General features: G+C 40.1%; 1 protein-coding gene and 1 long non-coding RNA gene across 15 annotated transcripts; both read left to right on the forward strand.

Moving 5' to 3' along the window:
• Nucleotides 1-12,407: 12,407 nt before the first annotated feature.
• On the forward strand, nt 12,408-35,159 carry LOC114010808 (uncharacterized). Of its 5 annotated transcripts, XR_008745553.1 has the most exons (8): nt 12,408-14,943; nt 15,253-15,326; nt 19,993-20,235; nt 26,655-26,847; nt 29,612-29,698; nt 31,834-31,933; nt 32,644-32,711; nt 34,598-35,159. It is a non-coding gene; the product is annotated as an uncharacterized LOC114010808 (long non-coding RNA). The 5 variants fall into 5 exon arrangements; XR_008745552.1 differs by lacking the exon at nt 19,993-20,235; XR_008745555.1 differs by lacking the exons at nt 19,993-20,235; nt 29,612-29,698.
• Nucleotides 35,160-38,977: 3,818 nt separating this feature from the next.
• On the forward strand, nt 38,978-234,072 carry RAPGEF2 (Rap guanine nucleotide exchange factor 2). Of its 10 annotated transcripts, none has more exons than XM_027779881.2 (30): nt 38,978-39,428; nt 99,991-100,061; nt 103,613-103,669; nt 120,474-120,557; nt 141,152-141,227; nt 143,856-144,023; nt 146,695-146,712; nt 185,617-185,748; nt 195,039-195,216; nt 196,989-197,125; nt 197,690-197,848; nt 199,522-199,674; nt 200,044-200,208; nt 203,201-203,308; nt 203,391-203,594; nt 203,715-203,823; nt 205,983-206,229; nt 210,728-210,885; nt 215,259-215,499; nt 215,754-216,137; nt 217,691-217,902; nt 217,990-218,113; nt 218,722-218,745; nt 219,798-220,021; nt 220,850-221,038; nt 222,847-222,999; nt 225,423-225,648; nt 227,322-227,815; nt 230,378-230,686; nt 233,292-234,072. In XM_027779881.2, the coding sequence occupies exons 1-30, from the start codon at nt 39,360-39,362 to the stop codon at nt 233,336-233,338; spliced, it is 4,920 nt and encodes a 1,639-aa protein (XP_027635682.2). In that variant the 5' UTR covers nt 38,978-39,359; the 3' UTR covers nt 233,339-234,072. The 10 variants fall into 10 exon arrangements, with proteins under 10 accessions (XP_027635682.2, XP_027635679.2, XP_027635677.2 ...); XM_027779878.2 differs by having other exon boundaries at nt 38,979-39,428; nt 227,256-227,815; nt 231,924-234,072; XM_027779876.2 differs by having other exon boundaries at nt 38,979-39,428; nt 227,256-227,815.
• Nucleotides 234,073-288,358: the final 54,286 nt, after the last annotated feature.

Here is a 288,358-nt window from a genome sequence, read left to right on the forward strand (position 1 = left end):
GGCCGTACAGCGTTAACAGGGAATAGCAGAGAGATGGATTTATTCACTCCGATTTTGCGTGCTCTAATGGGAAGTCATTTCCCTGGAGTCAATGGGATTACAGTAGTGTAAAAGCTGTATCAATTCCTGTGACTACAGGCTGATAAGAAAAATTATATCCGACTATACCATAGCAAACATATCTGGAAAAGGCCTCAGGGCAGGGAAACATTCTGTAAATGGTATAAAAGCAACATATTTAGCAGACGAGCATTCAAAAAGTAGAAGCCTGTGGAAGGCTCGCTGTTTGGCCAGTATGCAAAGCTCTCTCCAGCCTCTTGCCTTTCCACCTCAGCACAGAGCTTCAGCTCCTCCAGCAGCAAGCCTCCTTCACCACCTGTCACCAGTGGGCCAAGAACGTTCACAGTAAGGCAAAAACATTCAGTCCCCATAAAAGATGGATGTATAGGAGAGGCACTTGGAAAATGTCAGCAGTCGTCTTTCTGGCTACTCCAGTTTCATGCCTTCTGGCAAGGCAGAGCCAACAGCGGCGGGCGAAAAAGAGGAAGGAGTCTGAGGAACCAAGGGGACAAAACCTGTTGCTGTAGCAGAGGGTAACCCTCTCATATGGCAAACTCTGAGCACGAGGCCCTGCCACGGCCTGTGACCTTCACTCCCCTGCAGCCACAGCCCAGTGCAGTGACCTCCCACCGCGCACCCGCGCTGCTCAGCAACGCTGGCCCCGGTGCCCAGGGCTGGGGGTGATGGAAGTGGGAATGGAAAAAGGAGGATGGGCGGAAGCTAAGGAACCAAAGAGGGGTTCAGCTACACGAGGGTACATAGTGAGAATGAAACAGGGAAGAGAACAGTGATGCTTTTTGGCTTCAAGAGTGTGATATGGGTCATTATTCCCTAAAAAAGAGAAAAGGCATTTGATCCTGCCTTGCCAGGGTGACATGGCTGCAGAGGTGGAGTGGGAGGGTGCAGAGGGCACAGGTCACTGGGGGCAACTAGGATGACACTTGTGTCATGCAGATGGTGAAGGACAGGGTGGGCAGTGGCAGGGGAAAGCAGTAAGGCATGTACAGGACAACCAGAGGATCAGTCCCAGTCAGTGTAGGTTTATGAAAGGCAGGTCCTGCTTGACAAACCTGATCTCCTTCTGTGACAAGGCAACCTGCTTAGTGGATGAGCGAAAGGCTGTGGATATTGTCTACCAAGTGTTTCATAAAGCCTTTGACACAGTTTCCCACAGTGTTCTCCTGGAGAAACTGGCTGCTCATGGCTTGGACAGATGTACTCTACACTGGGTAAAAAGCTGGCTGGGCGGGCGAGCCCCAGGAGTGGTGGTGAGTGGGGTTACACCCAGCTGGTGGCCGGTCACACGCGGTGTCCCCAGGGCTCCGTGCTGGGGCCTGTTCAGTGTCTTTATGGAGGGCCTGGCTGAGGGGTTGGAGCGCACCCTCAGCCAGTTTGCAGATGGCCCCCAGCTGGGCGGGAGTGTTGGTCGGCCTGAGGGCAGGAGGCTCTGCAGAGGGTCTGGGCAGGCTGGGCCGAGGCCACTGTACGAGGTTCCACCAGGCTCAGTGCCGGGCCCTGCCCTTGGGTCACAGCAACCCCCCGCAGCGCTCCAGGCTGGGGGAGAGCGGCTGGGCAGGGCCTGGGGGGAAAGGGCCTGGGGGTGCTGGCTGGCAGCCGGCTGGGCAGGAGCCAGCAGGGTGCCCAGGTGGCCAGGAAGGCCGGCAGCGTCCTGGCTGGTGGCTGAAACGGTGTGGCCAGCGGGGCAAGGGCAGTGACCGTCCCCCTGCGCTCGGCACTGGTGAGGCCGCACCTCGGGTACCGAGTTCAGGTTTGGGCCCCTCGCTGCAAGAGGGACAGGGATGTGCTGGAGCGTGTCCAGGGACGGGCAGCGAGGCTGGTGGGGGGTCTGGAGCACAAGTCTTGTCAGGGGCGGCTGAGGGAACCGGGGTGTTCAGCCTGGAGAAAAGGAGGCTCGGGGGGGCCTCATTGCTGCCTACAGCTGCCTGAAAGGGGGTTGTAGGCACGTGGGGGTCGGTCTCTCCTCCCAGGTAACCAGCAACAGGACAAGAAGAAAAGGCCTCAAGTTTTGCCGGGAGAGGTTTATAGTGGACGTTAGGAAGAATTTCTTCACTGCAAGGGTGGTCAGTCATTGGAACAGGCTGCCCAGGGAGGTGGTGGAATCACCATCCCTGGAGGTATCTAAAAGACATGTAGGTGTGGTGCTCAGGAACATGGTTTATGGTGGACTTGGCAATGCTAGGTTAATGGTTGGACTTGATGATCCTACAGGTCTTTTCCAACCTAAACACTTTTATTATTATTCTGTGCTCTCCCTGCTTTAGTGGAATAGGGTCTGCTTTGGTTCTGAAAGGGTGGGAGGCTTGAGAGAGAGACAGAAAGAAGGCAGTTTACACCTCCCTTTCTTTGCAGTCTTTTTTCATCTGTTATATAAAGAGGATTTGAGTACATTCCACACACAACTCACACTTGATCAGTTAAAGGTGATTATATATTAATGCAACTTTGAATGTAGGAAGCCTTAAACCAGATTTAACTTTACAGAAGAGCATTAACTCTAGTGATTTTTTTATTTATTTATTTTTAATCACTACAAGCATGTCCTCAGAGAAGGCTGCAGCAGTTTTACTGCATTGGCTGAAACCTTTGTAAGCTTTATGAAGGAAAACTGCATTTGCTGGTTTCACACCCCAGTCAGAAAAATCCCTTTTCACTCCTTAAGTCAAGCTCAGAGAGATTCACTCAGTAAAAGACAGTAAGAAACAGGTTATTCTGAGTGGGCCACGGGAGGAAAGGACAGCTTGCTGCAGGGAGTTGAGGGTAGAAGTTCCTCATTGGAAAGTTACCAGAGAAAGTACCAGTGCTGGACTGGGAGAGCATGACTGGGTGATGTGGAAAACATTTTTAAGGTATGGAGTGCTGGACTGGGGGATGGTGGTGCTGGTGTATACTTAAGCAGCTACCTCACTAGTCCACAGTATCTCAGTTACTAAAAGTTGCCTACAAACTCGGTTATTTACTTTTTCCAACAAGGAAAATATTATGTCTTGTGGGAAGTCATGAGGATGACATGCCCAAGAACATTGCATATTTGATCACTAATAATACAAACATCTTTTAAATATTTCCAGCAACATCTGTCCCAGTTTAACTACTGGTTTATATTTCATTCCTTTATGGAATAATATCCCAGAAAGCAGAGTGTGTGTCACTGCCATCCATTAAAAGAATTAAAGTTGTGGGATTTTCCCTGTCTATTGAAGCTGAATTCCCTTCAACTTTAAAAAATGCTTTCTTCTAATTTTCCACCATTGCATAATCCTGGGTCTCCAAGTTTCAGTGCTTGCCTATGATTTTATATATTTAATATTTGACTTGGACAAAAAGGGAGCGTGGTGAGATAGTGATTTAACTCATGCTGAGGGAAAAATCCAGAAAAAGGAGCTGCACCAGACTAATAGGAATACAAGCTTAATTTTCTGGGGGAAAAAGAAAACCTGAAAAAACGCCAAAACATCATTGAACCAATAGAACAGATTAGCCTTACTCTCCAAAGGGGTAAAAAAAAAAAAAAAAGGTCAATAAATGACTTAAAACTGAAAATAGCAAACAACAGCAAAGAATGTGGACAGAAATCCCTCCATAGCCATGGATGCTGAGGCCACCCAGGCAAGACATGTTTATACTGTACCAGGGCATATAAATTACATGTGCTAAAATAGAAAGTAATGTGTTAAGCAGGTATATGTGTTAACATTTTGGAGGAAAATATTTCATTTTTGCTGACAGGCACTGTGTTCTTGCTAGATTTACCATTTTTGCCAAAAAAAAGTAATTTTTTTAAGCAGAATTTACAATACATCCCACTTCTGAGCAGAAGTGTGGGTATATATCACAAATGAAATATTTTTTTTTTGTGAAAACAACCTTTCTATGCTATTATTGTTAGAATAAGAAAAACAAAGAAAAACCTATTCTGTTACTGGAGTAGTAAAATTCCAGCATTTTTTAAAAGTTCTGGATGTGAATTCCCTGTCACTTTGAATTATACAGAAAATTCTTTGAAGGCCATGAAATATAGACATACATTGTTGCTTGAACTATCTCTGAAAAAGTAAAATTTTTCTCTCCCAATATACAAAGTGACTGAGAAAAAGCAAACCAAAGAAATGCAAGCACCTTACAGCTCTGTCAGTGCTATAAGGAAACCGAGCTGTGTCAAGTACCAGTTTCCCTATAGGGATGTTTACCTCTCTTGTATGATCCTGGGAATGTTGCTGATCCAAGTTTGGGTAAACTAAGACGAGAGTAGCTGAAGTGCAAAAGGAGAAAGGTTGGGAGGGAGAAGGAAAGCCCAAATTTTGCAATAAGGCCTCTGTCCCAGCATAAGATAGGGCAAGTCTGTTTTACTGAGATGGTATCAGCTCAGTCACTCCTGTGGCAGCAGTTCTCCTTGTCCATGCAGTAGTAAATCCTACCACCATCAATCTACGGATCGGAAAATTGTTGTTTAACATTTCAGAGCATCAGCGAGAACTTTGATTCACTCACCCAAGCAAGAGAGAAGCAAGGAGAGGACAGCTGTGTGAGGCTGGGTTTCCCTACAGGGATGTCTACCCCTGGGTGAGGTCGGCTTGCCTGCTGATGCTCCTATGTCAATTGTCCGTACTATCAGCATAAACCCCCTCACTTCTCATTGCATCGAAACCAGTAACCTGGCAGTGGGCTGTTGATACTGCAGCCTTTCTTCCCTGTAAAGGCTGTTGGACTCTGCTTTTGGCTACAAAGTGTAGGGGGGAGTGGGACTGAAACCGCAAATACAGTAGGCTTTGTCTTTCTTTTTTTAATTTCTTTTTCTCTGTCCCCTCTCTCTCCCCTCTCTCTCCCCTCCCCTCTCTCCCCCCTCTCTCCCCCCTCTCTCCCCCCTCTCTCCCCCCTCTCTCCCCCCTCTCTCCCCCCTCTCTCTCCCCTCTCTCCCCCCTCTCTCCCCCCTCTCTCCCCCCTCTCTCTCCCCTCTCTCTCCCCTCTCTCCCCTCTCTCCCCTCTCTCCCCTCTCTCCCCTCTCTCCCCTCTCTCCCCTCTCTCCCCTCTCTCTCCCCTCTCTCTCCCCTCTCTCCCCTCTCTCTCCCCTCTCTCCCCTCTCTCCCCTCTCTCCCCTCTCTCCCCTCTCTCCCCTCTCTCCCCCCTCTCTCCCCCCTCTCTCCCCCCTCTCTCCCCCCTCTCTCCCCCCTCTCTCCCCCCTCTCTCCCCCCCCTCTCTCCCCCCCCTCTCCCTCCTCTCTCCCCCCTCTCTCCCCCCCTCTCTCCTCTCTTTCTCCTCTCTCTCCTCTCTCTCTTCTCTCTCTCTTCTCTCTCTTTTCTCTCTCTCCTTCTCCTCCTTCTCCTTTCTTAAGATTAGATGTGGACTGCAAATCAAAGATAGCAAGACTGACCTGAAGATAAAGAGTTCGTTTCCATAGCGATGAGACCTATGAGTTCTCAAAATATTCAAGTCTTTATTAGGCTAGAAGCAGATAAAAATAATTTGCTCTCATAAGGGCATGCCAGATCTCATCCAGAAAAGCGCTTGATTCTAAGCACAAGTATTAAGATAATTGATCTCCATATGTACCTGACTCTTTTGCTTGCCTGGGAAAGAAACACTCCTGGTGGGAAGTGCCTTTATGTCCCTAACTGGCTCTTTTTCAATGCTGACAGGACCTTTGCCTGTCCTTCCTCCTTTCGAGCTATCTTTAATGAAGACTGTTTTTTTCCATGGAACAGATCGGTTCCTCTCCACTGAGAACAAGAGGCTGTGCTGAGCATGGGTCCTTCCTCCAGCCTCCTCTCTACCTTGGCTGGGGGGCACCCTGGACCTTCCACCTCATGATTCGGGTGAGATCAGATACACTTGCAAAGAGGAAGGAGCATGGTCTGCAAATACATGTACTGAATGGGTATGTACTCATAGGAAATCTCCGAGTCCCTCTCCTCTTGTCTCTTCAGCAGGATCTAGGTGGGATTATAAAGACATGACTGAACACACACTGCATTTCCTAACCGTTTCCTAACTGTACAGCGTGCCAACCAGGATGGCGTGAAGGGAATGGGAAGCCTCTGCACCACACCACGTAGAGCACACCGCTGTGCTAGTGCACCAAAGCGGTACGTTCTGGTCACTCAGTAGCTGTCCTCGGCAAATGCCACGCTGCTGCTAATTGACCTAATGTAAGTTGGATGGAGCTCATCCAGACTAACATAGCAAGGGCAGGACCACACGTTCAAAATACTTATATTTTCAGTTGTTTTACTGTAAAAAGGCATAAGAAGCCACCAGTGAACAAGCTTGAGATGAGTCTTTTTGTAACCAGTGGTACTAAATCATATAATAGATTGTGAAACTGAACTCTGAGAACACCATGTTCCATTAGAAAAATCTGAAATATGTTCCTTGTACTCATGAATCACACCAAAGTTATTTAGCTTTTCACAAACTAGCACTGCTTTTAAGACTGAAGAGAATCAGAACTGGAAGGTATAGCAGGGAAAGGAAAAAAACCTGTGGCGAAAAACTAATCCCCTGAATATTTCAGACAGTTTCTGGGAAAAAAAAAAAAAGAAAAAGAAAGAAAAAAGAAAAAAAAAAAAGTTAATGACTTAAGGAATCTCAGCATATTAGGAAGAACTAATTTAATTTTCTAATAGTGCAACCTTTTGTGAGACACTCCATTAGGTAATTGAATGCATTTAATTTATTTAGTACCAACTTGGGTGACTTTGTTTTCCTATCCGAAAAGCAAATAAAACGTTCCCCAACAACAAATTGCTGCTTCTTTGTTCAACAATCAGTTTAAACTAGGATTATTTTCCAAGCGCTTAATAAGGTGCATGTTTTATGAATGCTTTACAGAAATGACAAAGCTACAACGCTGCCTGACGGTGCTGGCTGCCTTCCAGCAATGGACTGAAGACACCACAGGATCACAGATTTTGTGGAAGCTATTTTTATGTTGTAGCTTGTCACCAGGCTACAAGAGTCTCAACAACACACTACTGTAATAACCAAAATAAGCAGTAAGTTGATAATGACTTCCTACTCCCGGCACACTGGGAAGCATACTCGTACCGTAGTTTAGAGAGCGATTACAGCTTTTGAAGACCAGCTGGCCCATCTGTTCCCGGTACTGCTGCTACTACCAGCAATGTGGAGTTCAGCTTGCAGGGGCTGCTCAGGCTTTTTGTGGCTCCATCTACACCCATTTGAGCCCCTGGCAGCTGCAGCAGCACCGCTGCTGCTCCAGGCTGTACAAACAGGCAAGGGGAAAACAGAGAAACCACTTAATATGCTATGAGAGCTCCTTGCACGATGGGGCACTGCGCAGGAAAGCAGTGTCCTGAGGGCAGCAGCTCCGGTTCAGAGTGTACGGAGCTGAGGGCCAAGGGAAGGGAGGAAAGGCTGTGTGGAGCCCTGTCTGTGTGCCTGCCTGCAAGGTCTTGGCCTCCTGCAGCGCGTCTGAGGCAATGCAGAGACGTGGGTGCATCTGCTGAGCAGGGATGGGACATGTCTCCACAGCCCTGGGAGCAGGTGGGCATGTCTGGAGACCCGCTATGACTGCAAATGCATTTCGGCCATCACCTGCTGCTTCTCAGGCGAGTTCTAGGGAATTTAGGCATTTCCCATTTCCCAGTGGAGGTCACTGCCTTGCATGTATTGATATACTGCATTTCCCAGTGGTTGTTCTTGGGGGCAGGAGAGGAGGTACAACAAAACTCCTTGGGCAGCCTTTCGGTATAAATGCCCCTTTAGTCCTGTTCACTGCCCCGAGTTTTACCAAGGTCTCCATTATGAACGCCCCAGCAGTCACAGCTCCTGGTCGTGGTGAACCTCTTCAAGTCTCGTATATTGCTGACATGGTGTAAGTTCTTTTCACATGCGTGGTTTTTCTGGAAGGACTCTGCCGGTCTCATAAACGCTTTTTCTACTATCACTCTCCAATTTCCTGTAACACGTTCCTAGCTGAAGATGATTATTGCTATATAAACCTGAGATTTTTTTCCAGATGCATTAATCAAAGTAACTGGAAAAATTGATTCTCACTGAAAATGAAATGGGATTCTGTGAAACAGGGCTTTCTGCAAAGGGGATTAAATATTCCCCAGAGAGCTCTTCTAGTTGCTTGAAATGTATTGTAGTTTAGCTCTGGAATAGTTCTGTTGATTTATGACAAAATATGGGCTAAATACTCTATTCTCAATGGTTTTCTGCAGCAGTGGGTGCCAGTGGTGAGCAGGCTTTCGTTAGATCTGTTGAGCTTCAGAGTCAAGTATGGCAATAAATTGCCTGTTCCAGGAATTCTCAGAGGCTGTCCTCATAGGGCACTGATTAGAGCAAATTTTAAAAAAATTAATGAACTTTGGTATCGGTTTATCTTCAGCAGCCTGTCAAATGGGTCCTCTCTGTCAAAGAGAAACAGAAAAAAAATGTGGTACAACGTTAACCTTAAGGCATATGTGCCACTCTCAGATGGTGCTGGGAAGGAAGGCTAGGTCCATTTCCACCCAGAAGATTTAGGTGGAGATATGATGACAAAACTAGAGAATATGAGAAATAAGAATTGCTACTTGCTTCCACATTGAGCAGGGCCTGCAGAGACAGTGGGCTTGGCAGTGGTTTGAGTCCTTTAAAATTTTGAGAAGAATTATCTAGAGAAGTAACAAAGTGTCCCTTAGATAAATGCCTTCCTGCAGATTTTTTAAGCAGAGGAAGAGTTGTTGGAAAGGTAAGGGGTTGTTTAAAATGTATCTAAAGGTCACAAATGGAATATAGAAAAGTGTTAAAACCCGAAATCCACGACAGACTGTACCTCTGAGATCACGGGACACAAATCCAGGATATCAAATATTGCTGTAAATAAGTCAAGGTTCATTGTTCAGTAATAAGCTGTTTTTTAAACTTAACTTGTTAAATGAGATAACCACGTGTATTACATTTGTCTTGGGGAGAGAAGCGACAGCACAGTGTATGTGTTTATCAGCAACACCTACAATGTGAATAATCTTTCTTTGAATTCTTGTCATGCTTACCTGCAGGCAGGACTTGGACCGTATGTTGGGAAAAGGATCGGTACAAATAGCTGACTCCGAGCTACTCTGAAGCTCAACAAAACAGGGTGGCTGAATTGTCCTCCCTGACCTCTTCACTTCTTCATCTCATTTGCTGGCTGTAATTGTTCAGGTTCTGCGCAATCGAACAGCAAAAAATGTCAGGCATAGACTAAGCAGTGACAATTTCTTAGGCAATTTCTTTTTCCTTAATCCATGGAATTCAAGTAGTCTTGAAGCTGTAGCTCGCGGGTGGCCCAAGCTGTACGTAGGCCAGTAGGCAGACAATGGCACCCAGCTGGTTCAAGTCCCCCAGTTTTTCTCCTCAGTCACATTGTCCCTTCCTTCATCCTTCCCGCCCTGTTCTTCTCTTTCACTTCGTGTTCCTTAGGACTGTGCTAAAACAGTTGTGTCAGTCTGGTGGCCTCCTTCAACTGCTGAGGAATGTAGACATGCACTTGAAAAAGTAAGCGTCCCCGTTTCCAGCCAAAGGCTGAGAAGGGATCCCATTTTACGTGTGAACCAGTGCTGCGGCTGTGGTACCGGTTAGTCTGAGCACTCGGGAACTGCTCCGAGGGAAGATGGGATTTCCCTCGTGTGGGCTGTAGCCCAGTTAGAGACATGACGAGGAGGCAGCTGGGTAGATGCTGGTCCCTGGATTCAGGTGTGCAGATTTATCCCCTTTGCTCAGATGGAGAGGGACTTGCCAGCTCTGCCTGCGGTGGCTGTCACAGCAGCCCCCAGCACAGAGGGGACATGGACCCTCCTCCCTGCCCCGGGCACCGCAGGCTGGGCCAGGGCAGGGTGCAGGTCGCTCCCCCCACAACAGCTCCCTGAGCTGCCTTGGCTGGCATCCTCTGGGGAGCAGGGCAGCCCGTGTGGGGACATCCATCGCAGCAGTCACGAGGAGTTACATTTTTTGGCATTTCCCTCCTGCCCTGATAAGGCATGATGAGAGAAAAGGGAGCAGGTAGCAGCTCTGCTTCTCAGAGATGTCAGAGGAGATAAACCAAAGGTTTTCTGTGGCTTCCTCTGGCAGACATGAGCAATTTGTTGTACAAACTGAGGTAAAAGGAGCAGCAGCAAATTACTTTCAAAAACTTTAATTGGATTCGACTCCACTAGTACTGTTTGCACCAGAGAGATGATTCCTGCTTTGGGAAGGTTTAAGCTCCCAGGTCATTTTTGCCTACTACAGCTTGAGAAACAGAGCTCCACTGAGCATGCCTACCCTCTCTGTACCAGCTCCCTGTGTTCAGGCTCGAGTGTCTCAAATCAGTTGAATCTATATTGCCCTCAGGGTCAAAAGCACAAGTCCCTGACACCACCTACCCCGTGCTTGCTTTTCCTTGTCTGGGCAGGCAGCCTGGCTATTTCTAGAAAATGCAAGCAACATCAAGGACCAAGGGATTTGGGCCAAGCGTGAGGTCAAAGCCGACATGAGAGAGTAATTAGATTATCCGCTTCTGAAATCAGTGGCTATTAAGCATATGCAGCCCAGACATCATGGTGATTGGCACGTAGCAGTGTTGATGCTGAGGGCTTGTTAGCTGAACCAGCAGGTCTTTGCTCCCAATACAGGTGATATTTGGGAAGAGTAGATGATCTGCCTTCAGCATCTCCCCCCGCCGTGGCCGTTAGGGGTTGCAGGGCAGCTGGAGTTGTCCTCTGGGATGGGTTTGGACCATGGGTCACAGTGCGGTGCTTTCTGTGTTAGGAGAGGGCTTATCACTGCAGAAGCATTTAGATTGTTTTAATTTGATAAAAGCTTAATCAAATTGGTATTTTAAGTGGTTTTGTTTTTATGGCCCTAGCTGTCGTGGAAACAAGGACAACTAAGAAAGAATAAACAAGATAAAAGAAAAAAGAGGTAAAATAACTGTTTTGATCAGTAACTTAAGGAATGCTGCTCCTTGGGTCTAGTGTGGGGTTGATCTGCAACTGAACTGCACACATGTTGCTGACCGGCAGAGCTGTCCCACACTGAGCGACCTGGTCAGGCTTAAATACGCTCAGTCCAGAGACATGAACTTTGTGTTGAAGTCCTTTCTTGTATTAAAATAAAGTATGACTTTTGTTATCATACCTCTTTTTCCTTGCTCTTAGTAAGTAAGCACTTACGCTGGCCTATGAACGTGCATGGCACTTCACCGACCGGAGCAATTGCTTCCCTGCAGTGATCGCTCAGTAGAGAGTGGGGGCAAGGGCTCCCTGTGGCAGGATTGCACAGCACGAAAGGCAGCTGGCTTTGGAGGTGCAAGTGCATAGCCCTTCTGCACTGTGTTGATTTTCCACTCTCTAGCTATTTAGCTATTATGAAACAGGGCTGGGTGGTTATTTTTGTAATTATTTACTGAAAGCAGCTAACGATATTTATGAATTTGAGCTCAATTTTGCAAAACTTTCTACTGGGAAAAAAAGCAATATATTGTAAAAACAGTTTTTAAATGTCTTTTTTTTTTTTTTTTTTCTATTTGGAAGAAAAAAGAAGTGGTTTTGGTTTTCTAATCCTAGAAAAATATCTTTGTTTTAGTTTACCCAGAATACCTTCTCTCCTGTGTTTTCCAGTTCATTGGCCAAATACAAAAACCAGGTTCTTTCATCCTTTTCCATGGAGACAAAGAGAGTGTCTGTTCTGTCTGTCTGTCATTTTATCTAAGGAATTTCCTTTGCATTTCTTCAAACTGATTGTTGTCTTTCCTCTATCTGAAGGTTTACAGTATTCTTTATCGTGAAAAAATCACCATGCTACAAAATAATATTTATGTCTCTACAGCGACATTATTTAAAACATCATCTAGAGAAATCATCCTCAAGAAATCAAAACCGTTTGTCTATAAAGAGTGCACGTGTTTGGTGCAATCAAGGAGACATAAATAAGGGTTGCAAAGTGTCATCTCTATGGTGACAGCATTAAGGCCCTCATTCAGCATGTTTCAGAAATTTGGAGGTGTTAACACTGGCAGAAGCACTACGAGTTAAGAATTACCACTCTACAATATATTTGAAAGCATTATTCTAACAATTCCGGTGTCTTAAACACACTTGGTTAGAATATCTCAACAGTGTATCTACGGTGTAAAGGAGAGAAAATATAAGCACTATATTTTAGCTTAAAATTGGTTAAAGATCATATGATGAACAATGAGCTAAAAGCTTTATTTCTTTAATAAATTGTTCTAAAAGCTTTTTATTTCATCTTCACTAAGCAGCTTAAACTGTTTTTATTTCCATCTCTGTTGAGAGCAAGATCTGCAGATCAGAAATGAGAGTGGTGAAATTATTTGTTGATGCTTGGATATTTAAAGAAAGACTTGGAATCCATGTCCGCTATTGATTTTACATGAAGAAAATGGTTCAGATCCATTTGAGTACTAGAAAGAGCCCATTTAGAAGCACAAAGTAGACCATAAAATCTATATGCTATAAAAAAGAAACCCCATTGCATACTGAGAGTTCATTTTATATCGCAGAGTTCATTTATGAACACATAGCTGATAATGGATAAAACCCCTGTTGTATTATGCTAAATCTAACCGCCCTTTGCCACACAGCAGACCAGGGGGTGAGGCAGGAGGACCTCTGGTCACCTGTGCGCAGCTCGGCTTTTGCTGGCCTGTCTCATGGCCAGAGCTGTCGAATGCATCAGGCTGTGATAGCGCATGTTACACAGCAGCTGCTTCTGTAATTGAGAGAGACTTAACATCCCCCTTGTCTGTTACTAAAACACAGACCCTTTGTGGGTGCACAGCAGCACCTCTGGGATGTACCTACTCACATTGGACAAGTCTTTCCTAAACAACTACTGCTTCCTGAGAACACACAGCTCTGCACAAATGTACCAAAGCATCCCTTGGTACGGCACGTGAACACTTTTTTGTTAAGATGAGAGAGGATTCAGGTACACATCATTGAATTCAGAAAAGCAGTATTGCAAACCTAGTGTATTGGTATAACACACATACAACATATACATGGAGGTTATGCACCTGTGTAATATATACACACCCCCTTATTCATGTTTTCGCAAGTTCAGGCTCACACCAGATTTGTTTCAGCAGGAAATATTTTGTAAGTAATGGCAGGAGATGTTAGTCAATACAATAGTTCTTTCCAGGACCATATGCCTGTTCAGACTTTGTGGAGAAATGATCAACGAAGATTCAGAGTTTGGCCTGGAAAGGTGGTGCACAGCAGGAACGCAAAAAGGTTGTCCTCAGGGATCAAAGGAGGCTTGCAGAGTGTCTGAATGCTGCCGACTTTTATCTCCCTGTATCACATTAATTCACAAAGGATCAGCCCCTAGACACTAAAGATTTGTCAGTTTTGTCCCAGATATATTCCTTTCAGATAGATCTGTTACAGTTAGGCTTCTTATTGCCAATGGCTAGTTAGCTCAGATAAGTAGCTCCATCCCCTTACTACGCTTCCACCTGCAGCTACTTTCATACTGTGGTACTGAAGATACTCCTTTGCTTGTGAATAGCTGTGAGCAGGGGAAAGCAAACGGGGAGAGGTCCTTCTCCTTGCCCAGGTGGGAGGGTCAAATAGGAAAGTCTATCCCCCTGTCTTGCTCTTCTTCCCCTGGGGAGGGGGCGGATAGTCTGTTTTGTGTCTGGGAAGAGAACACCAGATCCCCATGAGGGCCAAAAAGGGCAGCTGTTCAGGGATGAGAACCTGGTTTTTTCTACTTGAGGGAGCTCCCAGTCAGCTACAGATCCAAGGTTGCCCCTACAACTTTTCTTCAAAGGGCCTCAAGAAGCACAGAAGACCCCTTAAGCTCAAAAGCTGGTTTCACATGAGCAGATAAATACTAAGTCAAGGCAAATTTTGTAACTGCAGAAAACTCGGACTGAAACCAGGCTCTGAAAGGTCTGTACCCACACCTGACCCTGGTCCTCTCTTGCAGGCTCTCTCCTGCTCAAATAACCTTTCACCAGCTTCCTGGGTCATGTTAAATGCTACACACTGTCCTTTGGCTCCCCACAATTATTTTTCTTTCCTTCAGGAGCTGTGCATTTGCTATTCCCAGCAATTTTCTAATCCCAGTTATGCCACAGCTTTCCAGTTCCCAAGATTTCTCATTTCTACTTGCTTTTTCTAGCTGTCTCTGTCCTTGGGAATCTTCCTTCCCACAAAGCAGGCTCATTTGCTCCCAGGAGGCACCGATTTCCCTTCCCCTCACTGTGTTCACTTAATGAGTTGTGTCTATTTCCAACATGGTGTATAACAGATAAAAACCATGAATAGCTTACATACTTTCTCTCTTTTTGGTGTTTTAGGAAGGGTGTATTTGGAGGGATACACGGCATTCAGTGTAGACACACTGCAGCACAATGTAAGAGCACCTTAACTATTGAAAACGCTTGTTTTAGGAAAAAAACATAGTAGTATTTTTTCATACAGCCCTAAAAAAATCGAATTCCTAGCCTATTTTGGGCTTCTAAAACTACTATGCAATAAACATAGCAAGTTAAATATACCCATATCATCACATGTGAACTTGCATGGGTGTGTATGATAAAAAAGGTGATGTATACCACATCTACATATATAAATACGAATTGTTTCAGGAATCAAGCTGTAGATCTTTTTCTTATAACCTAATGCAAATACAAATTCAACTGTAACTAGATGTGTGAACAAGAGGGTCGAAATGAGGACCTAGAACAAGTGGAAAGAGGAACAAATTCAGGTGTCTGAAGCTTTTTGCTACTTCTGCACCCCACGCCCTGCATGAGACCGAACAACATCTGCGAGCACACGCACCCGGTGGGATTCTGGGCACGCAGGGGTTGCCAGCCCGATGGTTTGGGTCTCTCTGCAGCATTTGGGAATCGGCCAGGTGAGACCACTTGATGGCTTATGTCGGGTTAGACCTTACTCCCTCACACAGCTCCTCCCGCATCTCTGCCAGCTCTAGTCATGTGGGAGGATCACCCCACAGCCACTCAGCCCCTAAAAGCAGCTGTTGTGTTATATTAAGTAGGATGCTTTAGTCAGGTTATTTTTCAGGCAGCTTCATCCACCCGGAAGCCGGACTTCAGGCAAACTGTTACAAAAACTTTCTTGAAGCTTCTGTAAGCCTGGGCTGATGTTTTGCTTAGCATAGATTTTAATCTAACAGCTCTGTTCTCTCTTGTTCCTTCTTTAGGTCATGATTTATCTCAGCCCTAATGATAATTCAGCATGAAACTGCAAAGCAGAGCGCGGCTTTCTGCAACTCAGGTAATTTCATATATGAAGTATTCCTCACCTTACTCTGCTCTCCCCTCTGGAGATGTTCCCTGGTGGAATGGCTGAGCTCCCTCACACCCCGTCCAGTCCCACCAGGGTGGTGAGGCCTGTGAGGTGATACGTATGGAGGACAGTACGTAACCACAGGCAGTTAGCACTGCTGGCACCCTCTGTTGCTGGAGATGTCGCTCCTACGGAGGGGGTATGTTCAGGCTTCATTGTTCTGAAATGATGCACAGCATCTGGCCTTATAGACGGAAAAGACAGAAAAACTCATTTAAATTTTTTGCTACTAACCTATTTCAGTGTGCTTTATTTTCTTTTATCTTTCTTACAATGCAACAATTTTATATAGCTGTTCCACTTTGCAAGAACATTGTACTTGTTATACCTTTTGTTAGAGCGTGTCTCCTGGAGTGGGGGTCACGTATGGGTTTTTTCACAGAAACATTCCTTTTTCCTGCTCCGAAAATCTGGCTATTGAAGAAGTGGCATGACACGAAACAAAATTAGCCTCCTTCTTCTGGTAAAAGGCAACTTTCTGTTATTTTTGATGGAGTGCTTACCTGTTAAAATGGTGCTTTCAGTTTTATTTATATAAACGTGTTCAGGAAATGAATATGTGTTAGCCGAAGATAATATTTAAAGTGGCTTTGGTTTACTAAATTAAGTCAATATAGGTTTTCTAATCCAGAATTAAAGTGGCTTTAATTCATTTTAATTGATTTCAATGTCAAGTTAAAATATCATTGAAGGAAAGTTACTTCAAATAACAAAGCCCAGTGAGTTTGAGAGACTTTTCAGGTCAATCAGAGATGCGTCTACATGGAATTTTAGTGCAGATTTACAAAAGGGTCTGAATTTATGGAATGAGATGCAGTTCCAGCTGACCAGGTGTGCCTCCAGAAGGTACTGCACCAGAACAGGGAAGCGGAGCCATACTCCTGATGTCCCAAGGTCCACTGAGCCTTCAGGTGGGACATCTGGCTGGAAAGCCTCACAGCTCCCACCAGCCCGAGCACCTGAGCTCCCTTTGGCTGCAGTGCAGGATGCTGGAGGGTGGACAGGCACAGAGCTGCCCTCACTGTTCCACTCTTGCTGAGGCTGCCCAGTGACCACCACACCACCGTGTCACAGCCAGTAAAATACAGGCAGTGGTGCTCTTTGCAAGGAGCCCTGTGCTCTTACAGTCTGTATGGATTAAATATAAATAAGTAAATCAAGTATTTAGAAAACTGCTCTAGCAACACAGAGAGCTAGAAACCTGAGGGCTCATGATTGCAAGCAGTGTCTCTCCTCTGTGCAGACAGGGCAAGTGTCTTGTGGGAGCTCATAAGTCACCAAAGTCTCTGTAGCATCAATTTACAGATTGAAATTAGTATTGATATTTTTATTGCCAAAACTGAAGGTTGTTAGAGTTTGGCAGCATATGATGGCAGATTCTGCCTTAATGGTTATTACAAAGCACTTGGATAATAGCTTCAAAAAAGACACCCCAAATTTAGTATGACTAAGTTGTTAAGATCACGATTGCCTGAGAGGGATAGTATTGTTAACCGTTTCCATCATCACCTTTGTAACTGGGACTTTATAATGATTCAGCGATCGAATATCATTTAGCCAGTCAAACCTCACACAGGTTTTCAGCTGAGGACCTGTTGTCCGTGTTTATGAAAAAAATGTAAAGCTCGCAAAATATTTCATCATTACAGTGGAAGACGGGTCTTTCTTTGGGCATCAGCCAGAGTTCCTTCTGCACCAGGCTCAGCCCTAAAGCTTTGTCACACGGAGATGATAGTGTGGGTTCAGGCCTCTGGAAAAGCCACAAGCCATGTTTTTAGTTAAAAGGACAAACCATTAGAAGCGTGCTGACAAAGTCTCCTACTGGAGCAGCAGCTGATGATGCCAGACGACTTCATTGCTGGTATAGATTTAAATTAATTCCCTGCTGGTCTACTGATATTTATGCTATTGCTTTAGCTAGTAGAGCTGTATTGATCCAGACTGAGGGGGAAGGGGGGGGGGGGGGGGCGGGGGCGGGGAGAAATCATCTCCAAACTATCATAGTTACCAGAAAATAAAAACAGAAACACAAAACAGGAGGGTGAGTTTTCACATGGAGCAGCTCTTGAAAATGGGTGAAGCAAAACAGAACAGAAAGGAACTCTTTTTGTGAACTACTTGGGGAGTTATTCCAGAATAGTTTCTATAATTAAATATTAATCCAACTGAATTTTCAAGTGTAGATAATGCTTGACTCCTATTCCTAGGAAAAGGATTAATTTCCAAGTCAATGTCTTCTCAGGATCCGTATTAACTGAAAATAAATCACTATGTGCAGAAACAATTGAAACAGAGATCACTCCAGCTCAAAGTCAGGTTAGCCTCTCAGTAAAGTCTGATGATTTTGTTTTGACCATGTTGCATTAACAGGGAAGGGCACCTTTTAAAACGGGATTCAGTCCTGTTCAGCATGGGGAAAAATTTTTAGTGTGGGTAGTCCATGCAGTGCTTCCTTTAACATCATATCTGCATTTCCAGCATCCTGGAATCAGCAGCTGAGCTCTGAGGAGCAGGTACTAACCGAGCCTGCTTCTCTGAGCTAATAGCTGATGCACAGTGTGGTTCCAAGGCATCTGCATGATGGGGTCCTGCTAATTTATAACATTTTTCACTGTTAATTAAAGGTGATGGGGAAATTTTCCTAAGATTGTTTCACTAATCCAGTTTACAGCACAGCCACAAAACAGTTGCATCAGCACAAGTGCAAAGGCAATGGACTGTGCCATAGGTGCAAAAATAAAAAGCAGGAACCTCTTAAATCAACTCTGCTGACACAGAAAATATAGCTTGGAACTATGTCCTGATTTTTCCATGGGGTTTATTATTTTTCAATTCCATAGTCTGAACTCTCATGTAACTGTGCATTCCCCTTTACAGAGAAGAATCTCCACTAATTATGTGTTATTGTTCTGTCTGGACTTCAGAAGAAACAATGTATATGAATAATCGGTAGGAATTGAGTTGTAATTTAATAGGAAGCGAAGCGGTCTCTCAGTGCTTCCCACTGTGTGATTAACATTCTGTAAGGAACGCCTTCATGTTTGCCATACAGAAACAAAGTTTAGACTTTCCTTCTTCCCTGTAGAATAAGGGAAAGGGTAAACAAAGAAAATCAATTATAAATGTTCCATTAATAAGAATGAAGATGGAATATATCTGTCACGGGGAAAAACCCTGGCTTGATTCCCGAGGGACTGCCTCTCAACAGTTTGGCTTAGCAAAGGCGTTTGAGCAGCTATTCTTGGTCAGATAAAGAGAGGCGCTGCTGGCAGCAAACACTCTGTGGAGACTTGAGATCTCTGCAGTATGCTCCCTGGCTGGGTCCAGATGCACTGATTCTCTAGGCACGAAAGCCCTATTTATTTCATCAGGTTTTTGGAGAAAGCTGTGGGCATATTCCCAGAATGATGAACATGGGATGAGATGATGGTAGAAATGACAATTATTTGAATAACGCTGAGAATGGTTTTCCTTTTGTTTCACCGTTATTGCTGAAATATTAATTACAAGCTAGGGCATTACATATTATTTATACTAATGTAAATAAATAACCACATAAATCCTAGCAGTCTTATTCCCCAGCAAGCACATATGCTAGTAGGGCATATTTAAAAGAACAGAACCAAATAATTGCTAAATACAGAACCACTGCTTGAATTTACAACACCCTTTAGGGAATTAGTGTCCTCCCACTCCCTCAACAACAACAGAAATAGTTCATCCTACTGGCCAGACTAACTTCCAGACGACAGAATGTAACCAGCTGAAGCTGGTAGTTAGGATTACTACTCGTGGTGGCTGTGGTTAAGCATATTTTGTGTAAGGTTTCAGAGAATCAAGGCCAAAATTGGCCTTGTCACCCTGTGATGAACACCTTTAACCTGGCTTAAACCCCTACAAACATATAGCAAATACCATGAGCTGTGCTTGGTATTGCTCTGATTAACTTTTTTTTCAAATTAATTCCATGTGTGGGCTTTCTTTTTCTAGAGTTCCTGGTTCCAGTTAAACTGGAAAGTCCCAATCACTTTCCAGTATGAAATGGCCACAGCTGGTGTTATCTAGGAATAGCTATTTCATGAGGACTTAATGAAAAGCATAAGCAGACCCAGGACGTATGTTTACAACAGAACCTATTAATTTCCACACAAGCTGAAGGTACTCAGTGGTTTGCAGGAGTGAGCTGCTCAGAAAACAGAGCCCCAGGGCCAGGGATTCGAAATCAGTGATAAGAAGGGTTTCTATTCTGTTTTAAAACTGATAAGTCAAGCCAGACCGAGTGCTAAATATTAATTTGTGAATGAGAAATGGAGAAATAATGAAAAGCTTAAGCTCTGTTACAGACGATAATTTCAAACATTACTTCAAATGCAAATATGTCTCTCCAGCTTATTTTTCTTCCATTATTTTCTTTAAAAAGTGGAGGCAGATTTTCAACATCATAAACTGCTTTCCATTTTTCTTCCATTAATGTATCTCCCCTTGAAAAGCACCAAGCGGCAGTCGGTACACAGAGGTAAGTACTCATCAGGGACAAGTAGGCATCAAGAGTTCCTGCATCTCACTACTGGATTTTGCCTTTTTCTGCCTTTAGGGAAAAGGTACCTCAGATATCTCAACCTTCTGGGTACACCCATGCAAATGGCAATCACAACGTTCACCTGCTTGGTGTAGGAACCCACCCTCTAAGAACCACCCTGATGACCCTCTAACACGGACCACCAGCGCTGGGTGGGACGTCAGGTGTCAGCTCTTGGCAGTGCCACCAGCTTCAGCCCCTCTGTGGACCTGCCCGGGGCTGCCCGTGGCACTGAAGCAGCTGCTTCTCGACTGCATGGTAAAATGTTTGTGGTTTTTCCTGGTTATTTTTAACACAGATCAGTTCACTGATCTTATTTTCCATGTGGCCTCAGGGGTGGCCTGGGGAGAAATGGTGGTGCTAAAACAAACGGTGTGAGATGGGAACAAGTGGCTGAAGGTCAAAACTGCTCCCGGCATGGGCCAGGAGGGCTGCGCCCGGAGCAGCGCTCTCACCCGACACAGGGATGTCAGTGCCTTTGGGTCCCTTGAGCATCTGCGTGCGGACCGGGGGCTCCGGCAATGAGCAGATGAAGGCTGGTGCAGAGGGACAGGCTGAGACTTTCAGTCTAACCCCCCCGGAGGCTCTGTAATTACAAACAGCCCATCAGTTGTGGCACTTGCGTAGAGTGTGGAAATTCAGACTCTTGTATGGTCATGGTCCTTCTTCAGCACTTTCCTTCTTTACATATACGTTATGAAGGCAGAGGCAGTGACGCCCTTAGACACATGAAGTGTCATTTTGATACTGCAGTTAGATATCTTCAAAAGGTAAAATGTATCACCTGTGCATACTCCCAAGTAGTATTTAACTCTGCTTTTATTTGCTTAGCTTTTTCTTTTAAATTTGATTAAGAGCCTGAGGCTGGAAGACACTAGAAGAAATCAAAGCAAGCTTTACCCTCCTGTCACCTGCTATATAGTCATTCAAGCAGTTAATCCAGATCCTCTATGAGAATAACTGAAATGATATAGTGAAGAAGTCTTGCTTGGTCAGGTTTATCATTCACTTTATCATCTTTGCTTCCTTGAGAAGATGGTTTCTGAGTCTATATGAGAAGGTCAAACCCCTCTTGACCTTAAGGTTGCCAGCTGATTCAGGAGATCAGCAGAAATTCTAGGACACAGCTGTGGAGGTATGTGAGTGCACTATTTTTTAAAAAATTGGATTGTGACGAGAAAGTTATATATTTTCTTGACATCAGAACCAAGAAGCTTACAGATACTATGAATAAACAGATCTCATTTTATTTTTAAGGATTTTTTTAAGGTATTTTTTAAAAATAATTAATCTTCCAATCTATAAACCACTAGAAATGGAACAGTAATCTTAGCCCTATCTGGAGTATTAAGAACTTGAAACATAGATGCTTGGCTCTTTATTTTAAGAGTCATAGAATGAGTATGAATAATATGCTAATTGTGAACCAATCTGCTAACATGGACACCTGCAACAACACACTTGCTCCATTACATGCAACAAAGTCTATAAATAAGCAGGTGAATTATACTTTCCTCTTTACAAGATATCAGTGTCACTAATAGCAAGCTGTGCATTCTCGATTAGTGATTATGTTGCTGTGATTAAGTTACTTCTGGTGCTTTAAAAATAACCTTGGCTATTCCTCTTGTCTCAGAATTGCCTGGCAGAAATCATTCACAGGAGCAATGCCTGTGTCACACAATATCTTTGCAATGCTACTGGATTAAGGACAGTCAGCGAGAAGAGTCCAAAGCACTTTCCAAGATTAGTTTCTCAGGAAAAGTGCTTTTGCCAGAAAACCTACGCTCCTAAGAGAGCGTAATCCACCATCTACTGAGAGTAACAACAATCTTACCGTGATATTAGATAAAAAGCAGGGTAGAAAAGCTCCTTGGACAGCATGCAGCACAGTAGTTGGATTGAAATGGGTTTATCCAACTTGGCATTTTTTCAAAAAATTGCTCTATTTTTTTAATAGTATTAACAACGCTGCAGAAGAGTTGAGTAGGTAAACTGACAGGCTGGTTTTGTCACTGGGTGCTATTTATACAATTTACACCATGCAGTTTTACCACTGTGTGCTCCTTCTGACAAGGAGTGGGGATGCTATTGTGTTGGCTCATAGCGGAACAGGCAACTCAACGTGACCTCCAGATACTACGCCAGTGAATATGTCTGTGCTGCAGCCATATCTTGAATATTGAGTGCTGTTCTGGTTCCACGTTCTTGCCAATCTCATGAAATGATCTGCTAAAACGGGAAAAGGTACTGAAAGAGGTTGATGTGGATGTGCTTATCAACCTGTGCCATCCTGTTAATCTTAACAGCCAAATACTAGCAGTAATCTGGAATTAAAGACAATGTATTTGACTTCATTTTTTCAGGAAGTCTATATAAATTTTCTGTTCTCCCCCTCTCTCTCTTGAATGACTGAAGAGGCCATAGGAGAGAGCTGTTAAATAATGACCATTCTGAAGAAGATGAATAAGGAGCAGTTGCAACATTTCATAAGCAAAACCCTAGAATTAAATTGCTAGAAATAGATTTAAAACATCAAAGGAAACACTTTTTCATGCAGTTCATAGCTAAATTGAGTCACCTTTTGCCGCAAAGAAGTTGCAGGGCAGAAACCGTGAATGAGATTTAAGAGCAATTCTGGCAAGGATATTAGATGATAGGGATTCTTAACCTGACCTCAAACTGCAGTTTTTATGTTCCTGTGGCTTGTACATAGTAGTAGTTTCTGCTATTAGGGTATGACTTGAAGAGCACATACTCGTATATTCGGTGCTATGGAATACATATACCATATTGTAACACAATTTATACCATCCAGATATTGTTTCTAGTATCCTGGCATTTAAGGAAGAAATAGAATATCGAAGTATACTTCTCCTTCAATTATTAGAAGATACGAGTGCACTGAAATGTATCAGTCTTTAAATCTGTACTATTAAAAATGTCATTAGTATGAATCTATATACAGACCATCACTATAATTTACAAGCAGGCCTCCAGACAGATGCAGATTCATTTAATAAAGTTACATATTTTTAGTCCATCAGGTTTATTCTGGATTCGGCTCTTTTATACTGGTGCATTTGAAATTCAAATGGAGCTGTGGCAGGATAGCATCTCTGTAACTGCTGTTCAGCAGGAGATGGCCTTGCCGGTGGCAGCAGGAGGCTTCTTCACTCAGCCCCTGGACCAGGAGCCTGTTCTCTCCTTGAACGCCACCAGGGCTTTTTCTTCAATATGCAGGTGTGGGGCAACCTCTTAAGTAATGAATGAGAACTGCTGAGCAGGGCACAAGAGCTTCCAAATTGAGAAATATCAGGTTTGTGTTGCTGTCCCTGTGCACTTACCACACAATAAATAATCCCTTGTGCTTGAAAAATACTCAGATACTTGATATGAAAAACGTAAACAACAAAAGTAGGGGGGGCTTTTTATTTAGGCATCAAAGTGTCCAAAGAAACAAACCTGATGGTATTATTTAACATACTTTTTTTTTGCTGCTACTTAATCTTTCTTATCTGTGCTGCTTGTACTTCAGCTCCCGGCCGTGCTAGGCAAGGGTTCGCTGGCCAAGCTGGGGCAGGGCAGGTAGGCAGCAACGCCCTTCCTCATCCCCATGGAGCCTGCAGCCCTGCTCCACGATGAGGCACCATCCCCGCAGCTGTGCGAGGGGCTCCAAGCCTCTGGCACCATCACCCACCTAAGGGTGTCCCGGGGCTCCGTGGTGGGGGGAGAGCATGGTGGGGGCTCTCCTTGCCTGGGAAGGGCCCAGCCCCTGCTGACCCTGGGCTCCTGTGCCTGCCGCCGCAGTGGTGGCCTTTCCCCACCATGGGTGCTGAGGACTGACGCGTTGTGACACACTGTCCCCTTGGCCTGGAGAGTGTCCCTGGTGCTGGGCTGCCCCGGTCCCCGCTCCGGCGGGGGGGCAGCCCCCCAGGGTGCTCGGAGAGGCCCACGCTGGTGTCCAGGGGTGCAGTAATCTGCTGGAGGCTGCCCACTGGCAAGTAGGGTGATGTGCCTGTAGGGAGCTGGAGGTGCAGAGACCCTGACTGTTGGGGTGTCAGCTGCCATTTGCTGCTTCAAGGGGTCTTTAGCCAAAAAGGTGGCTCCTGGGCAGCTCTTCAGTGTCCTCCACTCCATGGAAGTGATCTAAGTGACGACATGCAGGCCTTTCTCTAGAGCTAACTTTTTCTTTGGTTCACCCAGTAATTTTGTTGTGATTTTTTGAAATTATTTTTATTTTTATTTTTTATGCTGGTGAAAGGTACAGAGTAAGAGAGCCCCAGACCAAAGTCTGGCTGGCGTGCCTATCAGAGCTGCCTTGATTTCTGCCGATCCTCCAGCTGCTGGTTCCATCTGTTGTCTCCTGCTTTTTCTTTCGCTTGCAAACACCTTAGGGCACAAGCCACTTCTGTGTGTGAATCCAAAGGGACCGGTATGGTGCAATATAAATCCTCAGCGCTTCAGCAATACAGACGGTATTAAAAATGCACAGCAAGAGCAGTATATTTCCAAGCACATCTGAAACAGACTTCTAATCAATGAATAATCAAGGATAGCGCAGTGTTCATTAACACTCTAGTTAAACATACGTGGCAGCCCTGATTTGTGCACTGAACCTTTTTTTATCGTCGCTTTAATAGTTTTCTTTTTCCCAACCATCCCTAAAGGGCAGTATCTGAGTGTGTGATTGGCAGTGCTTGTCTGTGCATGCTTGCTGGCAAATGCTGATCTTCTGAGTAAGAGCTGAGCTGGTGGACACTGGCTCTGAATCACCAAGGGTTACTTGTTCAACAACATTTTGCTCCCAGCTCCTCCTCTTTACCCTTCAGCTGCTCCTCCCATCATGACTTGTGCCCATCTCTCCTCCTGTTCCCAGTCTGCTCTCCCATGCTCACTCCTCCTTCCTTTACTTTCCCAACAGCCGCTCCCCCAAGCTTTTCAGCTGGATTGTTTTGTGCTCTGTCACGCCAGGGTGGGAGCGCGCCCAGCCCCTGCTGGGCATCTCCAGGGCCTGGGGACAGCCGCCTGCTGTCATCTGCAATGGTCAGATGCAATGGCCATCTGCAGCGCTGTGCGGCTGGGAGGCAGCATGAGCAAACAGGGGCAGAGGCTGGCTTCGTCCTCAAGTCCTCACCTTCGTGGAAAAGTGTAGCCATTTAAAATACCAGTGTAGTTGAAGATGTGACGTACTTACACAAGCGGTGCTACGCTTGTTACGTGTGCTTATATAGGTATTGATTTTCATACAGGAAGGGGGATAACCTTTATTTTTCTTGTCTGTCTTTATGCTATGCAAACTTCTTCCACAACTGATAGTACATGTCTAACGATGGAAGCAGAAGACCAGCCTTCTCATTGGTATGGTTATATTTTGTACCGAAAAAGCCTAGTAAGTCACAGAGAGATAAAAGATGGGAAAACGTGACTGCTGTGTCATTGGACTATGGGTTAAATCATATGACTTCCAAATTTTCAGCAGCAACAAGACATGTAATGTCATTCAAAAGGCACTTCCAGTTGTGAGCAGCCACATGGTGGCCATCAGGGCTTCCTCAGCCCTCGCAAACAAGCTGCCTTGCTGGAGGGGTCTGTTCCTGAGGCGGAGGGAGATACCAGGCAATACTGCAGCTGTGGCACGTTCCGCTTTTTCTGCCTGCTTAGACTTGGTAGTTTGTTTTATTTTAAAACAGAGTTTCTCAAGGAACAACTGTGGTATCTGGGTGCAGCAGTCTGTGAATACAGGAGTGTATGAACTTGCTGCCAAGGTTTTTGCTGGAAGGCTGGGGAAAAAAACACCTGATGTTTTGTTTTACTGGGATTTACTGGTAGCAGTGTTAATGATGCTGTTGATTTGATAAGAGGGTCATTGCAGATGGTCTGAAGATGGTAGGCCATGCTAAAGACTTTACCCTTAATATGCGATTTCTGTGCTTCCCCAGGTTTGACTCTGAGGGTTGTGCTTTGTCTGTTACTATGTAATGTGGTTTTGTTTGGGGGTTGGGTTTTTTTTTGCTATGCGAATGAATGTATTTGTCGGTACTTATGGCAGGTCTGAATTTGGTTAAAAAAAACCTGGAGGTCTCAGGAAAGCTACTATTTTATTGGAGTATTTATTGGCTTTGTCGACATCAGAATGACTTCTCTCGCGCTCAAGTTAAGGTAGTGACACTGTGAAATGGATTCAAAATTAACAGCCAAATGAACGCCGGTACTAATCTTTGCATGCTGCAGATCTCTAACACCACTCTTCCCAGTTGCCAGTCCCCCTGCTGCAGGTTGCCAGCCCTGCAGTGACAGATGGGGTGCCACATACCCCCACCTGGTGAGTGGTGTTTCTTCAGTCCACACTGTGGCATCTCGGTTTCAGCTGCAGATTTTGGCTTAGGCTGCCAGGCTGGGCTGGGACAGCTGAGGCATGGACACATGCTCTTCTGCCATCCCTGGGTGGAGTGGGGGAGGTCAGGAAATCAAATTCTGGGATTAGTAACACGATATACCACAGCGGGAAAGTGCATCAGGGCTCATCTACTGGATCCTGAACACTTCTGAGAGCATATTCAAAGTCTTTTGCTTTGGTGTGGGCTTTTGGTGTGGTTTTTGTTTGGGTTTTTGGGGTTTTTTTTTGGTTGGTTGGGATTTTATTTTATTTTATTTTATTCTATATTTTATTTCAGTGGACTGAGCTCCTCTGTGAATTACGGTCCAGTGAACTGTGGTAGAGCTGGCCTGTTTTCCCTGGGCTCGTGGAGCAAACTGCAGGAAGACATTAGGAAGAGTATCAGAACTCTGAAGTAGATGACCTGCAGCCACATTAATTATTGATTGTGTTAGAAGTCGATGAGTTGTGCTAAATTAATCTGTGCCAAGGTAATGTGAATTAAAAGCCGCTTAAATATTTAATTCTGGACTCTTTCTGTTTGGCAGAAATTTGAATGAAAGGCTACACGTGAGTCATGACTTTTCAGTAAAGACAAGCTATCAGAACAAAAGTAATATCTAGATGTAAATCACGATTTATTAGAGGAGAAACCTCTCGCATGTAAACATTTTAATGGAGGACTGGAAAGCTTTCCAGACGAAATTCTCTAAATGCAGGGTGATAGATGGAGATTTTCTTGTTATTAGTTCAATTCCTGCATATTTTACTTTAATTAAACCTTGCTGCATTTGAGGTAGTGCATGAGGCACTGTGGGGAGAGAGAGCCTGGAAGCCTGTAGGAAGCAAAGGAGGACTCTTGGCTGAGTCTCCATATGTTTGCTGCAGCAATGCACCACTGTACAGCTGGAGCACAGCTTGAGTGAAATGAATCTGTAGATGACTGGTGAGAGGAAATAAGGGGGCTAGATCTGACATTGGAGATATATATATGTGTGTGCGTATATATATCAGGCAAAAGAATTTGCTTATGGTTCTGCATGGGGGGCTTGTATTACTAGGGGAGGACTCAGGGAGCCAGAGCCCTGCATGTCAGCAGCACCAGTTAAAGTGCCTTTGACAGTGAGATAAGTCCTGTTGAATAAAAAGGTTAGCATCACTCCATCTGAAGAAGGGCCACTTGGATCTCCTCAGCATGCTGAGATTGTGCTGCATTGCCCCACAAATTTTTTTAAGGACTTTGTGGTATCATTAATACAGTTTTGAAGGTTGACACGCATTCTTGATTGGTTTAGGTGCCGCAGCTCCAAATAAATCCTTCCCTGGCTTCTCCCAGCTTCTCTACAGAGAAACATCCTTAATGTAAAGCAGGCCTGGTCCTGAAGTAGAAATGCATTTTATTTCAGCATTGTCGTGCATACAGGCTAGAGTTATCTTTAATGAGAAGAGAAGGCTCCTGCCCACTGCAGTTTCTTCCTTCCCTTTTGTCTCACTTCATTCCTCCATGTACCAGAGAGTGCTTTGGCAGCCGAGGGTATTTGTCTTGTTTTTTCTCACCCTTCACAAAGGCTGTCCTCTGCTTAACATGCACATTTTTTCCTTCAGAGCCATTTTCCTCCGTAGGCTCGCTGAGCTGGCCAGCTGCCAAACAGTAGGGTGAGCTGCATGAAAAAGCCTTGATCATTGACAGGCTGTCTTACAATTTCTTTCTTGTATTCAAGATGCAGATGGATGTTATTAGAAAGGTTTTTCCTTTGAGTGTGCGTGGCTTGTCCGCATGCCCGAGATTAGTGCTCAGTACTCATATAATGCTTTTCATCCTCAAAGGGGCTTTACAAGCACCAGGCCGCAGAACGCCCCTGCGAGGTAGGTGCGCACGTTTTGTTATGTGCTTTACAACAAGGAGGGACACATGTTTGTGACTTGTTCAAAGATGTATCACACAGCAAGCATTATAAAGGAAGGAAATCTTTACACTTTCCTAATGTTCCTCTTTGATGTTTTCCTGTCTAAAAAAATCTTAAGATTTCACCATGGCAACGTGTTTTTCCATACGAAAGAAGCGATTAGTGACATCAAAAATTAAAATGTATCTCAGGTTATGGTAGTACTAGATAAATATGCAGCATTTCTAAAATTTATGAGGCCAAATTTCCTACTGCACTAAGCTTCAATTAATACAGCAGAACAGGAGCCTAAGGGGATCATCAGAGACCCAAGTCTGATAGAAGATTTGGAGCGCTTGCCTCAAACCATACTTCAAAACAGAGGGAAATGATTTTAAGAGGAGTGATGAAAAATGCCTGTCTTCTCAGTTGAAAGGACAGTGCAGGATTCCCCCCCCATACACCCCTTTAACTGCACGATTATAATTAAGACAGCTACAGTAACAGCAACAGCCTCAGTATGAGCTGCCTTCTCCTGAAAGCTCTTGTAATATTGCATCTCATCTTAGTGAGGGGGCTGAAATAAGCCATGGCTGTGAAAGACATCTTTCTTTATAATTACGTATTCTCCCTGAGCTTTCACTGGCATGGCTGCGTTGGCATGCTTCACCTTGCACAGGCAAGCCAAGGAAAGTTTCAAGTGGCAACCAGCATACATAATCCGGCTAGGGCCAAGCTCGTGTGAGATGTGGTTTCTCAACTAGGTTGGCAAGCCCTTGAAGGGTGTCTAATAATTGGCGTTAAGGGTCTTCGTAGCCTTGCTGAGCCTCGAGACCTGCACAGGTAGCTGGAGGATATCAGCTTGGAAAACAGTAGCCACCTTGGCCCCGTAAGGAGCAGGCAGGAGCGCCGGGATGGTGAGGCACTCGTCCTGAGCAAGCCGGCGGGGGCTGGCTGGGGGGGGGGGCGGTAAGCACACAGATTCACTTGGTAGACATACACCCACTTTATGCTTTTTGGGTAAATAGATTGAGAATAGCCATCTAGCTCAAGTCATGAGGAGGGGCAAGCTAGATAGGCTAACGCAAGTGTTTATTTTAATTCTGTTCCATCTTCCCTATTTTGACTAAGCTTTGTTTCCTTTAAGATTATTTTTTTTCACTGAGTAGATAAACACATAGTTATGTCCAGTAAAAAAAGGTGCTCTGCAGCATCTCAGGAAAGATATTGGGAATTAGTTACTGAACTCTCTGGTGGAGCGGAGAGGACCGCATGCCCACGCTGCATACCGTAAGGGTAAAGGAGTGGAATGGTATAAACTAGTTGTGCTTTTTTTAACTCCAAAAAGGGGTCCTTACTTGTTTTCCAGAATAATTCTACATTTGGATCTTATCTCCTTCTTACTACTCTGGGAAAGGTATCTGGCCCCACAAATTACTCTGGAGAAAAGGGAAATGTAAGTTCTTTTCTGGTTTTCTGACCACTCTGCGGTGTTTCAAATGAACTTAGGTAAATGTTGGACAGATATAGTCTTGAAAATTATTTTGTGGGAAATTACAGTTGGAACAAGCTACCACATTTTTATGGAGTCCACATCCACAGCCTTGAATGTCAGCTACCCTATTTCACTTTATGATCTTGTAAGTGAGTACATATAGGCCAATTAGGCATTTTCAGTTGCCTTCAAAAGGGTTGCATTTAATCTTAAATATCTGGGGCAAAGAGATACTCTACCAGGGCTATGAAGTACCTGCGTGGTTTTTATGACAAAATGTACATATGCTGATTGCAAAACCATGAGATGTTTAATATCTCAGAGCTATGTAATGATTTGGATATGTTCAGTACTTTTAGTCCTCTTTAAAAACGACAAAACCAAAGATTTGAAAACACTGCGGAATGGGTTCAGTCCACTGGTGGACCAGGATTTTTTTTCAGATTCCCTTGCATCTTATCCACCTACAAATCCTTTTCTTATTTCCCGCAAGACTATCCTTGGAACTGTCAGGTTTGAAGCTCCCACAAAGTGAAGTGCAACTTGACTCCCACGTGCACAGATCTTTGGAGATCTAACCACAGCAGGAAAATATTTCCCCTAGCCTCAGTGTCTGTCTCCAAGTTCAAATTAACTGAATACCCATACTATTATTGCTGGGTTCGAAAAAACATGATATTTTTGCTTGGAAGGGCCCTCTTTGCAATGTGAAGATGCGCTGATGTGTGTTTTTAATCAAATGTATTTACATTACCCAGGAGTATCAACCCAGTATCTGGCTCAGAGATTTACACGTGCGGCAAGTGGGACCCTCACCGCAAGTGTATTGGTGATGAGCGTGGGTTAAGAATTACAGGTGCTTCAGATAAAACTTCAGAAAGTCTGTCTGGATATAACAAAATATCCATGCAAATATTTAACTTTGGGAGCATTGGTTTTATTTTTGGAACACAAGGGACCAAGACAAATTAATTAAAAATGAAATGTTCTCTTGTGCTTCAAGTCCTCTCCTCCACAGCACAAGGAATCTAACTTCATACCTGAGCGCAACGGTAATGCGAAGGCTGGAGGCAAAGCTGTTAGCTGTTCACATCGATGGAATGAAGCTACACAGCTCGCTTCCACCTGAGAGAAGAGCCATTGTAAAGATGTGTGCGTGGCTAACAAGACACAGATGTCGCCACTGGCTGAACAGGGGAAGATTGTTCTGTGGCCGGTCACGCACCCTTCCCCAGGAGCCAGCTAGGCCCGCCTGAGACAGGTCTGTCTTCCTGGGGTTCCGACAGTGCACCCCCAGAAAGCCAGAGACTAAGAGGGGCGCATCGATCCTGTGCTGCAACACTGCGAGATCTCCCTGGGACCCTGGTGGGGATCAGGGACATGGAGTGGGTCCTTAGCTCTTTCAAACTGGCAGGATTTTGTTGATCTCATTAAAATACATGGATTTAAATCAGGTGAGGACCTGGACTGCAGCACAACAGTAGAGTGAAGCAGAAGTGAGCCACCCTAGCTCTTCTGCCGCTGCAGAATCTGCTTCCTCACGTGGGTGCTGATTACACACAAACAAGAGCACATGGATGCCAAGCCCCACTCTCCAGATGATTTGTGGGAGGATTCTTCTGAAGCATTTCAAATCCCAGGGACTAAATACACAGAGCTGTCTCCATTCCGGCTAGCTTGAGCTGAAAGAAAATAAACAAAAATTTAGATAACAGGAGTATGCTTATTGTGGCAGTGTACAGGGCTCTCATCGTGCCAGATGCCAGCATATGTCAGCAGCCTTTTAAGTTGCTAATCGCACAGAAAAGGGAAAATTCCTAGCAGCGAGCTTCATCCTGACAAAATTTTCAAGAGTTCATGTTTTTCAAAAATGTACATCTTCCAAAGTGTCACTTGATTTCCCAAAACCCACTAATCGCAACTACCCCTTTAGGTACAATTGCTTCCTATGTTTCAGTTTCTCTTCCTGACTTAGAAGACATGTTTACAAGATACACTTGGTCGGCTACAGATGTTCATTGGCAACTTCCCTGTGCTAGTTGCTCTGCTAAGCACAGTAACAATGAAAGAGGTAATTTTTTTATTTTTTATTTTAGATTTGCTCTGGAAATGAAAAGTGAAGCAGACAGCAGGTCTCCATGTTTCCCCAGCAGTGGCACAGCGGCAACAGTGGATGTTCTCTGCACAAATCAGCTGGTACGGCAGTAGGAAGACGGCGTTTATCACAGCTACCTGCAGAATGGTTAAGGAATACTTGAAGTAGCTACTCCCTAAATGAAACAAATGGGGAAATTAACACAAAAAACTGAGGGAAAGTGATAATTTATTGCTGTCTTTCTTAAATATAGATCCAGGTAACACAAGGAACACGCTGTATAGAATTCCATCCCACAGTCAGTGACTGCCTACCTGTGCAGGCCACTTATTTTTGTCTGTTTCTTCACGTCTCTGTTTTTGTATTCCTCAAGGATTCCTTGCTCCAACTTAATTTAATGCTTAAACTTATCATTGTGTATTTGTACAGAAGCTGAAGGTCCCAGTGGAAATAGGGATTTCTTTGTATTAAGTTCTTTACATAAAGAAGGGAACGGAAAGTCTTAATTTTCACTACTGTCATTACGGGTGATGGTAGAGTCTGTGTGAAACAAACTTGGTCATAACCATGTTTTGAACACAAACTATTTTTTTTTCTATGATCTGTCTAATAAGATTATTCTTGGACGGTGGATGCAGGGAGGAGCTCTGCACACACAAAGTTGGGCATATTGTCGTGAAAATGTCCAGAATGATCAGGACGATTCCATGATAAGCTTAGGTCACCTTGGTAACTTACCTCATGTCAATCTGTCTGCAATATGCTTCCTTGGTATAAGGTAAAACTAGTTTTTAATGCTGTTTTATTCCAGGTACTGGATGGTTTCTTCCTGGAAAAATAAATGGAACATAAACTGATGGAGTGTGGTATCACTGATTTGTAAGTAACAAAAATATTAACTTTTTTAGCATTTACTGAACTTAAAGTTGATTCTATCCATTTAAATTGGTACCTAGTACTTGTCACATTGTGATATAGGTGTGAATATGCTTTGCCAGGATATGTATGCACAGCACAGAAACATTCACTGAAGTTCACACCCACACATCCCCATATGCTTTGAGCAGATCTAGATGGTGACTGAAGGATGAAGAAGCCTGAACCGCATAAACAGCGTACACAATGACTATTAATTTCACAGCAAGGGAATAATTTATAAAGGTTGTTAGGAAGCAATGTAAATGCAAATGCTCTTCTAATAAGCACCGGCAGTATCATGTTGGAAGGTATTTGTGATGCGGTATAGCACGTTAAAGCGAGCGGGGAAGAGCGCGGGTGAATTCTGCGGAAGATGGTGACAAGAGTGAAGAGGTGGCAGCTGACGGGAATGTGGCATCTGGGGACTCGGTCCAAGGAACAGTTCTAGCACAGGCTGCCTTAGCGCTGCAGTGAGTAGTGCTTGGTGGCTGAGCGAGGGCAGGCAATATCTGGAATAATCAATCAATAATTTGTTATGAAAAAACGCTGCCAACTGTAAACTTAATTTGTAGAATAACGCCCTGCAGTAATGCCAAAAGTTATGAATACATTCAGATTTCTTGAAACAGTTAGTACAGACTGAAGCCAAACACTTCAATCGTCTATAATAAAGCTGACTTTTAGAAAAACAGATTTCTGATGGTAGACAGCGAAAACTGGGCAATCACTACGGAATCCTAATACTGAAAATAGCACATTTGGAGTGAAAGGTCTTAATACAAAGTTAACAAATTTTTCTCTTATAAATATTTCATATCTTTGTGTAGGAATGAAATTCCTGCCTCCTTTGTGTTTCATTTTCCTTGCAGAGCTTTACATGTTTTATTTATCATTCTGCATGATCTATTAGATAACTTTATCATCCTAATGTTTTCTGAAAAGCAGTATCGTGGATATTAATGATCATCTGGCTATCTGTCGTTAATATATATGAGTTAAATTCTTTTAAAGACTTGGCCAGCTTTAAATAAACACTAATCCTCTCTAGATTTACTTCTAGACAATTTCCTCTTTTCGTTCTTGGGCACAATCATGTAATGTTTGGGTTGTAGAAACTTCAAAAGATTATTTTAAACAACTTGATTACAGTAATATTAGAAAGAGTAAGTTTGTAGTTTCTTTTAGGGAATATATTGGTTTGAAAACAGAATACTGCAATGTAAGTTTACGCTTTAATTTGTTCAGTAATGAAAACTATAAAAGGTAGTGAATAAGAGTGAAATATTTTTTTTCTTATTTGGGGTGCTATTTACTGAAATATAGTTTTAGAAATACGTGTGACACCGAATATATTTTCCACAAAACTGTGTTATAGCACACTGTCAACAGTTGAAATCACTCCTATGTGGATCCTGCCTGTATTAGATTGTGGATGACTCTTTGCAAAGGAGTAGAGTGCATTTTTTAACCTATATGTCATTCAGAGAGTGTCACCTTGGTTTTGGTCCATTGGATACCTTTGCCGCTGTGTGGCAGGTGCCACTCAAGAACCACCGCAGGGCACCGCTCCTTGCTGGCAGCTTGTCCTGGGCACCCCAGCACCAAAGCACAGACTTTCTTGCCATGTGCTTTGCGCCACCCCACTGAAACAACCTCTTTCACTACACATCCTGATGATGACAAAAAGATGCTATTTGACTGTTTCTATGTCTGTGGTTAATTTTCTGTTTAAAAAACCTCACAATGCTGTTAGTGTTGTTAGTGACAGCACTTTGCAGTGCTTTCCTTATGTCTCAGAACATTTTACCTAAGAAGCTGAGCCAATAGTTTTGTGCCTCTTTTCACAGAAGGAGAAGCTGGAGCAGATGATGATGAAGCGAGGTCCTGAGCACCCCTTTCCCAGTGGAGGTACCAGGACAGGAGACTCACAATCTTCTCGCATCATCACTTCCACCCCTGAGGGATTAGGGGCACGCCTGTATCATGGTTACAAGCATGAATGAAGCTTGTGCAGACGTATCTGGGCTTACTTCAGAAGCACAGGCTTGGCCTTCAAGAGTTCCTGCTCATGTGTTCAGTGTTCATACAGTATGTAGTACAACAGCATCCATCACTATGTCTCCCAGGTGCTGCTGCAATACAGATGTCAGCCACCTTTCCTTTTGCCTGGGCACCTTTATCAGTGCCGCTGAAGGGAAGGAACACTGTGTGGGCTGTAAATTCCTCGCCAAAGACCATGTAAATACTTGGACAGTTAGTTCATGCTGGTCCCTGAGCTGCCGCTGTGAAGTATTAAACTAACTAGTTAAAGATGGTTTGCATGCATTTGCAGCTACAGCGGAAGTCGAATGATAAATATTCCCAACCTACTTGCAAATAGTGGCAAATTCTGAATAAATGTATGAAATGCAGTACTCACAAATTCTTCTCTTTTTCCTTTAAGAACAACAACAAAAAAAGAGACAAATTTTGCTTTATGGCACAGGTCAGTTTCTCTTTTATAACCTTTTGAATTTTGTACTGCCTTACACGTACAATAGGACTGTAAATCTACAGTAAACATTCAAGGATTATTTTAGCACAGTCTGTGTGAAGTTGCTGACACCTTTCTATCCTACCCTCCAGTGCAGGGGCACCGAGTGGTGGTTATATACTGTGCCTTACTGTGCCTGTATGTCAGTGATCGCTGGTTAACAAATAGCCACCTAACTATAGGATGTTGTGCAAAAACCTAACAAACAAAATCCCCAAAGAAACAAACAAACCCACATGCCCTTCATCATGCTGTAAAAGATGATAACAACTGGAATTGCAAATAGTAATGATCCCATCCGTGTAAAAACCCCCAAAGGAGAGAGAGAGCATTCTTGGAAACGCTGCCATCTCAAAAGACAGAGCACAGGGGCTGATCTTGTTCAGAGGAGAGTCTCCCCTCGGTAGTGGCCTTACTTGTACTTGGAATCATTCATCTTGGACTTAAAATCCAATAAAATTGACTTCTGCCCAGCCCGACGGGGATGGCTGTGGTTCTCAAGGTCAGCTCTGGGGTGGGTCAGCAGGCCGATCCCTCCGTTCCCCTTTGCCGCCCACCTCCCCAAATGGCTGTGAGCAGCTTTGTGTGGCTGCGGAGGAGGAGGACGTGCCCAGGCAGAGCCGGGAAGGAGCCGGCCAGTTCTGGGGGCTGAAGCTCAGCGACTTGAATCTGCTTCAGCTGCCTTGACATCTCCAGAAGATAGACAAAAATGAGTATTTATCCAAAGAAAGGGGATAAAAGGACATCCATGGGTTTCTATCCATACCAACTGGATGTGATTTACTCAACTCCCCAAAGAGGTGATGTTGTGGTTCCCTGCCAGGGCAGAACGGCCTCTCCTGAGCAAACCTGTGGTCTCTCCTGAGTTTAACTGGGGGTGGGAGACAGCTGGTGTCATGAATAAAAAGCCATGCAGCTAACTCAAGTGCAAGCCTTTCAAAGTGTGAGTATCTTTAAAAATAAGGGTTAGCAAATAAACAGAGCTCACAGGAATGCTGAATTTCTTCCCTTGGCATTTTACTATTTGTCCTGACCATTTCAATTTATCCCTTAAAAGAAATGGAGAGATTCAGCAAGGTAGAAACTGTATTTCTAAGGCAAAATACTTTCCTAAAGGATTTTAGCATAGTGTTTAGCTATAGCTCTCCGAAAGCATATTATGCTTAGCTGTCATATTTTGAGTTGCAGCCTTTTCATATTGCTGAAACATCAATACTGTATGTACTGCATTTAATGTATATAGTTAACTCTTGGTTTCCTAGTGTATATATGGGTTAGGAAACATATGTAATGTAACAACACGATCGGTGCAAACACACACACCCCCCATCCCCCCCAAGTGATTATGAATCAAGCTGCACAATGCAAACTGAGGAATAACCAGAAAGGAAACGCAAAACGAATGGCAGGTCTTGGTTCATGTGTGTATTCTAAAACACACTGATCTGCTGTTGAGGTTAGAAAACAAGAAAGATGGTGAGACTAAGAGAATGTGAAAGTTGCCGAAACATTTGATGCTGTATTTTTTTCTTAATATTTGCATGAAAAATAGGGGTTTCTAGTGACAATAATACGTGTTCTCTAATAATTATTGTCCTTAATCTGTATCTTAATTATTTTTTTCTGTTTTTTTTTCCCCCTCCCTATTCAGATGTGAGAAGTACTCTCATTTCAGCTAGAAAAAAACAGCATAAAGGACAGACTTGTACCCACCATGATATAAACAATCAGAAGCATCTGCCTTATACAAATATGTTGCTTACAGACACTGAAAAGGTGTTAACGCAACACAGTCTTAAATATTATCAAGAGATTGTTGAGCGTATTTGTTCATAGTTCTCTAGCTTTTGTTAATTCATGCCTGTTTCTAACAATCCCCGTAGCGTGAGTTAGGCCTTTGACATCTGTTTGTAACGACTGAGATTTGTTACACCATTTGTTACACCGGTCAGAGCACAATTAGAGCCCCTGGAACCCCATCAGCTGAAGTTAAATATCGCTGTGAATCACAGGTATTGTGTCACCAGATAACACAACAAAAAATTAATCAGTGAAACACTTCGCTTGATACTGTTATATCTAAGAGGTCTGAAATGAAAGATAATTGCATATTAAAATAGAGTGGGTAGCTCTGTTTTGATGTAGAGATATGAAGATGTCAGGCAAGCTCCTCTGTAGCAGGAGGTGATGGGTGCCCTGAAGTGATTGAGGAGCCCAGGAGAGCATTCCTTGCATTCCTGCGGGACTTGCCCTATCCCTGTATCCCACAAAAAAAGGGAATTGTAGCAAGCAATTGAGTTGGGAGGCTGAGCTTCAGAAAAGCTGGCGCTCCCCTAGAATGCCAGGCTTGATTAATTTGAAGAAAGGATACTTTCTGGATGATGAATGCAAGGCATATTACAAAGTGTTGTTTTTTTAGGGCAACAGACATTACATTTTCAATCTGTTCGTTAAAGCAAATAAATAATCCCCCGTGAGGACTACTAATAAGCACAATGCGGTCAGGATGTGGAGCCCTCCCTAGTCTTTTCCCATAGTCTGCCCAGAATTGTTGGTATTCGCTGCAAAAATATTTTGCTGACACAGATGAGTGGGATTGTCCCAAGGAGTTATCTTTGTTAATGAGCCATATCTAGAAATTCGGTAGGTTTGGTAGGTGACTGCCTGAAGCCACAGGCTCTTCGAGAGCCAAGTGCGTGTAAAAGTGTTATGATTTTTTTCTCCTGAGACCAGGAGTTTTGTAAGGGGGAAAAATGGTTATCCCTTTGACTTGTTACAAATAAAAAATTGCAGAGACTAAAATACAACTAACCGTTGTGATTAAAAGGTGTAACACCCCCAGCGAGTGGAAATGGAGCAGATTCCTTAACGTGGATGTTATTTACGTTGCGTGATCCGTATCAGCAAAGGATGCTTGTTGCTTGTAAAAGCAAATACATTAATAGTATTACGCTGCCCTTAAACAGCACATCAATAATATTTCCACGACTAGCGTTTGTCAAGCCGCTGTCGAGACGTGCTCGGTGTGGTGGCAAAACAAAGAAAATCAGCCATGTTGCGAGACCTTTATCCTTTAAAACCTTAAGTTCACGTGAGAAGCAGCAGCCGCTCGATAACCCCCCTCCCCCCAAAAAATGTGAAATTAAAGATTACCCACTCAAAAAAACGTGAAATCAAAGATGACCCACCCCAAAAACGTGAAATTAAAGATTTCACACCCATCCCTTCCTCGCCATCATCCCAGATCGCGATGACAGAGGGGACAGCCGGCATGCAGAGATTACTTTTGAAGAAGAGTGACAACAGGTGGCCTCGCCCAAGCAGGGAGTTCCCAGATCGAGCCTTGATTTTATTTATTTATTTATTTATTTATTTATTTATTTATTTTTTTTTTTTTAATGTCCAGCTCGCTCATCGCCGGTATCCAGAGGATGCATCCGTGGAGCGGCGAGGATGATGCACACGGGCAGGATTCGCTTTTAGGGTTAAAAACCGGATTCTCGGGGCGTGGGGGGATGCTGAGGCAGCGCTGCTGGCGGGGTCTCGGATGGGGGGGGACGGACGGGTCGCTGGGGGCCGCGGCCGGCGGGAGACCCCGCCGGCCGCGGCCCCCAGCGACCCGCCCCCCCCCCCCCCCCCCCCCCGCCTCCCTCCCCCGTCCCGCCTCCCCGCCGCTCCGCCTCCCCGAGCCAGCAACTTCCCCGTCGCCGGGGCGGGCGCGGAGCCCCCCATCAGCCCGGATGGGAGGAGGAGGAGGAGGAGGCGAGAGGCGGCGCCGACCACGGTGGTGCCCGGGGGGATGCGGCGGAGCGGGCCGGCGGGAGGCGTAGAGCCGGTTCGAGAGGGAGCGCCGAGCCCTTGTCGCCGCCGTTACCGGCGGGGCTCGGCCGCCGCCGCCGCTTTTTGGTCCGGGCGGCGGCGCTGCTGAGCCCGCGGTGCCTCCGCGCCGCCTCCCAGCTCCTCGCCCAGCGCTCCGGCCGCGCAGCCCGCAGCGCCAGGCCGCGGCCGGCCCTCCCCCATCCCCTGCCCGGGCGGCGGCGGAGCCCGGCCGGGCGGCGGGAGGCAGCAGGGGCGCCATGGCGTCCTACGTGGATAACAGCTTCCGCCAGGCGGTGATGAAGAACCCGGCGGAGAGGAGCCCCCAGGTAGGCGGACCCGCACCCGGGGCGGGGGTGGGGGTGGGGGGCACCTCCCCGGGCCCCTCGGGGGGAACCGGGAGCCCAGCGGCCCTGGCGCGGGTTTGCCCCCAGCACCGGGCTCGGGGCGGGCAGGGGCGCGTTGACGCCAGCAACTTTCCTCCTGCTCCCTATTTTTTGTATTTTTTTTTTTTTTAAATTTTTTGGGGTGGGGGGACATCCTCTGGCTGAGTTTATTTGGAAGGTTGCTTCCGGTAAAAAGGAAAATTCATTTGAGTGTCGTTTTGTGGTGTTTTTGGTGGGTTTTTTTTTTTGTTTGTTTCCTTTTGTATTGTTTTTTTATTGTTGTTTTCGTTTGTTTTGTTTTGCTTTTTGGCTTTTTTGTGTGTGTGTTTTGCTGCGGTGCCGCAGTACGCGGTGGCCCCGGGTCTCTGTTCCATCCCCACTTTCGCAGCTCCGGCCGGAGCTGGCCGCGCCGTTCCGTACCGCGGGGCCGAGCCCGGCGGCGGTCCCCGGCCAGCCCCGCTCCCGGGCAGGGTGAAGCCGGGCACGGCGACACCGGGCAGGGCTCCGTGCGGTCCCCGGCCAGCCCCGCTCCCGGGCAGGGTGACGCCGGGCAGGGACCCGCGGGAGCCCCCCTTGCGGGAGGGGCGCGGGTGTCCGAGCCGCTTGTAGGGGTCGTTGCGCTTGGGGGGGCTGGGGAGGGTGAAACTGGGGACCGGGGCGCGCACAGACACGTTTTGACTTAACATGACCCGAAAACCAACTACACCGCGTGAGCCCCTGCCGCTCCCGGGGGCTGCTGCGGCGCCCGCCGCTGCCAACTGTCTGAAGGCTAATGAGCTTTGCGCTGATCCCCGCACCAGGCTGCGGTTCAGTAGCTAATGGTACGAGGAGTTACTTCGCTTGGAGTTGTAAGGCCATCTGTCCCATTTTCCAAAGGCTCGCCCTGCGCCCCGAGCCGGGCCCCGCTGGAGGGTTTGGGGAAGGGGTGGCATTGCGAGGGTCTTGGCCGTGGCTGCTTGGCTGGTGGCGTTTCAAACTGGGGGCAACAAGGAAACCTTGACTTTCGGTCGGCACCCATAAGTCATTCCTCCTCCTAGGGATACGTCATTGTGGTAATGTTATTTTTATCCTCGTACTCATGGAATACATGTGAGAAAATAAAAACTCCCATGGAAAAATACACTGACTGCACAGGCATTGTATTTAGTGTGTCTTTTTTTTGCAGATCTTCCTTTTTTTTTTTTTTTTTCTCCTTCTTTTCTAAAAAAAAGCTGCCACTGCTGGAACGCGTTTTCATGGTGCTAAAGTTGTTTCTCTGTCCTTGTTTGACCTTTCCCAAATGTCTGTTTGCCTTCAGCACTGGACCCGGCCTTTCAGTAGGTTGTGAAAGCTGAAGGAGGCTGAGTGCTCCCGCCTGGGCAGGACACCCTCTGCAAACTTGTGGCGAGGTCCCTCGCCTTGGTAGAGGTGTAAATCCCAGGCAGGGCAGCCTGCTGGCGGTGTCCCGGCCTTGGGAGATGGGTATCGAAGGACGGTCGGGTGCTTGGGAGGAGCGACACTGGCAGATGCTCAGAAACCAGTTGGTCAAGTAGTGGGGCCACTAGGCTGGGCCTGGGGGACGATGCTTCCCCCGTGATGTGATCTGTGCCCTGCAAACTGTTAAACTTTCTCCTGCCCATGCCAGTTGGCCCTGCTCTCTGGAAGGGATAACAAGGGGGGAAAAATATAAACGACACCAAAAAAAAAAAAACCCAAACAAAAAAAAAAAAGACGACAGAAAGTAAGGAATGACGCAGTGAAGAAATCAGCCCGAATGCAGGGATAAAGCTGGTGTGAAGGGCACAGAGCAGAGAGCTAAATCAGGAACACCAGGGCTGCGTTAATGCTGTAAAACTTCCCGAATCAGCAGACTGGAAGACTGCTGTGGCAATCGCCACAGGAAAAGAAACCCACCCTTGAATCCATGAAGCTGACACTGGCCAAAATAATCCACAAATAAGACCAAATTTGTGGGAAATGTCATGTGTTGTTAGCACTGGAAATACTTGGGATGGGGGGGGGGGGTGGGGGTGGGGGTGACCAGGCGTGCCCTCCTGTTGCTGCTGGGGGGAGCAGGGCTTGCTGCAGCAAACTCGCCTGGCAGTTCTGTGAACGGCTCACGTTGAATTGTGTGCCTTAAGGAGCTGGTTCTGTGTCCTGGAAATCCCGTTTTGTTTTACAGCAGCATGGGAATTTGAAAGACATATGCTTATGCAAATCATCTTTCAGTTATTAAGTACAATAAATAAAAAAAAGTTTATGTAGAAAGACACAAAGACCTTGTTTTTTCTTCCTTCCTTAAAGTAACTTTTCATGTCTCTTTACCTGTATTTTCCTTTCCTTGCTATGCTGTCTTGTAAAGGGTAGTTACTTAATTTTGGTTTTTGAGGAGCCATGAGGTATCTTTAAAGTTGAGAGAGGGTTGGGAAGAGAAAATATATTTATCATATTCATGTCAGTGCAGGAAATAACACGAGAAGTGTGTTAGCAGCATATACGCTGCTTTCTTGTGTTAACAAACCCACTGGGGCTCAGCTTCTCCTAGGTCACGAGGAGGTAAACGTGCCTTTGACATTGCTGTTCACCCTGGATTGTCGTGGTACAAATTTGGCAAAATTACCTTACTGCAGGCTTGGAGGAGAGCCGTGACGGTAGGCTGGCCAGCTTGTGTTGGTACGCACAGCTCTGGGAACTGCTGGATCTGATACGCGTTGTCGGAGAAGGCAAACTTAACTTTGCCTGAACATCTGTAGCACAACAGTGTCTCGGTAATTTTGGACTGGACTGATTTCTTTTTTTTTTTTTTTTAAGTAAACAATATATTCTGCAATTGCTTTGGAAAATTCTTAGCTTCTTATCTCTTCCATGTGTCCTCGCTTACAGAGTTTTTCTGAATTTTGTCAATTATGACTCAACACTCCATTGACTGAAGAAGCTCAAAAAAAAGAGAAAAAAAATGTACATGGCCTATACTTTTAACATGCCTGTTGTGTAACAGAGCTCTCCTCTTTAATTGCTTTATTAAACTATTCATTTTCTCTTTGAAGACGTGAACTAGGAAGTTAATTTAACTACTTTGGGGAATCTAACTTCTAAATGTTCATAAATTACAAATGGTTTTATGCCCTTAAGCTGTGAGTAATAGCAATCTGCCTTTTTTTTTTTTTTTTTTTTTTTTTTCTCCAAGTGTCGTCTTATATGAACTGTTCTACCTTTAAGTCTTCTCAAAACAAATTCTTATTGGTGTCATAGGCCACCTTAGAAAGCTTTCAGTTCTGTACTGGTGTAGCTTCATCTGAAAAAATAAGGCTGCTTTTGTTTTCAAACAAGAGAAACCCAGCCCTAATCTCTCCCTTTATCCCAACAACTCATTTGCATGGCATGGTATGTGAATTACTAGTTACCTCAGAAACTCTGCATACTAGTTCACTGTTTTCATGCCACGTAGTGACGTCTGCAGGAAGAAGATTTTTTTTAATGTATGCCTTACATATGTTAGGTGCCTAAAGTTTTCTTCTGGAAACTGCTGGCATGGTGTGTCAAGGCAAGTCAGTACAGTAGTCACGAACAGCAGAGGGGGAGCAGCGTTGGACCACGGCTCAAGGGGAGCGGGTAGAACTGTGCAGTAGCCCTTAGCGTGATACTAGTGCGTCATTTGATGTCAGAAGACATCTGAACAGGATGCTGTCATTGAGCAGATATTCCCTTCTCCAGCACTTGAGAGGAACAATGGTTTAATTATAGGATCTACCTATGCTTGTTCCAAATAAACTTTCAGCTTGTTCCCCAGTTGTGTTATTTTTGTACTTGTAACCACTGATAGCATGATTGTGTGCAGTCTTCAGATAAGCCAGAAAAGAACATTTCCTTCTTGTTATAGTAATCTCCTAGCAAATAAATACAAAGCTGTCTAGTTTCATGGGATCAGAGAAAATAAGCGTTTTATGTGTGAGTCTAGCATAAAGAATTATACTTAGTCTTTAAATTCAGGCTTATTGTGTGTCTGTATATCAAATACACCAGAAGACTAAAATTATCTTTCTCAAAAGAGCTTATTTGGGATTTCTTTCGTTTGGAAAACAGAAATATTTTGGAGCTTGGGTTCAGATTTTCTTCACTGTTAGCATGCTGCCATGTTACCATCTTTTTGGTGCTAGTATTTGAAGAGGAGGGTACTCCTGTTACCATGCTGCGAACTGCAGTACAATGCTGACAACTGGTTCTGTTGCTAAATTCCCCTCCTGGTTCTCGGTCACCCTGAAAAGTGAAGGGCTGTGGCAGCTGATGCCTGGTGTTTGGCTGTATCACATTGTTATAACGGTCTTTCCGTCGTGCATCTCGGTACTTTGTAATGTGCTTATTCAGGAGTACCTTTAGTTTGCAGGTTTTGACATTCTGGGGTTTTTTTGGGGGGAGCCCGTTTGGCCAACAAAATGGGATTCCTAATTACACTTCCCATGGTAGCGTTCAGGCTTTCTGCTCTCTGCAGTAACTAATTCTGAAGTGGGGGCACGAGCCCCATCACGTTTTGTGTTATCATTGTGAGCATGGTTAGTTATGCAGCTTAATGAAGAAAGGCTGTTGCACGTTCTTGGTCCAGGAACTTTTCTCTCGCATGGCAGCTGGCTTGAAGTAGAGTTGCTGTCGTGAAGTCAGATGTAAGGGTAGTTATTCCAAGCAAAAAAAGCCCTCCAGATGCTGCAGGGTTTTGAAAACTTACTCAGAATGGTTAACGTCCCCAGAACGTGTCTGATGAACTGTAAGTGAAGTGGTGTCTCTTGGGCTTTAACTGGGGGAGGTGGGTACATATGAAACAGGAGTAGTTATAATAGACATGTATGTATATATATACCTTTGGCCATGGAGGTTTTTCTTGCCGTGTTTCAGCATCGAACTGGGAGCATAAAAAACGAAAGCAGCTATTTGGAAAAAATGAGACCTTTACCTGACAAAGCAAGCGATGTATTTGTTTAGTACAGAAATAATATTAGAGAATGTATTTTTGAAGTAAATAGGCTTTTTTTTCCCCTCTCTCAATGTTTTCTCTTGAGCTGGTATTACTATGCAGCATAATTTCATGCCCAGCCAAATTAACTGTATGAACGAGTCTTTTTGTGGCTGATAACTAAAACCGAAAAACTTTGTGTAGCTCAGATTTTCTTGCGACCTCTCTAATCTCAGTCTGTCGAAACAGCCCTGGAACGTCTGATTATGAACTTCCACCATCAGTTTCATGTCCTTCCCAAAACTAAGGGCATGTACTGCAACAGGCTGCTCAGTATCCCATTTGTTTTGAAAGAAAATATGTTTATTTCCCAGTCTTCCTGACGGAGGGTGCATTTTCCCGTAGCAGTTTGTATCTTTGTGGCCAAGACCTTTGAGAATGCCAAGAACATTGACTTTTTAGGGTTTTTTGCCATAGTTGCCACTGTCACAGGGCTAGTACTTGCTGCATTTGTAGGTTTTTGTATCCTGTAGCAACAGGAGTTTGACCAACGCTTGCGGAGACCTTGGTGCGATCAGGAAGCCTTCACCTATAGAGCAGAAATAGCCACTTTGAAGCTTTGTCCTAAGCACTTGTCTGCTTTCTCATTGCAGCAGAAGGTTGCACCTCGCTCAGCTGTACATTTCTGAGCCAGCTGGAAACTGGGTGATTTGGGAAGTGTCTGTGTATTTCCTACTTGATGAGTTATCTGTTTGGTGGAGTTTGCTTTTGATTTCTGCCCTGCTGGGGCTGCAGGAGCGTTTGCGCTGGGTTCAGGCTGGGGGTGTTCCTGTGAGCTGCGAGCGTGTTTTTGACAGCCTTGTGGCCATGCTCTCCTGCACTTACAAGCTGGGAGCATGACAGCACTGCCTTGCCTTTCCGTGCCAGTCTTGCCGAGGACAGTTACTGAAGTGAGCAGTGCTGGGCCTGAAGCCCAGGGATCTTCTACTCAGCCCAAGCTTGGTTTTTTTTTTTTTTTTTTTGTCTACTTGCCTTTTGACATGCTGTTCAGGTGTAAGAGCCGAAGGGACAGCAGCACCCTCCCACCGCTCCTCGCTCCTGCCGATGAGCCGGGGGAGCCAGCGGCGCTGCTGCAGGGGCCACGGTAGCGGAGGGCTGTGGCAGGGCAGCACTGGTGGCCGTGGCCAGGCTTGCCCTTCTGCCAGAGCCAGTAGGAAGGAAAATAATCTGTTGAACTTCTGGAGACAAAGAAGGCTCGTGGTTTGTTCTTGTCTTGGGCGTGAAAGTGTACGTCAGCAAAAGTAAATGACAACACAAGCCCTTTCTCAAAATCATTTTTTTCTTTAGTAGGAGGATACAGGGTTCTGTGGGTTGTGATGTTATTAATAGAAAACACTTTGTACCTGGAAAAAAAGATTTAAATGTAATCTCTGAAGGTGCTTCATTTATTTTACGTTTGTTACGGTAGAGGTTAACTACAGTTTTGCGAAAACAGTTACTGCTTAAAAGTCTACATGCTTCTGTGAATTACAGAGTAGTAGCTACCGATTCGTTCTGGTGAAATACTCCTCGGGTTGTGATAACCTTTTCCCCTAAATCGGAATCCTGCTACTTGCGCTGTTAGCGTGTTTCAAGAATAGCCGTATGTATACTGAACAGTCATTGTAAGAACTTTGACTTCCTCATTGAGGGTTTTTTGTACCCTCATGAGAAAATATATTTTGGCTGGTGTTTTGGGAACTTTCCCACAGTGGGAGATCTAATTTTTGCGAGGTATTGTTTGGGAATTCAAAAGGAGCGCTGGCAGAAAGATAGCTCTACAAAGATGCTTTGTGAAGGGCAGCTGAGCCTGCGCGCCTTGTTTGCTGCAGCCAGTGTTGCAGATTTAATTTGCTGGATATATTTTGCATGGAGGGATGTATTTGAATAAGTCTCAAAATGGAAGTGGTGCTCCGCTTCCCTTTTTCTGAAGTTGGTGAAGTTGACCGCTTTTCTTGAAAAGGGAGAGGGAGGAGCCCTACTGCAGTGCTTTTCTTACAGCTTTGTTTTGGAGTTAAAATTAGCTTTTTGTTCTTTCTGGGTGTCTCTGTTATGCCCGTATATCTGTAGATGTATTTCTTTGTGTATCTCTGTCTTGTCTGACCTGAGTAAAAGTGATTTAATATTTCATTTTGAGCCGCTCTAAAGAATTCTGGCCAGCAATAATGAGCAGCATGTAAATCATCACCTAATCAAAATGCTGAACAAGTAAGATAAGGTTAAAATATTTAAATGTTCTTGAGGGTGGTGGTGGGGGGAGCATGAGATTACTTTCCAGCACTGATAAAAACTGAAGGAATTTTCTTGGTTTTATATGGATAGCAACATCTCCCAATTTTTCTTTTTATTTGTCTGTATTCTGGTAAACACAAGCAACACAACAGAAATGCACCTGGTATCAGTGTAAATTACTGAGAAAGGGGAATTAAATTTCATGGAAGACACATTTGTCAGGCGTGCCTGTTGTTTATTGTCTTTGCAGGCTGTTTGTTTCTGTTTGCTTGCTTGTTTCCCTGTCTTAAAGTTAAAATAAACTTGATTAATAAAGTCAAAACATTCATTTCTAGTCATCTCTGGTTTCCAAAGGGAGGATGGATCCTGTTCCCCATGGGATGATGCTTTAAAATTTTTGAGGGTGGGTTGGTTTTTTTTTTTTTTTTCCCTTTAGTTTCTATTTGCGGTTCTGTATTTTTAAGGGTACTCCTGCCCCCCATCTTTATTTTACTGTAATTGGGGAAAAAATATTGGTATTGTCTTTTCAATTTGAAATTAGTCATTGAGACTTCTTGTCCTGCTAAGCAGAAAAATAACCCCAAATTTAGAGGGGTGAGGTAGGATGTGACACAAATGTGGTTTGTAAGCAGTTGGTGGGAAAACAAAGCTGTACCACCAATGCAGTTGGAAGAAGCTTCAGCTTGACACTTAGCTTGCTGAAACCAGAGGCTAAATTTTTCATGGTACATCATATTTTTCTAGCAGCAACGCATGTTTAAGAGCTTTGTTTCCCATGCTGATGTTCTCTGCTGCCTCATTTGTGTGGATCCAGCTGTTTGTGAGGCTACAATATAAACAGGATAAGTGATACAATCTTGTTAGCTGAACAAAAGAAAAGTGACTTAATTTTGAGAGGGTGGTGTGTGATCGTTTTTTCTTTCTCAGATCCAAGTGACTCAGTCTGGTTTACATCACGGCTGCAAATGTCAGTGTTTGGTGCAGTTGAAGGTGTGAAGACTTGTGCTACAGGATTGAGAATAAATGCTTATGTGGTTGTGTATAGGAACCTTTGAAACAGTTGAACCTCCCCCAGAGATTAGATGGTGCTCCATTTTCAAACACTTAAGTGTAAAGAAAAAAAAAAAAAAAGAAAAAACAACAAAGAAAAAAAACCCCGCCAAAACCCAAACTGGATGGAATATGAGATTATTTATTCTTGATGCATTTCTGAAACTGAGAAATGTTTTTTAACTTGTAAGGCATATGTGCAAGATGCTTCTTGAGAGAGATGTCTTACAATTTTGTTTGTTCTGAGGATTAAGGTCAAAGGAAACTTTTGTAATAAGTCTCCATCTCTAAGGTTTTTCCCCATTAAAATATAGCAGTAGTAAGAAACGTGGGTAGTAATGCTACCTTTGCATGCACTGAATTGGATGGATAAGAGATGCTAAGGCCTGATACGCTCTTTTTTTTTTTATTGCTGATACTGAATCTTGCCTATATTTGTGTTGCTTTGTTGTATGGTAGCTGAAAAATGGATGCTGGTGGGCACTTTTCCTGGGGGAGAACTAAGATGTGAAGTGAAAATTTTATTGGTATGCAAGTGACACATGTACACTCTTTCCATTTGGTATCTGAAACCTATTGGGGCATTTCTAAAAAATGTATCCTATAATGTTTTTGTTTTGACTTCAAGATAATTGCTTAATCTTGTCAGGAAGCCGTTCCCTCACAGAACATTTCCCAAAATAGGTAATTTTGCTGAAACCAGTAGTGTGTTGCAGTTGTGTGAATAGCCAGCATTCATTTGAATGACTGCATGGATTTCCACTTTGTCAAAAGGCATGTGGGGACACAACATGGATGCAGTAGAAAATATTCAGATATGTTTTGAACTGAGGGAGACTTGGCTGTGGGGTGTTACAGATGACTTTGTGTGCGTTGCTGGTGTTGCTGTGGGTGTCTGAAGTGCCCTTCCTGGTCTGCGATGGGCAGCAGGCGCTGCTGGGGCACACACTGTGTCCCATCGCTCACGTTGCCCCATGTGCTGCAGCACACCCAGTTCTTAGAAGTGGCATAGCTCTAGTAATAAAAAAGACACGCTTTTGTTTAAATAGCCACATGAGTATTTTGAAGTCATGGCATTTTACAACGTTTATGTATGACGGTACTTAGTGTTGAAATAGCTTTGACCTTTCTAAGTTAGCAACTGCACAATTAAAATGTAGTTAAAACGTATTAGGTTGTATCACTGAGGAAGAGCAGGCCCCGCAGCAGAGAAGGCTATGTTGTTAAAGTATTGCTGGGTTCTGTGATAGCTGATTAGAAATTGTTATTAAAAAGTGAGGGGAAGGGGGCTGACGGTCCTGCTGGGCACCTCTGCCTGTGGAACCGTTCCTCGAGTCTGGAGGCACCGCAGTCTCCAAAGAGATTCAGAAACAAAGAAAAAAGCAGGTGCTGGGTGCTGTTGGTGCAGAATGCATGGCAAAGATGTGTTGTGTGGTTGGGCTCTCTATCCCAGTGGCTAAAGTCATGAGAGGATGCTGAAAGCTCAAGTGACGTAGTTGATGGTGACACCTTGTGGGTTTTTTTGTTTTGTGATTTTTTTTTGTTTTGTGATTTGCTGTGGAGGGTGGTTCGTGACTCGAAGCTTCTCTGGCGAAGGCAGTAAGTGGCCCATTGATTGAAATTGCATTAGTACAGTTAATTTGTAAAATATTAATTTAGCTTGTGAATGAAATATTCATTCATCACAAGACTGAGAATAAATGCCAATCTCAATATCCACGTGAACATGGAGAACCACAGTTTGATTGTGTAGGTTCCTTTTTGGTTGTAGTTTCAAAGGAGCAAGTAGCAAATGTATCTTAAGAAAAACAGTAAATGGGGGTATAGTTTATGGAGGATGCTCTGTCTGAATATGAAACAAGAAGTAAGATTTTGTTGTTGGTTAATGATGAGTGCGGGTGAGGTGGTGTCTCTCAATTCTTCTTTATTGGTGCAGTCGCTAAGTAGTTTGAATCTGTTCCCTGGTAAGGAGGTAGCGAGCAGATGGTAAATGCTCTCAGCGAGGCAGTTTTCACTCTGAATTATGGAAAGGTAGTGGGGAGGGTCTCGGTCTGAGTTGCATTTAGTCTTCTCTGTCGATCTGCAGTACTCGTTTCTAGACGGCGCATTAAATCCGTTGAGGGTCTGCAGCACATTTGTTCCACAAAGCACAAAGCCCAAGCCCCTGCGTGAGCGTCACAGTGGGCTGACCTGAGCCTGAAGTATTTCACAGGCACTGTGGGTATGGAAACACAAGTGGCTCTGCCAGCTACACGCTGACCAGGAACAGGCACTTGCTGGAATGAGGGTAATTGAGTTTCCATCCTTGTCATGGCTTCTCTGTTACCGCTGAAAGCTGCTAATTGGCGCCGATGCCTTGTTTTAATTCATGATGATTTAGTTCGAAAATGCCAACTGCTTGGTCGTAGGCCACTGAACAACTATCAGATGGCAACAGTTCCAGCTCAGCTATTAAAAAAGATTTGAGGTAACAATGCCAAGGGAAGGGTGATGGTTGTTGTTATAGATAATTGCCAAGGTGGAGGAGAGGAGTATGTTCCGTCTCTGCCCTATTTTAAGTAGCCATCTATTTTAGTGCTATTAGCTCTTATTTTACCAGACTGACTGTTAATGGATAGCTGGTCTCAGCTACTGCTATATCCTGTTTAAGAAGCTTGTAAGACTTTATTTAAGACGACTTTTAGAGGAATATTGCTTTAGTGGTTGAAAAAACTTTCTAGGCTATTGGGTATTGCTGGAAAATATGATTGTGTATGTGACATGGTGGTGTAGAAATGCTTTGTTAGCTTTGTAAAGGTTCGAAGGGCCTGGAGCAAACAAATTTGAGGTTTGGGGTAGGATACTTCTTTTTCATCCATGTGAGAAGATGGTATGTTTCTGAATGCCCAAGTGAATTATTAATCCTTTTTTAATTTCTCCCTTCTCTTGCTTGTTGTTTGCATCTAGCCTTGTGCTATGGTTTAACCTCTGCATTGCTAATTTGATGTCTTGGAAGTTTCTCCTTTTCTAAACTTCCATTGATAGTGCTTTTTTGAATTTTGTGCCTTAAAGTCATCACTCCAGGTATTTTTCTGAGTGGGAGAACGCTTAGAAGGAAACAGCAGGGTGATTTTGACTAATACTTTCATTCACATGTGTTAATTTCTGACTGGGAAGTAAACTCCTCTCTAGTTACAAATTGCAATATAGTGTACATTATACAAGTTATTGTCCACTTTTAAAACAAAAAGTACAACTGCCCTCAGTATGTCTTCGTCGGAATTGGCATGTGTAATACTCCTAACTTTACTGGGTTCATAAACCAACATTGCTGTTTAAGGTCTAACGTTCTTATGTGAATGATATTCTATGTGAATTTAAAAGGGAAAATAATGGCACTTTTTTACAGTTCATCTTGGCTTGACGGTAAACGTACACTTAGCCATGACGAAGGTAACATGGTTTATAGTGACACAACCTACATAAATCCACTCGGGTTTGCTGTTGACATTGGCCCACATTCCAGCGTATGAGGTACCTTAGGTTTCTTTTGAACAAAGGAGGTTTGTTTGAAACAGGTGCTCTGATGGTTACCCCGGCCTTTATAAATAGTTTTTAGGTGAAGTATTACTTCTGTTAGCTGTGAGCAACTTCACAAGGCGTCTTGGTTTACTGTGTGAAGTTTTTGTTTAAAAAAAAAAAAAAAAAAAAAAGAAAAAAGAAAGCAGCCATCTCTGCTATAGTTTTGGGAAGTTTACTGCCTGGTACGTTGCTGTTTATTTTTAGAGTGTGGTCATCACCGTTTGTCAGCCAAATATTGGCCTGTCACCTCTGCTGTTAGATAGCTGCTGAAATGCCATTCCCAAGATACTTTTTTTTTAAACTACACATGATTAATTAATACCTACCCAGGCAGATCCAGAGTAATCTTAATTTCGGTAGGAAATAATGCAGCTAGAACTTGCCAGCTTTGCAATACCCATAAAGTGGTAGAAAAAAATCAGACACCCAGTAATGAGTATTGTAACCATACCATAATGTGTGAAACTCAATTAACATGCTAGAATGGTTTTGAGAGTTTGTGGTAAGTTGGCTGAGTGTATCGAAGGGTTCGAATGTTATTTATGAACAGCAGTGAAGAATATTTCTAAATCAGTTGTAAAATGAGCCAGGAGATAACGACGAAATAGCAGGGCCAGCTATCTAGGCTGGTAAGACATGGCTTCTTACACACTGTGCGTTGCCTTAGGGAAACAGAATCAGAATTTCTTTCAAGGAAAAAGGAAAGTTCTGCTTTATACAAGTGACATCTGATATCTTACTTATTTCTTTTCCTGTTTCTTCTATTTATAGTTGTCTTGAGTTTGGGATTTATCTGAAAGCTAAGGTCAGGAAGTGCCTTCCTCCAAAAATGCTACTTGTTGTGGTTTTCTGGCATGTTCTCTCCCCTCTCCTTCCCAAGAGGAGCTGTACAGAAAGTATTTTTCCACAAGGAGACACAGCTCCTCAGCTATGCAGATTACACACTCTGACTGTGGCATATACAGCTTCACCTCCAGAAATGAACCTTTTTTCAATAGTCTTTTGGTGTCCACGCCAGTTATATGCCTGTTTGATTAGAATGCAAAAGCCAGCAACCACTTCAGTTTGAGTTATTACTGCTTTGAATAGTCTACGTGTGGACTGGGATGTGGAGGCAGGAACACAGGCTGTATCCTATTTGGTAGGACTTATTTCCCATGTGGATTTTCAGATGACCTTAATGACTGTGTTTGAGACAGGCATACGTATATATGTGGGAGAGATGCTTGTCCATTCCCTATGCTTCCACCAACCATTTAAGGTCACGGCTGACCTTCAGTGTAAGGGCTCGCTCCCACTTTGGAGGTGATGAGAATAAGAAGCACACGATCATGAAATGCATGAAGTTTTTTGTGAGTTCTAGTGTATGGAAGAGGTCCTCCCCAGCTTGCAAACAAAAGGCAATTACTGAAACCAGTCCTCTGAGAGAGTGCGGCGGTTCTGAGGGCAGCAGAAATGTGGGAGTGCAGTGAAGGCTTTTGACTAAGTAACTGGTTTTGTCATAGTCAGGGTTTGGGGCAAGGTCTCAAATCAGGATTGGTTTCTCACAAACAGCCGGGTTAGTCATTAAAAGTTTGCACTGTTGTCTACGCAGCAGAGCCGCTGAGCTTGGGTGCTTGTGGTGTGACCACTTACAGCAGGCATGTACCTTAAAGTGCTTTTGATGAATAGCTGTTGCTTTAAGGAATTTAAAATGAAGTTATATTTGAAGATGTGATTAAAATCTTTAACTATGGGAAGGCCCTGCACCTCAGTCTTCTTGCGATGTTCTCTTTTTTAAAATGTGTTTAAACCCATGTCCTTACTGAAACTGCTGATGACCAGTAGCTCCTTTTTTTGGAACAGTCTGACAGTATGTTCCATAGTCTATAATGACTGTTTTGTCATGTGACTTTGTTTTACACTGTTTCATGCTTCCATATGCAGTAAACTAAATTGTGTTTAGGATTAGGACTGTATGCAGTAGTCCAATGTTTTGTTTAACTTCAGATTCCTGTATCTGGCTGTTGTATAACTTATTGTAATTGACCTGCTTGGTGTGTAGTACTTTGCATTTAGTTTTAAGAGACTTCACATTCCATTGTCTTGAATAGGCTTCAAGAGAACGAATTGTGCGTTTAATTGTCACTGTGTAACAATCTCATCCTCAGTGTGCAGTACCAGTTGAAAGAGGGTTATGAAACCAGCTCTGTATGTCTGAAAGGTTTTTTTTAGCCCTTGAAATTCGAAGTACTGACCAGACTGTTTCAAATTTATTCCAAAAAGTAGTGTGGCATTTGTTAAGAAACCGTCTCAAACAATCTTCTTCTATATTCACTCTGCTTCTAACCACCTTGGCATGCTAATACTTGGGATAACAATTTTGAAATCTGTATTTAACAAAGAGATGGGATAAAAACCCAAGTGTCACTTGGATATGAGTCCCAGTGCTCAGAAGGCATGTGAACTGATGGTCCTGCTCCTTTTTTTCTTGGCCAACATCTTCCATAGAGCCTGCAGAGGGAGAGTAACTTGCGTGTTTCCACAACTTTTCATTTGCTTTCAAATAATCACCATAATAATTGTGCTGCTTTCATGTTTTGCTTGTATTCCTAACTGCTAACCCTGTAAAATAATAGGACCTGCATTTAAGAAAAAAAAAAAACAAAACCAAACCCCAAATGCAACTCTTTAATATCTGTTAACCTCTGTGTCTTGTCTTCCAGATGGGAGTGTCCAGGATGGTAAGCATCTTTTCTGGTGCTTTGCTGTCTGTTGAAAGTTGGCCTTGAAATCACTGGCATTGGGTTGCATGTCAAAACGAGTAATTTTGTATTCAACTTAATGAGTGGAATTGGTAGCTGTAAAGTAAGATGAGAGGCCATGTGCTGAGTGCTGAAGATGATCCTTTTTGCATCCACTACTCTGTTCCTTAGTTTAGTATCTGCATGCTCTCTGAAATGTCGGAATGGACATTTACTTTTCAAGGTGGATGTGTGGGAGTTTTTTTTTCCAGAAGGAAATGACAAAGCAGTGGCTGTAAGTAGTTGTAAAAGCAAGATCTGCTTGTTCTGTAGATGGGCTGTGACTGTCTCCGGTGACAAGCTATCAAATGTGGTGGTCCACAGGCGACACAGCGGTGTTTGGCAGTGGCTTCTTGATGTTGAGGCATTTCAGCAAATTCTCTAAGGGTAGCGTGAGCCCTGTGGATACCTGCATTGCAGCTGCTCTGGAAGCATAGCTTGATCAGAGTATGCTTGCAAAACTTGGAAGATGCTGCAATCATGAGTCATTTAGAAAAATTTAGTTAGGAGCCTGCATTTACTTACAGTAGCTTTTCGAATAAATTCCAACTTAATTCAATTATGAATTCTTTATTTTGAGAATATTAAAAGGAAATTGGGGAATAATTTTACCATTCTAGTTAATCTTCTCAGGAGATCTGTGAAGAATTTGGTAAAGGTTTTTCCTGCAATAAAAAAACCCCAACCAACCAACACCACCCCCCAAAAAAAGGCAAAAAAAAAAAAAAAAAAAAAAAGGTGGGGAGGAGTAAATAAGTGATGTGTGAGACCACCTGCTAACCAGAAGATTGACTTTTGATCTGAGATAGATACAGAAAATGGAGTGAGAAGCTTCCAAGAAGGGGCGTGACATTGACCTGATGATAAAAAGCCAGATACATGAAAAAAAAAAAATTGGACTACTTAATACAGCATCACCCACATAGTGGGTCATCATTTGCATGTGTCAGCTTGCATATTATACTGCTATCTCCTGATTCTGTTTCCTGCATGAGCCAAAGGCTTTTTTCCTTTCTTTAATTGAGACTCTCCCAGTTAGTATCAACTGTGGCTTTTATTTTTTTTTTCTTGGCTGCTCTTTTCATTCTACTGTTTATTCTCTCTGCTCTTCTCATTCTCTTCACAGCTGCAGGCTGTTCTGTGTGTGTATCTTTATTTTTGATTGGTTTGTGCTGCCAGGATTCAGCTTTCTAAAATTCCAAAATTATGCACTTTGGTAATGAACAATGCAAGAAAAATGCTTTAGGAGTAAAAGGGAATTCAGTCAGTCCTAAGCACCAAAGTGTACTTGCTGCTTATGGACAAATTCCTTCCCTAACCTCAAAAAATGCTCCCTTTATAAATCCCATATAGTGTCAAAACTTGAAGAATGAGATGGCAATTGCACTGACGTATCTTAGTATGCTGGAAAAAAACCCCAACAACCTAGGATTTTTTTTTGTTACCTTGTTACTTATGAAATTTCTATTTAATCAATAGTCTGTGGTTTGCATTTGTTTTTTTGTTAAAAAATAAAAGTTCCCAGTAACAACAACATGATACTGAAAGGACACATTAGAAATGGTTTCTGACTCTGTTTGAATAGATTTTTTTAAAATATAAACATCTGTTTACACTTGGATAAAATCAAGAAAATGCCCTTGCTGTCCTGTGGGGTGTGTGTGGTTTCTTTGGTTTTGTTTTATTTTGCATTACGAATAAATGAGTTATGGCAACTGAAACTAACATAGCTATGCTGAACTTGTATTGATTGATAGCATGGAATGTTTAAAACAACAGGAATATGCTCTAAACCTTCAGTTGTGGGGTGTTTTTTGTTATTTTGTTCTCATTATGATGTTTTTCTCTAGTTTCTGTGAATTACAGTTGTTATTAATATAGATGTAACATTTCATAATTATCCTCAGTTTCAAGAAATAAAGTATGTTCTTTAAAAAAAGAAACAAAACTTCCCCACTTTGCGTAGGAGGACTGTAAAGTACCAGAAATGAGTGTAAGAATGAGGATGTACTTTCCACATCGGTGTTTCGTATTTGGGGTTGTGGGTAGCAGGATTTCTCAGTCTTTCCCCATCCCATGTCCGTTAACGATGTAATCTGGAAAATCAGCTGGCAAGTAAATTATTCAAATGCTATGCCAGCTTTAGAATATGGATGGCATTCAGAATTAAGTGCTGATTAATAACTTTTTGTGGAACCCTGAATTTCTCAGTAGTTTTGAGAACTAAGCTCTCTCTCATACATTTTCTGTTAGCTGCTGCTTGCTTGGCATTTAACAAAGTAGCGGTGGGAAAAATTGTGGATCTGGATAGTAAGAAATGCTTTTTATAGTCAATGTAAACTTAGTGAGAGTAAAAGGTGTATTTCTACGTGTGTAAGCAAGTATTTTAATGCCAGACTCTTTTGTTCTCCACTGTCATTAGAGCTGGGATAGCAAGCAGAGGACTTGAGTGCTCTTTTCTCCAGCCAATTTGACTTCTTATAAATAAACTCTCTGGTGTATATTTTTGTGTCCAGCTCCTTTGAACATCACTGGAAGCTACAGTACTTCCAATGATAGCAACGTAGAGAAAAAAAACCCTTTTTTTGGTGTTTCTGCATTACAACTGTACTGCTCTTCTGTAATTGCTACCCTGTGGACAGCTGAAAGACATAGTCTGTTCCACAGGGCAGATCTTCAGGCTTTTCTGTTGGGGGGACTGGTGGTGGGCTGCTGCTCGGAGGGGCCTTAGAGCCATTTAAATTAACAGAGTCATTGAAAAGTTGATTTTTAAAATACCTCCATAGCTTTATCTAATCCTGGCTTTTGCCACCCATGTGCACTTTTAACACTCCCAGGAGAAAATGTTTTTTTTGTGTATCTCCCAGTTCTTTAAGGATGACAGAAGATGTTGTTGATGCTCTGCAGTTTGATGTGGTACGTGAATGTGTAAGGAACACACAGTCTTCAGTAGCTAGTTCAGCTACACCCCATCCTTACGTGGAGTCTTGGGTGTCTCCGTGGTTAGCCTATAAAAATACTCAAAGTTGTGAGGATGAGGTAAAAGCTTTTACCACTCAAACTCAATAGCGACAAAAATCATTAGAAGTGAAACTATCTTTGCAGTCTGGAAGACTTAAGCAGACCGCTGTTAGGGAGCCTGCTGCAGTTTCAGAGAACTTTGACCACCTTTCCTAACTAGAGGAGGGGAGAGTGTTTTTATCATAGTTGGGCTGGTTGAGTCCAGGTGTGCCTGTGGACTTGGGTGTTGCTAATGGAAGTGGATGTTTTTGCTCTTGCCTAGATGATGACCTGCTTCAACCTGAGCACCACTGTGCTGCTGTCTAAGGCTTTTATTGAAATAACCATCTGTGGGGGTGTTTTCCCTTCAGAATGAAGAGAGCATCCTGGAACTCTGTAGAATGCATTTTGTATACAATTAGTGTTTTCCCATGTTAATAGACCCTTTTTTTCCTAATGCTATATCTTCTATTATCCAAACCCAAGAAAAATAATTTGGTATCGATATTTTCTCCTGTTTCTTTTAAGAGAAACCTAGTGTAGCTTCTCGGGGGAGGGGTGGGAAGTGTTAGTATGCATAAGAAATGTAATGGCCAGCTTGAAAGTGCATGTTGGATTGTATCTTATGAACAGGTGCTAATATTTAATGATAATACGGGCAATAATTACTGTCTTGGAGAACTTGGAAATACTAGCTGCAGGCATTTTACAATGTTAATAACCTTCAGCCCACTAGTCTAGGCAGTTTCTGAAGGCTGAGGAAGCTGTTAAATAATGAAGTGCAGTGATGTTCACCAGAAGCAGCCTAACAGCCGACAGGGTAAGTATTACTTTGTGCGACATTTTAACATGTAGTAGATGATTATTAGCCACTTTACCAGAAATATTCTTTCTAAGAGCTTGGTGGCTTTTTAAAGGCTAAGCCCCAGGTGGGTAATACAGGACAAAGGAATGAAGCAGAAGAGGACAGGAGGTCAGGGTATGTGGTGCATGTTTCCAGGTAGCTCCTTCCCCCACCTCTTTTAACTGTCCCCTCCAGCCACTTGGCTCTTGGTCTGTGGTTCTTTAGCAAGACATATTGTTTCACTTACTGTAGTGGCAGAATAAAGTAACTTTCAGAGGAAGGTTATATAAGGAGAAAGTGAGGGGCTTAGTTCATAGCGACTCAGCCCACTTTTTGCTTAAATACAACTGAGATAAGTTTTAAGGTAACTTAAATTTTGTTTTACAGAAGGAAGTATGTGGATATCTTTCATTGCAAAAGAGTGTGAAGGGCTTTTTCAGTGTGACCACGTGTTTAACTTATTTCTAATTTGTTCCCCCCCCCCCCTTATTTGTTGCTTTCATTCAACTCCAGGTAGAAACGTGCTTTAACTGGAATCAGATTTTAACATCTCCTTGATTTAAATTAATTGTATTGCCAAATTTCTTCATCCATTGACCTGAGAGACTGTAATGTTGTACGTAAATTGCATATAGTACTGTAGGTGTGGGTATTTCTCGCATCTGGACTGGGATGCTCAGGAGGAAGAGGAATATCAGTGATGCTCTCCTCTACAGTGGTACCAGCCTAACTTACGCTCTGATCAGTTTTTACACTAGCAAAAATGCTTTTGATCCTATCATATCACCAAATACTCAGTTTGTTCTGAGAAGTGACAAAAATGGTACTGGCAAAGCAGCTTTTGCAGATGTCTCTGCTCATGTCAGCTAGGTTTGACTGCCTTTGCAGGCTGTTCTTGGAAAAGACCTGTCTGGAGAGAGAGGGAGTGTAGGAGTGATAATAGCAGCTTTCATTTTCATGAAATTTAGTGAAGTGTTTGCAGTCTCCTTGATACCTTCCTGTACAAGTATTACTTCACCAATGAATTAAATGACTGTTAAGGTAACTGATCTGCAGGTGTTTCTCAAGTTCTGGACCTCTGTGATGCCAGTAGGTGTGTCTCATCTCACTATGCTGCTATTCATAAGAGAAACTGGAACAGTCCTCTAACTTTTTCCATTAGATTACAGAAATATAGTACAACTCATTACTAACCTTGTTAGGAGAGTGAAAAGGGTGAGTGAAGGACACTAAGATGATAAATGTGGCTGTATGAAACAGGCAGGCTGACTTAAAAGTAAAGGCTGGACTACTCAGTGTATGTTATATGTCAGGAGGATGAGCAGGGGCATGGGATGGCTGGGTCTCTTGTAGTATTGTTTGTGATCTTAGTAGTCTGCTGTGTCTTTGAAAAAGAAAGTGCTGCTTTTGTAAAGGTAGGTGGGGGGAAATCCGTAGGTTCATGATTGTGTGGTTTGAGGAGGAGGAATACATTTTCCTATGAGGAGACCAGGTCTACTTTTAGTAAAATAATAAGATAAACAACCTTTCTGTTTTTTTATGCTTAGCTATAAAACAGTGCTTGTAGGGGTGAAAATTAACCTTCTTGTCCCTTTTTCATTGGCAATATAGTATTTGTAAATACAGGTCTGATACTTTTAAGTATTTGTTGCTTAAAAAATTAGTTGAGACAACCTGAAATTGAAAGCAACGCTGCTAATCTCAATTAAAACAAGCAAGAACTTCAAACTTTGATGAAGCATCCTCACATGGAAGGCCTGCTTTCCTCTTTACTTAAAAAGAGGCAAATGAGAGGAAAACTGAAGGAAGTTATCCATGGTGACACTGGTGGATACAATGCTAGCACTGCTTCAGAACAGAAGCAACATCCAAAATGTTGAAATGAAATAAGACTTAGAACTTTCAAGCATGAAGAAAGTAAATAATACTTCAAGATCTCCATGAACTCCCAACTCATTCTTTTACAGTAAAGCTTATAGTCTCTTTATTTCCATGCAGAAACATAATCCAAAACCCATCAAAGACTTAACCTTTTGTTGCCATTAGAAATTAAATATTTTACTCCTTGGTGTCTATGACTGCCAAGCATTTCTGTGAATTTAAATGGTCTTGAAGTGTTAAGAGTGGGATCTGTATTTGTGTTTGGGATGCTTTTGTTCTCTCAAAGACTGTATTGTAAGCAAGGTGTTGAAATAAAAATCATGGCATCATGGTCATAAATACCTTAAATATAGTTTTCTTTCTGAATTCTTGGTTCCAAACTGTACTGGAGGGAGAGTTTATATTTTGATAATGTGAAAGCAGATCTGTTTCCATTGTAGCTAAACAGTAATTTTGAAGACAATGCTGCTTGTGTAAACTATAGAGACAAAAAAAAAGACTTCAGTAGTCATAAGATTTGCTTGTTATTCATAGTTGCATTGTTGCTCATAGGAAGGTTTGCAATTTGTTTAATTAAAGCTTGCTCTGTAAACAGTGGAAAAAGTACCTTTTTTTTTTTTTTTACGTGATGATTCTTTTTATTTCCTCTGAAAACTGGCATGCCAAATTAGACAGGAAAATTGACGGTGTGTTTTGTATGTTTGCTTGTTTTCCACACCTGAAGTTAAGAAGGAACTTCTTTAAGTAGTCATAATCTAGAATTACCAGGTCTTGAAGTGAATCATTTTAGTGCATTTGACAGCATGCCTTCAACAGCACATGTGCACAGCAAAGGGGGAGTAGATGGAGTGGCCCGTCAGCAGCTGCCAAAACCATACAATGGATTTAAGCCATAGCTATTAATCAGTTCAGCTCTGAACAGGGAAAAAAAATGCATCAAAAGCCTGTAGGGCATTGGGAGGGGAAATTCCTTCACTCTGCTAAACAGAGAATTAGACTTTATTTAGTCATACAGCAGCTTTTTAAGCTCTCTGAACTAGCAGAGTTGCTTTTAAACCATTTCACTTTTGTGAATTTCACGTGTTGCGAATGTGCTAATAAGTGAGGCCATCAGGATCAATTGATTATCTTTTAACCAAAGCTGCAAAGATTTCATCTATTGAATGTTCTTTCTCTGTTTCCACAGAACAGAGAAAGGACGTGAACTGAAATTCCTTCTGCTGCTTCTTTCAGATTTTTCAAGTTCACTTTCCTTCTATTCCCATCTGAAATCCATTTATGTTTTTGGTTTTGTTTTTTTTTTTTAGTCCCAAGAAGATCATAGACTCATCGAATAGTTTGGTTTGAAAGGGACCTTTAAAGGCCATCTAGTCCACACCCCCACCCCCCACCCCCCTCCGTGAGCAGGGACATCTTTAGCTAGATCAGGTTCCTCAGAGCCTGGTCCAGCCTGACCTGGGATGTTTCCAGGGGTGAGGTGTCTACCACCTCTCTGGGCAACCTGTGCCAGTGTCTCACCACCCTCATCATAAAACAGTTCTTCCTTATATCTAGAAGATAATGCTGTAGTATCCCCAAGTTATAAATTGTGCAACACTGAAAATTACTGAGACGACATCCTTTCCTTGTGCGCTGTTGCTAACAGAGCATAAGTTTTGCTGGATTGAAAGTATAACTCTAGAAATGGGTACGTTGGTGGAACCTGAAGAAAATGTTTTATTTCAGTTTTATATAAGCTACCCATACTGCCTCACATGCTCGGATTTAAAGGGATGTATCTGGCAAAACCCCCACAGTGAGTCACAAGCATTTTTCTCTCAGGAAACTTTGAATTTCCATTTCAGGAAGTGGAATATAAATAACTGTCTGTAAGAAGACCAGAAATTCTTAAGTTAATACAAATTTTTAGTAGTAGATACTGGATTACTGATATTTGCAAGGCTCAGAATCAGTGTAGTGAGTCAATAGTATTTGTGCAGCTTTCAAAAGAATTTTTTAAAACATTTGATTTTTTTATGTCACTAATGCTAAAATAGTTGCAAAATTGGAGATAGATATAGCTATAGTGAGTCTCTGTTTTGATTTCCTCCTTTAAAATTTGAAACGGGGGATAGAGCTATTATTAAATGTCCTAATACGCAGCAGTGTTTCTCATTTATACTTGTATTGGTAAAAGCTGGATTTTTCTTATGGAACTATATTGCATAGACTGAAAAGTAAATCTGCTCTTGGGTCCTGTAAGAAATGGCTGCCTATCAGTAGTCAAAATGTCATTTCTGTTGCATCATGATTTAAAGAAATCTCTGGGTCTTCTGATACGGATCACAACTCCAGATAAATACGTATTACGCTGTGGTGTGTAGCTGTTGAATCACTTGCGTGAACTTACGTATCTGGTCGAGTGCTGCAAGGGGTGGTGGTATTTCACATGAGACAGACACCTATAAAGTATTTAAAATAAATTTTGGAGATGGAATACTGATGCTTCTGGTTTTCTACCTAAACTTACTCTAAAATGTGCCCTCAATATGAAGATGAATCTGATGATGGGTATTTGCAGATTTCTGTTAATTTGGAAGGGGGCAAGTCAGAGTTTCCCAGTTATTACTACAATAACTTAAAAGATGTCTACAAAAAGAAAATTCCTGGCTTGTGTTTGTGAAGGTAACTAAGAACGTGTGACAAGTTCAAGGTTGTTTTATTGTTATTATTCTGTATTGTCACAGCCTCAGCATTTCTGCTGCTGCGTATACTTTCTCATGGAGAAAAATGGCTTGGCAGCAGCAAAATAAGGAAGATGTCATTCCTTCAGTGACATATAGTTTCATTAGGCATCACAGAGAAAAACTTGCGCATGTGTTCAGGCTGAGGGAGGGGAGTGTGCACCAGGTAAGAAGTTAAAAAATGGGGTCTGGGAGCTCCTGAAGGAGGAGGCCCCAGTTAGTGAATGATGCTACTGCTTGTGCTGAAGGTGAGTAGGAGTGGTACAAAACTAACTTATTTGACACTGCCGGCTTTCAAGGCCTTCTCAACCTTCTTCCATAGATCCCGTGTTTTGCGGCAACAGTGACTGGATGGGAATCTTAATGAAGGAGAATTCTAAATTAGTGTGAAAGTGTGCAAGGAGGAATGTTGCTGGTATCTCTTTTAGTCCTGACCCTCCTCAAGTCTTTTTGTGTTCTGTTCAGCAATTATGCTGTCAGGGATGCCAGCTGATTGACAAGTATGCTTTGCATATTGGACAAGTGAATGATGGAAAAAAACTGGTCTTTGTGGCTTTGAAAGAGGCCTGATTTGCGTTGGGTGGAATATATGCAATTTTATGCTGTTATTTAAAATGCAGAATTTAATTGAAAGAAGTAATGCCAGCTCACTTGTGTGACAAATAGGAAGGAAATAAACCTTGTAAAATAAATATGCAGATAATATTCTTGTGTTCTAGGCTTATTAACCTGCTATAATGTCTTTATGGTACTGCCTAGTGATAGCATAGTTATCAATCCTAGTGATCTTGTTGAGATGGATTTTTTTTTTGTGTGATTCTTCCACTGTCTCAAGTTGTAAAGAAGCTAGAGAGCAACGATATTGTGAGAGAAAAATTAGTAAAAGTTTAATGTTATACTGTAATTAAATGTCAAGTTAACATGTATCTCAATGGAAGACAAAGTACTATTTGCCTGCCAAGTTAAAAAGACTTGGTGCTGCTGTTGCTGATACTGTGCTGATGAAAAAGGCCTTTCTTATGGAAACTTCCATATATTTGACAGTTTTAGGAGGCCTAGATGGAATTGCTATAGTATTGAAATATTTTTTTGTATGTGTTTGTTTCTTCTGTCATTCTCCCAGGTGCAGGACGTCCTCAGGTGAACCACTTGGGTAGATAAAGCCCTTGAAATGCCTGTGTGTGTCTCTGCTGGAAAGACTGTGCTACATGCTACTAGTGCATTTTTGATGTGCACAATCTTGATACTTCTTATACATATGTTCAGAAATATTTTAAACATATTGAGGTACATAGAACAGATTTCTTTGTCTACAAGCTTCAGGTTGACTACAAACCTTTAGTGGCCAGTTCATTTGAAAAGATACACAGGGGTTTCTTGTAAGTATTTGTAGTAAGGGTTCTTGAGCTCCATGGTGCAATTACTCCAATCTGTTAAACGTTGTTACAAAAAAGGATGTGTGTATGGTTTTTTGTGGGGTAATTAAATGAGGCCTAAAAAGATGGCCCTCTTCAGTCCTGGCCCTGTGAATTGATTTAGCTTGCAGTCTCGTTCTTTTAGTTAAGAGGCTTTTGTAATGCTTGAACTTGGTGATGAACATGAACTACATGCCTTGCTCAGATGCTTTCCAACAGTGAAATAGTAGTTCTGAGTATATAAATTGTTGGCATCTGTCGTCTATCACCTTAACCTCTGAGCTCCTCTTTTGCCAAAAACTGTGTTTTAAGGAGTGCGTTTTCCCTCTGCTTCCATAGACCATTAGGGATACTGTGGGCTATGACCTGCAAGGGCTTACAATAAGGTGCTTAAAGCCTGTAGTTTGATTTCGTGGCCTTGCTTTGTATAAAAGTTGTAAAACTAAAGATTTGATACACTCTGAAAGAGAAAGTGAGGTGTTTTGCCCCCATAAAAATATGTATTTCATGTTGTCCAAGGGAACTTAAGAGTTCATTGTAGGTCATTAGACATGTGTCTAGCTTCTTGGCTTTCCTTGTCATGGAAATATTTTCATGTCGCTCTGATGTGTCTAAAAATATGACCATATCCCCATATTTTTTGTGCAGTTCCAAACAAAAATGCATCCTGTTGATCATGTGAAAAATATCCAATGGATATCTACTTCAAAATACAAAGCTGTTTTGTTTTCATGAAGATTAAGGGTGGGGTCACTGAGCAGGAAGAGAGATGTTTGCAGATGGGAGCTCTCAAGGTTTTTGGAAACAAAGGCCTATCTTTCAAGAAGGATGAATTCTTTTATGCTGTTCTGTAAGTTTATATGAGCCTCCGAATGCCATACAATCCAAATGGACAGTAATATAATGGAAGATATTTTCTCATAGTACTTTCTATCTTAAAACAAGGGAAATGATGCATGCTTGGTCTTTCTCTGGGAGAAACCCGACAGTTCAGGAGTCTATTGTGCTTAGACAAAATGTAGCTCATTACAGGAGTGTGGATATTCCAGAAGCTGTAACTTGCTTTAGGGTATGTTTATGCTCAATGTGATACTTGGGACTTCATCTTGGTTCAAATTTTGCTATTTTTTCCAAGAACAAAAACAAAACTCCAGGTTTATAACAGTAGGTGTATTTGATTCTGCCACACACTCCCCCCACACGCAGCCTGATTTCTTGTATGAGTTCATGTTATAAGAATATAAAAAGCTAACTCTGTGTTTGTTAATAATGATTCCTACAGAAGTTTCCCAAGGAATATGTAATCCAAATGAAGGCATTGTCAAGGACTGACTGTATGGTTGAGGAAGACTGGGACAAAACATGAGTGTTGGCAGAAGATATAAACCTGAAACATACTGAGAACCTCGTCATAGCATCAGGATGGGCACAGGCTTGTGATGAAATGTTAGAGTTGCACTGGAATCTTGAACTGTTGGAAACCCGGTATGTGTTGTAGTGAGGAAGCTGGAACGAATGCTTCTAACAACACATTTCAGTGTATCAAACTGTATCTACTACAGTATGTGAGTTTCTGACACCCCTGTTGGAACAGCATGGGTGGAGGGAAATTAATTGCTATGGAGTAAACCAAAACGACCACTGATTCTTGTCTCACTTGAATAAGTTGCTACCAAAGAAGTTCTGGTGATCTGTAACCCTTCCTGAAGGTAGTCTTCAAGGGTTTGTCTAGCTCTTATTCACCTAGCTTCTCTTACAACTATTTTGCTTCTCATCTTCCCATCATGACCCTTTACTGTGGTGTTTTTTTGGTTTTGATTGGGGTTTTTTATTTGGTTGGTTTGGTTTTTTTGCTATAACCTAGCTGATGGTCTTAGTAAGGTGTCCCTAAACTCTTTTGCGTTTGAAATTTAAGGAGGTAGATACATCAAGGATTAACTTCTGGATGCTTAGCTGTTACATTTGCATAACTTGGTGGGGGGAAGGAAAGAAGAGAAAATATGGTTGTGATGAGCTGCAAGTTTTCTGTCCTGGAATTCAGAAAACCCAAGAGAGGGGAGTGGTGGGGAAAAAATGATTTTTGTAGAATTAATGAAAAAGGGAAGGAAGACAAAATGGAATCAGAATATTCAGAAAACATGCTTGTAATGAGATACTGCATGGAGAAAGTTTCCTGCAGGAGGACATCGGGAGCCACACTGACTCACATGTGGCTTGGTTGCACAAGGTGGCCAAGGCCGTGCTGTAGAGGGAACTGGTCTGCGTGTGCTTGCGGAGAATGTGCCCGTTGACGCAGTGGCAATCTTTTTGGCTCTTAATTTCTCTGATTCAGTTTTACAGCGCAGCTGCTGTGTGGGACCAGCTCCTGTGTGTGACTGTTGCAGTATTTATGAAGTGCAAATGAATAGGATCCATCTTTGTTTGCAGCAAGGCAGGTTGGAGTTAATAAATAATTGTTTTGTAATGAGAGAGGTGTCACTTCCCAAATGAGCTTAAGCTACACTTCTCCTTTAAGCATTTGTAGTCTTTTGTTTGCTACAGCAAATGACAACTTTTACATAACAGAAGAAGATGGTGTACAGAAATTATCCTAACACTGAATAAATCTGTTCAAGTATGATTTCATTTGGTTCCCTAAGTGGGTTTTGTCCTTACCTAAAGCAGCAGCTGGGAAGTTGGGAAGTGTGATTCCACAGAATACTGGCCTCCCAGAAAGTGCAGTGGTGCAGGTTTCTCCCTGCCTGTACCTCTTCAAGCTTTTGCCTGTAGTAGGAGTTATTTTTAAATAAACCAAACAAAAACACTTGGGATTTTCCAGATCATAGTGAAACTTGGGATAAAAATGGGAAAATATGTTTCATTTGGAAGTGCTAATTCTGGGTAGTGGGACTCGCCACTCAATAGCTATGCAAGGGATAAATGCTGTGCTCTTAAAGTCAATATTTTTAAAGCTGGATTTGCTGTGCACACTACTTCATGCTGAAAAATTAGTTTAATACAGGAAATCCTGTTTGGGTGCCACTGGGCGGATGACAAAGAATGTATTTCAGAAATAAACTAATTTAGCAGAACCAACGGCTGGTTTTGGGTCCTGTCGGCAGACATCGATAGCTCTGACTCTGGGTTTTTTTTCTTGTTAATGGTGTGGCTGCTGTTTTCCTGTTACCTTTCTTGTATTGGTTTTCTTCTTTTTGAATACCATTTTAAATTGGTACTCCATGGCACAGCTATGGAATTGCCCCTTTACGTTCCAGATCATAGACTCTTACGAAATTAGAATAATGTCACTGGGCAATTTTGAGCTGACATTTTCCTTTCTCTTTCTGGGGTGTGATTCTTGGGTACATTAATTGGGACATATGGAGAAGGCTGAAAGGTCTGTTGAAATGATGCTGTATGCCTGATATATAGGTCTAAAAAGGACTACCCAGAAGGCATTCAAGGGAACCACTGGAATGGTTTGAACTCTGTTAAACAGACACTTCAATTTTGCTGCTTTTTCCCTAAGCCTTTACTTTCAGGAGTTGATCCCTGATTAACAGAAGCCTATGGTCCAGTAGCACTGAGTATGGGGGGACCACAAGTTAAACCCAAGAAATTAATAATCTGAATAACTAGGAAAATGTTAGTTGTCAGTAAGTGCTTGAGGCAGGGGACTGTTGGGGTCTGAGCAGATTCTCTTGCTCGAAATCATAGAGTACTGCTCTGTACTCGTGGGTGTAGTTGTAGGTGTGCTTCTGTATGTGGTGGTATGTGATCTGCTGCCCATAGCAGGTCAGACTGGTGGTTCTGCTTTTAAAACTGATGAATGGCACACTGTGAATTCCAGCTGCTATTCTTTTTCTGGAATATTTTGGGGCATTGGCATGATTTAGTTGCAGTCCAGGCTTTTGCCTTTAAAATGTTTAATGAAGATGGGCAAGTGTACTTTAGGTAACTGTAGGTTATCTCGATGTCGTCTAGTTTAAAGAATCTCATAAACTAGTAAGATCTCTATAATTGCCTGGATCAGCTGGTGTCTGGATTTAGTGACTGAAATTATACTCCTAAATTTCTCACTGTGGATCAATAGACTCAGTGCTTGTAACAAATCAGTGGTTTTATTAACAGCTTAGTATTTTAAATATATCTGTATCTAGAGCAGCTTTTCTAAGTTTTATTATTGTGTGCCTAGTTTCATTTGTAGGCACAGAACTCTGAAATTGCAGCTCCATCTCCCCTTCTTCCTTCTTTGAAAGGGGTCTGTTTATAATTCAACAAAGCAAACAACTTGCCAATGTGGATTTTTTTCAAGCTGTATAACTGCTGTGAAGCATGAGAACTTAGAGCTGAGGAAATACTTGAAGGTGCCATTCTCATAACTGTAACTGGTTTTGTCCTTCTCTCACTTCTTATGAGTGAGAGGACTAAATTGAAAGCTTAATTTACAGTAAATACATTCAATAGGAAAAAATTAAAGGATAAATTGGGGAAGTAATTTTTCACCTTTAAGGAAAATATTGTGGACTTTCCTGCCTTCCTGATTGTGGTGTTCATTGAATGCTGAATTGTGCTGGAGTTATTTGTGAGGCAAGTCTGCTTCCCCTGTTGTCTCAGGTGCTGATCAAAAAGGATGTAGCTAAGCATCTAAGTGTGGGTTGTTTTATTTTTTTTTAACATTTTGGTTGAACAAATGTTGCAAAGTAATGTTTAAACTAAAGTTTATGAACAAATTGATACTAAATATTCTGTGTCTGTGTTCAGAAAGCTAATTGTTATGTAGACAGTTTCATTTTTTTCTCAGTAATGGAGGCCTGCCCAGATACTTATTTTTTTCCTGGTCCATCCCTCTAACTTCTGTTTTTCTTAATATAGATGAGTATCTTCAGTGTGCATTAAGCTACAAAACATGAGTTTAAGAGAACTGTGACTGTTGTAAATTCTTCTGAGTCACTTTGAATAAGCCCAGTGCTGGTGGAAAAAGGAGAGAAGGCAGGAGAAACAATGGTTTGTACCACTCAAATTGAGCAATAAGTTATCGCTGCATGTGGTTTCTGAGAAATTAAAATTGTGTTGGTCCCCAGAAGATGGAGCTTTAGCTATACCTCTGAAATGTTGCTTGTCTTTATTTATCTTTTCAAAATTCAGTCAAGGTTTTCTGTCCAGCATTATTCCAAGTTTTGAACTAAAAGAGCATGCTCTCATTTCATAAATGTGAGTGAACTTTTTATAGAAAATTTCTTACAGCATTGGTGTCAGTTCAGAGTTGCAGGAAAAAGAGAATAAAATGCTTGGCATGCAGGTGGAGTGAATCTTGACACTGGCAGTTGATGAGTAGTCGGAGTTGGGGGGGGGGAAGGCATTTTATGCTCAAAATTATGCTCATTAGAAGAACCTTTTAATAGACACTGTGAAGTGGGAAAAAAACCCAGGCTTTAGGTTCAGTGTTGATAGCTCTACTTCGTGCAGTGAAGTTTTTGCTTCTTGCAACTGTTTTAATGCAGTAATCAGTGTAGTCTATGCAACTGGTTTTGCTGACAACGTTGCGTAGGCACAATTCATTTAAAATGGGTCATTTTAAAAGCTTTACTGGCATTCACCTATTTGTAACTTGTGGCTCTCAGGGTGTAGGTGAAGGCTGAAAAAGGATTCTGCCTTGGAGGTATGCAAGAGCTAAAATTTCTGCTTCAGCTCATGGAAGAAAATGATCTACAGTTAATATTGTCACCTTCCTCCTCCTAATTCGGGTGTCAAAAGGTAGGAAGAATAATAGGGTAGGATGTGTGCCAGAGCTGAGATGAGTATCAAAGATAGATCCAAGGGAACTCAACTTACTGGTTTGAGAGTCCTGAAACCAATTACCGTGCCTGGGTTGGAACTAAAGAATGAGGAACTGGGGATACCACTCTCCTTAGTAATATTAACTTCCTAAGTGTCAAATTGACACTTGAATGTAATCCTCAGTGTCTGTCACTCATTCATCTGCATGTCCTATTTATTAAGCTGGAAAAAAAAGTAGCTTAGCTTGGGACAGATGGTAGGCAGGGACTTGTGAGAAGTGAGTGGTATCACTCACCAGTGGGAGGTATTACCCTCAGTGAATTATACAAACTTCTTAGTTAATCTGTTAAATTATGATTACTATTCCAAACCGTAAAGTATGCAACTGTAAAACCTTACCTGTTAAATTTCCCTGTACAAAGTGGGGCACCAGTCTGTCTACTAATAGTAGGAAATGAGTGACTTGACTGACTCCTCACCCCTGCCCAAATTGCAGTTCTAAATTGGGCTGGAGTGTCAAGCTTGAATCAAAAAATCCTCACTAGTATTTCAGTTGTAGTGTTTTTTTGTTTGGGTTTTGGTTTGTTTTTTTTTTAAATTTTTAAATAAGTCTTCTGCTAGACTACAAATAGTTAAATAACCCTTCTTGGTAACCATAGGAGTTGAAGTCGCTGTACTTACTACTCTCCAACTCGGTAAAATATGCATGTGCTCTATCTATTCCTTTTTGTTTTGTGGCAAGAATAACCATCATCTTAAAAGCTAAACATGCTAATTACTGAGATAATCAATGGTTGAAGTAGCTGTAGCCCAATGATGCAGAATCTTTGTACCATCTCCTACAGGTGTTTGCTCATAAAGGGCAGATGGTTGATATGCTACTGGATCCTCAGGGACAGCAAATTAGGAGAAGGCAAATATAGCTTACTGTTTCAAGAAAATAAATTTAACTCAATGTAACTTCAGCCTTTTAAAGGCTTCTCCTTGTTTCTTTCCCTGCTCAAAAGGTTTATGTAGCTTTTATTAAAAACAAAATTAAGAAAGAATACAGAATTTTGATCTCACTCTTTAAGTTACAAGCCTTTACAAATTGTTTATGTGGGTGAGCATGTGTAAATTATAAAAAATTGTATATATAATTCGTAGTATAAATATTACCAAATCTAAGCAATCAAAAATCATGGTGGGCCTCGACCATGACACTGACTTATTAATGAAATGAGAAGAGTTTGTTTTGTTTTTCTAACGATACACTTGAGCCTTGTTTTAGGACCGAAATAGAAGAGCTCCCTGGGTGACTGAATCAATCTTTTGCATTTACAGAATGTTACGTAGTGGAGTATTTCCAAAACTGTTTGTATTTCTTCCCAAATTCCCACTGCAGTGATGCTTGTGTTAGGAGGTCAGCTTTGTGCTTAATTGTCTTCTGTATATTCTAGTTAACTTCATTTCTAGAAAGCTGCAATTGCCTGTGACCTCTACTGTGTCTTAACAGAGCCAGCTTTTTGGGAGTGCTGTCTTGTAGAACAGACTCTTTTCTACAGGTCTCCTGGTTTTGAATTAATTTAAAGGAAATGACTACATGAAGTCTTGATAGCAGTTTGTAGAAAGGCTTAGATAGTTCTGCTGTTATCGTAAGATTTACTTCTCTCATCGCTACCTTATGAGCCCTCAAAACTGTCATGTTATCAAGTAGTATACAAGTTTGGTTTTTTTTATTATTAGTTCATAATTGTTTTTGCATCACATATGACATTGTTTTTTGAAAACGTGATGAAGAACCATTTGTTTGTATGCTTTGTTTGTCCCTGACTGTACCCTCCCAATTTTGTATCTTTAGCATATTGTTTTGTCATAGCATAAATTTGGAAAAAAAGCTTAATAATGAAAAGATTGGCTTTAAAATTCCCTACAAAGGTGTTCCAGTAATACCTTTCTATGCTACTTTGCTCTTCCTTTTCAACTAAATCCTTGAGTTTTGTGTTTCTCTGTAAATAGTTATGTTCTCCAGCTCTGCAAGTTTTCTATGTGGCACTGTATTCAATGTGTTGTTCATTAGAATCATAGAATCACAGAATCATTTAAGCTGGAAAAACCTTTGAAATCAAGTTCAACCATCAACCCAAGACTGCCAAGTCCGTCACTAAACCGTGCCACCAAGCACTGCAGCTATGTGTTTTTTTAAACACCTCCAGGGATGAGCAGCCTGTTCAAGGGTTGACTGCACTTGCAGTGAAGAAATTTTTCCTAATATCCAATCTATACCTCCTCTGGTGCAACGGAGGCTGTTTCCTCTTATCCTGTCGCTTCTTATCTGGGAGAAGATACCAGCCCTCACCTGCCTACAACCCCCTCTCAGGCAGCTGTAGGAGCAATAAGTTCCCCCCAAGCCGCCTCCTCTCCAGGCTGAACACCCTGGTTCCCTCAGCCGCCCCTGACAAGACTTGTGCTCCAGACCCCTCACCAGCCTCGCTGCCCGTCCCTGGACACGCTCCAGCACCTCCCTGTCCCTCTTGCAGCGAGGGGCCCAAACCTGAACTCGGTACCCGAGGTGCGGCCTCACCAGTGCCGAGCGCAGGGGGGACGGTCACTGCCCTTGCCCCGCTGGCCACACCGTTTCAGCCACCAGCCAGGACGCTGCCGGCCTTCCTGGCCACCTGGGCACCCTGCTGGCTCCTGCCCAGCCGGCTGCCAGCCAGCACCCCCAGGCCCTTTCCCCCCAGGCCCTGCCCAGCCGCTCTCCCCCAGCCTGGAGCGCTGCGGGGGGTTGCTGTGACCCAAGGGCAGGGCCCGGCACTGAGCCTGGTGGAACCTCGTACAGTGGCCTCGGCCCATCGGTGCAGCCTGCCCAGACCCTCTGCAGAGCCTCCTGCCCTCAGGCCGACCAACACTCCCGCCCAGCTGGGGGCCATCTGCAAACTGGCTGAGGGTGGGCTCCATCCCCTCAGCCAGGCCCTCCATAAAGACACTGAACAGGCCCCAGCACGGAGCCCTGGGGACACCGCGTGTGACCGGGCACCAGCTGGGTGTAACCCCACTCGCCACCACTCCTGGGCCTCGCCTGCCCAGCCAGCTTTTTACCCAGTGTAGAGTACGTCTGTCCAAGCCACGAGCGGCCAGGTCTCCAGGAGAACGCTGTGGGAGACGGTGTAAAAGGCTTTACCAAGGTCTACACAGACAACATCCACAGCCTTTCCCTCATCCACTAGGGGGGTCATCTTGTTGTTGAGGATCAAGTCTGGCAAGCAGGACCTGCCTTTCATAAACCCATGCTGGCTGGGCATGTAATCTTTCTGGATCCTGCCTAAGAGAGCAAAAAACTGTAACCAAATGTAACTAAAAATGTAGTTTTGGTTATATTGTTGCCTGTGTGTCGTAATGACTCACATTTTCCTGTCTGTTACCTCTAAATTTGTTCAATCCCCTGTGTCCTTGGATGTTAGAATAACAGTTGACACAGTTGACAAGCCTGGTTTCTTATATGCCCTGTGAAATGAAGCTGCTCTGGTGCTCTGTTGCCCTGTTTGTACGTGCCCATCGCTTACACTGGAAATCCTGGCATGGGTGAGGTCTTGTGTTTGAATTTTACAGGCTGAAAATGAGCCAACCCTCAGATTTAGTGCATTAACCTTTTTGCCCTTTGCTTGCATTTTGTGTATGGTAGTTTACAGTTCCATTTCCTTATTTTCCATTAATGGTTGTTGTTTTGTCTCTTATGTCCAGTGTTATGTTTTGTTCTTGGGCATTTGTAAAGATACACTTAATTTTGAAGAAGGTGAGACCTAAATTCCCATTAGACCTCTACTAAGGTGCTTGAAGGAGCTTTGGATGTTTAGTTTGCCTGGCAAGCTTCAGCTCTGTTTGATTTATGATGACTCCACTTTCCGTCACTGCATGTCCTGGTGTCAAACTGTGGCTGCTATTATGGAGAAAGTAACACAGTACTGAGAATATTGTGAATATGTGCAGGCAGCTGTTCAGCAAAGAAAGAGAAGATGAGTGGTTGGGAGAGCAGCAAGGTGGTAAAGATGCACAGTTGTCAAAAATACCTGTCAAGATTTGTTGTTACACATCTCACAAAGTTTTAAGACATTGCTATAGCAGAATGAGTGCTTAAACTGCGTTGGTAATGACTGAGCAGTGACGCATCTGCAAATGGATGTAAACACATGTAGTCTGAAAGTAAAGCAATTCTGCCAAAAGAGGAGCAAAAGGAATGCTTCTTATTTTGTTCTTGGTGTCCAACAAACTCCATCCTTTTGTCTGAGGGATAAATAAATGGGACTTTTGCAGAGGGACTGCATCTGTATATCCCTTGGGTGATTGCAGATCAAGTTTTTGAACAAGCTGCATTGATTGTGTCAAGTGTTTTTTTCATAACTGCTGTTATCTAGAACATACAGGCAAATTGATGCCAGTGTCACTTAACAAATGCTGTAAGCTAAGCACTGAAGATGCCAGATAAGGAGAAAAGAGTAGACTTTTTCACTGTAATATTTAATTTGGCGTAAAATGATTTCTGATTTACTTTTTCTAGGTCATGTAGTAATTGTCCAGCTTCTGGCTGGGTAGGTAAAAAGAACAACAATATGAGAATTACATGTTAAAGTTATGGCTATCCTTGAAGAAACAGAAAAACACTCAAACGCTTCATGTTGGAAAAAAGATATTTAACCTTATTTCAGTTAATAAGGTGAACGTAAATGCATCTGTAATTCTTAGGGTTCCAGGCTCAGTGCAAACCCATGAATTTATTGAGCAGGCAGATTTCATTTCTGTGGAGGATGTGGATCCCCTTTGTTCAACCAGCTTTTCTCAGAGTTTTCTCCTGCAAAATAATAGCAAATACTAAATCCTAACGTTCTACACTTGGAAATCCATGTTCCAGAAGATGAATGGGAAGATAAAATCTGAAGAGCCGCAAAAGTCTGTTCAGGATATAGTGTCTCTTCTGCTCAAAAATAAACAAGTTCTTTTCATAGACAAGGAATGAAAGAAGCAATTTTTGTGCTTGTTCTGGAATAAAAGTTTTCTTTTTCATCTTAAGAGACCATAATTATTCAGTGTGCAGCTATTGTTAAATACTAACTGTACAAAAATACAGAAATTGCAAATGCTTATTAATTCACCACAAATCCAGTGAAAAGTTTGTAGGGCTGGTAATTATCTGTATATTTTATGCACTGTTGCGGCATTCAAATCTCAGATGCAAGTACAAAGTAAATTTGACCTTAAGTGTTGGTGCTGTTTGAAAGCCTATGAAGTGGTATGTGACTGTTGTGGGTGTTGTGTTTGTTTTTTTTTTTTTTTTAAAGCAGGATCAATAAAAATATGTAACTGTGAAATGCTCATTGTATGTAAACATTTGTATAGCAAGTGCCTGGATGCTGGGAGTTATGAAGAGGAGAGAAGGAAGGAAGGCTGGTACTGCAATACCTTTGGGAAATAAGTAGGGATAACAGTATAGGTCATGATCTTTCCTGATCATCTTTGCCATGGCGGAAGTGTTCAGATGGGTTGTACTGCTATAGCTGTTATTGCAAAGAATTTTGTTTTGCTGGGAAGAAGGGGATATTTCCTTCTGCAGTAAGGGAGGTGCTTCCTTTTACCCCCATGTCTTTGTGTTTGTGCTGCAGCTGACTTGCTCAAATTCTTCTACTTTGAGTGGCTCTTTTCTTGTTAATGTGATGCTTTCTGTTGTCAGTAGTTCATACTTAACAATGCAACCTCAATGCATATGGTATGTAGTTTCGCCTATTTTGTGCACTATTTTGGTTGGAGTAGAAAAAACAAATTGAAACTGGAGGAGGAGGAGTTGCTTTGTACTGGAACACAAGAAACACTGACATTAAAGTAAGTCCAGAAGTCACCTGACAGCTTTAGATTTGGACAGCTGGAAATACTTCTTTCTAATGAAAATGTTGTGCATGGTGTTGTTACAGGGAACAGTCATCCAAAAAGACTTCTAGATATTCAGCTCAGTCATGTTATTTGTGGTACCTAATACAGAGAATAAATTGAGTGCTGCTATAGCTTATCTGATATTCAGTTTAAGTAGACCTAGTATATTGTTACTGTGCTTTTAGCATATGCTAAAGAAATAATGTTTTTTCTCTTTGGTCTAATACAACTTCTATCAACTTGATCTGAACTAGAAAAATAACTCTTCATTGTTGTATGGTGCATGATGCTTCATAAACTTTGTGATGTGTTGGGGTATTTTTTTGTTCGGGTTTTTTCACTTATGGCATCTATGTTAAATTGGTGAAATGTGTGCAATAGCCAGTTGGGGGAAAAAACACAACATTACTATACTTAAAGAATGCAGTTTTGAAAATGTCGAGGTTATTTTCCAAAAATAATAATACGTTTTTCAGGAAACAGTGGTAGGTAAGCATTACATTAAGATAACTTTGTAATGTCAAGACTCTTGGCGCATTGCTGTAAAAGTTAATGTTTGTGTACACACTTGCCTGTCCGATGAGCTTGTATAGCTACTGCATGCTATTTTTTAATATGTCTGGAAGCTATTGCAAGTCATTGAAATCCATTAATTGATGAATACTGCAATGATGTTTTATGAAGAACTAGGAAAATACAGTCCTTTGTGAAAAATGGTTTGAGAACTTAAATAATTCCATGTTGCGTCATGTAAGTGTGTGTAGCATGGACTTTTACAAGCTAGTAAGTGCCTTAGCCTGTTTATAATTTTTTATTATAGTTCCAGATGTTTGTAGAGTTGTGTGATTTGACATAAAAATGATTTTCAAATGGTTCTGGCCATGACTAAAAGGGAACTAGATCATCAGTAGTTTGGGGCCATGTGAATTAGTGCAGAGTGTATTTAATTTTGAATCTAGGCTTTTTCCTCAGTTTGAACATTTGTCAAGAGCCATGAATGTGTGTGGAGGCAGGGCGATTTGCTGTAAACAGTCTCTAATGCTTTTCTTTAATACACATGTGAGTGAGTTATCCAAAGAATAGTGCAAGGGACTTGGTGAATACTGAGTCTTACTTTGTTACTCTTGATGGAAGTGACATTCTTCTGCGAGACACAAAGAAAGAGTCCTTAATTGCTGCTGGAAGCATGTGGCAATATTGAGTATAAAAATAGGGTTTTCCTGCTAGCAGGCACAAAGGAGAAAGTTTCCTCCAACATAACACATGTAAACTTTTGTGATTAAAAAGGAAAACAGAGTTGTGTTCTAGCTGTTGTCCCTTTATTTATAATAACTGTGCTAAAGTTTAAGGACATTGCAGTTTCTGTTGGGTTGCTTATGGTTTTTGTTCTGACTGGAACTTGTTTCCTTCTTACCCGCTTTTGACAATTCTTCCTACCTGCAATTCCCCGCCCCCCCCCCCCCTTTTTTTTTTTCTTCAGCCTTTCAAGTCCATACAGAGAATCCGAAACTTAACTCTTGATTTGCCACAGTGATATGAAGTTCAGTACAGACAAGCCACCAAAGATTGTATATAGCTTGTCAGGAGTATCTATCTACCTGATATACGTATATGTATATAAAAATATATTTGAATTTTAGACTGTGTAGGACAGGTACAGTCTTTTTCAGCTTGTGTGTCCCTGAGTTTGGAGTCTGCTGGGTTGTATTTGCCTGCCTGGCAGACTGTGTGTTGTGGATGCACCTTGAAAGACTGGAAACGCTTCCCTGCAGGGTGCAGTTTCTCTGCAGGCTCAGGGCACACCCCTGCTGTAGGAGCTGCTGGGAAGAGTGAGCTAGAAGATACCTGAGCACAAGGTCTGCGAGTCTTTGGAGAAGGAAAGCATTGCTCTTCTCCCAAAGCAGAACAGTCCTCTGCCACTAGCAGCTCGTGAGTATCATGCCAAGTGGCCCAATCCTGGTGGTGGGCTTACTACATAGCCAGTGCCGTGCTGTTGTCTTAACATGCTTTCCTCAAGAAAAACATTAATTATAATTTTATGAACTAAAAGTACTGAATATCTATGTATTTCTAATGTAATTTAACTGACAATAGCATTAATTTGAATTAGTGGATGGTATAGCTTAATGTAATTGGTGTCATCAGGAAAGAAAAGTACTTCAGAGAGGAAATCTTTGACGTGGATCCGGGGAGTTTTAGTGTCTGATGAGGGTAGGTAGTGACTTTCTTCTTTTCCCCTCTGTTTGTTGGTGGATCCCCTTCTGCTCATGACGCTGGGATCCATCCTTGCCTCCTTGAGATGCGGTTTCACAAGTCAGTGCTGAAGGCACTTGGATTCCCTCACCCTTCCCCACCCGTGTCTCCCTTGTTTGTTCAGTCACTCAGAGGTGAGCTCAAAGCACTGGGTACCAACAGATTGGAGTGTGATATATGTTAAACGCTTCATAAACTCATGCTGCTAATAAAACGTACTTATATCTTGGTTGGCTGGTAATATAGGTTTTTATACTGTGTTTTTTCTATGTCTTTGAAAATTTGAGGAATGATTCAAATGTGAGTAAATGTGTACTGATAGACCTTACAGCTACAACAACCTTAATGAAAGTTCAGATTTACTTTTTCCACTTCCTCCCAGTATTGCTGGATGTACAGAATATGACAGCTCCATAATCTGGTGAATGAATGTTAAAATACAAAACCAGTTCCACTGTTCAGTGCTTTCTGTTACTGTTCAGGTTTGTCTTATTTCAAGAAGCTAAAGTGTATGGGAGGTGACTTGCATAAACTATTGTATTTCTCTCCTGTTTACCTTTTTGGTCCTTTATTATTTTTCTTTAAGATAGAGGTCCTCTCAGTTCAAAGAAAGGAGGAGGGGGGAAAAAATACACCTTGACCCTTACTTCTGATCTTCTCAAGTAACCGATGGACTGCTGAAACAATAGCAATCACATCTGATGCAACAACATCTTATTTATAGATGGAAACAGCTGCATCCTCTGTCTTTGCATGCAACAAGCCCTATTGTTTTCAAGTCACCAGTTTAATGAGACTGTGGGAAAACGAAGGCTTGCTATAAAAGCATGATTAAAGATAATCATTTAACAGAAAAAGGAAGGGAGGATGTGGCTGGTACAGCTTGGTCTTAAACTTGTTAGGTGTGGTGTAACTGTAGAAGTGATCACCGCTGACAGTTTAAGCTACGGTGCAGCCTTCAGTTTAGTTGTGGATTCTTAAAGCGCACTTAATGTTTGACTGCATTAAAAACATCCATTTCCACAGGCCTGCAATTTCTGACAACCGAGGGCTGAACATTAAACAAGTATGTACAGAAAAGTCCCTGCACAGTTATACTCCTTCTCCATCACTGAATGCTTTCTACTTGTACTCTCCCCCCAGGTGGGTTATCTGCCCGGGGTGCCCCGATGCACAGCGTGGTTTATCAGCAGATACCTCTGTACGGGCCTCACTGGGTCACTGGGACAGGGGATTGCCGAGGACGCAGCAGGGAGTGGGCGGCACTGTCTGGTGGTACAGTTTTCTTTGGCTAGGAAGGGCTCCTCTGGGATCTGTGACCAGCTGGCTGGCCTCTGAAACTGGAGCATGGAATTTGGGAGCTGTAATAGGTTGGTAATCCCTCTGTTGTCATCCTCATTTTCCCCCTCTGTTGGATGCCCTAGATGGAAGGAAGGATTTCTGTCTTCATGGGAGGGTTCTCCTAGGCTTAGGGAATGAATCTTGAGCTTTGTTGCAGGTCCCTGGAAGCCTGTGGATGAGCAGCCAGGACTTCTTTCCCTGTCCTGTTTCAGTCGGGCATTCAGTGGTGTCAGGCTAAAGCCAGCAGTCTGTGGAGCACGGAACACAGCTCTGTCCAGCGTGTGCTCCCTGAATGTAGCACCTGCGCTTAGGAGCTGTAAGGTGTTTCCTACCTAGTTCATGCTGTGCAAATAATAATAATAAAAAATAATAAAAAGCTGATAAATGGAAAATACTGGATGATAGGAGCATTAAGAGTGGGCATGTGTGTTTTTTTGGTGCAAACAAGTGACAACAGTGCTAAGTTGGTTTAAAGGTCTTTCATGTGAAATAATCTTTTTTTATTAAGAAAATACCTTTAAAAATTTGTGCAAGTGGAAGTCTCTGACTACATAATCAAGTATGTGTTAAGATCACTCAACATACAGCAACTCCTCTGAGTGTCTCCTGTAGCTTACAGTGAATGTGTCCTTTAAAAGCTACCTGGTCCTGGTGTAACTGGCAAGAGTTGCTGAACCCTTTGAGTAAACTGACTGAACTTTTGGTTTTTTTAACCAATCTACAAAGAAAACAAAACCAACAAAGTATCCAATAGGCCCTGAAACTTCTAGTTTGAATTGTCTTGTTCCAGGTTCTGGGTTATTGAATTTCGCTGTGCCACCTTCTGTTGCACTGGGATTTGGAGGGTGACATGTGATGCTTGCTTGCAGGTGGTCACCCAGCCTGCGTACCACAGAGCCGCCTTTTGGCTCAGCTAGCTTGAGCTGATCAGCTTTTTATTTTTAAGCTTAGTAAAATATTTGTGGTCTAGTTCTGATGTTGGTTGTTTTTCTTTCCTGATAAAGTGGTTGTTATAGTTTTTGGGAGAGAATCCCATATCTGATTTGTGGAATATACTGAATAGATAATGTTTTTACAGTTAGAGTTTTAGACTTCTTTTTTTTTGTAATTACAATTAAAATTTGGCTTTAGTTTACTGATTTGAACATTATACTGTTCCAAGATAGAGGGTTTGGGATGTCAAGAGGGGTCGGGTAAGGCTTTGCTTTTTTGTTTTTGTGTTAGTATTTTTTTTTTTTTTTGGCTTCCATTCTTGAACTTTAAAGGTAATTAAAAACAAAGGACTTATTTTACTGGTCAGCTTGTTACTGAGCTTATGTTGTAATGTGTTTATAGTAATTTTGGCTCTTGATTTAATCCATCTAGAGAGTTTGTTTTTCTAAATGAGACATTTTTGTTAAAAGTCAGCAAGGTAATATCTTTTTCTTCTGGAATGTATTTTTATTTTTAGAAGAAGCCATTATTAGGGAGATGTTTTGCACTGTTTAGGTCTCTTGACCCTTCTTATCTTGTTGAAAATCTAGTTTCAGTAATCTTTTAGTATTAGACTGCTTTGTTACAGGGATTCTTTGGTAAATAGATTAATCTCTGGGTCTTGTGACTGTATTAATCTTGCTCTGCTGCTTAGGTTTGTTGAAGGATTTCTAATAATTAGGACATCTTTGTGCTTGGTCTCAAAACAGTTACTGTTTTTCCTGGGATTCTAATGGTGAAGTAGGAAACAGTGGAGACGACCAGATGTATTAGCAGTACAGTACTTTTGCTTTTCATGGTGCATAAAAAGCTTATAAATATTTAAGTAGTTTTTGCAAGATACTGACCTGAAACAGAGCCTTCTAAAACCATGTTAACTGCAGGATTCAGTGTTGATATGTTTACACAGCAGATGTTAAAAGAAAAAAAAGACTCCTTTTAACAAGTGCAGGCACTTTATTGCATCTTTTGATACTTCACAATGGGTGCTTGTAAACTGTGAGCTACTGCAAGGCTAAATCAAGGACTTCAGTAATGTTAAAATGTATTTCTACAGTAACGCAATTCTTATTGAATGGTGCCTAGGACTTTGGACAAGCACGTGGTGTCACTTGCTGAAAAATTTGTGCTTAGCAAAAAAGAGCTTGTTTGTTTTGCCTCCTCCCGCCTTTCATTGATATGACGTTCTGGAGAAAAATGTTGACACCAGAGCCAGGCACTAAGAGGCAGTAGAATATTTCTTGTGAAGAAACCTTGTGTGTGTTTTGTTGCAAGTCTGTTTCAGTGTTTTGCTTCCAATTATTAAATTTTCAACATTTTACTGTTGCTTCAGACTATTTTAGGGTGCTTTTTAGTATCAAGTGAATAGCAAATACAAGAATCTTTCATTTTGCATGGTGCTGCTTGGCCAGGATTTTTGTGTTCTTCAGGTAAATTTTCTACTCGTAACCCTTTTTCCATGTATGTTGTCTGTTTTTACTAAACCATGTGTTCACACACAAAGAAGACTTCAGGAGTTAACCTGGAGACATGTGAGCCATCTCTGTGTTGTGAGTGCATTCTGAGACTCTGCTGGGTTGAGGTCAGAAATAAAACTTACTCTTGGTAATAGTCATATTGAACAGTCAAACAGCAGGCTGTTCAAGTGGATGAAATGCCATTAACCAGAAGGGCAACAGGAGCTTTTTTGGTTTGTTTGTTTTAATTTGCTTGAGAGAATGAGATTACAGCCAGAAAATTGTCTTGTCAGACAGCCAGATATTGACTTGTTGGTCTTCCATTGCCAAATGCTCAAGCTTCTCCAGCTTACCACACCTCCCCTGCCAGTCCTCTGATGGTTTGCCATGAGTGGGAAAGCTTGAGCAAGTCCTGTCCTTGTTTGTTGGACAAAATTGCCCATCGGAGATCTAACCATTGCTTTTTTTTAACAAGATCTGGGAATTTGGGTAAGCTGTGCTTACGTGAAAAAGAACAAAGCTCGATTTTTCTTAGGGTCACCGTTTATTTGTAACTATATGAAAGTATATTTATAACTTGAAAGCGAGTAGAGTGCTCTGATGCGTTAACATAAAGAGCTCAGTTTCAGTAACTGAACTAAGGGGGACTCAGTATTAAATATTAACTTTAATTTAGAAAGCCTGGAAAAACTGAATTTTTGTTTCAGGTCACTTCTGTCAAGTACTTCATACCAACACTGTTTTTAATTTTTAAAAATAAGTTATTCTGTGAGCATAAGAATGTGTGTAAATATTTGTGTTTTCAAGTGTTTGATGTTCCCAGTTTGTGCCTTCTGTGTGCTTCCCAAGCCTATTAGCTCATTGCTTCCAGTTGTTTTTTTGGTTGGGTGTTTTGTTTTGTTTTGTTTTTTTTTTTCATTTCTTGATTTCTTCCCTTCCTGTGGTAAATCTTCCATGCTGTCAGATGGGTTTAACTAGCTAGTGGGCTCACGAGTGATGAAAATTGAGACGTACATAGGCTGTGTACAACAGCCTTCTTTCATCAATCAAAAGAATAAATGTATTGAAATGAAAGTGTTTGTTCCCCTTACCCCTCAGGAATTCTAAATCACTTGCAGAGCCAACAGGACCAGTTGGCCTGATGTAAACTCCCGTAGTTACGAAGCGAGACCGTAGTGATACCACAAGGTGCTCAGCTATTGCCAAAGCCTAAAAAGTAGAAATGCCTGAGGATCGATTATATGATATTGCTGCTCAAAAAATGTTTTATTCCACTGTTTAAAATATAAAAATGATGTAAAGCATTTTAATTTTTTAATTAAGATAATTCCAGAAATTAAGATAACTCCAGAAAACTCTGTTACATAGGTTATTTTTGTACTGTGCTATAGACTTCCTTACAGTAGCCTGAACACAGTGGTGTCCTGTCACCTCCCTGCAACCTCACTGTTGTGACCATTCCCCCAAATGCCAAAGAAGGCCCCTGCCTGACACCGCAGCCATCCCCATGGTACAGTTATGGATGTGTTGTTGACCCTAAACTATCTGGAGTTATCAGCTGGTTCACTGGAAGAGCAAATAGACTTTGCATGTACTTCCATGGCCAGCTGTGCTCCATACGCGCACTGTGTGCGACTGTAACCTTAACCTAGTAAATAGCTAACCTCTAATAGCCAACCTTTTACTTCGTACTCAGCTTGTACCTTCTGTAAGTTCACAGTGCAAGTTAATAATTTCAGAGAGTATGTGTTCTTGCATTCAATCTTGAGTTTAGATTTTTTTCACATGCCACTGGAAAGAAAAACAAGATATCCTTGGAAGGAAACTGCTCTAATCTCAGGCTGTTTGGGTAGAAATCCATGCATCCTTGGTAAGCTGAAATGAAGATGTAGTATTTCAATGCTTTAACAACAACAACAAAACAACCCCAAAACCCCCAAACAATCAAAACACCAAAAACACAAAGCAAGACATTTGCTGGGGAGTGCACGTCAATGGCAAAAGGTGCAGAACCTGACCCCTGGGTGAGACAGCTGTGCAGAGCCAGCTAAATCGTGACTAACACTGGAGAATCTCCTCTAGCAAAACTTGCTGTGGAAACTTGAGGAGCAACTGTCTCAATCTGTCAGCATGGTCTTTCATCTATGTAGCACCCACCCGAGCAGAGCTGGCAGAAGAGTACGGAGCACATGTGCTTTGTCAGTACGTAGCTGTGATCCTAAAGCAGTGCCTGCGAGGTTGCCGAAAGGCCTTCCCAGTCCTCCGGGGAAGAATTTCAGTTTAGCAGAGCAGTAGCGAGTGCAGGTTCCCCCAAACTGTATGCATTTTTCAAGGCAAGTTTTGGGCCACTGTACGTACGAAATGGAAGTGAGCAATTACAATTTGGCCAAAGTGGAGTTGCGGTGTTCCATGAACTGCAGATGCTGAAATCTTTTGCTTGTGACAGTGATCCATAGCCAAGTCTTGCTTTATTTCTAGTCTGTTCAGTTGTGAAAGAATAAATAGCAAGGATAAGTGGTGCAATCTTTGTGTTCTGCACTCAAGGATGGGAAGGAAGCTGCGAGGTCCCCTGTTTGAGAACAGCCATAAAATATATACAAAATTTTCAAGAAAATTATTGCATTGCTGGTTGTTTTCATAGACACATCCAGTTTAGTGCTTGTTCTAGAGCTCCTGGCTGCCTCCCATAGCTTCACAAGTGCCAAAAAGCTGTAGTTAAAAGTACAGCTGGAACCTATGTAGAACTTTTACCAGATTTTGCAGGATTTGGCTGGCCATAAAATGTGTGGGGCCTTGGAGCTGCTGCTGCATTCATTCAGTCTTTTTCTAGTATCCAAGACTGCCAAGAGAGGTGACAAGTTCTTTCCTCCCCTGGTAGTGTTTCAGGGCTGTCTGCCCTGCAGCAGCTGCTTTGAGACCTCTCATTCATTTTTGTGCTGGCCATCAACCGTGTGTCTGCCTGTTGTGGCTGAATGCTAGTCGGTGAAACTATAGAAGGGAATGTAGTAGAGATGTAATGAATTCATTTATTTGAATCAAGAATGAGGAAAAAGCAAATGGTAGACATGTTAGCCAATCTACAGTAATTGCTAGGCTCGTGAAGGAGCCAAAACCTTCAGATCTTTCTGAAAAAGTCGAGCTGGTGAAATGAGTTGAAAATACTGGTGCGGGAGGGTGGAGGGGATAACGTGACAAGGTAGAAGCTTCTTTTGTCAGAAGCTCTTGGATGTGTCCTGCATGGGTCCTGTAAATAGAAACAACAATTTTATAGCCTGAAAGCACTGTAGTTGTATCACCCATTGCAGATGAAAAGTTTACAGTCTGGCTGCTGTTTCTTGCACTGGACAATTTGGTGAGACTACTCACCACTTGCAGGTGCAATAGATAAAATCCGACAGACAAGCCACCCTTTGATATGTTGGACACTGGAAATAATAATTATGATCTGTGTTAAATGTAATTGAGGAGGATGTTTGAAAGGGAGACATTATGAACCCTTACAGACTCCCCTGTCAGTTGTTACCTGGGTCGCGCATGCTGTGATGATCCTTCAAAGAGAGTTCAGGTCCTGTTGGATGCTTTAGTTGAGACGTAGCGCTGCGTGGAGGCAGCAGGCGTGCTCTGAGGAAGGCTGGTGATGATGCAGGGATGGTGTAACTCCTGAGCTGTGTTTCTAGACCTAGGGGCAGTGAACAGGATGCAAAGACACCTTGGGTCTACGCAGAGCTAGTTTTGATCCAGCTCTGTTGCTCCTGAGCCAGTGCCCTGTGGATCTGCCTTCTGCATCTCACTCTCCAGGGTTTCCGTGGCTTATTTCGCTGTCTCAATGTATGGAGACTGTTGTGGTATTGCTGGCTCCTGACTTAATGAGCCCTTCCCAGTGGGACTGGAGAGCAGAAAGCAGAAACAGTAATTAGCCCTACTGGTACCAGCAGAAGGCTGGTGGAGGCCAACGCTAATAACAAGGCTGCCTGGCTCTCGGTTCCTCGTGCCGAACACCACAGGCATGGTGTCCTCATGCCTTGCCCTCCCTGCCCTCTGAGCCCAGGAGCCGATTTCCCTCTGTCACCGTGCCCAGCCTTTGTAGGAGTCCTCTGCTTGTAGTCACACTGCCACTAATCATCCCTCTTCCTCTGTGCCCAAAGCTCAGGAGCACTGGTGAGCATGGTGCAGCCACAAGTCCCACCAGGTGCTCTTGGAATAAGGGCCCTGGCCACCACCTGGCTCCTGGAGGAGACGGCAGTGCCTCTGTGGGGGTCTCCCATTCCTTGTCGTCCAGCATCATCCTAGGCTGTTGTATCTGCAGGAAACGTTCACTGATGTTTGAAATCACGTTTCTCGCTCCCATGTTCTTGTGCCTGACTCGGAAAAAGAGTGGAAAGTTGTTTGTGTCTTTTTCCATGTTTTAGGACATTCTAGAGCTGTGCAAGCAGGTAATTAATGTTGGTCATGTTTCTTGGTACACTCTTAGGAATGCTTAAATGGTGACATGGTGCTCAAACCTGTTTGAGCTGGGTTTCAAGTAGCATTGCGAGGGCTTCTGTGGGGCACTGGATGGGAGAGGTCACACCTATCGTCCATCAGAGCGCTTTGGGGAGGGGTGTGATATTTCACTGCCACGCTTTAGTTGAGCTCTGTTGGGAGTTGCTTTTAGTGTTAAAAGTGAGTTGCCAGACTCGGGGTAAATTACTAACTCAGGAGATAAGCATTAATCTCAAACGAGGAACGTGCATACTTTTGATGTCCAATTTTGAGGTCAAACACATGATTTTAAGCTGCTGTGAAGGTATGCATTCAGTGTTTAAGAACAAATGTCGCTTGCTCATCAGTTGATAAGCAGTATCTTGTTAAGATTTGGTAGATTGGTGGCTATCGTATGCTCAGTCTAAATTAGCTTGCAAAACAACCAGTAAGCTTTTCCATATCAAGACCTGGTTTAAAAGTTTGTAAATAATGATACTTAAGATCTAGGCCAAAATACTGTGTTGTGAAACCAAGGGTATGCATTTTATCATACACAAGGAATTCAGTGTTATATCTCTATCTCTTTTTTTAACTTACACAGAGCAAAACATGTGACATAGCTTACTGCTCTGGAAAGACTATGGAGGTTGAAAAACCTGTTTCCCTTTAATATGGATTGGATTAAGATTCTGAGAGACTGCCTGCTGCTATCCTGTGGGTAGGGTTTTCATGTGTCAAGTGTGCTCGGTTTCTCCATCCCATAATACTTGCTGTTGGCTCTTTGGCAGCTGCACCCCCACCAGCTTGTGAAAGTCTGTCTTTGTTGGGGCTGGTGGCAGGGAGAAACTAGTATAACAAATGGAGGGACAGTCTTGAACTTCAGTAAATAAATACTAAAAAAAATCAGTTGTGATGTGGCAGCCAGATATCTCATTAGCAGTTATTAGAAATTAAACTCTAGTTCAGTAGGCAGTTTGTAGACCAGCTGTAAGCAGTCACTGTGGGTTGCCTTGTCTTCTTCAATATGAAGCCCCTGGTCACCAAGAAATAGCTGGCGGTATCTCCATCTCTTGACAGTTCTTGGTAAAGTCATTGCAGAAAATACAGAGCCAGCCAAGTCAGGGAATGGAATAAACAGTAGGGCAGCGTTGTTCACAGCTTCAGGCCTTTTCAGGATCCCATGTGTGTGATAAGAGTGAGTGAAAATCATGTCGTGTGACTGTCTCTGGAACCTGTGGTACAAGTGCAGTGTTTTAAGGCATTGAGTTGGAGGTTTGATGAACAATATAGGTGGTGGGTCTTGGTGTTGAGCTGTCTGATGCCTGGAAGTGGATTTAGATCTGATGGATCCCTTCAGCAGGTGTGATGAGATGAAAGGCATTTCTGAGTGCTGAGAAAGAGCTATCTAGAGCTGCTGATGGGGGATGATAAAGGGATGGGTGTTTCCAGATTCCCTCCCAGTACAGTTTAGTTTAACGGTACAGTCATGCAGACAGTAACATACAGAGTGTGAATGGCTTGTTCCCTCCAGAGGGGACTTTTTAGGGGCTGGTAGAGCATTTCAATGAAGTTTCACCATGTGACTTCTCTCTTATAGTCTTTAAGCTTCTGTGCTGTTCCTGATGGTTTTCCCTTGTGGATGCAGTGCTGGGTAAGGCTGACCCAAGAGTGAAGTCCTTCCCGGTGAGGGCAGTGATCTGTTGCATTGGCTGGAGCTGTCCTTCGTCACTCCTTCACAGGCAGAGGCAGACAGGTGGGCTGAACCCAGCTCACCCACCCGTTTTGCCTCCCAGCCAGGGTGCAGCCTCACGTGGGCTGGCTGTGGGTACGTGTGACCTTTGCTTGTTGCTTTCAGACTGTTAAAGGGTCAGAGCCCGAGTGGGTCAGAGAGGAGGTGGCTTTGGCAAACAGCATTGGCTCACTGAGGCATCTGATGCTCTCCCAGTGCCCTAGAGAAAGTCCAACCCACTCGGCAAAGGAAGGCTGTTAGTTTGGGTTTTCCATCTTGTTTTATGGTACTCAGAGCTGCATTTAGGTTGCAGGGTGGTAACCTGAGAGGGGTCGTGCTTCACCGCCATAACCCTACAGATGTTTGACTTCTATGTGTGTTTACCAATTTGGCGGGAAAATTTCTTAGATGGCTGGTGATCTGCTTCTAAGAATGCAAAGGTCTGGTCAAGTCGCATCAGAGCAGTGCCCCCAGTAAGCCCATCTGAGACACGGAAACTGATTCATCCCTGAGTGATATTTAAACCCCTGAAAACTCAGGTCCCTTTCAGAATCCCATCATTGCTCATAGGAAGGAAAAAAACAACCCCAAAAGATGAACATTTGGAGCTATTAAATGCAGCTTCTGTTTCAGGAAATACCTAGGCTAACAAATTCAGGCTTGGAAAGTACTTGCTGAAAGTACTTCAGCATTTTTCTAACATTTGCCTCTTCTGCACAGTGGAGTAATCCCGGCGCTGGGAGGATATGACCACCAGCAGCTTTTGAGATGAATTTTTGGGTGAGGTTTGATCTGACATGCAAATATGTACTTCAGTATGATCAGTTGCCTGATAGTCTGAGAATAATTTTCATGTGACCCACTGTTGATGCTTCAAGTAAGATTAGTATCTGTTGGAAGAAATGCTCTGAAATGTGCTGCTTTAAATTCAGCTGCTCCAAAGCAATAAATGAACATGGCTTTTTGCTATCTTCTTTTAAAACGTGAAATCAAATGACAAAGCTTTTGCTTAAATTGTAAGCTGAACTAAGAGGAGTTGTATTTTTTAATATTGTGACAGATGAATCTTAAAGCTTTCTTTAAACACATGAATATGTAAGATGTATATTGTGGTATAAACCTTTGAAATTAGTTGTGGTATAATCTTTTCTCCCCCTTCTTCTTACTTTTATTGTAACTGCTTTTTTTTTTTTTTTTATTCATAAATAAAAGAAACTGAGCAACATGATTTTTCTTAAATAAAACCAAAACTGTCCAAGCAAAAAGGGATGGTGCTGTTTTACTTCAGCAAATACCCGCTGCTGCCTTGGTGGTTGGAAAGGCGAACTTTATTTTTGTTTTGTTTGTTTTGTATTTTTGCTTTGGTTGGTTGTAAGCCAGCAATATAAAATGGTTGTAGGCCAGCCACAGAAAATAACTCAGTATATGTTCTGTTGATTATAGTACTACTGAGATGTTTCTGTTGCAAATTCTGGCAGAGCGCAGTTTCCAACGCGTGCTGGTTCCTTTTTGCTTCTGATGTGAGTTGTCATGGTAATAAGCCAGAGAGCTGCAGCCTGCAGCTCCTCACCAGCTCAACCCACCAGCTCAACCCTGGGCTGGTGGTGGCCTCTCGCAACAACCAACCTCTGCAGGGGGTGGCCGGGTCTCCCCGGCACTGGGGCTGCCTTGCAAACCCCAGTTGACAAAGTGGGGGTGGCCCTAATGCTCTGGGTGATTCTGGAAATGAGCTTGTGGCTGGCTGGGTTGGGACTGGATTGTGTGTGCTCGGGAACTGATTTTTCTCAGCTAGAGTTTGAGGTTTGTGTTTCTGGGTTGGTTTGGTTTTTGTTTTTTTTTAATTTTTGCTTGGCAAGGGAATAATGCAACAAGCAGAGGGTAGATTGTGATGGCATTCAGCAGTTGGGACGGTGCTGAACCCCCCAGTTCATGGCTGGGCTTTTGAGTCCCAAGGGCACAAGGAGGTCTATTCCAAGGTCTTGTTTTAACAGCAACATAAAAGTTGCCAGTACGTCTGATACAGCTTCAGATGCAGACGGATGATCACAGGTGGTTGTGCAGAGGTGGCTTAACTGGGTTACCCCTTCATCAGCCGAACAGCATTGTTGCCTTAGCCTGTTGCTAAATTTACAAAGCTTGTTTGCAGTGGAAAGCTTAGAATGTTCACATGAGCAGTTATCACAGATCAGTTGACAAAAGGCAGCTCTTCAGTGTCTCTGGCTTATTTGCTCGTGATTAGGAATACCTGCCCCATTTAACAAATCTGCTACTCTACGAATACCAGTATACTACAAAGCTTATCTCATTGGGATTTTTTTAGTAATCACCACCTTTTTTAATTATGCGTTTGAAGAAGGAATACTATGTAGTTGTGGTTACTACTTGGCTATGATGTTGAAGTACTGGGACCTAAGCTTTACAGAAATTAATGTTTTTCAGAAAATAGATTGGTCTTGCCCACTACAAGTCTGGAGTGACGTGCTTCCTTCATGGCACTTTGTGTGACTGCCTTAGTTATGCCTACATTGCCTGGACTGCAGTCCTTGTGCTTAAACTGGGATCATGGATATTAACCCTGGCTGCTTTGAAACCTGTAGACTCATTAAGCACTCTTAAAAAAACCAACAAACCTACCACCAGCAAAAGCATTTAATTTTCATATTTTAATCCTGTTCTGGCAGCTCTTGGGGAATCCTCTAGGGACAGCTACCTGCTAACCCTATTTTCAGCAGGCAACCCTGCCTGATATGCTGTGGTTGCCTTTTCCTGGCCATTCTGGTTGCTCTTCCTGATGTTCTCTAGGCTGAGGTCCTTTAAAATGCTTCTGTAATCACAACTTGGTGCCAGCTAAGAGTTTCCTTTCGGCTGTTTACTCCAGTATGTTTGTGTATCACTGCATTTTCCTGTTTGGTTCTTTTTTCCTGATTATTTTTTTTTAACTAATTTTGTTATTTTTAAAAGCTGGCAATTATAGTGTTCTGTATTTGGATAAATTTGTGTGAAACTCACCTCTGCTATAAGCAGTTGTTTAAAAATAAGTCCCACTGTAGTAGCTGATATATTTGTTATAGCTCAAGATTGATTTTTATTTAGTAGGATATTGAGTCTTATTCCATATAGCTAATGGAAACCATGGGACAAATCACAGACTGTCTCAAAACAATATGAAACTCTCCTTAGCATTACAAAAAAAAAAAAAAAAAAAAAAAAAAAGAGGGGGGGAACCCCCTAGGGGCTGGCATAGCTCTACAACAAAAGATGTGAATGTTTGTGCAATGAATGTGAAAATGGGTAGAACAGATTTGATAGAAGCCTCCAACTGTTGGCTATAAATATTGAAAAGGCACAAAAAGGCAATTATATATACTTTTAATGGTGAATAGCTTAAGTGCCTTTCATGATTATGGACTGTGCCTTCAGTAAGAGAGATCTTTTTTAGTGAAACCTTTTTGTTTGCATTTGGACTTGTGACCAGTGTTTGGATTTTTGACTACAGAAGTTAGGCTTTTGTGTAAAGCATTTAATTGTCTGACTTCTGAGAGTCTGGAAAGCAGAAAAGAAATGCGTGGTGCTACCCCGTAATTTCCTATGCTCGTTAGTTTGTTCACTGACTTCTATGAGATGGCAGGCTTTAATTTCCCATCTATCCTTTCCACGTTTATCCCCATTTTATAGGATGATTATAATCACGAATGTCTTAATTTCTTTATTCTACTAAAAGCTTTCTGACCAGCAGGATATGTTGAATCAATTGTACTAATCTTGAGCTGGTGCTAGAAGTCTGTTAGTGTGGGTGGGTTATGGAACCTTCCAACTCATTTTTGTACATTTGAGCAGGTTCTGCTGGCAAGATTGAAAACAAAACCTGTTTATCTTATTATATGTAAATCTGTGAGGCATTACATGCAAGTAGAGGTTTTTAATCCACTTCCCATTAGAAAAAAAATCTAAAATGCAAAAATAAACATGTAATGAAATTGTCTTTTGAGGGAAGCTAATTTGAAAAGAAAATAATTCACAAAACAAACAGAATATATTTGTAAGACAGGAAGGTTGTTTTAAGTATCCCGTTGAAACATCTTGTTTCTCCACAACTATTTTACTGTAATCCTGCGGTGTTTCTCCAGCCTCTGACTTTGAGGCAGTAAATGCAATTGAAGTCTTTGGAGAAGCATAGTTTCGTTTTGTACTGGGACAACTCCCAGTTAAGACAAACCAGGAAAATGGGATTTCTCTTTTTTCTTTACAAGGTTTTGGAGTTGTTTCTGATTAGCTTCATTTGTGGGTTCTTCAGTTCTGGATTAAAATTGCCTGTTCCTCCTGTTTCTAATCCAGTTTAAAAATTCAACCCGTAACCCAGAACAAATGTCCCCACCCTCCCCACAGTGGAGCTAAAAATACCAAATTTTGTGTGTCAACAAGTCTTAACAAGATCAATAAAATTTCCATATTCCTTTCCCACTGCCCGGCTGGGGCCAGGGAAGTGAAGGATTGGGTTGGCTTGGTGGCCTGTAAGTGCCCCTTCTGGTGAGGGCTGGCTCCCAGGCTCTGTCATTCCCGATTGCTGTGGAGTGGTTGTGTCATGAATTTCCTGAAACGTAACGCATGCTAGTCAAGACAAATTCATACAGGTTTAATTAGGATGGTAAAATTTTTCAGGACTGTAGTGGCCACTAACACGTTTGGCTGAAGTTCAGGTAACTAATTTGACATTTGATGGCTCTAACAATCCTTCACTTTCAAAGGTCCCCTTCAAATCCCAGTCACCTGTTTGGAGTGTAAGAAGGTATTTGTTTTGAGAAACTCCTCAGTTTCAGATTCTCATCATTGTCCTGGAAAGCTGTGGGTTTAAGGCAAGCCGAGCTATCGTCTGGAACAGCCAGTTTGTGGAAAGGTGGACTAGTCTGGTGGGTGGCAAACTGGGGACAGCAAAGCTGCTCTACTACAATTAGTTGTCTTCCTACCCATGTACCCAGCTTTGGTCCCCACCTGCCTGCACTACTACCCATTCTTGCTTCTCACCCCTCCCCTTTTAACATTTTTTCCTGTGCCAAGCAAAAGAAAAGGAAGCAATTCTAATGGCAGTGCGGTGTGATGGGTCATGCTTATCAGAGCAACTCTTCTGAGCCAAGTGCCCTCGAATCTGTGTCACGAATTCGGAGTTTCCAGGCTTGCAGCTTCCCTGGGAGCTGATGGTGCTGCCCCTTGGGAAGGGGAGCGCTGTGTTGGGTTGGGTGGTGAACTGGGTAGGTCTGGTTTGCTCTTGGTAGGAAAACAGCAGTCCCGCAGGAGGAGAGAAGGGCAAAATGGGATCTGAAACCCTGCTAAATGTGGTTGATGAACAGGAAGCCTTCAACCCTGCTGTGAGATCATTGAAAGGGGTAGTGTCACCTGATTCCGTAGGTTTTCTGTTTGAAGAATCAGACTTCAGTATTAAAAATGTCAAGTTTGGCTAAAGGAAATGTAATTTGATCATTATGCAAAACCGATAGACCAAGCTTTGCACCTTAGGCTGTGCTTAGAATAAAGAATGTATTAAGAATTAGCAGTCTTATTCTGTATTTGGGAATGAACTTTTATTAGTCTTTGATAGGTTACAGTTTTTTATATGCTTCAAAATAGGCTGATATAAAGGAAACAGTTGTTCCAGGTAAGTTTACAAAATTGAGTTACATGAATATATATTCATCTTTAAAATATGGCTCATGGGATTTCATTCACAGAAGTACCAATTCGGGCCATTTGACATGTGTAATTTCACTTACAGAGATGTAAATGAAATATTTAGGTATCTGCCAATTCAACATCCCGTCAATAAATTGTTTCCTATAACTTTGGCTTTAGGTGTTTTTAAGCCATGGATCTCTAGGTACACTAGTAAAAATGGCTTGCGGAAAAGTGCTGTGATAGCTTACAGTGAAGTTAAAAAGAATGACTTAAATTGTAGTGTAATAGGTTGGATTCTGGCAGTCTTCCCATGCAGCAACCTGCCCCCCCGACCCCACCCCAAGTATGAAGGTCCTGATGCAAGAAAAAATGTCAAAAATTTGTAGTACATGACAAATACTTCATTTTAATCTCTTCAACAAATTAGTTTTGGTATGGCTCACTGATAAGTGCATACATACCTGGGCATGCTCCTGCATAGCAGCTGTGATTGTGTTTAGGTTTTTTCCACTGTGGGAAGCTGGAGGTGCACGTGAATGCTTCATCTTCACGGGTGCGTGGCAAGGGGGGTGGTATCAGCAGTACTGGATTTTTTGTTTTGTCACTGTGTAAGTCAGTTTTTGTGGTTTTGCTCTCGTTTTGTGGCAGCTCGATATTTGCAAGATGTGAGCTCACCCTTAGGGTGAGGTCTTGCCTTTGGAGATAGGTTTGGCTGGGATGGCTGACACAGCTTCCCCCCTCCCCGCTGGCCCTGCCTTTCCTTCAGACGTTGCTGTCTCTGAAGGCGGTAACGGGCACAGTCTCCTCAGCTACTGCTGGAGAGAGCCTGGCATGTTCCTGTGAACCAGCTGTGATCCTACTCGGGAGCAGACAGTGGGCATGGAAATTTCTGTTTGAGCCAGGTGGGGTTGATGTTGCTATAGTCCAGTCTGTCTCTTCTGGTGCTGCTGGTGCTGCTTTGGCCTCGGTGAGCCAGTACAGGCAGCCTGACAGGCAAGTGCTAAATCAGTGCTAGAGGGAAGAAAAGAAAATATAAATGCTTTGTATAGCTGCCCGAATGTCAGAGAGTCAAGTGACTTCAGGTGCTGGATGTGAGAAGGAAAGGGAAAAATACAGGGTCCTGCAGCTACAAGGAAAGAGAGACAGGACTTCAGCAACCTGGATTTGGATCATGGCTTCATTCCTTACTAGGAAGAAAAACCTGGCATTGTTGCTTTTGTTAGCATATCACAGTTTTGGGGAAAAAGCGTTGAAATACTTGAAAAGAAAAGGGAGGTTCTACTTCGAGCTAAAATAACTGCTTAGTCAACCGTCTAGAAATGACAAACACCTCCCTTCCTGCTGGCAGTTTCATGGTACATTTAAAGCCATGGAGGACTCTGAGGTCCTACCTTCTCCCCACCACGTGGGCTGTTGCCTCTGTGGCCCTGACGTTGGACCTCGTGGGTCTCGTGCTGCCAACAGAGAGGCTTGAAGCTGGGTCCCCATGTGTGGGTGTTTGTCCTGGGGCCAGGGAGGTGGCAGGAGCATGGTGGGGAGGGACAGGGTGGGACCTCCCATTTTCACAACAGCGAAACCTGGCTTGGGATGGGGTCTGGAGCTGCCAGGTGTGATGGGGAGCGGGTGCACACACACCACACCCCCCCCCCCTCAGAGCCTGGTGCTACTGCCGGTTGACTGAATGTGAGATAAAGATGGTTATTTGAACAAAGATCAGCCTTTCAAAACCTGTTCTACACTCAGCAGCAGACCTTTTTGAGCCTAAGGTGAATATTAGGTGTCCTTTTCCTTGTTTTCATCCTCCAAGACAGTGAATTAAAGAATTAGCTTGTACTTTATTTTTACCCTTTGATTTAAAATAAGCCAAACTATTATAAGATGAAAGCTGCTCTCCACTTATTTGCAACTTTGCAGAAATTAGTGAATATCTCGCTGAGAACAGTGAATTTCTCAGCTCTGCATTTTCCTTTTTAACTGTGTCAAGGACGAATAGTTGAATTAGGCCTGCAGTTTCATACCTTAATGCAAACCAGGGCCAAAACCAGTGTAAGTCTGTGCTTTTTTGAGAGATTTAACATTTTCAGTCCAAAGTAGCACATTTCCATGTTTCTATCACTTTACTAAAGTACAGATTTCTTCATTAAGCTAGTATGAATTTGGGACCAACATTCTGGTTTGGGTTTGTCTGGTTTGTGTAACTGGCATTACTAAATAAGTCTGAAGCACAAATGAAATGGATAGAAATGTTTGGGCATAAATGTATGCAGAATTTTATTAGCACGGAGACCAGAGGTAAGGTTGCAGACTGACAGGTTTCTACAGATCTAATTGACGTTGAGCTGTGCTAAAGCTCGAGTCTCTCTGTTTTGTTTCATAGTACAGTCAGAACTTTAAACGAAGCCAGCTGACACTGTGGAAACAAATTAAGAAATAACACTGAATTAAACAAATTTTGGGCTGCTCCGCACACAGCGACCCAAGCATACAACTTTGCCTGCAGTACAAATTTAAGCACAGATTAGATTTCAGTCTTTTAGCCTTCATTTAAATAAAAACATGCTTTAAAAACTGCACTAATTTGTGCTTTGCATTTAATTTTTGGGTTTGGAGCTTCCATTGAGATGTTTCCTTAAGCTGTTGCCACAATCTTTGAGTAGAATTTGGCTCTTACAGCGTGATCAGCTAAGCCTTTGCATTGCTTTTGCTATTATTTTTTTTTCTCAATTCTGTTGGTTGGATAAAACTACAAAGCAGAAAGTTCTTCCGTGCTTTTATCTAATTAGTCCTTCCTATAGCAGGTAATTTAACCAGTTGTAGCGGTGATGATGAGCTTCGTTCCTCTTGAGTTTTATAAACTGTTACAGAGTTATTTTTTTAAAAAAATAAAGGGAGAAGCTGTGTCAGGGCGGCCTTTTCCTGCGGTTTGGCTGGCTCAGCCTGCCACCTTGTGGAGTACGAGCGGCGTAAAACCCACCACCAAAAAATCGGCAGCAGCCTGCTACTGTCACCTGCACGCTGCTCCGCCTTCGGTGGCTTCCTTAGGGGCAGCTTTCTGGCCATGGGAGCCAGCAGAAACGTTTGTGTCAGTCACGGGGGGCTTCAATTTAGCTGCCGCGTTAAGGTTTTGCTAGCCAGCTGGCATCAATCCCACGCGCAGGCTATGTCCTCGAAGGACAAAGTTCTTTTCCTGAGAATTGTAAAATTCTAGCTTTTTGGCAAGCGTCTAGAATATCAAAATGAAAGACTTTCATCGCTTACATGCCTAAGTTTATGTGGATGCATTGTGTGAAATGGCTTTTATTAAACCATCGTTTCGAGCATTTGGAATCTGTTTAGGATTTTACAATACTTGGGACAAATATTTCTGAGAGACTTTTGCATTCCATTAATCCACTTTTAATTAAGAAGTTGAAGCAGCTATTTATGTTTGATAATGAGTATGTTTGCTAAGCAAGCAAAACATAGTTTTTCCTGAAATGGAAAACTGAGATGACTTAATGACAATAACTTGGTGTTCTGATCCCCAAATAGCTTTCCTACTTGTTAATGCTGCAGACTGACTGGAACTGTGCAGCGCCTACTGACAATATAGGAAAATAAATTCATCTCTTTTGACTCTACTGTAGTTTTCTGTACCTTGCACTATTCTGGAGGGTTTAATTGAAAGGCTTATGGTGGTGGTTACGTTTCCATGCCAAGCTTTTGGTGCTAGAGGGAGCTGTTTGCTGCTCGACACTTTCTAGAAAGGTGCAGCTTAAAGAACAGGCTGCAGCACGTGTTCTGGCCGGTGCACATGGGCTTCAGGGTTACAGTGACTGTGCTTTGATAGGACCCTGCCGCCTGGAGCACTGGTCTGTTTTCTTGCTGCTTTTTTTTGTTTGTTTGTTTTTTTGCAAATAAACCCCCAAACCCATAGGACTCCACTGCCTAGAGCACTGCTCTGTTTTCTTGCTGCTTTTTTTTTTGCAAATAAAAACCCAAACCCACCTTATTTCTCTCTGTAATGAGATGGCTTCAGCTTTTCTTTTCCATGTGTTGCTGCAGCCAGCAGCCATGATGAAAGCACAAGTAAATATTTATTTAGGTTTTGTTTTTTTTCTTACCCCTTCTCTTTTTTAGATCTCTCTTTTTCAGATCTTTTTAGATCTCATTTTTTGTCTCTTTTAGAAAGGACCTCTACCATCTGCCGTTCCTGGTATGGGGACCTATGGGATGTTGTCTTTGCAAATATTAGACACATATGCTTATGTTTTGAAGAGGAGCTATTTTTTTTTTTAAAGTGTTCAGTAAACATACCCTGTCTGTTTGTGAAACTGGTTACAATGACTCCTGTCAGTGATTTAATGCATTCCTCTTGCTTTGAGTCACTTCAGGTGCACTTCTCTGGGAACATAACCTGTGTTCTTTACTACTTTGTATACTTGTAGGGTTGGGCATTAGTTTGTGTCACCCAGCAGTTTTGGAAACCAAATGCCCATGGTTCCCTTTTACCACACACTTTTAGATCTGTGGATCCCTGTAAGCCAGCATGCTTAATGATTCTTTATTGCTGTGAATCCTTTACTGCAGATAAAATCTGTGTCACTTGAGAGAGATCTCAGTGCGAGCTGGTGGCGGAAGGTTACTCTGCTGTTCTGCCTCTGCTTGCTGCTGGCCAGGCTTGCTGGCAATGAATTTCAGTAGCACCTTCTGGTCAGGCTCATTTCTGTGTAATCCACTGCTATGAGCATCTGATTCTCAGTGGTCCACTCCCAGCTTCCCACGGCAGCCGCTGGCTCGTGCTGCGGAGTCTGGCAGGCCAGGATGAGTGGCAGCGGTGCCACGGGACTGTCAGGCTTGTGTCATACCCTGCCACCAGCACAGAGCTCCTGGGGGCCTTGGCTCACCCCCCGCCTGTTTGGCAAGTGAGCAGGCCACTGACTGCAGCAGACATGCCCTTTCATATGCTTTTGTTAGTATTAAAAAAAAAAAAAAAAAAAAAAGGCAAGCTAGTATTGTACTCTCTCTTCAAAGCCTTCTATGTGTAAGGTCCCTCCATCCCAAACCACGCATAATTACCTCTCTTCTTCATGTATCCTCCCCTCCCCACAGGAGGGCCAGAGCCTCTGGAGGGCAAGGGAACAGAAGGACCAGAATAGAAGTGACGTTGCAGCATTTTGGCTTCGTGCATTTCTTCTACTTTTTCAAACTGAATATTTACTTTTTTCAGTGTGAGAAAAAGAGATTTGTTTTGGTGCTGAATGAAGGACATCTATTTTGTCTTAAACATTGAGTGTAAATCCTGGTATCTTTTCTGATCTATGCCATGGTTTAAACGAGTACAGTAACACTTCTACACAATGTCTTTAACTATATTTTATTTTTCTTACTTGAATTCAAGTTCTCTGTGCAGCTTCAGTCCTAATGTCTTTGCCCAAATACCACATCTAGTATTCCTTCATTGTGTCTGAACACTGAAGTATTTCTGTACTCCGTGGTCAATTTTAAATACACAGATTTTTCGCAGTGACCAAATCTTTCATAAATTCATAGCTTTGATATGTTCCGTTACTTGAAAACATCTTCTTAAGTTATGAGACTGGTAATTTATGCTCAACTTTGTCAGCCTCAGCTAGTGGTTGCAAGGCACTGCTCTGATTTTTTTTGTCTCTTAACTAGCATGTTTGAAAAAATGGATGATGAAACAGCATCAAATCAGTGAATCAAAGTTAAATTACTCTAGAAGTTGTGGACTGCACTGAATTTTTTTTCTTAAGTGCTGTAGTGATTTTTAAGTATAACGTTAGCAAAGCCTCTAGACTGACATTAGTGGTTTCCATAGTTGCATGTTAGGAAGTTTTAGTCTTGGATGTTGTTTTCATATCTTTATTAATGTTGTTTTGTGACCTGGATATTGGAGGTCCACGTGGTTGAATGTAATGGTTCACCATGTAACTAGGATTATATTTATGACTTTTTTTCTGATTTAGGCTTGTGTTTTACCTTCCATTTGAAGATAGAATTTCATAAATATTTATGTACAATGGGGTATTTTGTTAGACTGTTTTGTACCTTTTCCTTTCCCCTGAACATGAAAAGACCAGTGTCCATGAGCTTGCTTTATGAAATAAATGAAGAGTTTTGGATACGTTGGCATTGGGAAGCGGGACAGCGGTAGTTGCAAGTTATCTCACTGGAGTTCTGAAGCAGGCTTGTTTCCTGGAAATGAGTAATGACAGCAAAAGCAGAAAGGTTTCTGTGTCTGTGGTTTTTTTTGATGTGGACATACCATCATTCTTCCCTATGTCAGGTTCCAACATATAATCGAAGGTATTCCTGCAACTTGCCTTTAACCTCTTGTAAATTGTGTTATTTCACACAATTATAACCTCTTGTAAATTGTGAAAAAATGTGTTATTTCAAATGTTCCTGCCTTCCCTATTAGCAAAGCTCTGGATGTTTTGCAAAAACAGTATTTTTACAGCTTGGTCCAAATCGAGAATCCTAGTAACATTTTCCTTTGTTTGTAGGATTTGGAGATTGTGTATTCCTATTTACATGGAATGGAAGCTTTGTCTAATCTCAGAGAGCATCAGCTAAGGTATGATTCTTATCATTAAAACTATATATTTGTTAATGCACTAACAAAGCAAAGAAACAGTAGGTTTGGTAACTGTGCACTACTCTTAAGTACAATACCTCAAACCGAAAAGCTGGCTGTCACTGCAGCCATTTCTTCCCTTTGTTACTGTCCTGACACTTACCCCTTGTGTATGTATCCCTGTTTGTTCCTTCTGATTTCTATTGTGGATGTGTTTGTTTTCTTTTCAAACTTTCAGGCTAGTAGTAAATGCTTTGCATGCAGAGTACATGTTCCAGTCCTGAATTAAAGTCTAAATCACTTATGTAATACGATAATCATGAGAGCATAGTCTGTTATTTAGCTTCTGTTTCAGTTTGTGCTTGCTTTTGTGTGGAAGTTTTAGACAAATTATTACTACACATGCAAATGATACTTCGTAAAAAATTACTAATAAATGTCAGCCACGTATTTTTTTAATTAAAATGCTTCATGAAGTGAATAAATTCAAGTAAAAACTTCCAGATGAACTTCCTATTTTTTGTAAAGACTTGTGTGTGTTTGATTTTTAGGTAGTTGTTTCAGTTGTCCTCGCATAAACATCTTACAGCGGAGGATTCTAAGGGTGTTCGGACATCGGTGTGGGGCTGGCAGGTGCAGGGGGTGGCCATCACTTCTTCTGTACGCTCTGTGGCGAGGGAGGGCGAATTACTGTTCTATTGCATCCTGGGGTTTGCCAACATTTGCCACATCTGAAAATGCTGAAGTAACTTTGACTTGGTTGATGCTGGCTTAGGTTCTAATTTCTGGCCTCTTGCTTCATCCTTCTCTGAGTCTGCATTCCCAAGCCAATATTCTGTAATTTGGAGAAAATAAAAGGCGGGGTTTTGTTTCTCCCAAAGTGCTCAAGACACTTTTTGCAATGTTGAATGTGGACTTCAAAGGAGTCTCTGTAATTACTTTTGCTTTGGAAGGAGGCCACGATCACATTCAGTTAAAGTATTTTGTGTTATGTGATTATATGCAAGACTTTTAGCACATCAAGTTTTGCATAGCTGGGGCTGAACTGGTGTTAACTTATTTACAAAGATCAAAGTGTGCACACATGGTGCTGTGGTATGTTGATGTGTGCTTCTTGGCTTCCTGTGCAGAATGAGGTTCTTGCTGAGGAATGTGTGGAACTTGCTCTCCCAGCGCATGAATTCCTAGAAGAGAGCTTCTGTTTACAGAACCATACATGGGAAAGGCTGGGCACTTGGCAGATGTGGGACAGAAGGCTTTTATAGTATCCTTTAGGATACAACATTTCTTGTGGCCCTGGGATGCCACAGAAACCTCCGAGATATATTTAATAAGCTAGTTTTATAACACAGCATTTAATAGTGAATAACTTACCTTGTGGCTTGCTGATGATCTCATCTTGAATTTATTACGTTTCTTTAGGAAGCAGACTAAGGTCATTGTTTGAGCAAAAACTAGACACCAGTATTGACCAGACCTAATTCAATTTTTCAAATAGTTGAGGAAGTAATCTAGTTTGTACTACTTGGTCACTGTAGTTTCTAACTGTTCCAGTTTAACACAAGAATTGGAACACTTGGCTACCTTCTGTAAGAGGTATTTTCTCCCCTGTTACTGTCCTAATAATGGGACCAAATTGCTTTAAAACTTAGATGGTGCCAGTAGTGAACTTGCGTGACTTTATCAAGAATGTACTTCCTTTGCTCCCAGTTCAGAGGGAAACAAAACTTGCTTGTTAAAGTGATTCTGTTTCTTATAACTCCTACTCCTAGATGGCCTGTTGCCCAGCATCATTTCAGGCCAGTAAGTCGCAGACTATCCTTGGGCAGTATCTTAATTTTTAAATCTGACTGCTAGCAATGACATTTCTTCTGGTAGCTTCTTACTAGTAACCTCATGTCCACTCTCCCCCTCCCTCTCAAAACAGGATCAGAAAGAGAAGATAAGGACCCAGGAGGTAGAAGCTGACAGTAGGTTTTTGATGTCTGTAAAAGATTTTGGCAAGACCCAATTTTATGGCGGGGAGCAGTATCTGAAAAAGAGAAGCTTCTGTGGTTCTAAACATTTTTTGCTGTGCCAGGAAGCAAGAAGGTTTTTCATTATATGAAGTTGATATACAATCCATAATGCTTAATTATAAACAATACAGATATTGCCTATAATAATAGTTCTCAAAGATGGTCCAAAGAGTAGATCTAAACCGCTAGACTGGGGGAAGGGCTGTGGTAGTAAAAGTTAATCACCTCCCCCCCCCTTAAAATCTGATTTTCTAACAATTTGTGAATAATCAGGGTACCACTATAAGCCTTCTGCTTTTGGGGAGTAAAAGCATTATTTCTTAGTGGGCTGAATTAAGAAGTAAATCCTGAGAGAGATAAGTGCTAAGGTAACTTTTGTAGCAGTCTGTTGGCTATTGAAAGGCATGATCTAGGAAATCATGGGAAATGGCAATAAGAAGCCTTTTAGATGTCACGTCAAACCCAGACCAGCTCTTCTAGGCCTCAGATCAACTTTTCTGAGACTTTTCTTGAGCAGCAATTCTTGAGAGCTTTTGTCCGCTTAGGATGTCATTGCAGGCAGCCAGTCGTTGGTGCACTGCGGTTCTGGTGATTGATCCTGTGAGGAATGAAAACTTCTTTCCCAAATTTAAATATAGCTCCTTATTTGAATGTTCACATGAGCCTCTTAGGCAAATATCTGTCTGACTGTCTGTCAAATAGCCTTGGTGTTTGCAATCTTTTTTACAGCCATAGAAAGGCCAAGGGAGGCATTGGAGTTTGTGTCCTTCCTTACCCCCCCAGTAATTTACAGGGTCCATTTCCTTAAAACAATAAACAGAAATGGCATGTTGATTTTTTTTTAATCAAGTTGACATTGCATTTCCTAATATGTTGTAAATTCTGTTACAGTTACTCTCCGTTATGCCACATTTGTCAGGCAGACAGTGAATGTGAAAGTACTTTAATCCTCCCCTTTAGACAGAGGACTTTCCTGCAGGAAATTCTCTCCACTTTGAGCCCTCTGAGATTTCAGCATTAAAATCTTATGGTGATTTTTAAGTTGCTGAATTTTAGCAAAATGAGGAGCATCGATTTACCATGCAACATAATTTCTTATTTTGTCTGTTTGGCCTGACTTGAAAATGGGAGCAGTTTTTACATCATAGTATCTCTGATTAGTATTACATATCATACATTTCCATCATTTCTAAAATTCTGAATTGTTTCCTTATAAAGCAACTTACTTTTATCAGATCACTCAATAGAATGAGATCAGTATCATTTTACCCATTTTATAGAACTTTTTTTTTTATGGGAGCAATTACATCTAGTGTTCTAAATCAAATCTGATCTTGGATGAACTAAGAACTTTAACGCTTAGATTTATCAATTTGTTCTCTTAAATTAAAAACCAACTTAGCTTTAAATTGATGGTTAGTTTCTGCAAGTGCTGGAGGCAAGTGTGAAAATGCTGCCTAACTTTAGAATGTGAAGTCTTTGTGCAACGGATAGGAATCATAATTAAAAATTACTTCTTTCCTTCTCTTTCAGACTGATGTGCGAAACTGTTAGATATGAAAGGCATGAAGCAAATGAAGTTCTGTACTAGTAAGTATCTCTGCTTCCTTTTGTATGGTGTTCAAAGAATTAATTCATTTTAAAGTGTGTTAAGGACAGTGTTTAATGCCAACTCCCTTGCACAGCGCACAGTCTGTAAACATAAATGAGCTACATCATTTTCGGCTTCAAACGTTGGAGAAATTTGCTGGTGCCAGGGAGGGAGCTAACAGAGATACTTGCTTGGTGACGTGTGTTGCATTAATTCTTGTAACCAATGAGATTACATACAATTAGGAGATGTGCGATGTATCCTCATTAGAGTAAATTGTCATTTAGTCTCCCTCCAATTTTTTCAAAGTAGTAGCAACTAGGTTTTCATGTCAGAGGTGCCAAATCGACATATCTAACACGGCTTATAATTAGCAGGGATGTGATCTAATGTCAGCTCAGATTTACAGTAGAGATCTGAGGACTGCAATTGCTGTATTTATGCAAGAAACTTGTCGAAACAAAAAGTTTATCAGATTTTCACTTAATGCCCCTAAACCAGACTCTGAATGCATATTTTTCTGGGTTGTCTGGTATTATTTTAACATTTAAGCACTCAAAGAATTCACTTGTATGCCTTCTTTTATACATGTGCAATTTTTCCTGTATTGACCACCAGGAGGAATATATGTTTGAAAACTGTAATGCTAAGCCTTGACCATTCAGCAAAATTAATGTCTAATGAAACCCAGTAATCAGTTATGTATGGGAAATGCACAAGGACACACTGTATAGGTGCATAGATAATTTTAATTATGCCAACATAATATTTATTAATTTTACAGACTGATTTGCTAGTGACCATTGTGCTGGTGATTTGTTCTTTTCTAGGCAGTTGGTTTGTGTCCATTATTTGTACTAGAGTTTTTGTTTAGACCCAGTATCTTGGCTCATTCTAACTGTTGGTTTAAATTTGAATTATATGCTGAATGAATCAAGGCTGCTAGTTATGTGTGTACACAAGGCAGGCAAAAGTTACTAGGAAATATGTGCCTGAGAAAATAAAGTGCGCAAAGAGAACGCTGTGAAATCTGGGTTAACTAGAAATGCTTTTTGCAATTCTTTTGCACTGATTTCCTTTGTCACTCCTTTCATGTGACTTCATCTTCCCTTTAGTTGTTTGCCTGTCATTCCTATTTACTTGCTTCTTGACATTTTCCCCCCGCCCCATGTTTTATTCAGTAGATTTAATGGGCAGTTTGGCACTTTCTGGGTATAGATAAAGCAAAATGTGCTTGCTTTAGAATTTCACATCTCTGTTTTAATGCTTAATGGGCTAAACCTGAAAGTTAACATTTAATGTTTTTTTATTTAAAACATAATAGTTAAAATTCAGTATTTGGAAGCCAGGAATGTATGTCCTCTTACTCAGAGTTGTAGATTTACGTTTTATTTTACTGAACAATTTGAGAGCTACTTGGTAGGAAAAGCCCATGAAACCTGCAGTCTAACTTCAGTGTTCTATTTTTGGGATAATGAACTTGAAGTAATCCTTTTTTTTGTTTCACAAATTCAGCATATCTACCTAAGACATATCCTTCTAAAAAACAGGATTCCAATTACACAATGTACATGTGTGGAAATATTCTTTGAGTACTACAGATGATAAGCAATATGATAGGCAGGTTAGAATCAATCCACACAGTTATAAGCTATAGGAAATGAGCTTGGACCATAAAACCTGGTCACTTTTTATTGAATATGGCAGAATTTATCACTTGAAGCTCTTATTTTGGTTATGAAGGTGGATGTTTAAAAAAGCATTAAATTTGAATGCTTAAGTTACAGTTCTTATTATTTCCCCACACACACACTCCCGCAATTGTGTGACTTGCATTGAAATCTTAAATTGGGTGCTAAGCTTTTGTGTTCATTAGAAAAATCTATTAAAATAGCTGCAACTGTTGGAGCTGTTAATTGACCTGTGTGTGTGAGCTCCCTGAGGCAGAACTTAATGTCTCAGTGTGGATAAGCTAAATCTTTATTCCTAAATGCCAACGTGAAAGCTAATACGGTTGCTATATTTATCAAAACTTCTTCATTGTGAAAATTTTGTTTTATGTATGTGTTGCCAGCTGTACTTGTAAAAAGGTGAATCTGGATTGCATGTTTGTAATGCTGAAAATAACTATCCGTATTCTGCAGAAACACAGGAACTATTTTTTATCCACTTTTTTAAAAAAAGTTGTTAACTTTTGTAGTATCTGTATAGATACTTTTATGACTACAGGGATAAAATGGAGCACGTTGTTTAAAATTAGCTCATCTCATCTGCATTTACTTTACTATCAGCGGGTGTACATGGTAGTGACAAATTCTCAAACCCTACGGCCATTTTGCTGTTTAAATGGAAACTGGGTTATTAAAACTGGCAGTTCAGCTTGAGTTATTCTTCATTTGCCAGTCATCCTATTACTTTCATTTGATGGGAAGTTAATGATACAGGGGCTTAAAACCTGCAAGGCAAAATTTCTGAACTGAGGTTTACTTGACACATGTATCTGTGGGTTTTTTAGCTTGTTCTTTTTTTCTTCTTCTTTTCTACCTGCTACCTTTATTCAAATCTATTTAAAGATCCCATAAAAAATTTTTTAAAAAAATATTTAGTTTGATCACTTGATATATATTTTATCTGTAGGTCAAAGAAAAAAAGTTATTTTTTCATATCTGTATAATAGTAATTCTGGCAGTTTCCAACAGTAAGTTAACATTTTCTTTGTAAACCAGAGTTCTAGCAGATTTGTAGAGGGTGTGTATACCTCTTGACAAAGTTGAACAGCATTTTTCAAATCAAAATGTAAATGTTTGCTGTGATGACAGAGACGAATCCTTGGCAATGAATATTTTGCATATAAGCAGATGAATATATCCCTAATAAAAGAAGCACCCCTTTTTTCCCTCATCAGTTATACAGGGGTTGTATGTGGCTTTAAGCTGTGCTGTTTGATATTTCTGGCTGTATACGTCAGTGGTGTTTGGCTTACTCTTTCTCTAAGGAAGTCTTATTTTCTTCTGTAAAGATAGTGGATTTTATTTAAAATCGAAAATATTTTAAGTTTTGATGACCTGCTGTCCAAAGTTATTTGATAATAAAATCTCATGCATTTCTGAATTGCTGTGCACAACATGTTTTTGTGACCATATTCACTTTGGTTTCTGAGTAATGGAACCTGGAACTAACTTAGCTGCTGCTTGTAATTAAAAAAAAAAACAACCAACCAACCAACCAAAAAAAACCAACAAAGGAAGCCCCAACCCATGTTATTGTAAAGTGTGTTTTAGTTTTTTAGAGAACTTTGCATGAAAGCCTGATAGGATATATGCTTGTACCACCCATATGTCCCTACTAGAGAAGACTGCAAAACATGTATTTTGAGCTTAAGCTCTCGTCAGTAACAGATTTCTTAGTCTGTAGCACTTTAGTAGTATGCTGCTGGGTTTGATAGTGTTGATTCTTAAAAAAGGACAAGTGTTTAAAGAATAGTAGTTATCTCTTGGACATCTTGAACTGAACTGTAGTGTTAATGTCTATGTCTGGAAAAAGCTCTTGTCTAATGTCAACAAGTTTGTGTGCTTTTACGTCATTCAGTTTTACAGCCTTCTGGGCTTTAATGAAACTCAGTGCTTTTAGAGGACTGTATTGTGGAAAAAAAAAAAAAGTGGGTCTACATATAAACTGGAGATTGGAGAGAAAAAATATATGTGGAAAACTGAGTTATTACTGCAGAGAATGTCCACAGCTGAAATGAGAATTAGTAATTTTTTTAGTTTCTAAATTACTGGCTATGGTAGGCAGGATGTGTAACAAATAGTCGTATTTGTACAATTACATTTTTCTTGGTTTTTTTCCTCATTCCCTGCTTGTCATACAATGTGGGATGAAAAACTCCACTTGTGTTAAGACTGTAGTGCTTACGTGGGGGAGTGGGGTGGATGAAAGAGAGTAAGGCATGAGAAGTGGAGAAGACTGAAAAAAGGGTAAAGATGCATAATTTCAACTGGTCTTTTTGGATATTTCCATGTTCAGAACTAAATTCTCAGGTCAGGTAGGTGTAATATCATCGTCCAGTCTCAGCCAGGTTTTCTGAGTTACAGCACCATGGCAAATCCCAAGACCCTGACCCACTTGTTTTGGGCTAGCGTGCAGCCTTCCCCGGAGCCTGCCTTGGCCTAGCAGTCAGGGCCTGAAACGAATGAAATCTGGAAAAGAAATAAAGGAGTGCCACTTGGTTGCAACTCAAATGCTTATGGTTTTACTAGATGAAAATGTTAGTGCCTTTCATAAGGTAGAGCAGAATGTCTGAAAAATGCTGGAAGCCGTTGGTTTTCCATAGCTCTGGTTCAGGTTACGTTAGGAGTTTTGCACAAAGGCCCTGGTGTTATGGGCTTGGGGCGGCAACTGGCAGGGAACTTGCAGAGCCTCCTCAGGAGGATGCTTTTCTCAGGGAGCAGTGCTGTCATCGGTCCAGCTACCATGCATTACACGAAAAGTCAAGTAGGGATTTGGGAGGTAGCTGGAAAGCCTCTGAGTGTCTTAGCTAAACGGCTAAGCGGTCGTTTTATTTGCAGCTGTAGGTCCATTAACGCACAGTATTTCTGCACAAGGACAGGTGAGAAATAAATCTATGAGTAGTCTTTAACTCTGGGAATCTGAGAGTCAAACTTTAAGTCCTACAATAAAAGTGACATTTAACGAATTCATGGTTCTTTCACAGTAGCATATTGCCCTGAAGACCCTGAGGAGGACAGAAGCAGTACATTCAAAACAACAAAAAGTGATGCCAAAGTTGCTGTACATTTCTGCATAGCCTGACTTAATTGTGCAATGATGTGTGACAAAAATGAGTTAAAAGCTGCTCCTTTTAGCTATGGGTGCATGATTTTTAAACAGAACAGCTCTGCTGAGACCACCTCACTGAAGTTTGTCTTGTGATGCATACATTTGTGTTGTGGAGTGCTTTTATGTTCTGTACGTGTTCAAGAGGTTTTGTGTTGGTGGTATCATAAAAACAAGTTTTACAATATAGATATGATATATGCAATCTATAGCTATATATGTTTATATCTTATAGATATAAAACTTAAACCCTAAAACACTACAGATAGTAGTGTTTTCTAGAGAATTGTATGAGGGTGAAGCTGATGTTTCCACTAGTCATATTCCAAGCTATCAGTAAAATTATTATTTTGTAGTCTTTAATACTTTTAACCAGAATTTCTAGGTTTTGCACCTGTTTGTGGAGGCTTGGGCCACATTTTTGCATTTACTGTCCTTGTTTACTGAATGTTCTTCCTGACTTCAGAGAAGCCCTATAAAACATTTCTTCCTCTGTCATAAAATGAGACACTTTGAAAATTATTTAAAATGCTTTGAATACACGGTCAACCCAGAATATGTCTGTTTGAAGCATCTGGAAATACAACACAGCAGAGAGGAAAGGGTCTAGGAGGTTCCTGGAGTATGTGGAAGATAATTTCCTGACACAGCTGGTGGGTGAGCCAACTAGGGACGGTGCCCCACTGGACCTGCTGTTTGTGAACAGAGGATGTGATGGTTGGAGGCTGTCTTGGGCACAGCAACCATGAAATGATCAGAGATTTCAGTTCTCAGAGAAGTAATGAGGGCGATCAGCAGAACTGCTACCTTGGACTTCTTGAGGACTTTGGCCTGTTTAAGAGCCTGTTTGATGCAATCCCTTGGGAGGCAGTCCTGAAGGCCAGGGGATCCAGGGAAGCTGCATATTCTTCAAAAAGGAAATTGTAAAGGCACAGGACCAGGCTATCCCTGTGTGCCGAAAGATGAGCCAGTGGGGCAAAAGAACGGCCTGGATGAGCAGAGAGCTTTGTCTGGAACTCAGGAAAAAAAGGAGCGTTTACCACCTTTGGAAGAAGGGGCAGGCAACTCAGGAGGACTACAAGGATGTCGGGAGGTTATGCGGGGAGAAAATTAGAATGGCCAAAGCCCAGCTACAACTTAATCCGATTACTGCCATAAAAGACAATAAAAAACATTTCTATAAATGCATTAGCAACAAAAGGAGAGCTAAGGAGAATCTGCATCCCTGCTTGGATGCGAGGGGGAACAGTGACAAAGGATGAGGAGAAGGCTGAGGTACTCAATGCTTTCTTTGCCTCAGTCCTCAACAGTAAGACCAGTTGTTCTCTGGGTACCCAGCCCCCTGAGCTGGACAACAGGGACAGGGAGCAGCATGAAGCCTCCATAATCCAAGGGGGGCATGGGCAGCAACCTACTACACCACTTACACACACAAGTCCACGCGGCCAGATGGGATCCATGGAAGGGTACTGAGGGAGCTGGCAGAAGTGCTGACCGGCCACTTCCCATCATTTATCAGTCCTGGCTAATTGGGGAGGTCCCAGAAGGCTGAGGGTTAGCAAATGTGATGCCCATCTGCAAGAAGGGTGGAAGGAGGATCTGGGGAACGGGCCTGTCAGCCTGACCTCGATGCCAGGGAAGGTTATGGAGCAGGTTATGAGTGCCTTCATGCAGCATGTGCAGGACAGCCAGGGGATCAGGCCCAGCCAGTCTGGGTTTATGAAAGGCAGGTCCTGCTTGATGAACCTCGTCTCCTTTTAAAACAAGGTGACTTGCTCAGTGGATGAGGGGAAGGCTGTGGATGTAGCCTTTAGTAAAGCCTTTGACACAGTTTCCCACAGCGTTCTCCTGGACAAACTGGCTGCTCATGGCTTGGGTGGGTGTACTGTTAAATCCAGTCAGCAGCCGGTCACACGCGGTGTCCCCAGGGCTCCGTGCTGGGGCCCGTTCAGTGTCTTTATGGAGGGCCTGGCTGAGGGGATGGAGCGCACCCTCAGCCAGTTTGCAGATGGCCCCCAGCTGGGCGGGAGTGTTGGTCGGCCTGAGGGCAGGAGGCTCTGCAGAGGGTCTGGGCAGGCTGGGCCGATGGGCCGAGGCCACTGTACGAGGTTCCACCAGGCTCAGTGCCGGGCCCTGCCCTTGGGTCACAGCAACCCCCCGCAGCGCTCCAGGCTGGGGGAGAGCGGCTGGGCAGGGCCTGGGGGGAAAGGGCCTGGGGGTGCTGGCTGGCAGCCGGCTGGGCAGGAGCCAGCAGGGTGCCCAGGTGGCCAGGAAGGCCGGCAGCGTCCTGGCTGGTGGCTGAAACGGTGTGGCCAGCGGGGCAAGGGCAGTGACCGTCCCCCTGCGCTCGGCACTGGTGAGGCCGCACCTCAGGTACCGAGTTCAGGTTTGGGCCCCTCGCTGCAAGAGGGACAGGGAGGTGCTGGAGCGTGTCCAGGGACGGGCAGCGAGGCTGGTGGGGGGTCTGGAGCACAAATCTGATGAGAAATGGCTGAGGGAACTGGGGTTCGTGAGCCTGAAGGAAAGGAGGCTGGAGGGGAGACCTTATTTTACTCTTACAGCTCCCTGAAATAAGGTTGTAGCAAGGTGGGTGTCAGTGTCTTCTTCCAGGTAACAAGCGATAGATAGGACAAGAGGAAACAGCCTCAGGTTGTGCCAGAGGAGATGTAGATTGTATATTAGGAAGATTTTCTTCACTGAAAGGGTGGTGAAGCATTGGAAGAGGCTGCCCAGGGAGGTGGTTGAGTCACCATCCTTGGAGGTATTTAAAAGATGTGTAGGTGTGACACTTAGGGATGTGGTTTAGTGGTGGACTTGGGAGTGTTAGGTTAATGGTTGAACTTGAATTTAAAGTTTTTTTTCTGACCTAAATGATTCTATGATCTGTCTGGATTGGTATCCAAATTTTCAGGCAGACCCCTGCAGGCAATATATATTCATTCTGCTGAAGCATCCATAGGTTTCTGTACAGCAGTATATTTAATAATGTAAAGAACTGCTGCAGCAGGGCTGGTCTGTGTGTTGGTGTGTTGGTGTTGTGTTTTTGTTTCTGGTTTTTTTTTTCTTCTTTTTCTCCTTAAAGTGTTCCTAAAGGTGTCTTGTAATTTCTGGTAGTTGGGCAGTTGCTAAAGTAGTGTTGAGATACTGCCAGTTCTGCACTGCAGTAAATCAGGAACCTGAATTCGTGTGGTGGATACAATTTCTGTGGGGAGTTTCTTAGGCAATGTGTATCATTAAAACAAAAACATTCAAGGACTTGGCAGTTGGCTCTGTATGAGCAGACACTGAATCAAGATTTCTTAATAGTGTCAATGATCAATGTTACAGTCTGTTGGCCAGCAGCCAGTTCCAAATTTCTGTGTTATTGTTCGACCTGATTTTGAGACTTCTTTGAATTAAGTTTTTTAAACCTTTGAAGTAAAGTTTTTTTGAGAGGTTTTAAACTTGCACCTTCTTGACTGTAATGTTTCACTAAAACAATACTATTGTGTTTTTTTTTTTGTAATTTTGAGAATAAAAGCTTTGGTTTGGGAGAAATATTAGAAAGGTGTAAGACTTAACAGCAGAATTGTCTGTGTTGATTGACCTCGGAGCTTTTTGGATGCAAAAGCATTTTATTTTACTACTCCTGTCATTGTTTTCCTGATGATTTAGGAGACTACAATTTTTTCATTCTGAATTTCTTTTCTGATATCAAGGGCTAACTCACTGTACAAATTTAATCCCAAGACTTCAATGAGAATAGGTCTATTAGCTTGCATGTGTATATTTGCATAACGTATTTATTGGTTGCCTGTTTAATCAGCTGTTTTACTTGTACACATTACTGACACTCTGCAATAATCTCTGCTTTGATTTTTCTGGTTTATTTTACTGACTTTCAGAAGTGGAAAAGGATACAAGTTAATACTTTAAAAAATACTTCTGATTATTTGTTTTCATAAATACTGACGAATTGTTTCTTGCGGTTCATTCTTCTTTATTTCCCACTCTTACCACCAGGAAGCAAGACACCATTAAAAAAAGATAATAATGGGCATCAGTTGAAATATGCACTTTAAGATGCCTGTTTAATAAAAATTATAAGCTCTAAATTCTGAGTTATCAGTTTTATTACTGGATATATTTTAACTTTTTCTTACATTTAGAGTGAAGGTTAGAAGTAAGAATAAATGTAACTTTAATGTGTTCATTTTTTAAAAAAACAAACGTCTGAAAATTGTGTGTGGGTGATACATTAAGTACCCAATCTGTTTTACTTCTGTGTTTGGGATATACCTCTTAAAGTCATCAAAGGCATCTAAAAACGCTCTGGCAGATGTCAGGTAATTGCTTATCTAGCCTATTGAGGATGATTATGGATAGTGCTGACAGTGTGAGTAAACAGTTTTCTGATTGTTCTGAATGTTATAACAATACAGTGCTAGTGGACAGGATCTTCAGGCAATGAGATGTCTACCCGAGAGAATCGTTAAATTTAGACATATTAGACATCCCAAGGCACTTCAGGGCTGATGTCTATTTGTGGCAATGGTTACTCAATTAAAACAATAAACTACCTGTAACTTTCAGCATACAAAGGATAAACAAAAAGAGCAAAAAGAAACAAACAGTTTAATCTGCTTGAAACACCTATGGAGCACAAGCTTGCAGAGCAGTGTTTTGGTTTCCTCTTGTGTAGTGCTTAAATGCCTGAAAGAGGTCCCAGTTCTGAGATGTCAAGTTTTCATTGGTTTTGTTCCTCTCCAGGGGAGATCTGGGAGTATAAGCAGTGTGTGTTCTGAATTACTTTGTTCACTTTCTGAAAACTTATTCAACTTTCAACAACGCTGAGTATGATTTCAGGAAAATGTAATCTGCTAGGTACATCTTAGTTTGTAACATAAGTTCTTTTATGAAAACAGTTACAAATCTCATCGCTTGTAGGAAAGGTACTATATCCCGTTTAAATACGAGTCATGGATGAATACTTTAGTGGTTGAGATTTTAATGATTTATGGAGAGAGTAATTCTAACTAGCTCTTTCACAACGAAGATACTGTTCTTACTGAATTAATTACCTTTTTATGAAGTAGTTTTGAAAATACCTCTGAACTGGAAAGTAATTCTAGATGTTTGACTGATGTTAGGGGTCCTTCCAGCACCTGGTGTTGCTGGACCATTCAGTCCAATGTTGGAGAGAGAATTATACCTCTGTTTAGGTCTCGGGATAGACGTGTCCTGTCAAAGGAATATTAAGCAGTAATTACATGGATGCCATTCCCATGCTTTGTTTCCATTGAGACCTACATACTGCTTAGGTTTTTCTCAAGTGCTGTCTTAAAGGAATTGGCTGAAGAAACCAGTGATCAGAAGGTGGTCAGAGCAGCGGTGTCTTCTGTTTAGCATGTGTTTTCAAGTCCAGGTGCTGAATTTTGCACTGAAATGATGTCTTATGTGACAGAATTAAAGTGTTTTTGACATCATTCATCATGAAGACCTGCAAATCCTTGCCACTGTACATACTTATGGTGTTCATTATCTTCGTTGCTCCAAATGCACACAAGTAAGCATGCACTGAATATGATTAATTATTCCAGGGTTTTTAGTAGTGCTACATGTCATTTTGGTGGAGAATGAGAATGAAATGGATTGCTTTATTTAAATGTAGCTTGTTTAGGATAGAAGAAGACACTCGAGATGGTGTAGATATTTAAGATTTCTTGGATCTTTCAGCAGGTTGACTTAAATCTTTATTGTAGGTGAATATTTTTTTAATTTTTTTTAGCATCTTATATGCTCAGAAAATCTGAAAGCCAAAATTGTAACATTTATGCTACTGTAGATAAATGCCTTAGAGTCAGTACATGTGGGGGTTGTGTATTGAAACAAGTTATTTTTTTTGTGCATAATTTCTTTGAAACGCTGTTAACATTGATTTAGTTACAAATGTGGTGTGCAAGTGCTGCAGATTGCTTAAATAAAACCAACTATAATTAGAAAATAAAACTTCAGTTTTAAGTAGTTTATGTAGCTAGTTGGGCATCTGGGAGTAAGAAGGTGTCTGTTCTAGTGGAATAAATAGCTCACAGCATGAAGTTTGATACAAGTGCTGAAGACTTTGAGGAAGCCTGCAAACGTTTTGGATCCTGGCAGATTTATAAACATTTCTTGATTTTTTTTTTTTTTTTTTCTTTTTTAACTTTGAGCACCTCTAAGGTCTTAAAGAACAGTTATATCCTAGAAAATGTGAAGACTTAAGTCTGAAAATACTGTACAACCTTATCAGCAGTGAGAGCCTAGTGATGCTGTGATAGGGTATTGCATAATTATGTAACTGAGGTTTCCAAACAGAACAGTTGGAATGACAGCTAATTTGCAAAGTTAAGTTTCCGTTTTTTGTGTCGTTTTCAAAATGGAGAAGTGTGCTGTCTGGCTGCAGGTTGTAGTTGCTTAAAAGGCCTACGTCAAGGAAGCTGGAGAAGGAAATGTGATGGGAAGGCATTGGAATCCAGTCTCTGGATTTCCATTTCTAGCTCCCAAATTCCCATAAGTCAAGCTTGCTTGTATTCTGGGAAATTAAATATAGATTTTCCAGGAAATCCTCTGCTTTCAGAAGTGCTACAATACAAGAGTCAAGATTTAAAGTAGCTTTATTTAAATTTTGTGCAAGTAACTAGAGTGCAGTGTTTCATATATTTCATCTGCATATTGATGACTGTTTTGGCATTGGCTTTCAGCTCTGGACCACTTCAATGTTGCTGCTAGAACCTGAGTATTCTGAGAACTTCGTCAGTAGGGAGCTCTATCATAGCAGTTAAAGAATGTTAAATCTTGGTATCTGAGTCTTTTTGTTGTCTTCACAGAATACAAATCCTATCTTCTGCTAAGGATCTCTTGCTCTTCTTCTTAGTCTTAAGATTTAGTCTCTTTCCTCTGCACTGTAGTCAAATGCTTTGAGTGCGTGTCTACACGCACAAGTTACACAAGTTAGTTGTAGTGCAGCTGGTGTCTTGAATCTGGCCATAGTCCTGTTGGTTCTGAAAGGATAGATGGAAGTTTGTGTCACCGAGGTTTCACTGGGGCTTTTGCTGGCTTTAATATAGCTAGAACAGAAGGACTACAGGTATTGATTTTGTTCTTCTGACTGCCCCTTAATGTGTGACTTCTGGGTTGACTTATTTCTAATCCTCTGCAGGATAAATTGCCTGTGTCATCTTACTTCCTTGGTAATAAATCTTGTTTCCTGTAACTTGGGAAGGTGGATAGCTGTGCCGAATTCAGTAGGCAGTATAACTTGTAGTAGTCCTGAGTTTCCTCCAGATGAATAACCAGAACACTAGATAAAAACAAACAAAACCCAAAGAAAGTCCCACCAGTCTTCCATATTTGAAGCAACATACTCCATCACTTCGGTTCAACAGGTGATCTCTTGCCTGCAAAGGCCATCTGTGAATGCCTGCTTGCAAATGGACATATGCCAATAACTCTTGATTTCAAGTATTTCGACTCCTACTGTGCATGCAGCTTTGTGAGGCTGGGGGGAGGTTGGGGGCAGGAGCTCAGACACGGGTAGAAGCGCTGTGTGCCTGGGCTGGCCAGGCTCTGCTTTCAGCCTGATCGGGATCATCGGCTGCACTTCAGTCTCGTGTTGGCTGGCAGCTCTGCTTCAGTGGTGGGTAGTGATGACGGAAATCAGCGGCACCCTTACAAAACTAGTTGTTGGAAAGATCTTACCTAATCAAATACCTTTCCTTTCTATATTGGCTTGACGATAGGTGCTACTGGATCCTCCCCTCAACTGTCCCTAGGCCAAAAAAACCCTCAGTCTCCTTCTCAAGATCCTCTGTGGGGAAGTCATCAGCATCTATTTTGCTTCAGCTAATTCTGGATGAAATGCTTACATGGAGTTAATACCCTCCTGCAAACCCAATCAGGGATGTGTCCTATTCACAGAGGAACCCTTCCAAGCACAACTTGCTGTCATGTCATCTCTTTGACAGGATAAATGTCAAATACAGTTTCTAGATAACTCTGTGGGCTGCCAGTGGTAGGCAATATTCTAGCAGTGAAAGAAAATGTCATAATTAGGTTTAGGTATACTCTCTAGACTTTGTTTTTAAACATCACATTCTAAAATGTGATTGCGAAGAAAAACTTTCAGATGTGAGTGTTCTGCATTGGCTAAAATCGTATTTGCATGAGTCCTCATGCGGCTTGAAGAAGTGCTTTTGTAGTTCAGTATAGGTTTCTTTTATAGTTCCTTCTGTCATTCCTTTGTTACAGGCATGAAAGTCCTAAAGAATACAAATGCATTGTTGATGAACGGATGTCAAGCATAGTACAGAAAACATGTAAACTTGATTGAAAGCCACCTAATGTTTGAATGGGATTGTGGAAAGCACAGGATCCTTAAAATGGAAGAGCTGTATGTGTTTTCGTAACAGCACACTGTCTAGTAAAAGCTGGCTGCCAAATGGCTTTGAGGCTTAATTCGAAACAACTGGAAGTGTAGCAAGTGTTGAGAAGTACAGGAGTTAAATATATTTTCATATGAAAAGAATAGATCAGTCTTTCATTTGTCTGCGGGTGTTTGTTGTTTGTGGTGGTTTTTTTTTTTTTTGTTTTGTTTTGTTTTTTTGAGGGAAGCCTGTGTGTTCTGGAGGAAGGAATGTATTTGCTATATGTGTGCATTTTTTCAGATGTTTTGTTCAAGACTACATTAAGACACTAGTTGTAAAAATGAAGAGAATAAAAATCCATCAGCATTCTTTGCTCTTGAAGACTATCTTGGCAATATGACGTTTTGGCTAGCAGTGAAAGTGTAAAAGAACACACAGTGTATTTTGGGGAAGATACAGAGATGTTCTGTAGGAACCTTCCACTGTTGTGACACAGCAGTATTAAAGATTTTTCTAAACTTTATATAATTAAGGAGTTGAGTTCAGTAGATATACATGATGCAAGTACCTTAGAGCTTAAAAATTCTCAAACGTGACTGAGTTTTCAAAGTTTTCAATAAAGTTTTCAAAGTACACAAAGCAAAAGGAAAATAAAACCAATCAGATCATATTCCTAGTTTGATTTATTATTTTTTTAATCAGCACTTCCAACTGTTAAACAACAGATGCTTCTTTTGATTATATATAAAGTAGATAAATTATGATGTTTATGACAAGTAAATGAGGAGCAATGACTGCTGAAGAGCTAACTTGCAGAAGTGAATTAACCTGTGAACTGGCCAAAAAAAAAAAAAAAAAAAGACAAACCTGAGTTGAATGATTCAGTGAAAACTCACACTGTGTGTGACCAAATAAGAAAAAGTTAAACCATTGCAGTTAAATGTATAATCATTACTGCTGTTAGTTAAATGATTCAAAGGTGGATTCAAAAGTAGCATTAAGAATTTCACTATTGAACATATTGACTAGTGCTTGTGAAAGCCAGTGGCTGCCTGTTCACAGGTAAAAGATCTCCCATGAGAAAAGGCAACTAAAGCCCCTTACTAATAGGTGATTTGACAGAGGATTTAAAATGGTTCATCAGCTCTTAAAGGAGGGAAAGAAAAGCTTGTGTATTAGTAGATTTGCAAAAGTTAAAATACTTTCTATTCATTTAAATATTTTTTTTTCTTCAATTATTTTATCCTTGGGAAAGGCTTTCTGTAAAAGTATAAACAGATCTTCTAGATTACTTTTGCTTTGGAGTTCTAAAGTGTGTGACCCCAGTTGAGGTTTTCTTCTATCAGACTACACTTTTATACTTAATCAAGCTGTCAATTTTTTTATGAAGAGGGGAAAAAAAAGCTCACAGAACTTCTTATGTGCTAATATAATGCACGGTAATCCACATGAAAAAATTATCATTGACATCCTAAGAGTTACATCACAGCAGTTTGGGAAATCACTCACTCTATAGCCGTTGCTGAAAATGTCTGTTTCAAAAAATTTGTACTGTGCTAATTAGCGCACATCATTTGTATTTCGAACGGCATCTACTAAAAACCAGAAACAACAAAAAAAACCCAACAGACATGCAGTTCAGCAGCAGTATACCTGTCAAGTTGGGACTCATTTGAGGGGAAGAGTGCTTAAAAGATATGTGACTTAACTCAGGTGCATGTTTATGCTTTTGAGAATGGTATTTTCTTTTGAAGTGGTGGCTTTCTTGCGTTTCTCTGGTTTAACCTGGTTTTCTGTAGTTATGTTCAATGTCGATTATTCTGGACTTACAAGTTTGAGGGCAGCACAGGTCCAGGTGAGAAACAAGCATGTGAAACGCACTTCAGAAAAGGTAGCTTGGTGCACTTCAGCCATATAAATTAAGATGGTTTGTTGTTTTAGCTGTGACACCATGTTGTCACTTCATTTTCTGTTGTCTATCAGTATAAAGAAATATTTCCTGAAGTCTTCATTTTGAAGTTGTTAAGTCGTCTTTGGTGCCTGTGGCTGACCAGTGTGGCTTCACTGGTCAGGTCATAGGCTGGTAGAAAAAAAATACAGGCTGCATCATCTTAATCGATTCTTGTGTTCTCGGACATAAATTGGTGTCCTCAGTTTTCTCTGTTAATTATCCATGTTTCTGATGTTTGTCCTTTATCTCACGGTTATATTATACAGTGCAAAATGGAAATGGAGCACGTTTTCAGATTGGATGGTTTCCTGTTGTGGTCTCAGCTGTTTCAGGCCAGCTCCTTCCCTCTTTTTTTAACTTCAGCTTTCCCTTGAGAAAGCCTAATATGGAAAGTGCTGAGGAAATGGCACTCCTGTTTTGAGGACCTCACTGTGTAGGTACTTCTTAAATTGAAGTTCTTCAAATGAAAAACACACTGCTAACATGTACATAGCCTACTTAGATTTAAGATTAGGTTTTAATACTATGCTGTCATCATCATTAAAAGATGTGGGCTGTTCTTGCTTGATATTAGAATTAATTGCTGCTAAAGACTTGAGACATGTAATTGGAAAAAATGAAGGTGCTACAGATTAATTAAATAATCTGCATCTCTTAGTGTCATAGGGATGTGGCTTTCAGGTAAGAATGCTCATGCAGTTCATAACAGCGTACTTGAAGCCAATCAGTGAGTTTCTTTGGAAGAAGCAGAATTGGTAAAAACTGAAGTAAAGTACAGATATTCTCGGTGTTGGCTGTCAAAATGGCACGATAACGCAGCTATTTCTAGTAATCTTAAACTATTTTATTTTTCTGTCTAAACATTATTTGAATTTAACCAAGAAGAGTCTAAGCCTATGGAACAGATTTTGTATTACTCAAGGAGCAAGATCTGAATTTATGGCAGAATGAACTGGGCCTGGGTGACAAAGTCCTCATCCAGTTCCTCTATAGGATGAAGAGAGGGGAAAAGAAATGATATTATCACATTGATTGGGAGTTTATTCTTATGCCAGGAAGAGACATGAAAGGGGAAGTGTGTAGCAGCAGCAGATAAAGTTGACTAACAAACCTGATGTACACTTACCATCTGCAAATGTATCCAGTACTTTCTTACATTGTGGGAAGATGGACTGATAACAAAAGGCAAACCTCTGTCTTGAAGAAAGGGTGAGGAAGGAGAAGGCTAGAATCGGGAAGCGAAGCCTTATTTATAGAGAGGAAGATACCAGAGTCCTCTTCAGCAAGAGGAAAGTAATAGATTTGATCAAATACAAGACAATATGTTTACTGTAGCTTAACTTCGTTTTAATAATTTTTCAATTATATTTCATTGGATTTGTGCTGTTACCAAACAAATAGATATGTGCTTTTAAAAAAGTGAAGTGGATGCAATGAGGTGTTCTAATAACGTATATATTTGAAGATGGAAATTAGAATAGTTTGATGGAATTATTTTGTAAATGACTGAACTGTCACTTTCTTCCGTAATTATAAGCATTTTTGCCTCTTTGACGTTCTTCATACTGCAAATTTGGTAGTGCTAGGAATAACTTACATCAAGTGCCTTAAACTGTCTTTTTTTTTTTATTCCAGCCCTGATGATATTGGTACCTGTTGGTATATCCTGCTGTCTGGTTCAGTCTTCATTAAAGAATCTATGTTTCTTCCCAGGAGCAGGTATGTCAGCTATGAATATACTGCACTCTGTCTTTTAAACATAAATAATGAGAGATAGAGAATTTTTAGATTTAAAAGACAGTTCTTATACTTAACGAAACATAGAAGTGTGTGCATAAACACACTTTTCCTGCCTTTACTACCTATGGTAACTGTTTTATGCCCTAGCTAGAGCTGAAAGTTGTCATTGTGGGCAGTAGGCAAACATCCAAAGTGTTGTGCAAATGCTGTCAATTTAAAAATAAAACCACCAAAAACCTGACAATGGAGTGAAGTACCCAGTAGTCTGTTCCCGTGAGTAATCAGACTTTAAATCATAGGATGTACTAGAGCTTATGATATTTTCCTGAGGCTTTACTTAGCATTGCACAAGTCTTCGTCGTGTGTTTTAGCATATGCTTAGACCATGTTATTGCCAGTTTTGCTACTTCTGTTTAAAGGTTGTGCTTAATGTAAGTGGATTTGCAACCAAGAGTGGTATTTTACATGGAAAAAGGTGAGTTCAAGTGTGAGACACCTGAAATTTATATTGCTTCAGTGAAAATATTAATTATTTTGAGCTATGGGAAGAAAATGCAAATGACTGAGGATTTTAGACTAAGGTGGCTGAGCTTGATCATTTTAGTGGAAGCAGGGCAGAATAACTTCAAAATGCTGGTTATATGCATATTTATTCAGACTACTATAAAAGGCTCCTTTGAAGTAAATGGCATGTAATAAAATTTGTGAAAGGCGGAATGAAAGAATGACCCGTTTCTGTATGGTATGTTGAGAATGAAAGCCCTAGAAACTTCCCTAGTTTTAAGCAGAGGGAAACTTACTTCAGAGCTAGTGTTGGTTCACATATGAACAATTAGATGTTCCCATCTGCCTTTCAATGGAAGAGCAATCCTGGTCTTGGGACTTCCATTTGATGATGGTGGCCTGTTCTTGGGGCAAGCAAGTGACTTGCATCTGTAAGAGGACAGGCACTGCTGATAAAACGGTGTATTTGATGTGCCATCAAACAGTATATGCTAGAGGTGCAAAACTGGTTATTGTAAAAAGTAGCACAACAACAGATCACAGCATCCCTGCTGCTGGCAGATGGAAGAAAATTGTCCCATATGCCATCCATGAACGGGCAATGCCAGAAAAAAAGCTGGCAGAAAGTGCTACCTTTAGATGCCAGGAGAAGGGATATATGGTATCTGAATTAATGTAGGGTGGTTGTATATAGTCTGTGGCAAGAATCTTCTGTTCCTTTGAATTACAGCAGTGTTTGTGCTTCAGACATGTATTGGCACTTGATGAGGGGTGAGCTTTTTAATAAGATAAACAATGAACAGAAAATTGCAGGTCCTGTGACTCTAAGCAAAGCATTTAAGGGCTGTTCTCCTGGAGAATTTCCGAAGAGAGATGGAATCATAGGACCGTTTATATTGGGAAAAGACCTGTAAGATCATCAAGTCCGACCATTAACCTAGCATTGCCAAGACCACCACTAAACCATGTCCCTGAGCACCACATCTACATGTCTTTTTAGATACCTCCGGGGATGGTGACTCAACCACTTCCCTGGGCAGCCTGTTCCAATGTTTGACAACGCTTTCAGTGAAGAAATTTTTCCTAATATCCAACTAAGAGACTGACATCCACCTTGCTACAACCTCCTTTCAGGTAGTTGTAGAGAGCGACAAGGTTTCCCCTCAGCCTCCTTTTTCTCCAGGATAAACTACCCCAGTTTTTCATCTGTTCCCCATAGGACTTCTGCCCTGGACCCTTCACCAGCTTCATTGCGCTTCTCTGGACACACACCAGCACTTCTATGTCTGTCTTGTAGTGAGGGGTCCAAAAGTGAACACAGTATTCTGTGTATTCTGGGACATGTCTGACATCTTGGTGAATTGCAAGTGTGGAGTTTGGTATTAGAAGAAGTTTCATAGCTGTGGATGGAGCCAAGTAGCTGCCAAAGCTGGTATCTTGGGAAGTAAATGTGAGAGAGACAATTTGTTAATTAACAAAGACAACATAAGTCCATGAAAGCAAAATTAAGAAACTTTAATTTCATGAGATAAGATAGAAAGTATTTCTGGAGAGCAAAACCAGAGTCATTCTAGTGAGAGGCTTTGTGCTCAGAAGCTATAAAGGATAGATGAGGGCCTTATTTAAATTTAGGATGAAGCTAATTAGGATTTTTGCTTTGTAAATGAGTAAGCTGCAATATCTGGGCCTTAGGCTCATCCCTGAATAAGAAACTTGGGAAGAGTGAGAGGGCACCCAGGTTCAACTTCTGATTTGGAATACTGGTGGGGAGTAAGTGTGGGTGGGTTTGTTTGTTTGTTTTTATAATTTAGGTTTTTTAAAGCAAAGGCTTGAGAAGAAAACAGAGTTATTCAACTTTACTTACACTGCCAGTGAATCGCTCACAAGGAAATAGTAGACTGCTCAGATGTACAGACTGGGTAGAAGAGACTGATTAGCAGCAACACTAAAGAAAAATTTTACAGTGCGAGCAAGACTTTACAGGGAACGAGACTTCCTGAAAAGCATACTGTCCAGGAACTGATGGGGTGGTAGCTTGAGGTGTAAGAGTAGTGGTAAAAGGCTGTTACTGAATAACTGTTTGCTTAAACTGACTATTTACACATAAAGGGAGTAATAATTTCAAGAACCTTTTTGAGTATTACATAATTTGGCAGTCTTGATGTTGTATTGCCATTAAGATGAATTTGCTACACTTTAGCAAATGGAGCATGTCCTGATGCATCGTTGACGTCAGGTAATAGGAAGAGACCTAAACATTGCCAGGTTGAGATAATCTAATTTTGATCTTGTTTGGCCAGAACATTGTTATGTGGGTAAAGTTATTATAAACTTATATTTAGACTATTTTAGTGGGTTTCCCCCCACCCCCCGGTTGAGTACATTTTATCTTTGCCATCTAGAAAGCCACCAGGAAATAATTTTGCAACGTGTGAAGCTTGTGAGTAAGACAGCAGGATGGAGCTGAGAAGCCTGTGTAGGAGCAGAAAGCAAATAGCTCCTGTCTCCAAATCACATGGACTCAGAAAATTCTCATTTCCCTAACTTTTCTTTTCCCAGATCTTAGAGTAATCAGTCCCTCCTATCCCCAAACATCTCACCATACAAAACACCTGACTTTTTTTCTTACCTTGAAATTATTCTCTTTTTTTTGACATCCTGCCCCATGCCCACGCAGTAAGTCCCTTTGCACAAGTTCTCTGGGCTTCATCCAGCCTTTGCAGTGGGACCTGAGGAGCTGCCAGTGCTGCTCAGATCGTGGGCTTCCCCCTGCCCATCCTCCTGCCTTTGTCAAGCTCAGCTTCATTGAATGATGGCTGGGCAGTAGCTGGCCAAATTTAAAATGAAATATATATTCCTCCCCTGCCCTGAATGTCAAGGGCATTTGCTGTTCTTTGTTGGATTTCACTCTTCAAAAATGTATGTCTGTACAAACCAGGGTAAAAGTAGTACCTAGTTAGGGGAATTCAGATAGCCATAGTGAATAAATCTGCTGCTATCTTGGATGGGTTTTCTCGGGCCTGTGCTTTAGTTTCCTGGTTGTTGGCATGTGAGCCTATAAGGAACAGGGTACAGTGCTATTACCAGATTAATAGCTGAAACTTGGAAGTGCCTTGGTGCATTTGACTGCATATGCTCAGCATATTATTTGTATTTAGGACATCTATTAGCTAATTTAGTTGCATTAGTTTCAGATATACCGTCCTTAGACGCATTGGTGGATATCACTGGAAATGCTCTTTTGTTGTGTATTTTATGTCAGGTAATTCCTCCGCCCCCTCCCCCATCATTGTTTCCCTGTCTTTGATTCCTAGAATTAGATACCCTTTAAAATTCTTTGGGGAGAGGGAGTGATGACTACATTTGGCAGACAGAATATATAGTCAGGGAAGAAGAATGTCGTAATAAATAAATAAAACCCAGACTGTCTAAAAGCATAAGAAATGACCACCCCCTGCTTTCTCACTCAAATCAGAATTAAATAATAGTATAGCAGTCCAAAAATAAGCAACTTTGTAATGCAATAATGTGGTCAAATAGCTGCTGGTTGAAATAGTTTGAAATGAATGGAATAGCTGCCAGTTTTGCCCAAGTTATATAATGTACTGGGTGACTTGTAGGACTACTTGTAAGTAGCTACTTGACAAGTCTTTCATTCAGAATTTAAAAAAATTATAAATTGTTCAAGATGGAATATTGTAATACATGAAGTCCTAAACTTCCTTTGGAAACTTTTAACATCTAAACCAGGTCTGTTTTGTGAAAATAGCATGAGTATAATTTTATTTCCCTATTCTAATGTAGTTTAGCTTGTATTTCTTCAAATGCCAAATAAAGAGCTAGCAAATGGTGTTCATAAGGTAAGGCTGGATTTTATTCAGTTAATATATTATTTTGGGAAAATTTACAGAGTTTTAAAGAATTTTTACCTAAACAATTAAAGCTGCCATATTTTTGGTTACATAAGTAAAGCTTAGTCTAGTTCTCCTATTTAATTTCTGTAAATTGCAACAATGAAATTTTATTCTGATGGCTTAATGTGAGGAAGATTATTTTTTTCCCCCCATCTCATATTTTAGTATTACCATTTTTCATACTTAATCCTTTTAACATATCAGGCACATACTACTGTCAAACTAAACATTCCTTAATTCACCCTCTCCCACAACAACCACCAAACTAGCACAAATATTAACACTTGGTCTCCTCACCTCTTTCACTGAGCATCTGTACCCTGAAGCAGTTCACATGGTAGAATGAGGTTTATGTACGAGGTCCAGAAAATAAATGAGCAGAAAATGCAATGCCCTGAAGGTTGTCCTGGCTCTCCTGTGTTTTCACGTGGTCACTGACAGCAGTAATGTGACAGTCTCTCAAAATACCTTTTGGAATGGCCTCCAGCATCCCTAGGTTAGCTCTGTGCTCTCATCACATTTGTTCAGCTGTTCAGACTTCCCATGGGGTTTTTGTTCAAGGACTTTGCTTCTAGTGTAAATTTCATCATGGTCTCTCATCTTATTTGACTTGGAGCTGCACTACATAAATGTCTCCTAGATCTCCAACAGCTAACCTCATACTTGCCCGTGGCTTCCATGACTGGAGGATGCAACTAACTCTTAGCAACAAAATACAGAATTGCTGGGCAGTTTTTCTCAGACTGGTAGGCTCTGGTGCTTGGGATTTTCTGTTTTGCTCCTAGAATTCTTCAGAGGCTCTCTGGATGGTGTGTGCTGTGCTGCTTGGGCATGCTGTGATGCCAACTTGCCATGTGCAAACCTGGCTTTGCTCTTAATGCTCACTCATCTACACGCTGTCCTTGCTTTAGCCTCTTCTTTTCCTTCTGTACTGACACACCCAAGCAGTTCTCTCCTCTCCATATGGCGATGGAGGGATGCTCTCTCTTTGGCAAGTCACAGATTTTATATTCAAGAGCAATTATTTAAGCTCTTTCCTCTAACTAAAAGACTAAGTTTTGAAGTTGAGAGAACATCTGGGTTTTTTCCTCTTCAAAATTAAGAGATCTATCTATTTAAATATTGATGCTTTAGCCCTGTGGAGTTTCTTATACTAAAACAATGTGAAGATTGGAATGGAATATCAAATTCTACTGCAGAGCCGTTAAAGAAATCATGGATTTCTTTTGAATGTGTTTACAGCAATAATAAAACTAAATTTGTGCAGGAATGATTTGTCCTTGTCCAAGTGTGTCCTGATTAACTTAAGAAAGTAAACTCTCTCAGAAGAAAAAGTTAGGGATTTTGGCTGGTTTTGGGTTGTTTTTTTTTAACAGGTAACGCATGTGAGTAAATAGTGCTGGAGCAAAGCTCTTGGCTATGTACATGCATTTATACAGCTTTATGTATCCTGAAACATACTTCCTAATTTTTGTGATCCCTGGGGACATGCTGTTTGGTGTGGTTTAGATATATCTGACTGATGATATGTTTAAATTTTGGAGAGAACTGTCTTTGATCAATCTTTTCAGTGAATAAAATGATAGATAGTTTTAATCACAAAGATAAAATTGTTCCCTCAAAATATGACCCTAATATATTTGCAACTTAGTGTTTATTAATAATGGCTGTTGCTAGCTGAAACTTAGAACAGAACAAAACTGGTGTTTTAAGTTAGTGATCAATATACACAAATATTTCAACCAGAATAAAATCCCCTAAAAAGGGTTTTGTGGTTGTTTGTTGTTGTTTTTTCCTCTGAGCAGGAAACCTGAGTTTTAGAACAACGGGTTTAAGGAGGCTCAGTGTTTTGCTTTTGAGAGCTGCTGGTTTAGTTATTTAAGCTGCAGAGGGAGTTGATCGAGAGCTGTGCTGAGCTTATTGAGCTTTTCCCTCTTTCTGAGTTTTGCTTATGTCTAAGGATTTACAGTGTCATGATGGAAACACAAAGACCATACGTTGGCTCTTTGTAAAGAAAAATAACTCCCCAGGCTATGGTTTATAGTCTACTTAACAATTACGTGAAAATGTGTGCTTTGAATTTAGCTTGCCCTCACAACTCTCACTCTTTAATATAAAACATTCATTTTTTGCTGCTAGTTGCTGCTGCTGGATTTTCCCTTGACCTGTTTGTTGCGTCATGATTTCTGTATCTCGCTAGTGCTGTTCTGAAGCCATTCTCATGACTGTCTCTATAGGTTGGTGGGAAGGTATAGCATATGGTGTTCTTGGGGGCCGCCCCCCAATGCCATTGTGACTTCTCTTTGGTTTCAGTGCCTTGGTTCAGCATTTCAGTCCATCAACTGAAACCGAAGTGTGAAGGAGTGTGATCTTACAGTTCAGTCTAGGAAGGGCTGAGATCACTACCTCCAACTTCTTTCTTCGTTCAGCTTAGGGAGATGTCAGTCCATTTATGACTGAGTGTATGTCTACCATGCATCTCTCTCAATGGATTTTAAACAGACATTGAGAAATTAGCCCTAATTGCTTTGTACCATCTGCATCTACCCAAAAGGACATACGCAGTCTTTTAGATGGAGATGTTTACCGTTACCTGCAAGCACAAAATTAGACTATCACAGTGCATGCGGCTGATGACTTTTTGAGACTCAAACTTGTGGAGAAAACAAAAGCTTGCTTACAAGAGGGAACATTTTGTGGGGAGTGCCTGATTTGGCCTTGAATATGTTCATCTCCTGTTGGTATCGTTACCAGCGAAGCCTGGAGTGCTCTGGCGTGGCATTACCATCTTCCTTGTGAGGTGCCAGAAGAGCTGGAGTTGCCCTGGTTCTGTCCCTGAACCCAGCTCCTCGCGGGCTGGCTGGCAGGGAGGGTGTCCAACTCCCCCAATCTGGCTTCCTCACCGAGACATAATCAGTCTCAACTCTGGCTGCAGCGGAATTAGCAAGCCATAAATTAACAGGGCCTTGTCTTGTCATGTCACCTGCTGTTACAGCGAAGTTCGTGATGCAGAGCACATGCTGCTTGTACCAGTAATGTCATCTGAAACTGTCCTTGCTGTTTGCAGAAAGTGGCGTACAGGATTTTTTAAGATAAGAATACTTAAGATGATTTTTACAGCTAAATGAATTTGGTATTACATACACTTTGCTTTATTCCCCCCGTCTCCTGTTCTGCTGAAGAATTGAAGAGTTCATTGAGGTTTGAAATTGGTCATCTTCCAAGTGTGCTGTCAGGATCAGAGGTGTTGGGAAATAGAAGAGGACACGGTTCCTAAATTATGAGATTGGGTGCTGTCTGGCAGTGTTCCTGTCAAAACAATTATTTCAACGCTCCTGGAATTTTGTTCTTGCACAGCTGATAAAATGTTGAGGGGCTTAATCTATTATGTTGGCATCTTTTGAAAATAAAAATAGAAGTCTAGTGTAGTGGGTCTAGTGCTACCAGGCTTTCTTCCAAGTTTGTAACAAGGAGATGAGAAGGTAACAATGAAGCAGGAAGTGTCGGATGACCTGAAAAATTTATAAGTGAGCCTGAATATTTCTGATTCCCCTTCAGGTGGGGAAGGTTTTCAGGGATGGGGATTCTCATTTAGGAGAATAGCCACCTTCAGAAGCCCTCACAAATGCAAGCCTTGTACTAGTTTCTAGGTGTATATCCTAGAGCTACAGACTTTTGTCTTTTTCCATATGAATGACCTGATGATGGACTTGAGATGGTCTGGGTCACCTGCTGATGCTCCAGTGCATTGGTAGAATGTTTTTGATGACTTCATACACTTTCCATAGGAGAGACACCATTAATTGGTGGTAGGTGGCTTGTAGATCTGAATGTGCTTGCACTGCTCCAGTTTTTCATTGTTTCACATGTGGTAATTGTAAGCTAAGTCAAGATGGCATTTCCTGCTACTGTTGCTACATCAACAAGAAAAAAAATAAATTAAGTAGGCTTTTATTATGTTCTGCTTTATTCAGGTCAGTGGTGTTTTTCTTCCCCATTGAAACTTCAACTGTGTAAAAATACTAAAAAGTTGAATGTGTATATTTTAATAACAAAATTATGCTTAGGAATTTGTGGTATGGAACATAGAAACAAAGTATGTAACAGTATAAATCCAAACCATTGCTTTTATGGTGAGTCCCACCTGTGAACCAAATAAAGTTATTTTTGCACTATAGAATAAGTATAATCAAAAATTTTTCAGTGTGATATGAGTATGGGATATAGCCAATGCTAAGGAACACCAAAATCTGAGGTAACACGGATAGAATAATTTTTTTTGTGTGCAAGCATGAATGTGTCTTTATAGCTTAGAGTAACTGAAAAGAACCTGAAGAAAAAAATTAAAATTTAGCTGAGGGGTTTAACAGCCTAGATTCATGGGGGATAATATTTTAGGAGAAAGCAAGGAGAGGAAAGGCGAGAATTCTTGAAGGTAGCTGACAGAGAAAATGTAATCTTTGACATGTATGAAAGATACCAGCTCTCACTTCCCATTTTTTAAAATGTTAGAAAGTTGGGTTTAAAATTATGGCTGCAATATATAACACCACATATAGTGTTTGAAAAATGTGCTGAAGTTGTGGGCTTCTTTTTGGGGGGCAATGGGAATGTTTCAGAATGCTCTCTAGGATGGACGGGAAAAACATTAATTCCACTGAAAATTTGGTTTTCCTGAAGATGTTGATGTATTCTCATTGTTGAAAAATTTTGGTGCTGCTTAGTTGATACCTGGTTTCTCAAATGTGCTGCAAGAAAAGTGGCCTTGAATCAGTAAATTTTTTTTATTGCTGACTCTAGCTTATTTTGTTGCATTGGTTAGACACACCTTCTTAATCCCAGCATTAGGATTTCTAATGGAGCATGTCACCATTTGAAGTAATTAACAACAGTAATCAATCTCAGAAACATTGTTCATCTTTGCTTTTGCTTTTGTTCTTCTGTACATTATAATTATGTGATATTAATTTGATTTTGACAGATCTCGCTGGTATCTTTCTAAAATTTCAAGCTGGATTTTAATATTAAAAAGCTGTTAACTGAAATGATAATTACTTGCATACATATAGGGTTGTGGAAAAAAACGGAGTGCTCTTTCTGAGAAGTTAATGAGGGGAAAATTCTCTGTGTAATAAAGTATGTGGTTATTTCAATGTGAGACCTGTTATACCTGGATATATTCACTGCTGCTCACATTGCTATTTAAAGTTATCTATCAGAAGAAAACTGTTGTTTTTTCACAATTGATATTGCAGCTGGTGAGATGACCTGCTCTGCAATCCGTTCCTTCTGATTTAAGGTGCCTTCTGATTCAATTTATTAGTATATAAAGTTTTGAGTTTTAGTACAAACCTGCAAAACATAAAAAAACCCCGCTTGAAAAAACTGCATTGTGAGACTCCTTCTGAGGGTAAAAGGAAGACCATGTGTGCTTCACATGCTCCCTGGGTTCATGGGCAAGTTTTCTAAGTGTAATGAACTGAGAAGTTATCTGGTCATTGCTTACCCCAAAATAACAACAAAATGAACTTTGTGCAAAAACAGCATAAAGAATACCCAGGAGGGGGAAGTATACCCATGTGGAGAGGGGAATGGGTGCGCTGCAGAGCAAGGAGGTGGTGGCGATATGCTGGAGAAAAAGACCATTTTTGAGCACGGTGGTGAAGTTTTCCCAGCCTAGGGAGCAAAATTAACCAGACAGAGAGGACCAATTTAAATCCTCAAATTGGAGATGACTTATTACTGCTGAACAATTATATTTAAAAAACAATTAAAACAATATACAGAGTGGAAGATCATGCTCACCAAAATTAGCGTACTCTACAGAACAGGCGAGAGATACCTTAAGAGTCCATCCTGTGCATGCAAGTGCAAAACTGAAAAATCTTCTTTTTTGTGTATATATATATATATTTATATGTCTGTGGGGTTTTGCTTTTTTAAAAAACTTTTTTCTTTTTTTAAACAAAATGTCCAAGAAAACTCTTGTGAGAAGTCCAGCGTAAATCTATTCTGGGATGGCTGTCCCTGCATTTAGGTTTGGGATATTTGGGGAAGAGCCTTTTCTTTGCCTCATGTGGAACTCTGGTGATTTGAACTTCTATAGACAGCTTCGGTGAAGGACAATCTTGATAAGGTGAAATAATTACTTTTACTTATGTATTTGCAGGACTACAGAAAAGTGGAAGGAATAAAAAGTATTGTTTTGATTATTAGCATGATTCTGCTACTGCAATTCTTCTACAGTGTTTTTAACAAAGTGTTATTCCGTACTGTAGCAGACTTTAACTTGCCTGAGAGTTTTCTGTCAGGTAACACTAATGTTTTTGAATGTTTCTGAAACATAAATCCAGGGACACTAGACATAGCGTAACATGTTAAGTGAGGGATAATTTATTTTCAAATTATTATTTAAATAGCTAAAACAAAATTGCCACTATTACTTCACTGTTTCAGTTTGTTTTCATTTACAATGGGAGTATGGAAACTAGTTATTGAGGTCACGTGTTTAGCCCTCCATGTGAATGAATTTGTTGTATAGAATGAGTTTGGCATGTAACTGGGGGTGGAAAATGTCAATATGTATGGTTTTATTTTACTATTAAAAACCTAGATGACCTGTGAAGTCACTAAATTTTTGTTGGGTTTTTTTGTGTGTTTTTGTTTTTTTTTTTTAAAAAAAAGATGAGTTTCCAATACTTTCATTATGAAAGTCTTTAGGGTGACTTAAAAAAACTTACTATATCTTTTTCAAGGTAAAAAACCCAAACAGTCTTCATTTAGGAGCTAACATCTAACAGCTTTGTATGAAGTTGGAAAAATGCTCCTCTGTTTTAATGAATTTCATGAATGTTAATAAGCCAAATTATGTTCAGACAAGGTCTTGCCTCTTAAGTAATGTTTTCCTACTATTTCTCATTCTTTGAGACTGTTATGGAGATGTTGTGATGTCACAGTAATCTCCATGACAACACAGACATCATTAAGATGATAAGATGAAGCATAAGCAAGGCTGTCTTTATTCAAACCATTTATTAAAATACTTTTTTTTTTTGTCTAAAAGAAAAGGAATAATAAAAAAAAAAGTAGGTTAGGAAAAAAGCTTGCATCTTTGAATGTTTTCCAAGATAAGATGAGAACTTCTAATTTAAAAATCAAACAGGGATTTTTTTATTTTTCCAAATAAAAATCTCTTCTGCCAGCTGTTCTGATGAGGTACCTGCCTTCTGGCTTTCTATACTAGAGATGCTGCAAAGCTGAACTGCTGCAACAAGCTAAATTTTGTTGTTGCCACCACTATGTTCCAGTTTTGTTTATATATTTGTGTATATAGTTTATAAATACAGATCTTGATTTTCCAGGAAATTTTCATAAACACATGTCTCTTGTTTGTTATATACAAAGAAAGAATCACAAAGTACCCTAAATGGTATTCTAGTCTGAAAAGTATTCAGGATCACCTGTTGTTCTAAAAGCCCTGAGCCTCTACCTCCATTTGCAGTAAATTTGCAAAACAATTCATTTTTCTTTATAGCACTTTTTCAGATTGGGTTTTTAATAATTTTTCAACTTAACTTTAGTTTTAAGGTAACATTATAAAAAGCTGAAGTGAAAAGCAACACACTTGAAACTTTACTAATTTTTTTTTACGTAAACTAGTCAAACTTGCTACCGTAATCAGTCTTCTAACTAGATAAAATTTCAAAATTAATCACATTTTTCAAAACAGTAGTCTGTACTAAAAGAAAAAACTGTGTGAAGTTTACAAGGCATATGTTTCAAGGGTTGACCGAAGGGACTTTCTCTGGAAGCAAACCTCCAGAATCTGGCTAATTTCAAATTATTCACTGTCAGTTTTCAGGAATTTCTTTTGAAGTGCTTTCACTAGTCAGCTATAAATTACCAGATTAATGCAACCTCTGATCTTCGTTGTATTTGCATAAGAAATAAAGAAAAATCCCTATGAGTATTATGTTGATAAAGTACTATAGTCTGTCATCTGTAAGGATGCTAACTAAATGTGTTCAAAATACTGATGAAGTTTGCTAAAGCTTTCAGCTGGAGTTCAAATTAGCTTGCACACATTTTTAGCCAGAATTATTTAAAGCATTAATACACTATTAAGGTGTTTATCCTATAATTTTGGTGTCCTTCACATGGACTGGTTAGTCATCTGGCATTCTCTGTCTGACTTGCTGGGCTCTTCCTGCCTTTACACCCTCTTGCTCCAGCACCAGTGTTATTGCCCTTGACCCCATGATTCTTCTTCCTCCACAGCAGTGGGTAGTTTGCATCCTAGGTCCAGCAAGGAGCTGCAGTGATGTTTGAGGACTGTTTTTCTTTTTTCTCTTGTGAAACACCCCTGCTCCAAAGTCTTATTAAGTGGCATGTACTTGGCTCTGATGTTGCAAGTAAGTCCCTTCCCTGACATATGAGCTGTTGTATCTGAGACTGTAAACATCTAAGCTATCGTATAACACTGGATAAGTCTAATCATCCTTATCCATGGTATGTAGTGAGCTCATGTCTCCAGGATTTGCAAACAGTGACAGGTCCACAAATGCCTCTTCAACTCATATTCCAGTTGCCAGCATCTCAATTTTCCTTTCAACTGAAAACCATTTCTGTGAAGCAGCTCTTTGCTCTCGCTCGAAAAAAAATAAATTACTGGAAACGTAATAACATTGTGAGAATTACGTGAGTTAAAAGAAAAAAAGAAAAAGAAAAAGAAAAATGTGAATCTACTGATTATTTTGATATGCAGATGACTGCCATTTTTTAATTAAGAAGTAATATTTAACACCAGTCAAAACCAACTTGGGCTTCACTTGCATATTTGCCTGTTTCTAAAAGACAGGCACTAATTTCAATCAGTATCAGAGAAGTCAGCCTATATTATATAGAAGATCAAATTATCTGATGAAGAGCCTCTGTCTTTTAGTTGACAAATCCTTGTTTTCATGGTTTCCATTGTGCAGCTTTAAGCGTGGGGAAACCTGCTGCTGCCTTCCTTCCTTGCATCATGCCCAGCAGAAGGCTGTTCCCGATAGAGCTGCTCTGCATGCATGAAGGGCTCTGTCTTTTTTTTCTGAGGGGTCAGAAAATGGCCATGCCAAATTTAGTTTTCGTCAGAACACTTAAGCCTTCCCCTAGGGATGGCTTGTGCATGTATACACACTTCTAAATTGTAACTTCCTTTTTATTTCATCCCTGGCAAGGGTGAGTTGGTGGGAGGAACAGTCTGGGTTTCACAGCACATTCACTGAAAGCCAGCTATAAACCTAGCTTGGTTAGAATAAGCTGTTAAGAGGGACTGATGTTTTTCATTCTAATCTGGATGTAGCAAAATGAAATGTGATGTGTTTTAATAGAAAAAGACACAGGAGAGGAACTTGACTGAATCCTTCACTCTGTATCCCAAATAGAGTGAAGGATTTGAAGAATCTCTATTCCCAGATAGAATATAGTCCCCATTTTTTTCCCCATTTAGACATCTACTAAATACTGCTCAATAATATTTAATTCAGGAATTCAGCGTGACTGGTTTGCTTTAGACCTACATCTAAGCATTTTGGCATTGTTGCAAGTTAAGTGTTGATTGCTGCATCAAGATTTGGCTTTGGGGTTTGTCGGAGACCAGACATTCTGCACATGTTTGCTTCTGTATTGTCAGAGAATAATTGACACAGTGATGGAAAGCAGCTGCTGGTCGTGGCTGAGGTCACGGCGCTGGTATGAGGAACCAGCACCAGGCAGCACGTGCAGGCGGGACCTGTGGCAAATGATCATGCAGAGGAACGGTGGCTCCTCTGAGCTCCGAGTTTGAGAAGCTGGAGGGTAGAGGGAAGGTGAAACACACAGCAGAGAGCACTTGAACGTCAATAGTGACGGCAGTAACAGCATTTGCAGGGTGGGTGCTACCTAATAGCAGGTGAAGGCTCTGTCTTACACAACTTCAAATTCTAAATGTGCTTAATGCAATCCCTCTGTTTTTCATTTTGGAAGTTTTTGGTGATCCTCCTAAAGATAGATGTCAGCTGAAGCAATGTCGTTTTCACAAAATTAGTTGGGAAGTATTTAGTTTATGTAGCTTAAGATCTTGTTTTTATCATGAGTATGTTAAAAACTTGAGAAACTGAACTCAGCTGTGCATAGCCTTATGCTTGAAGATTTATTCAAGTACAGTCTCAAAGAGAAAAGGACTGGTTTCATGGAAGGTGGAAGAGGGAAAATATTTACTTTGATGTCCGCGTGTATTTGGAAGTCCTGCACTGGCAAATATTGCACAGCATTGATCTTACACCCATTGTACATCCCATTTGAAAATTTCAGGACAAAGAAAGTTTTTGAATATCTGATTTCTAGAGTTTTAGCACAAATTGTTGCAATACTCATGCATTGTGTTTCTATTTCTAATATGTTGTAGATTTTTTTTTAAGCAAGACTTACATTGAATTTATTTTTTTCCATAAATATACCACAGAAAATTCTAAGAACTTGAGAAACAAGAAAATCTTTTACTTGTATTTTTCCTTGCATTAGAACATGTCTAAATGGAATATGCTTTTTGACTTAGAGGAAATGCCAATTAAATACTTTATTCTAAACTAGCAGCTTTGTTCCAAATATTGCATTTATAAATACATAAAACTATAAGAGTATTTTGCACTTAATGTGTTGAAGAATGCGCACTATATAGATGATCACACTTTGTGGAGCTTTCTTTGTGAGACTTAGATGTAGTTTTACTAAGAGTTGCAAAACATAGGGGGATTAATTATTACTTTAAGCTAATGCAAGGTGGTGAATATCAAAAGAAATAAATGTTTAGACACATTATGGGGGAAAACCTACATTTTTATATGTCCTTTTCAAAATAGTTGTTACTGGTGAAATTGGGTTTTCTGTGAGTGATCCTTGATCTTTAAAGAGGGAGGAAGAAAAGGGCTTCTCAGTGAAAAACTTTTTCTTGGTGTTTGTCGTCAGTGGAGTTTTATTCAGATTCTGCATCGTTTTTGATGAATGCGTTTACATTCCAGTGCTGAGAAATAATTTTCCATTTGGGAGCTGGGCTGACGTGAAAACAGGAATGTGGAGGCCCAGGGCGAGGGGACAGGGCTGAATGCTGATAGGGAAATGTTCCCTCTTCAGTAGCTGCCGCCTTGCCTGCGAGCTTTGAAAAGAGCGTCTGTGTGTGCATGTACCAGTATGTCTGGGGACCTGGGGCAATGGATGGGTCACGTCTGGAGAAAGCTGCGTTGCTCTCCAGTGTCACGATGATAATAGAAAGGATAGAAGGAGTCACCCTCAATACCTGGAAGTTTTTGGCTGTCTCTGTGTGTAAGCGCTTATAAAATTTAATGTGTTGCTTGTAGCTCTAGGTGTTTCATTTAATTGAGATACTTTGTTGCTTTGTTTTATTAGTACATGTAATAAACTTGAAGGGGAATAAATGCAGTCAGTGGTCTTAAATTATTCTCCTTTTGCTGTTTGTTAGCTGCTGACATATTTGCACTGATTGTAGTTTTATAATTGTAAAGGTGTTTTTAATGAAAACTGAAAGTGAAGTGCAATCTTTGGAAACATGAAACCCTTAGCTTTCCCTTAAAACTTGTCTGCTATTAATTAGTGTGTTGTAAACTGTAATACATCTGTTCTTTAACCAACTGTGTATGTTTTGAGTATAATGAGTTCCAAGATACGTATATAGTAAGGTACGCTTACAGAGAAGGGCACTGTCATCGACAGTCAGTGTAAACTCCATTTTAGAATGCATTAGAATGGAAATGAAGTTATAAGTTACTTATATGAATTAAAATACCTGTTTTTAATACAGTGAGCAAAAGGGTTTATTTAGTACTAACAAATTTATTTGGAAATAATGCTTTTGAATAGTCAAGTGGGAAATTGGACTTTTGTCAGTTGCTTCAGGGAATTAGTATAGTTAGGGAGCAGTTGCTTGGGCACAGTATCTAGCCTTCTAAGATATAATTATTTTTTTAATCAGCCACTTTCAAATTTGCTACTGTAAAGTAGATTCCTGCAAATAAAATTGTTTTATATATCTTTAAGGTATTTTTTTAAGGTTGTTTTACATTCATATCATGCACTCAGTAGCTTTATGGGGAATAAAAGTAACTGTGACAGAAAAGGACTCCAGAAGTGAAATTGCCTCTAGGACAGGTACTAAGGAGAACATCTGTGAAGTTTAATACTCAAGGAGCCTCAAGTCAGAGCTTATGTGGTAGCAGGGAGAAAAAGTGTTGGAAAAGCTGCTGCAAAACAAGGATCTTTGGGGAATTTAGGTGAGGCAGCAATATCCTAACCAGACAGCCTTCTGGCTATCCAAATTACTGATATAACCTCTACATCTCTTCTCAGGTGATTTGCTGGATGTTGTATGGTTCTCTCAGGTATATCACTGACTTAATAGTTGCAAATGAGATATTTTTAGAAGTTGAAATGAATAAGGCTTAGGTAGGAAGAGATTTTATCTTTATGTATTGAGACAACTCTAATTAATGTTATTAAGGAAGGATATGGTACAACCAAATGTGAAGTGTCTATTAGGTACAATTCTCTACCACATTTTAAAAATAAACGTGTGATTTAACTGTAACCTCCATAGTGAAGTCATATATCCATAGGCTTATTTCACACTACAGTAGGGGGAGGAATACATTTGTCAAAGCCCTATCCATTGAAACCCGCTAATAAAGGCTCTCTATGTTTTATTTTAGCTAGCCACTGCTCATGTAGACTGTGTATATTGTGATAAATCTGGGCAGTCAAACTGACTTTCTCCGGGAAGTGTGGCATCAACATTTGGAAAGAACAGTGTCTAGCAAAAGTTACTGAAACAAAGCTGGTTATTACAGAGTATGTCAGCCCTTCACTGAAACTTCGTCTGCTGCTCCTGTTTCTGTGTGTTACCTGGCATCCCTCAAGCTAGCTTGGGTGCCAGCTTGTGGTCCCTTGTATGAAGTTCCCCTCTCTATGTATGATGATTTATATTATTATATGTAACATATAAGGTATTTTATAAAAAGCTGTGCAGCTTGGGCTTTTTGATCGGCTCAGTAAACAGACTGTATTATGTGTTGGGTATTTGCTTCTTTTTACTGCTTATTAATGTTTTAAATAACTTTAAAATCTTAACTTTAAATCGTTTGTTTGGTGGCTTTCCTGTACCTCGTGGCTGGTTACTGCAGCTAGGGATTTCAGCTAGAGAAGGGTGTCACTGAAGTCCTCCTTTGTTGGTCCTTGCTTTTTGCTCTTGTGGGAAGCTCTGACAAATAAATTAATTCTGGTAGAATTGACTTTGATATCAGTCTTCTGAACTGAAACAGCGGGATTGGTGATGCCCAAAGACCCCTGTTGTTCCTCAGTTGCATGTCAACAGCTGTTTGTGTGACTGTGTGTAGGTATTGCAGTGTGGTTCTGCAACAGATAGTATGCAAAACTGTGATGGATGTTCCACTAAAGTCAGAGTTGGACACTTCTGAAATGTCCAGATATAGTGGACAGTCACAAGAGACATTCCTAATTCTCCCTGGTTACCTGAATTCCTCACTGATGATGAATTTCCAGTAGCAGATTGGAAGTCAGGAGGTTTAACTGGTGTGGGGTATCTGAGAACTGCAACACTTGAAGGGTCATTTAACTTTCTGCCTTGATTTACTTGTCTGGCCTACAATACTTCACAAAGATTATGGAGTTTGTTTGCAGCCTGAAAAGCCTCGTGATCTTTGGTCAAAGATAATATGCATGTGTGATGCATTGTCTGCTTTGATAAATTTTGTGCTGTCATAGGAATCTGAGCAGTACAGCGATGGCATGGTTATTTGCTGCAAGAATCAGTGTGATACTGGGAACAGAAATTAAGAATATTCTTTATAGTAGCTCAATGCATGCCTGCTGTCTTAATATGTTGACTACTGTTCCCTTGTGCTGAAGGGTAAAATCCAAACAAGTTATTCAAGAGCTCAAAAGCACATCCAAAACAAGCTGCTGCTTTTTACTGAGTTTGCTAAAGCTTGAAACTTTTGGCTGTCAAAAGTGATTAGCAATGGACAGAAGTTTAAAGCTGATACTTACAGACAGCAATAGAGGAAGAAGAAATGGTGGACTGGAAAAGTGTATGTGCATTTTCTATTGAAATTGGTGTTTGCTGTGAGGCTAGAAAGTGACCTGGCAAAAAATACAGCAATAGTGTATTCCAGACCAAAACCAATGGTTACAAAAAGGGGGACAAGTATCTACAAGAGAAAAGGGAGTATTTCTGTGTTTGTTTTCAGTTAGAATATCAAATAAGGTGACTTCCTAATCACCATTTTTGCACTTTTGTTTTTCAGTCATTGAGGTGTTTTACTTTCCTTTCTCACCCCTTCCTTTCCTTTTTTTTAAGGAAAAACTGTGTATATGGATCAGGTTAATGACCAAGAAAATAAGTTTGTCATTTCTGCGACAGTCTAGTGAATCAAGATAATGGCTTCATTTTCTGGTCTCTTAAAGAGTAGTTGAAATGGTATAAAATTCAAGATGGCATTGTAAAGCAAAGCACCCTGTGTTTTGTTGCTGGACTATAGGAGGAAGCATGTGTTTGCCCCTAGGAAAATAACATTTTGTCGAGAGACTTCTTTATTGAATGTTTCTTTTCAAGGGGCTTAGTATTCTGGAAAATTTTTTCTATTGTAGAAGTCCCATGTACCATTAAATGCGATTATTATTTTGATGAATAAGCACAGCTGGCACTTCTTTTCAATATCTGACTGCCTTCTTTTTGAGCTATAAACGTGCTGTTGTCAAGAGATTAGCCTTTGTGGTAGCAAGTTAAATTGTTCATTTCTACTAATCAGTAGGTGGGATAGCAGAATAGATATAAACTGGCTAGCTACACTCTTCCAAATGGTGTATGAAGTTCTTCAGTTTGCTTGTTATGAAATAAAGCTTTAAAAAGTTACTTTTCACAAACAAAGTCATAGCTTAAGTGTGTCACTATGGTTGTGTGTTACAGGCTTGGGTAAAGTTCAGATTTACTGATTTACAATTATATTGAGTCTGGTTTGCTTTTCATAAACTTACATGACAGCTGTTGCCCTGTGAGCTTCAGATAGGAAGGATTTCCATGCCTGTTGCACAGTGCCAGTTGAAGAAAGGGAATGGCTAAATGGTTCCTTGGCCCTTGGCAGATTTTAGGGCACATGTGTTACAGCAAGCTGCAAGAGGGGTCCTGAAGGTCCAGCCGTTTTGACTTCTATCCTGCCTTCCTCTCTGCAACGGGAAAGATCTGGTGTTGACCTGGCAGGCTTAAATACGAACTACCTGGCAGGGGAAGCACACACCCCAGAAACTAACTTTAGCTGGTTGTCTTTTCTTCTGATGGCGTATGATTAAGGATCTAAAAATAAAGGTTTTGTATTTCACTGAATTATGTACTGGTTCTCTGCATTCCACCTTTACTGCTGCATTTTGAGGATTCTTTGCAGTTAAGCCTGCAGAGACACACATATTCATTTAATACAGGCAGAGCACTTCAGAAACTGAAATTAAAATAGCTTTCTATTTTATCCTACAGGAAGCAAAATAGTATTATGCTTAATTATTGCACTAAGGTGAGAATGTGTCAGGAAAAGCAGAACAACCTTTTGTCCTCATCTTCAATTTGGGAATACCCTCGCTTTCAGCATACTTATTTTGTTAATTTATTTTAAGTAAAAAAGAGCTAATTGAAGTTGATCAGGCTTTTCATTCTTTCCTTAGTATGCTAGTTAGCTTTCTCTATAGAAATGCAGATAGCTTAGGTAACTTAATGCTGTAATGCCAGAAGATACTAGATCAAACTCTGTAATGTAGTTCAGAATCACCCATGCATCTTCTGTAGACACCACTTGATTGACACTTGTTTTAGTGTTGCTAGAATTACTTAGCAAATACTCTTGGCAAACTATATAAATACAAAATACACAGCTGGTGGTGTCCTTGGGTATTAGTTACTTGTCAAAGGACATATGCATGAAAACTTGTTTCATACAGAGGTAAGTACATTTTTTTTTTTCTTCTGTGCTTTACAATATCTGGAGAAGATGCAAATATGCTTATGGATTGTGTTGTAAGTCTGACTTCTGTTCTGATTGAACTATTTCTGTTCTTCAGTTTTGGCAAGCGTTCTGCAGGAAGCTTCAGGCGTGGCTGTGAATGCATTGTTTTAGAGCCATCTGAAATGATTGTGGTAAGAATATTTTCATTCAGTTTGTTTCAGATTTTACAGGCCAGCTTTGGTAACACTTCAACTTCCAGTAAAACTTGAAGAGTTTTCTGTTTTGCACATGATCTTTTTATAAATCTAAGATGTCATACATAATTTTCTTGGCATTCTTTGCACACATATTTGCATTGTTTGAGTGATAAAGGTATCTTTTTATTGTTGTTACATTTACTCTTGCAGATTTCTTGTAAAACTGAAGTTTTCTTCTGCTAGCAGAACAGCAGAACAGTTTGTGGGGTTTTTGTGTATGGCTTTTGGGTTTTTTAAGCTGTTTTATTATTATAGGTAGGCAAAGATGCTTTAAAGGATTAATCTCATTTTAGCTAAAGTAATAAATAGTTGATTGAATGAAATATTTCTTCTCAGCTGTCTGAAGTTTTAAGAAGCAGTTTGAACATTTTAAAATTCTACCAACTTTTCTGGGTGAAGGTTATTTATTAGCAGTATCTGCTGTGGTCCAGTGGCAGAACAGCATTGTCTCTGAGGGTTCACAGGCTTGAAAGTTTTGTAGTTGCCCACCTGAACAAAGGCATAACCAATGGGCTAAATGTTTTTCTCTGTCATTGAGAAGTCATCGATTACTAATACCGGCAAGACGGTTATCTAAGCCATATGTAGATGATAGTTCAGATACTGGCTGTGACACTGAGCATTCTTTTCCTAAAGTTTCTGTAAAATTTGTGGAAGCTCAGGAAATTGTGGTATAGCTTTAGGCTTGCAGAGAGATTAGGTTACTCTGTTAAAGTTGGTTGTTAAAAAAAGTAGCTTTTTAGCTTATCTTCATGCAGATGCAGGCATGCTTTCGTGGGTTTTAAGCTCTTTGTGATTTCGCTATAAGCAGATAAAGATGATTGTATAATGGGATCTTTTTCTATCATTTGATTATGTATCTCCCTCTTCCAATTCTAATTAAGAAAATTGTCTTATGGAGCTATGGAGACACAGAAAGCATACATGAGAATGCCAGTTGCTTTTTTTCTATCCCTAAATAAAGCTCTCTGTAACTTTACTTTGTAGAGGAGCAGCTCCTCAGCAGCAGCCCTTTATGCCTCCCCACTGGCCCCTTGACTTGTCTGACCAGTTTGTGTTACTCTCACCACTAGAAGGATACAATTTAGTTGGGGATGTCTGTCTCCTGCATTCCTAAGTTACAAAGAAGAGATGGATGGACATGGGGAAAGGAGATGACTAAACAAGAATCCACAAGAAATCTTGTCATCTTTTAGACTGATGGGTAATGTTGGGCTGGGGCAGGTACTCCCACATGTGTCATATTAGTCCAAAAAAACCCCCCAGACCAACAACTAGAGTTTTGGGAAAGCTGAAATGAAACATTTGACTTCAATCCAGCCTTTCAAAGGAATAGTTGTACCTTGAATAGAAAGAATCCCATCCCCAGAGTTTGTCGGGCACAGTAACTTTCAGTCTCTGGGCTGGATGGAGTCACTTTGTGGGGAGGAGAAGGGGGAGAGGTGTCAGGTGTGAGTGGAACTGTGTCAGATGTGAAACAGATGCTCAGTGGTGGGGGGGTAAGCTCTTCCTGTGCTCATCCCCTTGTATTAGTACACTGAAAGGTGTATTTAGTGACTTGAGCTGACTAATACGTGATACTTCTGACAGACACACTGCAAATTCTGAGTAATCTTTTGTCTAAATCTCTTCTATGTGCTGAGAAATATGGAGGAACCTCGCAAGGTGTTTTGTAAGCTCCTACCTACATCTTCAGAAATACTGTTTATCCCTGGGGGGTGGAAGTGAATAGGAGTTAACTGAGTCCCTATAGATAGGCAGTGCTGACAGTTGTGGTTTTTCCCCCTCTTCCCCCCCCCCCCCCCCCCCCCCCCCATTTCCCTGTTAGTTTTGAGTAAGGTTTCTATTAGTTGGGTCAACACAGAAGAGATGTTGATTTTCAGCCAAATTACTGTAAAAAGATTGTTCCTTTTCAGGAAAACCAGAATTCCTAGTTCAAATATTTTCATTGCAGTATACTGTTGTGTGTAATTTAGGACTATTACTTTGAAAAGTCTGAAACTGAGATGGCTGATATATATTAGGATATACCTAATAGGTATTTTTTATTCTCCCTCTTGCTGTTTTGGAGGGATTTGTTTTTATGTAAGCTCAGTCTATTAGAAATCCTTCTTTTATGTCTTCAAATTATTTGCAGTAAACAATAAAACCAGTACTGCCTATAAAGGAGCAAAGCCTTTGCCATAGGTTGGTTAGGGAAGATACCAAGTGACAGAGGTCAGTAGGAAAACTACCAAATTCTTTCTCATACCAGTTTTCTTTTTGTAACATATTGAGTAGTGAAATGTTTGTATTTATGCAAGAGTAAGAAGTGGGAGAGGAAGGGAGAAGATTTTTCTTCTGTCAGTTTTGAAAACTGGCCGTATTCACTGATACTGTTCATAGCAGTGGGTTTTTTTTGTTTTTTGTTTTTTTTTTTAAAGTAGTGGTTTCACTATTAGTGCTTAAAATGCAGGAAATTGAAAGCTAACTGCCATTGTTTGAGAACAGGATTTGTTGTTTTTCTAACAAGAAACATTTTTATTTCTTGTGGGAAATGACACTCTCTTGCATCTATTGTAGGTTGATTACATGGATGAAAATGAGGAGTATTTTCAACGTCAAGCTTCTCATAGGCAATCTCGAAGAAGATTTAGGAAAATCAACCAAAAAGGGGAGCGACAAACAATTATTGATACTGTTGACCCTTATCCTGTGGGGAAGCCACCTCTACCTAGAGGCTACCATACGGTAAGCTGTCTGTATTTATGGTTCACAGAAACGTAAACAGGAAAATTACTGAAAATAAGCCAATCAAAATGGCTAAACTTGCTGGCATCTTTGAACAAGTGTGCTTTGGTAGGGAAGTTTCCCCTTAAAATACTGTGAATTTGACTCCATCAGTACGTGAACGTGTGTGCAGCTTGCATCTTAGTTCAGGGTTGAAAGCACATTTCTTATGACCATGAATGTCCAGTCATTATTTGGACTTATTATACATATATTTGAAATTGTGAAAGAAATTATGTTCTCGTTTCCTTTTGATATTGTTACTGTACGAATAGTTTAGTGTACAGTGTTAAAAGTTCAGTTGTGAAACACCCATTCACATATATGGTAACAGTGGTTGCCCAGGAAGGACTGTGCTGCATTGCAGTAGGCCAGATTCTTGGATTAAATCTGTCATTTCATTTTGGTATCCAGAATTTAAATGTCAGATTAACCTTTACTGGTCTCTGCCTCAAGAGCCCTTTATTCTGGGGTTTCAGTGAGCTACGTAGTCTGCCCATCATCAGGGAGATCATTTAGTCATTTTACTTGATTTCTGTTTTCTTCATTGGGGTAATCTTGTATGTGGAAAGCTTCCGGGCTTTCTCTTGAGATGAAAATAAAAAATATTTTATATGGCTTTTAAATTGAGAAAAACTCTATTAGATTAATGTGTTTGTTTGGTATTGATTACAACTGTAAGCAAAATACTGGAAAAGCTGTTTGTCTTTGGCTCTCATTTATTTAAGACCTCAAATCTACTAGAACCGTAAAGGCATTCACATAAATAACTTTGTGCATATCTAATCTCATTGAGTTCGTTGGGCTAATTTTTGCACAGTATAAGCTACATGCATATAAATTTGCAGGACTAGAGCTTTAGTGTTTTTAAAATACTGTCTTTGATCCAATGCAGGGTTGTTTGGTTTTTTGGTTTTTTCCCCGTTTTTCCTTTTTTATCCTTATTCCTTGCCTTGTTTGCCAGTTCCCTGTATATTCAATGTGCATCTGTAAGTGTGTAGATGTTTGATTACATCTGTTAATTATACAGGCTTTTCCTCATGAGTTGAATAATTACATTTTATGCCAACAATTTGTTTTTGTTTATACAACAGCTTTTAATGGTTTAATTTTCAGTGCAGTTTTAATTGCCTCTAAATTTAATACATATTGAGCCAGTTCACTTAGTTTGAAGATGAAACGTTTTACTAGTCTGTTTTTGGAAAAATACGTGTATAGTATTGGACTTCGTAGGAACTACAGGAAAAATTGCTTTTCTTCGTAGTATTTAGATGTGTATGTTGTGCTTAGCAAACAGTTCTAGTGTGATTTTTATCTAACTCTAGAAGGGCAATATTTAGATTACACACAGTGCCATTTGCATTTGTAGGTCCTTGCCTGTTGTATAAATTTCACTTTAGGTATGCCTAATGAATTTTCTTAAGCTTAACTGGTACTAAGAGCAAAAGCCCATTGTGTGCCATTCTGTTGTGCGAGTTCATAATGATTTTGTGTATGTGTTGGGAAATTCATTGCAAGCGAGATTTCATATTGAGTTGGAAGAGATTGCCAAATAAACTGTAAAATTTGCAATAATTACAGTCAAATGTTGCTGTAAAAAGTATAATATGAGGCATATGACTGACTTCCCCCCCCCTTCCTTACCCAAAGCAAATGAGTCAGTCTCAAATGAGTTTTACGATGTAGTCAAGACTCTTCATGCTGGCCCATTCCCTCCTATTTTACAGTATTTGGTGATCTTGTATACATTGTTCTCTCATTTACTTCTGCTAGCAGTATTATTTCTATCGCTTTAACCATACATGTTAAAGGCTGCGTTGTCTTTTCTCCTTTCCTATTTTATGTCCCTTGACCTCATTTTTTTAGTCTTAATTTCTTGAAAAACTTACTGAAGAAAGCAGAGATTTTTGAAACACGGGAATTCAAAACATAACACATATCTCATGGGCTTGTTGCCCGTCTATTCTTTAGTCAGCATCTGTCAGGGTCTCATCTTTGGTTCTTCTTAGTTTTGGATAAATAAAGCAGCATGAAAAAAATGCAGATGTTCAGATATTGCAGTAAATAATGTGTTAAATTCAAGTTGAAAAGGATTAATATGATGCATTAGTTTTCAGTCCTTGTGGGTATATTCTGGTTTAGGTTTTCAGGTACATGAGTTTCAAATTAATAAAGCTGCTTTGATAGCCCCTCAAAATCTTCACAAAATATGTAATTTTCTTAGGTATTGGTTTACCCTAAATCTGTAGTTACTATGTAGAATGATTTTTTTTTTTTTTTTTTTGTCTTGGGTATATTATTAATGCTTTATTTGCAGTAGTCTCCGAATGCTTTTCTTCAGAAAGTTCAAAGTATTTTCTGAAGGAGTTCTACATCTTTCTGAAAACGTATGCAAAATGTAGAGCTTTAAATGAAGTTGCTAGGCCATGCTTTCCAAGAATAAAAAATTAAATGCAGTACTCTCAGTTGTGGCATGGCTTTATGCAATAGAGTCAGCTTGTAGGAGATGGTGGACCCTCATTAACATAAATTTAACATTATCTTCATAGTGGTGGAATGTACTATGGCATGTCTGATAATGTTCATCTTTTCCTTTCCTCCTATATGGCATTCATTTCATTTTGGCTCACAGGAATGCACTAAACCTCAGGTATTGTAACTTACTGTGTATGGTCCCCTAACAATTTACTTGTGGGTATGCAGTGTGATATCATAATTCTGATGCAATGTTATGACTAAAATTGCCTCCTAGCCTTTGCTTTGATACTTGAGCAGTCTCACTATGATATAAAAATATTAATGTCAGCGTGGAATCTGGTGACAGTATGTCTCTTGCCCAGCTTGACTGACCTTTCTTCCTTGCTTTGACATCCTGTGATTTTATACAAAATGGAGCAGAGTAAGCTAAAGGTATATATAAAATATTTACTATTTGACAAGACACTACTGGGGTATCTCTTCCATAATCTTAATCTTTTATTTTGATTTAAAAAATAGGCCTGTCACTGTTGAGTACCTGTATGTCAGTAGAACAGGGAAATGGAGTGTGACAAGATGAGCACCGAAGAAGTAACAAAAAGTTTTTGTTAGCTGGAAACTTGCAAGGATGCTTCTTGCTTGTCTTCCATTCTGATGATGTGTACTGATTCGGTATAAAGAAGCAGGATTTTGTAGGTTCCTATCAAAGTATGTGTAAATGGCCATTATTTGAAACACAGGTTTGCCAAGCTGGGGAGAGAAGTGTTCCCAAGTAGTCGAGTATCTTGGAATGGTACCAAACCAAACAAAACAATAGAAGCTTTACCTGACATCGGATCTCAAATGCAGTTGTAGTAATCTGTAGATCTCAGTGGCATCTTTTAAACTTAACTTGTATTTGTAATTGCATTTGTCCATGCCAAAGTGGGAAAATACTAAGCATCTACCAAATACAATGTTTGATAAGCATGTGTCTTGTCAAACTGTTAAATGTCTCCACTGTTACACTTGAGAAATCTTTTTATGATAGAGCTGCAAACAAATAAAAACCTGTTCTTTTTAGCTTTCAAAATTCTTTCTTTACTCAAGCATTACTTTGGTTAATTCTTCTGATATTTTGTCAGGAAATGCATTTATTTTGAATAAAGTTCCTTCTGTGTCACATTGTTCAATTAATTTTTTAAGACTTAGAGGGTTCAAATTTCATTGGGGTTCCAGTATTGTAGACAAGTGACTTCTGTGCTGAAATGCTCACTTTCTTCGGTATGTGTGGTGCCTCTAGGAACAGTTTCTTACCTTCAGACCAGTGCTCACCAGTTCTTCAGTGGAATGATCCTGAGTAACCTATGCTTACTGAAATATTACATCCAAGAGTGATAACATGCTTCTCAAATTATGATAGGAATTTGAAATACTTTGCAGTATTTTGATAACTCACCCTAGTGCTTGAAGGGCTGTTTGAAGTGAAATCTGATGTTGAATCTTGTAGATGTTACTTTTTGAATAAGTGTTGCTGATTTCTAGGGTGAGGAAAAGAGAAACCTCTTAATGTCTAGAAATAAAATAAATGTGTGTTATCAGGCTGATAAAATGGCATCTTTTTTGCCACCAAATGGTGGTAGTTTAGTAAAATGGATCTGTTCTTTTTCAGGGAAGAAGAAAAATCCTGATAAGTTTAGGGTGAGCTGTTCTTACTTGAATCTGGAAAACCTTGTTCAGATTTTTTGGATAGAATATTTTTGCTTTTGTTTCTAATGAGCCAGAAACTGTCTTTAACTAGTTTAGTGTTAACATCACTTTACTTAATAATAGAAATTGGATTTTGACTTCTGGGTGTGGATATTCTTTCTGTGTGTATCTGTACTTAAGGCTACTTAATGTTCTCAGTGAAAGGCCCTTGTTTTGAGTGACTTGACTGAAAGAGCACGGACTCTTTCTCCTGAGAATTTATGTGGCTTTTCTTTGGCTTTAGGCTGATTTTTCTTCTGCTTTTAACTTTAAAATAGAGTAGTTAGCTATGGAGTAAATTTAAAAAGTGTAGACTTGCTTGTAATATCATACTGCTGATAAACTTTGTGGGTGCTTCTGTGCACCTGTGAAGAATTGGTCATGCCCAGTCTTGAGTGTGGCTGAGCATGTTATTATGTATATCATGCGTGACGTGTTTAGTGTAAATGAACAGAAGTTTGTAAAAGAAAAATAACTGTCCAAAATAAGATGCTGTTTGTAAGTAGCATAGAGGTTGCAAGTAGTAATTTGCAGCTCCTTGGTTTGTGATAGTCTCCTGTGCTTTAGACTTGGTATGTAAACTGAGATGTGGGCTTTTACTTGTTGTACCCGTAGCCTTTGCTTTGCTAAAGGCAAAATATCAGCGCTTACTGAGGAATATTTAGAGAGGTGCAGGCAGGCCTGTAGATAAAATGCTGAGGCACCTGTGATTAGCCCTGTGCAGCAAGTGTGGTGTGTGGCTTTTTCCTCTGTGAGAATCTGTCCAGATTTGAATTAGTTAACAGGCTTATGAAAATTGCTACTAGTGCATCTTCAGCTGGGCTTTTTAAAACCAGCTGCTAAAATCCCTGCAAAAGGTCTCTCTGCCTTTCTTATCCCATTGAGCTTGAGATTCACATGAGGTGACAATCCGTTTATCCGGTGTCAGAAAGAAAAGAGCAGTGGGCACGGAGCCATCAATAAAGCCGGCTTCTTCCCCAAGTTACAAGCATGTAACAATTTTATCCTCACACGCTGTGCTGTGGAGAGCCAGTCATCATCAGGCCAATGGGTTAAGGGCAAGCAAGTATTGTCCTGGATTTTGTTTGAAGGAGGTGACTGAAAATTTGAATGAGAAGAGGACTGGAAATGAAACCATGTCTAATGTGTCTGTGTCAAGTCTCATCTGCAGCCATGACTCCCTGAAAAAATAAGTATGAGGGTTTTTTCTAGCTTTTTTAGTTTTGTTTTTTTTAAGTATTAGAACGTGCTTACTTGTTCAGTAGCAAATTGCAGAAACCTTGCTGCCTGCCCTTATCTTCTCTTATAACTAGTAGTGCAAAGCATTGGCAAAGTAGCCTTTTTTTTCCTGATAACATTTGCATTCGTGCTGTCTGCTGAAAGTCTAAAATTCCTGGATTGACAATTTATGTTCAGATTGTTCTGTTTTATGAAACAAATTTGCCTTTTCCTTTGCCTGCAAAATTACATTTTAAAAATCAACTAAGCTGTTGTATGTCGTATTTCTACATTTAGGAAGGATTTTTTAAAAAATACGAATTTTTGAATTTTTTGTGCCTGAATTTGATGCAGAAGCCAGGTTGTTTTCCTTTATTCAGTCTGTGTGGCTACTGAAGTGATGTGGAAGTTTACAAGGTGACAAGCGGTGTTTGCTTGTGGTTAGTATAATAGATGAGAATTAAAAAAAAAATAATCTCTTCTAGGACTTTGTTACAGATGTCCAGTATAATTTGGAATGAAACTTAATGTTAAAACCCAGCATAATACAATTAGTTCTCTGCATGTATATTTATGTTTATGTTGTACAATACATGTTGCTGGATGTCTTTCAATGGACCACTACGAATGATCATGAAATACCTCACATGCTTGCTGCTTAACGATTTGGCCTTTACAATATTGTGATATACCTTGATATAATGTATTCCTGTTAGTGCATTGTATTCTACGTAGTAAATTGATGTCAATATTGTAGTGTACTTAGTCATCTTCATTACATATAGAATGTCAGTGATTTTAGTTAGAATCAGGGGAAACAGTTGTCAGATACCCCCTCTACAAGCAATTAATTTAAAGGAATACTGTCAAATCTTTCAAGCCTGTAAATAGCTGCAGCTTTTAATGTTCCTGATGATTTTTAGGATTATCTAGCACTTTCATTCTAATACAAGTTCACTTAATAAAACAAAAAACAAACCACAGAATCAGTTGAGTATTCATGTTTAAAAAAAATAAAATCACATTGAAAAAAATTAGGAAAATTATTTGATAGGGCAGCAAACAAGGAGATGTGGACACACTGAAAGCCTGACTTATATAAAGGTATAAAAGATATGGAGAGGTTGTGGGGGAAAAGCAGTTTTTAAACATCCTTGACCTTGGAAGTGTTACACAAATCTATTTACAAAGGAAAAAAGGCACAAGAAAACCTACTGGAGGTCCTAGTCAGCTACATTTGGTCATCAAAAATGTTTGGGGAAGCAGGATGTTTGAGGGTTTTGGCTTCAGAGGCTTCTATGAGTTATGGCAGCTGAGCCTATTTAAAAAGATTAATTTTTGAACGTGATGTTAACTTAGTTCTCCCCCAGACAGAAGAAAAAATGTGAAGAGCAAGGAGAAAGGAAGCTGAGATGGTTCTGTTATGTGGTGTATGAAAATGAAAGCCAAAAGGTCACCTCACTTAATGACTCCAATTTTTATTTATGTTCTTGGTTATGAAAGAAATTAGTTTAAGTAATATAAGCAGAGAAATGGTAATTCAAAACATGATTGTACACATCTAAATTTACAGTGTGTTGCCAATGGGATGTAGCATCGTAACTAAGGGTGCATTAATCACACGTTTGCACACATAATATGCGTTTGCTCAAACAAATTTATCTCTAGTGATAACAAATTCAGTATGAAATAATTTGTTCAATATTTCTAGTATTTATATTTAAAGTAAAATAGACTGTATTGCTTGTTTTATTAAAAGAAAGGGGCTAATTCTTAATATTGTCAAGTGCAAGCATCCTTTTACCAGGAAGGGTATTTAGTTATTTTGTTCATTTACAAAACTCAGTATGCAGTTTCAAAAGCAACTGTTTTTATTATTCCATGGAAGTGATAATCTGCTCATGACTTGGAGTGAGATTGATGTGTACATCATACTAGGAAGTAATACAAAATGCTAAACAGATATGTGGTTTGTACATGTAATATTTGAACACATGCAATAATACTAATTTCTGAAGCGTGTGACTGTTATATATGCAGGTGTATTTTGAAATGAGACACTGCAAAAGTTGTGGGGTAATCTTATCTGAAAAATGAAATAATGATTTGGCCAGTTCCTGTTAACTGTTAACATTTTTTGTGTAGAAGTTGGCTGTTTCTTGATGGGAAAATCCACTGGTAATGTTATATTGACAATATGTAATTCCCGTCCCTGTGTTCTGTGTTTTGTGGCAAAACACAACCTTTTTTTTTGCCATGTGGCTGTGTTGTGAGGGACTATTATATTTAAAGTTATGTATTATTGCTAATATATGAGCAATGCTATCATTTTATTTTCTGTGGCACCCGAAGCAGAACAAAATTGTTAGTTCATCATCCTTTTAGTAATGTCTACTGGCAAGCTAATGCAAAATTAATGACATGCAGTGTGTTATTTACTCAGCTTGCAGCTTCTGTCAGAGGGTGTCTATTTTTGTATATTACATCACCCCTGCTGTAGAACTCATATGTCCATTGGGATTTACTGTTCTTCTATTCCCTTTGGAAGGGCTCACATTGGTGTCATAACTGGATTTGTAATTGTGGTTGGATTTGGAAATTCAAAGAGAAACATTGAAGCTATGCAGTATTTTCTGCAACTGAAGTGTCAGTAATATTACCGAGTTTCTTTTTTTTAGATACTTTATTGTCACTATGTCCTGTCTACAGCTTGCAGAGTTGCCAATACTTTATGATCACACATAGGTGAAACTCTGGTTAGTAATAGCATTGATTTTCCAGAGTATTGTGAGTTTTTTGCTGTTACTGACTTGTGATGTGCTCTTTTATATTATGTAAAAGATTGCTTTCCTGAGCTGTAGGGTATAAAACTAAATGTCATCAAAGCAGAAAGTTGTTCATGCAGCTGAAAAATGAATTTTTCATAACTCTTTTCTTAACTGATCGCTGTATAATGTAACTAAATACAAATATTGAATTTCCACCACTTAAACTTGATTGGAGCTGAGGAGGATTGAACAACCAGACACATACACGTGTTCTTAAATATTTCTTAAATAGGATATCCTCATTAGCATAAGAGGATGATGTTTATTTAGAAACAATGTTTGCATATAAAGTGCATATAGGGAAATGTGATTTGCCTATGCATTTATTTATAGAATACCAATACAGCTCCTTTTAACACTGGCATCTCTATACAGGTGAGCATCAGGAATGATAGTTCTAATGTGGGCATTTGTCCACTAAAGTATGGAAAGAAGCTGTCGGTTCATTTTTTCCCAAGCATCTGAGCCACTGTTATATGAGCTGTGCTTGACATAGTGACTTGAAGATAATGCGATTAGTATTTGGTGTCAGTCTTCCCACAAAAGATTCTGTTTCTGAGTACTTTTAGTAGTGCTTTTGTATTTGATTTGAATCATTTAAAATTACCATTTTGATGACTGAATTTCAAGGCTTTAAAAAATTAATAGAAGTAGTAGTTTAAATATCCTGAGCAACTAAGGAAGTGTGTATAGAATGGAGGTAGGGGAAAGACAGAATATTCTGAGTTCCAGGAAGGCCGGCAGCGTCCTGGTTGGTGTCTGAAACGGTGTGGCCAGCGGGGCAAGGGCAGTGACCGTCCCCCTGCGCTCGGCACTGGTGAGGCCGCACCTCAGGTACCGAGTTCAGGTTTGGGCCCCTCGCTGCAAGAGGGACAGGGAGGTGCTGGAGCGTGTCCAGGGACGGGCAGCGAGGCTGGTGGGGGGTCTGGAGCACAAGTCTTGTCAGGGGCAGCTGAGGGAACTGGGGTGTTTAGTCTTGAGCAAAGGAGGCTGAGGGGAGACCTCACCGTGCTCTTCAGCCGCCTGAATAGAGGTTGTCGTGAGGTGGGTGTCAGTGTCTTCTCCCAGATAACAAGTGTCCTCCAAGGACAAGAGGAAACAGCCTCAGATTGTGCCAGGGGAGGTTTAGATTGGAGATTAGGAATATTTTCTTCACTGAAAGGGCTTTTTTTTGTTAAGCATTGGAACAGGCTGCCCAGGCAAGTGGTTGAGCCACTGTCCCTGGAGGTATTTAAAAAGATGCATAATGTGCTGTTTAAGGGCATGGTTTAGTGGTGGACTTGGCAGTGTTAGGTTAACAGTTGGAGTTGATGATTTTAAAGGTCCTTTTCAACATAAATGATTCTATGTTTCTAAGTGCAGAAAGTGAGTTATTCTTTCACTTTTTGTTTTGGATTTGCAAACACATCTTTCTTCTTGGGCAACTGGCATATGTCAGTTTCTCACTGGTCTTGCGGTTACCAGTTGTGAAAGGGGGAAAAAAAAAAGGCAAGACTGTTTTTCCATATTTTGAGATATTGATGTTATAGTCATGTCTGAAGGCTCCACCAAAGACTGGAACCTATTCCAACACATTTAAACATGAACCTTTCATGACGAGTTTTGGTGCATGAGTATCAAATGAGTTTGAGATGAGGAAGGAGGAAATTAAAGGCAATACAAGAATTTAGTAATAAAACAAGAATGGTAACCTGCAACTCCTGGCTTCTAGTCTGGTCATGATCTTAAACAGTAATCTGTGAAAGTAAATTAGAACTACATTGTGCATATCTCGTTTAACATAGCTTGGATTTTCATGTGTTTGAAGCTTTGTGCTACTTGTAACTCTTGCTGTGTGGAAGTAATGCTTTAATTTCTATTTGTGAATTTTTTCAAGATACTTTTAAACAAAAAGTGCCAAAAGTCTCTAAAACTAAACACTTCAGAGTCAGATATCGAAAATGTGCTGAAGGAAGGAGTAAAGAAGTTGACCAAGGTCTCAGGATAGAACTTTGAGGTTGTGTCTGTCATAGTAGTTTAGTGATGGTGGGTTCTTGGACTAAAAGAGAGGGATGTGCTTTGGCTTCTCTAAAAGTTGTGTTTGTTTAAAGTGAAGAAGGTACAGTTTTTGCAACTGTGTTTGCACATGCAACCTAATTCTGTTTCTAAGCTTTTAGTTGAGACTTGGCAGCCCAATTTGCAGATACCAGGCTTCTCTCAAAGTGCTGTCACAGCTGCTAATGGAGATGCAGCAATGTCCATCATACTTACCAGGTAGTCTTAGTTTTAATAATTTAGCAAGGATTTGTCTTGGCCAAAGGTGCTGGTTAGGAAAAAAGGTGGAATAATTTATTTAAAAATTACTAAGTCTGAGATAAAATCTTCTAATGTGTGAACCCATTTTACTTCATTGGGTAGATGTGTGTATTACCGCACCCTGGCTAGTTCTGCTCAGTGTAGATGCTGTTGTCCATGTTTGTGTGTTCCAGTAGGTGACAGTTCAGTTCAGGGGGGCTAACAAGTCCTGAGTAAAGTAAGGTAGTTACCTTGGATTTTCCACAAGGTTTATGTGTAAATTCTTTCCCTGTCCTTCACTGCCCTGTTAACATGAAATGAAGTTATTCTTAGATATGAGGCTAAGCACCCGTGAGTCCTTTTTAAATTCCTGGTTTTTACACATCTCTGATTGAAACTTTTTTTTTTTTGTATAATGAAAAAACTTCTATTGTTTTATGTAAGGTCGAGTCAAAGTGTTGGCATTCTGTTGTATGAGTAATAGGTATAGGGAGCTGGGCTCTAGTTTTGAGTGGTTAGCCTTAATTATCTTTGAGTTTTCAGATAGCAAGATTTTGACATGCACCTTGAACAGCTGACAGGTGTTACGGGTACTGTTGATGTGCTTTCACTCTTACATTATTTGTATATATGTTTCTGTGTATGCATGTGGTAAAACACAAACTATTTTACCTTTTCTTCTTTTCACTGAATTATATTTTCTGTATTACTCTTGACTGTTGTAATTTGGTGAGTATAAAGGCCAGCAGCTAACTGGTTTTAAAGTCTGCAAATGATCCATGGTGCACAAAAGATCATCTTAATAGTAAGCATGCTGACAGCTTTTCTGACAGTAATCTTGGAATACAAAAAATGAAGAATCAAATTATTAGGGAGACTCAATCTGGTAGGTGCACTTCTACCTAATTTTATTTAACACAGCTATATTTGTTCTTGTAATTGTAAGAGGAAAATGTGGTGTTAAATTTGCAAAGTGGGGCATACATCAGTTAATGGTAGTTGGCTCCCTGAATTAATTGACTGGGAAAGAGAAGAGGGAAAGCACATTTCTTAGCATTTTATATTAATTTCTCTTTATTTGAAGGATGTGATGTTGCATTTTGACTTTTTTCCTATCTGAAACCAATTTGGTTCATTTTTCTTGATGATTATTTTTAAAAGTAAGGGACAACTGCAGTTGCATGGGGTTTGCTACTGATAAAAGTGAAAGGTCTGGATAAATTATTTCGGTACAGTTGCTAGAGCCAGGGCACAAAGCTTTCAAGATGCGTTAGTGCATGGTGCGTTACACAAGGGAGGATGTGCATGGGCGTGAGGAGAGAGCTCTCCAAAAAGAAAATGATCTTATGCTGGTAAACTGTTTTTAGTGTTCATTTTAATTGGGAACCCCTGGAGTAGTCTCTTCGGAAAGTCTCCCTGGATAAGATTGTGGCTGGAGACAAAAACAACAGTTACTTCCTTCCAACAGGCAATTGAAGTGAATGAAAATCCTCTGTAACAGCAACTGGCCCTTTCAAAGTTAAACTTCCTCAAAATACCAGAGAGAAGTAGTTAGTCTCCTCAGGAGATGTCCAAACAAACATTCAACAAGGCGGACAGAAAGGACTCAGCATCACCTACGAAGTAAAAATGGCACAGAGTTTCCACCATTGTTTGGGGAATTCAGAAACCTAACAGCAAACTGGAGGTTTTCAGCCAGTCCTGTCTATTTTTGCACCTTAAACATAGTGACAGGAGTTTCAGATTCTCCCTTAAAGCTTGTAAGTAAGTTCAAGGAAAACCGTTAGAAAGCATATCGTATTTGCTTAAAGCAAAAATACTCCCCCTCCACTACTGCCAGAATCTGCCAATGAATAAAAAACCCAACAAAAACCAACAGAACAAAACAACTAGCATTTAGAGAAGACTGCAAAACCCAGGTTTTTGCTTGTTGTTAATTCACTAATATTTTACACTAAAACATTAAATAATTGTTCCCCTGCCTTGGGTGGTCTCAGATACATTCATTTCCATGCCAGAACAATCACCCTTGTGATTCAAATGTGTCAGCATATTTCAGGTAACAGGATTCAATGGGGCTGGTAAACAACATAATGGTCTAGAATTTGGGTAGCTGAGTGACCTCGGAAAAATCCCTGAGTTTTATTCATACCTTTTAAGAATGCAGCAGTAGGATACACATGAAAGAGGTGTGCAGTTATCCAGGCTCCAGAGAGTTTTCCTGAATTATTATACAGTGAGGAACATGAAATTTTGGGGGTGCTTCACGTGAATGAAGAATTTGTCCCTGGTTTCTTGCTGTGAAATTAGTATGGACACAATGATATTTGGGGTTTTGTGTTCTTGTTATGTTTTTCTTTCAAGATAGTAAGGCTATTTTATCTCAGTAGTGAACACTGTCCCCAGTAGGTATGGATGTCAAGCTATTGTTTATCTGGTAAAGAGGCCTTGCTAGTCCTATATGCCTGATATCATAATACTTGATCTCAGAGAGTGTTTGCTTTTTTGTTTTCATGCTTTTTTCACAGTTTAAAAGCAGAAAGCATGTTCTTGGGTTTAATAAACACGTTATCTTAAATTCTTGTCCTTACACCAAAGTGAGAAAATTTTATGAGTATCAGGAAAAACTTAATCTGTCCTGTCAGACTACATTTTTTCAACTCCCGAAGTACTGAAATAGTTAAGGAAACTAATCTGTGACCATTCTGCCAATTGAAGTAATTAATATCTCAAATTTTAATGTCTAATTTTTAACATTTAATAATGATAATATGTACTTCTAAACCATGTTATGTGCATTAGGCTTGTGTAAGTAATAACCCTTTGCTTTATGTAAAAAACACAGTTTTAAATGTATGTTTTTACATAACAAGTCAGTTAAACATCACAGAAAGTTTGTTTTTTACATACATACTAAATAGGATACTGATCTTGCAAGTAAAAGTTAATTGGACCTTTTAAGTGTTGCAGGAACGCAAAAGATATGTTGATTTTTTTTTTTCTCTTTTTAAAAGTATTGTCAGATTTAAAGCACGAATAAATATGGAATCTAGAGAAAAGTTTGGGTGCTCTGTTACTGTGGTGAGGCTTTGCTCAAGTTGGTTTTGTAGGCTAGATTAGATACTCTGGAAATGGGACATCTTGTCGCATTTGGGGTGTGTATCCATCAGGTATAGGTTTCCTTCGTGTCTGTCCTCACATAATCGTCATATACAAGAGAATTCGATGGCAAGTATTTTAAATGAATCCTATAGCTTGCCCCTATTTTAAGATGGATCGCATGTAAAGAGAAAGTTTGCTGTACTGAAAACAGAGCTGTGCACAGAAGGTGACAAATGAGTCTGCCATCAAAGGGAAGATTGACAGACTATGGCACATCTACCCAGCTGAGGCAGCAGCCTGACTGCTCGGGGCTTGTCATTATTTTAAAGATCTGGATTATAGATTCATCCGCAGCAGCAGCTCAACAGAAGGGCATTTGTTCAAATGGTCTGTAACATTAGTAAACATGTTGTCAAAACAGCACGCGTAGCTCCATTGTAACTGTTGCTTTGGTGTTGCCAGTGGTGTGGTGAGCATCGTTATAGTGATGTTAATGCCACAGCTTTACAAATGAAAATAAGTATTTCAAATGCTATTACTTTATCCATGAGTTTTGGCCAAAGTGGTATTTTAGTCATAGGAATTCACCTTAGATAATTTTCCTTTATTCAACAGAGTTTTGTTTCAAGTTCTCAAGAAAATGCAAGTAGGACAGGTGTGCCTGGACCACGCCATGTCTGTGTCATGCTGATAAACAGGAAGTCACTTGCATGAAAGTGGGTCATATGGCCAGAGATTTAAATTACTGGCAGTAAATTTGCCAAAATACATTAGAATAAGACTTTCATATCGTATGTGGCATAGAAATACATTGCAGCGTTTGGAGTGAATTATTGTTCCAGGCTTTTGCTGGTTTCAGTTGATGTTTTTAAATCTGATGGGAGCATCAAGTTGTTATTTGGTGATCTCTCTCCTAAGGCTAGTGGGGGGGAGAGAGCATCAGCATCATGGAGTTCAGAAGCACGCTCCTGGGAGCTTTATGGTTGTGTGTCGAATAGCCTTTATCTTAAAATTCAGTTTTAAATCTACATTTCTTTCCAAATGAGGAGGGCAGAGGGGAAGTTAAGATACGTTTGCCTTAATTTCCTTAAAATTATGCACTCCTTTCTTGCACTTTTCAATGTAGCTGTCTATATTCCACCTACACAACTGTGTAGTATCTGTGTAATAGTCCCTTTGCTGTGAATGTTTTTGGGACACACAAGGCGATTGTGGCTTTTTTGCCTTATTCCTTGGTCTTTGTTTCTATTTCTTTGACTTCCCTCCCCCATTTTCTAGCGACGGTAGTCATGAAGTGGCAGTAAATTTGGTGACCTTACAGTGTTCTGTTGCCTTTTGCCTACATTTTTGAACATGAAGGAAATGATACTTTACATTGTGTTTACAAGGAAGGGGAAAATGTGCTGATAACTTTTTTTTTTTTAGGTGCTTCAAGAAAAGAATGGTTTCTGTGTACGTAATCTTTATAAAATTTTAAGTACTCCTGTAAATAACTGTGAGTTAAGGTGACTGCTCAAAATCGAAGATTTGAGGTAATCTATTGTTGCAGCATTTGTCATTAACCTAGAAAGGTTTAATACTGTAAGCAGCATTGTTGACACTGTTTAGCAGAATAATACCCATGTGAGATTACGTTCTAGAATGTGAAATAGTTGAGAGGCATTACAAATGGTACATGCTGCTGCGATCTCTACCAATTTTTACTTTGAATTCAGAACTACTGTGTATGAATCCTGAGGGTAGTCCAAAGATGTCCTAACATTTGTAGTTACTTTTGAAAGGGATTTTTTAAACATTCTTTTCTGTGACTCATACAGAGATGCCAGCTTTCTTATAAATGCAGTATTTTGAAAGCATCTGGAAATAGCTCATCATGTCCAATTACTGCACATCAGGTTTATTAACATCTCACTTTAATCACCTAAAAGCATTTGTGAAAATGTCTTGCTTTTTTCAAACTTTAAGCAAGGAGTTCTTACATGGATTTTGAAATAAAAGTGAACACAAAGTTGCAATTAGGTTTTGTATAAACTTTTCATACTTGTTGGTGACAGAAACTTTCCAGGACATATTGTTCTGGTGTCTTACACTGATCTAAATTCTATTCGTTCTTCACTAAAAGATAAAACGTCTCACTGAACTTCTGCTTTATTTTTTTTTTAATATATATAAAATATAATCTATATGTAATTATTTTCTGAACTGGTAATGGGCAGTGATGTGATTTTTCCGCATCACTGTACCTGGGAAGTGGTGGCAGTTGCGGAGGGAGGAGTAGGGAAATGGAATCAACCATTTATTTCTTTAAATTGGTTTGACTCAGAAATTGCCTGTGAGTGGTGCTTTCTTCGCCTAATTACATAAATATCACTTTTCCATTTTGAATATAAAGAGGCTTTTTTTCTATGAAGAAAATCACCAAGTTTTTGTCAGTCTGATGCATGTGAATGTCAATTAGACTTTGTTATGTTGATTTAACTTTTGGATTCATGTGTGAAGTGCTAAGCTAATTTTCTAACAGGCAAGTAGAAGTGTGTAGTAGTCACCAGCGTAAGTATTAAGGAAGTGTTTCATGGCATCATCGTCTGGAATTTTTGACTTTCATTACTGTTTTAATGGTTTTATTGATGTTTTCGTATTACTCTTCAAGGCTTGTGCCACAGAAACTTATGTTAGATTTTGGTTGGAAATAGCAACAAATGCAGAGTAAGATGAGTGTTGATAGTTACGTATGTAATGGAGTTCAGAAAGTGGTGTGCTCCCTTCCTACGCTGGATTTTTTTCCTGACATGAGTGTAAAACACCACACTCAAATTCTGCTTGTGGTGTTAACCACAAGGCCACCGAATCAAACTCAAGAGGATTTAAATTGCTTTGTCAACAAGTAATATTTTTTAAATTTTGTACTAGCTAGTGAGGGTTTGTTTAAGCTTCCTAGAATGAGTAACTTCTGCTCTCTGGTCAGCACTTAATCAGAAAATTGATTGCACTCATCATAAGACTGTTTTACAAGGCTTAAGCATAATTTTCAAACATTTTAAAATCATCTGTTTGTTCCACTGGCACATTGCAAAGACTTTTAAAAACTCTAAACCCATTTTTTAATTCAATCATTTAAAGAATAACTTACCTTTTAGCATAGTCTAGAAGACCAAGGGCACAAGTGCCATTAAACTCTCATAAATGTAAAAATATTAAATTTAAAGTGTGCTGTGTATGAAACTGTGCCCTTAGAATAACTATGCAAAAAATAGACCAGATATTTCAGGATCTTTTCTTGCTTTACTAGAATTCATTTCCACTAATTTTTATAGCCTCATTTACTAGCAGTCATTGTCAGTGCCGAAAGAAATCACTGTGTAACGAACTGAACTCATTATCAGTGGACATGTTATTCTGGGGGAAGGCAGCTGCAGTTTGTATGACGTAGTATTCATTTATTTCCTGTGTGTTTATGCCTGTGTAACAACTGTTGGTCTTTTTTTTATTATAATTGTTCTTGTGGGGGGTGGGAAAAAAGACACTTTGAAGTTACTTTATGAACAGACGGTCTCTTATTTTAAAGAATGTATTGTAAACGTGTTATAGAGAACTGTGCTGAAGTTGAAACCTAATGGAAGAGTGGCATGTTCCTGTTTGCCCTGGCTTGGTGTCTCCTGTTTCAGGCGGCGTGAATTCGTGGCACTTAAGACGTACGTCATATAGGGCTGACAATTAGTTTGTCGCTCGAGTGCGTTCCCCGGTGCGTTTCAGCTCCTCTGCAGTATGATGCTAGTGTAACAGAAGTGGTGTAGTGTAAATGGGAGTGACTGGGGAAATTTCTGAGTTTCAGATATAATTACAGTCAGAGAGGAGAATTATAAAAGCCATATGTATGTCAATCTCTTCCAGATCTCGCATCTTCTTTAGTTTTTAGTGGAATTTGTGTATTCGGTGTGTGAGAAGAAGCCAAAGGTATATTCAGACAGGCATTAAATGATGTGCTGAGGGTTTCTGGACATTTACCTGCCATAGCCCTTGGGCATATGTGGCCTGCGTAGCGGCAAAGCTGCTGAAAATCTGGGAGAGCTCATCAAGTGCACTCTTTATAAATACTTGATAACAATGTTTACAGCTCTGCATCAGCAGTCTTTTGGGTGCGGGAAAAGGGGAGGTGATGTCAACCCCTCTGCTTTATCCTCACCTTCGTTGAAAGTGTTCGGTTCAGGATCTGGCGAGGTAAACGTGGGTCCTTATTCCTACCCTGACTTCAGTGATACTCTTGGGAGCCAGCAGGGAACGGATCCCTCCCCTCTGGGGCTGCCTGGATCTCCAGAGGCTGATACCAGATACAGGCAAGAGCATGCTGCTTTATCTGCATTGTCCATCTCTACCTTAATGAGTGAAATGGTTAAGTATCGGAGGGGGCGAGCCTCGAGGAATGTGTCTTCCATTCGACTTGAATATTTCGGTGGATAAAGGGAGAGGGAGGGAGAGGAGAGGGAGAGAGAGAGAGAGAAATCCACTTACATCACTCGAACTGCATTGAGTGTGTGCCTGTGTGCAGGTTAAGAGACAGACTACAGTGTCTTTGCTTTCTGCAGGAAGCAGCAATGCCGTTTGTATCCTAAGAGGAATTTTTTATTTAGAAAAGGAAGCATTCTTTCTACCCAGGAAATGGCTTTCCTTGTGCGTTGCTATGCCAACTGCCTGCAGCCATGGTCTTCCAAAGTAAGCACAATAACGTAATTATATTGGCGTATTGCATTCAGACTCATGATTCTCTGGGCTTGTGTGTGCGTGTGTGTGGAACTGTGTTGTGTTTTTGTTGCTGACTCTTCGGGCACTAGACATGCTTGTCTTGATTGCGAAGAACAGGCATCATAAAATTAAATGTCCATCAATGTCATGCTGCTAAGATTAATTGTGCAAACTTGGTTAGCTGAGTGGAACAGAGATCACTGGTCACTACTCTGTCAGCATCATTAGCAGCCAGGGGAGGAGGTCCCTATTCCCGTGCTCTGCCCTGATTTTGGGGGAGTGGAGGGTAGTGGTGGAGGGGGGAGGCTGCGTATGCGAGTGTGTGTGATTGCAAATGAAACAGGAGTATTAACAATGCTGGGCTGAATGCTGGAGGCTGGTTCCTGCACCCTGACTAATATAATACTCTATTAAGCCTTTCTGAGGGAGTCTCTGTGCAGTCAGCCATTTTAGCTTTTTTCCTCCTTTTTCTTTTCTTCCCATTCCTCAGGCTCAGGGAATGGTTTTGTTCCCTTGCATGAACGCTGGATACGTAGGGTTTCATCAGGCTCTGTACGTCCTGACATGCTTAGACTTCCAGTGTTGCAAAAATGGAGACTAACGCTGTCGTTTGGATTGCTGCTCTGCACTACAAGTGCGAGGGGGGTTTTGAGCTTACCAGTAGTGACACTTTTAGCTCCAGCTTGGTTCCCCCCTGTCCCTCTTTTTAATTTAATGCTGTAGAGGGTGACTTGCCATCCATAAGAAATTGGTACATGATGTGTAAATTCAGTTCAGCTTATGTTTCTTCATTATGAAACCACTTGCAATCCCAGCTAACCATGGAGTTATGGGCCAGCAGGAGAAACACTCAGTAAGTATTGCAAATTCTGCTTGTTCTATCAATAACCTGTCACGGGCAAACTGCATGAGATTGAAACTGCTTGTCGTCCTGCGCACGGGCGTTCCTGCTTGTGAATTTAATAGCGGGTTTCAAGGGAAAGCTGTACCTGAAGTGGCATTAGAGTCAGTGGCTCTATTTAAGACTGTTTTTAGCTTAGAAAAGGCAACTCAGTAGGCTCTTTCTGAATGTTTTATTTCCTGGAAAAAATGCTGACATGCTTTCATTGGGCAAGAAGCTATGAGCATACAGTTAGAATCTTTGTGCATTTTAAAACTTTAAGGAAATATTCAAGCTGTAGGAGAAGTGATATAATTGTAGGTGGTGATAAGAGTAGATTTATTCAGTCTACTGTGTGGTACTAGTGTGCTGTTGCTTTGTAGCATGGCATTTAACATCTGTGATATGCTTATGCTGAAAATGCAGAAACTGTTAGTAAAACATGGAATGAACAAAAGGCGTTAAGTACTGATGCTTTCTAATTGATCCCATGAGTCAGCTACACCTTTTGTCATGCTTTAATCCCATAGGCTGCCTGTGTTTATTGTTTGGGAAAAATGCATTCATAAGCAGACGAGCAAACATTATTTAACAAGGCCTCAGGTGTCAGGAATTAGAAATTGAGGTTTTGCGTGATAAAAAGATTCTAGAAGTATAGATTCTAGAAGTATAGTTAACACAGTTAAATCATGCTAGATTTTATATGGTTCAATATAATGTCAATCTTACAATTTGTTTCTTGAAAAGATATTTTTTATGTATATCGTCCGTGCATACTATGTGTTAGAATGTGTATGGGAATGTGTTCAGTATGTTCAGCATATACAGCTAAAAATGGTAAATACTGGGAAGATGTGGTAGCAGGAACTTTTTAAAGGAAGGACATTTTCTTCAAAAATTCAATTTTGATTGTGCAGAAATACAGAAACTAGTCTAGAAACATTTCAGAATGTGCCTAGTGAATTTTTCTTAGGCATGTAGCAGGCATACCAGTTTCTTGTTATAGACTGTTTTGTTCCTTTCCCTTCTTCTAAATGACATTCTAAGTATAAAGGAGTTCATGTTACCAAATCATTTGGTGTTGATGAAATATTTAGAACTTAACCTTTTTTAAAAAATTCTCCTTTCCTCCTGACAGTCAAGTACTGAAGAAACTGAAGTAGAATAGGATACCTTCAATTTGCAAATAGGAATAGAATGAGAAAGCTGTATATGTGTTGGTTTCTCCTGCTCTTTCTGCTCTCCAAAGAATCTTGATGAAAAGTTCTAGATTACTTCTGGTAACACAGCAAGTCTAACCGATATAAAGTATTTGCTGATTGATAAAGAAAAAAATTAACCTGGCATTTTAGAGACTTTACATTACAAGCTCTGTCACATTGTATTTGTATTAGAGTTAATTAAATCACAGAGATAAATTTCACTCTCTGGGCCAAAATGTAGGAATAGTAGAAGGGAAAGGGTCAAGGTATTGCTTTACAAGAAAATTAGTTTACCTTAAGAAATGTCCGCATACATGTAGGAGAAAGAAATCATATTTTCCATGGGGCTGCCACGCAATTACAGATTTTGCATGAACAAAATATTTAGTTTAGAGTTTATATAGAAGTTTAAAATGTAACTGTTAAGACATGATGTAGCTCAGCGAAAAACACCACTTTGGCAATGAAACTTTCCATGCTTGCTTTCCAGGTAGAGGTTATTTTGCATGGAAAATCGGACTGAAAGATGTGAATTCTTGGTAGAGAGGGAAGGCAAGCTTGGAGTTTCAAGGTTTACAGACTTGCTTTGCCTAAAAGGAAAACTTATTGAATTAATAATTTTTGGTGATGAGTCATTTTTATGTTAATATGTTCCCAGAATCCTGAATTTTTTATTGATATCTGCCTTGATCTTATTTCAAGGGGAGAGCCTTAATTACTTCTGTCACATCCCCTCCGAGAGGCTCACAGCTTGATTTGCTGGGACAATCTGGATTTGAGTGCAAAAATCTCGTGTGCAAGGTTTCACAAAATTCTGTGAATGAATTTTAGTGTTACTGTTAAATCTTAATTTCACACTAGTTTATTTAGGGAGTGAGCAACATGATTTAAATCAACTGTTTGGTGATCATTATGGTGAAAACAGAGGAAAAGTGAAAAATTCTGTTGCATTTCCTAGATTATTTAATATAAGAAATAAAATGAGCAGCATCAATCGAGTGTACTGGTCCTACATGCCTCATTTAGTAAATTGGAAGAGTTTGAAGCAGTGCTACAGATACCTGTCTGAAGGTGGTGTTGATCTGTGGGTGATGTTCCTTGAGGCACAGCTGTTGTCATCTGCCAAACAAGGAGTAAAAGTATGCTTTGGATGAAAGATGGCAGAGAACTGAAAGCTGGATTGTTGCCAGAGTAGTTCTGCTTAGTTCTTGTATTTCACGTACTTCACCAGATTTCATTTATTTTGGTACATTCATTCTGTCTGGCTGTGTCCTTGCTCGTTTTAATAGTCCTCTCAGCTACCTTTGTAGTGCTTTCATGATAATTTTCCTAATCTCAAATGTCAGGACACTGATGTTTCAAAAATGATGAGTGATGTTTCAAAAAATGCTGCTTTGTGGATGTTGAAACAACAATCTCTTGAGAAGCTTCACACATCACATCTTGTACCTGTGCTATGGGAAAAAAATCACATGAAGGTCGAGTGCATGAAGGTTCCCACGGTAGGCTCGGGCCTTCTAAAATGTTATCTATCTATCTCATTTCTCCTTTTTCCTTGTATGTGTGGTTTGTAGGGACTTTACTCAAGGTAATTTTTAAAAAACAACTGAAAAAATTACTGACAGGTATAATGGCTTTTAAAAATGTGACTTGAGATGCATAGTTCTTTCATGCCTGTATAATAATGAGTTGCAGAGTACATTCAAATGACTTACACACAACCTTTAAGAAAGTGTAAGTTACATTTTTACTTCAGGTATTATTGAAATAAAATCTTCTAATAAAGGATACGTTTCACTGCCAGCACAGTGACTGTCCTTGAGTGATCACGTAGGTGCTGCAGTCATTGATGTGCTTGGCCTGTCTTGATTTACTGAAAAATATTGAAAGCAATAGGTCAAATATTTGCCTTGTTTTTACCATATTTTAATACACAAAGATTTGTGGCTCTGTGCTATGGGCCCCCTCACTCCCAGGAATGAGAAGGAAATGGGTGGTATTTTAAGGAAATGTCTTGAGTGGTAATTGTTCAAATATGGTTATTTTAGTTTGATGTGTAGCAAGAGTGTTGGTTGGTATGCTTTCCTAAGAAACCTAGCACTACACAGAATAAGCATGATTTTCTGTTACTGGAAGAGATCATCAATATTGTCTTATAACTCAATAAATGTAATCTGGGACAGTTATTTGACCTTTGAGTGAGCATCATGCAGCACTAATAAGATATGGGGAAGAGAGGTGTGATGTGATCAGGTGGCTATGCTTGGTAAGCTCCTATATGTTTTTATATATATATACACATGTATTTATACCTCTTTCTGGGAAAAAAAAAAATGCATGAAAAAGAACTCCAGCTAGGTAGTAACCTATTAGCTACTGTAGTTGCTGATGGTTGTGATTTTGTTCATGTTAATGAACTGCATTGCACTGGGACTTGACAGATTTTTTTTTCTGTTGTTGTTAAGCACCTTTATTTTTATCACTTACTGAAACCGGATTTATGGTTTGGCCCCTTCTGATTATTCCTTTCCTTTTGATTTGTATATTTTGAAAAAAAAATCCTCCCTGAAGACCAATAAAGGAGTTGTGGATTTTTCATGTGATTAGGAATAGTGTTTCACCTCTTCATAGATGCATTATGATACAGTCTTTAATTACATGTCCACCTATATTCCACAAGATTGATCTCAAGATGGATAGTGCAGGTTTAATGAACAGTTGTTTGATATTTTGGACTAACTTAATTGCACAGAAGGCCAGGTTATGTTTATGGTGTGCTATTCAAGTCCTACTCGGAAGATGAAAGCATTAATTATTTTTGTTTCTTCTGTATCTTTTTAAGGTGTTTGTAACTACAGTGTTCATGCAATTCATTAAAGTGTGTGTGTGTGTGGCATTATCTTAAGCTTTCATGTAGCAATGCCAAAGCTAATCTTTGGCAAAAAGTAAGGGCAGAATTTTGAGAACTTAAGATGTTTATTCCTCAGCATAGCTAGGCCTAAGGAATTGTTCAAAGTGTGGATTTTGTTACTTCAGTTTTCTGTGTACTGGCCCAGTGCAGGCACCCACAGACTAATGATCATCTTAAAGGTTGATTTTAAGTGACTTGCCTGGCATCCTGCCAGGTATCTGTGGTAAAGCCTGGATAAAATCCTGTTCTCCAGGACAACATTTAACTGCAGATTTTCTCAAAAGCTTATAAATTGCAAAATTTGGGTCATTTCATAGGAATGACAGTGAATGCATTAGTGACCTGTAGAGATGGCAGTGAAAGCATCCTTGGCACGTAGGAGATGTCCTGCCATCTTTCTGTTACTGTTTCAAGGCCTGGGGATTGCACAACATATTTAAGAGAAAAACAAACAAAAACCCCCCACGCCATAAAAGCCACCATCTGTATGTGTAGTGTGTGTGTGTGCACAGAACTGCTTTCTCTACCTTCTTAAGAAGTAGCTGAATTTTTTTTCAGGTAACATGGACAGCTGCCATAGAAGATCTCACAGTAGGGAATTTGTGTAGCAAGTTTATAAAGTAGGAAAAGTTCAGGCCTCATGATTAGAATTGGGAAACTAGCATGGTCAGTATTACACGTTCTGGTTTATGGTCCAAAGTGGCCAGACCTAGTGGTGGTGTTGGAGTGCTTGCAAAGTGATATTTATGATGGTGCACACTGAAATGGGTCGTTCATAGTCAGAGTACAGATGTGAATCTGAAAAGGAAAGTCAGCTGCTTCCAAAATGCTATTTTGAGGCCAACAGACTGACACTATTTATCATTACTGAGTTGTAGGCACTCTGCCTGATCTTCAGGCATGTTGAAAATCCAGCTGAAATTGAGCTGCTGATACCCAACCATTACAGAAACACCTATCCCAAGCAACCAAAAAGGCAAACGTCAAAAGAAACAAAAATCCTAAATCCTTTAAGGTACTGTTGATTTGCTCTTGTTTCTACAAGTTTAATAAAGACACAGGAATAACAGAAGCTCTAAAAAGCAGAAGATAATAGACTGTGTTGTGCAAAGTAGCATAGGTTAAAAATATCAGGGAATTAACAATATGCACATAGAGTAGCATGAAGTCCACTGTAACTAAAGCAAGCAGAGTCATCTGAGGAAATTCTGTGCCTCAGTATCTCAAGTTGATTTTTCCACCTGCAAAATATTTGGACTCCCTTGCAGAATACTGGCTCAAGAGTTTTAAACAGTGGTGCTTAAGCGATTTCCAAGTGATGTAAACTTAACAGTTTAGCAAATGGACCTGTAAAAATATTCCAGCAAGACAAAGTAAATTAGATTTTTTGAAATCTCATTTTTAATTATAAAAGGCAGGGAATCTCAGATAGTGGTATGCAAAGAAATATGTAGTTTATAAGAGGATTAGAAACTGCTGTCAGTTGTGTTGGTTGTTTTTGCCGTTGCTGCTGCTAATACTCTAGGATGTAAAAGTGAGGGAAAGTGTCTCATGTGCTGTATCTGCTGCTGAGATGACCTGAAGTTCATCTGCAAAATAGTGCTCATACTTGATAACTTTACAGGTTGTCTGCAAAATCAATGAAATATCAAGTGATAACTGCATATGATAAAACAATACGAGTATTAGGAACCATGATTTCCGATTTCTAAAGCAGAATTGCATAAATATTTAAACTGTGTTCAGCTCATCAGCTGTCTGGGATAATGAATGGTGTCAGTGCTGGAAACTCTTAAATGTAATTTTTTTTTTAAAAAAACCTCATTTAAAGTTTTTCTTCAAATATTTTAGATATTTTTTTGTTCCTTGGTGTATTCTAGGCTTTAGATTGCTACAAATTAGTCCTTAACAGCATCCTTGATGTTTGAAAAGCTGAACTAATTTTGCTAACCCTTTCATGAATACACAGTGGTGTGATTTTTGTCTGACTGAAAGAAATACAAGATTTTATGGACCTCAGGATTATTGTATTAAAGTCTGATTTTCATTTTTGTTACCTTAGTTGCAACAGCAGATAGATAACCAGACTATTAATTATTTTCACTTATTATTGTTGATGTGTTCTTGATAGTGCTCTCTAAGTTTAAAAATTAATAGAAGTAATACTACTAGGAAAAAAAAACCATCACCAATCTTGATAGGAAATTTCAGCAGTTTGTGCAGGTGAAGGCAGTACTGAAGCAGTGTTTCCAGTGTTCTATGTTGACAATAACATGAGAAGTACTACTGACTGTGAAGACCCTGCATGATAAGTACAGTTAATGTTAAGAATTTGAGAAAAATGAAATATTAATGAGATTTACCCTTGACCAAATAACCTTGTACCTATCACACTTAGTTTTCAATACTGTATTTAAAAGAGTTTGGTAGCTGTAGTGCAAGAGGAAGCATGGGATGACTCCTGCAGGTCTACAGGGTTTTTTGGATTCTAACCTCTGGGTACTCAATGCATCAATTTGTTACTGAAATGTAACTGGCACTCATACAGTATCCGGGTACTGGGTGGTTGGTGGCTCTTCCAGTTTTGTCAGATTGCCAGTAGTATTTTTTGCTGTTCATTTTGAGATGGTGATGATTCAGCTGAGAACCACAGGAAGAATAAACTGTACTGAAGTGGTCTCCGCTCGGTGGGTTGCTTGTGAAAGCTGATCCTGTGCCCAGGAGCTGGAATTTATAGGAATGTTTCCCATTCCTTCCTAAACCCATGTTTGTGTGGGGATACTAGAAGGGCAGATGAAGGACAACAAATTGCAATAATTCTATGTGGGTGATGTTAAAGGTAAATAGCCCAATGTTAACATAGTACCTGACCCAAACAGTGCTGCTACCTAGTGCCTAATATATGTGAGATACGGGGTGGATATGAGTTACCACCTGGTTTTTTTAATATTTTAAATTTTTTTACTTTTTGGTTTTGCTTGGAAAAGATGAAGGATTGCAAACAGTTGCATTTGGTGAAATAATTACAGGATAGGATGAAATTTTGTGTAGGCGTTTATTGTAGTTTACACTTGTGATGCTGGACTTGGTTATTAGACTAGCAGTATATGGTAACACACAGAAATGTGGGTCCAGCCTTTGGCCAAAAGGCTTCATCTGTCTTTTTGGGTTGTTCCCAGTGCAGATGTGAAGATTGCTACCATGAACCAAGTTCACAGTATTTAGCTAACCTGGCATTCTCTACTTGGCCTAAACTTTGAACTGGTCAAAAAACCTAAAAGTAAGGGCATCAGTCTTTGAGATCCATGGTCTCCATTGCAAATGTTGGAGCACAAAATCCCAGCACGTTTAGTTCTCTTTTCATGAAAAGTGAAAGATTATTTTCCTAAATGGGGAAAATATTACAGCTTGGACTGGCTAGTTTTTTAGCCTTTCCTGAGTCCTGTGTTATTGTCAGTCAAGTTGATGTCTCCTGTAATACACCATTCCTATCAAAGTCTGTCTAGAGTGCCTTAAAAAGGCATCAAATAATTTATCTGCTACAAATTCCAGTAGTTCCTGTGCTTTGTGGTCCCTTTGCTGGGTAGCGGGTGGGAGTGTGAGTGCCTCTCCTTTAATTCAGAAGGGCTTTCTGATTTTTACTTACTTATCTTCTGAGTTCCAGTGAAGATAGACTACTGTAAATGCCAACAGAAATCTCTGAACCATTTGGCAATATGTGAAGATTTTTGCCTTGAATATGAAGATGGTTGCGACTCAGCTCGGATATATGCATACTTCCATGGCATTTGCAGCTTGTAATGGAGATGATGCTTCTTTGGACTGGGAATATGAAAACTGGTTTAACACCAGCCTTCTCTTTCAGTCCCAGTTTCTTGACTTGGATCAAGAGCCAATTGCTTTTCAAAACAGAGGAAAAGCAGGCTTGTGAGTTAGGGTGCAAAGTAGTGTGAAGTATTACATTATAGCTACGTTTAGTATCTGTTAATAAGCTAACAAATGCTACAGCAATTATAAAAAGTATCTGCATATAGCACTTGTAACTTTCTACCTATAGATAACTTATTTCAGCTGTCCCAGGGCTGGCTGGTGACAAATGCCAATGTTTGGTGGCAGTAATGCATCCTCCTAGTAGGTGCAGTTACCTGATCTTCAGAGTTATACGGACAGCCAGGAGCCACACTGTAAACCCAGACAATAACACAGTGGTCGCATTTCTCAACCTGTGATTTCTTTTACTCAGCCTATAAATATGGCCTAATTTTTTCTGACTGCAGCCTGTCAGCATGCTTGCTTAAGAGCGTAGGTGCTTTGCACTGGGTCATTTGGACACACTGACTGGGTAGGATTGATTAGTTTATAGCTTGACTCCAAACTGTGACTTTGCAAGGAAGAAAAAAGGATTAAAGCTTTTTTTTTTCCCCTTCTCTGAAGAATGATTTCATAAAAATGATGTCATGCTATTTTGTAGGTCTGCTCTCTTTGTATGTTTAGTCACGTTGGCTTGCTTTATAGTTAAAAATAGGCTTTTTCTGTTTTGTGCTGCTGTTATTCCTGCAGAGCCAGGAGAGTGGGAGCTGGGTTGCGCTTTTAGGACTCCACACATAGCATTGTTTCCTAAATGCCTTTGCTGCTGTGTGCCTGCCAACCTACTGAATGCCGTAGGAGTTGCATGAGTGTCAGGAAGGTCTGACGTGGGATGATTTGAAAGGGCATGGTAATACCTGATAAAGAGAATATGACTGCAAATTGGACCATAAATTTAATATTGGCAGTAGTGGGATCAGTGGCTTGAAAATGGGGTGATGAAGGACATTCTACCTGAAAACTGAATGTATTTGGTTGTGGTTGAAAATAAAAATAATTTGAGATTTTGGAAATCTAAACTGAATTGTGGGAATTATTTCTTAGTTAGCTGTATCGTGGGCTTGCTGAACCATCAGTCCTGTTCTCACTTTAACTCAACTACAATTTTTGTGCTTTTGATGTGTATTTTTTTCTTACATGTAAGCAGCTAAAGGCTCTTCAAAACTTGCATTGGACACACTCTGCCTCTGCTGTTTCACTGATCGAGGTACAGCTTGACCTCTAAATCTTAATGTTGATAACAGGCTAGGAAAAAAATATCTTCCAAATACTTGGCAGGCAGTAGCTCCTTACTATTCTGGATTGATCACGAAAGAGCCAGATGTCAGACTTGGATGTGTCTCCCTGGCGTGCTTGCCTTTTCAGTTTTGAGCCACAGCACTAGTGGATTTTTAGCTAGGTTTTTAAGCTTTTGAATAAGAAGCTGACTATACAGGGATTTTGTTTGAAGTATCCATAAATAATGTAGAAGTATCTTTTCTCTGTTGTCCTTGCTTTTAAGGAACCATGAGGAAAAGTAAAATGCATGAAATTACGGATTTTGGAGCCTTTGTAAAGTGTGTTTTAATTATTTAAGTAACTTGGCATCTGCAAATGGTGGTCCACTGGATTTTTTTTATTTTTTTTTTTAAGGTAAAAGAGAAGATTTGTACCAATTCTATTAAAAGTGAAGCTGCTTACAGCTGTAGGAGCAGAATAAAAAGCAAACTAAAATGAAAACACTGTTGGTTTCTGTTAATAACTGTAGCAGTCTAAATGCTAGGTGTACCTCTCCTTGCCTGTTGGTGTATGACTTCTGCAAACATTTTCTGTGCTCTCACTCCTGGAGCTTGTCCTGTTCAGTCTTGCTCATTTTCCAAATGGTAGATTCTTTTACTTGATCTTATAGGGATTTTTTCAGTTTTGTGAGAAGACAGGGGATGTCTTGCATTTCAGGGAAGAGGATTTCAGGTATTTTCATTTAGCAGAGAGTTTCCAGGGTGCCTGAATACAGCTGCTATTCCTAAATAAATGGATACTAAAATGTAGTTTCAAACCAGTGGCATGAATGTCAGCATAGTATACAGAAAATCTAGTTATCTACCTCTTTCCTGTTGAAGGAAGAGGTTGTTTAGACAGTTAAATGTCACTCCTACACCTGCCACTTCCATTAGTATTGTACATTACTATTCTTTCTGTGATGATGGTACCTAGGGAAAACTAAAATTAGGAATTCCCGAGTTACAGTAACATGATTTTTATTTTTTAAGTGGAGGCTCAGTGTTTCAGCTGGGGTTTTATTCAGTTAAGCATGCAGAGATAACATGTTTAATGTAGGAAGTGACTAAATTGTCTACCACTTTCGTGAAAGTAAGTAACCTTCTTAAGCTCTTGCACCATGGGGTGCTATAGAAAAGACCATTCTAGCGCTATCATAAATCAGCAGTTAAGATTTGACTCTCAGATTTTCTGGTTATTGCAAGGTGACCTGATGCAGTAGGTGATGTACATGCACACATCCTGGGTCTCTATAGCTTATCTTGCAGTAGGTGGGAGAAAAAAAGATGAACTTCACTAACTGTAGTTGTTGAACAGCTTTCAGTTACTGTCCTAGTATTTTGAGCTGATATCTGTGCTGGTCGTTTTTCTGCCACTTGGCAATCTCTGATATAAAATCTCTTCCTAAATAAACATCATTGAAATATGTCGTGGTGTCAGGAGAATGTAAAAGTTGCTACGTGGATTGTGGTTTTTAATATCCTGTTGACCCAAGGCCGGAATAAAAGGGATGTTTGAAACTCTGTGTGCACACCTGCACAGGCACAAATAGATAAATTTCTGGAAGACACGTCTGAATGCCAGCATTTTAAGCAAAATGACATGGTGCTTCAGTCGGCAATGTCTCCTTGTCCCAAAGCAGGCTCAGTGTGGGGCCGCCTTGGTTTGCTTATCTTGTGAATGTTGTGGACATTTGTAAAAATTAATGATTTTTTTTTTAAAAAAGGGATGGGGGCGCACAGCTAATTGAATTTAGCATTTTAGATATTTAGAGTTGTAAATAACTGCCACAGACTACAAAGAAGAGGTCTGCTGGTTGTTTCAAAATTCAATGGAGATATTAATATGGAAGATGCTTCTGTGTTGATCTGTGCAAATAATTTTAAGTGGCTTTGCACAGTTGTTGCTGCACTGTGCTCCAGAATTTAGGGAACATCTTTGTACTTGCTACAGACTTTTCAATAAAAATAAGAAAAATGGTTCTTTACTTTTTCCTTTACTATGATTACAGTGAGCACACACAAGTAAGTCTTTTGCCCAAACTAGTAAATATTTGTAGTAGTTCAAAGAAGTTTGAATCTTGTTCTGTGTGACAGAATAGAAACTCTGGAGGCTATTGGGAATGCATGGTGCCGCATACAGTTATAAAATCTTACGTCAGTGTGAAAATTTTGCACTAATTTTCTTTGGCCACCATATGAGGAAAAATGTAAAATAGTATAGCAGGCAAATCTGGGGGTGTTACAGCAACATTCACTGCTGTTATATTGCCATGGCTTGAGTATGGTTGCAATTTCAAAACCCGTAACATGAGGAATAAAGCTGTTTGACTAGTAGGCATGTTAGTATAGCATTAAATAAAACACAGATAAAAAAAAAATCATTGTAATGTTGCAAAATCTTACGATAGCCCTGTATAAAGAGAAATACTTGTAATTTACAAATATTTTGAGTTGTCTCATTGCTGTGCTATTTTTACATTATCCCGAAAAACAGTGAGTTGTTACCTGTATTACTACGTAATGCAAATGTGAAACATTTGTACTCTCTGCACTGGTCTCAGAAGTATTACCTATAAATTTTATGATGTTTTTAGGTAACCTTTCTCTTAAAATTCACCTTATTTTAGAAATAACATTTGCTACCTCTTTTGACTAACTTTTTTTTTTAAAAAAATTGTATAATTGATGTGAAATGCTGACTGTTATGCAATTAGCAATCTCAAACCAGTGATTATGGTAATGCACATTTCTGCTTTATGATACGGAATGCTACAATCAGAATATTCTTAAAAACAATGTGTGGCAAGTGCTTTGATGTCCACTTGTGTGTTGAGATATACATCTTGTAATACTGCAGTTCCTCAATTTTTTTGTTTGAGGTGAAGCAAAAGTGTGCATCTTTCACTGTCAGACAAGGAAAATAGAGGCAAGTTTCATTAGCAAGCACATGGAAAACAAGCAGTCGTGGTGCATGATTTCTTATTTGGAGCCAGTCATTAGCAGAAGAATTATGCATTTTTCTCTCTTATCACTTAAGTTACTGAAAATCAAAGTCATTGTATTAACAAAAAACACCCACTTTTCTCATGACTATTCCTTGATACTGTAAAGCCAAGATAATCCTTTAGTTAAAACTCCAAGGGTGGCATTGACATGGCTGCGGTCATCCGACTTCAAACAAAATTTCTGTTTAATTGCTTGTGAATAGTCATGTCTCTGTTTAGATTTTCATCAACTTTCTTTCAATTAATCTGTTTTTTTATAGAGTAAGACTCTGTGTACAAATGGAAATCTGCAGGTTTTGCATCTGTGCACAGCAACTCCCTACGTATCTATGTCTTTTAAAAATATTTTCCTTGAACATGTACAGAATACGTAGATCTTTATGGAGAAACTACCACTAAGAAAATCTAAAATGTTATTATGCTAATCATGTTGATTTTTGTCTTTTTTCCTCTTTTGGTTAGTCTGCTTCTGAATAAGTATATAAAAAAAACCCCAACAAACCAAAACCCAGGCTCGCTTCAGTTTTTTCAACTTGGAGGACTGACATGGGTCTGGAAGGGATTTTCTGCGTCACTGCCATTACACACTGTTGTACAGCACATTCATACCTTTACCTTCGATTTGAAAGCCTTCCCTACCGCAGCTCCTGTGGAGTATGGTTTTGAGAATCTCTGTGGATCATAGATACCAGCCTCCTTTCAGCTTCCTGCTCATTAGGCTTTACACCTGCATCGCTTTCTACTGGAAAGATTTCTTTTTCCTCTTTCCTGTTTCTAGCTAGTGATCATGCCCTCACTCAGCTCGGGCTGAATAAGCCGTGCTCCTCTTGCAAATACTAGTTTTTCTTCTGATAATCCTGATAGTTCTTCTCTGACTCTGTGTATATGTATGGCTTTAAGTCCATCTTTGTTGAAAACATCCAGCTGGGAATGGGCACCACATTTCCACATAAGGTCTTCGCTGGGGCCATGGATAAGTGATCTCACTGGGGTCTCCTGCTGCTGCATCACCTTAACAGTTTGGTCAGCTTCTAATTAGCTGATACACTGAAACTCTTCACAGTCATTTCTGATTATGAGTTTCCAGGTTCTTGGATTTTGTCTCAACGTGTGTGATCTCACTTCTTCTCTTACTGCATTGTATTTCTTTTAGTCCAGGTAGAAGTCATCGTATGCTCACAGAACAGTGTCGTGCTCATCTGTGGTACCAGTAGTGTCTCTTTGCACTGTGATACCAAGCAGGTTTTACCAGCATGTTTGTTTTTTCCCCCCACTTGTAAAGAGGGGAATCCTACAATCTTTCCTATATCTATTATTTTTCCTATCTCATCTTTAAAATATAAAAATTACTTGGGTAGCCCTTACCTTAGTTTATTTTTTTTTTTAATTCTAGAATCAATTCATCTTGATTTCTTTTACTACTGCTAGTTCAAGTGCAGTAAAATTCAGTGCTGTAGTTCAGTAGTAAACTGCAGTAGTTCCAATTAAACAGCTGCAGTTCAAAGCTGATATGTCCCTTCATGAGTGTTTGAAAAACTTAACCAAGCTTAGTTAGATTGGCTAGACTGCCGTAATCGTGGGGTGAAATATTTTGTGATTAGGTGTCAGCAACACGTGGTGCAAGAATGCCCTGCTAATGGAAAAAGCATCAGCACTTGGAATCATGTACATGCCATAGGTCTTTGCTTTAACTGTTTAAAATGTGCCCAGGTAGATGTTTTTACTTTTGGGCTGCACTCTCTAGTTGTCTGTAGTGGTTTTCAATCCTGAGTGGCATTTTAAAGCTGAAAATAAAATCTGGTTGGAGGTGCCATCAGTTTTACCCCTGCTGGTGTAATTGCTCTTCAGCATCCCCCATGTCCACTTGTTAGACTGCTGCATAAGAAACCCAAAATGAGTCTGCATGTGAGTTGTACTTGAGCATTCCCTTATTTATTTAAAATTTCCTGCAGGATTTAAAATACCTTGCTTGAAAATGTTTGAATTAACATTTCCTGTAAACATACGTGCCCACATAAAGTGTTCTTGAACTTTTTTTTTTGCTTTTACATCCTTAGGCGTAAATCTTTTGTCTGGCTTCCTGTGGAAGCAAAGTTTGTGACCAGGTTCTCTGTTCCTTCCTCTCCCACAGTTAGTTATAACAGGCCAAAGAGTTCAAAATTTAACCTCGTAAGCCTCCAAAAATCCCGAAAGTAGGCCGCTCAGTTTCTAGCCCAGCAGTAGTTCTCAGCATATTAAACACCCAAACAGCCACAAGAGAAAGTATTTAGGAATATCTAACTGTGGGAAAAACATCAACTGGAACATGCATTATGTTAGTATGAAAATCAGTTGTTCCCAAGAGAGAGATCTCTGCAAAGCCAAGCTTTATTAATTTTTTTGTCCTCCACGTCTAATGCTTTTAAATAATGGAGAGCTTTTACTGAAGTTCAGTGGTTGAGCTCATTTTCTACGCTCCTACCCTAGAGATATTTCAGAAGTCAATTGAAATGCCTCAGAACGGTCTTTCCTTCAGCTTAAACTGCAATCATCAAGTGCCTGGCCCTAGCTGTCAGTTTTCATTATGTAGATCAAAATGTGAATTTGCTTCCCTGTTTTATGCAGTTGTTTTGGGGAAGTGGTTAGTTGGTGTGCGGGCGTGGGCTGTGCCGGCGCTGTTATGCTCTAAATGCAAGGGAGCGCTTGGGGGGCCTGGTGAGTGTGTGGGCATGGAACGCTGGAATGGAGATTTTGCTTTTCACAGTAGTTCAAAGCGACTAAGGAATGGGATCTGATCTAAATCTGAGTTGCTCACTTCATGAAACAAAACAGATAAATAAAAAATACCAGATACTTAATGAAAAAAGACGAGGCAGTCCTGACTGTCCTGCGTACTCTCTCTCTTCTGCAAGGTGTCACTCCCACTGCACTGTTTGGGAAATATTTTATCCAGACCATGTTTCTTGGTGTGGTTAAGGTTGTCAGAGAGTTGTTGGTAATTAAATGGATATCCACAGTCAAAACAGTTGTAGGACAATCTTTTTAGTTTGATCCCTGGAGCAGAACTGCTCTGATTTTAAAACCACCACAGATTCTGTGTTTTAGAGGTACTAAATTATCCTTTTTTGCCCAATGAAAAAGTTACACGTTTACCGCTTATTTTCTGAGACAAACTTCTGAGCAAAGTTCTAAATAAAAATATTCTGATCTTGCAGATTTCTTCTGTTCATTGCAAATATGTTAGAATGGTTTGAGTTCAGAATGTCAAAAACCCGGAGAGAAGAGCTTTGGAAAATTGTTTAGCATTATTTAGTTCAGTTTAGTATGTTTTAGTTCAAATCCATTCTGCTTTTTTCTCTTTTTTTTTTTTTTTTTTCTTTTTTTCTTTTGTGTTCTTGGTTCACAGGCACTGTAAATGCCTGTATGATACAATTTTTCCTTTTTTTTTTTAACATCATTTGACCTGTTGTCAATAAACTGACACTCATGTTTGCTGAAGTAATGATGTTTATGCCATATTTCCTGAAGGCATATATATTTGAATATAAAATGCTGCGTTGAATCTGTGACGCGAACCCTGTCAAAAGAAAAAGCAAATACTAACAGATCTGGTCCTAAAACAGAGAAGGTAGTTAAATAAAAATGGGCGTGTGTCAGTGATGAATTTTGTACTTTTCCTTTGCACAGAGTTGTCCCTGAGAGCTTTTCCCTATTCCCCAGATACCCATTTACATTTCACCACCTCTGTCCCTCTGCAGAAGTCAATAATCCTTCAAGCAAAGGATAATTACATTCAATGTGTTAAATGCTCATAGGATTACCTGCTGAGAGCTACAGGATATACAGTAAGTGGCAGTCACTGTGTGTTTTTGTAAGGGAAACAAGATGAAGTTCCTTTGCACTCGCTCTGTCTCTCTCTCCCTCTGAGACCTGCAGGTCACATTGCATTAACTTAAACTTCTGACTAGTTTTATGGGGGGCTACCTATACCAAAGGATCAGTGGAGGAACATATGAAGAGCTTGCAGAAAAGATTCTTATAATGCTTTTTTAATTAGAGGTCTTCTGCTATGAATTTTGTCTAAGAACAACTGCTTAACACAGCAGTATACCCAAATGCAATATTCTCAGAACATGGGTTGTGTCTTGTGTTGTAGTCGAGATGAAGAACATTTTTAAGTGTAGGTCTTCATGAAGTTTGAGCCACGGTTTCACATAAAGATGTGTATTTGGGGAAAACCTGGAGATTCAAAATACATGGGATACTATTGTATAAAGTGAATGATACACAGAAGACATAGTTGAAGTCAGAAGGTTTTTATTTAACTCTTGCTGAAGTTTTCAGAGAAAATATATGGAAACCTCTTGATATTTTTCATCCTCCTTAGTACAAGGAAACCCTGCTTCCATAGGACTTGCATCCTAACTTGAACTGTATATAATTCAAACTTTTTTTTTAAAATTTAACTCTGCACTGGACATGTCAGCCTGCATCATCACATCTGTTGACAGAGTCAATGGAAATTACTTTATTATTCTGTAATTACTTATATTGACTGCTGTGCTGTAAATCACTGGACCATGAAAATGTTTTCCTTGATGTCTCTCTTGGTTACTGAAAGAATTACGTTGAACTAGCATGTTGATGAATACCCACCATTATTAGAAGTATTTCTTCCCTCAGTCATTAAATATCATTAAGTCTGGGTGTATCCTTAAAACACATACAACAGACTTATAAACATTTAATATAAAAATGAACATGTACATAAAATAGTGAAATAAAATGTTACTGAATTGATGGGTTACTGAAGAATACTGCGTTGGTGATGTACACGCTTCTAGTGCAATAAAAAATTTTAAATTTCTATCTTAGTGGGGAAAAATGGGAAAGACTAAGGCATAATATTTATTTGGCTGCTGTTGTTCTTTCTTTACAAAAAGATACAGCATACCAAAGTAACTTTGTTGCAGTTATTTATTTAGATTTTTGGGACTAAATGTATCATCTGTAAAAGAAATAAATAGCATATTTCTTTTTCATTATGGCAGGTTTTATTATTGTATTAGTGAAGACGTACTACAGAATAAGCACTTAGATGTATGTGTTTAGAAGCTGAAGAATTGGTGTTTGCGTGTGTTTCTTTAATTTCAGAAGGTGGAAATAAAGGCTATAAAGGTGATATTTCACATTTTCTTATGTCTACTGTACTTGCTTGGTCTGTCTCAGGGGCACTGAATTACCTATAGGATTGTTCAGTGGGATCTGCAAAACAGAATGTCACACTTTTTGCTCTCTTTAATTCCATCTTTGTGCAGATGTACTTCAGTCACTTTACAGGCTTTATAAATCTTTCATAAAGTGCTGACTGGCCTTCAGTAGAAGACCTTGTTTATAAAATGCTTACTGATATGTTTGCTTTAAAATGAGTGATATATTGGAGCTCTGCAACCAAAATTCTTCTTGTATTTTAAAATTACATTCTTCTGTCTGTCCCGCTGTTGCATTTATACTTGTTTTCACATATAATTGCATTTATAAAACAAACCAAAGAAACCCTCACAACCAAAAAACTACAGAACAATACTACTTAAATGAAGTAAAGGGGTGCTTTTTTGGTATAATTTCACTCATTTTTTTTGCTGTTTTCGTAACTGTTTATGCTGTATCTGAAGATTTTAATTTCTTGTCCAGTAAATATTCTGAAAATATATTTTAAAATACTGTATTAGTAGAATAAGCCCAATGATTTCTTGAGTAGAAGTTGCAATAGAGGTTGCCTTTTGTTATACAGAAAGGCATGCTGTAGGGTCAGAGAAAATCATGATGTTCTTAAAATAGGAGGAACATACTCAGAGCAAAGTAATTGTTAGCTTTGCATGCATAAAGCGGTGACTCATTTTGAGGGTGGAAGTAATAAAATGTTGCTTTTGAGATAGGAAGATGTGATAGGGTTTAAGGTATTGTGCAGTTCAAAATGGAGATATGTCTTTATCCTTAAGATAGTTTCACATAATTGTTTACGTTTTCTTTTTTATTTTTTTAGGGTTTTCAAGAAGTAAAAATTTGGAGATCCCAGATAGGCTGTTTTTCCTCTGGTTTCTATCCATGTGTGTAAACTCTTGTGTGTACCCATGTATGCTCACTTATTAAGAGCTACATGTATAATTATAAAATACTGGTTTGATATCTATCAAATTAGGATTAGGTCTTTGGAGTTACTTATGTAATCGGTTCATGTTTTGTATTAAAAACTTTTGTCCCCCTATTTATACTTCATTAGATCTATGCATATGCAGCCTTACTGTTTCTCACTTAGGAAGTTTGTCCTGAAAATAGGTTATCAGGACAGTTATCTGACCTTTTTAATGACTGTTAATTATTTAATGTAGTTTATGTATAATGTATTTTGAAACTGTATTTTCTTAAGAACAAATTCTGCATTATTTTTCTAAATTACCCTCCTATATTTTCACTCTGTCCGTTAGGTCTTTCTTATGCTGTGACTCTTAAGTGTTCAGTAATAAAACCTAAGAAATATTGTAGTTGTTGGCTTCAACAAAGCTGTAGCTTAGTGTTGTTGCCAAAAAATAAGATAAAATATAAATATATTAGGTATAAAACATATAAATATAAAACAAGATAAAATATGCAAGTTGCTTTTGATCCTTATTACTTTGAAAGGCTCCTTAAAACTAGCCATCATTTAATGAAAATGGAAAACAAGATAAAAATTACTCCAGTTCTGTTGCTGTTTGTGGTGTCTTCGGTCTGTGATGGGTGACGTTACTGAGGCAAAGGCTGTGTCCCTTGGCTTTCTCATACTGCAGCATGGGCCGGAGGATGAAGCGTGTGCTAGATCTGGCCTGTGTGCATTGCACGGGCTTTACTCATGAGTAAAGTTAAGCCCCATAAAAGGGAGGGGTGGAAGGAAGGTGGCGTTAATTTCTGACGAGTTCTCCTTACGCGGCTGCGATGGATGGGCAGTACCTCCGCGGGAGCCCCCAGCGGCCCGCGCTGCCCCTGAGGCCCTGGCGGAGGGATCTCCCTGCCCGGCCCGGCCCGGCGGGCCCTGGGTTGTGGTTCTGCCCCTGCCCAGCCCAGGGGGCAGCGACAGGGCGGCTGGGGGGCACCGGCCCCGCCAGGGACAGCCACCGCCCTTATGTAGAAGACTTAACCACTGTTGTTCTTCATTGTCATTGGTGCTTTACTTTTTTCCCCATTGTGTACAACTCTGTACGTTAAATATTTTAAATAACAGCATGTGACTAAGGTAGAAATGCATGTATTTCTCACACACACTTTTCATCGAGCTCACAATTTAAATGTTTCAGCTTATTTAATTTTTGTATTTATTTTTTTCCCATAACTTCTCACCTTAACTTATTTGGGGGTAGGGTAGTTGAAGTGGATGCTGCTGTCAGGCATGTAGCACAGAGAGGTAGTATTTTGCAAAGCTGTGAGCATGTGCTTTCTGCTTGTAAATAGTCCTGTTTGATTAGGATCAAAGTGACTACTTAGGTTGCCCTAAGTAAAATGCCTGCTTCTGATCTTTTGCTGTCACCACTTGGCAAGTCCAGCTCACGCAGCGTGGCTTTGGCTTGAGGAGTTATTCTGAAACTGGTAATCACCAAACTTTCAGCTGATTGTAGCCAAAAAGAATTCAGAAGGCTTGTTTTTTGTATGCAACGTATTTCATCAGTTGTTGTGAAATCTCCTGCCTCTTCTTATTGCCTTTGTAGTAACAAAACATAAATCCTTGTTGTTCGTTTAAAACACTAAGTGCGCTCTTTCTATTAAACGTAGCTTGATTTAGTTTTTTAACATATGAACTGGATTGGCTTTTATGTAAGGTTATTAATGATATTGCATTGATAAAAAAATAAATGCAGTTGTTAATGACATGGAGATACTTGCAGGGCACTGAAAAATTTAACACATTTGGCTGCGTGCAAGACTGTGACATGCAGCTCCCTATGGAGTTAGTATTTATTTGGGATTGAAATAGCTATTACTGTATAAAATGTAAAACTCAAAATACTATATCTTTGTAAGTTATCATTAAATGTACATATCTTAATATGTTGGATTTCTACTTTGAAATCAACCTGGACTACTTTAATGCTAAGAGATTGTAATTTTAGGAATAGTCATTGACACATTACAAAAGCTGTGGTCATTCATTTACTATACATTCTACCTGTGGAATGTATACTTATTTGTAGAAGGCTCAAATAATGATAAGAAATGGATATAGTGGCCTGAATATCAGCGTACACTGTTAAGTTTTGTGATAATTCAAACATAGAGATTGAAAAGAGAAGTAACAGAGATAACAGATACTGTAACTAATGCACTCCTTAATGCTGTATTCTTTCCTGGTATATCATCAACAGTGGTGAGCATAACTAGATTTTTCTGGAGGCAGCATACATAGCTGTGTATATTAAAGTACTGCTTTTGTTAATTGCCCTGTCTTTGTTGATTGGTGTATGAAGGTCAGCTCTAGCTCGGTGCTTGCTGAAGCTTTTTAGGATGTTATTGTCTGTTTCCTAGTTTTGTCCCCTCGTTCAGGTAAAATGATACGAAAGAATTGTTTAACGTGTAGCCATGTTTGCTGTCACTGATGCTGTCATGCTGTAATAAGAAATCCTCTTGAAGTGTATTAGAATGGGAAATAATGGTCAGTCTAAATAAAACTAAGGTTTCCAGTTGCCTGTGCTTTCACCACAAATCCCAAAGCCAAGGTTCTTTCAGGGCATGTTCCATAAGCAGATTTAAACTGGGCAAACAGCAGTAAAGTCATCTGGTACCTTTAGCTGTATAGAGCTAATCATTTTCTCAAGCACAGCCTCTTGTGACTTGCAGCTGACTTTTTTCATAATCTTTAATACTGATCGACGTATATATCTCAATGCTGAATGAGCCCTTATTTTCATTTTCATCCAGGGAGAACAGTAGTAGTGCCAAGGTAGCATTCATAACTGACGTGGATGGACACACTATGTATGACATTACTGGAGCAAACACACCTCTGTAGAGAGTATCTACCTTGCCTGAGTTGAAACAAACAAAAAAAAAATGAGCCTAGTTGTGTTTTTTTTTTTTTTAATTATTGAAACATTTGTTACATATGAAAATTGATACATTAGCATACTTTTATTGACTAGCAGTGGGATGCAGGCATCTTGGGGAGAAGAGTAATTTGCCCCTGAAATAACATTTCAATATTTCTTCAGACAGCAAATATTTTCTTTTATGGAAGTTCACTTTCTGAAGTCTGGCAATGTTTATGGTTCTTAAAAGATTTTCATGGGAGCTGTGTGCATAAAGCAATAGTAAAAAGATATATCACAAAGCTTGGTAGATCATTCTTAAATGATCAAATATACTGTCTTGATTCATTCTTCAGCACCGCATGTGTGCAAACTTATTTCAGGATTGTAGCTCTGCAGTTGTATCAGTCTTCCCACATTTCCTATTTGCCATCATATTATTTGGTTCAAAGTGTAGTAGATAGCTCAGTGGCTTGGATTTTACTTGTCTCTAATGTATTTTGTCAACTTCAGAAGCAAAAGTTAGCCAAATCCAGAGCAGTGTGTTTGGTTTTTTGGGTTTGTTTTTGGTGGGGTTTTTTGTTTGGTTGGTTTTTTGTTGGGTTTTTTTTTTGTTGTTTTTTTAAAACTAGGTGACTTTACTCACTGTTAACCCCCACTTTGTGTGGGAAACCATTGATACTAGCACAATATTCGTATGTGCTTCAATGCTATTGAAACCCCATAGCAAGGTACTGAAGAGTTTTAGCATAAGGGTTATGCTTCATTGGTGTTTGTCCTCAGATATATGTTTTTTAAAAATGTCTTACATTTGCAGCAATTTGGTGATATTTTGCTGACCTCTGCATGAATTAAAAACCTAAAAACCTGGAAAACTCGAAACACTTATGCTGCATTCTCAAACCCCAATGGTTTTCTTAATACACTTGGTACTGGCAGAGAGTAAAGTGTGACGTAAATGATTTGAATTCATTTTGCTGCGTATCTACCTCAAATTGTAATGATGCTTTTTCTGCTCCACCTATAGCTTCCTGCAGATTTCACAAAGCTGCACCTTACTGACAGTCTCCACCCACAGGTGACCCACGTTTCATCTAGTCACTCAGGATGTAGCATCACTAGTGATTCAGGAAGCAGCAGCCTTTCTGATATCTACCAGGTAAGACTGGAATGGATGCTGATGGGAGGTGCAATTGCCAGCAGTTTTGATGTTAATAGCTGAATGCCCATGCTGTTGACTATTATTAGTTTTTGTCTAAAGAAGCACACTACAGATTTCAATAAACTTGCTTTTTGTTTGAATTGTAAGAATTTCAGGTGTTTACCTGCCATATACTAGATCTGATGTTTGAAAACTGTAAGTAAACAGCACAGTGGCCTGATGTGTGTTGCCATAGCTTGTCAGGATCCAAGTCAACAATTTGGAGATGTAGTGTTTAGCAACATTTCAGGTTTACGCTTCATTAATTTTGTTTGTACTTTGTGATTTTTGTGGGAGAAAATCTTCCTGTACTTCAGCACAGGAGCCAGTATGGCCTCTCCGGCAGATGTCTGTGGTGGGACCTAGGAGGTAACAGAGTTCTGCTCCCAGCTCCAGCACTGCACCATGTCTTTCTGTCTGATTTGCCATACATATAACAGCAGCTGTGATGAGAATTCTAAAACTATAGATTTAGGACCTTGTAATGTGAGGGAATTTTTTCTTGATGCTGCATTTTACAGTTCTTAAATGTGTTGGCTTCAAAATCTAGAATATATTCAGTGGCAGGGAGAAAAAAATGCACAGTGAGCAGCCTGTGCTGGCCTGACTTGAGGGCATATTCCAGTTTCCCCACCCTCTAGAGACCTGGTGCCAGCCTCTTTGTAGTGCTTTCTGTACTGACTGTCCTGGGAAAGATGGGGAGGTTGAACTGGTGACACTCTTTTCAGTTGTTACACTTCTGAGGGAGCTTCTTGTCATGAAGCTCTGTGCTCTTTGTTTAGAGCAGCTTGAATTTGGAGAGACTTACTGTGAAACTGAGCCAGAGGGTCCCTAGAGCACTTGGGGGTATGCATGCTTCCTCTAAATATAAATTGGAAAGAAGTCTGAAATAAAATAAAATGAGGAAGTCCACATCCTTCACTTGATGTTTACAGTTCTTGCAGTGTCAGAGGAGAGGTTTTGTCCTGATAGGAAAGTATAGCAATTTGTTACTTTGGGCAGAGGGGGAAAAGAAAAGGAATCAAATCCGATTAAAATATTACTCTATCAAAACGATCATAAAAAAATTTATGACACCAATACTACTTCTCCATAAGGTACTGTTTACTAGAAGAGGAATACTCTTTGTTTGGGATGCTTCAGAAAATGCAAATGTAGCCATTTAAACAATGGGAAAAGCATCGTCCATACAAACAGAAGTTCAGGTGTAAGCATAGCTGTAGCATGTAATCTGCTTCAGGTGAATAAGCCTGTGGGCTTTTCTGTGGGAGAAGATAGGTTATAAAAGGGTCCCAGTTCAATTTAGATAGTAATTGTAATAATGCAAAGGTTTATTTTTGTGAAAAATGTCAAAGTAACTGAACACTTTAGGCATAGCATATGTCAGTCAAGCATGTTTGTCAGAATTTCTTCTGAAACAAGGATTACTTTGAGACAGGATTTAGGTTTATACTGTGAGGGTGAAAAAGATGGAAAATCAGCTTTGTTCTTCAAGTCTTCTATAGATTTTCATACTTTTAATTCCAAAAGCTTTCACTTTAGCGTAAAAATAACAAGTACCTTTAGAGACAAAGTTGTAGGTGGCATGTAGGTATAGTCATACAGTTACTCTCTAGATAAGTTGGAAATAAATTTTTTGAAAGATTTTCAGCAAAGCTTTCATAACTGTGTAAAGGATCACTGATTTTCTGGGAAATTAAAAAACCCCAAACAACCCACAACTATACTGAAACTTTAGAGAAATACTTCTTTAGGTAGTCACCAACCTGGTGTGAGACTCCTATGATAAGTTTTGTTTGCAGTAACAGAATCAACAGAACGGTTGGTGTTTGGTTAATGGTTTTCTGAAGTACTTACATGGAGAACGTTTGCTTTTAAAATAGTCTTTTAAATTTAAAAAATAAAATCCGTTCTTGGTGATCTTAAAAAAAAAATTACCTGGTTTCTTCAATTTGTCTACAATTCCTCATTTAAAGATGTCTTGGCAGAGATGTTTTGAGAACTGTGTAGTAGTACAATGGCAAAGTAATTGTTCAAATAGCCCATGTTTGTATCAACATTGAGAAATTTGAGCATGTATTGTGGAAAGTAACCCTATGTTTTTTGTTAATACACATACTTGAAGAAACATTAAGAAAATGAATGGATAAGTTCAGATGTGGAAACTGATAAGCTTCTTAAATTCTTGGATTTAACTTAATGGTACCAAGTATTGTTTGACTTAATGATTTCTCATATTGTGGTAAACCATAAATTTCTGACCTCAGTTTCAGTCATAAAGGAATGTACTATAGCAATGTTAAGTTAAAGTACTGCCAAAAAACCCCCCACAACAAAATAAAATCGCTGTAATTTGAATTCTCTAGGGTCAAGTCAAGGATTAAATAAACAAATACTTTCCGAAGCGAAGATATTGGATCAGTCATTCTCTCTGTTGTTTGCTTTTTAGTTCTCTCCCAAGTGTTTATTCAAAAACAGTAAACCATAACCAAGTCATCTGCATGGTTGGTTGTTGGTTTTTTTTACTTCAAATTTAATAGGTCTTACACAAAGCTCAGTATCGTTGTTCCTTTGATTCTTATGTTCCGTATGTAATGGCATTTTTCTGTTCAGTCAGGTGGACTTTGTTCATTATGGCTAAGTAGAAAGCAATTATTTAGAAAGATTGCTGTCTTGCAGTTGATAAATAAAATAAGTGTTTGGGGGTTTTTTGTTTGGTTTTTTTTTTTTTTTTTAATTATACTGTTAGTTAGATCTTTACTGTTGAAATCTGAGGTAATGATATGTCATGTTTTGCATCTTAGTAAGTTTTAGTTCCATAGCCTGAGGAGCAGCTGTTTGCAGTGAAAATACGTTCGTGGCCTTTTAAGATATTTTTTTTTTTAATAAATCATGAAGCTGAATCTTCAGATGCTTTCAGCATTGAGCTGAGAATATTTCCATTTAAATATTAATGCTGTAACTAAATTTGTTTGCCAAATGTTGCACATGAAAGAACTTCTTTTGGGTGAGAGGTACTAACTAAAATAAAGAACCCTTTGTGCTTACCCCACCCCAGTCTCAAAAATATTTCAGGTGCCAATTAGTAAGGTCCTTAAATGTCGTTACTTTTATTTTAGGAATGAACTTTATGAACTTATTTGTTCATAAAGTGAGTAACTGTAGTGTGACTGGAGAGGAAGGGGGGATGCTGGATGTTAATAGATTGTGTGCCGGGTTGTATTTGCCAAGAAAAATACTTTGCTTCTGTCTTGTCTTGACTTGGCAAAGCAAATCATTCGCTGCTGTTTGTCATGTATGACTGCTCGCTCTTGCTTCTCATGCGTAGTTAATGCTTCCTAGATGGAAGCATATACCTATTCCTATATGCTCCTAAATGATTCCTATACCTGTCATGTATCTTACCAGCTGATGATCCCAATTTGAGAGCAAGGAGATTCAGGCCTGTGAATGCGTGTTATTCCCCCTCCCTGTTTTGAAAAGGCGTTGTTGTGTTGGCTCAGCTTTTTCCTTTGCCAGCCTTTCTTTGCCTTATCCTGTCCTCAGCCCCGTGGCTTCCTGCTGGCCCTGCGTGCCCTCCGGTGCCTGCCCGGATAGTCCTGGTGGTACAGGAAACCGGGAACATCCTTTACGAGACCCTCCCAGGATGTCTGTATTGCTTGGAAATTTTCAAGATGTCAATTTTGTTCTCTCCTGAGTCTGAGATGGTAACTCTGAGAAGAAAAGGCCACCTTCCAGAAAGTCTTCCTGAGGGAGCCCAGGCTTTTATCTCTCAAACCCGAGAGTGTGTGCAGCCTGCCCCGAAGTTGCTGTATGCCAAAGAAAGAGGTTATACCTTAAGATTAAGTCTGCCTTTGAGTGTATCAGCCTCTGCGGTGCAGGGCTCAGGGCGATGCAAGGGCATCTGAAACTGCTCAGGTAACTGTCCTGCTGAACTTCCCCACCCACCGTTTCGGCCAAGTCCAGTGCCTCATCACTCCTGGTGAGTTCAGGTCCACTGACCTGTTCTGCAGTTCAGTGCCCAGAGCCCTTGTTCTGTCTGCTCGCACGTACATATGGGGTCACAGCAAATGCTGCTCTGTTTTGGGAAAGTGGCAGTGAGCTGGCAGTAGGGACGGACGTTGGTTGTGGTGTGTGCTGTCTGGGTTGTTGAATCTTTCCATCTCTAGGGAGGAAAACTGCTCAGACTGACTTCTGTGACAGATGTGGGCTGCTGTGTTGTGAATTCTGTAGTAGATAATGTAAGAACAAATATGAAGAGAGAGCACAGTAAAAATCTTAGGCTGAAGGAGTTTTAAGGTATTGATGGCCATTTGCCCTCATGTCAGCAGAGAAAAAATAATTTTACTGCCTTAAATTTATGTTCGACTTGTGTGCATGTAATAATTATAATTGATTGCAATATATATGATAATTATTTAATAAATATATATTATAATTACATGGATTTAATTTCATAGCCATTTATTGATATTGTAAACTTCTACACAGTGACAGCTAATGTAAAACAAAGCCCCAGCCATGATTTAGCTCTGTGGCAAAGCTGGATCCAATGTGCCCTTGATAATATTTCAAAGTAATGAGACCTTTGCAAGTGATTTCATGAGAGGTGTAGTGCCTGTGTTCTTGGTGTCTTGTATCAGTATCAGCTTAAAAATTAGGGAGTAAAAAAAAAAAAGAATGTGTTTGCTAATAGACATTCTTAATTTCATTTTTTAGTTTAGTTTTTGGCCTTTAAATTACAACTGAAAAATAAGGTGGGGTGTTTTTTCTGTGCTGAGCATGGCTGCTTTGTTTGTTAGCTTCTTGGACTTAAGGACTGCACCAGACATATTTCTGGTTTGCACAACAAGTTTCTTCTTTTCTTTCTTTCTTTCTTTTTTTTTTTTTTTTTTTTTTTTTTTTTCCTCCCCAGTGTTTTTCTCATGCATGTTTGGAGATTTTGATTTTGGATTCTTGATTTAGCTGGTGACATTAGCCACAAAGGAAATTTATTGTTCAAAATGATGCTTCTTATTTTTTCTTAATGTTTCCTAAAGAAAGGAATTGGAATACAAATAAAAGTCTAGGCTAAAATATTCTGGTTTAAATACTAAGAAATAGTAGTCAATGTGGTTAATTTTAATGGTTTTCTATTTTTTTCTCTTTTTATTGTTATGACTAGCTGGAAGCTTTCTTCCCAGGACACTGTTGAAAAGAGAACAGTAGTCTCCTAAGCAGTTCTCCAAGTCTTCCCACTTTCTTTCCCATAGTAAGGGTGGGATGTGTGTGTGCGCGGGCATATGTGAGATGAAGTAGAGGGAGCGTTACTTGGTTGTGTGAAGGTACAGATCTGTTGGATGAGCCAGTATCCCCCTTGACCTCCTCTGATCTTTTTCTCAACAGGTACACAAAAATTGTTTGGAGAAAGAAATAAGGCAGTAAAGGAGGTTATCTTCTTTTGCTGTTTGTGTAGTTCATCAATGCTCTCATTATCATGAAATGGTTTGGGGTGGGAGGGACTTAAAGATCACTTAGTTCCACCCCCCCTGCCATGGGCACTAGACCACCTTGCTCAAAGCCCCATCCAGCCTGGCCTTGAGCACTTCCAGGGATGGGACTTCTTAAGTCTGTCCCCTTATGTCAGTGTTCATGATGCCTCCAAAAATGCAAGACCACTAAAGCTAGGCTTAATCAGTTTCCTCCCATACCAGTTTGAAGGGACCTTCTATTTTCTCAGTGGGCCCAGTTGGACCTAAGGGGAACAAATCATAGGGTTGAGGTTTTTGGTGGTTTTTTTGTTTGTTTGTTTTGTGTTTTTTTTTTTATTATTATTTAAACCACGCCCCCAATCAATCAATGAGCCAAAGGCTAACTGAGAACTTATGCAAGGCTCTTTTACTTTACATGTTTTCCTAGTTAGTTCACGGTATTTTTTTAATTAGCTGTTATCACTCAAATCTAGAAGTGAGTTTGGACTTGGAGATCCTCAGCAGCTGGAGCAACCATTTTTTTTTTTGTTGGTACAATATTAGCTTTTATAGACACTGTTTAAAATGGGGCAGGTTCTTTTCAGGTACCAAATGTGAAATAACTCTTCTCCTCCGGCTTGCAAATGTCTGTCTCAGTCTCCTGACTTTCTTGTTGGTGATGTGACAAATAAAATATTAAGCTGTCACTTTTACGTGATTCCTTTGAAGCTTCAGCAAAGTTCTCATGCCATCTTTCCAACAGTGAAGAATATTTCTATTGCAGCTGGTATTCAGACTTTGGAGAGACATTGTTTTGTACATTTTTCTTACATGCGATCTCTTTAGATTAAGTGAAGCTGATTTCTCTTATTACCCAAGAAACAAAGGACAACATGCACCTATGAAAGCACTGATTTCTGGTTTGTATTTTATCCTTGATGACATGCCCTGAGAAGCTCTAAGCCTCGTGGCTAATTGTGGTAGGAATTCTGTCATGTATTCAGCTTGTGTTCTGGTTTTTCTCCTGCTGGGGTTTATAAGGAAGCTCCTACGCTCAAAGGAGCTAACCAAGGTTTTCCCTTCAGTCTTACACAAATACAGTGCTGTTGGTTCAGAACTAAAGGTGCCTGTGTGGACACGCTCGATTTTTGTAACACACGAGGGAGTACAAAAGTGCACAAAGTAGGCGGGTTGTGAATTTTAATGTGTCAGCAAGAGGGCCTCGAATACTTAATGTTATACTTGATGCTACTAAGGCTAAAGAAGCTATTTGCAATGGTTTTGTAGATAAATTGGTTCTTGCTTTTACCATGAAGACAGATCCAATTATTCTTAATAATGTAACAAAACTTTTTGCATTTATAAACAGGAGTCCTTGTGGCATTGAGGAGTTTGAATCTTTACTGGTGTGAAGCATATTGCCTATGTGGAAAGGCCACACTTGTGTTCCTTTGCTATCTTTCATAAGATCATCATGTTTTCAGAAAGTTGCTTGAAAAAATGTGTTGGTTTTTTTTCCTCAAAAGATAAGTTCTATTTTTAAAGGTATTCACAGTTAAATAAATACATTTTCCTACTACTCTGAGGATTGTTGCATTCAATTCTAAGCTGCTTTGTTGCAGTGGTTTGTTTTTTTTGATAACTAGCAAGTTGGAAGTAGTTGCTTTATCATTCAGGTTTCTACAGTAATCTCAATTGTAAAAAAAAACAAAAAAAAAGAAAGCTCTGTAAAAAGTGATAATCTTCATGAAATGCTTGTAGACTTAGTAGTATTTTGAAAGTATTTTCTGAATACAAAGTTGCATTTTATTTCAGTGTAAGAATTTTTTTTTAAATAGCATTGACTTTTCCTGGTAATAGAGCTTCAGCTTCTGTCCAGTTTTGTTTTATCGTTTTCAGACAGTCAAATAACTTGTCTTTTAGTAATCAGATTTTGAACATTATGTGGAATGTTCTCATGTGTGTTAGTACTGTGTGACTAAATTTAGTTCTGCATTAATTTTACTAACGTGCTTTTGAGAGAGCTTAACCTAGCAGGTAGGAGGGGTGCTTGTCAGTAATGGGAAGGTTTGCAAAATTGACTGTGAATTAGTCCCACTGTCACTGGAATTGTCACTGTTGGAGACTTCTGATTCTGACAGATTGGTGTCATAAGCTGTGTATCTACTGACTCATCGTCACTAATTTTTCCACCAGTCGCTTTTGATGAAGGCTATTTTAAAAGAGTAATTACAGCAACTATGTTAAATTATATCATAGGGAACGTACATGTTAAACACAGTAAGATTTGCGATGACGATACTGCTATCATGCTATTGTTTTTGTGATTTGTTTGTATGTCCGTAACACCTTCCTTTATCCTACTTAAAAAGTGCTCAGCATTTTTTCTTTTAAAAACCCTAAACCACTAAAAAGTGAGAATAATTTGAATATTGTGTAGGTGCTATTGCGATGCTTTTTATATTAATAAGACCCTGTTACAAAGCTTGTGTTGTGCTGCAGGACAGAAGCATTTAAGAATGCCACTAGCTGCCCTGCTCAGCCTCCAGCCGTATGCTACTGTTCGTAAGGTGACAGTGTATAATGGCATTAAAGTAACAGATGTCAGCCACAGCTAGTGAGGCAGGAGTAGGGAAGGTGATTCTGTGAAAATACCAATGTAATTTATCTTACCTTCTCTGTGTTTGGAGGGTGACCTAGTTTTGGGTGTTTTGGTGTGGTTTTGTTTGTTTGTTTGTTTGTTTGTTTCTACCAGTGTGAGACAGATCGATAAAACAGGCTTTAGCAGCTATGTTTGAAAGTAGAGTGAATGCATTGTGTACTTCCAGTCTCAGAGACAAACCAGCCCTGTAAGGTCTGTGAAACTTGATTTCTCAAGCCATGGCTTAAAACCTGCTCATTAGAAGCTTGCATTTCCTTAAAAATTGTCATAGCTGAGCCGTGGCAGCTGCTGTGGTATTAAGTCAGGTTCTGAGAAAAAGCAGTTTTAATAACCATGACAGACAAATGTTTGTGGGATTTATTAAGTGTTTGGTCTTAAAACCGCACCATTAAAATCTATGTACCTTTAGTGCTATACTAATGACCTCAGGCTATATATGGACTGTGTTTTCCTTCATTTTAATAAAAATTTGAGTTAGGAGGTTGAGTTTGGCAGATATTATGTGTAGTCTATCTGTGGTGTTTAAACAGTGACTTTGCATTTTTTCTGCATCTGTAAATTCTTGTACAGTTTATTAACAAATGAAAGCCATATTTAACTGTGTTCAACTGGAACTGTAAAAGAAAAATAGTCCTGGTTACTGGGAGATAGCAAAATTCCTGTAGGGTTTTGAGGCTGGAATTATTTCCCAAAACTGTCTACTTAAAATTACATTGCATTTCCAATTTGTCTGAAAATGTAAAGTTGGGATGGGAACAGAAATTGTTTGAAATGAACTGTTTATTTAAAAACATTACATTCAGTTAATATTCCAAGAAATTGTCCCTTGAAATATAACTGCCTTCAATTCCCTGAAGACCTACTGATTAAATCATGTCTCTTGGATCCCGTTTACATGTGGCTGACTGAAACAAGTCTTAAAAGCCCTGTATCAACAGTGGGTTTGGGTTGATTAGCTGTTAGTTCCTTTGAAAAGATATGTAAAGGAAAAAGCAATATCCAAAATATCGAGTGAATCTGAGCGATGTTGGGTGATAGAATTAATTTCTGTACATTTAACTAGATAACTGAGCAGTGAAGAACACATTTGAATGTTTGTTTGTTGGTTTTTTGAAATTGTTTATACATTAATTTAGGCTACAGAAAGTGAGGCTGGTGATATGGATCTCAGTGGGCTGCCAGAGACAGCAGTGGATTCTGAGGATGATGATGATGAAGAAGACATTGAAAGGGCATCAGATCCTTTGATGAGTAGAGATATTGTTAGAGACTGCTTGGAGAAAGACCCAATAGACAGGACAGATGATGACATTGGTAAGTATTGCTGTGTAGTAAAATACTGTCAAACTTGTTCTCCTTCACAAAAAACCAACTAACGGACCCCAAACCTCAAACTTGGAACATAAGGTTTTATTTTAATCATTGGCTTTTGTAGTTGGTAGGTTTAGTGTTTGTTCTGTAAGGTGATTCATAAACGCCATAAATTCAGTCAGTGAATTGCTACAGCCAAAGAAGAGGAAAACACACGTAATGTAGGTGAAAACTACTAGCTGCTGGCCCTTTTGATCTCAAGCTTCAATTTCTAATTGATATCAGAACTGGTTTAAGAAGTTACATCATTGTGTACTAGAAAACAGAACCTTGGCAAAGTCAACATTAATGTCAACACTGGATGCTTATCACATTAAATTTTTTAATTGTAAGTTGTGATGTTGTGTCTGTTTTTAACTAAAGATAACATTTGTATTAAATATTGGAGCCCTTAAGACCTTTATGTAAATGTGCCTCTAATCAAACTAATTTGCAATGTTAACATCCAGGTTAATACACTGAAAGCAAAGCAGATCTAGAATTCAAATTCTTACAGTTTCTAATCTAATCTGTTTCACTGGCTGAATTTTAATTTTTTTTCTTTTGTCAAAGTATGACTAAGTGATGATTAAGGTTGATTATCATATGACTAAGGGAGCATCTCTTATACGAGGAAAGTCTGAGAGAGCTGGGACTGTTCAGCCTGGAGAAGAGAAGGCTCAGGGGGATCTCATTGACGTGTACAAACACCTGGAGGGAGGGTGTAAAGACGACAGAGCTAGGCTCTTCTCAGTGGTGCCCAGTGAGAGAACCAGAGGCAGTGGGCACAAACTGAAACACAGGAGGCTCTGTCTGACCTCCAGGAAACACTTTACTGTCACTGAGCCCTGGCACAGCCTGCCCAGAGGTGGTGGAGAGGTCTCCCTCCTTGGAGACACTCAGAAGCCATCTGGACATGGTCTGTAGACTGCCCTGCCTGAGCAGGCGGGTTTGACCAGATGACCTCCAGAGGTCCCAACTTCAATCATTCAGTGATTCTGAGTAAATAAAAATTTAGGAAAAAAGGTGGGATCTTATTGACTACTTTCAGTAGTTTTTTTAGATCAGACTGAATGGAAAAGTGTCTAGCATTTAGGCCATGTAATCCCTCAGCAAAACTACTAAGACAAATTGAGTTCTGTAGTTACAAACAGTGTAAAAAAGGGAAATATGAGAGAAGTTCACTGTTGAGTACAAGTGCAACTCCAGTGCATGCAGAAGACCGAGCAGCAGTAGTCACCTTTAAGACAGTAATCCTGTCTAGGCTGTCTGAGGGGTACTTTATGAATCTGTCAGATGATAATCAAGTACAATTTACTGTTAAGTGTAGCCTAGGAAGGGATAGCTTTGCCAATGAACTTGTTCGGTTTTGTGAAATTTATGTTCTTAATGTCTTGCTGTGTTTTATGTAGTCCTATCATAGTCTTAAGGGAGCTATTGCCCTGGCTAGAGTATTACAAACATCATTGGTTGTATTCAGAGCTCTGGGTTACATTACAATTCTCCCATTATGCTGACTTTTACTTTGCAGGGCCTCTATTGATGATATGACCAGCCAGTCTGTGTCTGCGAAATACCCAGTAATTACAACAGGCCACTGTACATGATTTATTAGTATACAGAAACGATTGTGCAGCATTTTAGCTTAAGTAGCCTCAGGCATCTTGCTGAAGAACTGTCTTTACTGTGCTTTGTTGTTTTGACATGCATGACTCAGTGGGCTTTTTCTCCCTCAGAACAACTACTGGAATTCATGCATCAGTTGCCTGCTTTTGCCAACATGACAATGTCAGTGAGGAGAGAGCTCTGTGCTGTAATGGTGTTTGCGGTTGTGGAGAGAGCAGGAACTATTGTACTAAATGATGGGGAAGAGGTCAGTAGAAGTTGCTTTTGACTCTCCTAATACACCAAACATCCCAGATTCCATAGGGTTAAGTTTCCCTTTTGTTGCTTAAAACTTAATAAAAAAAAAAAGTTAAATAAAAAAGTAACATTGAGCAGGTAAATTAACCCTCTTTTTGTTCTGGATTACTTTGAAAGCTTTTGTTTAAGCATTCCTGCAACATTTCTTATACAATAAAAGCGTAAGAAAATGTTCTTCATAATGTACCAAAGGCTTTCTGCTTGTTGGAGCTCATTTGGGGAGTTTGTGTCAGTGTTTAAGTGGTATTTTAAAGCTTGCTTTCTTTCTTTGTTTCCTTTAATTTTTTTTACAATCTTACATAAGCTCTTAACATTAAAGATAAATTTAAGATCCCAGTTTTCTTGAGCTGGAAATAGTTGTACTTTTAAGGTAAACCAACTTATAAATGTTTTTAATAGATGCTAAAAAAATAACTTTTCCTTTGGAAAAATTGTGAGGGTTGTGTCTATACAGTATGATACTACAGTGTTAAATGATTCAGTCTTCATGTATCCTGCAACATTTGCTTTGTAGCTGGATTCCTGGTCAGTCATTTTGAATGGCTCTGTGGAGGTGACGTACCCTGATGGAAGAACAGAGATACTCTGCATGGGGAACAGTTTTGGTGTTTCCCCTACTATGGAAAAGGAATACATGAAAGGAGTGATGAGAACCAAAGTGGATGACTGCCAGGTAGAGTGTCGGACTGTAATACATACAAACTCACGTACATGCATATAGGCGTAATGCATCTCAATAGCCCGATGTGGTTTTATTTAAAACTGAATATATGTAAAATCTCCAGCATGTAAGCCTGTACAATAGTTGGGAAATGAGACTCCTGCATACCCACAATCTGGGAAATTGAGTTCCCTTCATCTGGGTAGGGATCATCCTGGATGAAGAGGATGAAGAGGTTTGTTTATATGCTTTCTCCAGAACTGGAGACCTTGCAGCCTGTTGCATACACCCATTGCTTCAAACTTTCCCGTAGTAGGACCTCAAGGTTCATTAGCCATTATAGGCTCTTCTACAGGTAATAGCCATTCTTCCTTACTGGACTCAGCTGCTGAATCTGAAAGTAATACAAACTCTCCCATGGTGTGAGTGGAAAATCTTCTAGTTTTTAAAAAATTGGCTTTTCAAGGAAAATGCCTTGACGTCTGCTGTAACACCAAGTGGTCAGATGTAAGGAATGCTTCTCATAGCATAAAACTACTAGCCTAATCTGGATATGTGGTTCCTATTTGCTTATTCCCATCCAGAAAATAAAAGCCAAGTCCTGGGTGTTTTAAGCTTTTTGCTTAGTCCCAATGGCTAATTAGCTTCCAGTAGATGCCCTTTGAAATGGGTGTAAATATGTGTTAGTGGAGTCACCTGGTTTAGTTTACCCATCTAACTTCCAAAAAATGCATAAATGGTATCTTGTTAGGATAATCTTTTGGAATAAATCCAGACTGTGGGACTCCCATTTCAGCTACTACTAGCTGCTGGAAATAGAAAAGGTATGTAAATGAATTATGGAGAGTGCAGAAGAAAATACTCTTATGCCTTTGTCCTAAGAACATACATGATGATTTAAGAACTTTCCAATCAGTAGGAACACTGTTATTTCCTTTCAGTTAAAATACCAAAGTTCATACAAGACAGTTTAATATTACCCCAAAAAAGAGACTATTTGTAGAAGACAATTCATAGTGCGTACAGTATTTTCATTTTCTAAGTTGTAGTGGATGGTCTTAATTATTTTTGCATAGTGTAGGTGCTAGGAATATTCTTCCGATAATTATTTTTGCACTTATTTGTGGCTGGACAGATGATTCTATAAAATATTTTTCCTGCTGCATGCTTTAATCCAGAAGTAATTTGTTTCTATGTACCTGCACTCATGTAATTGAATAAATGTTAATTTTTTTAATGATTCACTTGTTATTAATAATAGCTATGGAAAATGAAAATTATTTACAATAGCAATAAGCACAAAAAAATAAAAGCTAGGTTTTCTTTTCATTCTCTTAACCCTCCTAAATGCCACACAAAAGCTTGCATGGGAGAAAAAATACCAGCAAAGTTACTGAGCTTCATCTCCAGCAGAGGGGAGGTCAAAGCAGCTAAACAAAAATGGGTGATAATGCTCAATCATTTTGCTCTGATTAATCTTGTTCTCCTCTAATTGCAAGATTGTGGTGGAAGTACTGTGCTTGTGTGTTCATCTGCTTACTACTGCTGAACTGCTGGAAAGACAAATTTGGCTCACTGCAGGCTGAGAAACTATCTTTTCTATTAATAGAGTACTTGCATCTTAAGTCTAAATACTTTTCTGAAGATTTTACCTTTTAATACTGGTGCGCGATGATTCTTTCCAGTTTGTTTGTATAGCCCAGCAAGATTATTGCCGCATCCTCAATCAAGTGGAAAAGAACATGCAGAAGGTAGAAGAGGAAGGGGAGATTGTGATGGTGAAGGAGCACAGGGAGCTTGATCGCACTGGAACAAGAAAAGGTCACATTGTCATCAAGGTAAAAGCAAAAGTGGGTGTGTCTTGCAAATGTCTTGTGTTCTATAAACTTCTTCTCTTGGCAAGTTAGGTCCAGGATTAGTTGAGATACATATTATAAAAATATATGTTTGGAAATGGACTGATTATATTTCTGGGTTTTCTTTTTATGATTATGCACATTGATAACTAGGTGATTTCTATAGAGATCAATTTCATAAATTCTTCACATTTCTTATCACAATGGTTAAGCTGTTGTTTGCCTAGCTTATCAGTCAATAGATGCCAGCATTCTTTCTAGTGTAATCCACCTTCAGCATGTTACAAGAAAACAAATTTGCATTTGTTGAAAATCTGTTTTAATAACTAAGATTTTATTTTATTTGTATAGGGAACAGCTGAAAGGTTGACAATGCATTTGGTGGAAGAGCACTCTGTGGTAGACCCAACATTTATAGAAGACTTTCTGTTGACGTATCGGACCTTTCTTTCCAGCCCAATGGAAGTGGGCAAGAAGTTGTTGGAGTGGTTCAATGACCCCAGCCTCAGGGATAAGGTTAAATCCGCTGAATTACATACCTGTTACCGTTTGCATTGAAATATATGCTTTTAAGAATAAAATATGTTCTAGAGAGAATGACTAAACTGAATAAGACACAGATAGCTGGTGACATGTTTTAATGGCAGAATATATGGATAAGCCTAAGAAAATATTTTCTCCTTGTCTTACTGTGTTTTATTTAAGTTTTCATGTGTTCAGGCAAGGTAAATTAACCATGTTTTACCTTGCTGTGTTTTTACAACTTTGTTGCTAGCAACTGTAGGGAAAGCTTTTTTCCAGTAATCAATATTTTTATTTAATATAATTCAATAGAATTCTGTTATGTCTCAAAATTTGAGCATATAACTAATTTCTGTGTTTTCCATACATAATACTACTTAACACATCTTGGCAAACGTTTTGTGATACTTTATTTTTATATAAAGACACTAGAAAATACAGCCATTGTTAAGAATCTGTTGAGCCTTACACAGCATTAAAAAAAAAAAAAAAAAAGAAAAAGCAACCCAAACACAAGAAAGCAATCAAACATCCTCTTCCCTAAACAAAACTGCCATGATGGAAGAATAAGGCACTGTATATCCACCTTTGGCATGCTGTCTGTTGAGGCTCTATACTGTGCTTCACACTGTAACACTTTATTTTCACTTGTCTACAAGTTTCTCATAGGTAAAAAAAATAGTAAAAATTCCAGATTTTTTTGCAGATTTTGAACAGAGGGAATTGTATCGGTAAAGGTAAAGAGAAATTTGGTTTTCAACTTTTATTTAAATCTGGGTATTTCTTCTAGAAATGCTACTATATCTGTGCATTGGAGGAAGAATCTTACATTTGGCAGAGAGGATAGGCTTCGCAGCTAATATTGTTCAGCATAGGCTTGTTACAGCTTCAGAGCTCGAATATTGGAGTTCATCTTTCCACTTATTTTTCCTTGTCCTCCAATGGATAATCCTTTCAGCCTCTGTAACGGCGTGAGCCGGCACAGTTGCTGGTATCAGGTCTGAAAACAGAGTAGCTCTTTGTTCTGCCGTCTCAATAACCAACCTTCCTGACCTCCAGTGGCACTGACGGAAAGGCAAGAGTCAAGAGAACACCTTGGGACAAGTGGAGATAAGCACATGGGGAGCAAGGAATCTGGAAAATTTGAGCTGTTATTTTTTAGGGACTGGTAGGCAGTGAGGAGAGGGAAAGGGGTGAGTAAAACATCATAACTGAGGATGATCTGTAATCAGATTGGGGCATTGGGGACCCAGCCTTGCCGATGATTTTGCCCAGCAGCAGGGTACTTGACTTTACAGCTTTAATCCTCTTTTAATGCTGTTCCTGGTTGTGACACAAGTAATGGCATTCCTCTGGATGTCCCCATTCGAGCCTTTCCAGCACAGTGCCGTTTGGGTGTGCGTTAGTAACCCCCAGCTCTGAAAGCAGCATTGATGCTGAAGCTATCACTGCAGTGATTTCAAATACATTACATGGTATGGCTTGCAACTTCCTAGCCTATTTTAAAAATCTGCAATTCACCTAAATTTAACCAGACATTGTCTGGATCTTCTAGTGTCCTCCACATTAATGACAAACACCACAGATGTTTAACAGAAAGGAAGTTCATTTTCAAAGTGGGCAAAATCTCCGATATGTCAGAAATGCTACCCCTTGCCTCTGTCCCTGTGGCTGGGAGCTCCAGCACGCAGTGCTGTGCAGTTGCCTCCTGTTAGAAATCCGAACTCACGGGAGTTTTGAGGGTCTTGATTAGTTTGGTTATCAATTTTGGCAATTCTGAATACACTTGCTTTTCTGGGGTAAAAGGCAAGCTACTTGGAAACTCTGAGGGTGGCAGGGGTTGATTTTGGATGCCTGGTGTCAGACCTTCAGCGTAAGAGGCTGCGGGGGTTTAGGTTTTGTGCCAGACACAGAGAATGGACAGGGGTTAGCTCCAGATTTTGCTCTTAAGCTCTAGTTTTTGAAACGTGTAGAGGTTTTCCCCTACTACCTTACTTTCCCAGCATAACTGAAGAAATGCAACTGTATTTTCAGGGATAACTTTGAGCGGCACAACCATTTTGGATTCAGGAGCTTTTTAAAAATAGCTTGAATAGATATTAATTCAACACATGAAAACTCTTCTTATTTTGTCAGGACAAGTGCTGCTGATGTTCCAGGTCAAATTGCATACTAAGATAAAATGTGATAGTGTAAGCATATAGTTTTAAAAAAATGCAGCTCTTATTGGAGGTAAAGCCACAAAAATAAAATTGATTAGTAGTATTCCTTTAGAGTTTTTTCCTAACAAACTGTAAAATACCAGCTAAGGTCCTTCAGAACTTGATAAGTCATAGTTGCTTGGGGAGAGTAGGGGTAGGCAGAAAAGAGGGGTAGTAAACTGGAAGATTGGCTTTAAGGAGAAGAATTGCCTGTATTCACTGTTAAAACCTCTTTCCTGCTTCTGACAATAGCTCCTTTTTCCTGCCTCTCTAAACATTCAATAGCCCTTTTACCCAGGTAAATGCCTAATGAAGTTAATGGTGGCTTATCTAAAGATTTGTGAGATTCAAGAACTAATATGAAGCAGTATCAGAAGAAGCTTTATGATCATGTGCTTGAAGAATTAAGCAGCTTTGGAAATGTACATGAACAGGAAATTATTTTAAGTCAGAAATGGATCCAACTCGTTGCCTTGTACCTGTGTGCTCTGTTCCCTACGCAATGACATTTGATATAGTCAGTGTTAATTTCGAAGTATTCATAGTATTCTTTATGAAATACAACATACAATTGCTTACACAAGTGAAAGCAATTCTAATACTTAATTCGGTTTATCCTCCTGGTAAATGATTGCATATTAGTAAATTTAGGTTTGGGTGTATACGTACAATATTCAAGATTCCAATGGAAGTTTACAGGGGCTTTAAGGAGCAGTGTCTTAAAGGACCTGGCACTAGTGCTGTTCTGGGTGCTCTTGGAAAATCTTTGTGTTATTAATTTTCAGGTAACACGGGTAGTATTGTTGTGGGTGAACAATCACTTCAATGATTTTGAAGGAGATCCTGCTATGACTCGATTTCTGGAAGAATTTGAGAATAATTTGGAGAGGGAGGTAAGATGGAGGGGTTTTCTGACAATTTGGGAAGGGAGTAGCCAGGCTGTTATGTGTAACAAATTATGCTTTTCTCTTGCAGAAAATGGGTGGACATTTGAGGCTGTTAAATATTGCTTGTGCTGCTAAAGCTAAACGAAGATTGATAACCTTAACAAAGCCATCTCGAGAAGCCCCCTTGCCTTTTATCTTGCTGGGAGGGTCAGAAAAGGGGTTTGGAATCTTTGTTGACAGTGTAGATTTTGGTAGCAAAGCTACAGAAGCAGGCTTGAAACGTGGAGACCAGGTATGTTTGTAAAATGTAAAATGTGTGTCGTGGTGTTGTCCCCCGTGCCTCTTCCTCTCCCCTGCCCCCGGCTTTTTAGTTCCTTTCTCTTCACTAAAAAAAACCCCACTATATTTTTAGATACTGGAAGTGAATGGTCAAAACTTTGAAAACATTCAGCTGTCAAAAGCCGTGGAAATCCTTAGAAACAACACTCATCTGTCTATCACTGTGAAAACCAATTTATTTGGTAAGTTTGTGTGGACTTTTTATTCTAATTTCTGCCCTAATTTAGATGGAGTGTTAAATTATTTTTTTAAATACTTTAGAATAGCTTTGTTTGAAACGCTGTTGTACTGGGGAGAATAGAAAAAAGAAGCTTGCAGGTCGTAAAATACCTTAATTCATAATTGCAGAGAAAAATTTATGAATAGGGTCTCGTATGAAGTGACTTCACTCTCACAAGTGCACATTTCTGGATTAAGAGCAACTATTGCGACCATTCAGCTCGAATTCATAAAATGCGTTTGTACATGTAACGTTTAGTCCTTTCTCAAGAAAGAAGCCTCCTTTAGAATTTCAGTTGATCAGTGATCTTAACTGGTCTGCTAAATTTGCTTGTAGTTTTTCAGCCCATACCTCCAATGGGTGTGACAAGGTTGTTAAAAACTTTCTTGCCAGCTAGGTGGAAACAATCTTGCTACCCACCAAATCCATTTTCTTCAATTTTCCCTCTAACAAGTACTGAAACAGTCATGAAGGAGTCTTTAAGCATCTCAGGACCTCAGTTTGCATCATAAGTGATTACATGGGTTTGATTTTTACCACTGTATACCTGGATTACTTATATAATTTAGAGATCTCCAAGTATCTTTTTCAGGATCAGCTCTTCATCATAAATAAGCAGGGCAGAATATTACCACAGGATGTCACAGCACTGATTATTAAGTAAGCTTAGGTTAACTCCAAAAGTAATTTGTCAAATCTGTTCCCTGGGGATTTTTTTTTTTTTCTTTTTTGCTTTGCAGTAAAGATTCTGTATGTATCAATTGTTTCTAATAATTAATCTTAAAATATATCTGTACATGCTTGTGTAGCAGTATGTACTTGTTTCTCTGTGTTAAGTTCTGTGTAACCATCCTTCACACACTAGGTTTTTAGATCTCAGGTGTTGCTTTAGTATGTTTAAGATTAAACTCAATTTCTTCATTTCAGAAGCTGTGTTTTTTCCAAGTTTTTAATCTTGTTGCTGTACTGCAAATACTGAAATCAGATCACAGTGGTCTCAAAACGTTCACTTTCCATGTATTGCATGCAGTATCCTTATCAACAAATCCCAAAAGGAGAATTTCCTCTTTTTCTTGTTTTTTTAACATCATCTTCTTACCTGTGTTTAATTTGTCTCTCTAGCCCCCAGCTCCTGTTTGCCAGTACAGTTACTGGCTCAGAGTATTCTCCTCCACTTCTTTTTGTGTGTCTTATTTGAAGCTTTTGAAGTGTCTTGCTGATTTGTTGTGTACCTCTGGAGATAAGGACGAATATTAAGGATAAAATCAATACTTAACAGTAAAACCTAGCCCCTAATACTCATCTTAGCTGGTTCCCTTGTTCCCGCTTTTCTGTGATTCCTTGGTTTTAATTATCAGTTTTCATTTATTATTAGAAATCAACTCATCAGATATTTTTCCATTTATATATGGAGACTTCTCACACTCAAAATAGGTGACTTGTTCTCCAGATCAGTTTTGTTTGGTTTTATTTAAACATATCAACATTTTTGTGAAGCTGGAGGTTGCAGTAGAAGTACTAATTGCTGCCTGAGAGATTGCTCTTTGCTAGGGAGCTGAGGGAGCCTGAGAGGGTTTTTGTGTATCTGGCAGATGGATGCAACAGCCTTGTCAAACAACATCCAAGTGCCTCAGTAGTCTCATACTTGCTTACATTTTCCTTATGACTTTGTTGCAGTTTCCCCTTGGATTTTTGATTTTTTGATCCTGTTGCTAGTAATTTTGTATCCTTCTGGGACCTTTGTTGCTGGCTGTCTGTTTATAACTTTCCTTCTCAGTTGTTCCTTTTCCTCTCTCGTTTTTGTCCACTGGGCTCCTTCTGTGCGTGCTACTGTTCTGCAGGAGCTTGGTCCGTAGGTTGAAAAGGTGAAGTCTAACCATGTGGTCATCTAGTGTATTTCTGTTCTGAGCTGGGCCATTTTTACTGATTTTCTGATTTATGCTACAGAAAATTAATGTCCTTTTTAAGTGTTTTTGCAGTCTCATATTTAAATTAATTTAATACTTGAATTCACAGAATATACTAATCAGTTTTTTGTAACGATTAATATTAAACTGGTCTGGTGCACAGTGCTGTATTTTACATTTCTTTTTCTTTCCTCCCTTTTTCTGTCTTACACAGTTTTTAAAGAACTCTTAACACGGTTGTCAGAGGAAAAAAGAAATGGTGCTCCCCACCTACCTAAAATTGGTGATATTAAAAAGGCGAGTCGTTATTCTATCCCAGACCTTGCTGTTGATGTGGAGCAGGTAATAGGATTAGAAAAAGTAAATAAGAAAAGTAAAGCCAACACAGTTGGGGGAAGAAATAAATTAAAGAAGATACTTGACAAGACTCGAATCAGCATTCTGCCTCAGAAACCATACAAGTGAGTTTCTTATTTACTCTTAAATAATTGCTTTCTGTTAAATTTTAACAATTTCTCATGATACTTAAAATTTGTCATGGTACTTTCTTTCTTTATTAATGCAGGCCATGTTTATAGCTGAAAATATATACTAGAAAATACTAGTCTGAATATTTGAATGGTCATGGACTACTAACAATGCAACTTCTGACATCAATGTGGACATATTTTACTTCTTATAGATAAAGTGATGGAACAAATCCTTTTTTGTGTCATTTACTGTTTTCTTTTAAGAGGACTGCTAACTGAAAGCATCCCAGGCAATTAACGTCTGGATAACTCCGCAAGCACGTTTGCTTGCAAGTCATTGATAGGAGCAATGATTTCAAATTATCCACATTTCAGTGGCCTAAAAATTTCTGCATATTGCCATAAGGGAGACTGAGGTTAAAATTTTAACTTGGTTTTTTTGATAGAATTGAGTATTCTTAATGAAAGCTAAATATGGTATTTGATATTTTTTATTCTATGAACGCATTTTAGAAATAGAGTTCTGGTAAGTACTGCTGGAAACAATACAAGTATGACTTTTACATGATTTTATGGGAATCTTATTCTCAGCCAAGGCAGATGGCATCAATGAGAAAAATGAATTGTAGAGGGTAGTTGATGTGTACTCAGTGTTTTCTCTTGCATTTTCCTTTTGTGTGTCCCACTGAGGAAGAAATCTATTCTGTGTAAATTCATGAAAAAGACACTTGTGCTGAAAATCTCAGATTTTTTCCTGCTATCACTTTAAAGAATAAGAGTTTGCTTAACTAATGTTAGGTATTCCCTACTAAATTAACGCTGTCCTGAAACATTATAGATAGAAATTTATTAATGTAAAGATTAAATGAATATAAATTATTACATTCAAATAGTGGCTATTTATTAAATTGACGCAGGTACATTTCAGTAGAGGACAATCTGCAAATCCTCTTTTTATGTTATTTGTCTTTAGAATGTTTTCTTTATTTTACCAGTCTTGTATGTTTATTCCTCTGATGAACTGTGCATGCTCTTAAGTGTGATTTTTTTTACATTGTTCACAACTTTTGCATATAATTTTCTTGTTGGTTTTCTTGTTTTTCTTTTGATTCTTTTCACTTTCGCACTTTTTCTGTGCAGGGACCTCTTTGGGTAAGACTTAGAAAAACAGCACTCTTGACCTATTTTCTTTTCCTTTTCCTAGCATGACTTCATGTGTTATATATAGCAATTTGTTTGCAAAGCCTGTTGACATTCACTTGTTTGTGTCTGCAGTTTCTGCATAGAGATGTTTAGCTGTCAAATTCTCTGTTTGTGCTCCCCCTCCTCGCCCCCCTATTGTATAGAAACTTCTGTCTTGTTCTTCCTGATCTCTAATGGTTTTGCATATATTAAGGACTTTACCTATTCTCACATGTTTTAAAATAGCAAAAATCAAGAGGGATGAAGAAGCAGATTTACTCATTAATTAAAGTAGGTATTTAAAGACTTTGAGTCGACTAGCATATGAGGTAAAACTGTCCACCTTTTTTTGTATGTGAATACTGCAGAGGTCTCCAGTGCCTCCAGAACGTATCCAGATAAACCCAATCTTTAAACTAGAATGAGGTCACTTAGAGGGAGCTTGTCTGCTCCATGAGACATTAAATCAGTATTAAAGATGAATCAGTCTGAGCAGGAGATAATGCCTTCCTTCAGGTTTGCTTTTTAGTCCAATAACACCAAAACTGATGCTCCCAAACTGAGAAAACAGCCCCATTTCTTCTGCATCTCCTCTGAAATCTCTGAAATCTCCTTCTCTCCAGCAGCTATGAGGCATCTTTTGAATTGTGCTTCTGGCTACAGCCTCCGCTTGAGCTCTTTGCTTTCTTTACTCTTCTAATCCAGAATGGCTTTGTGGTCTGTAGGCTCAGCTGCTCCGACTAAGGATTAAACATAACCCCCAGCTCCAACTCTAGCAAAGTTCTGCCTGCTCCGTAGCGCAGCATCCCAGCCAAGGAAGCAGCCCCCGCTCTGTCCTGTGTTTACAGGCCTGCGGTGGGATACAGTGTACTGTCACTCCATTATCCCTTCTACCCTCTCGTTTGGCAGGGAAGTTAGTTCTTAATGCTCTCTTCCTGCATGGCGGATGCATACAGAAAGCAATAGGAACACCTTTCTCCTTTCACTGGCATAACGAAGTATTTTACCTGACAGCAGGGGCGGTTTGTCTTCATGGGACTTGGAGTTTTCTAGTGTTGCTATTTGTGTCTGAAACTTCTGGGGTTCATTTCTTGTTTACATACATTAGAAGACACTCAGATTGTGATTTAAGTTCTAAAAATAAAGTAAACAGAGTGTAAAGTAAATACTTTCCAATTTAGTATATGAATACTTAGAAATGTGAAGAATTTTAGAAATACTACCTTAAAAAAAAAAGAAAAGAAAAACTGCCTAGCATTTGCTAGTTGATCCACTTTACTGAAGCTGCTTCAGTCATGACGCACAGGATAGGTATAAGATTATGTAAAACTGATGAACCACAAAAGGAATACATAATGCAAGTGAAGATAATAATACAAGGCGGAGGGTTACATTGTCTTCATTTGATTGGAATTTAGAGAAAATACTGCTGTTGGCACACTTATGAAATATACTGTATAGTTGTTTAGAACCACTAGAAAGCATGTTGAGGTTTGGGGGCTTGGTTTTTTTTAGTTTTTTTTTTTTTTTTAGTATGTGTGGAGCAGTTCCTACTTGAAAGACAAGATGTTGATTGCTGGGAACACTTTTAGTTGTAGTGAAAGACTTGCTTGTGGCTTAGCATAGAAGTGCTGTGAGCTGAGTTGATCATCACTGCTTGTGACAGTACTTTGTGCTTTATGTGGAAGTACAAAAATACAGATGTTCAGATTCAGCTTAACTTCTCAGAAAGAGAGAATCCCTGAAATTTTTTCAGTGACTTCAGTGTTTCTGTCAGTCTCATGGCTTGGGGTTTACGCTTCATGAAGTCTTTTGGTAATAAAGAGTTATCTTGTTTTCTAAAAATAAACCTATGAGAAAGTCCAAACACATCAATTAGAGAGATACCCCTCCAACCTCTTCCGAGTTGTGTTGCCTTCTAAAAAGCAGTTGCTGTGTCCAAAATTGTCTTAAATGCCCAGAGATCCTGTCCTAGCTTCCCAGAGTACCATTCATTTCATAGCACTTAAAGAAGTGGTACAAGAGTGTACTGGGTAAAGTAATTCAGGGGTAAGCACAAAAGGGTGTTTGTACTGTAACAGTTCTATGGGGATAATTATCAGGCCCTTAAATTACTTTTGTTTAGATTTTCTGAGGATGGATATAACACTAGACAGACACTTAAGTACCCAAAATTAGGGTGTAAATGGTCATTTGTTTTGCATAATTTAATTCAGTAGTTTGACTTTTTAGATTTGCAGCAGTTTGCAGTGAAATCTAAGCTCTGGTTTATGCTTTATTTACACGTGTAGATACAGATTTAGATGTGCTTGGCTTTTTAAAAGGCTTTGCCTATAGTAGCTAAATTATTAATTATTTTCACTTTCTATAAAACTGCTATTCAACATTTTACACCCTGAGAGTATTTTATTAAGGATTTGCATCTATATATTTATAGAAAAGTTCAATGGCTAGCTCCAGCTCTACATCCTGTAGCGGTTGTTCTGCTTCACTTGCTGATTATGAACTCAAAACCAAAAAGCAAATTAGTGCCTACTAGAATATGATGATAGCTCTGTCTCTGATCCATCTAGCACTGTTGGCCTCCTTTGGGACCTTGTCTTTCACAATTTAATAGACAAAAGCCTTTACTTTTATCACAGGATGCTTTATTTACAGCTGTCAGGTACTTTGGAGGGGACTCCCATAGCACCCAGGTGTGGATGCCTACCTTAGCCTTCCAAGTTAGCTGGCGTCACTCCAGTCACATTCAGTGAAGAGAATCTCAGGGAAGGTGACACAGGGTGGGAAAATGTATCTCAACAATCCTCTCTTACCTGTCTGTTGAAAGATCTTGGGCTGTATGGCTACAATACATCCCAAAGTACAGTTGCAAATTCTATCTGTGATGGGGTGAAAGAGCTGTGAAATTCAGGTCGTATAAAACAGCACCGAGGGGACAGCAGTATTAGTCAAAGTCGGGTGATGGGTGGTGCAAGAGTGATGAGGTGTGTACCACCTTTGGAATAAAGTTCTTGACCGCTGTGAGAAATCATCAAAAAATAATGAGCCTAGCAGCTCCTCAGAGCTTAGTGGGGAACATGAGGATCTTCTGGCAGGCAGATCTGATCACTTCGAGTGGACATCTGGGTGCTGTTGACAAAACCAGACAGCAAGCACTGTTGTCTGGGGAATTTTAACTTCTAAATAGCGATTACTGTATTAACAGAGTGTGAAAATGTAGCAATATAGATAACCCTGGATCCATCTAGTATAGCTCAAGCTCTGAATGTCTCCAAGTCCTGATTTTATTTCTTTCTGGATGCAGTGACATTGGAATTGGCCAGTCTCAGGACGACAGCATTGTGGGACTGAGGCAGACGAAGCACATTCCTCCTGCTTTGCCTGTCAGCGGAACCCTGTCATCCAGCAATCCCGATCTACTGCAGTCTCATCACCGCATCTTAGACTTCAATACTACTCCAGGTAAGGATCTTTCTTTGTTGTTCTTCTTGACCTTATAATTCCCTTTCATTGATTTTCTGCCCCCACCCCCTGGACTTCCAGAGTCTGAAGATGCATATAAGTTTCTATGCTGTCACCTACAGATTAGCCACATATTAGTGCATTAGGATTCATTACATTTGATCCAATATACTTTACCTAAATGTATTAGATGTCCATTTTTCAGGTGTGTTGTATACAGAGTGCCTCTTGTTGATTGAATATACCTGGCCAGTGAAAACTTACTTTGCTTGCTATTTTATAATTTGCCCTGATGCTGCAGTCTTGTAAAGTGACTAGGCATCAGGCTGTGACACAGGATGTGTTTCAGTCCTTTTCTGAACAGGTTTATATAATCTGTACTACATCTGTAACAGACAGAGTTTCAAAGTTCCCTGTTAGTTACCTTGCCCTAAAGTCTTTGTATATGAAGTGATTTAAAATCCTGTTCTGAAACAGATCACAAAATGAACACATCTACCAGAAAGGAACAAAGCATGGGGGCGAGTGAGGGAGTAAAAGAGGAAGAACATGAGAAACTTGAGAGCCTTATCTTGTGAGAAGGGTTTAGCCATTGCTCCTGGCGAGGCTGGGATTTGGGCTCTTATCTGGCTGCAGGAAGGTTCTTGGCGAGAAACCTTCTCTGAATTAAGCATCCAAATCTTTGCTATTGAAAGGCAGCTGCTGGAGGAGGATGTCGTGATGGTAACTGTGCAGACTCTTGGTTATTTCGATCTAATCTTTTAAGAGTATTTCTCAAAAGTGGAACCGAAAATTCAGTGCCCTCCTAAGCCTGAGGGATTTCAAACCTTACCTAAAGGAACAGCGCTTAAACATCAGCCTATGTGCTGGCACAGTCATCACACCTGAAACTGATACTGAGCAGCCCTTCATCATGGGTTGCAGGGGTAGAGATGTCTGTGGGTTTTGTCCCAGTGTCTAAGATTGCTCCTGAGAGAGTGGGAAGATTGGTATTTTTTTATTATTATTTTATCTAATGACTAGCATCCAACACTTTAAAGATACTCTTTTTCAATAAGAGCTTAACTTCTCATCAGCACTTTATCTATAAATGGGTGAAGATTCCATTCTCCAGCTTGGCATTGACCTAGACCAGACGATTCTGAGTAATTGCTGTGCCCCTAATTCCGAGCACAGAGCCTGGCTGACTTCCAGAGCTGTGGGCATTGCTGTCTCACACAGCTCAAACTCCATTAATTGAGCAGGAATACCATTACAGGTCTGAAAATTCTTCAATCACAGATGGAGTTTGGAGAAGTTTAATAAATTAATAATGCTCTACTGTTTGTCTTTTGCTTTGAGGAAAGGAGATAAATAGTGATGTAATGCCATTGCTTCAGCATTATAGCAGCTTTTCCATTAACTTTATAGAAAATACATTAAGTAATCTCATTTAAAAAAAATCTTTTTTTTTCTTTGCTTCAAGTGTGCCAAAATGTCCACACACTGAATATTTTTTGAATATTTTTAAAGTAATTTGCAGGTACAATTTTTCCCTGTGTGGGAAGGAGGGGAAAGGGGGACTGAAATAAAAACCATGTACCTTTAGGTCTGTAGGGATGGTTGCATTGTAGATAGAAGAGTTGAATTATACCTCTATATACTTTTAAGACTTGCAAAAAAAGTAAAGCCTGCAATTTTAATTTGTTTTATTACCTTGGACTAAATGAAAGATAGATATGGAGGCAGCTTGCAAGAAATTGAACATGCTGGAGAAGAAAGAGAAAAGTGGTAGAACAGCCATCCTTTGAGGCTTTGGGGAATATCCCTCAGGATAGATAATACAACAACTTGCTGTTTTGGAAGGGTAGAAGGAGATCATGAGAACAGCTCAAAATCTGCAAGGAGTCGTTTTAGTTTCTCTTCTGATTTATTCAGGCTTTTTCAAATACACTTTTTAAGGTTTATTTTTAAATGTTCAAATAATCAATAGCACTTTGATTTCTCTCGTGCTGTCTTTTGCTATTCGATTGGAAGTCAAAATAATATAGTAATGATGAGCTGCCAGGCACCGGTACTTCCCCCCGCAGCTTTCTAAGGGACCAGACTCCTAGCGTACACCATGGCATTCTTCAGCCTGCCACTCCAGTTTCCTTTTTTGAAAAGAAGTGAAGGGGGGTGATTACAGTTCTCTTCAAGTACCGTTTTATTTAAAAATTATTGTGCTGAATTACTTGCTACCACTGCTATAGCTGTAGGCGTTTCAATTGCTGGCAGACTTCTCTGCGTTCTGTGTAGTGCTTTTGCTACCAGCTCTGATAGTTGTGCAGCCTGAGAAATTGGGTGGTAAAATACAGCACAAAGATGATACTTTTCTCTTTGCTGTTCTCCTTATTTCTTCATATTGACTTCAGTGATCCAGCAGAGCAGGCTATTATCTGCTTGCACGAAGCATTTGTTTCCTGGGAGCATTAAGCGAGTTCCCACCTTGGTATTGTTTACAGTAGCTTCCCATCTTCACAGCATTTTGTTGAGTGGCAAGTATTTCTGTAACAGCAAGAGGCAACAAGATCTAGAGAGCAGTCTGGTTTGTAATAGCCTCTTTCAGAAGCTGTGTTTTGGCATCTGCCTTCCTCAAGATGTCAAAAAATGTAGAAATTATTTCAGGCACTGCTTTGTATCCCTCTTGAACTGATTACTGAAGAAGATTGGTCAATATAGAGTTGATGATGAAAGGCAGAATTGGCTTGCTGTAGTTATAAGGTATTTGTACATTTGACTCGAGTACTCAGGGCTAAATCTCACCTGGACTGATACCCGTTATGTGTAGCCGATGATGTAATCACTCAATTCTAATGTGTTTCACTCTCAGTGCTTCTCAAGCTGCAGAAATACTACTATGAGCTTAAAAGTTATGGGCTTAGTTGCACAAAATTTGTAAGCTAATATAATTAAGCCTAAACAGCCTTTGTGGCATGTACTCAACTCATATCAGAGAGATTTATCTTAATATTCTTTCCAAATCGTTTTGGAGACATGCAGCAGTAGTGGGAAGGTGTTATTTTTTGTTCTTTTGTCACAAGATTTCTGTTGTAGTAACTTCAATACCTTACGCATGTTCAGGTCTTGTCAAAAAAGACTGGTTGTATCAAAGTGAATGTTTTCATCTGGCAGCTGGTTTTTTCAGTATTTTTTTTTTAATAGTTGGTTTTTGGCTGTAGATTCAGAAGACTTTCTATTATCTCTTTCCTTGTTCATGTGACCTTTATGATCTTAAAAAAAAAAATAATTTTTTTAAAAACATTCATTAAAGAAAGAATAATGACCAGATGTCATGCCACACAAAACTAGAAAAGTTTCTTTGTAACAGAGGGAAGAAATTAAATTAAATGAATTGAAAATACCTGTCCATTAAAAAAAAACAAACAGTGGTGGATACCTGTACAATTTCGTCTCTTTCTTAATTCATTTATTTTTATTATACAACAGTAACAAACTTCAGTTGACTAACGGGTGTAGATTTCAATACATTAATTGAAATCTGGAAATATATGTGGATTTGGTATTTCCAAAGTTTGGATTTGGAGTCAGGCTGGTAATTTTCCAGATTTCCTAAAAACAGCTGCCTTGTAGTAGGTGTTCGCTGTAACTTTTCTGTCATCAATCACTTGTTCAAGTTTTCAGTCAGTTGCTTACACATTATTATTATTATTATTTAAATGTATCAAGGATAGATACTTAATCTGATAATGAAGTATGTGGATGCATTAATACTACTGCAGTGTGTTTATGTGTACATGCATGCTGGCCATGATACGTGCATCTTCCTAACTACATACATGTACACGTTTCCCCTTTGTGTGTGGTGCTATAGTTGAGTGTCCGTTAGGTAAATGAGTCGATTTTCTTAAAAGCGTTCTTAGGAAGATTGACACTTCTGTCACCCAGTTTGCTTAAACTTCTTATATGGCAGTGTGTAGGGTAGTGTTGTTGAATGCCCTTGACTTTTCTCAGACTTAAATGGAAATTACCAGGCTGTAAATCATAAAAATCATTCAAATTTCACCAGCTGTGAAAACCAGGCTGCTCATTACCATGTCTGTCCAAACTTTGAAAATGTTAATATATTTTTGTGGCTTGGCCCATAGATAGCCTAACTTCTTTTCCTTGTTGTTAATAGAACGAGTCTTTAATTAAATAAATAAATAAACAAACCACAAAACCCCTCAGCTGTTCTATAAGGAGAGAGGTGAAACAATTATGCTGAAGTAAAAACTGATAGCGTTAGTAATTAGACTCAATGTAACTGATATTGTTGCTTGTTCTTTTTTTTTTTTTTTTTTTTTTTTGTGCTTTACTAAATTGCATACCCTGCATGTAACTTTTTTTCCCAGACTTACCAGATCAAGTTCTGAGGGTTTTCAAGGCAGATCAGCAAAGTCGCTACATCATGATCAGCAAGGACACAACAGCAAAGGAAGTGGTCGTCCAGGCTATCAGGGAATTTGCTCTCACTGCAACCCCTGATGCATATTCATTATGTGAAGTCTCAGTCACCCCTGAGGGTGTAATCAAGCAAAGGAGGCTTCCTGATCAGTTATCCAAGCTTGCTGACAGGATACAGCTGAGTGGCAGGTGAGATCAGAGACTGTGAGCTAAAGCTGATAATGCCAGTTTATTAAGTCAAAATCCTATCAACTGGAGCATTATTTAATCATTAATGTTCATTTTCTTTACAAGAAGCTGTTCCTTCTGCTACTTTTAATTAACATTTAGGCCTGGTGAAATTCAATTTTTATTCTATGATTCCAACTGGATCGTTACTGTAACTTTCACTAGTAGTTGTGAGGGTATTGTATCTAGTGTCTTTTTTATTTTTGTTTTTATAGGTATTACCTGAAGAACAACATGGAAACAGAAACTCTTTGTTCAGATGAAGATGCTCAAGAGTTACTAAGGGAAAGTCAAATTTCCCTACTACAGCTCAGTACGGTTGAGGTGGCTACCCAACTCTCCATGAGAAACTTTGAGCTATTCCGTAATATTGAACCCACAGAATACATAGATGACTTGTTTAAACTCAAATCAAAAACAGGTTGCGCTAATCTCAAAAAGTTTGAAGAGGTGATAAATCAAGAAACATTCTGGGTGGCTTCTGAGATTCTAAGAGAAACCAACCAGCTGAAAAGGATGAAGATTATTAAACATTTTATTAAGATAGCACTACACTGCAGAGAATGCAAGAACTTCAACTCAATGTTTGCCATCATTAGGTATTGCCTCTTAATGTTTTTACTTATAAGTAAAAATCACAGCCTTATGTCATTCTAAAAAAGTTATTTAACAGAGTTAACATTAATGCTGCTAACACAACACTTGGCACACCAGTAAGAGGGTATTTTCAGCTAATCTGAACTTGACAGTGAAATGTTTGCTGAAATATTATTTGGAATGCTACTATTATATACTTACTGCTTGAGACAGCGAGGCAAGAGTCGTTGGTGAGCAAGGCACTAGAGAAACTACTGCACTTTTTAAAAAACATAGACTAAAAGAAACAGCAGTTATATGAAGAAAAAATGTAATGTTGTTGTAAATGAATGGTTTAATTTCCCGAAGGGAGCTCATCATTTTGTACATAGTTACCAGTATCTTGAATTCATTAAGGCATGATAAGAAAGCCTTTGGTTTCCTTTGTATCAGCAGTTTCTTGGATGGAATTCTGGTAATAGTCAATAGCAGACTACAATGCCATATAATAAGCTGTAAATAAAGATTTTTAATAAGGAAAAAAAAAAAGTACTGAAGATCTCAGAAAACCTTTCTTTGTTTTGCGATTAAAAGGAGGAGAGGAAACTCTAATATGTGTGTTTATACACATTTTTTTAAAACATTTGCATTTCCTTTAGAGCCTCCCAAGCTAGGCAGAAAGACCCTAACAAAAAAAAAAAAGAACTGTTAAATGCTGTCTTTTATGAAAAAGCGTGAATAAGGTGCATTAAAATGACAATTTTATCAGTGTCTCTTGCAAAAGCCAATCTGTTGACTGAATGGGGCACTTTTTCTGAAGATCACTGGTTTTGAATACCATTCAATTAAATGTGGAAAGCTTCAAAGTCAAGGATCGATGCATAAAAATCTCAAGATTTAGCTCAGCTATTTCAGTTGACTTCAATGGGAAATAAAAGCAGTCTGCCCGCTTGGAAAACCAAGAAAAGATCGCAGATACCAAACTTCCCTATAGGTAGACATGAACAGCGAGACAGGCAATGCCATTCAGGGAAAAGAAACTGGGTTTTGTACCAGCTACAGCTTCAGAATAACTTCAAACATTTAGAGTCTGTTATAAGAGTTTGATCTAGACAGAGCAAAGTTGGATGGATTATTGCAGCAAGAAGGTGGGTCCCTGTGCTGTTACCACCTAAACGTTATGTAGGTGGAAGATGTTTTTTCCTTCAGTCTGGTAATCTGGAAATAAGTGGTGATCATGAGGTACTGCTAGATTATGATATTGTTATCAAATTCCGACCCTGTTAAGTGCATACTCTCTATAAGGTTGAGTTACTGGCCCAAGTGTAACTTTTCTGCTTATGATTACATCATGCAGGTATCTCTATTTTTATAGCTTTTATAAAAATGATCTTACTTCTGTAATTCACACTGGCAAAAGGAAGTTTTCACTTCCTGTTACTTTGACATTGTTGTGCTACGCTGTTCTGGCTATATGATATGTCTCCCGTACAATATTTAACATGGTCTTTTCTAGGATTTTTTTTCTTTCTATTGTTTTTGAACTTTTTTTTGCACTTTTTTTGTTTGTTTCAAGTGGCCTGAATTTGGCACCAGTTGCAAGGCTCCGAACTACTTGGGAAAAGCTTCCAAGCAAGTATGAAAAACTGTTTCAAGATCTACAGGACTTGTTTGATCCATCTAGGAATATGGCAAAATATCGTAATGTCCTTAACAGCCAAAACCTACAGCCCCCCATCATTCCCCTGTTTCCTGTTATCAAAAAAGACCTTACATTCCTTCATGAAGGTAAAAGCAGAAGTTTGTCATCTTTTACCAGCGAAGGAAAACTACCTTTACGACCTAATAACTGACGTTGGTCATTGTTGGTTGTAGGAAATGATTCAAAAGTGGAGGGCTTGGTCAATTTTGAGAAGCTGAGAATGATTGCGAAGGAGATACGCCACGTTGGTCGCATGGCATCTGTCAACATGGATCCTGCTTTAATGTTTAGGACGAGGTAAGTGTTGTATTCAGCAGAGCTTTTCCCAGCTGAGAGGCGGCTAGGTGTCAGCAAGAGGTGCTGTTCAAGTGCCCCTTGTACTGGAGCAGCCTGAGGGTTTTTTGTTTGCTGTTAACCATTTACCAAAATTATGTGGCAGTCTAAAGCTGGGGAAGTAATTACATTTTGGTTTATATTATATTTTATATTAATCCTTAGCTGCCAGTTACTTCATAAAAATTAGTTTCTACCAGTGGGAGGGAGAGGGAGGTGCTGTCACAGACACATGTGTATCAGTCTGTTTGAAACGCTGATGTGTGCCAGTCTGATTTTGATTTAATAGAAGTGGGGATGTATCTGAAACAGTGTCAGCTGGTAGGGCTAGAAAACGTAGTGTGAGTGCTCTTTGGCTTGACATCAGACCAAGTTATTGTACGCTCTTTTTCTCAATTTGAGTTAGAAGAGTTCGTAATATCTGACTGTATGCCCGAGGCAAGGCTTTTTGTAATGTTTGTGGCCTTCCAGAACTACTTGTCCTGAGGTCTGGTCTTTTTCTTTCTGAGCTTGTGATCTTTCTCTATCTCTTCTTAAACCCGTGCTTTACTCTTCCTGGCTCTCACTTGCAGGAAGAAGAAATGGAGGAGTTTGGGGTAAGTGGTTGGAGACAACACTCACAGACATTAATTCTTCCCTTACCATTTGCATTGTTTCCCATTGCTATCTTTAATTTTCCGGTGCTTTGACATTTTTTTTTTTCTTTTGTTAACCCTTTTTTACTGACAATACATTTTAATCCAGGAGTGTGTTTGCTTTTGAAATTAAAACACAAAAGTTGTAAATTATTTGTAAGTGGTTGTAGATAGAAGTGGGGTGTTCTTCTCCCCCACCTCCAATTTAAATTGCCAAAGGAAGTGACTTTCAGTGAGAGAGACATTATAAAATGGCAAGGCTGCAACAGCTGAAAATTGCTGTTAACTTTCTTATGCCTAATAAGCAATTATCACAATCAAATACAAAAGTTTAAACTTACAGTATCGCCTAAATTAACTAATTTTCATACTACAATTTAGTGATCATTTTTACTTTTAACAAATCAGGAAGAATGCATAGCTTTCCTATAGACATACATACACTGACATCTGCATGACATTTATTTCATCATACACTAGCTGATAATTTTATTTAACAAAAAGCCGTATTCAGCCTAGCAAGTTACGAGGAAGTTCTGCTCTGTAAAACTGAGTTGTAAGTTTTGTATACAGTTTGATTTGAAAAAGTATTTAGAGAGCTTTCAAAATCCCTTCTGTATACATATTTAAATTTGAAACTCAGCTTTAGTCTTCTGTCAGCATTGCCTTACTGCATGAGCTTTTCCTAATGCTCCAGTCTTCTCAGTAGCTGGCTTACATGAGAGAGAATGCCTTTCTGGATGTGTGAAGTGATATTGCCTAGTTGGAGCAGATTAGGTTAAAATATTTGTGTAATTAAAATAGTGCCTGTAACCAAGTAAAAAGATTTCCCGACCCTCATCTTTCTCTCTGTTATAGCTGTTTGACTTAATGGAATGAGGCATGTAAGCTTTGACCGTAGACTGATATTCATGCAATCCTTTGCATGTTTCATGTTTATCAAGTGATACTGTGTTGAACTAAGTGATGCTTTTCCCCTCTTTCCCCCACCTCCTGCCCTCTTTTCACTCCAGGTCTCTCAGCCAGGGCAGCACGAATGCAGCTGTGCTGGATGTTGCACAAACAGGGGGTCATAAAAAGCGGGTCCGTCGCAGCTCCTTCCTTAATGCTAAAAAACTGTACGAAGATGCTCAGATGGCACGGAAAGTAAAGCAGTATCTCTCAAACTTGGATCTGGAAATGGATGAAGAGAGCCTCCAGACACTGTCTCTACAGTGTGAACCAGCCACCAACACATGTGAGCACTGTAATTTGTTATGAATTTCAAAGAACCTGTTAAATATACCTGTTTCTTCTCCAAGGAGGTAATGGGGAGCAGTAACTAGACAATGAGATGGAAAATGGCTACGTCTAGTCATTTCCAAGTACTGAATATCTATGAACCTTAAGGAAATCATCTTGCAAATTAACAATACAGAGACATACCATTTATATAGGAGGTCAGGCTTTCAGATGACACCATACTGAAGTGCGCAAGGGTTCTTTAGATTTGTCCATACAAAGGATATGGAGGACTCCAAAGTTTCTCTGCAGTTCTGATGTACTCAGGCTGTTGGTGTGATGGGGTTGATCATCCTGTGTATCTTGGCCTGGTGAGGGAAGAGGGGATTTCCTGATGTCCAGGTGTTTCAGAGACACCTGGAGGGCTCTACCTGGCTGCAGCAGCGAGGGACCTTATGCTGGACACTGGTTTAATTTTGATCTGAGGAGATGCTGTTATCTTACGCCCCTCTGTTCCTTCAGGGTAGCAAAAAATAGTAACGATATCAATTCTAAACCAGTATAACTTCTGGTCATGTTTTTGATAACTCCAACAATAGTATTTTATGAGAGTTTTATTTTGAGAAAGAGATTAGATGTTCTTTGATAAGGTGCATATATTAAATGGATTTAAGTCTCCCCCTCTTTTCATCTTTTCTCTCTAAAGATATCCTGCTACATTAATTGTACAAGTATTTGAGCATCTTTTAATTATTAATTGGAGGGCTTTGCACGGCTCACGTTAAAAGTCCTATGGTATTTCTAGCTAGTGGTCATTCTGTGCTTTCTCCCATTTCTTGCAAAGTGCCGAAAAATACAGGAGACAAGCGATCGGGAAAATCAGAAACATCACCAGTGGCTCCCCGGGCAGGCATCCAGCAGAAAGTGCAGCACCAGCAGCAGCAACATAAAGTAAACCAAGCGCTGCAGGTCCCTGCTGTATCTCTTTATCCCTCTCGCAAGAAAGTGCCAGTCAAAGACCTCCCACCATTTGGTAAGTGGAACAGTGAAGTGTTCGGTTTAATACTCTGAAGTTTGTTTGTTCATGTCAGGGAGACGTTTTCAGTCAAATAAGATTCAGGCATTTATTTCTGGTAGTATTATATGCAGGTTGTGTCAGTTCATACAGTGTGTATGTGTAATGCCCTTCTCAAGAAATGGAAAGAAAGAAATCTAGGAAAGCAGCCTGTTTTTAATTTAATTTAAAATTTAATTATATTTTTAATATTTAAATGTAATTTAATTTAATCAGTTTAAGTACCTACGTGTTCCTAGCAGCTGGAAGGAATGACTTGTTCTGACTGTCTGCCCTGAGATCTTGGCTTAACTTTTCCAAAAGGATTAGTGACTTCGAGTTTTTGAGTGACCCATCTGAGATGCCTCAGAAGTTTTGGTGTTTTTTCAGAAGTCGAACATTTGGTGTGAAATTCAAGCCTGCTGAAGCTGGTAGTCTTGTTAGAAATGTAGGCCTGAAGGTTCACATTGAGAATTGTCTCTTTGGCTTCTGCTCCCTGGTGCTTTTTTTATTGTTGTTGTTCACTCATTGTTACCTGCATGTCTCTCAGATGCTGGACTATAGGAATTTTTTCTAATCTGATTTCCAAATCAGTGCCCCAGCATGTGTACATAATGTACATGCATTATTAAAGAGCTTCTTATGTATCACTTACAGGATGGTAATATTCCTAATAAGTTTATGTAGCATAACTGACTCTTCCCATTGCATGATGGCAATTTCACAAGAGCTTGACTTTGATGTCACTTTTCATTAGTTTTACTTGTGCAGTGCTTAAGCTGCTAGCGAAACAATCAGAAGCAGCAAAACGACCAAGAGACGATCCCCGTAGTTCTTGTTGATTTTTACCATTAAAATTTAATCTTAAAAGGACTTTGTGAAGAACCATAGACTGTGTGGTTTTGTTCACGGTGGGCAAGTTTCTGAAAACTGACTAGGTTATGTTGATGAAGCAGCTGTAAACTATTGATAGCAGGATTGTGATCCAGCAGATCAAAGATAAATTCTGTGGAATGCTTGTAAATAACCTCTGCCACAAACATTGGCAAAACTGTCAGAGAAGCTCCGTCTTCACTTTTAAGGCTGTCCTAGGGTGGATTTTTGAGCAGAGGGAAAGAAAAAGATGAATAAATCTTGCCTGAGAAAAGCAATTCTTGGTGCCCTAGATCTTTACATCATACATCATCTTCAGGATGTTTTTACTCTTTAGTTTCCCAAAATAAGCTGGTGCAGAGAGAGCTCTCAAAACTGAAAGGGAGAAAGGCAGCTGCAGGATGGCCTTGTTTTGCAAGCCTAATCTTATTAATCTTCTTTCCACCTTTCTTTGACCTTCTAGGCTACTCAGAATAGAAAAAAAACCAGGCAAAGTTTCAATTCTTACTATATAAACCTCCGCTAACCGGTGAGATTTTTGTGTGTTGGTATCAACATAATTTTAGTTCAAGTTTCTCAGTAACCATTACTATGTATATCCTTAATTTATATCTTGTACACGTAGTATTCTGCACAGCAAATCTGCATTGTGTTTTCTGTGACAAAGGATTTAATTTAGGTGGCCAGCATGAAAGACTGGCTGCACTATTACACAGAAATAAAGCGCTATATTTTAAACAGGGGTAGGTTTAAACATTTCGCTTCATTTAAGCTGGTGTCAAAACCTCAAAAATATATAGAAAAAAAATACTAGTTTTTTTTCCTTATGGTGTCTGCTCTATACATGCATTATGAAACATAAAGATGTATTTATACTGGACTTTATGTCTGTCTACATTAATTCTTATTTAAAGGCATTAACTCCCCACAAGCTTTAAAGAAAATTCTTTCATTATCTGAAGAAGGAAGTTTGGATCGTCACAAGAAACAATCTGAAGACACAGTCTCAAGTGCATCTTCACAACTCTCTTCTCCTCCTACTTCACCACAGAGCTCTCCAAGGAAAGGTATTAGACGTGCAGTATTTCTCATCCGGTTTCCTGAAGCTCATAGATCTTTTTTCAAAACTTCTGAGAGAGAATTTGGGCACTCAGGATTAAACTACTGCTGCTCCTATTTTTGTCACGTATGGTCAGCAGGCAGGCAGGAAGCGTAGCGCAGGGCAGGATACATAAAAGGACGCTTGGGAACCTGATTTCAGGGATGCCTGAAAGCCCTCTGCTGAGCAAGCGCCAGGAGAGACAGCCTGAGCCAGTACCGGATTTGATGCAGTAGGGTACTCTCGCTGCAGCCACTTCTGACAAAAATATTCCCATTATCAGTGTTTCCGACCAGTGGAAGGATGTATGGGTTGGAACTTGAAATCTTTCTACAGCACTGAGCGTACTAGCCTATGAGAGGAATTACTTGCTGTGTCATGCATCTGGGTGGGATGTGACCTGTGTACGATAGTCAAACTTAAGATATTTGGGATTCAAAGCACTAATATGTGATGTTTTACTAGCAGCCTGATTATTTAAACAGTGTATGTGGATATTTGAGGAACAGTATTACACATTGGAGCTTTCTCGGCTGAGTTCTTTTTAAGCGACTTCATAGAGTTGTTTGTTTTTTTAAAAAAGTGAATTCAGGACTTCAAAGGGATTTTATTATTATTATTTTTAAGTCTGTTTTTTCATTGTACTTGTTCTGGTTATGAATTGACAAAAAAGAGGATAGAGGCTGTAGTTTAAACAAAAATCAGAAAAAAAGCCCATTTGGCAGTATGATAGCCTAGTTTATAACAACTTTTAAGTTATTGTCTTCTCAGAATACCATAAAAGTTCAGTTTAATACTCACATGATATGTTAGGGTAAAATATGTATGTATTGGGGTTGAGTCCCTATAGTAGAAGTTCTGGATGCTAAAGAGATGCGTGTGTTGGAGACTTCCCTGTAGCACTAACTGTCCCTAAACTGCGCAGGGATGGCAAGGATTTGAAACCTATGTGAGTATGGCTTTTCCTACTTCTTACCAAATGGATAGCTAAGCCCTTTTCTTAATGTGGTAAGGTGCAGTCGAGGCCTTACGGCTCCAGGCTAACAGACCTAACCAGTTCCTTCTCCCCTCTTGGAAGTGAGAACGGTAACAAGAATAACAATCCACCAAGGCCATCTGGGGGGGGTGGGACTTAGGGAAACAAAAGGGGAAATAATAAGCAGATGATCAGAGCTCTGAAAAGGGGAGAGATCAATAGGGCAAGGAAGTACAAATGCCTGTCCAGAATCTCTCCCGAAGTCATATTTACTAAGGTCAGATGGAGAAGGATGTTTTATAGATTATCACCTTGAGTCCTTCTAAGATAACATCATGATTTCTCTGAAATACTACATTAGCGAAGAGTGAATTTGTATAAATATGGTCAGGCCTGTGCATTTCTTCAAAAAGAAATTGGGATTCTGTACTTGACTCATAGTGGGAAAAGTACTTTCTTTGTACAAAAAGAGCAAATCATAAACGTGATGATAAATTTAAAAAAATCCCTGGTTTGGTGAGATGATGTTAATGGTATGTTCTTTCAGACAAAGATGGCAGCATTAATTCCATGTTCTCAGCAAGAGAATCGGGATAGATTAGTTGAAGTCATCTTGACACTTAAATGTAGACTGAAAGCAAAAAATGAAAACTGCAGTTACTTTTGGGTTTATGTTGTTTAATGATCTTTAACTTAGCTGGCAAGAGCATTCAGCACAACTTCGATACTAAAACAAAAGCTGAATTTGCTGAATTTGCCTCTGTGACATGGTTTGTAGATTTTATCTCAGCCTCATGGTGTCAATACTACCTCCAAATTACAGTATAATTCTGGTACTATATGCTATTTGGAATGTAATTAGCTAGCCAAGTACCACAAAGAAAGCTTGAAAATCTGGCCCTCTCTCAGCCAAGATACGTAGTGAGCAGTCAGCCCAGACATCTGGGCTTCGTGTTGTATCTGCTGTTCCGCTCTGAAGTGTACCTGTGCAGAACAGAACTGTGCGAGAGGGTCTCTTGGATTACTTTAAGCAGTAATCTTGTCCATGGCATCTCTCTCTCTTTCCAATCTTGGAGACAGTGTTTATGTACAGGCAGTTTTTTCAGAGGTGAGATTTCATAATGTGGGGATACAAGTATGATGATGCATTGCAAAATAATCTGGGGGAAGAAGGCAGAGAAGAAGGAAGGTGAGCAGTTGGTTTCTAAACGAGCGGCGCGTGTTCCCATGATCTTAAACCTCTTATTAAGCGACAGAATACACGACGTTACACAGTTCTGCTATCTTTTTCAGCACTGCTTCTGTGTAAATGTATTCATAGTTTCGATTTACTGTGGTAGCAGTATTGCCCCCTGCCTGGCAGTGACTGAGCAGGTTTCTCGGAGAGTCTGATTAACGTGACGTTCCCTTTGCAGGCTATACGTTGGCTCCTAGCAGCACAGTGGATAACTTTTCAGATTCTGGACACAGCGAAATTTCTTCCAGATCTAGTATTGTCAGCAATTCCTCTTTTGACTCTATGCCAGTCTCCCTGCATGATGAGAGGAGACAGAGGCATTCTGTCAGCATCGTGGAGACAAATCTTGGTGTGGGAAGGATTGATAGAAGAATCATGATTGAACCTGATCAATACAGCTTAGGGTAGGAATTTTATTTGTGCTTACTTGCATTATACTTTCATATAGTGTGTACGTGGCATGTATATGCATATTTGTTCATGTAACTTTCCCTGCATTTCTCTCAAATACTTTGGTTTTTTTCTCCCTTGCTCTTAAAAACTACTATTTCAAAGCTACGTTTTGTGATGATGCTCCGTTTTCTGACCAGAAAAGGTTTTGTGCTGCTGAGTGTGTGGTGAGGTCTACAGCAGTAGGACTTTACCTCAGTAGGTGAGGTCTACAGCAGTAGGACTTTACCTCAGTAGACCTTATCATCTGAGCATTTAGTAGTACTGTAGATTATCCTCTTTGTGGCAGACTAGTATCCTAGCCTGTTTTCTAGATGGGGAATTAACTGAATTAGATGAGAAATTATTCATGCGCTTATTCAGTGATCAAGCTGAGAACATAAATAACTAGTAATTTTCCAGTCTGTTTCATGGAAAAGTGCATATTTGTCTAACTCAAAAATATTTTACCCCAAATATCTCTTCTAGTCAACAATAATTGGGAGGTAAAATTCACATCAGGCTGCTGCTTTTCTAGGTAATTAACTACTGTAATGGTGGGGAAGCTAGTGCTGAGGAGTCCTCTAAATCTCTGGCAGTGAGCCTTGGTACGAAAATAATTGGAGCTCTGGCTCCTATTTAGTCTCCACTTACTTTTCTGAGCCGTTATTTGGATGCTTCAGGTCTCTGAATGGTTTCAGAGGTTTTAATCCTGTGAGATCTGTGGATGGCAGGCCTGTTCCAAAACCGGTGTACTTCAGGTTTGGGAATCCCAGGTTATGTAAACTCTTGAATCAGATGGCTTAAAAATTTGGAAGAGCAGGGTTCCAGTCTGCATAGCAAGCACCCCTGGCAGGACAAATCCCAGGAGCCTGGATAGCTGCTAAACAAAAGTGACACACTGTCGGTTTTCTCTGCTGCTGAGTAACTGATAGTGTCAGTCTTGCTTAATCGCTGAAAGGCTGTGGAGAACATACTTGCTCTACAAAGTAGCATATATTTCCAACGTTCAGATTAGAATACATTTCTGTTTGCAAGAAATGTTGAAAAGCTGGCTTTGAGAGTTTCCTAAGCAGATCCTTTGCTTTGCGTGGCTGCAAAAGCAGTAGGAACCCTATCTATGAGTCTGTTCCCCTTTATATACCTCAACGCAGTTTGCATGTGTTAAAGGGCTGCTGCAAAGTTAAGATTTTTATCTTTGGAAATGGCTCCACTGAAGTGTTAAGTTTTGTCAGGGTATCTATCCAGTAATTACAAATTTTTTTTGTTAATTTGTTTTATTGAGGATGAGCGTGAAAGGGAATTATTCGATTCACAAAATTGAATTATTCATTAATGTAAATAATACTCAGCATAAATTGCATCAAAACCTTCAATCATAGAATGGTTGGGGTTGGAAGGAGCCTTTTAAAGGTCATCTAGTCCAACCCCCTGTCCAACCCCCCCAAGTATATTTCCTTTTCTCTTGATTATTGAATTCTTCACGTGTCTTGTAAATGATGTCCAATTCCAAAGCTTGATTTATTTTATTTTATTTCCGCCCCCCCCCCCCCCCCCCCCCCCCCCATTGCTGTGCATCTAGCTCATATGCACCACTGTCGGAGACCAGAGGCCTGTATGCTGGAGCAACTGTGCTTTCTTCTCCTAGTACAGAAGAACTGTCGCAGGATCAGGGGGACAGAGCTTCGCTCGATGCAGCTGACAGCGGCCGCGGTAGCTGGACTTCTTGTTCGAGCGGTTCTCATGACAACATACAAACGATACAGCACCAGAGGAGCTGGGAGACTCTGCCCTTTGGACACGCTCATTTCGATAGCTCAGGCGATGGGGCAGGACTGTGGGCCTCGGGCAGTCACATGGACCAGCTGGTGTTCCCCGATCACGGCACAAAGTACGGCAGGCAGAGTCAAGGGAGGGAGGGCCTTGACCAAGCACAGTCCAGAGCAAGCTGGGCATCCTCGACAGGATATTGGGGAGAGGACTCGGAAGGTGATACAGGTACCATAAAGCGGAGGGGTGGGAAGGATGTTTCGATTGAAGCTGAAACCAGTAGCATAACATCTGTACCAGCAGAGGAGTCCAAGCCAGCTCCCACGCCCACTCATATAGCAGTATCGTCCAGTAGTACAAAGGGGCTTATTGGTAAGTTAAGTTTTCTATACCATGAAGTATTTTAATTCATTTGCTTATTGTTTTTTGTATTGTTCTAGAACTGCATTTCCTTTGTCTGGTTTTATTTTATTTTTTTTTTTAAAGCAAAACCAAACATTTTGCAGTCTCTCTCAAATTCTCCCCTTTAACTGTGCATTTATTGCTGGGGAAAATATCACTTACTGTTGATTCGCAGTTCTGGCAGCACCTTTGTGTTTCAAGAGAGCCTGCCATACATCAGAGAACTAGCTCAGCTGCTGGACAGTGTTTTGACAGGTTGATGTATTTAGATGTCTGTTCTGAAATGTGAATTTCTCTTCACAGTAAGGCTCCATGTTCTATATTTAGAGATCTTAATAAATGTGGCCTGATTTTTTTGGAAGTGTTGTACTTTACACGTCTGTATGACTTGTCTGATAATTGTGAATATTCCTTACTTCTGAAAAAGGGATCACTTTGTGCTTAAATACCAACTGAGATGTTTCTTTGGACTGCTGAAACTGAAGAAGTTCTTAAGAAGTTAGAGCAGAAATACATTTGTAATCATTCAACAAAAGAAAGATCAGATAATGTATAAATTAATGTGAAGGTGTCTTTGGCAGAGCTTTAACGTTTTTCTCATACTGTTCCTTCTACACATCCCAGTCCTTGGGCCATCCAAGACCTCTGCGTTTTTGCCACTTTCCTTCCTTTCTTATCCCTTCACTTTCCCTTTCTTCAAGTTAATGTGAAGAACTATATAAAAGCCATTTTGCGCTGACACAGCTGAAAAAATCTGCCAGATTGAGGTCATGCTGAGACCACTGTGATAAACTACTTCTCCGTTTTCAGCCCCCGTATATTGCTTAGCAGTGGCCCATTGCCTCAAAGCTGGGGTGCAGATCTGAACCCCTGAACTGTGAAGAGGAGGAAGCTGTTCAGTTCAGGACTCCAGGTTCAGATTTGCGCCTCTCTTAATTTTCCTCCTGGATACCCTTGGTTTCCACCAGAATATGGAACGAGCACACTTCCAGACTTGCCTCTCAAGGCAGTGCTTGCCACTACCTTTTTAGGGACTTGAAAGAATGAGGAGACCTGACAATTCAAACCACATGCTTCCGTGCACTTCAGTACTATTCACTAATTATCCTTCAAGTGTAACTCAGCACATCACCGTCCAACAGAAGCCACTGTTTTTACGTGGTTCTTCCGCACTGAATGGACATTGATCTCTTGCTGTGTTTCAGTAGGGTTTTCCTACAGAATTTCTTCTGCATTGAAGTTACTTTTCAGAAATCTTTGAATAAAATATCTCAGAAACTTCTTCATGCTGCTTTGCTCAGTTAAAACAGTTTGTCCAAGAAAAATACTTAGATTCTATTGGAAAATACTTGGTTTTGCTATAATACCAAGACTTTATTTTCCTTCTGTGAAAACTGGCATCCAAGTAGCACCGGTCCATTTTCAGCTTGTACTGCCCTTTCAGTCAATTCCATGCTGCCTAATGCAGGGTGATGTTGTCACCACCACTTGTGCAAATATATACAGTGTGACAAGCTGTGGAGAGTAAATTGTCTGTGTCAGTGTTTTTTCCTGCTATGTTTGCCTTCATACTGTAAATTAAGTGGTCATACGTTAAAGGGCTAAACCCAGAAAAAGTATTCAGTATCAGAGTCCCATCTGACGTCTTTAAGGCATGTCTCTGTTTTGAGTTATGTACTGTCTGCTGTGGGTGTCCCTGCAAAGGCTTAAAATTCTTGATCGCTGTTTCTTCCCTTAAAGTTCTCTGCAAGAGAGAACTTATAAGTATGTCCAGGGTTAAGCCTTGTTCAGGTAAACCACCTCAATAAATCCACAAACTAGGTGGTGGTCTTTCAATTTCCTAAATAAAATCAATCTTTGTTGTTATAGGCATACTTTCAAGTTGTACTTTTGCTGAGAATATAACCATAGGAGCTGCAGGCAGTAGTGCATACAGACTGTATGAAAATGAAGCCTACTTCTCTTCCGTGCCTTTTGGAATTGTAGCTTATAGCACATTAAGTAGTAAGATTTGTAGGAAGAAATAATGTATCAGGTGCCTGCCCCCTCCCCAACCCCCAAGATGCTAAAAACAAAAGAGGTGACCTCTTAGGTACAGCGCCCATCTTCAGGATTAAGATAGTCGTGCATTTGGGGAGATGCCAGTATTCCTGATGTTTGCCACTTCTGTGGACGCTTGAGTCTTCCACGTTACTTTGATCGGTGTACATCTTATTCTATACAGTTGATGGAACAGCTTCAGTTGCCAAGTTTAAACAAATTCCCCATGTAATTTGGTGAAATTTATTAGACTAATGCTTCACTACTGGAAGAATAATTATATCCTGTGTATGCTGTACATTCTATACTTTCTTGCATGGTTTATTTTTTAAGACCTTATTGTCTACCTTATGTTGGTTAACATTTGTCCTTCAGATTTCTTCCTCCTGGCTGGTTGGGTGGGTTGATGTTTATTTTACTTTCACTGTTTATTTGCCTTTAAGCAGTTTTCCTCTTACTGTCTCCTATAATAATCTGTTGTTTTTCCTGCAGCACGAAAAGAGGGTCGATACCGGGAACCCCCTCCAACCCCTCCTGGTTATGTAGGAATACCTATTGCTGAGTTTGCAGAAGGGGGTTCCCATCCAACCAGAAAACCTCCAGATTACAACATAGCACTTCAGAGGTCTAGGATGGTGGCACGGACGTGTGAGGCTCATGGAACGTCAGCTCCGCAGCAGCAGCAGCCACACGGCCATGCGACGAGCAGGCCTGTGAACAAACCTCAGTGGCATAAACCAAACGAGTCAGATCCACGTCTTGCTCACTATCAGCCTCAAGGGTTTTCCACAGAGGAAGATGGTAAATTTCTAACTGTTAGATTTTGATTACGCTGCATGCAAAAACATTCAGTGCTTTCACAGACACAAAGCAAATGACGCAAATATGTTCTGCCATAGAAATTCTTGCCATAATTTGAGCTCTCTTCCATCTTTCAAACCTTGCTATTTTATAACTTTTTGGAAGGGGAGGAATTCAGGTCATCTAAATATAATTTAAAATTTGGAATGTAGGTCTAGCTGAATCTTGGACAACCAAGCAGTTGGCTTAGGCAACTTCTCTGGAGGTGCCTATGTTCACCAGGTACAGCCCTGCCTGCCCTGAGAGCTTCCAACATACCTAATGTTTGGAACTAACCATGTATTTGATGGTCAAAAAAGTATCCTGGTCTATAGAATACCTGCCCATCCGCACCACAGAGCATCATTGGTCAGATTTATTTGGGTAGTCACTCCCATTCTACCTGAAACTCTTACATTGTGGACTGGGTTTTCCATACCATCTGCTTCACGTAACAAGCCCACTACTCTCTCGCTGCCTCGCTTGCCCGAGTATGTCTGCATCTTTATGCTTTAGCTCAACTATAACGCTAGAAAGACTATGTAGCTGTAGTCTTTTTGGTTTGCTGTGTAGTGCAAGCGTAGCTGGATTGCATTTTTAGGGCTAGGTGCTCAACATTTAGGCAGGGCAGTGACCAAATGGTCGAATGCTTTGTTTTACGTCATGATAGACAGGCTAACATTCCCCTTCCCCTCCCCGTTTAGTTACTAAGGTTTTACGTGCAGGATGAATACTGCAGTTGAACATGATGGAAAAAAATGACGTCTACCTTAATCAAATTGCCTCAAACTCTGAGAATTACTGTGATAGAGAATTTTAATTGTTTCTACCAATGATGACTGAAACTGCGCTCAATTTTATGCAGTCTTAATTTAAATATATCACAGATAAATTCAGGGAAAAATGTAAGATGGCTTTATGAAGCTGTTGGATATCTAGGAGTAGCTGTTGTGCTCCTCAAGCTGAGGAACTGCACCAGCTTAGTTATAGCAATTGTCTTGTTTTGTTCAAGAACAAAATTACAAAAGGAATACTTATCACGAGACCTGAAATGTACAGATATTTAGATTGTCTTAAAATATATACCTAATGCGACGAAAAGGAAAACACAGAGCACCGTACAGGCTGTTTCATTCAGTACCAGTCTTGTTCTATATGAACTAAATCCTATTTTCCCCCTATCCTATTGTGTTTGCAGAAGATGAACAAGTCTCTGCTGTGTAAGACTTGGGCTTTTCTGGATCCAGAGTGAGCCACCTTAAAGGAGAGCACAAGAAGACATCCCTAGAATAGGAGCCTTGGAACTATAGTTAAAGGATGGTGGACCTATTTGCCTCCTTCCCTGCCTTAAAGCAGCATGGGGCTTCTTCCTCCGCCCCTCCCCCTTCTGTCCCTTCTCCCCTTGCATGTGAAATACTGTGAAGAAATCGCCCTGGCACTTTTCAAACTGTGTTGCTTGAAATGCACAGTGCAGCAATCTCCAAGCTACCACTGTCGCTGTCTGCCACATCACACAGTATCATTCCAAATTCCAAGATCATCACATCAGGATGATTAACTCTGGCTGCACTTCCCAATGCCTGGAAGGGTTTTTTTGGTTTTTGTTTTTGTTTTCTTAAATGTTCCTTTTAGATTGTAATCACAGTTCTAGCACTTAGTCTCATTGGGATAATGAGATAAGCTAGTTGTCAAATTACATTTGGCCTTTAAGCTACAAAGAGAAAAATGCATTGAAATCCTTCAAGGAGGCAGTGCTTGACTTGCTTGTTTACAATGCCTTTGTTATGGTTCTGTACGTTTGTGTTTCTGAGATCAAATACTGCATCCGCCTAGTAATTACAGTATTATTGCGTTACCTGTAAGTAGGGTTGCCAGCCTGAGCTCCTGGAAAGAACGTTGCTATCGCATGGCTGAGCAGGGCAGAAGGGAAGGCAGAGGTTATGGGATGCAGCCTTTCCTTGACCTCGCTTCGCTCTTAGTGTGCCCCAGCCTGGGATCTTCAAAAGTTTGTAGGTGTTGGCGTTAAGGCGTCCTCAGCCGGGTCTGCGTGAATGCAGAAACATGCGCTGGCAGCTGGCGGGTGATGGAAGAGGACGCTGGGTGTCTCATACCTGTGCCTTGCGGGATGCAGGAGGGCATACTAGAAAAGAAAGTGTCCCCTTCTAACGAGACAGACGGCAACCCCACCTCTAAGTTATATATTATTTTTATTATTTTTTATTTTTTTTTACTCTATAGTAGTTATATTAAAAGAAAAATTAACTGGATAACATTGCAGTGAAGGCAAGTTGGGATGTCACAGCTCGTGTCAGCTGTTAACACTGATTAATAACCTCCATCTATTGACTTTGACATTAGGGGATAAAGGAACCTTTAAGTAATGAAAATAACACGTTTAGGTTTGCCAGCCTTTGCAATGCAGAAATAGTCACAACTGTTAATGGCTTCATGGAACACTGCATGTGTAGAGAAGGCCAATGTGTAGCAACCACCTGCTCACAGCTGCTATTAACCCTATAATGACTGAAATGACCCTCCCCTCTATTTTTGTGTTGTTTTTGCACAGACTCCGGAGAAGTGAAGGCTGCCAATCTGAGTAGTACTCAAATGTGAGGAACTGCTGGTCTTGGATATTTTTTTTTTTTCCATTGAACTCAGCTGATCATATTGATCAGTAGATAAGCGTAAATAGCTTCAACTTTTAAAGATCAAATTGCAGTGTTTTTTCACTGTATCAAACAAATGTCAGTGCTTTATTTAATTCTCTCTCCTGTAATCATAGCTTTTGTCTATTTGCTTATATATCACGTTGTCAATTATGCATTTGTAATTTTACATGTAATATGCATTATTTGCCCGTTTTATTCTCAAGGCTATGGACCTCATGTGCATATAGAAATACAAAATCCTAACTATCACAAGTTGCACAGATGTTATATAAGCATTAAGTAATTGTAGACCATAGGACTGCTAATCTCAGTTCGCTCTGTGATGTCAAGTGCAGAATGTACAATTAACTGGTGATTTCCTCATACTTTTGATACTACTTGTACCTGTATGTCTTTTAGAAAGACATTGGTGGAGTCTGTATCCCTTTTGTATTTTTAATACAATAATTGTACATATTGGTTATATTTTTGTTGAAAATGGTAGAAATGTACTATGTTTATGCTTCTACATCCAGTTTGTATGAAGCTGGAAAATAAATAAATATAACATTAATGAAGTCCATATTGATTCTTATGCATTTTACATGTTCCACATACTTGAACAAATTTATGAAAAAATTTTACTTCTCTGTGTATTAATATTAAAGGGACATTGCCAAGTGATGTGGGCAAACCATCGGTGTGGAGTTTTTCTTAATATACAGTTGTGCTGTTCGTAATTCCTGAGAAGTCTGGGGTGTGTGCTGCTGAATGAGGATGACTGGTATGTTGTGTGTGCCCTGCAGAAACATTAGAGATGCCAGAAAAGGAGTATAGCAGTGGTGTTAGGGATATATAGAACGCAAACAGTTTTAAAGGAAAGATTGTGTTGATTTTATATTCTGAATGGCGTAAAAGTAAGGAATATATGTTTTAACATTTGAGTAGGGAGAAGTATGGGAAGTGATCCAGTTGAGTTTTTACCAAAGGAAGTATTTCAAGTAATAAAGATCACCCGATAGCATCCCCAGTAATAAAAGTTGATGTTAATTCAATGTAAAATCTATAGAATTATTTTTTCTTCCAGAGGTTGGGTTCGTTATTTTCAGTAGTGTGCAGAAGACTGGGTTAAAATGTCACTGCTAAAGCCATTACCAGCTGTATCCCATTTAGCTTTAAAATGCTTGACAGGTATTGTTTCAAACCTAAAATTAGTTCATTGCAAAGAGAAGGAACAAAATGCTTTGTCTAGATTTAAGTCTTCCTAATAGAACTCTAGAAGTGTTCTACACCTAAAAATGCAATCATAAGAAAGTGAAAAATCATTGAAAATTTAGAACTTGTAAGCATACTCTTTATACCGCTGGAATCTCTAGCACTGTAGGAGAAAGAAATTATGGAGACTATTAGATTTGTAGGGGGGGGTGGGTGGGGGGGGTGGTGGAACTACTCTTCGCGAGTCCATGGCTGATACTTGTTGGGTACATCTCAACAAGCTAGAGGACGACCGTTCATTCTGACATTAGTAGGACGAACATGCATTTTTACGTATCTTACCAAGAAGTTTGTCCTTGGGTAATAGTAAAGGTACTTTGCCAGGGAAATAATCCCTCTTATCAACTTGAGGTATGTGAACTTGTCAATCTTTTTCAATAGGCTTGACACAGTGTTGGATTAGGCAGCATTCCCTGTCCTCCTGTTTATGCCTCCCTTCTGTAATTAACATTTTTAGAACACATGTAGAGACATCCTCAACACTCGTCCTCCAATACACATAGCTTAATTCATTGTGGACTCGGAGATAAAGAACACTTCGCACAGCGGTTCAGTCAAAGTAAAGCCCTTGCTGTGCTATGACTTATTATGAAACAGGTTTGATAGTCGTTCCGGTACATGTAATATGGATTTTGTGTTTGCTGCGTGCATGTAGCAAGATGCAGACAAATAAACTACCTGTTGCGGGGATTTGGTTATGCGTTCACCAAAATCACATGGAACACTGAAATCTAAGGACATTTTTTTTTGTCTGAAGAAACGCCATTCAATTATCTGTGTTCTTTTATAACTTTTTTTTTATTATCAAAACTTGTTGAGGCAGAGGCTACTTCTTTATGCAGTATATTATGCATCGGTCATCTGGAGAAGCATGTCTTGTTTTACATCTGTAAATCTGAGACTGAAATATTTGACCCGTCTAAAGTGGGGAATAGTGTTGCTATTTCAAAACAAAACAAAAAAACCCCAAAGCCGTCTATTTCCTTCAAGACTAGTAGGAAATGATAAAGTTCCAGGCTTCCTGTCTCATATGGATTGTAGAACAGTTGAGACAAAACCAACTCTGGAGAATGCAAGTAATGATTTAATTGCAAGTATTAATACTTACGTATTACTTGATACGTGACAAAGCATTAAAAATACTTCTGCGGACAAAGCTTATGTAGCAGCAACAGCCTAACGTGCGTTAAATAACACAGATCTATTGAGGAAAAGGTGAACGTTGTTAGAATTACTCTGAAAATTGACCCCCTCAGGAGAAAGCAACCATCTGAGATTATTAGCATAATTTGGTCACCTATCCCTAGATTGTCATTTAAGTAAGCTTTACAGGCTTGTGTCTAAAAGCGGCATGCTTTGAGAGAAGGCTGGGAGTGAAAGTAGGTTTATTACTGATGTAAGACAGAATATTTCTGTTTCCCATTGAAAATGTGATAAAAGAAAACTTTAAGAAAACTGGTACTTTTTAATAGAATATAAAAATCTTTAAACCTCTATCTCGCTTACATGCAGTGACTATTTAGGAATGAGTACGTACACCCCAAGTACCAGAATATCAGCTGTTTTTCATTGGCATAATTGTATCGTAGGAAAAAATGAAGAAGCTTGATGGTATTCATATACCTCGACGGTATTCAACAACGAGCAGCCATCAGTTGCATAATCTTGAACATAATCTTGAACTAGTCTCATTTGTTTTTTCTGGGATTAAATTCATGCAGTGACACTCCACATACGTGGCTGCATTCCTGTGGAGGAATGGGCCTTGGTTCTCTGTGTCAAGACTCAAGTTTGTGTTAAGTGCTGACTTCTCCTTGAGTGTAGGCCTGTCTGCGTCAGCATCCTGCTTGGTGGCACTCTCATGCCTTCACATGCTCAGTCTTCTCTTCCACTTTGGAGAATTTGTTTAAAATTTTTTTGTGTGTGTGGATCCCTAAATGGGTCGTTTTGTCCTAGGTAGTCGAACTTCTGAAAGTAGGACCATCTTCTTTGCAGACCTGTTACCCTTCCTGGCAATGAAACTCTGTGCGTATATAAAACGTTACGTGTGTGTGTAAGTGTATATATACAAACATTCTGTGTGTGTGTGTAGATACATATATTTTTTAAAAATAAATTGTATACTGATGCAGCATCCACATTTTTATCTAAGTTATCTGCACTGGAAGATACTGATGCAGCATTATTTAGAGGCATTTGAGGGGTGCAGTTTGACAATCTTTTTTTCACTGAAACTCACACCAGAGTAGTGATGTTTAAAATGCCTTCTCAGTCGCTGTCACAGTATTTTGGCGTGCAGTTGTTATCTTCTGATACAGTTCCAGAAAAAAATTGCTGCCTGCCCCAGGGTCAGTAGCTGTGGCAGAGATAAATTGCCTAGGTGACGTGTTCAATCTTTTCTGAGGCTTTTCTCATCACTAGAGTAATACGAGGGGTTTAAAACCGGTTTCCATTGAGTTTTTTGTACCAAATAAGATCATCTGACCTGTGGCTTTCTAACAGGATGCCGTCCATGTGGCCCAGGATGGCTTTGCTTCCTTGGTGTCTGTGGTCAGAGTCCAAGTAAGACATCGGGAATTGCACTGATTGAAAGCAACCTTCCAGAGCAAGGCCTCGCTTCTCAGCATCAGTGTAGAGCTGGAAGGGTTGTTCTGATGGGACAGTGCAGGGAACCCTCGTGTAACCCTGAGACATGTTTTGCTCTTTAAGAGAGATCGCCTTTGTTGCTGCGTTTCTTAGTTGGAAGGTTGATCCACAACCCCAGTAGTCAAAAGGTAATGAAACTCCGTGTCCTGGCTTATCTGTCCATGTGACTGTTGCATTAAACATTGTTTTAAGGTGAGTAGCTGACTTTCTCTTTTCTTGTACCTATGTCCTACAGTGGCTATATGTTCTTCCTGTCTGTTTTGTCAGAATAAGCCAAATGTCAGTAGTACAGGTGGAAGAGTGGAAACTCGTGTTACCACTCTGCATCTTGTGCTGTTTGAATTTTTTTTTAAAATGGAGATGTCCAAAACTACTGCTTGAAATGAAGTGTGATTTGCATCTTGATCTGAATTTTATCCTCTTCCTGTCACTGTGGTTACCATGTTGTTACATCCTCCCCATACAGTTCTGATCTATCCGTTGTCAGTCCCTTCCAACACTGCATTGTCAGCCAACTGTATTTGTGCTGTGATCTTTATTATTAATTATTAAATTTAGTCCCAACCTGATCATTGAGAATTCCAGCAGCAGTCCCTCTCCAAACTGGTACTTCCTTTTCTTACAACACAGGTAAGCCACAGTTTATTCCCACCTCCCATGCAAGTAGGTAGTTTCTTTTGCCTGATATAATCTATACCTTGCATTTTATTCCTTTCTGTGTTTAGTCCAGGATCTAGAAACAATTTTCTGCTTTGAGACTTGTTCTCAAGGTTTTATTAGGTCAGGCTGGTGGATTGTTTGTTCCCCCTACTTTTCTCATATGTTTGTTATTCTTCAGTCACCTGGTATAGTTCCTCATGTGGTCGCTTCATCAAGTCTTTTTACTCAGTCTCTGATACCTGGCACTAGTTCTCTCAAAACTCCGGACTGGATACTATCACCGCTTTCGTTAGTCTCTGTATTTAATGACATTTTCCGTGTTGAAGGTGAATGTTTCACGTTGTTGGGTAGCTATAGATGGGTTTATTCCTGAGCTCAAAGACTTCACTGAAATTTGTGTTCATAAGGCTTATGTATTTATTGCTCTTGAATATGGTTCAACAAATAATTCATGTTGTAAGTGCTTTGTTGACTAAGAAGGGGTGTACTGAGCTGCTTCTCCTCTTCCCAGCACACACAGCTTTTCCTCCTCGTACCTCCATGGTTGTTCTTTAGCTGCACCGTTCTCCCTCCCAATTAACCTCTTCCTGTTGCTTATATTAGCTGCTTTCTCACACAGCTTCTCTTTGCTCCTTTGTAGAACGTGGTGCCACCCATTTCCTTCCTCTCCGAGTGGGTTTTGTATGCAGGCTTCAGAAACAATGGAAGGAGGCAGCACCTCAATGTTCAAAAATCCTGAAAGGAGTGTACCCAGGCAGGGCAAATTCAGACTTCGGCTCTTTGTCTGCATATGCATAGCCCTTTTCTCAATTGTTTCCTGAAAGCTGGTTTGTTCAGGTTTCCGTGTGGTACCCTATATACGTCCGTAGCATAATGCTTGCTTTGTTGTACTCGCAATAGTTACAATCTGATGAATACAGAACTTTTTTTTTTGTTGTTTAATTTGCTGAAGTCTTTGTCAGATACAAATCAAGCGTGGCTTAGGGTCCGCAGAGGAAGTTGGGGAGGAGGGGAAGCAGGGGAGGGGGGGTGGTTCTGGCCACACTTCTCAAATCCAAACAGTAATCTTACAAGGTCGAGGGGTCTGTTGTGTGATTAGAGGGGTCTAGTCTATCTGACTATTTTTTTAATCACATTTCTGCTGCTTTTAATCATGTTTGACCAATATATGTGCCCTATAAAAACATATTTCCAAACTAATAGTGGAGATCTGTTGTTAACGACCTGTCCAGCCCTGAACTACCTGGTGGGTTGGTGTGTCTCCATTCTGGCACTGGCTCTTCCCGAGTCTGGCTTTCCAGGGGTGGCATGCATAGGCAGTCTTTTTTGGTGTAGCTTTGTGTTTGGATCTTTTCCATTCTCTTTATGGGAACTGTCATGTCCCAGGTTTAATTGATGCTTTTGAGGTCTCCCTGCATCTTCTGTAACTCACTGAAGATTGTTTCCAGTTCCTGGCTGCAGAGCCACCCAGGTTAGGGACTCAGTTGGATACATCCTACTTCTTTTCTTGTGACTTGTAAGCAGGATCAAATGTTGCTGTTCCAGTTAGCATGGAGCAGTTTACAAATTCTGATAGTTTCTGAATAGCTGAAAAAAATGTCTTTAGGCAGGTAGTATCACTCTTTTCCTTTAGAGGGTTGTACTAAGGCTTGCAGAGGTCAGCAAGTGCCCGGTAGGTACTATTGCAACCAATTTTAATTTCACTTTCCCAGGTGGTTTGTGGCAGGTGTTTGAAGGTTGTGGCTATAGCTTCCTTCATGTTATGTTTGCATTAGGGACATAACAACGTCATCGCTTGTGGGCAAAGCTCCCTTAAAGGCTTATTTGTGCATCTGGTGGATGGATACGCTGCGCATAAATATAATTTTCAAAATGTTGGTTCAAAACCTCGCTTGCACAGTGAGTTAAGTGATACTGTCTATCACTACTAGGATGAGCTGGTTTAGTGTTTGTTTAAATTGCTTGGATCTGCTGCAGACATTGTTTTGGTGTCTTTATAACTATTGGCCTGGGGTTTAAGTGTCTAATTTCAGCAATTTTGCCTTTGTTTTCCAGGATTTGTTTTTTCTTTTTGTGCAGTGAGCTCTTCTTGAGGTAGGTGTTGCACACTGTATGTCTTTTTAAATCTTTGCAGACCTCTAAGCTGCTGGGATGTCACACTACATTGTTTGCTTTTAGTACTTTTGAAAAGTAAAAAAAACCAAACAAACAAACCAACTCCTTTAATTGGTTTGATTTTATTCACCTAACGATTGTTTGATATTTTTTTGTTTGTTTGTTTCAGGTGTAGGGTCATTGAGGTTTCTGAATGTGCACGTTTAAACTGAAATCAGGAGTATGTGGCTGTTTTGTAGCATCTGCAGTGTCGGCCTTTATTCCTTTCTTAGTTCTAAACTTGTCCTTGGTTGTAGTGCTGTCCTGTCCTGATGGTTGTGTCCTCCTAGTTTTAATAACTTTGGCTGAAATTTCACTTTCTTCTTCTGCATACTGCTAAAGAAATCATTGCAGCTGAATGCATTTGCTGCCTGCTGATGCGCTGATATTCTGTTCCTCTTTGCATCTGGTGCTAGTCCAAGTGTCACAAACAATTTCGTTTTCTTGTTTTGAAGAGCACTAATGCTGTATGCACAAGATACACTTGACGCTTAAGTTGGGCTTTTCTTGAGCAAACTTTCATTTGCAGCGGTTAGTGTCTTTGGCTAACAAGCAGGACACTTTCTCCTGAGGATGCATCTCAGCATGCAGACAGATGGCTGCGAAAGAAAATTTTGATTTTCCGGTATCCTGCAAAGTCCTAGCTTGTACTGTTAGGATTCTTAATTATTCATGCAATTCAGAGGTGCCTGAAGAACTTATGGTTTCTTATGGCAACCTGTACTGTAATGTCTTGTTTGCTGATTATTTTCTTAAAACAGTCTTCCTTACTGTGTTACGATTCTGATTGTCCTGACAAGATGTTCCTAAAGCAATGATTCTTGTGGTTGGGAATCTGAGTAGCACAGATTTGCAACTCCTGCTGCTGCAGGTAGCTGCCACGGCTTCCTTTGTCCTTACCTCCAGCCTTCGCCAAACGGAGACGTGCGTAACTATCTACGTATGTAGTTGGCATTCTCAACACATTACACTGTGGAGTGAAGAAACGTGCTTATTTCTAATTAGTGGAAAACCAGTAATGCTGTTTGATAACAAGATTTCTGTAAGCAGAAGTTATGTTCCTTTCTATTAGATAACGTACCTTTAATTTTCCCCTCCTGCTCCCTGATATTACAGCTATATTATGCAGTGTTTCAGTTCTAACACTGTTTCATTAAGATGTAGACCTGTATCATATTTTAATCCAGTGAGCCATCCCCATAGCTGCGTGATCTGCAGTTTAGGTCGCTCTGGAGCGATCCGCCCCTGTCCCAGCGGGCACTTAGGAAGGTTGCCGGTTGGTGTGGGTCATTACAAAACAGCATTGGGGTTGAAGCACGAACTTGGGCAGATTTCTGATGCTCTGAAAGTGTGCGTAAATAAAAGGCACGCATTAATCAAAGGGGATGAATGCAAATCGCTGGCCTGCTGAAAGTGGTCATGTCTGTCCTTCATCCAAATGCGCTGCCTGACAGCAGGTGAGCTCCTGTGGCAAGGTGGGCTGAAGGCTGTCTTGTGGGCTGTCCACTTCCAGCGCCTTGTGAATCCCTGCCTGCCTTGTGTCCTTGTGGAGACAAGGGCATAAAGCTGTCTTAGCTGAGCCATCCATGGTCTTTTGATTATTCACCGAAGATTGTCAAATAAATTGCTGTTGCTGCTGTTTGGGGTTTTTAGGTTAATTTTTTATACATTATTTTACTGCTTTCCTTTTCCCTTCAGCTGTATATCGTGCAGTCTTTGTAAATTTAGCCTGTCCCAATATTTGTTTCGCATAGGAGCCTTCACTGCATTGTAACAGCACCGGCTGCCCTTCATTCCGGTCCCTCCCCACTGTTTACTGTCACTTACTACAGCAAATTTGGATGCTTAATTTAGCCTGGAGAGCCTCTGAGAAAGGCAGTATACATGTATAGAATAAGAAAGATAACTCTGGTTTCCCTAAGTATTTTTTTTCTTAAAGCATGCTCTGCATTGCCAAGGTTAAAAAAAAAAAAAAAAAAAAAAAAAAAAGAGCCTACTTCTCTGCAGATTTCTTAAATTATAGATGCACACTTAAATAGTTTAAAAAACACTGCTTGCTCAGCTGAAGGTCACCTTCTTTCACCTGAAATATTATTTTATAAATGAAATGTGCTGGGATTTTAGAAACACGGAATTGGCCAGATGTACCCAATCGATACCTTTCACAAATCTGCTAAAAATATGTACTCAAAGAATACTGCATGTTGATGACATAGCATTTATACTTGTTACAATAAATTGTGTTTTTCAAAGGTAAGAGTTCAGTTAAATTTATTGACCTCTTCATCCGTACTTAAGGAGGAAAAATAGTGATGGAATGACTAAGATGGCTATTGTTATAATGGTCTGTAGAGGGTGAACAAATGTAACGCTTATTTCAGTCTTCACCTTCTACCTGCCACAAACAATGACCTTAGCGCTTCCAACTTCCCGTTACAAAATGTTTCATTCCAAGGAGAAAAAAGTTCAAGGAAGGGAACAAGTTCAAACCACAGAATGGACATCACACTGATCTGACCTTCTCTCAGTAATCTTTTAGGTGTACTCACGTTCTGGCCAAACCACAAACATGCAAAGCATGGGTAATATGCACAAAAAAGAAGTCTTGAATCCACTTATTTTTGCAAAACAGGGTGGAAGCAATTCTTTCACTGGCCATTAGTGCTAGAAATGTCAATCAGATGAGATCAGATCTCTTTGGATTACTTTTATTACTCATTTCTGAACTGAAATCTGTAAACTAAACCACTACAAAGAACAAAGTACAATTCAGAGAACAGGGTATAAAAATAATACAAGACAATTGCTACCTAAAAATCTGTCATGGAAATTAATACCTGAAAAAAACCTGTTCTGAAATGTTGTGCTTTAAAATCAAATTACCTGTATTCATAAAGATGACACGTTTATAAGTTGCCGGGCCGATTCTGCCTGCTGATGGTTACTTTGAGCTCTTTTCAGGTCTCCCTTTAAGAGGCAGTAAGCAATAAATCATCTGTGCCTCCAGCCTGTCTACAGCCGAGTGCTGGGGGAGCCAAGGCCCCAGGCAAGCTCAGTACGTCTGGCAGGTTTGCTGCCTTCTTTGACCTGGCCTACACCCTGCACCATGACCAGCTCCGTAAGGAAGAGGACAGGTTATAGTTGTAGGCGTCTCCTTCCCGAGGGGAACAGAGGGTCCGGTATGCCGGACAGGCCCTCCTTTGGGGAAGGCTGCTGCCTCCCTGGGTCCTGGGACAAGGACGCCAGCAGGAAGCTTCCTAGCCTGGTGTGGCCCTCAGGCTGTTGCCCGTTACTGCTTTTCCATGTGGGTGGTGATGGAGTCGCAATACATAGACCGAGAGTGATCGAAAGAGACTTCGGGGCCTTGGGGTGGTTGGTAAGGGAATCTGGAGCACAGGTTATTTTTTCTTCCAGTTGAGGGCAGTGACGCCAGAAGAAACAGACGCACCCAGTCTAGTAATGCATGGCCCCACGGCTGGTGTCGCTGCCAGTTTGGGGGTTTTCGATGATGGGATGGCCTACATGGCACAAGAGCTGCTGGTGTCAGATGGGATTCACCTTCCTCAAATGGGGGAGGGGGTCTTTGCTCATGAGCTCGTGGAGGTCACTGTCAGAGCGTTGAACTAGACTTGAAGAGGGTGGGGGATAATACCAGGCTTGCCTGTGACAGGCTGGGGGATGGCACACCAAGGTTAGAGGGATGGGTTGCTAGTGAGGGCACTTAGCCCATTGCCCCAAGATGTGCTGGTTACACTGGAGCATGCTTGGAGTCTTACGGAGATGAGCCAGGGGCTCCTGAGGTGATAGGAGCCAACAGGGAAACAGCAGTGAAATACCTCAGAGGAATTTTGGGATGTTCCTCTAAGAAGGTGACACGTCTGACAGCGCAGCTGAAGTGCCTCTCCACCAATGCACGGACAACAAACAGGAGGAGCCGGAGCCCACTGTGCTGCTAGAAAGCTGTGACCTAGTTGCCTTTACAGAACCTTGGTGGGACGAATCCCAGGCCTGGAGCGTGGCTGTCGATGGCTGCAAGCTGTTCAGAAGGGACAGGTAAGGAATGAGGGGCAGAGGGGTTGCCATCTACAGCAAGAAATGGCTGGACTGTGAAGAGCTGGCTGAAAAATAGCCAGGGGCAGGTTGAAAGCTTATGGGTAAGAATTAGACTGAGGCAACAAAGGGAACCTTGTAGTTGGTGTCTGCTACAGGCCACCCGGTCCAGGGGAATCTATTGATGAAGGCTTACCCCAGCCCCAGGAGCCCCTGTGAGCACAACAGGCTTCTGCCCTGCTGGAGGACTCCAGCCACCCCAACATCTGCTGGAAAAGTATCGTGGCAACCTGTAGGCAATCCAGGAGACTCCTGGGATGCATTGAGGATAACTTCTTAAGGCAGGTAATGGACAGCCCTGTGAAAGGGGATGAGATACAGGGCCTGGTAGTCACCAACACGAGTGAGTTAATGGGTGATGTCAAGATCGGAGGCAGTGTGGGCTGCAGGGATCATACGCTGGTGGAGTGAGCAGTCCTGAGGGATATGGGTCTGGCAAAGAATGAAGCCAGGACGCTGAATTTTAGGAAAGCAAACTTCCAGCTGTTCAATGAGTCAATAGGACCCCCTGGGAAACTGCTCTCAGGGGCAAGGGAGCAGAACAGAGCTGGCAGATTCTTTAAGGACACTTTCCACAGAGCACGAGAACTCTTGATCCCCAGGTGTAAGAAATCAGGCAAGGAAGGCAAGAGACTGGCATGGATGAGCTGAGACTTGCTGGTCAAACTAAAGGGCAAGAAGGAAATGCACAAGCAGTGGAAGCAGGGACAGGTATCCTGAGAAGAGCGTAGGGACACTGCCCGGTTGTGTAGGTATGGGCTCGGGAAGGCCAAGGCACGGGTGGAACTGAACTTGGCAAAGGATGCAAAGAATAATAAGGGCTTCTACAGTCCTTATGTCAGCCAGAAAAGGAAGATCAAAGAAGGTGTGCTCCCCTGATGAGCGAGACTGGCACGCTGGTGATGATGGACAACGAGGAGGATGAGGCACTCAGCTGGGGTTTTGACTCAGTTTTCACTGGCAGCCTCTCTTCCCACACCTCTGGATGGGCTGCAAGGTGGGTGGGGACTGGGGTAGCAAAGTCCCTGCCACTGCAAGAGGCCAGGTTTGTGACCACCTGAGGAACCTGGATACACAGAAGTCCGTGGGGCTGATGAGATGCATCCCAGAGTCCTGGGGGAAGTGGCTGATGTAGTTGACAAGCCATGCTCTGTATTTGAAAAGTCGTGGCAGTCAGGTGAAGTCCGTGGTGACTGGAAAAAAGGGAAGCATTGCACCCATTTGTAAAAAGGGTAGAAAGGATGCTCATGTTATGTTATAAATGGCCTATATAGTTGCATACAGTTAGAGTAGAAATAAGTAAGGTAAAAGCAGGATGAGGAGGAAAGCAGCTGAGAGACTATGAGCAATGAGCGCGTGACTGCTCAGATGGCTCCGCACGCCTGCAGCTGAAGTGCAGCAATACTTCCCACGTGGTTTTGGGTATTTTTTTGTTTATTATTATTATAAAAAAGTCAGCTGTCCATTTCTTTTCTGCAAAACGTGCAGCTTTAGGACTTGGCACCTTGCTTACGTGGGCCTAGCTGTTTCGGGGCGAGGTCCCAGATTTCAAAGCTAACCTGCAGGATGCTATTCTTAGCAAACTGTGTAAGGAAAGGCTGAGGGCTGAGTCTGCAGGTACTGGAGACCTCGTGTGCTGACTGCGCGGTACTGCGCTGCTTCTGGGGAGGCTCAGAAGCTCACGTTGGGGTTTTTTTGCTTGCAAATGTGTTGCACGTTTCTGCCCCCAGAATCTCGAGATCATTTCTTAGCACTGCCCGCACCCACGGGTGCTGGATGCTGCTGCAAAATCCTTCAATTTTGAAGTAATAGTTCTGTAAAGAAAATGAAATCTCTTTCTAAGGTAGGAACAAGACTAGAAGAACAACTGGATTTTAGAAAATGCTATCCACACATGGTAACCACTTGTATATTGAAGAGGTGCCATTTTACTGCAGAGTAGATTTCAGAGATGCTAGAATTGCAGGGGATTTTTTGGTTTGTTTTTTACTTTGTTCTTTGAGTCGTTTCTTTTTTTACAAGTATGTGGTAATCGTGAGCCAGCCCTGAGCTCCTGGCAATGGTCAGCATGTGCAAGGAGGATGGAAGAGTTGAGAATGTGATGCTCTAAACTGTGTAATCCTACTTAAGCTGTTATAAAAGCATCCAACTTCAACATCTTTATTATTCCATTTGGAGTAGTCTGCCTTCAAGCCCAGGTTCTGGCAGCACATGTACCCTATTTCCATTTGGGGGTTGTTCCCCTGAAGACAAAGCCTGTGACCTGAGATGAGTGACTGAAATTGCTCTTTGCAAGGGTTTACAGGAACATCCTGTAAACCAAACGTTATTGCATCAAAAATTTAGTCCTATCACAGAAAAACAGTCACTAGCTAATAGGTAATCTCTAGAACTGAGGTCTCTTTACTGGAATGATATATTGGTCTCTCCAAACTTGTTCCAGTTACATTGACTTTCCATTATAAATGCATTAATGTGCAGGCCGTATGCAGTTTGAACTTTTTGGTCATGATAGGGTTCTACGTCAGGTGCTGTTACTGTACCTATATCAAAAGCCAACCTAAAAATGAGACAGCAACTGAAGAGTGGGAAAAAAATACTACTTTTTTCTTTTTTTTTTAAATGCTTGTATCCTGCATAGATTATCTGACATGTGAAGCCAAATAACCTTTTTCCTATAATTTTCTACACATCAGAAGAACATGAATTACACATCCCAGGGATGCTGTCACATTTCAAAGAGATGGGAGCTGTATGTGAGTACAATATAATGTAGAAAAATTCAGTTATTCAGGAATGTAGAGTAGTGTCTTAAACACATCATTAGGGCTATCAAATGTACGGATTTTCTTCAGTAATTAAATTCTTGGGGGAGTGGTTGCCTTCTGCAAAACATACTGTTAAGAAGCATGTTTCAAACTGCTTTATTATAATGCCAGAACTGGGAAGCAAAAAATCTGGGCACTGAGGCTTTTTGGAAAAAACATGCACCAAATGCTGTGAGTCTTGTTTAGAAAAATAGATTCATACAAGCTGACAGCAGGTGGGTGTTTTCAACTTGATCTATCAGCAACAAGTGTGTCACTGAATGTTTCTTGGTGGTCAGCAGGCCTCCTTTGGCAAACAGGCCAGTGTTCCCACTAGCCTTGCTCCCAAGCTGGTGTTCCACTTGATGACTTGGTCATTGTCTCTGGAAGAAAAAAATCCCTTAATTTGCAAATACTTCTCAACAGTGGGAGATACATAGGAACAGTGACCTGTCAAGTATTGCCAACAGCAAGACAAAAAATACTTTGCTCTGAAAGGTACCAACAGCTATGGCTAAACAGACAACTTCAAAATCTATCAAAACCCCCTAGAATAGCTGTAAAGATCTCAAAATCAAGTATAAATGCTTCTTAGCAGAATGGCTTTTGGAGAGTCTAGAGAGGAAACCAAATTCACTTTGTGAGGGATTTAAACAAAAACTTCCCTTGTCAAATTATTTAAAGTGTTTGTGTTTATGCTCATTGCTGAACATAGATCTGCCTCTAAGCTACTTGACATTTGGAATGGTTTTCTGTAGCTCTGCTTGCCAACTTCTTGTGCATGATGTTTATCTTAGCTTTGCCTGTGTACATGTTCTTGCCTGCTAAAAGTATGTAGCATTTGCAAGATGTAGCTTGTCTAAGTTTTCACAGAATTGCAGAATGCTTGAGGTTGGAAGGGACCTCTGGAGGTCATCTGGTCAAACCCGCCTGCTCAGGCAGGGTCAACTACAGACCATGTCCAGATGGCTTCTGAATATCTCCAAGGAGGGATACCTCTCTACCACCTCTCTGGCCAACCTGTGCCGGTGCTCAGTCACTCTTACAGTAAAAGAGCATTTCCTCGTGTTCAGATGGAGCCTCTTGTGTTTCAGTTTGTGCCCACTGCCTCTGGTACTGTCACTGATCACCACTGAGAAGAGCCTGGCTCTGAAATCTGTACATCCTCCCTCCAGGCATTTGTACACATGAATAAGATCCACCTTGAGCCTTCTCTTCCCCAAGCTGAAAGTAGAATCATAGAAAAAACAGCTGCAGCTCTCTTCAGCCCTTCCTCATAGGAAAGGGCTCATTTTAGTGGCCCTTCACTGGACTGTCTCCAGTATGTCCATGTCTCTCTTGTACTGGGCAGCCCAGAACTGGACACAAAACCCCAGGTGTGGCCTCACCAGTGCTAAGCAGAGGAGAAGAATCAGCTCCCTCAACCTGCTGGCAATACTCCTAATGCAGCCTACAAATCCATTATCCTTCTTTACTGCAAGTGCATGTTGCTGGCTTGTGGTCAATTGTTGTCCACCAGGACCACCAGGTCCTTTTCTTTGAAGTTACTTCCTACCTGGGTAGCCCCCAGCATATATTGGTGCACGGTGGTTCCTTCCCAGGTGCAGACTTTGCATTTACCCTTATTGAACTCCACGAGGTCCCTGGCAGCCTGTGTCTCCAGCCTGTTGAGGTCCCTCTGAATGGCAGCATGACCTGCTGGCTGATCAGCCCCTCCTCCCAGTTCTATGTCATCAGCAAACTTGCTGAGGTTACCCTTGGCCTCATTGTCCAGACCAATGATGAAGATGTTGAACAGAACTGGACCCAGTGTTGGCCCCTGGGGTACACTGCTAGTTACTTCTCTTTGACTAGACACCCATTGATGTCCACCCTCTGGGACAGGCTGTTCAGCCAGTTTTCAGTATCACTCACTCTTCATTCAGCCCCATGCTTCAACAGCTTCTCTATGAGGATCTTCTTGCTGAAGTCCAGGTAAATAATATGTACTGCTCTCCCCTCATCTATCAGACTAATAATTTCATTGCATAATTTTATCGTTGGTCAATCATTACTTGGTTGTACCTGGTGAATACCCTTGGGTGAAGCCACGCTGACTACTGTTCACTTTCCTGTCTTTCATATGCCTAGAAATGCTTTCCAGGATTAACTGTTCCATCAGCTTTCCAGGGACTGAGGTGAGGATGAGTGGTCTGTAGTCCCTGGGTCCTCCTTATTGAGGTCAAGAGGGACTTTTCCTTTCCTCCAGTCTTTTTGCACTTCTCCCAGGTGCCATGATCATTCACAGATTATCAGAAGTGGCCTTGTAATGACATCTGCCTGCTCCCTCAGCACTTGTGGGTGCAGCCCAGCAGGGCCCATGGACTTGTGTAAATCCAGTTTGCCTAAGTATTCCCTGACCTGGTCCTCTTCTACCAAGGCTATATTTTCCTTGCTCTGGATTTTCCCCTTGGTCTCTGGGACCTGGCGGTCCTGAAGGTTGGACTTGCTAGAAAAGGCTGAGGTGAGGAACACATTTGGTGCCTCAGCCTTTTCCATGTCCTATGTCACCAGAGGCCCTGCTCCATTCAGCAGTGGGCCCACATTTCCCCATATGTGCGTGTGTAATCAAGATCCTGAAAATGTTCATAGGCAATGCTCACAGAGAATTTACCTTTGAAATAATTTACTATATTAACATAAGGGTCTTGCTACAAGCATTTTGTACGAGCAAATCTCTCTTCTGCTACTGTATTAACATAAGGGCCTTATTACAAGTGAAACCATCTCTTCTGTTTCACAATCTGTCACATTATAATTATGCTCTACATGCTGTTATTGCTGTTGGGGATAGATCCAGCTGGTACTTATTATCTCAACAGATTCAATGTATAATAGGAACCTTCGTGTACTTGTATCAGTTGCCTACAACCTCCTTTAAGAACAGAAAAGTGTAATCTATTTTAGTGGGATAGCTATCCACTAAAATAAAAGAATAAACAACGGTCTGGGAAATAAAGGTTTGGAGTTTTGTTTTGTTATGTATTTAATCTGGGGGTTTCTCCTCATGGATATTCCTAGAATTTATTCAGGAATTTCATTATCATACGTTTTCTTTGAATTGCAAACTGGTAATTGTTTAGACGTATATCCAAGGAACAGATTTGTGGAATAACATCAGCTGGATTTCAGTCCACATTATATGTCTCTTCATGTGCACAGCTTGTGATGTATACACAGAAGCTGAGAATGTATGCAGCTGCAAAACTGTCACATGCAGGCTTAAAAAATGCTGTAGTTCCGTTTCAAAGTCACGTGTATTACCAGATTCATTCGCAAGCCTGAGAAATCTCCTGCCTTCAAACAACATCCTTCCTATAGTCATCACCTTAATGTTGAATGGTGTAATAATACAGTTTCCACCCTCAAATATGAGGTTACTAAATAATTGAAGAAAATTTGGTCTTTTTTAAGAAAGGGCTTCTCAGATGAAAAGTTTCACATAGCCAAAATAGGGCTTAAAGCAGTTCACCCTTTCTGCAGAGTTATTAGACATTTTAAATGAAAAACATTAGAGTCTGGATTTCTTTTTCATTAGCAAAATTATCTTTCTCTGCTTGTTTCTCTCTGCATCCCCCTTCCCACCCTGCAGTGTGCAGCTTCACAGTGTTATTTAAGCCAAGCCAAGCATCAGCTGCCTTTGAAACGGGCAGCCCCTTCTTTGGCAAGCTGTTCCCACTTCATGTTAGCACAGACATTTGATATGCCAGATAGAGAATCTGATATGGCTGGAAACAACTTCAGGGAAAAAAAATTGAGCTGGATCAGTTTCCTGTATGGAGTGGTGACACAGAGGAAGAAAAAGCAACATGTGGCCAGGAAGGGGAGCAGTGCAGAGCAGAACGATTCCATTTTGGCAACCGCAGCCTTCACTCGTCCTGTAATTCCTCGTCATCCCAGCTTCTGTTACCTTAGTATGGTGCTGGCTGATTCCTTGATGTATGGAAACGTGCAAGCACTTCACTGGTCCTGCCACCTTGTGCGGTTTTCTGCCCTGTCCCCAGGCCCAGGCAGTCAGTGCAGCCAGGTTTGCAGGGGAATGTAGGGTTTCTGTCGGTATTACAGAGTCTGCTTGCTTGCAAGTCTTTTAAAATGCTGCTTTAGATGATGCCACACTTGCATTGCAGCTAAACCGTTTATTACAATAGCTTTTTCTATAATTGATGTGACACTGCAAGTGGATCGTCAAAGAAGAGTGAGAGAGGGAGAGGATAGTTTGCTGCTGGAGGCTTCAGAAGGTTAAACGTGATGTTTACTTTCTCCATTTAGATGTCACATGCAAATTCAGGTGATGTATAACAACATCAGTCTAGCTGCTTTCCTTGTATTTTGGCTGTGCTTCTTTCCTTGTATATTACTTAAGCTGTCTGCGTGTGCATGTGACAACATATTTGTACTCTGTGCATGCGTTTAGCAAGAAAGCCTCAGTGAGTTTGCGATTCCATCTATGGTGTTTGTTCTAGGCATAAACTGAAGTTACGTTGTTGATACAATGGTGAGTAGCTCGGCTTCCTCTCAGCAGAGAGGAATTTCTGATAATGCTTACATAAGAATCTGAAGAGGGTGAGCAAATGGATGGTGAAAGTGGCTTGCAACTCATTAAGATATAATCCCAACAGACTGTGTGACGAAAATAGTGCTATATTTAATTAAAACTCTTCCTCCAAAAATACCCCCTAAAACTCGAGTGATTTCCTGGTCTATCACATAAAAGAAAAAATATTAAAAAGTCTAAATAAGTTTCTAAATACATTTATGTGATCTGTGTATTAAAATGGTCAGGTTCATTTTTAACAGAGGAAATATGTTCTCCTGTTTCCCTCCCTGATTTAGTGATACAAAAGTGTGCTGATTGGAGAGTTTAAGTGATTCAGAGAAATCTTTACAACATAAATCTGTTCTCGGTTTCAGGTAGCTGGTTTCATAATGTTTAACTTCACTTTAGTTTCTCTGAAGAGCTAAACCCCTGTTTCCAAGGAGGTAGAAGAATGGAGTCCATCATAAAATTTCATATTGTGTCAAGACCCCAAGGTTTTGTCAGTAAAGTGTTACAAGGAAACCCAAAGAAATAAAACGTAGTCTAAGGAAATGGGGGTCTGTGAAGAGCATGCAGGCTGTCTTTAGTAAAAACCCTCAAAAGTGAAAGAGGACATGGGCATTCAAACCCATTCCCTGCTCTGTATCAGACTTTCTGAACTTGATATTGCAAGACGTTAACTCAGGTGAAACAACATTTATTGCCAGACTGGGCTTGTTAACCTAATATGTCTGTTCTCTTTATCTTTACAGAGCAGTACAGAGGGTCCGCCTAGGGTCTGCAAGGCCCAGTACTGTATGACAGCTGTGCCAGCCGCCTTTCCTCCCTAACTGAGCAGAGCTGCGGCTGGGCAGGGTCAGCAGGTGATGTTCTGTAGCCTGGCAATGGGGTCAGGGGGGTCTGGACAGCACCTGTCTGACCGTGAGTATTTCTTGGGATAATTGCAAAGGCAAGTTCATACCTCCCGAGATCACGGGGTGGGGGTTTTGTATGTGTTACGGAGGGTATTAGACACCTCTGCAAGCAGATGGAATACAAGTGTAGTAGTTCTCAGTGCCCAGTAGCCCTGCACAGAAGGCTGCAGGGGCAACAGCCATCTGTGCGTCTTAAGCCCGAGGTGGAGGATCCCTTTCCTTTTGTTGTACCCAAGGAGATTCAGCTGGAGGATGTTGTTGCAGTTATGCTAGAGAGAGGCAGGTGGTTGCTAGATTTAGTAACTTAGAGAGGTGCTATGGTGAGAATAGGCTACTTTTCTAACAACATAGTGGTTGTATGAACTAGGAAAGGTGAAGAAGAATTTAACACTTTTGAGCTAGGTTTGTGTACAGTTGAAATTTATTCTCCTTCAAAGGGCCTTTGTCTTCTCAAAAGGTGAAGTAGCAATTGCTTTTTTGTGTCTGTGTATGTGTACACATGTACAAATGCACACAGCCATGTGTGTGTTTCAAGTCTGATCTTAACTAACACGTCTCCTTTAATGTTACAGGTAATTCCATGCAGCCCTAAGATGCTTGGAGTTTTCATCTTTATATAAAAATATATACTTTTAGGCAGACTTTTTTTTTTACTACAACACAAATGAACCACAACACACAAGCTCACTGTTAAGACCAGTTAATATAGTGTTAACAGTTCTTCTTGGAATATGAAGCTTGTACTATAAACACAGAGCTAGAATTCAAGTCTGAAAATAATTTTATTTGGCAACAGCTCTGGCCCATTGTTTTCTATTGTTTTTGACTATCCCCAGAGGGGGAGGGTGGCTTTTTGCTTTCAGAATTTGAAGCATAATTACATGTTATAGGAATGTGATGATGATTTAGAAAGCCGGTTTATTTTTGTGCCAGTTTCTCTAAGGCTTTAGTAGTTCTCTTTTCTCTAGCTGCTCTTACTGTTCACCAGCTGCTTTGTCTTGAGCATGCTGGTGGTTACCAGTCTCCCCGGAGCGGTGGCTTGCAGGAACTGCAGTGAGCTGCTGGCTGAGGAAGCAGGTACGCCTGAGAAATTCACATGCAGAAAACGTGACAATCCAAATATAGTTTAAAGATGCATATTCAAGGAGTGCACTTTTATAGATGACTAATTATGCAGTCTAAACTTTACCACTTTCTGTAAGCCTTCAAATGCACAATTCATATTGATAAATCACATATTAAAAAGCTCACACCTGTAAATGGCTCTAGATACTGTGGAGCACGTGGTACAGTGTCAAGCAGCATCCCTAGCGCCTTTTGCATTTAGTTCAAAACAAGTCTCATACAGTTTTGTATTATTTGTGATCTATATTGTCCAATGGGGCAATAATATTACAGGATCACAGACTCACATCCTACACAGAGATGGTTTCTATGTATTACGCAGTTTTACTACGAAATAATGATACAGCTAAACTCTAAATAGTTAGCCAGGGAGATTAGGTTATTCAGTATTAACATTATTGTTTACTGAGTAGTTGCACGGGTCTGCTCTCCATTCAGACAGTTGACCCAAGCCCCTGTTCTCTATGATGTAAGCTCAGCTGGCTGACTTTTAGATAGCTACAGTCAGGATCTCTGCCTGGAAAAGCTCTTGCTCTTGGAGCTCAGTTCAGTTGTGCATGCACCACTATTTATTTGAGATGCCACAGGGTATCTCATCTGCTCTCCAAAAGCGCACGGATCTATGACAGGTATCTGGCAGTGCAGTGGGCACATGTAGACTATCCTTGGACACAAGGTAGGGACAACTAAACTGGGTTCTAAAAAAGTTTCCATCCAAAATAGCTACCTCAAATATTAGCTGTTCAGTGACATGAGCATTTTTTCCTTTTTCTGTTTTTTCCTGAAACTCTTCCTACCCGTCAAGAAACCTCTCCTGACTGATTTTTTATGTCTGTTCTGATATTCTAAATCAAGTTTTGATTTTAGGATACTGAATGCTACTTTAGCTGAACTTTGTTATTATGATATTGTAACACTACAACTTCCATTTTTTCTGCAGGCTTTAGTCATTAAACATGTCCAAGGTAAGCTAGAAGCCTCTGATAACTGAGCTAACTAACTATCTGCACAGTTCAGGCCTTGCTGCATTGGAAGGAATGAATGACTGCAGGGATTTAGCGTTTCTGTAGACAGAGACTGAGTTGACTGCATATGCAGACTATTAATATAGGGATATATTTTCCTGAGTTATGCAAGCATAGCTTCCCATTGGAAAATGTATTTACGATGGAAAATGGCACATATATCCTTATGCTGTCATGAATCAGCATTGACTGGCAGTGATTTAGCTTAGATTTCCCTTCTGAAAAAGGATCTCTAACGTGAAACTGCCAAATACTTATTATTTAGTATTTATTGCATGGTAGCATCCAGAAGATCCAGTTTAGAACAGACTTCTTTGTAGCTTGTATTGTTATAAAAATATATACATAAAAAGACAATGCATGACTGAAAGGGAATCTAATACTGAAGTTCTAGATTTAACAGTTAGTGGGCAGAAAAATAAATGCATCTGAGTAGGATGGAGTTCAACATTTAAGGGTTCAGCTGACGTTAGTGTGCTAGTGCACATCTGGGCATGTTTTTTCGGTCAGCCTGCTGGCTGTCCCCACCTGCTGTGCTTTGGGTTGCGTCCTGGAGCAGTGTTAAAGAACCTAAAGAACTAGGTTCCTCTTGGGTGAAACACTGGCACCAGTGCTCCAGGAGCCACCTAATGTTCACCAGCCACAGAAGGGCTTTCTGTTTATGCAGAAAAGATGAGAGCTAATCCAAAGTGAATAAACAGACAAATCCTAACTACGTCCGGTGTGTGTGTCAGGATCAAGTAGTTTTAATTACAAAACTGCTGCTGTTTTTCCACAGTGCCTCCTGGTAGCTACAGCGTCATGCTGTCATGCTCCATCGGTAGGGTGCAACTCCACAAAACCTTGTCATGGCTGAAAGAGAATTACAGCAATGCTTGGTAAGGCATGAACTGACCAAAAACTAGCTTTGGGTAAGCAGCCTGAAGCTTGAAGTTGGGGAGCAGGGCAGGGAGGTACAGTGAGTGGGAGCGGGGACCCTTTTCAAATACTCTTTTCTAATTCAGCAGTGCCTCCCTGTCCCAAATGAAAGCAGTGTCGTGGGTTCAAAGTAGCGTATACAATTTGGGCAGAACCTTTCCCTCAGGAGCTCATGTCAGCTAAATGTTTATAAATAACTGAAATAGAGCCTACAAGATAAAAAGAACTCTTCCTCCTGAGCTAGAGAAATACATTTTCAGGAAACAAGTGTCTGTAGTTAATCAGCCTCTGGTCTTTCCACAAGCAAATTACACATTGATTTTTTTAGGGGAAAGGTCTTATATACGTTCAACATTAAATTAGTGATGTTCCAATCCTAAATGTATTTTTACTGGATTCAAGCAAATTGGTTTGCAAGTGACTGATGTTCTGTGACGCAATTACAATGTATTAATAGTGTCTTCTGTATTGCAAGAATATCATTAGTGTAATAACAAATTGTAATTATGACTAAAGACATATGTCCACTATGGGTTTAGTTGTCGTATTAAAAATGAATATGAGAGGTGTGTTACACTTCTTTTATTGAAGTTTAATTTTGTATCAAAAATAACAGTAATATTACAAGAGACTTCATGGTCTTGCAGTGTAAATTTTCTGTTCACAAGACAATTATTAAAAGGCAGATGCTTCTTGTTGATTAATAGTCATTAATGACATAAAATGATAACGGGCACAACAAAACCGAAAAGGACACGTGCCTCCACAGTACGGTAACATTTTCTGTAGTGTTTCAGCATGGTATATAATATTTATTTTCAAAGATGCCTAAAATGAAGGACCAACATGCTGCAATTCTAGAAAAATGAGAATGAAAGCTTACAAGAGTGGCGGCTGCCAAATTCTGCTATAACAGTGACAATGGGGTCAAATGTTAGATATTTACATTTTCTGTGAAATCCAGCTCTCAGACCTTCAAGAGATGACACAGAGCAGCAGTACTCTGTTGGTTTGTGGGTAGGCATGTTGATAATTATTCATCATACGTAAATGCTGCTACTATTCTGTGGTGCCTGGACCTACCTGGAATACAGCCAGAGTCATTCTCAGTCTTTCAGTGCTTGCAAAGTAGGTAGAGACCAGCCATACCCACCTGAGTTCTCCCACATAACATGAAAATATGTGCCACTGATGAGGCTGGCGGTGTAGAGCAGTCTGTACTTTACAGACATGTCCATGAGGAATTCTTGTAAGTATCCAGTAGCATCACCTCAAGCATCTTTAGTCTGTGATTCATGTTCCACCATTAAGCTCCATAACCCACCTCCTCTTCAGTACCTATCCTTACAGTTGAAAGACATCTCCCCACTACCAGCTGTTGACAGCTAAATTAACCAGCTAGTAACACTGTTCTGTCTGCCTTCACTGAGGAGAAAAAAGCTAATTTGGTGGGTGATTTATGGTGTCTCACTTAAATGCTCTGAACTGCACAAGGAAAGATTTCTTTCTCTTGACTACAGGAAGATTTTAGATCAGCTAAATTAAGTGTTTAGTTTAGGTAATATGAGCTATTTTCTGTGCTGATAATACCGCATTCAAATTAATTATTTCACCTATCTACTAATTATTTTGGTATAGTCATTTTTTTTTTTTCACTTTATTTCCAGTAGCTCCTCCCTCTACATGGAAAGATTGTTTCTCTAACATCACCAGAGAAAGCCGATTTCCACTGAGCGAGCACTGAGCGACACTGGAACATGTAGAGAAAACCCAAAGAAAGTCAAAGGATGGGAAAACGGGGCAGCATGTTGTTGAGATTCACCAGAATCTGGTGGGGGACAACAGGAGGAAGAGTTGTAAGTAGTTGTAGCTACCAAAAAAATAATATTGTTGCATGGTTTTGTTTTAACAACAGCTGTTTTTAAGCCATTTAGTCTTTCCAACTGTTAACAGTCAAATTTAGTTAGAAGCTGCTGTAAATTACAAAGGCTCCAAAGACCTGCTTGTTATGTAAACAGGAAGAAATAAGAAATGTTTTAAAGTGTGAGTGACCTTTCTGTCTCCCAAAGTAGAGAGAATTTTTTTTTCTCAGTTGCAGGACGTGATTCGTAAGGGGGACAGAAGCCTTAAAGAACATAGCTGTTTGCAAGAAGTTAACAAAAGGGCACCGGAACAAGGTTCAGCAATAGATTAGGTACCTATGAATCTGACAAAAAAACTCCAAAAACAACCCCAACCCAAAACCACACAAGGACCTGTGATTAAGGCAATACCTGAGGAGTTACATGAAATGCTTAGAGAAACACAAAATAAGGTGTGTGTTTACAAGTGTGAGTAAAGGAACTGTGTTTTTAGCATCAGACAGCGCTGACTGTAGGTGTCCCTGCTTCGCATGGTTGGCAGGTGGCAGCCATAGATCTATACAAACCACCCGCCCCTGCCAACAACTGCGTGTGAATGGTGCAGAAAGGTTACTTGGGGATTGCAAAATCTAATTGAAAGGCCAGAATTACATCGGTCAAGTTAACTGTGGCATTGCAAAAATTCTTGAGACTTTCACACAAGCCAAAAGTGCAGACTAAATCAAACAATATACCTCATGTTTGGTGCCACAGGAAAAAAAAATATTGCCAACAATAAGGTAAGCAGAAATGTTTTTTGCACTGAAGGGAAAAAAGACCAAAAATAACTTATTTGCTGTGATATTGTGTTTATTTGCTTGAGATAAACTCACCAGAAAATTTTACAACTAAACAAGTGATCATGCTTAGTAAATCTTTGTTTTTTCTAGCCACATTACCTATTTTTCGGATGCAACAGTCTTTGACAATGGGACAGAGTTTGCTTGGACTGAATGTAGTAAATTAGTGGAAGAGTAGAGGTTTAGACATAAAGTTGCTAGAGCCAATTATCTGCGGTGTAACACGGTGTTGGGAAATGGTATCAGAATAATGAAGGTCATGCTAGAAAAGACAAGAGAATCACTCTGATCCACATTTAACATTGTGAAACTGGAGAGTAATGTTAATGAAGCATAAGTTGTTATGGGCTAATAATTTGGTTGCTACTTAGAAGGATGTCTGTTGGGGTTTGCAAGCATATGAAGACCCAGATAAGGAAAACAATCCCAAAAGCCCCTTACCTTGTAAACCTAACAAAGCTTGGCATGATTTAGTGTGCACAGAATTCTTCCTATTTCATGAAAATAATGATGTGAATGAATCTACACTGTGCAATGAAGTGCTGTGCAATTGCCAGGGCAGCTGTAGAGAGACAACCTGCCATAATCATGAAAGTTTGCATCCCTAGGTTAGAAATATTTAGTGTTTTTACTGACCCTCCCAGAGAGAGGTAAGAATAAAAGGTTATGAGTCTTCTAATTATCTGAGAAGGGAGCAGTTACTGCAGAGCCTATGTCTGTACCCCCATCCTCTCTGCAGCCATACTGAATCTGGGAAGACTTAAACTAGCTCTGAGTAAACCGGTGTCTACCTGACTATGCAAAGATGCCCGCTTGATTTCTGGAAGCATTGTACCACGTTACGGTGGTTATTCCTGTGCTACTTAACCATCATGACAAAGCTGGTTAGTCTAGGAGCATGCTGTGAGAGGGTTGCTGCATTGCTTTTGATGCTGGGGCTGGTTCAGGGTTGCTGTTAAGCTGATTGACTGGATACCAAGCAAAAATGAACTCCAAATCTAAGAATAAATGCATTTTATTATCTTGCAATATAATAAAGGAAAATAGCATGTAATGATAAAAGAAAGCAGTAGTAGTTATTATGCACACTATAATAAAAAAGCAATAGGAGCGAAGCATCAAACTGTTACTGCAGAGCATTACAGAGACTAAGAAAAGGCTACATCAACAATTACCACCTTAACACCATCCAGGCCCACACTTTGGCTGGGCAGTCCCATTGCAACCAGTGTCAGGAGTCTCCCAGTAACTGGGAAAATTCCTGCGTGGTGCATCTACCTGTAAGGTGAGTCTTCTGTCTCAGTCTCAGAGCTTGCCCACCTTGATACTCAGTGAAAACCAAAAATAGTTTACATACCTAGCGTATGCAAACTTTTGAGTTCAGGCTAAGTGCAGGCGTGCAGTATCCCATGATCCGTAAGGTTCACACGTGCCAGGGACATTGGCCAGATGCCCGAGCGTGGTGCAGTTGCCGTCATGACCCAGCTGCACACAGCATTGTTGCCTGGATGGTCCTGCCTGCATCTTGCTTGTTCAGGGGGCTCAGGACAAACACCACTTGCTCATTAAAGTTGTCCTTGAGCTCCATGAGCTCACTGTCCAAGTTAAATGATTCCTAATTAAAGAGAAAGACTTTTTCATAAGTAGTAATCCATTTAATAAATTTTCACCACAGATGCATGCACTGCTCTATTTTGTGCTGTGTAGACTTGCCATGTGTGCAACTGCTGGGAAAGGAAGGTCAGGGCTGTCACAAGAAATAACCTTCAAAGTCATGTGACTTTGGCATCCCAAACAGCTACATGCTTTGGGAAAATAAGCAATGCTTATTGAACTTGAGATGGGAGGGAGGGGAGTGGGTCAGACTTGGGCATTTTGCCTGAAAGGGCAACCACCTTTGTCCAGGCAGTGTTGACAGGGAGAGATCAGAGATGGTTCAGGTGCTGAAGCAGAGAATGCTTCAGCCAAGGCCAGGGGGAGCCGCCCCTGCTGGGACAGCCTAGCCTGCTGTACATGGGTATTTCAAGCTGATAACATAAAAACCCTTCAGTCTCTCTTGGCTGATTCAAAACCTCCTGTGTAAGGACTGCTGAATGAAGGGTCACATTCTGCAACCATTAATTTAACCTCAAGCAATGCTATAGCTATGATATAGTTTTAGACCAGTGAGATTTGTCGGCTACCTTTTAGATTTGCAGATGTGTTTAGCCTCACAGTTAGTTATCTTTCTTTTAATACCATCTTTGGAATAGCTGCATATATCCATCCATTTGTGCTTTCATCTGCATATGGACATGCAATTATCTCAAGCCTATTAATATATTTATGCTGGTTTTCTGGGCCATATATTTATAGAAATGTGAAGTGGTACTGAGATGTGAGATAGCATCGTAAAGAGAAAACCCCAGAGTATTACCTGTGATAGATTTGTGTGTGGTATGAAATAACTTTCTCTACAGCCGGAAGAGATTACTGTACCTACAGTTTTGGGGCAAAACCACAGCTGTAATTTGAAGGTATTTTATTTTCAGCTGAGTGTCACACTTTCTAGAAATGTATTAGAGAAAGGTCAGTGAAGCCACTGTGCAATTTCAAAAAGGTTCTTTTTACAATGCATTTCTGAGGAGATGCTGAAATAAATAATTGCAATCCAACTTTGTAATTCTAAGCCCCGCTGTATCACTTATCAAAATGCTCAGTTGTGTAAGGCCTCTCTGTAAAAGCATGTGTTAATGTAAGGCAGTTTATAGAGCAAACAATAGGTAGCGTCAATGAACAGTACTGCACACTAAATCAATGAGGGGTGCTCTTGACTTCAGGTTTGTACAGGTTCACAAAAGAATTTGTTCACTTCAGTCTCAGCAGTCGGCTGTGAGATGTGTTAGCTTTCCAGTGAATGCATTCTCATTTCTTTGTTCTAGGACCTGTAGGTGCCTTACTGGCAGAGAATGCTATTGATTAAAATAACTGCATGGTTGTTTTTTTCTTCTTCTTCTTTTCAACCATTTTAGGGGTAAATTACTGATCTGGTGACCCCACTGAAAACCTTCAAAAAATTCCAGTGTGCTTTATGGGGAAATACAGGTTGGTTCAACATATTACACCCTGTTCCTTTATCAACTGTTTTGTTGTAATGAGAGAGGACACTATTACTGATGACAATCATTGTTTGGTACTGAAAACTTGTAGGACTTTTAGCAGGATGCAGTTTAACTCAGGTTACCTTGTACCTTGGGCAATACTGAATTTGGCACTGATCTTCCAAAAAGTCCCAGCTTCCTGTTAAAAACTAATAGTGAAGAATGTGGGAAATAAACCCTTGCAAGATATATGATAAGAAGTATTTAGATAGCAAAACTCCAAACATTTTGCCTTAGAAGTGCATGAAGAAAATATTCCTAATCCCACCTCAAAGACATTTAATAAATATTCTTGTGAGTCTCTCTTGCCTGTGAGCTCATACGCAAAGATGACCGCAAATTCAGCTTGATGGGCCATTTAAACCATGTCACTACTGCTGAGCTCCTGCTTGTTCCACCAGCCCCGTTTCCCAGCAAGGCTGTGCGTTGCACCGTGGCAGCTGTCCCTGCTGCAGGCAGGAGGGCCGTGGCTGCCCCGGCCCCTCGCTGCTGGTGGGCACCAGGTGGGTGCTGCTCTGAGGCCATGTCCCTGACGCTGCTCGCTCGCTGCAGGGAGCGACTGGCTCTGGTGTTCAGGGAGGCGAGGAGCTGGCTGATGTGTGAGGGACGTATGCCACGAGCTGCCCAAGGAACCCAGAAAGGAATCGGGGGAATTCTGAATTAGTGAGATTTGTCCAGCAGAGCAGTTGCCACCAAACTACCTTGCAGCAGGGCATGCTAAGTGGGTTGTGGGAGCCTGATGCCACCATCTCACCCACATTTGTGGAAGAAGAATTAAAATTGTTCACATTTTTTTCACCCATTATTTTCCTTCCCTGGCAGGCAGTCCCAGTCACCGAGGTGTAGAAACAAAACCACCCAGAGAAACATCACTCCCTGAGGTGGACGCAGCGGCAGCCATGGGCCAGGAGCCGCCAAGTGACAGGAGAAGACCTGAGGGAAGCAAGGCGCTGCCCCGGAGCCTGCCAGGGCATTCCCCGCTGCAGGGGCGGCTCGCCAGGAGGGCGCAGCGGGGCCGGGACCGGGACCGTTACGGGGACCGTTACCGTCCTCCCCACGGGCAGCGGTCCCTCAGGCACGGCCGCCCTGCCGGCGGGGAGGCGCAGGGCCGCAGCCGCCCTCCCTTCCTCCCGCCTTCCCTCTCTCCAGCCCAGGGCCCGCGTCTGGCGCTCCCGCCGCCAGCCGCGGCGGCCTGTTACTGCCCCGAGGAGCAGGGTGCTTGCGTTTGGATGGTTTATTTATTTATTTATTTATTTATTTTTAAAAACCCATCACTTACAGGTTTTGCTGGTGTGCTGTAGATTACGCTGTGCCGTTGCTAGGTGGCAATGTGTCTTCAGGAAAGGCGGCCAGCGGTGGTGCGGGGAAGGGGCCCTGGCTGTGGCCTGGCAGGGTCTCAGCAGTCCCTCAGAGATCCCCGTGTAACAGCCTCCCCTCTGTCGTGTGCTGGTGGTGGAGGCATCTGGAGCAAACCATATATACATACACACACACATATGTATATGATATATATACATTGAATTGCTCAAAACGCTTTATATTATAGAATTGATTGATATGGGGACACACGGAACCCAACTCCCCGCTCTGCCTGAAGTTAATTTAACACGAAGGGCATGATGCGGTGTAGGTGGCAGGAGCAGGGGAGAGGCGGGTGCCCGCCTGGCCAGGGTGCTGCAGAGCCACCCGCTGCTGCCGCAACAGGCGGGAGCTGTCTGCGTCAGGGGTGTTGGGAGCTAGCAGGAAGGGGCTTACTGACAAACTTCAATATAAAACTTTATATGACTTAAAGTGACTATTGGCAGGGATAGGCTACTACTTTGGAAGCTGGTGGGTATTCTTGGACGTTTTTGTGAGAATTTTGAAATTATTTTGTAATTAAAATAGGAACTTGCAGCAAGATGTGAACCAGAGACGTCTTGATATCTGCACACAACCTTTGCATGCTTGAGTGCATTGCCTTCAGAATGCCTTTCCTTCTAGGTCCCCTCTTTGTAGGAAGACCTTGTGTTACTGGCCTGAGTAAATTAAATTACCCTGTGCTAATTGATGTGCTGGAGGTAGCTTTTACTCAAGAGCAAGACACAGTCCTGGGTTCAGAAAGTGTTGCTCTGTATAAATAAATGCCATTTGTTATAGATGGTATAACATGCTCCAACTTTATTTGTTCTGAACAAGACGTGCCAAGGACACATCCAGTATTCTTTTATACTGGTAATTGGGGGTGGAAGGGAAAATTCTTTTTACCCATCTGATCCTGGTTGTTATTTACTCAGAAATGACAATTATTTGAAAGAGAATTAATTATGAGCAGTCACAGAACTCTAGTTCAGTGCAGCTGTCTGGTAATGACTGATTCAAAAGCGGTAATTATTACAGGTTTGGAAAGAGAGCTGAAATGACCCAGATGGTTAGCCCGATTAAACTGATCCAAAAGTCACCAGAAATAATGCTAATCATCTTTTTCTACTGGGTATGCCAGTGCATAAAAACCTGTGATAACAGGCAACAGGTGCTAGTGAACCAGGTTGAGGCGACTGAGAGCTGTACCATAAAGACATCCTGCTGTAAGTCAGTTGGATTGACTTTTGAAGCACAAGGGCCCCGGTGGTGAAAAGCTAAGAGGTTAAAATGCAGACACTGAATGAAATAGAGCCCTCTGCCAGTCTCTGGCTGAGTGGTCATTGGCCCATACACAGTAAAGGGGTAAAACAAATGAAGAAAATAATCCAAGGAGGAGAATGAGGGCAAGAGCAGCCCTGTTCAGAGTTCAAGCTCTCTTGAAAATAATCAGGACAGAGTTTAAGCAGTGTTTTGTTTTCTATTGTATCTGCAAACATATTCCAACAAAACCCAAGTTTAGCAATAGTTTTATATGCGACTAGTTTTGGAGCACTTAATGTACTCTGGCAGTAATAGCTGTGCAACTGTGTTAGTGGAAGCTGCTTCTCTATGAAAAAAAGAAACACGTGACAGAAATGTTTAAAAGTAATGAGCAAAAGAAGCGTGTTGATGTGAAACTGTATTCATGACTGCTAAATCTGGCAATGTTGAGGGATTAGAATAATAGGTGAAAAAGAATGCAGACAGGACCCTTAAGATTGGAAAAATATGAGTAAAGGATCACAGGTGCTGTATGCCTTCTTCAGCTACTGAATGACGTTAAGGACACTTTTAAAGTTTAGCAAGTTGTTTCCAAAAAATTGGATCCCTTATGGGAGAGAGCTGTATAGTATCAGAGAATGCACCAGTCAGGTGGCTATGAAGTTGCAGTGAAGTATTGGTGTAGCATCTGTAATCCATGAGTTCATACATAACAATTAGGTGGAAAAGAACGTCCAAATGCTTGAGTGCCTACTGGAGGGGTATTTATTTTCAGTCTGTGATCTCTTCTTAACTTTGCTAAATTACATAATGCAGACAGTGAAGTGTAGCTCATCATCTTTGACAGTTTGTTCAAATAGCGATTGAAAACAAAAAATTGCTCCATGATTAAAAAACAGTGTCTGGGTCAGCAGGGAATTGCAGATGTATATGGAGGCAACTAAAGCAAGCAAACCAAACACTGGTATGCTTTGGGATCCTGGGAGCTACCCGTAATCTGTAAAGATGAGGCTAAAAGTACCTGCAATAGAAAATAAAGGCTATAATGTCTTGAGAGGTGGTCATTGGATTAAGGTTGTCGTTTTAGACAGTTCCATTCTCCAAAGTTACAATTTCTGCCAGTTCCAGAGGAAACAAGATAGGGGATCTGAATCAGATGGCTTGACCAAGAAATAGGCAACAGACAAAGCAGTTTTAATTTGTAGAATTAATTATCTTCATATCACCTTATAACTATGATGCCCATGCCATGGGGAGATCATAAGAAAATGAAAGGATCCACAAAAACACCTCAAACATTGCTACTAAGTTTACATATATTTCTATATTTCTGGCAATCTGAATTACATATAAGCTGGTGGTTAATTGTTGTTATAGTTACATGGGCAGGTTAGACACAGTGAAATGTCCCCTTAGGAGTTTCTGGAACAAGCTGCTAATTATTGTGTGACTACTTATGTTGGACAACGTTGTGTTAGAAGTCCGACACTAACTGAGGTTGATCTCTTCTTGCCTTGGATTTCTAAATTCTACAGTGTGCAGAAGACAGACACATATGTGACTGGTAAAAGTATCATACCTGTCAGTCCTCTTTCAGGAAGAATGATTCCAACATAGTAGTGGCTCTTTATAACAGCTTAATATGATTTATATGAGGGTGTCCAATAGTTTGCAATATCCTTACTATATTTTAAACAATGAAATTTGACAGTCTTTCTTCAAATAAACTAATCTCATCCTTGTCCTCTACAGTCATTGCTGTAGAGCTTAGAAAATCAGCAATTGCACTGTGCTGTTAATTCCATTTATTTCTCTCTATATTTTACATTATAAATATTTAAAAAGGGTAATGACCTGAAAAGTCAAAGTTAACTGATCTTTGTTGACAGGCTGTAATGACTTGAATTAGCATCTTCTCTGCAGCACTCCCCTTGAAATGAAAGCAGTTAAAAGTATATTCATGAGTTTGCCTAACCACTGTACAGATATTTTAGAAAATAAGGCTTTTGCTCCAAGAAATATCAGTTAAACAGATACAGAGCCAGCATAGACACCAAATCAAATGGAAGAGATAGGGAAGGCTGTTAAGAGAAAGGATTAAGTTATTCATCTCTGAATGGCGTTTCCATTACTGTGAAACTGCTTGGAATGAAATGGGCAAATAGATTTGTCTGAAGAAAAAATAGCTGCAGTGTGGTGGTATCATTTGCTTAGGTTATTATAAGATGACTTTGATTTGGAGGAAGGGTGAAGAAGAGTTGGAAAGGAATTTTAATCAGTATTAGTAGCAAAAAAGAAAGGACAGAATGTAAGTAATTCATGCAGAGGAGCATACCCTGGGCAACAGACACTTTACACAGCTGGGCAGACTGTGAGTTAGTTAATTTCCTTGAGCATTGCTTTCTTCTTCCTCTTCCCAGCCAAGCTGGGGATATATCCGTCAATGTTGGCATAGCGCCACACAGCCTTCCCAGTCCTTCCTCCCTACTGGTTAGTGAGATTGGCAGCGCACTGCTCTGTTCTGAACGGAGTGAGCGTGGGGGAAAGAAGAGAGTTCATAGAAATGCAAAGGAGAGCAGTGTGAGGCAGGCAACACCATCACAAGATGCCTGCTTTTGATCAGATTGCATTATTGCTGGTGACCTAAGCATGGAGCCTGGATTTGCACAGGATAATTTGAAGATTATAATGAGTGTTATGGGTAGTGGAAGGACCAAACATCAGTGAAGGGAAGTTGATTGGGGATAATAAAGTGGTTGGTGCTGCATTTGTTTCTCTTCCCTGAGCCATTGTAAAAGAAACTAGTTTGGCTTCAATTACCATAATGAGTTTTTCATAAAAATGAAGCAGGGAAAGGCTTTGGAAAGACCTGGAAGCTTCCCAGTCTGAAAAAGGTGCATTCTGCTATCTTCTGCTGTTTAGAGGAAGAACAATACTGTGTGGGAACAAAGGGGGAGATTACTTGGGAATGCCAAATTACTTTCCAGAAATCCCCATGTTCTTGATATTGGGAAAAATGATCTATTTTCACTCTTTAGGAAAACTGGGAGGGCTTGTTTTTGGTTTACTTTTTTTTCTTTGTGTGGTTGGGTTTTCTTGAGTGGTGGGGATCCAGTTACACAGAGGATGGAAATGTGTTTGATTTCCTACCTCCATTTCCTGGCTTTTGAATCACTCCTGTACCTTTATTCTATTCAGTGTGCATACCTGTCAAACAGGTTGAGATAGAAAGATATCAATTTCTCACTGGGAAGCAGGTATCCTGGTACCAAACAGGCACAGCAGTTTCAGGATGCCATGGAATGAACTTTGAGACAGAGGTTCAATGTCTGCTCCTCCCTCCCCCCACCCCCAAGACATTAACAGTGTCAGTGGAAACTTAGAAAATTGCTCAGTCTGGTTTATTGCTCCTCTGTAGTATTTCCAGTTTGGTTTATTGCTTTTCTGTACTATTTCAAAACCCTCCAATGCTGTGAGGCTCAGTTATATTCAGAGACACTGCTGTCTTGAGCTAAAGATATGTAAGTTTTTTAAAAAATAAATGGAGTAAATTGAGTTGAGTCTAACTGTCAAGTAAAGCAGTCAGCAGATCTTGCTGACTCTGTGAACAGGGTGGGAGTGCCAGGCCACAGCAGATGTGATAGAGGTGGGGGAGAAGGGTGAGAGATAGATGGTTGCTTGCTGCATGAATTGGAGAGGGATGGTGAATTTCAGAAATAATATTTGGTATTCTCAGCCTAGAAAAAAAACAGGAGAAAAAAAAAAAGGGATCTAGAACATAGTCCCAAATGTGCATACTTACCATCACAGAGCATCTACATGACCCCATTCTGCAATTTAGGGAGAGCTTGTGGTAAGCACTGATTGCTTCCATAGGACTTGGACCCAGAGTGGACGATACCTCACTGTTATACTATAAATTGTTGAAATTTGATTTTAATTTTTTTTTAATTTAGCTGCTACCTTTCCTTTATACTTTTCTTTATCAGCTGAACAGCTTGTTCTACTAAGTTCAAAACAGTTTCATAACATCTTGTTATTTTGTACATCACTAGTAAACAGAAATAGTGTTTAAAGAAGCACACAATAAAATGGTGAAATGAATGCAGTAATGCACATCCTTATTTGTAAATTCTGTGTGCTACCATAAAGCACTGGTGTCAAACAGTATAATATTTTATCTATAAATATAGACATAAAGTTGTTCAAGTTGTCCAAAACCAGCCAAGCAGAAATACAAACTGACTTTCATTCCCATGGCTGTGCTATACTGATAGTCCCTTGGAGGTTTTTTTCCAGTCTACAAGTCAGTCTGATTTCTTGCATATTCTGATTCTAAGTATTCTTTTTGCGCAGCCAGTATCCTGCTCTGTAATACTATCTTTACTAATGCTAATCTAAAACTGTAATCCAAACATTGGAGCAGGACAGACTCCTATAGCCCAGACATACAAAATTCTGTTTGAGTACTGTGTTCAGCATTTGCTCAGGGCATTGTTAAGGTGCTTCAGGTGGATAACCACATATGGGATCAAATTTTGCTGCCTAGAGAATAAATGTAATATATATGATGGACAGAAATACCACATTAATAGTCATACTGTCGGGAAGGAACAGAGCACCTCTTTATTTGCTTATTACTAACTTTGTAACGGGTCTTCAAAACAGGCATCTCAATGTAGTGTGATGAAAGTGAAAGGTGTCTTTCTAGTTTATATAGCCTGGCTCGCCTTCAGATGAGACAGATAATGATTGTGTATTTATGAAACCTAGTTAATGTAGGTTAAGTTATTTCAAAGGCAATACCAATCTCATCATCTGCAGAAGCACCAAACTGCTCTCATCACAGTGCTAAAAGGCAGCTTGTCAAGGATGTGTCTACCTGCACTGCAGGCAAGACAGAGAATGTTGAGTCCCTGCTCAGTTGCTCCAGGACTTTGCTGTTTTCTTTTTTTAAATAGAGCTTCTGTTCCCCATCTTTGTTGCTCTCCAGTGGTTCTTCCAAAATGTGCACTTACCAAGTTGGATACCAGTGTTCAGTCTCCAAGTATCGAGGCACTGTAACTTTCATTTCTGTTATTGCTAAAAGAATGAATCACTCCAGATTTTCCACTAAGAATATTTGTATTTAGTTCCATCTTGTTGCTCTGCAAGTCCAGTTTAACTAGCTGCTGCTAAAGATGCGTTAACATTAAAACCGAAACTTTCTTCTTCCTATTGGTATGCTTGCCTGCTTTGGAGTATATGTTGCATTGAGACATCTATGTAATATTTACTTCCATTTTCAAGCAAACTTAGGACTCCAGCATTTTCAGTTTCCAATATACATTACTTATGTATATATGCTGTAAAGCCTTTTCAGCTCCTGTGTTCCTGCTGATCTGTAATCAAGTTGCTCTGATTTTTTTTTACTGTGTTGTGACACCATAACAGAATATTAGATTATAGTGGTATAATGTCATACATAATAACATGAAAACATGTAAAACCTGGAGCCTAACTTAGCCAATATACTCACATCTTTAAATCCAAACATTTCTTTTCAGAAGGCTGCTTCAATGATTAAAACATTTTGAATGCTTCCATAAGAAAATGCAAATAACTTTTTAAAAGCAGACTTTTCAAAAGAGTCACACCTTTATGAATCAGACATTTTGCACTCTAGAGCAGTATATGAATAGATTAGGTTCTTCCTAGAAATGATGTAAGAAGTCAGTATAGTGTCAGACTTGTGTTTGTTTTCCTGTTCTATCTTTTCTCTATTCCCGGTTACAATCTCCAGTACCACTAAAGCTCAGATATACAGAATAATGTTAGTGAGACAGCAGATCTCAAGACTAGGACTAGAGCAGAGCTTGAATGAATCTTGTGTTTGGATAATAGTTTCTTGCCATTCTCATAGGGTGTGCTCTACTAATTAGTCAGTCTTTGGACTATGGCAAAAGCATAGGCATGAAAATACATGTGATGTGAAAAAGAAGACAATGACAATTTTATAGGTAACTTTGTCTGAAAGCTGTCATTTTCAGGTTTAGACAACAGAAAAAGCCCCTCTTACCTACCATATATTCAAAATAGGTATTCTTAGTCTTTGCAAGTTTTCTCAGACTAGAATTACATAGTATGGAATCCTCTTGTATATTTTAAAAAAAATAATCACTGTATCTTCTTTCCAGTTGTCCTGGTTTCTGCTGGGATAAGAGTCGATATTCTTCTCAGTAGCTGGTGCAGTGCTGTGTTTTGGATTTAGTATGAGAACAATGTTGATAACACATGGATGTTTTCAGTTGTTGTTAAGTAGTGCTTATACTAAGCCAAAGACTTCAGTTTCTCAGGCCCTGCCACCAAGAAGGTTGGAGAGTAACAAGAAACTGGGAGGGGACACAGCCAGGACAGCTGACCTGAACTAGCCAAAGGGATGTTCCATACCACAGAACAACGTGCTCACTGTATAAACTGGGGGGAGTTGACCAGGAGGCACCAATTGCTGCTTGGGACTGGCTGGGCATTGGTCAGTGGATGGTGAGAAATTGTATGGTGCATTAATTTTTTTTTTTCCTTTTGCATTTTATTCCTCCCTCTCTATATATATCTCTCCTTTTCATTACAATTGTTTATATTATTTTTACTATTTTATTTTAACTATTAAATTGTTTTTATCTCAACCCATGAGTTTTACCTTTTACCGGATTCTCCTCCCCATCCCACTGGGGGATGGCCAGGGGTGGGCAGTGAGCGAGTGGCTGGGTGTTACTTGCCAGGTGGGATAAGCCCACGACACCAGCACAGGTTTTACCCATTTAAAGCTGTTCTGTGACAGCTGTTATAGGTTCCCAGAGGCAATAAAGATTCTTGGACTTCTTTTTATTTTTGCTTTGCTATCACTAACCATTTATACTACCTGCCTTTGACTTTTTTACAAGCCGTGAAAAATGTTGATATCTTTGTACGGTCAGAAAAACCTGGCAGATCACTGTAAAGAGTATCCAAAGTGACACTCCTTCAAATGCATGTATGTTTGTATATATGTAAGTATAATATACATATTTAAGTGCATGCCCAAATTTTAAAGCTAGGCAATCCTAGCCCCAATGATACATATTTATGATGAGAAAACCTGACACAGAGACTGGAAAGAATGTACTGGGGAAAAACCACAACACAAAATAAAAAATCCCCACAACAAAAACTGACCTTATTTAACAATGTTGGCTAAGAGAAGAGGTATTGCATTGAGCCTCTGTGGAGCATCAGTCTTCTGAAAAGAGACGAGGGTTTCAGAAGCTACAAGGGATGGCAAAACAGTGGCAGGCAAGAGTAAAGCAGGACACAGCTGGATGTTAGGTGCAGTAGGCCTCTCAGCATTGAAGGTCATTCAGGCTTTTGCATGTTCCACATGTAGGAGCGACGTTACTTTCTACATGAATCTTGTGGAAGAGTGCTGTGATAATTAAATGGTTCAGAGAATAAAGCTAGCAGTTTGGGACTGAGACAACTGATTTTTTGGTTCAGTGACTGAAATGAGGAAAAAAAGTAGGGTACTTACTGTCTCACAGCAGCTTAAAACCAAAATTTTTCCCCTCCATGAAAAAAGGCAAAACCCCCAGAATGTTTCACTTACTCTTAGAAAATGACTCTGACTGTTCTGATTAAATGTAACCAACTTTGAAAAGGGAAATGGACATTTTTTTTTCAGTCTTAAAACAGATTTTCTAAACTGATATTAAACATTTCTTGGATATAAAGGTATACTGAACTTTACTTGAATTCACAAAGACAAACAGTTGAAACCCCTCTCAGTTTTGTAATAGAAATGCAGAATTATCAAGTTTCAGTTGCTGCTTTTCAAGGCAATAACAGCATACCAGATGTCAGTTGAAGAAGCTGGAAGAAATTATTACATCTGAAAAAGACCATTTAAAAACTACCTGTTTGGCCTGACTGCTGCTGTCGTGGCAAATCCTCTGTTGCTTCAGTGAACTCCACTTGGATGGCTGTGTGCACTCATGTTGAAATACCCATTAAAATCAAGGGGGAGTCTGCAGAGGCTCAGGAGTTTGCAAGTGTAGAAATAACTGCTGCATTATTGACTGAACTACCCCTCTAAGGCAGGTATGGCTGAAAAGTAGGTCGGTCTCTGAAAGCATCAGATGCGAAATTCATGCTTTCACCTTATGAAGTAAGAAATGTAATCCAAACTGAGAAACAGCAGAAAAAATAGTCAAGGTGGAAAGTTAAAATGTTGTGTCATGCTTCCTATTAGGGTGACTTAGCTCTTTTTAGAACTTCAAGTTTACTCTTAATTTCAGATGCGGCCTTTTTCTGCATTAAACAAGAAGACATGACAAATCTTTGGTTGACATTGGGATGAAAATGATTGACGATCCTTGATATGAGCAGGATTATTGAAAGGATGAATGTTAATGCTGTAAAAGTAACACCAAAGTGTTCGCTCTTCTGACAGGTGAGCTGTTGGTTTCACTCAGCAACACAAAGAGGGTGAACAAATGGTTAACGTTAATGGGGTGGGAAAGCTATGCATCTAAGTAGAGGTCTGTACAAAATGGCTGCCTGCAGCCTTAACTGTTAATTAGCTCCAATACTGGTTCAGCAACCACAGCCGTGTTTAGTGTGACCTCATTGGTGTGGCATCTGGGCAATTATCTTTGGGATAATGAGCCCCTTCATCCATAGCAGAACAACAACATCTCACTTGGCTTGTGAAAGATCAAAGCCAATCTGCTGCTCATCAGGGTGCCTGCCATCCCCTTTGTATCACACCTTATTTCAAACCTAACCTTTCACATCCTACATTAATTGTTTTTAGATTAAAAATTAATGAATCCATTTTAACAGCATTGGGAGGGGGGATAATAAGCACAAAGTATCATCCGAGCGGTAATTTGGATCTTAAATATTCCTGTCTGAGTTTTGAAAAGAAAGAGAAACAACATTCCAGATCACTGGTTACAAATGATCATAGTCTTTTTCATCTATGAAGAACTGTAATTAACAGAAATTATAGTCCTTCTTCCTCAACGGTAGAGTTTTAATGAAAATAATTCTTACTAACTATTCACATAATGTACAAGAATTATAGAAACAGCCACCAAAAGGCTGTATCTTTTTTCTTGTCTTTTTGTATTCCACACCATGGTGTAGAGCAAAGCTTTTAAAACATTTGACCCTTCATAGAGGTTTGTCTCAAATTTCCATTCATTCTTAAAGGGTAATGTGAAGACTTGCTTGATTCCACTGAAATAATGGAATATGTCGTGGATAAATTTCTGTAAGACTACTCTTTCATCTTTATTGATAAGCTGTGAAGCTTTTCCCTTTGCTTTGAAGAGTGCTTATAAGGATATGTTGCAATTTCACAAGGTGTGGCTATCAGTGCAGGAGCATGATCTGAATTGCTAATGTTTTTAATTGCTTTGTTTCAACCAGGTATAAGTAGGAAATACAGAAGCTCAAATTCTGTCTCCATTCCCTAGATTTTGCAGCGTGTAGGTGTTTTCACTTTTTCTCCCCCACTTGTACAGTAGTTAGGCTTCTTCTACAGACTTTGATTAAACTGAAAGAGAGTTATGGTTTAATTTTCCTTAGAAGGCAAGGGCGCTTCATCTAGCTAGGAGTAGCTATTGAGTTTCCTTGAAAAGGCAGCTAGAAAGTTACCCATTGCCTAATATAAAGCAGCAATATCAAAATTTGTTTTGTTGCTCTCCTTTCCTTTATATAGGCTAACACTAATAAACCATCATGTTGTGAGACTACAGAACATATCTTTGATGGCTCTGAAAAATATCTTCCTTGTTTTTATTTGCACGGCTATCTCAAATTTGCTTTTATGTTCATTCAACTATAACTCTCTGCTTATGGTTTTCCATGTCTTTGAACTGTTAGTTTCATAATTCTGGTTTTTCTTTCCTTTGGGTCAAACTAATAAAATACAACTAATTAATTTACATTGTAACCTGCAGACTTTTCATTATCACACTGGGAAGGTAAGAAACTAAGAGGTTAACATGTATGGCATGTTTGCTTAAGAAAGCCAGAAGGAGATTTTTATGTTTTTATATAGAAAATATATAAAATTCTAAGTTGCCCTGGTCTTCTGCATGGCTTAAAAATTACTTTGAATTTCAGCTGTTCAACGTTCATGAATGCAGTAAGCTCAAAAGCCTGTTATGGAGTTTTAATTACACAGGTTATTTAAAGGCAAGGTATTTACCTCGGTTTTGAGTTATTCCACAACTCATCTTTCTGGTTGGTGTGCATGGTGTGTTGTAAGGGATGACAGCAATGTTTTGGGAACAGCATATGTCACATGATGCCCTGTGCCTCAGCTAGCACTGATGCCATCTGATGGCTCTTTCAGAACCCATCTCCTTTTATTTTAGATACCTAGTGAATGCAGCTTCTGTTGCTGTGCTTAAATAGCCATTTTCCTTTGTTAATTATCATCTGTGTAGTTTCTCTATTGATCCATTCCCATGTTCTGTTTGCCCTTTCAAGTGCTGCCACAGCTTTGATGAGGGAAAAATAAAAAAAAGTCTATTGTTACCTACAAACACTCTTCAGTGGATAGGCAATTTAGTACATAGGCTCTTTTGCCATTAAAATCCCCTTTATGAATCTTTATGAGACATCACGCAAATGTATGGAGTGCAAATATGGAGCACCGCTCAATCAGCAAAGGTTTATGAAGGCAGCCTATTAGTATCCTGCTGGGTTTGTTGCTGAATGCATTGTAGTAATGCTTAAGAGGCTTTGCTCTCAAGACAGCCCCAGTACAGTAAGGCAGGACATGCACCATATGTGGACAGAGAAACAGAGAATGCTTGTAAGTTCACAGACAAGGCTGACTACAGACCTGTAATTGAGATGGCTGATTTAAAAATAAAATCTAAGCATCATGCGAGGACCATTCACAAGGGTCCCTCTCTCCTTACTTTTCTAGGGTGGCTGTGGAAATGTGTAAGTTACTAAGCACATGGCTTGAAAAAGGAGGCAGAGGAAATTCTGTGGTTCAGTGAAAATATGGTCCAAAAGAATGCCTCAGACTCTTTTTAGCAGTGGTGAGGTACTTCGCACTGTTACTGTCCCAGTCATTCTATGCATAGTTTTATTCTATCTTTACAGAGGGAGATATCTAACATAGTATTATTCCAACTTTACAGAGGGAGACTAAAGATAGATGAAATTTCCTCCTGTGAAAGTGAATGGGAGTGACTGGCTAAGGCTTACGCTCAAGGAGAGGGGCAGAAGATGGATTCCTGAGTTGCAGAATGAATTCCCATCTCCTGCATCACATTCTATGTCAAAAGTGTCATCATTCCTTGCATTCTGTGTTATTATAAATCCAAGCACAGTGCCTCACATGAAACAGGAGAATCTTCAGCATAGTTATTTAGCAGTTTTATACTTTTCCTGAATTTTCAAGGCATTACCCATCTGTAATCAAACACTTTCTTCTGTAAATTCCAGCTAGCTCTTGTGGATTCAGGATTTGAACCAAATCTTTCAAGGCAGTGACTTGCTGGGGAATGCCCTTCCCCCTCCATGCCCCTGGCCTGCCCCATTTCCCTTTCAGTTTTGCTGGGAAAGTGTTTTGTTGCGTCATTCCTGGTGTTCTTTGCTCCTATTATAACCAGTATATTACTGTGTGGGTTTTTCACGTTGAATAGAAATGTACTTAGCAATTGTTATCTTTTTTCTCCCCTTTATTTGCTAGTTCTTAATCTGTAAAACATAATTTTCTCTTTTTTTAAATCTAGTTAGATTACATTACATGCATGGGTATAAACTGTAAAAGGCATCTATTAGCCTAGAGCTTCCTATTTGTCTCTTGCTTTAAACAATCTTGTGCTCCTACGGTATCACAGCAGAAATGATGGCTAATGCTAACAGAGAGACTTACGGAATGCTGATGCCAGAAATGTGCTCCTAGCTCTGCTGCTTGATTGTTCCGAGACCTCTGTGAGGTACTGTCATGCTTCACTGAAGTTTTCCAACCTAGATGCTAAAAATTACTCTTTCTAGTCACCTATGGATGACATGCCAGTGCTGATTTTCGGAGCTGCTGAATACATGCAGTTTCCTCACACTTTCAATAATTGCAGGCCTGCACGGCCTCCAGAAGATCAGGTTGTCTCCTCTAATGCCACGCTATGGATACAGATGCCTCATGTTGTATATACATTTGACTTTGTATGTCATTTATTTAAGCTGTCTCACTCTGATGGGTTTTTTGCCTGTATTTCTTTTTTTCCCCAGAGGTCATGTTTTTGCTTCGTCACTTATGTTATTATTAATGGTACATCATAGATTGTTAGGGAAAAAAAAAAGGATGGTTTAGATGAGTCAGGCTGAAGTACTCCCCTCCTCCTTCTGTGATTATCAGAGGGAGTTGCTCTTTTTAGTGCCAGGCCAAATTCAAGAGTTTGGTAGGTCAAGTTGTCTGAAGGTCATTAAGGCCCAGGGTCTAGCTGCTTGATGTACCAGTCTGGTAAGGGATGCTAGAGACCACAGCACGGAAGCCAAAGCTGCTCAAAGTATTCCAGTCATTGCAGATGGGCATATTTGTGGATAAAAATCTGCTTTTGATTCTAGAGGTTGTTTGTGACCTGGAAGAGGAAGGCTGCTTCAGTAATGAAGTTATTTCTGAGGGGTGAGCTAGAGAGTAAGCTGCTTGCTGAGAGGAAATGACATTCATATTGTTTGTTGGAGGCTTTCCAGATTCCCTGTCCTGGTTTTGAATGCCAGGGGCAGGTCTGCCCTTTCACTTTTTGGAGCTGACTGGCAACTGGTGCTATTTTAAAAAAGTCCTTTGTTCCTCTGAGTGCTGACATACGCAGGGTGAAGTATTAGCACTTTATGACGTTGCCAACTCAGGAGCTCCAACCTCACAAGTCAAACACCCAAATTATGAAGTGTAACTATTAAAATTGTTGAATTTGCATTGATACTGAAACTTGAAGAGTTCTAGTTTCCAGGTCTCTGTGTTATGATGAGAAGGGCTAGAAAACACACTGCTGGAAACCCCAAAAGAAAATCAGAGGTTCTTCAGTAGCTGATGTCCTTCAGCTGGAGTGAGAGTAATGAAAATGCCAAATAGAGTGTGGTCTGTTGACTCTGAAGGTATCTTGCTGCAGGAGAGAGTTGTTTGAAGGAAATCTTATTTTATTATGGTGCCAATATTTTGGAGTCTGAAGAGATCCTTTTCATGTTACAGTTGTCTTCTGCCAAGCTGTGTGAAATGGACCATTTGTGCCACATGGCTTATATGCGGGGCATTATCAAATGCTGTTGCAGAACAGTTGATAAGAAAAAATTCCTCTTCCTTCTTGAGACATTCCTTGAAGCAATAGCAGAGCTAAGAGGAACAGTTTGAGAAATGTGTTTAATCTAGCAAAAAGTCCTGTAATTTGCCGTATCTCTTTCTATGACATAGGATGACAACAATGATTTGAAATGCTGTGGCTGTGCATGCTTTAACATGAGATTAGTGTTACTTTCTTGTTATGTGTTCTAGTTATATCAGGATGTGCTTAAAAAGCATGTTAAAAACAATATAAACCATTTATATAAATATTTCTCTTTCCTGTGAATGACTTTAGGTATAGAAAGTTCTGACATTAGAGAGGTAACAAACACATTTATAAAGAAACTACTCAAGTCAATGGTGTGTGAAGGGTGTTAACATAAGTTAATGCCATCTGGAAACCAATGATTAGATGAAGATGGAGAAAATAAAAATTGGTGTTGCATAACTTTGTTAGATATAATTTGTTCATGACTAGAAGTCTAAGCTGTATCTTGAGTTTACTCAAAAGTCACCTTTACTTAAATTTCAAGTAAGTGAAGATTTACTGAATATTGAAAATCCAGTAAAGCATTTCCTGCTTAAGAAGTCACATGCAGTTTCATGGGCTTAGCAGGCTTGAAAGTTGCTCTTTTTCGAGGCAGATTGAACAGTAAATGCAATGATGGCTATCGTTTTTCAGATTAATTCCTTCTGTATCCTTTTTCTTGATCCACAGTGTCAAAGAAGGTTGAATAGCTTTTTCACTACTACCTTCCCCTGCAGTGGAGATCTGCAGTTCTTTAGTTTTTATGGCATATCAAGTTTTTCCCTACCTGGACTACTGAATAACTCCTGTCCAGCTGATGCACTTTAAACAACAGGATTTTTTTTTTTTACTGTGTGGGGTGCTGATCCTTGCTGAATATTATGCTAGTTAGGTCTGATAGCATCTACAGTATAGTCAAGCTCCAGCAAAGGACCACCAGCTTTTACATATAATTTGTTTGTTTGCACAGGCCAGACAGACTCAGGCTTGTAGCTGTGTAATGCACTGCTGGATGTTTCTTGTATGACCTCATGTTCTGTAGTCAAGAATTTCAAATTAATACTTTGAAAAACCACTAAAATATCCACATGGTTCTTATAAATTTAGCAGGGTGTAATACAGAATAATGCATGTGTGCAAAAGCATGAGTTATGATGCCTGTGGGAACCATAACTTTGCATTTCCTCACTTTTGAGTGTAAAAGTGGGTTTTACATTCCTAGTCATACTAGCATTAATACAGTTTAGCAAATACCTTTCCTGGCCCTTGCCCATTTTTCTTCCAGTCCCCACCATCAGTTTCACAGGGTTTTTTTGGGAAATAAAATAAACCCTCTTAGTATATACTTAGGATCAGGTGATTCTTGCTCTACCTGAGTTAACAAATCAAGGTCATACTTCAGATAAAATAACCTCAGTATTTTGCTTAGTTTGCACAGCAGGAATAAAGGAGGTGTAAATGCTTGTTAAACAGCTGTGGGTGCTGTTAAACAGTGGGAAATGTAGAAACTTCTAAATAAAACAAATCATGCTTGCAGGCAGAAAACTTGAAAAAAACTTAGTTTAACTAGAGCATTACTGTTCAATTTAGCACAGAGAGTATTTCACAGTGCTGTAACAGCAATCAAAAGGCTAATGCAGACCTTAAAATGAGAGGTTGTTTCAAACTTAACATGTTTCTTCTCTGTGAATATATTGATGGCAATTCAGAACAGTAATAGTGTTGACAGTGAGGAAGCTGTGTTATTCTCAAAGGCTCTATTTGAAATATATTAAAAATTAAGACATTTTTTGAGAAGATGGTGGGCCTGGACTAGAATACTGCTTCTAGAAGAGTCTGGAGTTTTGATCTTGATACTGATGAATGTGTTTCCTTGTTTACTTCCTTGAGTTACAATGAAAAAACCTGATGTTTGAAACCATGGTGATGGGCAGCCATATCTTCTGCCTTCACAAAGCCCTTAACACTCTAAACCATTAGTGTAGGGATATAAAAGGGACACTTAAAGAATGAGCTGTTACTGCCTGACCCAGTTCCTTTCTGAAATACAGGCAGAGGCAGCTGTAGAGTTCCCCATTGAAATTATCATCCTGGCACTACATCAAAAGAGTGTAAAAATATTCAGCATTCTTAATAATTCTAATGGCATTAAAATTTCTGGTTGATTTGTTTGTTTGTTTGGTTGGTTTTTTTTCTTCCATTTTGCACATCATGCTACACATTTCAAGGTAGAAAGACTACTTTTTTTTTTTTTTTTGTCCTGTAAATATTTATATTTGATCATCTTATAGATGGTCACAGTGGATAGAGGCAGAAATTCTAGCCTGAAGTCAGATATTATGTCCTTAGTTCAAAATGTTTTCTAATAGGGAGAGAGAATTGTAGCTACAGAAAGATAATGCAATGCAGAGTACTTTATGCTAGTATTTTGTATGTTGAATAATAGGTTCAGTGATTCTGGTAACCGTTTATTCTAAGTCCATTTCATTTTATTATATCTTTGTAGTTTTGCTGCTCCTAGCACTTGTGCTTACTAGACTGGTGCAGAATTGACAAAACGCCTATCATTCAGGTGGCTGATAATCACATTTGTTGGGATTCATGATCATATATCACAGACACACAATTACACAGGAGATAATATGTTCATTCTATGTACTTTCATTTTATTATGGAGTTACCTTTGCTGCTCCACTAGTTAACATTAAGCTCCATTTTTCACTTTAATTCTATTAGTTTTGTGCAACTAAAGCAGCATGTCTTACCTAGGTTCACAGCACTTCTCATTGTGTATAGATGAAATGCTTTCGATAATGTAAGTTCAACTCTTAGCTTTACTTAAACTTCAGAAATTCAGGAATCTCTGTAACTAATTTTATATTCTTTGCTGTATTATGCTTGAGAGTTTTGTATTGTTTCCTGCATTTTCATTGATGAAAAACTGAATGCACAGGTGTCAGCCTTGTTTCTGAAGGAAGGAGGCTTACGCGCTGTGCAGTTGTCAAGTTTATAACTAATATTTTTTAACTCATTGCCTGGCTTCAGCCACATTGACAGAGGGTAGAGATCACAAAGGTATGGAAGGTCTACAAGATGGTGTACATTGGTGGCTGGATGGAAAGTGGAGATCCAAATCAGTGTCAGCTGCACGGAGTCAGTGGTGCCGGCCCACCGAGGGACGCAGCAGGCAGCCCGCTGGCTGTGGGTCTGGGCAGGCACCGCTCCCGGGTGGCCCTGGCACCCCGTGCCTGTGGGAGAGGCAGGAGACAGAGGCAGGGAAGGAGGAGAAGGAGGGGTCACAGGGTGGCACTGCATACACATCTTCTTGATCTTGATTTTGAAGATGGGTGTCTTCAGTTCTGCTGCCTGTTGAACAGCCTGTTACGGAGATTATGTGCTAGTGTAGGTAAAATACAAAGGATTGCTATACATACTTGAGTAATTGCTTTGCTTATATTAGGTCAGTAACTGCAGTTATTTTCAAATAAACCTATGGTGACAGCAAAGGTAGTTTGATCAGCCACCACCTTGAGTGATTCTGTTAGTAGAAATAGGCAAGGAGAATGAGCACTAATTGGTCATACTGATAGATTACTTGGGCTCATACCTTCCTCTTTAAAGGTCCCCATTTGGCTGCATGATGGCTTCATATAGTAGTGGAACTATTGCTTTAGCAAAATCGAATTTGTAATCTGATTCATGACACCAGAGGCTGTCACTGAAGGGTTTGAGCAGGTGTGTCACTTGCCATTCCTTTTACCGAAAATTTGCTATATTCACCACTTTGCATATCTTTGTAAGTTTTCTTTTCTTTTTGTCTAGGAAAATTGATGATTTATCAAAGCCCAGGTGGTTGTGATATTGCTGCTGTTATGTATTGTAACTATTTACAGTAAGAAAACAGCAGAAATAACGTGGATTGCTTTGGATTCCAAATGTGCTTTACAGGAAAAATCTTCAGCTAGTATAATTTTAAGTTATTTGAGCTGTAAAACTGTGTAGCTACTAAGATCATCTATGATTGTTGCTGACAAAGTTTATTATGCTCTATTTTTGATGGTACAATATGCTATTAGATTTTCCCTTCATGTATATTCCTCTGCCTTTATAGTATGGCAAAGAATGCATTGTAGAATATTCTATAACCTTAGGAACTTTGGGGATGAAGCTTGGTAGTAGTAGTTTTGAATTACACTGCATGGAGTTTTCTGCATAATTTTTAAGTGTGCTAAAATATTGTCTATGCTGAATTTGAAGTCTTTTTGATTTTTGTATAAGAACTAAAGGATTAGAGAGCTTATTATGTACTAGTGGGTAGCTCTGTGCTCTAGCTGAAACGTTGGGGGTATGGCACGCTGTGATGTGTAAACTGTTCTGAGGGCTAAACAGTGACTGTTCCTTCTGTTGGGATGGACCTGATTAATTTCTGGAATAGCTGCTGTTATGAAAGGGTTGATGCACTGTGTGGTATCAGCCTAGCTTGGCTGGCAGCTGCCTTACGTCCTCTTCTATTTTGACAAGAATTGTGACGTGCAGTCTCGCAGCACAGGCCGGTTGCCCATTATCCAGATTGCTCTGTATCCTGCTAATGGGATTTTCACCTTGCTAGACTAGGGAAATAGTTATGGCAAATAGTATCAGGCCTTAAGTTTCTTAAATTAGAAATACCCTGGGGCAAAAAAAGAAAAGAAATCCCAGGCTATTGCTAGTATACTTTTTGCAGTTTGGGAACACTCACTAATACATTTTCATCTTTTTGTAGAGTGCAGATGGTGCTATGCAGCCATACAGTCCACCCATGACCATGGCTTTTTAAAGCTGTTTGCTTGCCAGCATAAACGGGAAATGGAAATGTATGCAGGGTCATCGTGTGAAGAAATGGTGTTTACTGTGCACTGTGGTTCCTGTGGGAGAAGGAGAGAATGTACGCCAGCACGTGTTCATCCTCAATACGTAGACATACTCATCGCATATTTCGTTGCTGAAAAAGTTGATTCAGTCAAGGTAGTTGATTTGCTTACTTGTGTCTTATTTTGGGTCTGTGAGAAGAGCAAAGATTGATAGATAAGAATTTTGTAACAAATAGGATATGGTCTCCGCTGCAAGGAGAACGTCAAGATATGAAAAGGCACATTTATGTACACCTTTGCTGAACTTTTTACACTGCAGCAGTGCTTTGATTCAGCTGCCTGAGGAGGTTGTGATTTAAACTTAGCATTAAAATCAAATTGATCAAGGTTCTGACTACAGTCAGATTTATAAAACACCATTCTGAAGTGAGGAATTCTTCCTTTATACTTTGTTATGTGACTTCAAATTTATGTCCTTCCTGGGATTTGTGAGCTTAAATAATGTTGAAAATTGCAAAACACCCTTTTTTTCCTGTAGTAAAAAATGATTTCAATATTTTTGCTACAGATGTCCTTGCCCTAGAACCAAATACTGTAGCAAATATGATTCTCTACAGAGAGCAAGGTCAAGGAGGGAGTCACTAGGAAACAGATAGTAATTCCCTGGGGCATCTAACACCTGCTAATAGTTTGATCACACAGAAGAAAGCTGAGCTTGATTATATTCTTAGAGAAATGTAATCTAGTTGTTCAGAAATGTTTACTTGTAAGTTTTTTAAGTTAATTGACTTTTTAAACTGTTTATAAAAGCCTGTCACAGGCTTAATACTTCCTGGTCATCACAGCAACTTAAAAAAACCAAAAAACATTCAAAAGCTGTTTTCAGTTGCACTTTAATGTCCCTTTTCATAGAGTCTTTAAATTATTTAATATTATTCTGTCTTAAGTTAGGCTCATTTAAAGGGCATTGTAGCGTTACACATGGTTTGTAGCCTCATGAAAGCTGATCTTTGGACTCAGCCAAAATCCTCCGCTCCCCACCTCCAATGGGTAGTGAGCTGGGTCAGTGACTACAGCAGCAAAATTATTTGAGAGATAAATCTGCATTTAAATAAACTTGTTATTGAAATAGGTGAGAAGTAATAAACCAGAATTTCCACTATGAAAATATGTGTAGGAAGTTAATACAGATATGAGAAACTAATGATGTCATAATATTATTTTCAATTTCTCTATAACAAGGTTTTTCCTTTATTTCTGATACTCCTTATAATTTTAGACAGTGTTCTCAGAACAGCTGCAGCACGAGTATTCTATTAAAATTAAATTTGAGATACAGAATACTTAAACTTAATTCCTTTAAAAAAGTTACATGGCTTTTCATGTGTTATGATTTTTAGTTTATAAAGTAATCTCTGAATTCGCCATTTTTAGAAAAAGTTTGTGTTTTAATGGAGGTGAATGACAGCAGTGAGCTGTGTGTTCTAAGAGAACATGGATTTCACACAGCTGTGGGTTCTGGACTAAATGACAAAGAACTGAAGATTACATTTGTTCTGAATTAGATAGTCAGAATCATAGTAAGTGCTCTTTGACAGTTGTGGAGATGGCATGTACCTTAAATCTAATTGCTTGCAGGCATTTTTTGTTACCTTAAAATAGCATTTGCAAAGTAATAGAAATTACTTGCAAATTTGGAGGGGATTTGGACAGTAGTTCTTTCAAGGAAATAAAAAAAAAGATTCATTAGAGATTTGGAGAAATCTGAATCTTTCATTTTAGCATTCTTCGAAGTAAGAATTCTTCCTTTTTTATCAATATGCAGCTATTCAGAAAAATGTAGGAAATTATAATAAAAATACAGACTTGTGGAAAAAATAAACTTTTATCTCGGTCCTTCCCCTTTTAATAAATTATCACAATGTAGCTCTCTTCAAAAGGTAAAGAAAATAAAAAAAATGTTACTCAATTCACATAGCTAAGAAAAAATAAATACACTAAATCCTTTACTCATCTGGTTCTAAAGCGATCACTGTTATTTCATGTTCTGCTTAAATCTGCGTTAATATTCCCCATCTATTCTCCCCCTCATGGCCAGTTTCAGTCGGTCACATCAGTAGGTGGTGACATTCTGTGGGAAGAGAGAGAGAGGGAGATGAAGGCCGAGTATAACTTGAGGTGATTAAAATGATGTCTCAGAGCATGTCCTTTCTTCTATTTTGTGGCGCACAGCTCTCTTTCCTTGTTGCTGGTGATAGTATTACTTACTGGTGAAGTGAGCATGTTTTTAAAATTTAGAAGAATGTGCTTGAAAACTCCAAAGCACTAGGGAAAGATCTGGGCTGTAACCCAGTGAAGTATGTCACACGGATTTGTTTGTGTACTCTGATTTTACCTCCTCCTGAGTGTATCTGTAATAACTGTCTTTTGTGAAGGTCCCCCCAAAGTCCCAATGAAAGGGGAAGGAGAGAGGATAATTTAGCTGACTACTCTCACCAAGAATTTTACTACAAATTATGGTATGTTCAGTCAGATTTAGAAAACAACAGGCATATTCCTAAGTGAATCATCCACTGCCAAGGTATAAATAAAAACATAAATCAAATGGATTTGTTTAGTAGTTACTGTTAGAATCAGAATACGACCAGAATCCCTTACTGAGAGTGACATTTGTTTACAGCTGTTGGTATTCTGAATTCTATTTTTTTGCTATCAGAAACTGCTCATTCATGAAGTGAAATTAGTTTATGAAAATACGGGTTACAGCAGTTAAATGCAACATGATAAAATTATGAACTGGTATTAACAGAAGAATGATAAATAAATACTTCGCTACATTGATCTAATAGTCTTGACATATTTTACCCTTATGAATGAATGAGTTTAAAATAACCCTGGTTTTATACATTTTTTTCTAAAATAACTAAAATGGTGGAGTGCTGATTTCCGTGAGCTTTTACTGAAAGACGCACCCTTAAGCTTCATACAGGTGAATATCAAATCTTTAGTCACTGCGTGTGATGATTTTCAAACCAAGTCAACCAATACTTCAAAATAATTGAATTTACTGTGTTTCTTCCCAAAAGGTGTATCAAGGATGGTCTGAATTAAGCAACACAGTGAATCTGCAATGTTTGTACAACCATGTTAAGTGTGGTATCGGTATTCACTGAAATTAATTTTTTGCTTAGCAGCCTTAACACATTTTAAATTTTTTCTTCACCTAAGCATGCTGCTTTTTCTTTGTGTCTTGATGTGTGGGGTCCAGAGAGTTGAAGAATGAGGCAAAAATACTTATATCTTGCAGTTTACAGCTTATCAGAAGTAGTAGTACAGCAATAGGAGAGGGCATAGCTACAAGGGGAAGTATTTAGGCCATAAGAAATAGTCTGGAGAAGGGAAAGATGGAGAAAAGAATTAACACTTGACCTCTGTGGGTCATGTCATATATAAGAACAGCGGAAGCTACTTTTCAAAAGGAAAAAAACCCAAACAGTCTAGCCCTAGTGAACAGAACAAAACTTTCCTGGAGTTTGTAGTAGCACGTTGGCAAACTAGTACTAGAGTTCAGATGTAATTTCAGAGCATTTAATTCAGGCATCAGATTTTAGAGTTATTCAATGAAAATTCCCTGAAAAGTTGAGAAGTAAATATCTTACTTGTTTATGATTAAAAATTCTGCTGAAATAAATATTTGCTATTTCTTATTAGGAAATATTAAATTCAGAAGATAAAAGGTAACAGATTAAGAAGTTAAAATAGGAGATAACTACATCAATAACAAAATTTTTAGTTCAACACTCAAACTTTTGAGATGTTTTATAACTAGATTTAGCTCCAAATTTGAATATGAAATTTGTCTATGTCCTATTGGGACAGTACATCTTCACTGAAGTGGATGAGGCCAGATGTCCTCGCAGAACTTGGAAAGTTTTCCTGAATGCCTATAGGACTGGATACCTACCCCACAGGGAAATTAATTTAAACTTTTGAAAATGGCCACTATCATATTAGGTATGTGAATTAAAACCATCTGTTTGAAGTTTCTTAAATTTAGACATGCTGGTAATCAGTTTTTTCAACTAGACTCTTCCTGGTTAAGTCATCTTTTATGATCGTTTGGTAAAATTATATGACACAGGCGAAATGAAAACCAGAATAAATTGAGTACTCTCTTTACCCTAAATATGCCTGTCTGCTTTGCAGTTTCTTAATGTTAATATTAAATGCACAAAGGAAATAGCAGAAAAGGCTCTGGTGCAGTCTTCAGCTGTAGTGACATGAAATGCTACTGTATGTTCAATGAAAGATTTTAAAGAAAGAGAAGTCCTGCATTTGCAAGGTCATTGTCCTAGCTGTCTAATTACTTAAAATTTGGAGTTCTGTATATCCAACAGTTAGACAAATTTAGAATTCAGATCAACTCTCCGTCTTGTCTAAATTAGATAAACTGCACCTGTCATCATTTATACAATTGTTTTGTAAGGATGCAAGAAAAATGGAAATATTTCAAAGCATGTTTTGAAATTTATTTAGCAGAAATAGATGGAGATGAAAGTAAGGTGGAGTAGTAGTGTCTCTCCCTGATCCATGCTTTAGAAGAGGATTTACTGAATATTTACAGTAACTGCAAGAAGATTGAAAAAACAATATAAAAGATTGAAATAATGAACAATTCTGAAAAACATTGCCTTTTGAGGTAATGTCATAGGGAAGTTGCAGGTTCTTCATACAGAGGGAGAAAAAAAATGAAGAATTATTTGATATCTACTGGAATAGAGAGCAGATGATCCTGGGGCTTTGGGAATCTGTTGGATTTGCTGGCATAGGGGGGAGAATCTGCAGAATTCCAGGTTGAGGGAGAGGCTGACCTCTCGATGAAGGCTGATAGTGAAGAAGAAAGGAGAACTGGGACAGCAAAGGAGGAAAGATATTGACCAAAATATGTGGAATGGCTCTTTAGCTGAAGCTAAAGTAACCTCTTAATCTATGCAAAAGGCAACTAATATTTTTAGGATAATTGGACCATTAAAGCCAGAGCCTAGTTTGATTCAACATCGGGTTTTGCATTAATACCAGTGGGATGCAGGGAGACAAAGGTAAGGAAGGCAAGTTTCACCTGATGACTCAATAGCATTGTTATTTGGTTGTCATATTCAATGACATGAGAATGGAAAATATACTATTGAGACAGTTTCTGTGTAATTTTTAATTTTCTTTATGTGTCTTTCAGCTTTATGTTTCTCTTATACTTTTTTTTTTTTTGTCTACATCCATATATTTCAAAGCAACTCTTCCTTCTCATGCCATAGAATCATGAATGAACATAGATAATATTATCATTAGGTTTGGTGTTAACTCAAATACTAGAGGGACAGAAAGGAAGGCATATAATTTATCTGGATGTTTTTAAACAGCAGGATGTTATTTGTGAGTGTAAATAATATCAAGTAAAGACAACTCTCTCTGATACATGTTCTACTGGCTTATATCTACCTTATGTTTATAGTACAGCATTTGTTCAGGAATGAGTTTCAGATTCTTTAAAAGAAAAAAAAAAACAACCACAAACCAACATACAGCACAGAATCAGATAAAGTCCCACAGGTATGATAAAGTAATTAGATTAGGTGAATGTTCAGTAATGGTCTTCAAATGTTTATCCTCTTTCAGGAATATTTGCAAAAGTAGAAGTGAAAATTGTTACCTACGTAAGAGTACTGTGGGTCAAGGATCAGTGAAGAGCTATAGAAAGTGAACTTCAAGAACTGAAGAAATAGTATAATACAACACAAAGGGAACATCCACCAAAAAAGCCCCTCTCTGACTGCGAGTGAGGTATGTTATCATTTAAACTTAACTTCAGGTGACTGTCATTTCAGAACAAGGTCTGGCACTCTGAAGAGTACAAAACCAGAGGCATGAAAGTAATGGACTACACAAGAACTAATATACCAGGGACAAGAAAAATATATATTGCTGCAAAGACAATGTTATTCAGTGTTAGAAAGAAGCCATACCTCCTGAATGTCCACAGAGTGTAGAAAGGTGGTAGCATGGAGCTGAAATCAGTGGTTTAATCTCAGTGTCAATCATTACCCTTTGGTAATGAATGAAGTTGTCACAAC

This window comes from Falco peregrinus, chromosome 2, assembly GCF_023634155.1.
Source record: "Falco peregrinus isolate bFalPer1 chromosome 2, bFalPer1.pri, whole genome shotgun sequence".
Taxonomy (NCBI): Eukaryota; Metazoa; Chordata; class Aves; order Falconiformes; family Falconidae; genus Falco; species Falco peregrinus.

What these genes read in the sequence shown, in the direction of transcription:
- RAPGEF2 (XM_027779876.2), top strand. Translation starts at nt 39,360, where the DNA reads ATGGCGTCCTACGTGGATAACAGCTTCCGCCAGGCGGTGATGAAGAAC. An exon ending in ACCCCAGCCTCAGGGATAAG is followed by an intron (nt 200,209 to 203,200) that starts GTTAAATCCGCT and finishes ATTAATTTTCAG; the next exon opens with GTAACACGGGTAGTATTGTT. An exon ending in CCTGATCAATACAGCTTAGG is followed by an intron (nt 225,649 to 227,255) that starts GTAGGAATTTTA and finishes CTGTGCATCTAG; the next exon opens with CTCATATGCACCACTGTCGG.